General features: G+C 43.5%; 5 protein-coding genes, 1 non-coding gene and 2 pseudogenes across 9 annotated transcripts; 5 read left to right on the plus strand and 3 right to left on the minus strand.

The window, feature by feature from the left end:
• Nucleotides 1-672: 672 nt before the first annotated feature.
• LOC130864380 (golgin subfamily A member 2-like) lies at nt 673-1,746 on the minus strand. The gene is made up of 4 exons (XM_057754636.1): nt 1,662-1,746; nt 1,463-1,570; nt 1,233-1,320; nt 673-869 (listed from the first exon to the last, which is right to left on the minus strand). The coding sequence occupies exons 1-4, from the start codon at nt 1,698-1,700 to the stop codon at nt 673-675; spliced, it is 432 nt and encodes a 143-aa protein (XP_057610619.1). The 5' UTR covers nt 1,701-1,746.
• A 16,255-nt stretch (nt 1,747-18,001) lies between these two features.
• Nucleotides 18,002-47,907, minus strand: Olfml2a (olfactomedin like 2A). The gene is made up of 8 exons (XM_057755538.1): nt 47,704-47,907; nt 39,986-40,249; nt 34,435-34,542; nt 33,067-33,276; nt 30,608-30,869; nt 27,538-27,750; nt 24,503-24,685; nt 18,002-22,134 (listed from the first exon to the last, which is right to left on the minus strand). Exons 1-8 carry the CDS (start codon nt 47,806-47,808, stop codon nt 21,530-21,532), a joined length of 1,950 nt encoding a protein of 649 aa, XP_057611521.1. The 5' UTR covers nt 47,809-47,907; the 3' UTR covers nt 18,002-21,529.
• A 3,649-nt stretch (nt 47,908-51,556) lies between these two features.
• Nucleotides 51,557-211,917, plus strand: Nr6a1 (nuclear receptor subfamily 6 group A member 1). 2 transcript variants are annotated; one of them, XM_057755738.1, is made up of 11 exons: nt 51,557-51,790; nt 77,300-77,341; nt 84,982-85,026; nt 176,006-176,248; nt 182,940-182,995; nt 191,171-191,325; nt 194,303-194,530; nt 195,743-195,997; nt 202,936-203,057; nt 204,481-204,633; nt 207,115-211,917. In XM_057755738.1, exons 1-11 carry the CDS (start codon nt 51,691-51,693, stop codon nt 207,201-207,203), a joined length of 1,488 nt encoding a protein of 495 aa, XP_057611721.1. In that variant the 5' UTR covers nt 51,557-51,690; the 3' UTR covers nt 207,204-211,917. The 2 variants fall into 2 exon arrangements, with proteins under 2 accessions (XP_057611721.1, XP_057611722.1); XM_057755739.1 differs by having other exon boundaries at nt 194,306-194,530.
• Nucleotides 104,435-104,540, minus strand: LOC130864982 (U6 spliceosomal RNA). Its single transcript, XR_009056026.1, has one exon. It is a non-coding gene; the product is annotated as a U6 spliceosomal RNA (small nuclear RNA).
• LOC130864782 (L-aminoadipate-semialdehyde dehydrogenase-phosphopantetheinyl transferase-like) lies at nt 148,104-149,043 on the plus strand (annotated as a pseudogene).
• Nucleotides 162,457-162,755, plus strand: LOC130864891 (40S ribosomal protein S28-like). The gene has a single exon (XM_057755737.1). The coding sequence runs from the start codon at nt 162,465-162,467 to the stop codon at nt 162,672-162,674; it is 210 nt and encodes a 69-aa protein (XP_057611720.1). The 5' UTR covers nt 162,457-162,464; the 3' UTR covers nt 162,675-162,755.
• Nucleotides 211,918-218,341: 6,424 nt separating the features above from the next.
• Nucleotides 218,342-218,736, plus strand: LOC130864381 (alpha-ketoglutarate dehydrogenase component 4-like; annotated as a pseudogene).
• Nucleotides 218,737-220,463: 1,727 nt separating this feature from the next.
• Nucleotides 220,464-240,520, plus strand: Nr5a1 (nuclear receptor subfamily 5 group A member 1). Of its 3 annotated transcripts, XM_057755198.1 has the most exons (7): nt 220,464-220,655; nt 224,206-224,322; nt 224,419-224,560; nt 226,560-227,188; nt 232,407-232,526; nt 234,027-234,174; nt 239,377-240,520. In XM_057755198.1, exons 2-7 carry the CDS (start codon nt 224,221-224,223, stop codon nt 239,622-239,624), a joined length of 1,389 nt encoding a protein of 462 aa, XP_057611181.1. In that variant the 5' UTR covers nt 220,464-220,655; nt 224,206-224,220; the 3' UTR covers nt 239,625-240,520. The 3 variants fall into 3 exon arrangements, with proteins under 3 accessions (XP_057611181.1, XP_057611180.1, XP_057611182.1); XM_057755197.1 differs by lacking the exon at nt 220,464-220,655 and having other exon boundaries at nt 224,187-224,322; XM_057755199.1 differs by lacking the exons at nt 220,464-220,655; nt 224,206-224,322 and having other exon boundaries at nt 224,490-224,541.
• The last annotated feature ends 911 nt before the right edge of the window (nt 240,521-241,431 follow it).

A 241,431-nucleotide genomic window follows, 5' to 3' on the forward strand; every position in this document is an offset into this window, starting at 1 on the left:
ATCCCCAGCCCATCACCAGAAGGGGTAAGTGTGTTCCTGTTGGACTCTAGCGTCCAAACACCGAGGAAGAGTCGCTCCTAGAGACGCATCTCACACACCACAGCCGATGCAAAAGCATGAGGATTTTATTAATTCTGTCATGACAGGGTCCCCCAGCATTCGGGAAGCCGAGGGACCCCGAATAGCTGGTACAATCTACTTTTAAAAGGGACCACAAAAGCAAGGGGAGGTTGTTCTTTGACTATTATGATTGGCTTATTCGAAAGGGCTATTACCAATAATTGACTGAAGAGCTGTTGCCAAATCAGGTGAGGTAAGAGGTCATTTTGACCCCGTTTCCCAGGGGGACTGAACCAAAACATACGTATATGGGTAATTGTTCAGGAACTGTGTACGTGCGAGTGTAGCTGTTAGGTCCTTGGTTCCCAGGGGAGGAGGGGAAGCACTATGGCACAGAGGCTGAGAGGATTCAGAGTTGTCAAAATGGCTTCAGGATTGTCTTAAAGTCTTACATTCCCTGAGAGGGCCTGCAAGCTCCGCACCAGCCTGACAAAGCCGTTCTGCAGCTCAGCCAACTGCTCCTTTAGCTCGCGGTTCTGTGACAGCGCTCTGCTGATGGTGGTGCGGTCACTCTGCATGCTCTCGAGGATCTGCTTGCGCTCCTCCGCCTGCTCACTCCAGCGCTCTGCGGCCCGCTCCAGCTCCAGCAGCCGCTCCTCCTGCTCCCGGTTCAGGAGGCTCAGGCTCTCGTTGTCCTGTACCTGGGCCCGTCAGCTTCTCCAGTTCCTTCTGCAGCTGCTCAACCTCTCCCTGCAGCCGCTCTTCCACCTCGGAGGGCCCAGCTGGAGGCTGTGGGGGTGGTGGCTCCTCTGAGAAAGGAAGCAGGCACAGACACTTGACTTCTCAGACAGGCTCCATTGTGAGCTGGAGTCAGGCTCCTGCCCCAAGCCCTGGCTTCTTTTCTGTCAGGGTCTCAGACTGGGCAGGCATTTCAAGCCACTCTAGTACAGTTCCGTGATGCTCAGCCTCCTGCCGGAGTAGCAGTGGCATGCCACCCTGCTTTGCACAGAAGGACACATGCTCAGAGGAATGACAAACTTGCCATCTCCTGGCAGAGGCCCCTTGTCCTCTGCTACAATGCCCTTGTACCCACCTGCCTCCCCAGGGCAACGGAAGCCACCTTTATGGCCTTGGACCCACTTCTGCTCTCAGATCACCCTCGCTCCACTCACCCGTCTGACTCCTGAGTTCCGCCAAGCTGGCCTCCAACTCCTGTACCTGACTTTCTCTGTGTTCCTTCTCTTCCTTCAGTGTGTGCACCTGCCCAAAGGCACAGGGAAAAAGCTAGAGATCCCGGGTACCGTCCACTCCCAGTCCCACCTCTGCAAAATCGAGGCCCTTAGCCCGTCAGCTGCGGCCCACTGATGCTCAGGAAGAGCTGGGACCCAGGGCCAGGCCTCACCTGCTCTGCCATCTGCTGCACCCTCTGCTGCCACATGGCACTCTCTCCTTTCAGGGTCTCTGCATACTGGTCTCTCTCCATCTGGAGCTGTTTCAGCGACTCCAGCAGCTGCATCAGTCAACGCACGAGTTACCAAGGGCTGCCCTGGTTCTCACGGCCACCTGGGATTGTGCCCTCCTCTCCCCTCACAAATCCTCACCTGGCCTACGTGGGTCTCCAGCTGAGCCCTCTCCTCCATGGCGTGTTGTAGCTGCTGGTTACTGTCGGAGGCCTCAGACTGGCTAGAGAACTGTAGAAGGAAAACTAGGGGTTCCACTGCAGTGCTCCCCACAAGAGTGTGAGCTATATGAGAAAAGTGCCAGCAGGTGGTAAACGGCCTCCTGCATAGATCATTTAAAAGAAACAGAATGGTGGCTTTTCAGCTGGGCATGGTGGCTCATGCCTGCAACCTCAGCACCTGGAAGGTTAAGGTAAGCAGACTACCATGAGTTCAAGGTTGCCCAGTGAGTTACAGGTCACCCTTGGCTACCAACAAGACTACTGGTACAGTAATTGCTCTATAACTGAGCCACAACTGCAGGCTTTTAAGTTTTATTAATTAATTTTTAGGCAGGGATACATGTGTCTCGGGCTGGTCTCAAACTTATCATGTAGCTGATGATGACTTTGAACTTCTTTTTTTTCTTTTTTAAATTTTTCAAGACAGGGTTTCTCCATGTAACAGTCCTGGTTGTCCTGGAACTCGCTTTGTAGACCAGGCTGGACTTGAACTCACAGAGATTTGCCGGCCTCTGTCTCCAAGTGCTGGAATTAAAGGTGTGCACCACCACCACCCAACTGACTTGGAACTTCTTATCCTCGATTCTTCTAAGCTCTTTTGTCACAGACACACACCATCATACCTCACTTATGTGGTGTTTGAATCAAACCGAAGAACTTGTGTCAACTCCACCAGGGCCACTTCTAACACATCTCTTAGAACAACACGAATTTGGGCAGTGGTGGCACACGCCTTTAACCCTACCATTCAGGAGGTAGAGGCAGGTGAATCTGCGTTAGAGACCAGCCTGGCCTACAGAGCAAGTTCTAGGACAGGCCACAAAGCTACACAGAGAAGCTCTGTCTCAAAAACCAAAGCAAAACATAAAAAATCAAATAAATAAATGAATGAATGAATAACTAACTAACAGCATGCTAGTATTTCCTAAACCAACATATCCCAAGGAGACAGGCAGTGAACACACAACCTTAGCTACGTGGGAGCAGGAAAAGCATGGTCCCAACGTCATCTAAGTGATGTATCTTTATAATCTCCAAATCTATGCAAACGCCATCCCTATCCCCATTAATACTTATCGTGTCTTGGGAGAATCAAAGAGAAAAGCTGCTTCAGAAGTGCCTTGTGTCCGTGGCCTTTGGCACCCTGTTTGAGATGGTTTAGGGAGCTACGTCACATTACAGGGAGCTTGGCCTGGGGTGATCTGGTGCTCAACTAATCGGGAGTTCAAGTGTAAACTTTAGGACTCAGAAAAAGATTTTAGAGTCTCTGTGGAGAGTAGAACCTGAGGAAAAGCCAAACCAACCTGAATCTGCTCCCCTGTGGTCATTAAGACATTTTGTCAACCTTCCCTAAGAGATGCACTAGGATTATAACTTCTCTAATCTTTGCCAACATTTATTTTATGTTAATGTTGTTTTTTATATTAACTTTTCCTCCTTTTCTTCCTTTCTGTGAAACACTAAATTAGGGCATGGATGAAGGGACATCCATAAGAACTCTATGACGGTAGTACACTTCTGAAGAAGATCTCTCTGCAGCCATTAACTGTCTATAAATCATGTGTGGGGGTGGCACCTTATGAGCCCCACCCCTTCAATGATGGATACTGGTGAGCCCTGTCTTGTGTGCATCTTATGCAGGTGAACAGAGCTGCTGAGAGGTTAAAGGCTACAATGATGTACTCAGAAGAGAGCAAAACACCCACCTTTCTGTGGGCTCTGACATTATTATTATTTGTCTGTTAGTTTTGTTTTTTTGAGGATGGGTGTAAAATAGCCCAGGCTACGCTTTAACTTGCTAAGCTAAGGGATTCTGAGAGAGCCCCTGAACTCCTGACACTTGCATCTCTACCTCCCAGGTGATAGACTATAGTTACACACAACTATGCCTGGTTTATGCTGAGGACCAAACCAAAACCTTATGGATGCACTCTGCACACCGATCCACATCTCAGTCCAGGCTCCTCTATCCTCCCTGTCCCTTCTCTCTTGATGCTCCCTGGACCTTGGAAGGGTCATACAGATGTCAGATGTCTAATTTAGGGCTCAGCATTGTTTTGTTTTTGTTTTTCAAGACAGGGTTTCTCTGTGTAGTGGTTCTGACTGTCCTGGAATTTGCTTTTGTAGACCAGGCTGGCCTCGAACTCCCGAGTGCTGACATTACAGGCGTGGGCCACCACCGCCTGTCCCTCTCTGTACTTTGACCAGTTGTGATTATCTGCAGTAACTGATGATCACTGCAAACACCGAGCTTCTCTGACTAAATCTGACATCGGTACTAACGTTCGGGCATAAATATATTTAGAATGTGATTCGACACAGACATGCCATGGCCACTTAGCAACACAGGAGCAGTGCAGCATCCTTTAGGGCCTATTATCTCTGCTGTAACAGGCTTTACAATACCAGATGTAAATTGTAAATACAGTACAGTATTGTACTGTAGCCTGAGGGGCCTCAGCTGACTAAGACTGTAGATGACAGCAGTTTGCATGGCACCTAACAGGACTGTGAAAATTAGCCAGCCCGAGGAAGTTTGAGGATGCTTGCTGCTTAATCCTGACTTGATTTCTCTGAGTCTTGTAACTGAATTGTGTAGTATCTTCAACGATACTGTTTACCATCTAGTTTTGGCGGGGAACAAGCAGAAGTGATAACATCCTGCATTCTTTTGGGGACCTCAGGGCTGTCAGTAGCAAATCGTGTGTGTGTGTGGTGTGAACACATGTGCACATAGGGACATGTGTGTCAGAGGATGTGAGGACAATTGTATGTGACTGGTTCTCTCCTTCCACCTCTCTCTGCTGAGCCATCTCAGAGACCCTGCAGTTAGGGTTTTTTTGTTTGTTTTTGAGGAAGGGTCTCACAATGTAGCTCTGGTTGGCCTGGAACTCATTGTGTAGACCGGGCTGGTCTCCTACTCATGAGATCCTCCTGTCTCTGCCTACCCAGTGCTGAGATTAAACTCATGTGCCTAGCCTATTGCTAATTTTTTTTTGTTTTTTTGTTTTTGTTTTTTTGTTTATTTGAGAAACTGCACACTGACTTTGACATTTACATCCCCATAGCACTGGGTCAGGGGTCTGTTCTGCCATGTCCTTATCACCTTTTGCTGAACTAGAGGGACCATTTTATTCTTTTCCACGACATCTACATTTGTTCCAAAGGCTTTTCCTTACTGTGTATTTTTGGCATCTGTAAAAACATCAGTTGTGTGTGGCATGTGGGTTTCTGTGGGCACCCTCTGCTGGGTCCCACTCCTCTGTGTGTCTGCTTCTGTGCCATCATGTGATGGTTTTGTTCAGGTGGCTCTGGAGTCAGAGTATCATGGCTTCACTTGTCAAGTTGACATACCCAGGAGGGGCAAATCTCAGCTGATGAATTTCCTTCAACGGCTTGGACTGTGGGAATGTCCGGGGGTGTTTGTTAGCTGCCCATTGATGCAAGAGGACAGCCCAAGGTCCACGTACTCACAAATAGCACTAGAGAAACCAGGACTGTTAGACATGCAGTAGACTTTGATATCTATTACCCTGGAAACTTGGATTGGATGTTGTTCAATAACCTGGTGATTTTTTTTATTATTATTTTTCTATAGAGCCAGCTATACTGGCTGGTTTTGTGTGTCAACTTGACACAAGCTAGAGTCATCAGAGGAAGGAGCCTCAGCTGAGGAAATGACTCCATGAGACCCAGCTGGAAGACATTTTCTCAATTAGTGATCAATGGGGAAGGGCCCAGGCCATGGTGGGTGGTGCCACCCCGGGCAGGTGGTCCTGGGATGTATAAGAAGGTAACCAAGGGCTGGAGAGATGGCTCAGTGGTTAAGAGCACTGACTGCACTTCCAGAGGTCCTGAGTTCAATTCCCAGCAACCACATGATGGCTCACAACCATCTGTAATAACATCTGGTGTCCTCTTCTGCCCTGCAGGTAGACATGCAGGCAGCGCACTGTCTACATAATAAATAAATAAAATCTTTTAAAAATTTTTTTTTATGATTTATTTATCTTTATTTTATGTGCATTGGTGTGAAGGTGTCAGATCTCCTGGAACTGGATTTTCAGACAGTTGTGAGCTGCTATGTGGGTGCTGGGAATTGAACCCGGATCCTCTGGAAGTGCTCTTTAACCGCTGAGTCATTTCTCCAGCCCCAATAAATAAAATCTTAAAAAAAAAGGGGGGGTTGGAGAGATGGCTCAGAGGTTAAGAGCATTGCCTGCTCTTCCAAAGGTCCTGAGTTCAATTCCCAGCAACCACATGGTGGCTCACAACCATCTGTAATGGGGTCTGGTGCCCTCTTCTGGCCTGCAGGCATACACATAGACAGAATATTGTATACATAATAAATAAATAAATAAATAAATAAATAAATAAATAAATAAATAAATAAGAAGGTGGGCTGAGCCGGGGAAAACAAGCCAATAAGAAACTCTCCTCTAAGCCGGGCGTTGGTGGCGTACGCCTTTAATCCCAGCACTCGGGAGGCAGAGGCAGGTGGATCTCTGTGAGTTCGAGGCCAGCCTGGTCTACAAGAGCTAGTTCCAGGACAGGTTCCAAAGCTACAGAGAAACCCTGTCTCGAAAAAACCAAAAAAAAAAAAAAAGAAAAAAAAGAAACTCTCCTCTACAGCCTCTGCATCAGCTCCTGCCTCTGGGATCCTGCCCTCTTTGAGCTCCTGTCCTGACTTCTTTCAGTGATGAACAGAAATGATGATGTGTAAGCCCAATAACCCTTTCCTCCCCAACTTGCCTTTGGGTCATGGTGTTTCCTTGAAGCAAAAGAAACCCTGACTAAGACGCCAGCCCTCTCTGAAATCCCCAGACTCCTGAGCATTGTATCTCAGTCAATAGAACCCATCCTCATGGGAGAGTTTGCTATCATGCTTGTCACAAACCCTTCCTCCATAGACCCTTTTTTTTCTCAGTCAATAGAATGCAATCTTGTGGAAGAGATCATGGGTGCTCTACAAAAGACATGTATTTAGCAAGGGAATTTCTTTCTTTTTAAAGATTTATTTCTTATTTATTTATTTATTTATTTATTTATTTATTTATTTATTTTTCTCCCTGCAAACCAGAAGAGGGCACCAGATCTCATTACAGATGGTTGTGAGCCACCATGTGGTTGCTGGGAATTGAACTCAGGACCTCTGGAAGTGCAGTCAGTGCTCTTAACCTCTGAGCCACCTCTCCAGCACCCCCACCCCACCAAGGGAATGTCTATGCAGTCATGCTTTAAGCTTTGTTGTGATAGCTGTCATGAGGAAACTTTTCCCAAGTTTTACCGTGTTTAAATATGAAAGGAAAACTGAGCCCGGCAGTTGTGTGTCACAGCTTAGACCCAGCGTTCACGGCAGAAACAGGAGGATCGCTGAGCCTGAGACCAGCCTGGTCTACCGAGTGAGCTGCAGGACAGCCAAGGCTACACAAAACCCTGTCTTGAAAAGCAAACAAATAAAACAAACAGCAGCAATGACAACAAACCACTCAGGGTCAGCTCAGGGTCAGCAGCCCCCAGAACCTTGGGAGAGCCTGGCTAACTAAACCATTCTGAACCAAGTTTCATTCTTGTCTCTCCATGGTTTTGCTTCCCATGTGTTTTCTGGGACCCCCACAGCAGGGGACTCTGGGCATATAAGGAAGGCAGGTAGTTGAGCAAGGTAGGGAGCACGCCAGTAACAGTGTTCATCCACCGCCTCTGCTTCAGTTCCTGCCTCCAGGTTCCTGCTTGAGATTCTGTCCTGTTTACCTCAGTGATGGGTGATGTCAAAGTGTAAGTCCCTTTCCTCCAGAGCTGCTTTTGGCCAGGTGTTTATACCAGCAGCAAAGAGCACACTAGCTGCTGGGCAGTGGTGGCACACGCCTTTAATCGCCTTTAATCCCAGTACTAGGGAGGCAGAGACAGGCAGGTCTCTGTGAGTTCGAGGTCAGCCTTGGTCTACAAAGTTCTACAAAGTCCGTTCCAGGACAGCCAGGACTGCCACACATAGAAACCCTATCTTGAAAAAAAAGAAAAGAAAAAAAAATGTGCTTGTCATTTTCTGAATTTCATATTTGTTGTGGTGTTTCTCTTCTCATCTCTATTATTTTTCTGAGACAGACAGTATATGACAGACTGAATATGTGTGGTCCCCATAGGCTCCTGTGTTTGAATGCTTGGCCCATAGAGAGTAGCACTATTAGGAGGTATGACCTTGTTGGAAGGAAGTCTGTCACTGTGGGGACTGGTTCTGAGGTCTTCTTCTTCTACTGCCCGTGGATCAAGATGTAGGACTTTCAGGCCCTTCCCCAGCACCATGTCTGCCTGTATGCTTTCATGTTTCCCGCCGTGATGATAACACATGAAACCTTTGAAACTGTGAGCCAGCCCCAATGAAATGTTTCCCTTTATAAGAGTTGTCGTGGTCATGGTGTCTGTTCACAGCAATAAAATCCTAAGACACCAGGTCTTACAGTGCAGCCTTGCTGAAACTCACTACATAGACCATGTTGGCCTTGAACCTGCAGGTACATTTACTACTGCTCCCAAAGTGCAAGTATTAATGGCATGTGCCACCATGACTGCCCAATTTTGAATATTGTTAATTAGGGCCTTCTCATTCTTTCTTGTGACTAGTTTGGCTAAGGGTTTGTCAATACTATTTATGTTTTTAAGAACTCAAAGTTTTATTTTATTGATTCCTTGCATTTGTTCATATCTATTTCATTAATGTGTGCACTGTGTTTATTTATTTTTTTTTAAAGATTTATTTATTTCTTATGTATACAACATTCCTTCCATGTATGCTTGCATGCCAGAAGAGAACAGCAGATCTCATTACAGATGGTTGTAAGCCACCATGTGGTTGCTGGGAATTGAACTCAGGACCTCTGGAAGAGCAGTCAGTGCTCTTAACCTCTGAGCCATCTCTCCAGCCCCCCATGTGTTTATTTCTGTCCACTACTTTTGGGTTTCACTTGTTCCTGTAATGATGCGCCTTAAGGTTTGAAAAAAAACATTTATTTGAGCTCACTGGTTTTTTTTTTGGTTTTTTGAGATAAAGTTTCTCTGTGTAACAGTCCTGGCTGACCTGGAACTCACTTTGTAGACCAGGCTGGCCTTGAACTCACAGAGATCTGCCTGCCTCTGCCTCCTGAGTGCTGGAATTGAAAGTGTGCACCACCTCTGCTAGGCTGCTCTTATTAGTATATTTGTATGCGTATTTGCCTCATGAGTATCTGTGAGCCCTATGCGTGCCTGGTGCCTTTGGAAGCCAGAAGAGAGTGCTGAATCCCCTGGAAGTGGATTTACAGACAGTCCTGAGCTGCCAGATCAAGGAATCAAACCTGGGTCCTCTGGAAGAGTAGCCAGTGCTCTTAAGCATGGAGCATCTCCCTTTTTTTTAAGAGATATATTTATTCACTATGTATACAGTGTTCTGCAGGTCAGAAGAGGGCACCAGATCTTACTACAGATGGTTGTGAGCCGCCTTGTGGTTGCTGGGAATTGAACTCAGGACCTCTGGAACAGCAGGCAGTGTTCTTAACCGCTGAGCTATCTCTCCGGCTCGGTGGCACACATTTATTTTATTTTATTTTTTGGTTTTTTGAGACAGAGTTTCTCTGTAGCTTTGGAGCCTGTCCTGGAACTAGCTCTTGTAGACCAGGCTGGCCTCGAACTCACAGAGATCCACCTGCCTCTGCCTCTCGAGTGCTGGGATTAAAGGCGTGCGCCACCACCGCCCGGCTTCCTGATCACTTTTATGCCACAAGTTTTGGTATGTTGTGTTTTCACTGTTCTCAATTTCGTGCATTTAAAAATGTCCCTCTTGATATTTTTCAGTGACTCAGTCAGCATTCAGTGGTGTATTGCTTAAACCCAACAACTCTGTGTACTTTCTGTACTTCTTTTCTGGTCGATTTCTAGCTTTATTCCACCAGATCAAATGTAAGAAGTCACTACATTTTTTTCTATACTTATTGAAACTTACAATGTGTCCTGGTGTGTGGCCTACGTTAGAGGGAGCTGCACAGCTGCTGAGAAGACCGTATAGTCTGCGGTGTTCACACAGAAGGTTCTGTCGGTGTCTGTTCAGTCCACTTGACTCTGATGCTTCTCTATTTAAATTGTGTTAGAATACCCCTTAGGGCACAGAAGAGAGCACGTCACAGCCTCCCACTGCTCGTGTGTTCTAGCTTGACTGAGATTTCCCTATAGACTCTTCTGCATAGTTTACTTTCCCTTGGCCTGAAGAGTTTCTTCCAGAGTCCTCTGCATTATTGGTCATAAATGTATTTAACCTTGGGGGCTGGAGAGATGGCTCGGTGGTTAAGAGCATTGCCTGCTCTTCCAAAGGTCCTGAGTCCAATTCCCAGCAACCACATGGTGGCTCACAACCATTCGTGTGCAGGCATACACACAGATAGACTATTGTATACATAACAAATAAATAAATAAATAAATATTTTTAAAAAATGTCTTTAACCTGTTTTATCATGGAAACTTTTTCTTTATCTTTCAATTATGACAGATAGTTTTTCTGGGTATAGTAATTTGGCTTGGAAGCTGTGGTCATGCAAAGCCTGAAATATATTTCTCCAAGCCTGTTTGTATTTTAAAGCTTCTATTGACCAGTCAGCTAGTATTTTTATGGGCTTGCGTTAATATATGCCTTGAGCCGGGTGGTGGTGGCACGCAACTTTAATCCCAGCACTCGGGAGGCAGAGGCTGTGCATTTGAGGCCAGCCTGGTCTACAAGAGTTAGTTCCAGGGCAGAGAAACCATATATATACATACATACACACACATATATATATAATAATTTCAATATATATTGAAAAAACAATATGCCTTTATATTTCTTTTATATATATGCCTATATATTCATATATATGTGCCTTAATATTTCTATTTCACAACTTCTAATACATTTTTAAATTTAATTTAGTGTTTTATGTGATGTATGTAACAGGTTTTCTGTAATGCAATAATAGATGTAGGTTGTTATGCCCAGACCATGGAGTTCCCCAAAAACCAACTGGGAGACTGAGTCCTGTATGTAAAAGCAAAGAGCCTTTGTTCTTACTCAAGTTTGAACTCGGACTCTCCCTGTGTCTAATGTATTGGCGTTAGCTCTGTTGGTTTTTTTTTTTTTTTTTGGTTTTTCAAGACAGGGTTTCTCTGTGGCTTTGGAGCCTGTCCTGGAACTAGCTCTTGTAGACCAGGCTGGTCTCGAACTCACAGAGATTCACCTGCCTCTGCCTCCCAAGTGCTGGGATTAAAGGCGTGCGCCACCACCGCCCGGCTCTGTTGGGTTTTTATAATAGCAAAGGTTGGGGTGAGGGACTTCTAAGGTTCAGGACCCCTGATTGGCTGACATCTGTCTGAGGGGTGTGTGCTGGCAGGGGAGCCTATCTCCAATGGGTGGAATGTTAGGAATTTTCTTTGGGTGCTTTGTTCTGGGTGCTGGGTGATCTCAGTTTGTGGTCTTCCTTGGAACCATGTTTACCTTAGGGTAAATTACTGAGACTCAAGCCTCTATTGAGCTTCTTATGGCTGGGTCCTACATAGGTTTCTCCACCAAAGCAGTAAGCCAGATCAAGCTGAATTGAAAAAATAAAAGTTTATTTAAGATTCAACACAAGCCGGGCGGTGGTGGCGCACGCCTTTAATCCCAGCACTTGGGAGGCAGAGGCAGGCGGATCTTTGTGAGTTCGAGACCAGCCTGGTCTACAAGAGCTAGTTCCAGGACAGGCTCCAAAACCACAGAGAAACCCTGTCTCGAAAAAACCAAAAAAAAAAAAAAAAAAAAAAAAAAAATTCAATGCAATACCCAACAAAATCCCAGCAAAATTCTTCACAGACCTCGAAAGAACAGTATTCAAATTCATATGAAAAAGCAAAAAAAAAAAAAAAAAAAAAAACCAAAAAACAAAAAAACAACCCAGGATAGCCAAAACAATCCTGTACAATAAAAGAACTTCTGGAGGCATCACAATCCCTGACTTCAAACTCTACTACAGAGCTACAGTACTGAAAACAGCCTGGTATTGACATAAGAACAGACAGGAGGACCAATGGAACCGAATAGAAGACCCAGATATTAATCCACACACCTCCTAAAACTGAAAAGCTTCTGTAAAGCAAAGATTCAGTCAACAAGACAAAACAACAGCCTATGGAATGGGAAAAGATCTTCACTAATCCCACATCAGACAGAGGTCTTATCTCCAAAATATACAAAGAACTCAAGAAATTGGTCATCAAAAGAACGCATAATCCAATAAAAAAATGGAGTAAAGACCTAAACAGAGAACTCTCAACAGAAGAAAGTGACTGACAAACTGCCAATAGAGGCAAAACAGTCTTTTAAATTTCTTGCTTCTTGGAAAAGTCTGCTGGATACTAGGGGCCTATAGGCTGAAGACAGATGCCCCAATGGTATAGAAGAACTTTAGGTGACTGTCCAGGCAGTGAGATGCCTCTGTCAATTCTAGAATTTTGGAAGTTGCTTACAATGCACTTCCTGTTTACTTAGGTAATATCATATCCTTCTGGAGTCTTTGATGGAGTTGAAGAATTTATAGTTATATTTATAGTTTTCCTTAGTTATGATAAAAGTTAAAGTAGAGATAAATCTTGTTACTGTAATTCTTGCTTGATAACTGTTTTGTTATATATAATTTTACTATGTTAAATTTAAAGCCTTCCTTTTTGTTTAAACAGAAAAGGGGAAATGATGTTGGAGGTACTTCTCTCTGTGTGTTGCTTTTATTGGTTAATGAATAATGAAATGCTTTGAGCCTATGGCAGGGAACAGCAGAACTAGGTAGGGAAAGCTAGGCTATATGCTGGGAAAAAGAAGGGTGGAGTCAGAGAGATGCCATGGAGTTGCTGCCAGAGTCAGACATGCTGAAACTTTGCTGGTAAGCCACTGCCACATGGTGATACTCAGATTAATAGAAATGGGTTAAATTATATAAGAGTTAGCCAATAAGAAGCTAAAGCTAATGGGCCAAGCAGTGATTTAATTAATAGTTTCTGTGTGATTATTTCGGATCTAAGCTAGCTGTGTGGCTGGGAACCAACAAGCGACCTCTCTCCAACATTGAGGAAAGACCTTGCTCACCAGAATCTTGAACTACAGAAAAGGGGGTAGGGGGGTGTCTTTGGTCCAAGTTACCCAAAGTCTAGCTATGATCAGCCCTGTGTAAGGTGAGGGTTTATAGTTCCAGAGGCCTCAGAGCTTCAAGGATAGGGTCTAGCTTCCTGATATGGCAAGAATTCTGCAGCTGTAGAAAGCAAAGCCCATCTGAACATATCCAAGGGTGTCGTCTGCATAGGAGCTGGAGAGATGGCTCAGTGGTTTGGAGCACTGCTGCTCTTCCAGAGGTGCCAGGTTCAGCTTACAACTGCTGTAACTCCAGTTTCAAGAAATCTATTACCCCCTTCTGGTCTCCAAGGGCACCAGGAATGTCTACATACATGCAGGGAAAATACTCATACAAGCCGGGCGGTGGTGGCACACGCCTTTAATCCCAGCACTTGGGAGGCAGGTGAATCTCTGTGAGTTCGAGACCAGCCTGGTCTACAAGGTCTACAAGAGCTAGTTCCAGGACAGGCTCCAAAGCCACAGAGAAACCCTGTCTCGAAAAACAACAACAAAAAAAAAAAAAAAAAAAAAAAAAAAAAAAAAAAAAAAAGAAAAAAAAAAGAAAAGAAAATACTCATACCCATAAAATAAAAAATATATAAGTATTTTTTCAAAAGTGTACAAGGCAGGGTGGGTAACTAATCAGAGAAGCACTTCATCTTCATGGTGGTGTGTATCCAAACCACCATGACAAGAACCATTAAGACCAGGGTTCTGGGGATTGAATAGGCTTGCAATCCATTTTACCAGTGAACCACCTAACCAGTCCATTATTTTTGTTTTTCTTTGCAGTGCTGAGAGTGGAGCTCAGACCCTAGGGTATGCAAACCAAGTGTTACACCACTAAGAACCACACTCATTACCTTCTTAAACACAGGGCAGGAGGATGGTCTGGGGATTTAGCCAAAAAGTCACAAGTTAGCCGGGCGGTGGTGGCGCACGCCTTTAATCCCAGCACTCGGGAGGCAGAGACAGGCGGATCTCTGTGAGTTCGAGACCAGCCTGGTCTACAAGAGCTAGTTCCAGGACAGACTCCAAAACCACAGAGAAACCCTGTCTCAAAAAAACAAAAAAACAAACAAACAAAAAAAAGTCACAAGTTAGAATGCCCACACTGCCTGAATTCAAGTGGCATGCAGTCACTGTCTATTCGTGGTCATTGATACTAACTTTCTTTACTACTGCAAAATCCAGTTTTCTCCTCAAAATTAAAAACAATTGTTTTGCTTGGCTAACAACTTATAAGAGCTTATTTGGGAAAAAGAAGTATTTCCATAAAAGGAATGAGAACATTTGTAAGAAAGAGAGAAGCAAAGGGTTGGGAAGAAGACTGTGTCTGAAAACTCACTGGCCACGCCACAAAGCCTACAGAAAGGAGTTTGGATCTCAGAACCCACAGAAAACCTGGACACACTGTGGTTCTCCAGGAAGACGGGATGTGGAGACAGAAGAACCTCCAGAAGCCTGTAGGCCAATTAGCAGCAAGGAGCTGCTGTCTAGAGCAAGACAGAAGCTGGGAGTAGTGACCACTCTAACCCCAGCACTGAAGAGTTAGAGGTAGGTGGGTTTTGTGAGTTTACCAGCCTGGTCTATATAGGAAGTTCCAGGACAGCCAGAGCTAAATATTTCCTATTTCAAAAGACCAAAAACAGAAACAAATGCCAGGCAGTGGTGGCACACACCTTTAATTCTAGTACTTTGGAAGCAGAGTCAGGCAGATCTCTGTGAGTTCAAGGCTAGCCTTGTCTACAGAGTGAGTTCCAGGATAGGAGAAAAAAAACCCAGAAACTAAACAGTGGAAAGACAAGGGCTGACACCCACAGGTGGTCTATTGCCCTTTACATGTGTCATGGCACCCACACCACCACACAAGCCCCCACACATTAGATAGGTAGATAGATAGAGAGACCTAAGGAATAGAGAGGTATCCTGAGTTGAGAGGCAAAGATGATGGAGAAGACAGTCCAAGTGACTGGCATTTGAGGCAGTGGTCTCAAAAGTCACCTGAGGGAGGCTGGAGAGATGGCTCAGAGGATAAGAGCACTGACTGCTCTTCCAAAGGTCCTGAGTTCAATTCCCAGCAACCACATGGTGGCTCACAACCATCTGTAATGGAGTCTGGTGCCCTCTTCTGGCCTGTAGGCGTACACACAGACAGAATATTGTATACATAATAAATAAATAAATACATAAAAAAAAGTCACCTAAGGCCACTTCCCAGTTCATGACACTGATTCTCCAGAAAACATTTTTTCTTCTTCTTGCTTCTTTTTCTGTAGCATGAATAATAAAAACTGAGAGACAGGTATTGGGGTTCAAGATGAAAATCAGAAAAGCAAAACAGCCAAGCAATGATCTGTACAAGCTGCCCCACTCCACCCCCAACCCCTTCCCCTTGCTGAGGCAAGCAGATCTTCTGCTTTCAGCCTGAGGCCCTTCCTTTCCATCCGTCTCCCAAAGAAGTAGCTGCTGTCGTGACTCCTCTCCTTCCCCCTCCATTTCTCTCTCTCTCTCTCTCTCTCTCTCTCTCTCTCTCTCTCTCTCTCTCTCCTTCTTTGCTCTTCTCCCTTCCCCCTTCCTCCTTTTCTCTTTTCCCTCCATAACCCACTAAATAAATACCCAACCTCACTCTGCATGGTGTGCCTATCCATCAGTCTCTCACCTGCAAGGCTGCAGCTCCTCATAGGACTGGCTGCCCCACCAAGGTCTCTCACCTGCTGCGTGGCTCCCTGCCTGGAATCCGCTGCCCAGGGAACAGTGTGTTTTACTTTTACCATAACAGGCATGCTCGTGGTTTACTGCAGAAAACTGATGGAGACTCAAACCTGAACTCATGTACAGGAAGATATATGAGACCTTTTTCTAGAATTAGTTAGTACTCTATATGACCCTTAATATCATGACAAAAAGTTTAATACGTGTGTGTATATGTGTGTATGTCTTATAAATCTTATACCTTAAGAAAAGCTGCTAAAGGATTAATATAAAACCAAAGGATTATAAGATTAGTAGCAATAACATAAATAGTCCTTAAATATTTGGGTTTTTTTTTCTGTCCCATATCAGGTGGCTCTTCCGACATGAAACAGAGATTTTGGATTTCACTTTAATAAGCATGCTTGGGTTTAGAGAAGGAGAGAGCCACACTCCAACTCCAAAGCCAGCTTTAGTCTTTAAGTGGACTGGGATTACAGAAAGACCATTTGCACTATATGTCTGTAGAGAACAGCAGAAACGAACATTTGGGAAGATTATGAAATTTTATCCTGTTGGAAATGTGATATACTTTTACTCTTGAGACATTTTTTTTTCTGGATGATTTGTCCAATGGTCTTCAAATTCCTCTACCAAGGCTGGGTGACTGTAGCCAAGCCCTGAGCCTCCTTTATTAAGGGATTAAAGGCATGTGACTCCCTAGGATTAAAGGTGTGAGCCACCATCACCAGGATCTGTTTCTGCACTGATCTTGCATAGCCCAGGGTGGCTTTGAATTCACATCTGCCCCTGTCTCCGAATTCCTGGGATTAAAGGTGTGTGATACCACTACTTGGCCTCTAGAGGCTGTTTTACCTTCTGATCTTCAAGCAAGCTTTACTTATTAAAACATAAGTAAAATATTACTATATTTTTCTGTCCCACTTCCCATCTTTGATCCCTGAGGAGGGGCACATAGAAGTTGTTTCTCTAGGCATGGTGGCACATATTTTAAATCCCAGCACTCTGGAGGCAGAGGCAAGCAGATCTCTGCAAATTTGAGGACAGTCTGGTTTACATAGTGAGTGAGTTCAAGGCCAGCCACAGTGTCAGAGTGAGAAAAAAAAATATTTCTGCAGTGGCACATAAAGTGGGAAATGGCGAAGAAAAAAACAAAACAAAAACAACAACAACAACAAAACAACCAGAGTTTTTACCCTGTTATATTCCACATTGCACAGTTGGTTGGTTTCGAGGGACAGGAAAGCAATCAGTCCTCAGACTAAACTTTTGTTGTTGCTGTTTTGAAATAAGTTTTTTCTTTCTTTTTTGACAGGGTCTTCCTGTGTAGCCCAAACTGGCCTCAAAGTCAAGATCCTCCTGCCTCAGCCTCCTGAGTGGATGCATGCCCAGCTCTAATGTTTTCTTTTTTAGGCTATTAAAGATTGTGCTGGTTAGTTTTTGTCAAATTGGGAGGAGGGAGCCACAGCTGAAGAACTGCCTCCATCACGTTGGCCTGTGGGATTGGTGAGGGAAGGTCAAGGCCCCTGTAGGTAGAGCCAGCCCTGGGCTGTGCCAGAAAGGCTGAGCAAGTCCTCAGGGACTCTTCCACAGCTCCTGCCTCCAGGTTCTTTCCTTGAGTCCTGCCCTGACTTCCCTCGCTGATAAACTGTTACCTGGACGCAAGAGAAAATATACCCTTTCCTTTCCAAGTCGTTTTTTGATCCCACTGACACAGACTAACTAGGACAAATATACTGCTGGACATGATCGTTCACACCTGTATCCACTCAAGGGACAAAGGAAGAACCAAGAATTAGGACCATCGTTGGAGTCATACCAACTTTGAGGCCAGCCTGGGTCAAAAAAAGTTATTAAATATATATGATATGATAAGGATACAGACCAGAAATGTTTGTTTGCTTTCTTGCTTCCTTCTTGTGTGATGCTGGAATAACAGCCAGGCCCTCTATGCTGTAGGGAGTAGAATGCCACGGAGCTACACCCCAGTTGTAGATCACAGTACTTAAGACTTTTTCCTTAGTATTTTTGTCCCTCTTGTTTCAAGACTGGGTTTTTTTCTTTCTTTTTCTTGTTTTTCAAGACCGGGTTTCTTTGTAGCTTTGGAGCCTGTTCCAAAACTAGCTCTTGTAGACCAAGCTGGCCAGGAACTCACAGAGATCTGCCTGCCTCTGCTTCCTGAGTGCTGGGATTAAAAGCGTGTGCTAACACAGCCTGGCCTTACTTAAGATTTTTAAATCAAGCTTTCAGGTTTTTTGTTTAAATTGTTTTTCTCGAGACAGGGTTTTTCTGTGTAGCCCTGGCTGTCCTGGAACTTGCTTTGTAGACCAGGGTGGCCTCAAACTCTGAAATCGGCCCGTCTTTGCCTCCCAAGTACAAGAATCAAAGGCGTGCACTGCCATGTTCAGCTGTATTCATGACTTTTATTTATGTATATGCCACACTGTTGCAAAAAGATCTTGGTGCACCTTAATAAGATAGATGAAATACAGTAGAATAAAAATAAATCAGGGTAAAGGTACATACAAAAGACTAGAATGAAGCCAGTTAAATGCTCAAAATGATCGCAAACTTGTCTTTGAGCTTCCTATTGGCCCAAACCAAGAAAAACAAAACATAAACCATGACTACTTACAACAGTTAGTTAGGGGCTTTGGTTTAAAGAGACCTAGGTTGGATCTCACTTCTACATGTTACATACCTGGCCCTGAGCACACTGCTCAACTTCTCGGAACTTGTGGCTCATAACCCATGAGAGAAATCTTGGGGGTTCCAGGGTGGATTGGTGAGACTACAGTTCGAGGGGACTCCTAATTCTGCAGGTGCAGGGAAGGCTCCTGAAGTCCTCTGTCCTCACTAAGCCTTAGTCCCAGCTGTCTCAGGAATTTAATGCCCCTCCCAGGCTTAGGGAAGAGCAGCATGGAAGAGACAGGCTCCCCATTCCCTGAACCTGGACTGGACACACAGTGCCCTGCACCGCACCACAAAGGTTCTCTGATGCAGCAGGGAGAATAGTTCCCTACAGGACCCCACAGTTGTTCCCGCCTTTTGTGCTGCCCCAAGGTGGAGGTCATCTCCCCCTACCCCGCTAGAGTGGGATTCAAAGACTGAGGGGCTGGAGTGGCTCAGTGATCCAGCACTTGCCTAGCACCCCCAACACCCTTCAAGGTCTGGCAATCTCTGGAGAGGAATTAGTGATGGAAGCCAAAGCTCCTTACCTCTAGAGTTGTTCAGACACTAGATGGTTTGCCCTTGTAAAAAGGTCAGTGGGCAGTTCTATACAGCCCAGGCCTTGCCTCCTAGGAAGTACCCATTGCCCAACATAGTACACACCAAGGTACGTGTGTGCATGTATGTGGTGTGTGTGAAGGTGTCTGTGAGTTTGTGTGTGTGGTAGCGGGAGGAACATTTCCTTTAGAGCTCACAAACTGGCAAACTCAAAACTCCTTCCCTGCTTTTCATCACCAACAGGACAAAATCCAGTCAGAATTCGTGTTAGAATTTTCTTGGCTCTGTTAGATTACACCATTTTGTTCTAGACTTGGCTAGCTGTATCCACTCCTTGGCTTGGCACCCAAAGCTCTGTACAAGCTGACTTTTCTCATGGCCATCTTGAATGGCTGCAGCTAACATCCCTTCTGGAGCTTGCTGCCAGCGTGGCATGAAGATGGCAAAAAGCATGCTCTGAGGAGCCCTGAACCCCTCGCTCTGCCAGAGACCGCATTGCTGTGTGATCATAGGCAAATTCCTCCGTGTCATTGCCTCCACATGCCCGTGGGCCTTGTCTGTTGAGGACACCGATGATTCTCAGATAACAGTAACAGGTTACTTTCCATTGCCAGCCTATGTGACAGGTGACTCACCTGGCATCCAGTGTGACTATCTATAAATGAAGAAATGAACTGTATTACCACAGAGCACACAAAGGCTGAAAGCAGAAGGGACCTTAAGGATGACTGGTCACTATGGCAGGCCCTTGTCCCGCCCCTGGAAACTATGCCATGTGTGTTTACTCTTCAAACCAGTGTGTCCTGGTGTTCCCGCAGAGTGCTGCAGCTGCCTCAGCACCTCTCACATGGTTGGGCTATGACATCACAAAACACACAGTCTTGAAAAAAAAAACAAACCCACACCCAGGACCAAGGGAAAGGTCAGGGTGTGCACAGGCTTTGGGGGGAGGGAGGGTAGGAACAGGGGATTCCAAGTTCTCTAAAGAGGCTGGAAGGGGAGCCTGTGGTGGTCAGCTGGGTGTGGCTACCACTATGAGTCAGACCTGGCTGGGCTGGGTGTCACTGTCCCTCTTTATTTCAGGGTGAGTTATTCCTTAAGCAAAACATCACCCGGCAATGTCTGGAGGAAATGAAGTCTACAGACAGCCTAAATCTGCCTAACAGCACTGAACAGTGGGCAGCTGGTACCCACTGCAGGTATCTTAGGAGTGGGCCCAGGGTCCGGGTAGGGGTCATTGGTAGAAACCTTCAAAGGTGCTGAGGGTCTGTAGGAGAGTACAGGGCTTTCCCAAAGGATTCCACCCCATACCCTAGAACTGTTGGGACTTATATTTTCTTTCTTTCTTTCTTTCTTTCTTTCTTTCTTTCTTTCTTTCTTTCTTTCTTTTTTTTGGTTTTTTGAGACAGGGTTTCTCTGTGGTTTTGGAGCCTGTCCTGGAACTAGCTCTTGTAGACCAGGCTGGTCTCGAACTCACAAAGATCCGCCTGCCTCTGCCTCCCGAGTGCTGGGATTAAAGGCGTGTGCCACCACCGCCCGGCTGGGACTTATATTTTCTTTGGTAAAACAAGGAGATGGCAAAAACGTTTCTCTACATCTTTAAAAAGAATGTCCAAAGTGGTCATAAGTGGCTTAAATGGTCATGTTCTCAGGCCTACCTGTGTCTGGAGATTCTGAGCCACAAGCAGCCCCAGGGCAGCTGCCAATCTCCTTGTAGGATAGCTTATACAATTGTATGTCCATAACCCCGTGAATTCTCTCAAAGAAAATCCTGGTGTTGAGACTCCAGGCTATTTTTCCCTGCTTCTACTTCCTGGTTTTGTCCTGCAACCTAACAAGGCCCAAGGTCTCTTCTGAACCCCTCTGTCCTGTATTTCCCAGATTCCCTACTGAATCTACTGAATTGAACTAGCTCAGGATGGACAAGGAAGAGGAAGCCTGTTCTGTCTTGGGACCACCTTTCCAGAAACAAAGGCCTTACTCCTGGCAATCCCTGAGTGTGAGCAGACTAGCTTTGAAGGCCCATAAAGAACCCCAGGCCCAACCTTTGGGAAGGGATAGGGAAGGAGCCAAGGCCTATTGGGTGGCCAAGGCCAAGCAAGGCTTCTGGTACAGGAGAAGCTCAGACCAGCACCCTACCCTGCCACAGCTGAGTTGCCTATTCCTTCTCAGCTGCTGAGAACGCAAGGAGCAGGAAGACAAGAAGTAGCTATGGAGGGAGGCAATGCTTGCTTCAGGGTGTGGTTCCTGCTCTGTGGCTGACCACAGGTCAAGAGGCTCTGGGCTCAAGGTCACCAGCATCAACCAGAAGAGGGGCCTGGAGCTCCAGAGCATCAGCACAGAGGACCCAGAGACCTCAGTGGGAAGGGTCCTGGAGAGGGGACGAACTAGACGAGGTCATCTCATCTATAAAACGTGGCTATCGTGAGAACACAGCTTGCCCTACTGTGACTGAGATGTTGCTCCGGGGGGCTTCAGTCACCTCCTCTGCTCAGTGGGCTTAAGGATCTCCGCCTCCATGGGAAGCAGCAAGAAGAGTCAACAGGGTAAATGCAGGAAAAGCCCTCAGCACAACAATCTGCAGGGGAAGCGAGTGTCACCTGCTAACACCTGCCCAGGACACCCCCAACTGATACTGACGGCAGTTGCAGGAGTTGCTAGGGACGGCCCCCACTCCTCCGCTGCCCTCCCCTGTGAACATAGGTGCCCATTCAGATCACAAAGTGGAGGGTGTAGGTGAGCTGGTGGCCATTGTCCCAGGCGTACAGCATCCTCTCCTTGGGGTTGTAGTCAACTTGAGTGGTGTAGGAATACTCATTGAGGAAGGGCAGCTGTGGGTGAGCATCAGTGCCTGTGTGGGTGTCGAAGGCATAGGCCACCTGGCCGTCGTGCTGGTTGTAAGTATCCACAGCGTACAGGATACCACACACCAGGAAGCAGTTCCCATAGGAGTTCCTCCTCAGCCGTGTCTTCCACGTGGTCTCTTGGTGCATAGAGAGGTCTCGGGGGTCTAGGCGGCTCAACACAATCACCTCATGCTGGGCTTCATCTCGCTCATCCACAACTGGGTAGATGACCCAGAGACCACTCTCGTCTATAGCAAAATCTATGTCTGAGTGGCCACGCCACTTCCAGGGTGTGGTGTCCTCGTAGACCACATCAGGCAGCATTGCCCAGGAAGCCACAAAGCGCTGGCGCAGGTCATATTTGATGATGTTCTTGGTGAATGCACGGTTGTAGTAGAAGGCGCCTTGGTACACCACATGGCCCGTGCCTATCCAGTTGTAGGGTAGCTTGTACATGTTACTCCACCGCCCTGCGTATGGAAAGGAGAGGGTCACACCAGAGTACCCTGGGCAGCCCCAGCCCACGTGTGCTGCGTAGTTTGACACAATCTAGAGGAACTGCCCAGACTGGCCTGTGGCCACATCTGGGAAAATTGTCTTGCTTGATGATGGTTGTGGGAGGGCCCAGGCCGCTGTGGGTGGTACCGCGCCTAGGTTACTAAAGCTTTTCATGTAGCTTTCTACATGAAAGGGTTTCTATGTAGCTTTGGAACCTGTCCTGGAACTAGCTCTTGTACACCAGGCTGGCCTTGAACTCACAGAGATCCACCTGCCTCTGCCTCCCGAGTGCTGGGATTAAAGGAGTGCGCCACCAACACCTGGTTTCCCCCCACCCCCTTTTTTAAGGATTTATTTATTTATTATGTATACAGAGTTCTGCCTGCACGTATGCCTGCATGCCAGAAGAGGGCACCAGATCTCATTACAGATGGTTGTGAGCCACTATGTGGTTGCTGGGAATTGAACTCAGGACCTCTAGAAGAGCAGCTTGTGCTTTTAACCTCTGAGCCATCTCTCCAGCCCACCAACCCCGTGTTCTATCTCAGAGACTTTGCATATGATGTTCCTTGAGTCAGGTTTGCTATTCCCTATTGAACCTGTCTCTCAGTGTCCTTAGCCAGCGTGACTTCCCTAGACTCTGTGAAGGGCCTCCCCTAACCCTCTGTCTTAGTTCTTGCCACATCCATCAGCCTATGAGCTGCTCCAGACACCACAGAACAAGTCAATTTTGAGCTTAGAAAGAATGTTAGCTGTTAGGATCGTGCTGGCCCCTGTCACCTGGCAGGATGCATCAGGCAGTACCCAGGCCAGGCCAGGCCAGGGTTCTGTGGCTGCTGTCATTACATAGACTGTATGCAGGTGCAAAAGGTCCCTTTAAGAGACGAACTCTGCCCATTCCTGCTCTCTTTCCCACTGCTCTTCTGAAGAGGCAAGCTGGTCCTTGCTCTTCCTCTCCTATCCTCCCCCCCAATTCCCTTTATCTCAATAAAACTCCCACACTCCCATGTAGGGGCTGGCAAGATGTCTCAGTGGTTAAGAGCACTGACTGCCTGATCTTCCAAAGAACCTGGGTTCAATTCCTAGCACCCACATGGCAGTTCACAACTTTCTGCAACTATAGTTCCAGGGGATTTGACATCTTCATGTATACATACATGCAAGCATAACACCAAAGCATGTAAAATAAGAATAAATAAGTCATTTAAAATGTTTAAAAACAACACAAACAAACAAAAACTCCCATGTAAGCTTTGCCTGCATGGCATGTCTGCACCTCACCCATCTTGGGCTCTCACCTGCCACGCAGCCCCTTGGCCCACCAAGGTTCCTCTCCCACCATTTTACAACATTAGCTATTTCAGGACATTTTCTAGAATCCCATGGCTCTCAGGATGGGATTGAGTGGGTGCAGTCCAGTGCATGACAGCATGCTGCTTCTGTGAGGAACACCTTCCCTTCTTTCTCCTGTAAAGCCCCCGAACGCCCCCGGGGAAGCCTTCCTATGTCTCCACACTCTTCCCACAGATACTGAACTAGACTGCCCTAGGTTGTACCACGATTGCCCCCTTATGCCTTCGCCTCCTCTAGAATATGGATTTCTGTAAGGTGAGACAGTCTTAATGACCTTTCCCCTGTCCTGCCCCAGATCTCATAATCAAAAATTGTCCTCCTTATGCCAACATCCCCCTGTGGGCATTGCCCAGAGTCACAAGTCTTCTAGGGCCCGAGGCCTGCTTTCTTGGAGGGCAGGCAACAATCTCGTGGATTTAGGAAGATTCATAAACGTGAGTGGACACTGAGCTAGATAGTTTTTGTTTGTTTGTTTGTTTGTTTGTTTGTTTGTTTGAGACAGGGTCTCACTATGTAGCTCTAGCTGTTCTGGAACTCACTACGTAGACCAGGCTGGTCTCTAAATTACAGAAATTCAGGTTGGCCTCTGTCTCTTGAGTGCTGGGATTAAAGGCGCCTGACTTCCTTTGATGATGGATACGGAAGGACGAGCCACATGAACCCTTTCCTCCCAACTTGCTTTTGGTCATGAAGCAATAGAAAGCCTAACTAAGACAGACAGACACAGACAAGTGCACAGAACACTCAGCAAGTGGAAGTTTGATAGCAGATCACACCCGTGATGTCATGAGGCAGGGCCACACTCTCTCCTTTGTCCCTGCATTCAGTTCTCAGCAGTGGGTGACAGGCTTCCTTAGGGCAGGAGGCTACCTGGAGGACAGGCTGGGCACTGGAAACCACAGGCACAGGAAGGCTGAGTCTTATGGGACACCCTTGTCACAGGCCAGCCACACTCTTCTCCCTCCCCTCTTCTACAGTTTTCCTGACCTTGTTTGAAATTTTCCAGGTTCCGAAACTCCACCAGGCTGTTTCCATAGTAGTAGTTGGTGACATAGATCCTGTCATCTAGAGCTGCAGGGTCCTTCATCCAAGCCCCTTCATGGCGCCCATAACTGTGGTGCTTCACAGGGGGGTCCACAGCTCGGAGGGTGCCCTCACAGCTGTCCTTACCTGTGAGGAGCAAAGGACACAGCATTTGATACACACAGCCACCAGTTCCAAGCCAGAGCACTGGGTGTAGGAAGATGGTCCAAGTCCATCTTTTCAAGACAGGGTTTCTCTGTGTAGCCCTAGCTATCCTGGAACTGACTCTGTAGACCAGGCTGGCTCCAAACTCAGAGATCCTTCTGTCTCAGCCTCTGGAATACTGGGTACCATGCCTGGCTTATTCCAGTTTACTTTAATTCTCTCAAAGGTTTTGTTGGTGACCTTTGGCATATGAGCAAAACAATGCCTGATCACTGGAAAAAGCAGGAACAGCCAGAAAGAAGAACAGAGAAGATGCATACCATTCAAAACTCCAGCATCCACTCTTTGTGAAAATAAAACACAAAAAAAGAGGTTCATCTCAGAGAAGCAGAAACTAGAACGGTGGGGCGTGGTGGGCTTGGGAGACGCTGACCAAAACTTCAGAAGTACCGCCTGACAGAAGATGAGTTCAGGGTGTCTCCTAATACTTGAAAATTGAGGCTGGTTGTGGGCGAAATGCCTGTAACCCTCGAACTGTGGAGGCTGAGGTAGGAAGACAGCCATTGCTGAAAATTTGAGGCCAGCCTGGGCTATATAGTGCCAGACCAGTCAGCTACATGGCAAGACCGTGCCTCAAAAAGGAAGGAAAGAAGTGGGGTGGTGGTGGCATATGTGATTAATCCCAGCACTTGGGAAGCAGAGGCAGGTGGATCTCTGAGTTCAAGGCCAGCCTGGTCTGTAGAGTGAGTTCCAGGACAGCCAAGACATAGAGAAATCCTATCTCAAAAACAAAAACAAACAAAAACAACAAAACAACCCCCTCCAAAAAAATAAAGAGGAAAGAAAGGAGGAGGGAGGACAGTTCTAAGAGGAATTCTAGTATACACAGCAACTTCTGAATATATGGTCTTTCCTTCCCTGTCTTCCTTCCTTGCATGAGATCATGCAGACTTTTAAAAAGTGATCCTTCTGCATACATGGCTTTCTGTATCCTGTTTTCTCCTGCCGCTGACCAATTTCTCACATCACTAGTCTTTTAAGGATGGGACGTCTGGGTCCTCCTGCCACCACCAGACAGCCGTAGCCTTTAATTTACCCACACTCCCCATCCCCAGTTTCAGTCCTGTAGGTTATTTCCAGTTTTCTGGCACCAGGAACTGTGTTGGGAGGAAGCCATACTAGTTGCAACTGCTGTCCACATTGCTTGTGGGTCCTTCTGGAAAGACAGGCGTGAAAGAGCTGACACAGAGCCAGAGCAAGGAAGGGTCTGAAGGCTTGTAATCACAGGCGGTCACAGCCCTTCAGAAGGACTGACCCATGCGTTACTGAGGACAATGTCTACTGTGTGACACAAATTATAGCTATCAATGTGAACATAAAGACAGACAAAGAGCCAGGCATGGTAGCACATGCCTTCAATTGCAGTATTCAAGATGCAGAGGTAGACGGATCTCTGAGTTGGAGGCCAGCATGGTCTACAGAGTGAGTTCCAGAATAGCCATGGCTACACAGAGAAACCCTTTCTCAAAAAAAGCAAAAAAAAAAAAAACAAAAAACCCAAAACAAAACAAAAAACAAAAGAACGAAAACCAAAACAAATGAGCAAACAAATGCAGAAACCAAAAACCAACAACAAAATAAAATAAACAAAGAAAAAAAACCAGCCAAAGAGCACTGGGGGTGCAGCTCAGAGGTGGTAGCTGGGCCCTGGGCTCAGTCCTGACACCTTGGAACCCAAACAAAACAGACTGAAAAGAGGACCTAAGAAAGCTATCAGTGGCTGGATTTAGTGGTAGGTTTCCAGTTCACGTTTTAAAAGAATTTATTGCAACTATACCTGTTTAACAGTCACGTTAAATGTTGGCCTTTTTTTCTGCAAAGGCTCCTGGAATAACTATGTTAGGTTAGGAGGGGACAAACTTCTACCCCATAGTCTTTCTTTTTCTACATAATTCTTTTTAAAGCACAAGCTCAAGCTAAGAGTGCTTGCTGCTGTGCAGTCTTGAGGATTGTGTTTGGAGCCCAGCACAGTTCTAGCAAGTGGGGCACCCCTCCACACCTGTTGTTCTGCTGGAAGCTCTGCCTCAGGTCCCCTCCTCCCTCTCCAAACCCTGCTCCCCTCCCCCAGGCTGCTAAAGACCCCGCCTACAGGGTATTTAAGCTCTGGTCCATAGAACTGCCATGAGATTGATTTCTCCTCTTTCCCAGAGATCACCTGGGAATACTTTGCTCGGATAACCCTGGTCCTTTACCTTTAATTTGGGTTGATTTGGCTTACTGTTTTGGTAGAGAAACCCAATACTGGGAATTCAAAAATGTTTATCCCCTGTGACCCCAGTTCTGAGGGGTACACAGACAGCTTTGCTGGAATTTTCTGACTTTCAACCTAGTCAGGAAAACACAAGCCATAGGTTTAGGGAGAAACCTTGCCTCTAAAAAAGAAATAGAAAGTGATTGAAAGTCTCTCTCTCTCTCTCTCTCTCTCTCTCTCTCTCTCTCTCTCTCTCTCTCTCCTTCTCCCCCCCTCCACACACACACACTCTCACACACACTCCTTTTAAAAAATAATAAATTTCGAAGTATGCCAGGCGTGGGGACACGTGTCTATAACGCCAACACTGAGGAGGCTAAGGCAGGAGGGTGTGAGCTCCAGCACAGCCTGAGCTACAGTGAGACACTGCCTCAAAATAACTAAAACCCAAACAACAACAAACCAAACAAAAAAAATCAACAATTTGATAAAAAAACATTCTTGGATCAATAGCCAAACAAGACATGAGCTGGATTTAGTCATAAGCTGACTGAGTTTTCTGACTCTTAGGAGACTTACCCACCTTGGCTTGGGACTTCTGGATGCAAAGGTGGCTCAGTGTGCCAGGGAGTGGTGGCAGGACTTGGGGTGGAAGTAGAGATGTGAGGAGCCAAGCTGGGTCCTTCTGAAGCCTTCAGCATGACTGCATTATGTTTGGCGGAGTTTGGTTCTAGAAGCTTGGCCTCCATCTTGGGTGGTACTTTCTCCAGCCAGGAAGTGCCCTTGAGGGTGTTGTCTGTGGAGAGGGGATGACTTAGTGGCCATGCCCCAGAAGTGCGGATGCAGAGCTTTGTCACAGAGCTCCTCGGGGTCTTCTCTGACCATGGAGGAGTTGAAAGGCCTCAAGTAGGAGATGGGTAGACTTCCTGGTCCACAGGAGAGGACTTTCTCATGAGCACTCTGGCCTGGGGCCCAGCTTTGCCACTCCCTTCCTGGGTGAGTTTTTAAAGAGCAAGCCCTTACCTCCTCGGGTTTGCACCTCTGTAAAATGAGTATCCTAACCATAGTGCTGATTAGAAGAATATGTTTATAAGACATTTGTACTGATTCTGCAAACAGGTGGTGGCAAATACAAGGTTCTTTTTTTCTTCTAAGTGTTCCAACTCTGTCATGCCTTAAACTTAGTTCCACAGGCAAAACTCCTTGTTTAGGATTGTAGACTCTCTCTCAGTCACCTTCCTGGGAATCTCGATAGCCTTGAACCTCCTTCAGTAGTGTCTGTGACCTCAATCAAGGAAAGGATGGATACAGCTAGTGTCTTGTCAATTCTAGAGCACAGATCTCTGCCCTCGCTCATTTCAGACACTTACTTCTCTAGCTGTATTTGTACCTTCCAGGTCTCAAGTGCTAGTACAGGCTCAGCTGAGTGGGTTACTCTTTGCCTGCAGTTGGGCAGGCCACTCTGTCCCCACACCGGAGACCCAGTGGGAGGAAAGCGTCAGGGAATCCACAGGGAACACGGCCTTGGCAGCCTGTCAGGTCAGGAGGCTTATTCCCATGAGCATTCTTGGCAGAGTCAGATGCCCAAAGCTGTGCCTGGGCAGTGGTCCAGCCAGGGGTCAGAGGCCCTGTATTGTGCCAGGCTGAGTTAGCAGGATTCAAGGACAACAGCTGGTATCAGGGACTAGGGGAGGAGGATACACCCTGAGGGCTCAGAAATGAAGGGACCTTTTCTTTTACAGGGTCTCTCTCTCTCTCTCTCTCTCTCTCTCTCTCTCTCTCTCTCTCTCTCTCTCATAAATGTATGGAGTGCACTTGTGTGTGGAAGAGCCTTCCCAGTGCTGGGATTACAAATGTGTGCTACTGGCCTGGAGAGAAGGCTCATTGGTTAAAAGCATTGACTGTGCTGGGCTGATGGCAACGCCTTTAATCCTAGCACTTGGGAGGTAGAGGCAGGAGAATCTCTGGGAGTTCAAGGCCAGCCTGGTCTACAGAGTGAGTTTCCAGGACAGCCAGGGCTACACAGAGAAATCCTATGGGGGGGGGGGGGGCGGCGGGGGAAGAGCCCTGACCACTCTTCCAGAGAACCCAGGTTCAATTCCCAGAATCCACATGGAGTTCACAACTGTCTGTAACTTCAGTTCCAGGGGTTCTAGCACCCTCACACAGACATGCATGCAGGCAAAACACCAATGCACACACATAAAATAAATAAATCTCTAAAAAATAAAAAATGTTATTTTAAAGGTGTGTATGTGTGGCAGGGGAACTGGAGAGATGGCTCAGCATTCAAGAGCACTTGTTCTTCAGAGAACCCAGGTTCAATTCCCCGCACTCACATGGAAGCTCACAGCTGTATGTAACTCCAGTTCCAGGCGATCTGATGCCCTCACATAGATAGACATACACACAAGCAAAACACATAAAATAAAAATAAATAAACAACACTCAAACCAAACAAAATAAGACAACAATAAAAACAAACAAGTCTGGGCCACCACACCCAGTATTTTTAAAAATGTGGCTTCTGGGTATCAAATGTGGGTCCTCATGCTTTTGAGGCAAGCACTTTACTGACTGAGCACTTTTTAGTTCCTGTGGTGGGAATTTCACCTTATAAGTAAGATCTTGGGTGTGCTAGATAAGCGGCTACTGTCCCTACCACAGCCACAGCTCAGTCCACTGCTGCTTCATATATTAAGACAGGGTCTCAGTAAGTTGCCTAGCTGACTCTTGAAATCACTCTGAGTACCAGGGAGACCCTGAACTTAAAACAATATTGTAGGGGCTGGAGAGAAGCCTCAGAGCTTAAGAGCCTAAGGACCAGGGTTCAATTCCCAGCACCCACATGGCAGTTCACTGTCTGTAACTCCAGTTCCAGGGGATCCAACACCCTCACACAGACATACTTCTAGGCAAAGACCAGTGTACATTAAAACACAACAACAAATATCCTAGCGGTCAGTGCTACCAAGCCTGGAGTAGCCTTTTTGGTTGTTTTTAAGTCAGGCTCTTACTGTATAGTTCAGCTGCCCTTGAACTCCTGCCTCCAGTTCTTGAGTGCCTGGGATTTCACCTCTGAACCTGACAGGAGGGCATTCTTGAAGAATATTGGACTATAATTGCTTAACATCCCTGCCTTTGGAAGAACCCAGTTACTTCTGTGTAGCCCTCGGCTGTGACCCAGGTGGAGACACCAGGGACCAAGCTGGCAGGAAAAGGGCAGGGTCTATGGCTCTTCTTCAGGAGAGAACTGGAGAGGCCGGTGCAGAAGTGAGAGGGCTCCCCAGCCGCCCACTCCACTCTCCAAAAGCCCCAAGTTCTCCCATCTCCACTGTCACAGGTGCGGCTCCTCCCATAGACCTGCAAGCTCCATGGCGGGCAGGACCTCGTCCACCTCACTCTGTGACCCTGCACATAGCTGACCAGCAGCAAATCTTTGAAGCAAAGTGCAGACAAGGCGAGGATAGCTGTAAGATGCTCAGAGAGGCCTCTTGTGTTGCCTTCATCAGCAGCCCTACCTGGGGTCTTCTACCCAGTGTGTGATTGAGCAAACAATGGTGCTGTGATCTGTGACTTTGTGGCTGCTGAGAAGGCAGGTGGTTTTCTGGAGCTGGACATCCCTCAAATAGGCCCCACTCCCTCCCACTCACCAGCCACGGCCTTCGGTTCTTCTTGTTTGGCCTCCTGCCTGCCCGCCTTGTAGTAGGTGAAGCCTCGGATCATAGCCTGCTGCTGGGCCAGGGCACGTGGCCTGGCTGTGGGGTGGGGTAATCTGCCCTTGATGCTCTCCTTCCTCAGCTTCTCCACCTTCAGCTGCTTCTCCTTGGGAGGCTTTGCAAGGCCCTTTTCTGAGAAGCTCTTTTGTATGCTGCCGTATTTGTTGAGGTCTTTGTCTTGCCCTCCAGCTGTGTCCTGGGAAGAGCAGAAGTCTCAGACTTGGGTGACAGTACACTCATGGAGTGTGTGAGAGCTGGAGGTGGTCACAGGGTATGTGAAGTTCCACAGTGGAAATATCCAATAATTTGTTTGCCTCTGCTTCTCCCCTCTGCAGGCTTGAGACCCAATCTGGTGGCTTACACACTCATTCCCAACTCCTGTCCACTTGTTCTCTTGGCTTGCCTGGCAGGCTGGCTCCTGAGGAGGCCTCCTACCCTTGTCTCTCACTCATTGGTCTTAGCTTATGGGGAAGGGGGAGGTTCTTGAGTCTCTTTATAGAGTACCCAGAATGCTCCCCATGTTAGCCTTGAAATCACAGCATCCTGAGAAGCCCTTCAGTCCCATGTTGGTCTGGCTAGCACTAGGGAATGCCATATCTAACATTTTGTGAGCTTTGTTATTTCACTTCCTACTCAAATGCTCTGAGGCTGGCTTGGCACAGGAACACAGGGCCTGGGACGCCACCCTTGTGAGACAGGCAGATAAGGCTTGTACAGCATCTGATGGCTTCTGAGCAGCGGCCAACGTGGGACTCGCTTGCACTTGTAGGGCTGGCATCTCCCTGGCAGCGGCTCCAGGCCCCGGCGTAGACTTCCTCATGCTTTCCTGCGTCTAGGCAGACCCACCTGCAGTATCGACAACGCTACTCTCGCATTGTCAGCACAGGAGGTGCAAGTTGAGGAGGAAGGGCTGGGGCTGGGCAGTCACGAAGGCGGCTGCAGCCCGGCTCAGCCACCCCCTCTCCCTGTTTCTTCATGTGCCAAGTAGGCAGGGGGTCAATTCTCTGCACAGGCTGTGGGATTAACTAACACTGTATGTGAGGGAGTCAGGCTCAGAGGACTCCTAAAAATATCACCAGAAAATGAGGCTACTGGGTTGGGTCCTGCCCATGGATGACTGATCTGAGGGGCACCAAAAGGGCACTACTTGTTGTACTCCTGGCCAAATGACATACTCTGAGTATCACCCAGGGAAAGAACACTGACTTCCTGACTTATCTGGGAAGTAGGAGGTCAATTTTTCTACCTGCAGGGGTACGTTGGCTTTTTTTTTTTTTTTTTTTTTTTGCCAGCTCGACACAAGCTAGGGTGATCTGTGAAGAGAGAACCTCATTTGGGAAAATGCCTCCACCAAATTGGTTTACAGGCAACTCTGCAGGCATTTTCCTGATTAACAATGGATTGGATGGGTCCAGCCAACTGTGGGTGGTGCTACCCCTATGCAAATGGCCCTGGGTTATATACGAGAGCAGGCTGAGGAGGCCAGTAAGCAGTGTTTTTTCATGGACTATGTGGTGAAATTTTGTGTTTTAACAAATAAAGCTTGCCTGAAGGATCAGAGACACAGTGTAGACAGCCACTTTATGCCTTTACCTATGCTCAGACCAGAAGGGAGATCTGTCCTCAGACAGCACTCTCAGATGACTGCTTCAGACAGCACTGAGCTCCTGTCTCCTCCCCTCCTTATATTCCTCTCTCTGCTCAGCCATATTCCTTCCCACCTCCATCTCCCTGGTGCTGGGATTACAGGTGTGGGCCACCACTGCCTGGCCTCTAGGGGCTTACCTCTGCACTCTGATCTTCAGGTAAGCTTTATTTGTTAAAACACAGAGTATTGCCACACCTCTGTTTCAGGTCCTGCCTTGAATTCCCACCCTGACTTTCCTCAGTGATGGTGTATGACCTGACACCGCCCCACATTGCTTCTGGTCATGGTCTTTATCATCGCAATATTTGTGAAGGCAACTAGAACAAGGGGATTTTAAGTTTGTGCAAAGACATGCTACTTGCTATGGGTAAGATATTAGTCTTCAGAGGTCCCTGTAGTACTGCTCACTTACCCTGCACCCACCCAGGGGCCCAGCAACAGCAGGAGAGGCTAGAAGCAGTCCCGCAGGGACGCTGGCTTGGTTCTCTAAGACCAGAAGGAGGTTCTCACAACCTCATTTCCAGTACTTTGGCAACTGGGATAAGAATAAATACTCAGTTTAGGGGCCAGCCATGCCCCTGGATTGAATCTGCAAGGGTGCCCCAGTTTACCTGCGCTAGTCACAAAGTAAAAACAGACACTCCCCAGTTCCTGCCCAGCACACCATGGACTCTCCAAACACACACAAGCCCGTGTCCTTAAGCCCAGCCACCTTCTGTCCCTGTGACCAGAGCAAAGGTCTCACCTGAGCTTTGCTGTCAGAGCTTGAGGCTGAGGCAGCAGAAGGGACGGCAGCCGCATCCCTCTGCAGCAGCTGGAGGCCCAGGCTGGACAGGTCCTTCTTAATGCTCAGCATGATGGCTGACTGGTTCTCGTAGCTCTTCAGCTGCTCACTGAGGTGGCGTATGCTGTCTTTCACCACCTCGTTCTCCTGGCTCAGGTTGGCCTTAATGCTCTGTGGGGCAGGATTCATGGTCATTCCTGGCCCTGCTTCTTCTGAGCTACCACCCTAGAAGGGCACGCCAACTTGGCCATCAAGACTCAAGGGGCATAGATATAAGTAGCACTGGTGAACAGGGTGGAAGAAAGCATGTCCTGTAAGACCTGTAGTTAATGAATCTTATTCTCATGATCAAATAAATGAAAAATAGGTAATATATGCTTATATTAATAAGAATAAGAAAAAGATGTGAGTAGGCCAGGTATGGTGGCATATGCCTTGAATCCCAGTACTAGGGAGGCAGAGGCAGGTGGATCTCTGTGAGTCTGGGGCCAGCCTGGTCTACAGAGGCAGGCGGATCTCTGTGAGTCTGGGGCCAGCCTGGTCTACAGAGGCAGGCGGATCTCTGTGAGTCTGGGGCCAGCCTGGTCTACAGAGGCAGCTGCAGAGCACTGTGAGAGCACATATAGGTAATACTGTGCCCAAGAAAAACTCCCCAACAGGTCTCAGATAATCTAAGTCCCTCGGACTCCAGCTTTGGGTTTAGTCAGGGTAAGTCTTCCCTCCTGTGGCACAGGATGCCCAGTTACCACCTCCCTCTGGCAAGGAAGCTGGGAAAGGAAGTCCCCACGCCTGCTCCTGGCAGCTGTGTGTCATTAGATCCCTGGTGCTCAGCAGAGGCCGGATGCAGGAAATGGGTGGAGGGTGGAGGCCAGGCGATGCCAAGAGAGGCAAGCCTTGAACCTTCCGCCTGGACCTCCAGGCTTGTGCGGCTGTTCTTGCACTCGGAGGGTAGTCTTACAGAACACAGGTTGTCCAGTACTCCAGTGCCTTTGCTTCCACACAGGTAGTGCTGGGATTGTTAAATCCCCTGGGGCTTGGTCAGTTCTGTTAGGTTGTACACAGCTGATGGTAAGACAACCCTCCAGGAGCGGTACCCCAGACCGTGTGCGGCGTGGGCCCTGATGTTGGCAGCATCCCCTCAACACTCCTTTCACAGTACCAAAGAGCACCTGTTTCTTTATCCAGGCTTTTGGCTTCCTTGGGTTCTTGAAGCCCTCAGACCTCTATCCCAACGGCAGGACCCTGCAGTTCACACCCTCCTCCCTGCTGGAGTTTCCTTCCTATGGCCACCAGGATGAAACAGCCCTGGGCCCCTGGCCCTGCCCTTACCTCCTCCAGTGTGTTCATCTGGGAGGCCACCTTGTGGATGTAGGCATGCACTTTCATCAGATCCATGCTGTACAGGGTACCCTCCAGGAGGTCCACCATAGACTGCAGCTGGAGGTGGAGTGGAATAGGGAGACAGATGGTTAAGCAAGATGGTTCTGACCTGAACATATCAGGCCAGAGGGCACAAAGGAGCTGCACTGCAAGAAAGAAGCCCAGAATCCCAGGGACTCACAGAGGCTTGGGCTCCAGCCTGCTCGTAATCACAAGGAGCAAATAAGATTTTATTGATGCATTCTACAAATATGCATATTTGTATTTTCCTTTTTGAAGTGCTGGGGATGCCTCTGAAGGCGAATACTACACCATTGGGTCACATCTCCAGGAAGTGGGTTTTATGTAGGTGATATATATATATATAAAATCTCCAGTTTCCCTGTGATGGGACCATTCAAGTTCCTCTCTGATAAAATATTTTGAAATAGACAATTAGCTGTTACCATCTACAATCACCCTTTTGTATGATGGAACGGGGAATTCCTTCTCTGACCTGCATATGTGCCCAGCAATCATCCTCTCCATTAGAGCCTGTCTTTTGAGTGACAAAGTGGCTGGACTCCAGAGCTACAGTGTGTCTCCAGAGGCAGCCCCCGCGGCATGACTGACAGCTGTGGGCTCCTCGGAGTCAGGCTGCAGCTGTCCCTTGGCCACATTTGTACTTGGGGGGGGGTCTCCCCTCATGGCCCTGCTTTATGTACTTTGCTATACAAGTGTGGAGGACACTTTTATAATTTGATTTTTGGTCATGAATCACTGGAGAACAGGTGTGCCTGCTTTAACTGATCAACCCAACCGAAACATAGACCTTTTTCCTTTTTCTTTTTCAGATTTTTTATTTTATGTGTATGGGTGTTTTGCCTGTATGTATGTCTGTATATCACATGAGTACTTTGGAGAGCAGAAGAGGCCATTGGATCCCCTGAAATTGGAGTCACATATGTTTGTGAGCTACTATGTGAGTGCTGGGACTCAAACCCCGGTCCTTTTGCAAGAGTACCCAGTGTTCTTAAGGGAGGCACCATCTCTCCAGCCCCGGTGGGTTAGTATTGTCTGAAGTAAGCTCGAGAGGAGCACACACTGGCAGAGCTGACGGCAGAGGATAACCTGAGCCTATGCATCCTGGGGCCTGTGCTCAGAGCCGCATGAGCGGGGGATAAAGAGCTCTGCCTTTTTTACTGCTGAGTGAGAGGCGTAGGAGCAAACAGCTTGAGGTGCCTGCAGCAGAAATCAGTGCAGAACAGAAGAGGTTCTGGTTTTCCATGATGCTTTGTAGCCCCCAGCCAAGCAATTTTACTTGGGTTGGCACTCATAAGAGATTGGACTTCAAATTTGGCATGCCTGCTTCCTACCTTCCTTCCTTCCTCCCCTCCACTCCCCCTTCCTCCCCTCCTCTCCCCCCCCCCCCGTTTCTTATTCCTTCCTCCACCATCTCCCAATGTAGGTGAGCTCAACAGCGGAGTCTATAGGTCAATGTTAGATGTCTCCTAACACTCTCCATCTTACACCCCGAGACAGGGACCCTGGAAGTCACCATTTTGGCTAGACTGAGTGGTCAGCAAGCTCCAGGATCCTCCTGTCTCTGCCCCACCAGCACTGGGTTACAAGCATGTGACTCCATGCTGGCCTTTGTGTGGTGCTGGGATTCAAATTCAGGTCCTCGCGCTTGCACAGCAGACACTTTACTCATGGAGCTTCCTCTCCCCAGCCCCTCCTCTTCTTTTTCCTCCCCTTCCCTTTTCTGCACCGAGGGAACCTATGCATGCCAAGCAAGTGCTCTACCACCAACCTGTACTCCAACTTCATTTATCTAAAGTCCGTTTCTAGAATATTTCACAAAGTATTAGTCCTTGACGAGACTTTTGTTATTTGTTTCAAGACAGGGTCTCACTGTGCAGCCCTGGCTGTCCTGAAACTCACTCTGTACACCAGGCTGTCTTCAAACTCAGAGATCCTCCTGCTTTAATCCCAAGTGCTGGGATTAAAGGCCTGAGACACTATGACTGCCATTGACAGACTTTTTTTTTTCCTTAAGTTTATACAAAGCAATTTATTAACAGAAAATGGTCACAGACGGTGACCATGACGACCCCCCTTCCTTCGGGTGCTGTCAGAGGGAATGGGGGTGACATCCTCAATCCACCCAATCTTCATCCCTGAGTGAGCAAGAACTCCGAGGGCTGACTGGACTCTAGGTCCAGGGGTCTTGGTCCTGTTTCCTCCTGTGGCGTGGAGTTTGATATGCAATGCCCCAGCTCCTTGCACCTCTGGGCCACATCCTGGGTAGCCAACGTGGCTGCATATGGAGAGGACTCACTTCTTTTCTTTCTTTTTTTTTTTAAGATTTATTTATTTATTATGTATACAGTGTTCTACCTGCATCTATGTTTGTATCTCATTACAGATGGTTGTGAGCCACCATGTGGGTCCTGGGAATTGAACTCAGGACCTCTGGAAGAGTAGGCAGTGCTCTTAACTGCTGAGCCATCTCTCCAGCCCTGAGGGCTCGCCTCTTGATAGACTTTTTCAAACTGTAGTTGTTTTTAATTTGTGTGTGTGTGTGTTACATGTGTGCAGGTATGCTCAGGAGCCAGAAGAGGATGTCAGATCCCCTAGAGCTAGAATTACAGGCAGTAAACTGTCCAACACGAGTGTTGGGAACCAAACTCTAGTCCTCCGAAGGTGGCGCAAAGAGCTCTTAACTGCTAAGCCATCTCTCTAGTCCAATAGATAGCCTCTTTTTTAAAAAAGTATAATTTACTTATTTTTGTTTTATGTACATTGGTGTCTGTATGAGTTTGTCAGATCCCTTGGAACAGGAATTACAGACAGTTGTGTGCTGGCAGGTAGGTGCTGGGCTGGCAGGTAGGTGCTGGGTATTGAATCCAGGGTCTCTGGAGGAGCAACAAGGCTCTTAACCACCGAGTCACACCTCCAGCTTCCCCTCCCCCTGCCACCCTTTTAAACTGGATCTTCACTACAGATAGTGATCAGAAGCCATGCATCATGTATATGAGGAAGTGACAGGTAGTCACGGGACTACACAGGGCTAGTGAGGGCACAGATGCATCCGTCACAGCATTCCACCAGCCTCTACCCAGAACGCTCCATCTGCCTGAGGACTCCTCCGCAGTGCTCAGGCCCAGGCCCACTGTCATTCTCCCTTTGGGGCTCCCATGATCCCTGGCACAATCCCTAGCCCAGTCAGTACAGAGCATATTGCCATTGTTGGGGCCAGCAGTTGTGTCCTTTGAAGCCTGGTGACTCCTCAAAGATGGGGCTATGTCTGGCCCATGTCCAGAAAGAAAAAGAGGGAAGTGGTTAAAAGGCATTTTTCTTGGCCAGTCTAGCCAGGGAATGGGGCAGGAGGGCATCCCCTCTTTTTTACGGCTATGTAGCCTAGACCAGACCACAACTGGAGGTATTCGCATGGGTGAAGGGGCTGGGATAGAGGTAGGCTGCAAGGACAGTTCTGTCCCTCCCTGGGATGTTCACACAGGGCTCCTGCTGATGGCAGCAGGGCCAACTGAGTGGGAGAAACCCTTGTACTGGCTCCCACTGCCTCTGGTCCATTCTCATTTTGGGGGTTCCTTGGGTACACTTCAGGTAATCTCTTCTGCCTCTGGCATGTCCTACCTGCTGGGGTTCCTCTATTTCTAAGGTCTGGTCAAGGCCCTGTGGCAAGACCTAGTGTCTGCCATGCACTAAGAAGGCCTAGGGACAGTGACTTGGTGGGAACCTCAGCCTGGTGACCTTTTAGGTGGGCAAGTGACCGCAACAGAAAATCTGGGGCTCAGTCTACTCCTCTTGGTGACTTCAAGCAATTTATAATCCTTTTTTGGATTCAGAGACCATGACAAGTAAAGCTGTCACCATAAGCCCCTTCCTAAAGGACTCCAGCAAGGATGGCATGAGGCAACGTTTAGACAGAGGCCCTCGGTGACTTCATAGTGAGCATGCTCACAACTCAGCGGCAGAAGCTGGGCATCACAGGGCATGCCAGCCACCCTAGCACTTGGGAGGCTGAGGCAGGAGGATTGTTGCTACAAGTATGAGGTCAGCCTGGGCTACAGTATGAGATCTTGGGTCTACAAGTCAAAACACAAACAGAACCTCCAGCTATTGGACCTCTCACTTGAGGAGAAACTGAGATTGCCCTGCAGCTGCAGCAGGTCTGTGGGTTAGAGGCTGGAGAAAGCAGGGCACTGGCAGGCCCCATGGAGTCAGTGTGATCCAGACACTGCCAAACTGTTAGAGGGTCACTGGCTTAAAATGGGCTACTCCCTCCAAGTTTGATAATTTTGGCATCAATTTATGTAGTACAAAAATAAAACTAAAGTTAAATTTAAAGAAAACATTTTTAGCCAAATACTGGAGACAGCACTTCATGGGCCTCTTGCTTCTCTGTGTGTCTTGCATGCAAAGGAACCAACCACTCTACTACTAGTTAGAGTAGTCTTGGATCATGAGACAGTATTTCCCTGCAGGGAATGACAGACACAAGGTTCTAGTTCTCTGAACTCAGGGCTCCTCTATCCCATACCATATTGAATACCATACTGATTACAGTACGCTGGAGCACAGCAAACCAGCGAAAGGGAATGGAGATGAGCTGGGAGCCATGAAGTCCCTTGTCTGTGACCCAGGAAGCTGGGTCTTCCACTAGCATCCAGGGTTATGTCACCTTGTAAACTTATATGTCGGGTAGCACCTCAGATCATTCATTGGCTCAGCAGTCGAGAAGACTTGCTGCTCTTGCAGAGAACCTGAGCTCAGCACCTGTAACTCCAGTTCCAGGGGATCTGATGCCCTTTTATTTCCATAGGCAGCAGACATGCATGCGATACATTTATATACATATAGGCAAAACACTCATATACATTATAAAATAGAAAATAATTTTATAAGATATGAAACAAACTTACCCTTTATAGGATCTAACAAAGTGGTCCTTTAGAGAAAGGTGGAGGAGCAGGCAGTTTAGACGCATATTTAGACACAACAGGATCTGGGTTCAAAGCCCAGCCTCACCTGGCCCACCGAGTACTGGCATGGCGCTGCCCACATGTAATATCAGTACTTGGTAAGCAGAGGTAGGAGGATCAGAGTTCAAGGTCATCTTGGACTGCAAAGGAAGTTTGAGGCAAGCCTGGAACCCCTGTGTCGATTAAAATAAGCAAAAATAACCCAGAACTCATGCAAAGAGGATTGCTGCAAATTCTAGGCTTGCTATCCCGATATATATGTAGTGAATATATATGTAGTGAATCCAGGCCAAACTGTATGACCTTCTCTCAAAAAGCAAGACAGGACAAACAAAATAATAATAAAATGCCCCAGCATTTGTAATACAGCTAGGCGAAGGTAAAGAAATTGTTTAGATGATACCCAGGACAGTGGGTGCTTCAAGGGGCCCTACTGACTTCATCTGGCTTCACTCACCTGTGACATTGATGCCTTGGGGGAGCCAGGGCACCCCCTCACTGTGTCAGCCTACCTTGAGGAGCTCAGGTGCCTGCTTCTTGAGTTTTTCCATCTTCCACTCATTCTCACAGGGGTTGAGTGAGGAAGGGGGAGCAGTGCAGGAGCAGCGACAGTCGGTCCCCGAACTCAGGGTCTCCACAGTGTAGAAGTCCTCTGCTCGTCCACGCCCACTTCGTACCCGATTGCACGCATCCTTGCTCAGTGGTCTCAGAAGGCATTTGCAGCGGCAGTCAGAGCCCTCTGAGGTCATCTGTACCTGGTCCAGGTTGCTGAACACCTACAAAGGGTGGGCCAGTGGGGTTCCATGTGTCGTACGGTGGTGACAGGGCTGGAGTGGTGGCACTTAGGGGTAGCTGGGAAGAGGCAGGGACTCAACAGCACATCACACACAACTACAATTCAAACGCTAATGCTCAGCTGTGGAAAAGTTCAAAACATGGAACTGTGCGTGGCGGTGGTGGCGCACTCTTTTAATCCCAGCACTCCAGAGGCAGAGGCAGGCAGATCTCTGGGAGTTCGAGGCCAACCTGGTCTACAAAGCAAGTTCCAGGACAGCCAAGGCTACACTGAGAAATACTGTCAAAAAGAAAAAAAAAGAACAAAACAAAAAACAACAACAAAAAAAACCGCACATGGCCTGGTTCCTGGGTGAGAGGGCAACAGGTAGTATCCTTTCTGTCCCTGTCATTTGCCTGCATCTGGAAGAGAGGGCTCCCTGACTCGGGCTGGTGACGAGTCAACGAAACACAGAAAAAACCAAACAGAACAAAACATAAAACAGAATCTGGCACATACAAAGTGTGCCTTAGGTTTGCACCATTAACACAGATGAGGACAGGCTTAGAGTCACAAGGGTTTTTTTTTGTTTGTTTTTTTTTTTTTTTCCAAGACAGCGTTTCTCTGTGTAACAGCTCTAGCTGTCCTGGAACTAGCTCTTGTAGACCAGGCTGGCCTTGAACTCATGGGAGAAGGTCGCCTGCCTCTGCCTCCCAAGTGCTGGGATTAGAGGCGTGCACCACCATTGCCCAGAAGATCACAAGGTTAAAGATGACACCATTTTGAGGTTGAAGACTGGCCCACAACACTCACACCATTGCTCTGCGGCTCCTTTTATTCATTCTTTTAGTTTTACTCATGTATATGATATATTTTGGCCATTTTCTTCCCATTGCCCGTTATCATCCCTCTCTCCTGCTGAAACCTTTCATTGTCCCATGTCCCCTACTTTGATGGTGTCTGTGAGTGTCTCACTGAGTTTTAAAACAACACCGCTAACCCACAATCACTAACTGCCAATTGTCTCATGGTGAGGAGTGGGGCCTCAAGAGCCTTTTTCCTAGGTGACTTCTATAGAGTTGTTCTCCTATGCCCTGGGTTGAGGGGACCTTCAGCAGGCTCCAACCCCATTTCTTCAATGGCACAATGGAGTATCTAGACTTCTCAAAGCAGGAATCACATGAGACAACACAACCTCAAGCCAGTGGTTTCCTTTTCTGCCCCCCCCCCCCCTTCAACGGCACCCTTGGATGCTACACACCCCATAACCACATGTGGCCACTTGTTTCGGGGACATCACCAGCTCTGTGTCCTCAGATATCAACCTAGTGAGATGGGAGGCAGGTGCCTTGCACAGATACACCTGACCTGTATCTTGGACCCCAGACCCTTAGTGAACAACTAGTCCCAGCCCAGCTAGCAATAACTCACCCCAGGGCTACAGCTGCTCAGCTGTCACTAGATAAGAAACCATGAGGACATAGGTGAGCTCATGGCACCCTGGACCTCTGTTGAGCCTCGAGACGCTGCCTAAGGATCTCTCCGGATCCTCAGATACCTGTGCGAGCCCCTGGCTTCTGCCAGGCCAGAGGGTGGCAGCTAGAGGTAAAGGAGAAATAGATCAGGGAACATTTTGGCTTCTTCGTTTTTTGTTATTTTTTGTTTGTTTTTCAAGACAGAGTTTCTCTGTTCTGGAACTCACTCTGTAGACTAGGCTGGCCTTGAACTCAGAGATCTGCCTGCCTCTACTTCCTGAGTGCTGGATAAGCCTCCAGCTTCTCCTGACTTCTTAGATACAGAGAAACAATGCAGAGGCTCTGAGAGCAGAGTGTTGAGGGGGCCTGGAGCAGTGTGCCCTTGTGGAGAGGACATTGCTGGAAAGCAAATCAGACAAAAACAAGAGAGTCTGGCTTTTCAGGAGGCCTTGGGAGCGGGGGTGGGAAGATCACTCTGACTGGTGCTGTCCAGGGTGCAGGGTGGAAGGAGGTGAAACTACAGACATGGCAGAGCCCAGTCTTAGAGGGTCTAGGGCTGGCTGAGGATCTCCGCTTTCTATTTGAATCTGAAATGTTCCCCAAGATTCTTGTGCTAAAGGCTCAGTTGCCTGCTGATGGGCCAGGGAGGAGGAATCACAAAGCTCTGAGCTCATCTGTGGCTTCATCCACTGATGGGCTCATAATTGGATGGCACTTTTGGGAGGCGGTGCAACCCGGGAGCGGGCCTATGTCATTGAGGGTGTGCCCCAAAGAGTGGTTCTTCTCTGCAGCCCATCCTGCTGCCTTTCCTCCATACTCCTTCCAGCTTGCAGCGTGAACCCTCCACAGCTTCACAAGAAACGCAAGTCCACACCGCCTGGGCTCACCCTCTCCAATGTGCTATTTTATTTGGTTTTTCGAGACAGGGTTTCTCTGTGTAGCCTTGGCTGTCCTGGAGCTAGCTCTATAAACCAGGCTGGCCAGGAACTCAGAGATCCGCCTGCTTCTGCTTCCTGGGTGCTGGGATTAAAGGCTTGTGCCACCACCGCCCGGCCCTATGTGCTATTTGATGGCAAGGAGGCTGGAGACCATGGTCAACCAGGTTAGCCTAGGGCTGACAGCTGTGGGCACAGATCCCACCAAGGACACAGGGGGATTGAGAGGTGGAGTGCCGGTCCCATAGACAGGGCAGGAACACACTGAGCTGTAGGCATCTGTTTCTCTGGGTGGGTGCACTGGTCTACTTTTTCTATTGTTAGCAACATCCTACAGATAAGAAAATAGCCCCTAAGCCATAAAATGCCAGGTTGAAGAGGATAAGCCTGGGCCATGTGGATTTCCTCTGTTTTTTTTTTCTGCAGCTGTGTGTAGGGGGCTGGGGATGGTGGGCGGAACAGGGAACAGTGGGCAGAGAGGAGAGTTAGAAAGAAGGCTGCGGTCCTGCTTTCTGTCTTGGTCCTCTGTGGGTGGAGTGTGCTCTAGGTGTTGCAGACTATTCCCCTGCTTGTGAACAGACAGACAGCCTCAGAGGCCTGCTGGTTCCTTAGGCTTCTACTGGCCCCAGAACTCCACCAGAGAGGAACTCACATCGTCTCAGCTCTGCCAAAACTCCACGATACTATATCACTTCCCCATCAGGGTCAAAAGCCCAGCAAATAGACGTGTGTTTGTGTGTGTGTGTGAACCCATAGAGGGCTCTCCTGGAGGACCTCCCCCATTGACTTTAACCGTCCCCATCCAGCAGCTGCCTCCACACTAGACTACTGCCTTCCTGCCTTCTCAGATGAGGTGCTATGTCCTGATGGCGGTGGCCAAGGCTCTCACACTGCCAGGAGCTGGAAGAAAGTCCCTAGTTGCCAGGAATGTGGCAGGGTCCCACCTCCAGTGGGGTAAAGCTGGAGACAGCCAGGCACCATGGTGAAAAGCTATGTCTGGGCTATAGTTTTGATACTGGATACCTCCTTCCTGCATGGTGTTGACCCCTTGGAACCTCAGCTTCCTCCTCTGTAAAATGGGGAGGCTATCAATCCCTTCTTGAGCTTGTCATGAAACTGCAGCCATGTATGAAGAGAACCTAGCAGTTATGGTCCAGAGTAACTCCTAATTTAAGTAATCTGTGCTATATCTGCTACTTCTGGGAGCCCCCCACCCCCGTATTTCCTCCGTGTTTTCCACCTCTCTCTGCCCTTACCACAACTCCGTGGTACATTAGATAAGTCTAGAAGCTTGTCCACACAGTCTGATTCCAAATTTTGTTTACATGGTGCCCTTGTCCTGAACATCTGCAGTCAATAAGCCAAGGCTTCTACCCTAGCAACCGAGCTGGGATTGACAGAGGTCCACACAGAAGGTGGTCATGGGACCTGGCACTGCCTCCTGGGTCTGCTCCTTGGCATGAAGGCTGAAGGAAAATCCCTGCCTCGGCCCCCTCTTTCCCTGTAGCTGTTCCCCGATGTGTCAGTGCTGGTTGTTAGGGTTTAGAAGGCCTCTGGGTATTTGGAAGGAAAGCTCACCATGTAACAGACAGCTAGAGGTGTTTTTGAAGAGAGCTGGATAACTCTTGCTAGAGTGAGGGAATGTTCCTATAATGACTGGGCAGCCCCCATGAGCTTGTATGGAGTTTGGGGCTGCCTTCTTCATGATGGCCTCACTTCACCTGAGGCAGCTCACCTGCAAAGCCCTCAGCTGAAGTCCATTGACATCCAGACACCTCTTTCTGGAGGCCCCAAATTCAGTGCGGTAAACTCTAGGCAGCATCTTATCCCATCCTGTGTCCACCTTCCGTCCTGCCCGGGTGAGGTCTCTGTGCCTCCTTTGTACCCTGGACAACTTACTAATAGTAATGGTTTCCTGAGGTGTTACCCTAAATCTGCCCCACTTTTGTACCTTGCCACCAACTCCATGACCACAGCCCCATGTCAATGTGCATTCCTCTCTGCTAGATTAATCTTCCAAAAATCACTTTCTCTGAGGCTCTTCTACTCCCTGGCTCCACAGATCTTAGTTCCATATTGTCTCAATAAGTTCTGGGCTGGGCTGGGGCTGCGCCCACGGAGTATCTAGGGTTCTACTTGGAAAGTGCAGATGCCTCAGTGTCCCAGAGTGATTATTATTATTATTACTATTATTATTATTTTTTTTTTTTTGAGAGACAGGGTTTTTCTCTGTGTAGCCTGGCTATCCTGGAACTTGCTTTGTAGACCAGGCTGGCCTCAGACTCAGAGAGATCCTCCTGCCTCTGCCTCCTGAGTGCTGGGATTAAAGGCGTGCGCCACCACCACCCCAGTGTGATTCTTTAGGGTATTCAGATCTATTGCCTGGGGAGGGACCACTAACCTTTGGCAGTTGTATATGATGTTGGATGTAAAATGCTGGGCATGGACCTAGTCCCAGCATTCTATGCTCTCCCAGGAGAGATGGTGGGGTTTCGCTTGGCTTGACACTGTACCACAAAGAATGACATTACCATGTCATTCTGCCTTTTCTGCTCAGGGGCCTGCTTCCAATTACTCCCACATGCGGAAACTCTGGGAGTAGATGGGAAGCAACACCTAAGCCCCTGGGACTGGCCTGCCTGGAACATCTGACCTGGCCCAGGAAATCACAGCCTGCTGGGCTAAGTTTGGACTGGTCCCTTGCTCTATTTGCTCAAGCCCTTTCTGTCCCGGCATGTATGAACAGTGAGGTCCCATGAGCTCTTTCTCAGTCGGAGGAGCAGGTAAATTATCACATCCCAGGAGTGTCTGCTGCCATGCTGGGATGTCATGCATGGAGTCTTAACTGCCTGTTCTCCCCAGTCTTGATGCTAGGCAGCCATGCAGAAACACCAGGGCAGCTGGGAGTTCCCTCCTACTTCAGGTCAGACAAAGCACTTCCTTAGATGGAAACTCCAAATCCTGTTTAGGAGACCCTCACTGTAAACAGCAACTGAGAATGCAGGGCGACCAACAGTGCCAGGGTGAGCACAATGGGCAGGAGCTTGGCAGAAAGGAAGGCTGATGAGAGGCAAACTCAAGGCTCTGGGACCCTCGATTCACTTCAAGTTCCAAGGTGGTCCTGGTCCTCTAAGCTCCTCCCCTCCCCCAACAAAAACAGGCCAGGCTTGGAGGGGAAGAAGTTGGGTCCTTACCTTACTGTGGAGGGAGGGTGATAATGAAAGCAGCTCTGCAGAGCCAGCAGGGGTCTGGCTGGGCAGGAATGCAGAGGAAATTCACCCAGCACTTGATTTTTATTTTTCCCAGCTGGCTGAAGTGGAGCAGGGATGGGAAGTGTCTAGGGGAGGGTTGAGCTGGGTCCCCAGCCGCTTTAGCCTCCCTACTCCACCAGCTCCAGCTTGCCCTGGGACAAGTAAATACACCCCCTCCCATCCTAGCAAGTGTTTGGCTGACTCACTACATAAACAGGGTGTTGGGTTTTCTTTGTCTTGGCTTTGTTTTGGATGTAAGGCCTCCTGCACTACAGCCCTCTGCAAATCTTAGAGATGCTTAGGTCCAAAAGTACTTCCCAGCCACAGATGACAGTCAGGGGGTGAGAGAGTGTGATCAGGTCATCTGGAATTTTGCTCAATGAGCCGGAGGGGACATCTATTTTCATTTAGAGGAACTGAAGTTCAGAAACACACAGTCATATTTCCAAGTTTGCACAGCAAAATAGCTTTTACCTTTTGCCTGCTCACAGGCAGACTTAGGTTCTACAGGAAAAAAAAATGGAGTGACATCAAGAGAAGTCACTGCCGCCCCTATCCGCTGTGAGCAGTTTCCCTCTAGGCCACTGACCACCCCCAACCATAAAATGATTTCATTGCTACTTCATAACTGCTATGACGCATAAGCACCTGCTACCCAGAATACGTGACCCCAGCGAAAGCGTCATTTGACTTCAGAGGGGTGAGACCCACAGGTTGAAAAATACTGCTCTAGGCCCATTTATCAGGTCATTTCTAGAACCTTAAGAGGTTCTTGATCTGTTCTTGCTCCCTCTATGTTCTGGATCTAATACCTGAATTCTTGTGGTAGCATCCATAGGGCACCTACTAGGTGTGGTGCTAAACATTCTGCATATTCTCATTGAATCTAGAAATCATCAACAGTAGGGAGTGGGTACAATCAATCCCCCCCCCCATGCTTATAGAGGTAGGAATGATGGTGACTGTTTTTAATCCCAGAAGGATCTCTGAGAGTTTGAGGCCAGCCAGGGTTTTGTTTTTTTGTTTTTGTTTTTGTAGACTGGGTTTCTCTGTGTAACAACCTGGGCCGTCCTGGAACTTGCTTTGTAAACTAGGCTGGCCTCGAATTTACGGTGATCCGCCTGCCTCTACCTCACTGCAAAACCAGAATTACACAGTGAGACTGTGGAAGGAAGAAAGGCAGGCAGCAAGGAAGGAAGGAAGGAGGGGGAGAGGGAGGGAGAAAGGGAGGGAAAGAGGGAGAGAGGCTAAGAGAGGTAAAAGCACCAGCGACAGGTGAATACAGTGTGTGAGTTCAGGTCTCAGAGGCCAGGTGGACAGTCCTTTTCACTGAGGAAAGAACTCTGAGTTCCCAGCCTCTCTTGAAAGTCTTGGTTTAAGGCCCACTGCAAGCCCAAGAGTACCTGGATAACTGTCCAGGCGTGGGTCTACAACCACGAGGGCAGTCTCCGCATGGAAACTCAACCAGTTGCTCTTACTGACCACTTTTCCCTGCCAGACCCAGAGCACCTGGGACTTCCCAACTTGATCCTGGGTTTGAGGCCCTATCTCTGAGCATTACAAGGTCCACAGCGCCTTTCTCAGGCTCCAGGACCCAAGCACCCTATCATTACCAACGCTTCTTCCAACAAATGTGACTTTTTTAAGGCTTTTGATTCCAGAGTCCAGATCAAGTCCCAAGTCTGATCTACCTTTCCTAGTCCCCATCTTCCCGCTGAAGGCACCCTCCTCGGCCATAGCGCCCCCTCGCGCCGGTCACCGCCGAGCTGTGCCAGGTTCCAGCAGCAAACGTACCTTACTGTCGGGCCGCACGGGATCAGCCCGAAGCAAAAGTAGCAGTAGCAGCTGCAGCAGCAGCCTCAACTGAAGGCACCAAGGCCGGAGGGCTGCCGCTGCCATGGCTCGACAGGAACGGACGTCTCCACGAGCACGTTTGGGATCGCCGGCAGCACGGTGAGCTCGACGCTGCAGCCCGGCTTTGCTGCGGGGCGCCCCCCAGCCCGGTGCCCCTGCAGTGCCGCTGGGGGCGGAGCTAGGGTGGAGGGGTGCCCGCTCCTCCCCTCCCATCCCCGCCCATCCCCTGCGGTCCTGAGGCTTTGAGAAGTGCCGGTGGGAGAGAGCCATAGCTGCAGTCAGGCCGAAAGAGAAGTACGGGCTCGCGACGAACTAAGGTTCCGTTCTGTGAAATGAAGGACCTTAGACGTGTCCCTTTGCTTTTTTTGAGTACCAGTTTCCCCATTGATAAAAGGGAGAAAACAGTAGGGCGGTGCTAGCGCACGCCTTTAATCCCAACACTCGGAAGGCAAGAGTTCGAGGTCAGCCTGGTCCCCAAAATGAGTTCCAGGACAGCCAGAAGTACACAGAGAAACCGTGTCCCGAAAAACAAAACGAAACAAAACAACAACAACAACAAAACACCACCACCACCCCCAAAAAACAAAACAAAACAAGAAAGTGGTGGTGGGGGAATAGTCAAATTGCCCTTTGGGAATGGCTACAAAGTTCGAGTGGTACTTACAGTTTACCCTTTGCTCTGACAAAGCTCTCCAGTCTCTGAGCCCCTTCTCTTTCACATCTTCCATCTTTCTTCTCTCTGTTGTGCCAATAACAGCTACTTTTTGTTTGTTTCAAGGCAGGGTTTCTCTGTGTAGCTTTGGAGTCTGTCGTGGAACTCGTTGTGTAGACCAGGCTGGCCTCAAACTCACAGAGATCCATCTGCCTCTGTCTCCCTGGGATTAAAGGTTTGCGCCACCACCTCCCGGCCTGACTGACTCTTGAAGGCTGGTCCTGCTAGAGCAAGGCCACCAGAGGAACTCTGCCCTCTTCTGGACAACCAATGGCATCCTCCTACAGTCATCTCTGTCACCACGGATAACCCACAGCTCAAACGTACCAAGTTCCTGATTGGCTTTGGGATCTCGGTTTGAGCTGGGTCTCCTGCAGACTCCCCCTCATCGTCAGAGGCCTTCCTTCCCATTTCTCCTGTATTGCCTATAAATGCCGAGGGCCCTTTAAATCTGCTTTACACAGGCTCTCTCCTCAGCTGGAAACTCAGAGAGGGAACTCACTTTTCAGGGTTGTGGGGAAAATGTCAAAAAATGAGAAATAAGGCCCAGTGTGGGTGCTGGACTCTTAGTGGATGCCTATTAGCAAATATCTACTGCATGCTACTCAGTAGCAGAGGAGATAATGGTGAGAGAGTACAAGGATTGGCTGGTAAGGTTATTTGGGGGGCTTTGGGAAGGAGGAGGCGTGGAGCTGAACAGGAGAAAGAGCTGTTTCCAGGAGGTGTGCATGTGGCTGAACTCAGCGTTGGGTTGACTTCATCTTTATCTACCTTTCAATCCTCAGGCATCAGATGTTTGCCCAGCCACTTGGCATTCCAGGGAAGGGGCCTGTGATGCAGAGAAAGCTGGCTCTGGGAAGACCATGTGATCCTGACACATGGTGAAATGCAGAGCTGAAGAAGGATTTCTTTTTTTTTTAAAATATTTATTTATTTATTATGTATACAATATTCTGTCTGTGTGTATGCCTGCAGGCCAGAGAGGGTACCAGACCCCATTACAGATGGTTGTGAGCCACCATGTGGTTGCTGGGAATTGAACTCAGGACCTTTGGAAGAGCAGGCAATGCTCCTAACCTCTGAGCCATCTCTCCAGCCCCCTGAAGAAGGATTTCTTCCTACAACACTAAGGGCTTGCTGCGGAGTACAGTGCCCAGCCCTTGGGGAGCTCAGAGAGTGGCGAGGAAGACCATTTCTTACAGTCCACCTAGATAGGCAGGGCCATGTGGGAACATAGAGGGACCTAGTTGTCTCTCGATCAGAGGTATTCAGGAAGGATTGGAACAGGATCTAAAAAGATGAGTTAAGAGTTTATAGTGGTCAGGCCAAGGGCAGTGCAGCTTTCTTCTTTCTTTTATGTTTTGTATTTCGAAACAGGGTTTCTTTGGGTAGCCTTGGTTGTCCTGGAACTAGCTCTGTAGACCAGGCTGTCCTCGAACTCAAAAAAATCCGCCTGCCTCTGTCTCCCAAATGGTTGCATCAATACTGCCCTGTGGCATTTCAGCTTTCTGACCCCCCAAGTACATAATGACAATCACTTTTGGGCCATACTATTTGCATGTGAAAGCAACAATATCAGGGATACCTCATCGAGCAGGTGTGGGAGGTTTAGACAGCATATAATTTGTGTAAATCTCTTCTAATGGCGGCTGGCATGAATTAAGCATAAAACCCAGGTTAACTACTATTGGTAATGGACAGCTGTTGGAAAATGCCTGTAGGTGTGGCAAAGTCTCCTGAGTAGCAGGTGAGGAAAGAGGTGTGGGTGCGCAGGAATCAATCGGAACAGGCTAGATTGCATATGCCAGGATAAAGACTTTTAAACAAGTAAGGAATGACACACAAGGAACCGGGGGACTGCCGAGGCAGATGGGGCAGTGAGGTGACAGAGTGAAGACGCCTCGACATGACCTAGCAGAGAACAAGCAAGTAAAGCACTAGGGTTCTTTGTCTTCTAGTGGGTCAGATAGCGCTTACGTGCTGGGCTGTAGCCTACTACAGCGGTGGTTTCCTAAGGGAGGTGGGGGGCGTCATGGAAAGCAGTCCCCACAGCTCGCCTTGAAGCCCGTGGCCGCGCGCCACCTTGTGGTCGCAGGAGTTGTGCCAAGGTGGAGGAAGGGGAGAAAATATAGATTTTGTTTGGTAGAAACTTCGGTAAACGGAGGCGACGTGTGTATGCGTGTGTGTGTGTTATCATGTTAGCATTGGACACGGTGCAACGGAAGGCGATGTATGTGTGTGTGTGTGTGTTAGTATCTTATCATTTGACATGGTTCTTATTACAATTCCCATTTTTCAGACAGGTAAACTGAGCAGAGGTGGGACGAACAGGCTGGAAAAGAGGATCAGCTCTTTAGGATACCCGTAGTCAAGAGTTTCAAGTTTTCTTTGACGGCATCAAAGACCCTGATCTTAGTTTGCCCATCTGTTCTATGGGCAGGGTGCGGGGGAAAGAAAGAGGAGGAAGAGAAACTTTAGTCTTTCCCGCCCACCCGGAGGTTAGAGGCTTTAAACACTTCTCCGGAAAGCAGAGCTGTATAGATTCTATTTGCATACGAACGCAGTCACCTCTGGTTAAACTCGGGTCCTTTAATCTCTGGTCCAATTTGTCGTGCAGCTCCGGAGGAAAGCCCTCATGAGTACCTACACACCCCGCCCCCTGGGGCCTTCCCCACAGGGCTGGGCTTGGTTGCACGTGCTCAGCGGGCTCCTGGTGGACCCGCCTCCTTGGAACGACTCATTATTAGTGCGGGGAAGGAGTCGGAATTACAAGGAACTCTGTGTACGGACAAGTCACAACAGAGAGGACCATGACTAACTATTTATGGTCTCTATATATCGGAAGTTTCATTAGAGTTCAGAATAATGACATGTTTTGGTTCTCCCTCCTCAGGACTGACTATCTTCTTACCTCACCCCCCTCAATTGGTAGAGTCCCGTGTGACCAGCCTCGCCTGGAGGACTACAATTCCTAGTGTGTCCCGCGGGCACGTGCGTGGCAGCAGCGCGTGACGTCAGAGGAGGGAGCTGGCCAGTGCTGAGGGGGCGCGGCGCGGAGGGGCGCGGAGCCGGGAGGCTCGGGGCCCAGAGCGCGCGGCGGCCGGGAGCTCGCCGGCCCCTGACAGCCCCCTCCCCCCGGTGGACGACGACGACGACTACGAGGGCGCGAGTCATGGCGGAGCAGCGAAGCCTGCGGGGGCCCTGAGCGCCGCCGCATGGAGCGGGACGAACGGCCGCCCAGCGGAGCGGGAGGCGGCGGGGGCTCGGCGGGGTTCCTGGAGCCGCCCGCCGCGCTCCCTCCGCCGCCGCGGAACGGTGGGTGAAGGGCCTTCGGGGTCCCGGCGGTCCCAACGCCCGCGATCCCCTCTTTTCTCTCAGCCGGCTCTGGCCCCGGACGCCGGGCGGCCCTCAGCGTGGACTCCACCCTGGGCTCGCACTTTCTCTCCGCGGGGTCCCGGTCCCCTCAGCGCGGACCCTCCCCCCGTCGTCCCCCCCCCCCCCCACGCCAGTCCTTTCTCCCTCAGGGGGCCCTGGTTTGTGAAGCACCCTATTTCTTCATCTGGGGGCGCGCAGACGCCACACCTTGGCACCGTGCACCTATCCTGGGGCGTTTTTCTTCAGGAAGCCCCACGCTTCCTCCCAGCCCTGCGAGCGTCCGCCTCTGCGCAGACCCCTAATGGTGACTCTCCTCGGACCTCGGTGCCCACTCCTGTCCCCCGGCCTCCCCTTGCCCAGGCCCCCTCTCCTAGGCTCAGGTCTCCGGCGGGACCCCGGGGCTCGGGACACCTGCCTTTTCCCGGCCTTTGCCGGACGCTTCGCTGGTCGCCCAGCCTAGCTCTTCCGGGGTGCTGAGAATTCCTCACCTGGCCGGGCCGCTGTGTCCCGCAGGTTCCTCCGGGTTGGCACCCCCTTCCCCCGCGCAGTGTTTTGTTTCTGTTTGATATTTCCCCCCTCGGTGTTTGCGGCGGAATGTTTTTATTGGTAATGTGTAAGGAGCTTTTGTGAGGTCGTAAAAGGTGAACTTTTGAACTTGGAAAGCGCCCTGGAGCAATTAGCGAAGGCGATAGCCCCGGGAGGCCTGCATTACAAAGGGTGCTCGCTGCGGCTGGCAAACGCTCCCGCGGTAAACCCGATTTATTTATTTATTTGCCCTGCCTTCCACCTTTCACATCTCATTTCCGAATAAAGGGCAGGCTCTCAGAGATCCCTGCCTCCTCCCCTCTCTGCGCCATAAACGCGCAATTCTCTGGGAGATCTAGGACCCGAACAGTGTCTAACAAGTAACAGATTTCAGATTGAATGCAAACACCGGGGACAGTTAGGAGGCACTAAAAATTAATTGCTTTAGTAAGAAGTTTCTCAAATCAGGACAGTGACCTGGCAGGTGTGGGGAAAGCAACCCGAAAATCGGTCACCAAGGCGTTCGGTTGTGGAATGAATGAATGAATGAATGAATGAATGGGGGAGCCACAAAAGGGAAATCGGGCTGGATTTGCTTCATAAGTTTATTAATTCATCAACCATTCATTGTTAATTCAGTAGATCTTTAGTTTTTTTTTTTTTTTCCAACCAGTTAAGAGGAAAAGTCTGTTTAGAAGAAAGCCTGGCTAATTTGATATTATGGTGATCAAACGGTGATGTTTTCAAAGCTCTTGAGTTTGAGATGTGTATAATGTGTGGGACCTAGGCGGCCGGGCATCCGATGGGGTTCATTCTGCATGTGAACGTGTTTGGGATCGATAAAATCCCACGTCGCAAAGGGGGAGGAAGGAATATAGTTAGGGTAGAAAGGGACAGTGTCTAGAACCAAGATGATTTCTTTAATGTTTTTGACGTTTTAAAAGTTAATTTATGCAGAGGTTTGGTTTGATGTTAACCTGGAAATGTTGTAACTCTTGACCTCAAATTTGCCGTGGAGATTTTAAAATTCCACTCCCAGATCTATCGGATGTCCCTGTTAGTGTATTTCCGTAATGCTTTCCTGTTTGTGAGTAGTTCCTGTCCCCACCTGTGCTTACCGTTGGATGACAGATTTTATTGCAGCCATCACTTTCAGCTCTACTTGAGAATATTATTGTAAGGGAAGCAAGAGAACAATGCCGTTGTTATTAATTATTCATTGGAACATTTAAAGAACTGTGTGGCAATTTTATCTCTTAATCAGATTATTTGTTAATACTCATTTTTTTCTCAATGGATCAGAACCATTTAAAAGACTTTTAAGGAACGGTCTGTTAAGCTAAAAGCGTTTTTACTATTTCACACCAGTCCAAGTTAGTGATACAAATATATTCTTTTTTTTTTTTTTGTCAAAAACACAATGTGAACTTTTGGCAGTTTAATTTGTTCAAGAGAAAATATGAAATTTTTGTAGCATAGCTTGTTTTTTCAGTACAAAAATTATCAATGTGTCTGGTGTTTTGTAGTTGATGAGTACCCAAAAAGTGCTCGGGAGAATTTTCAAAATAAAGTTTTCCTTTGGAATAGTGAACTTTTTTTCCTTCCTCCCTAATGAATAGTTTTCTCCAAAGATCAATGAGATTGTTTGATATCTGAGGGGAAAAGCACTCTTTAACTTTTCATCCTGGTGACATTTTCATTTTTCCTGAAGTCGTTATCTAGAGAGGAGGTCTTTGGTCTGTGTCAAGAAGTAAAGTCCATTGCTGAATTTACAGTCCTCCGGATGTTTTTATGATTCCATCCGAACAGAGTAGCTAGCCTTTTGATGCACCATCACCCTTCCAGGAATTCCTTGTGCTGACTCTGCTATTTTTGACTGTTGCTTGTGGTTTTCATAACAAACAAACTCACTTAGTTGTAATAATGATTGCTCCCTTATGGGATTTCAAAGGGAGATGAATGCTTTGAGGAAGCATTTGTTCATTTTATTTCAAGAGAGTGAGGGAGTAGATTTTTAAATATTTAAATAGCAAAAAGACTATAAACCATTATAAGGAATTAAGTGCATAATTTCACCTTATTCCTCTGGAGGAAATGAGCTCACTAAGTACTGTGGATGCTTCCTCACATGAGATTACCAACAAAATGCTTTTTTTTGTTTGTTTTGTTTATTCGAGACACAGTTTCTCTGTGTAGTCCTTGTTCTCCTGCAGCTCAATTTGTAGACCAGGCTGGTCTCAAACTCAGAAAACCGCCTGCCTCTGCCTTTCTGAGTGCTGGGGCTAACAGTGTGCACCACCATGCTCGGCTTAAAATGCTTAAATTTCTTAAATTAACAAGCACTTCACAAATTTAACTTTTTAGTTTTGTGACTTGAAAATTTAATTCTGAATCAACTGAAAATTCTCTAGTTTCCTTAAGGAAAAACCTGAGATGTAAAGTTACCACATTTCCAGGCTGTGATGTACCTACCGTTCACCATATGCTGAAAACACCTTATTCTTGCAGAGTGTGAGGAGAGCATGCTTACTAATATGAAATTCATGCTACATTTTGTAGCAGAAGTTGTATCCTTGTCCAAGTACATGAAAAGGTGTTAGAAGGGAAGCTAATGAAAAAATGCAGGTTTTCAAGGCTAAACTATACTCATATATATATATGATTTCTCATCTCCCTTATTTCTCTGGAGTTGTGGAACAAAGGAAAACAATTCTAGGTTAAAATACACTTTTAGGACAGTTGCTAAAATAGCTCTTAAATAGAAGGAAATGACTTTGTATGTAAAAACCATATTATAGTCAGTCATCTTATTTGAGAAAAGGGGTCAGAATTAGAAAGCTCTGACTACAGATAAACAGGCTTTCATTTCAACAAGGAAGCAGTTTTAAGGAGCAGATAGTTTTTTAATGTGCCCCTGTGGGTAATGGTGCAATATAACCAATTCTTTGTAAAACCTCGAACACATTTCTTAAATACACAAGCTGTGAAGGGAAGTGTTTTTTTGTATTTTTGAAGTCAACTTAAAAATTAAAAAATCATTCTTAATAAATGTTTGCCTGGCTTAGGTAATTCCTTGAACATTTATGGATATCACTGTTTGATAAGTGGTGTTCAGAGATGACAGAATTATTAAGTTTGCAAGGTGGCTTGGTACTGAGCCAGAGAATTCTGTTTTGGTTATTACGGTTTTTGTAACTGAAGTTTTGGGTTCATCTTTATTTTAATTGTGAATTTTAGGACTCTCTGGATATAACTTTGCTGTATGATATCCCTAAAATCAGCCTCAGTCTTCCGTGTTCCCAGTGTTTGCAGCATAGTTTTGGGTGCTTGTTAGACTGTAAGTTAGGGAAATTAGAAAAAAAAAAATGTGAGATAGCTATTGTTTAGAAACAAATAGGCATAATTTATTTAAATTAAATATTTCTTGCTTATTTTATTCTGTTCTTATGACCTGTTAAACATCATCCTTTCTAGAGATGTCCCTGAAGAAAATAGATTTATTTTCCCGAGGGTTACAATTATTTAAATTATTTTAATAAGCCTTTTCTAGTGTACTCAGCAATTCTAATTAACAGTGATTGAGCTTGGAAGGACAAGGATTGCCTCAGCTGGCTGCTGGGGATCTGAATTGCTTTTTTCCCCACCCCCAACTGCACAGAATCGTTTGATCCCCATGCTACCATGGTTGTCATTTGAGAAAGCAAATTGAGAGAAAATAAGTTGGGAAAATAGCCTACTTTGAGCTTTTTTTGCATTTTAAATTTTTGTTCTTAAATTATAGAAATAATTGAACTTCAGACTTTTATCATGTTGAAAGCAAGCTGGATTTATTATTATGTCGAAGAGAAAACTCCTAGATTTCTGTAAATGCTAGTTTTGTTTTAAGATTTTCAAAAGTTAGCCTTTGTGCAATGGAAACATTTTTATTCAAAGTAGTTTGTGGTTTTTCTGTAACATTATGTAATTCCAGATTAAGAAGTTATGAATTCTTAAGTTTCAAACAAGTAAATGCTGTAATTTTGTTGTATTATGAGTTAACTTTTAAAAGTTTCTTCTAAAATGATATCTTTGCATCCTAATTGAAAACTCTGAATCCTTAAATTTGTTTATAGCGGAGAAGCTGTTCAACCCTAAATCACAGGTGGCAGTAGTAATGTATTTTTCTGTTTTCTAGGCTGATTTTTACTTTTAGGTTAGTGTCAATTCTATAGACACTGTTGATAAGTCACCTGGCAGGTGTAATGTTTCCAAAACCAATTCCCTGGACAGCATGTTATGTACTCCGGAAAACAAATCTCAGCATTTGATCTGGAGATACACTATGGGTGTGTTCCAGAGCAGTGACTTACTTCGCATTGTCAAAGTGAGATTTGTTTTTTTAACTTGGTGATGGTGATCAAAAGACTTGTTAGACTAGTAAGCTGTCGTCCCTTGGGTCTGTGGTCACAGTGTGTCCGTGACACATGTGTCTTAGAGCTGCTTCAACTACTGTTTTCTCTCTTTATTTTTCTTTTCTTTTCTGTCTTTCTTCTCTCTCTCTCTCTCTCTCTCTCTCTCTCTCTCTCTCTCTCTCTCTCTCTTTGTTTGTTTTTTGAGACAGGGTTTCTCTGTGGCTTTGGAGCCTGTCCTGGAACTAGCTCTTGTAGACCAGGCTGGCCTCACCACCAGCTGGCTTGAACTACTCTTTTCATTGGAAACAATCTATTTGAGGATAATTTTGAGGGAGAGACACACAATTCCTCATTTGGAATTCCTTAGTTTCTTAATTTTTGACTCCTTTTAATTGATAGAACCATGGAATTTTAGATCTCTCTAAAAGCATTTCAGAGTTCTGTTAGTGTGTTCTCTATTTTCAATTCTTTCTTGTAGTGCTAAGATTTCCATGTTTTTTATTTTTCTTCTGAAATTAGATAGGGGCTGGAGAGATGGCTCAGTGGTTAAGAGCACTGGCTGCTCTTCCAGAGATCCTGAGTTCGATTCCCAGCAACCACATGGTGGCTCACAACCATCTGTAATGAGATCTGGCGCCCTCTTCTGGCGTGTGGGCATACATAGAGGCAGAATGTTGTATACATAATTAAAAAAAGACTAATTGGATAAAGAGATAGTTGAACTTCCCTTGAAATTTTGCCTGTTTCCTTGAGACATAATCTGATAAAGATTTATGAAAGCCCAGTACTTGGGAGGCAGAGGCAGGCCGACCTCTGTGAATTCGAGGCCAGCCTGATTTACAGAGTGAGTTCCAGGACAGGCTCCAAAGCTACAGAGAACCCTGTCTCAAAAAAAAAAAAAAAAAAAAAAGGAAGAAAGCATTCATTAACATCCATTTCAAAATAAAGTAGCGAGGCTCAATGTGGAGAACTGCACCAGTTTTCACTTAACAGCCTCTAAGTCATGTGTTCATATGAGTCTTGAAGCATATCACCTTGGAAGAACTAAAAGATTCAGTTTGACTATTTTGGATAATAATGCATATTTGACTGGATCAGGTAAAATATTTTTCTTACTACAGTTTAATTCAGAGATGTGGTCTGAGCACCAGTGTGTTACTTTAATGTATACTAAATAATGTTAAAAAGTAATGAGGCAGTACTCATTTGGATTGTTTTCCATCATTTCTTGATCAATTATTACCAAGTTGTTTTAGACTTAATTGCTTCTAACATACTGACTCTTTAAATGTAGTTTTCATCTAAACCAGTGATTTTCAAAATGTAGACCTCTGGGGGAACCTGAGATCCTTTCAGGATATTTTTCAGGTCAAAACATCTATCTATATTTATCTTTGTAGTGTTTTTCAAGGGTTTCTGTTTAGCTCTGGCTGTCTTGGAACTTGCTTTGTAGGCCAGGTTTGTTGGCCTCAAACTCAGAGATCTGCCTGCCTTTGCCTCCCTAGTGATGGGATGAAAGGCCTTCTCCACCACCTGTCATAGTGGGATTTTTAAAATCTTGGATCTGCTGCTATGAACTTAACAGCTTCTCAGTACTAAAAACTTTCTAGTCAGGCAGTGGTGTTGCATGCCTTTCATCCCAACCAGCACGCATGAGGTAGAACTCTGTGAGTTCAAGGCCAGCCTGGTCTACAAGAGCTAGTTCCAGGACATCTAGGGCCTTTACACAGAGAAATCCTGTCTCGGAAAAAAAAAAAAAGTTCTTTTTTTGCTATTGTATAATGATGTGTGCTTATTATTTAAAGGCTCTATATAACTAAGTGATACATTGTTTTTCTTTGTTTTTCTTTTTTTAAAAAAATATTTATTTATTTATTTATTTATTTATTATGTATACAATATTCTGTCTGTGTGTATGTCTGCAGGCCAGAAGAGGGCACCAGACATCATTACAGATGGTTGTGAGCCACCATGTGGTTGCCGGGAATTGAACTCAGGACTTTTGGAAGAGCAGGCAATGCTCTTAACTGCTGAGTCATCTCTCCAGCCCGATACATTGTTTTTCAAAGCATGTATAGGTGTGCTATTTGAAAATAACTGGCTGGACATGGGTGGTGCCTGTCCTAATAGTCCTCAGGAGGTTGAAGCAGAAGGATTATGAGTTACAAGTGTCATTGTTAGACTTTAACACAAGTCCTATGTGGATCAAAGATCTATTCAAAATGCAATTTAATGTACCTGAGTGCACATATTTCACTGATAGGTTTTTAATTTTTGCAATGCTGGGAGTTGGACAGGGCCAGTGATGAGTCAGACCCTACCTTGAACTAAGCCTTAATAAACCACCACTATTGCAAGTACTTGGCTGTTTGTTGGTGGTGGTTTTTTTTTCTTTCCTTTTTCCTTCTCCTCTCTCTGTCTTCACCTATCATCTCCCCTCCCTTTCATTTTTTTTCTGAGACAGTCTTGCTGTATGTAACTTAGGGTGCCTTCATACACTCTCCTTAGGTTCCCAGGTACTGAGATACTGGCAAGCACCCAGTATCACCCTCACACCTGACTTAGATATTTCTTTTCTTTCCATAATTATTATTATTCTTTCCATAATCCATTTTTTATTGGAAATGAGTACTCTAATTTTGTTTTCTCTGTTTGAATTTCTTAAATGAAGTGTGTCTCAGCGCTCTCATTAGCCGATTGCTTAGCTGCTGTGTTGGGCAGCAGCTTTTCAGCAGCTCCATTTTTTTTAAAGTTTTTTGTTTTTTTTAAAGATTTATTTATTTTTATTATATATACAATATTCTGTCTGCATGTATCCCTGTGGGCCAGAAGAAGGCACCAGATCTCATTACAGATGGTTATGAGCCACCATGTGGTTGCTGGTAATTGAACTCAGTAAGAGCAGCCAGTGCTCTTAACCTCTGAGCCATCTTGCCAGTACCCAGCAGCTCCATTCTTCTGCAAGAATTATATACTCAAGTTGTAGAACCAAGTCTAGTAACAAACCAGTATGATTCATTGCTACAAAAATGCAGAGTACTCAGATACAAATTACATTTTTAAAAAAGAATAACATGGGTTCTTGGGAGCCCGTAGACCATCTTGATCTAGGTAATCCCTTACTGAGCCTTTCTTCCAATCTTACATCACAATTAAAACTAACAATCATATGGAGCTAGTACGATGACTCAACAGTTAGGAGCAATTGCTTCTCTTCTAGAGAATCAAAGTTCGGTTCCTCGTACAAGTTGGCTGCTCACAATTGTCAGGGTTCAAATTTCGTCTGACTATGGCCACCTGCACCTACACACAAACACACACATGTATACATAATTGAAAATAAAATAAAAATTTAACAAGGAGGTTGTCTTATTTACTTTCGTTAGGCAAATCTGTCTTTAGGAGCTCTTTTTAAAGTTGTGATTTGGCAATGCCATTTTGTAGATTGGTTTGCTTTCAACCTGATTTTCACTGAGATAGTAATGAAGTGTGGATAGGAGAACCATATCCTCCTGTGGCTTAGGAATACCCTTTCTTAGTGTGAATAACCTTTTAGTGTAAGTCAGTTACTATGTTGTTAAAAACTAGGGATTTAGCCAGGCGGTGGTGGCGCATGTCTTTAATCCCAGCACGCTGGAGGCAGAGACAGGCGGATCATTGTGAGTTCGAGGCCAGCCTGGTCTACAAGAGCTAGTTCCAGGACAGGAACCAAAAAGCTACAGAGAAGCCCTGTCTCGGGAAAAAAAAAAACAAAAAACAAAAAACTAGGGATTTAGCTGGGCGGTGGTGCTGCCTGTCTTTAACTCAACACTTGGGAGGCAGAGGTAGTTAGATCTCTGAGTTGGAAGCCATCCTGGTCTACAGAAGGAGTTCTAGGGCAGCCAGGACTACACAGAGAAACCCTGTCTTGGAAAAAAAAAAAAGTTAGGAATTTACTCCTTACTTTGACTGACTGCTAACTAGAACTCATTCTGTAGAGTTTGTTGGCGGAAGAAATGCCACATGACTGTGAGTAACAATTGGGAGTTACTGCATCAGAGCCTAGTTTGGGTGGGTGAGGAAAGGTCTTAAGCATTTGAGGCTCTGTCCTAAGAGCTCTATAATTATCTTGGGGTTTGAGAGTTCATGTCCGATACAAACATGTTCCATGAAACTTACAGCTTAGTTATAAGAAATTTATAACCTTATCTTTTGATTTTAATGCCTGGGTTTTATGTTTCTGATGAAGTCTTTAAACAAATTCTTTAGTTGAGTCAAATGATTTTAGCCCAGTTTTTGAAGCCTATTTTTTTTCCTTCCGTGTTGATACTGTACCCTTTAAATCTGATTTGTTCTTTCAGTCCTCCACCAAGATGCCTTTTCAACAGGATAATAAACCACCTGGGGGAACCCCTACTGACACCCATTTAAAGGGCTTTGTTTTTTGGAAGTGCTGCTAGTTATGCCAGCCCAGGAGGAAGGATTTTGGTTGAATGGTATGAGAGGCAAAGAGCAGGGACTGGAGCCCTGGCTCTCAGCCTCCCTAAGGCTGCTCCCACCCATCATAAAATTATTGTCACTATTTCATAGCAATTCGCTACTATAGATACCTGTGTTTTCTACTTAGGTGACCCCTTTGGAAAGGTCATTTGAGCCCTAGAAGTGTTGTAACCCACAGGTTGAGAAATGCTGAACTGGCATGTAACTGAATAAAGATTTTGGCTATCTAACTTTGTCATGTCCCTTCTCTGAATTTCAGTATTCCCCTTTAATAATAGCTAACTTGTAGTGTGAGCCATGAGCTCCGTTATCCCTGTTCTACAGGGGCCTGGGCCTAGGGAGGTAGCTCATCTGGTGAGGGCTCTTGCCTGCCAAGACTGAGAACTCTGGAAGCTGCTCCTGCAAGTGATGGACCTCTGACGTCTACACGCACATGCCCATGTACAATGCACAGTAATGTTAAAGAAGAAAACCAACTTTGAAGTGCAGAGACTAAACCCCCACTCCATTTCACAGTGACATACTAATAATTTATTTTTTAGAATATATATGTGCACTTTTTATATATTTTATTGTCTCTGAAATTGCCTGATGGTGTATCAGGATTAGGGACAAGGTCCGTGAAGTGCCAAGCTTAATGTTTACCCCAAAACAGACGACTGAGAATGCAGAGTACTTATCTTTGTTGAGAAAGTCCAGAATCTAGCTCCTACAGATGAGAGTCACAAAGATCCACTCTGAGTTGCAAGCAACTATTTTTTCTTCTTTGCATGATGTATTTAACAAGTGATTGGCTAGAAGATTATATCGCTACTAAAGGAACAATAATTCCTGTTAAATCAGATGGGTGAGAACTCAGGAAAGAAGGGGTTTTGAATTGCTGATGTTCCTGTACAATATACATGAAATTGCTGTTTCATAAATAAGAGTCGATTGGAAATCTCAGTCCTTTGCTGTTATCAGTCAAAAACAGTCTACAAAACAGAAGAGAGGGAAATTGAGAAATTTGGGGCCAGCAGTGTTTTAATAAGTGTGTTGAAGCTAAATCCTGAAAGTTCCATGAGTCCTGAAACTAGAACAAAGAAAGTTTCTGATTAGAAATTTCGTTCTCCTTATAATTTAAAAAAGACTAGATAGATATCCTAGGTTAAGGAGAATGGTTAATAAGCTTCTGACTGCTTGACTGGATTTAAGAAGGAAAGGGGGCCTCTATCCCCTACCACCTTTTTCATACCTGGTACACAAAAGCTGGTGATGTGAAAAGGGAGATCCAGTGCAAGAATATTGATCTGGACCTTTGCAAATGGAAATATAAAAGCTAGTTGCTTAAGACTTGTATAATAGCCGGGCGGTGGTGGCGCACGCCTTTAATCCCAGCACTTGGGAGGCAGAGGCAGGCGGATCTCTGTGAGTTCGAGACCAGCCTGGTCTACAAGAGCTAGTTCCAGGACAGGCTCCAAAACCACAGAGAAACCCTGTCTCGAAAAACCAAAAAAAAAAAAAAAAAAAAAAAAAAAAAAAAAAAAAAGACTTGTATAATATAGAGGGTGATTTCCTAGCAAAAAGAAAAAGAGTTTGAGAAATGATGGGCACTGTGGGCCATCGATAGCAATAGCAGTGTACATTGAGCAGGACTATGACTCCAGAGAAGACCAGCCACATCCAAGGTGTTATGAGAGGCCAAGGAAGGAGTTTATGCTTAGGTTCTGATTCTCACTCTGTCTCAAAGGTATGTACTTCTCTGTGGACACACCTATAAAATAAGACTAAATTCACTAATCCCAGGAATGATTTTCCAGCTTTTTGGTGGGAATGAATTGGGTAGAACAGGAAGCTGAGATTTAGGAAGTGTTGCATAAATCAAGTCCTCACATAAACCTATGGGCCTCACATCCCAGAGTTTCATAGGATTATACCATTTAGTCATTCTTACATTTACATTGTTTCTATTTTTGTATTAGAAGGACTAGTTTTTATAAAGTTTGCACGGCCATGTGATTTACGTATAAATTTGTAAGTCAACTTTGTTTACGATTAAAGTACTAATGTTAGGATAATTTGTAGTGAGTATAAATTTGAGAGAAATTCAAGATTTTTTTTAAAAATGGGATCACTTTTCTTTCCATTTGTAACCTGTTTCTGCCACATTTTCTCTTTTGTGAGTTTCATTCACTGAGCCAAGTCCATAGTTAACATCAGAGTTTTCCCTCATTACTTTTAATGGGGTTTTTTACTGTAAAACTATAATTGAGAAGAGTGCTGTCTTCTGAAGATCAAATGCCTTGCATTTGAGAACATCGATTCAATTAAAGAAAATTGCAAAACAGAAGGGAAACCTAAATGCTGCAGATCTGTGAAAGGGAGCCCAGCAGGGAAGGGAAGGCATTGCCGTGGGGGAGGGGCAGAGTGGAGCGTGCAGCCCAGACCTGCATTTGAAATACTCATCAATCATTTTACTGGCACCAGGAAGCCAATCAGCCTTGGAGAAAAGAGCTTAATGAGTCACCTAATGTGGGAAAGTACAATTGTTTTTTCCCCCCAAATATTCTCTTTCTTGCTGATAAATCCTAAAGATAGTTGGGCTGCGAGATATTCAGGATTCAAATGATTATGTTAGTCCCTGAAAATACTACTGTGTTGAAGTTCATTTAACTTTTGAAGATAAAATGTTCTGTCTGCTGTGAGTCTTTTCAAAAATATTCTACATAAGTTTGCTTTTCACACATTTCTATTAATTAAAAGTTTAGGATTATGGGTAACTTGTAAAGTATTGTAACTTTATTCTCCAACTTCTGGCTGGAGAAAACCTAGTTTTGTAAATGTTTATGGGGCATGTTCTGGGGAGCGGTAGTTGGAATTGCTTCCATATAAGTATAAGTTGGGAGGGTCTCTGGTAGCTTGTATTTAGGTTTTAAATAGTGATTTCTGAGCTTGTGAATTCAATTACCGGTTGCTCTTTGGGTTTTAGGCATGAGTTCGTTAGTAGTTCTCTGTTGTTAAGTCAGAAGATACATACAGTCACTGTTGAAACTACTGAGGAAATGCCGGTAATTCTACTTCCAAGCAACTGTTACTAACTTTTTCTTCAAGTTCTAAGTTTTTTTTTGGGGGGGGGTGTGTGTGTGCCTGTTTTTGTGACCAAATGGTAAAAACTCTTCTGCTTTTTTTTTCTTATATTCATTCATTGAGCATGTGTTTAATTTGAAACTTTTCCAGGCTATATGATACTTAGTTAATAGTTTTTACTTTTAAAACAGTAGCTCCTGTACTATCTTGTGCTTTCTTTTATCTTGGCATTTGATTGCAGGCCATTCTGGAATTAGGAAGATTGACCTCATTGTTCTTTTACCAGTAATTGACTTAATTTATTCTGAGGTACCTCTGCTAACCAGGGCTGCAGGATTAATTCTTTAAAAAGAAATTCTTATGCTACAGATAGCATTGAGACATTGGTAGGCTATTTGCTTTGTTCTTATTTTTAGCTATTTTTTTGACAGATGAAGTAATTTCTAATATTTCTTTTTTTTTTTCCTTTTTTCGAGACAGGGTTTTTCTGTAGCTTTGGACCCTGTCCTGGAGCTTGCTCTGGCCTCAAACTCAGTTATATCATATTCCACAGTGTCTTCAGCATATATTGAAACCTACAACTGAGTGGGATTGGAAAATTAGACACACAGAGGGAGAAATTAAATAAATTTCCTTAGAAATTAGGTTGGTTTTGTTTGTTTGTTTTTTTGGTAAATTGCTGAATAGCTTGCTGATCCTGCCTGGAGTTATCTCAGAATAATTTAAAATGTACCCACAACCTTTTTCATTTGTTTTGTATAAACCAGGCTGGCTTCAAGCTCAGAATCCACATCTGTCTCTGCCTCCTATGCTGGAATTAAAGGGATGTGCCACAATGCCTAGCATTCCCCCTCCCCCAACAGGGTTTTTCTGTCTCTGTGTAGTCCTGGCTGTCCTGGACTTACTCTGTAGACCAGGCTGGCCTCAAACTCACAGAGATCCTCCTGCCTCTGCCTCCCAAGTGCCGGGATTAAAGGCGTGCGCCACCACCGCCTGGCAACACTCAGAAATTTTTATAGGGATGGTTTCAGAATGGAAATAGGAACATTTTGGGATCATAGTTATCTATAAATTTTTATTCGGAGGCAAATTAAAGTCAAGGAATCTTGTAGTCATTTTTAAAGTTTTTGTTGGTTGAAAGTGAGCACTGATGTTTGCAGAGCATTGCTGTGCTTCTTTCTGACTGTCACAGGTCAACAAAACTTTAACTTGCCAATAGTTAAAAAATTATTTTTTCCCTACAGTCCGATAAATTAGCTATACAGCTCGGAACTTGTGTACTCTGAGTGCTCTCAACTCTGTCCTTCTCGTTTTCCACCACTACTGACATTTTTCCAGGTTTCTTATTTCTCACCCCCTTGATTCTATTTTGTTCAGTGCCAATAATGAATCTTTTATAAAATAAATACAAGGTAATCCATTCAAAATTGTTTATTCTTCATTTACTTAGGATAAGTTAAAAACCATTCTCCTGTATATATATATATATATATATATATATATATATATAAACCCTCTTGTAAACTGCTTTGCCTATCTCTTATCAATCTTCTTGTACTTCTCAGAAAATATCTTTTTCATAAAAATGATTTTTTATAATACTTTTCTAATAAGAAAGTGAATAAACCATCTGCTCTTTCCTTCAGCTGTATGGAGTAGGTGTTTGCTTTTCATAATCTTGTTTGGTAATTGCCTCAAAATGACCTTGAATCTAACTGAAGTATAAAAGCTGTCCAGTTAATTTTATAGCTTTTCTTAAGCATCTCTTTTCTGTGTACTGCCCTGCGTGAACACTGAAATAATTACAAGAGATACTCTTACATGCAAGAGAAGCTCAAAATAGACTCTAGAAATGTTATTTACTTGTTGGACATTTAAAATGTAGACTTGAAAGTGTTTAGGATATGGTGGCATTTTACAGAGTGCCACTTTGTGCTCTTCAGATTTGCTGAAAAAGTCTGTCTTTGCCATCTTAACATCAAAGAACAGTTTTTAGCACAGTGGAGAAACAGAAGAAATATTTCAATACATCTTAGAAGTAACAAATATATATTTAGAAGCTCTTTAAATATCATAAGAAAGAGCAGGAATTTTGGTAGTAAGAGTTTCTGATTATACTTAGGCAGTGTAAAGTAAACATTACTATTTATAAAACTTCATGCCTGGTTCTGATTTCTAACTCAGTGAGACAGGCCACCATGACCAGCAAATTCTCATATTTATTTAGTAAAATTAAGGTAGCCATACTTTGATAGAATAATTTATCATTAAATTGTATGCTTATGTGTATGTGAATGAAGACAGTGTATAGTAGCAAAAGTAAAACCCTTGTTGCCAGTCCTGGCAGCCTGAAAGGATGCTATTGGTGGGGGTAGGAGTAGCAATTTCAGTGCTGCAAAATTTGATGTGTAATCTCATGAGCAGTAGGTTTGCTTTGGCTAAATAAAAGAATTATGCTTCTGTTTAGAGTTTCCACATACAACCTTATTTTGTAGTCCAGTAGGAGTGGAATTCTATATCTGTTACCATTATGTCTCCTCAAGACAAAACAGCAAAAACAAGGTAACTCAGATCTAACTCGAGGTTCACACTCTAGCATATCTAGTGATCATTGCAGCCGAATAGTTCCCTTCCCCACTGTTGAAGTCTCTAACAACCGTTTATTTCTACAAAGATTTGCAATTTCTATTTAGAGGTTGGGTGGCATTATTTCAGTAAAGAGTAGTAATCATTTTACTTTAGGAATGCAGTTCCCTAGTAATTTTTTAAATCTGGGTTCTCTAGAGTAATAGAACTTAACAAAATGGATTTTTAAATATAGAAAGGGGATTTATTAGAATGATTTACAGTCTGGAGTCCACCAATAATGGCTGGTTATGAAAAGAAAGTCCAAGAATCCAATAGTTGCTCCGTCTAAGAGTCTGTCTTTGTAGACACTGGATCACAGAGAAGTAGGCTCTAATTCCAGTAAAGGAATGGATTTGCCAGTAGGCAAAAAAAAAAAAAAAAAACAAAAACTTCCCTTTTTCATGTTCTTATATATAGACTTCCAGCAGAAAGTATGGCCCAGACTAAAGGTATGTCTTCCTGCCTCAAGATCTGGATTAGAAGTGGATCTCCCAGCACTTGAGAGGCGGATCTCTGTGAGTTCGAGGCCAGCCTACTCTACAAAGCTAGTTCCAGGACAGTGAAGGCTGCACAGAGAAACACTGTCTTGAAAAACAAAATAAAAATAGAAAAAGTGGATCTTCCTACTTCAAATTAAGCAAAAACTCCTCGCTGTGATGTGCGTTCCACTTTTGTATTTTAGTTATTTCCAGATGTAGTCAAGTTGACAACCAATAATAGCCGCCATAATCTTTAACTAAAGTTAACCAGTTTATTGAATCCAACCTGCTGAAAACCAGTTTGCCACATGTCCAATTTACATATATCTGGTTCATTAATCAGTTGGCTGAATCTACTTTGTAGAATTTACAGTTATTAATTTCCTTAATTGTTGTTTTGTGATTTCCCTTTCCCCATTTTCCTTCCTGTGTTCTCATTGTCTGTAGCAAAACCTGGTTATATCTGTTGCCCCAGAGTCCTCCCAAAACCAACTAGGAGTCCTGTTTGTGAAAACAGAGAGCCATTATTTTACACAAGTCTGCAAACTCGGATTCTCTGTGTGTCCTGCTATTGGAGTGATCTGAGAGCCCCAAGCTCAGTTAAAGTTGGGTTTTTATAATAGCAAAGGTAGGGGTGAGGAATTTCTAAGGTTCAGGACTCCTGATTGGCTGACATTTGTCTGGGGGTGTGTGCTGGCAGGTGATCCTATCTACAACAATTGGAATGTTAGGAATTTCCTTTGGATGGTCTGTTCCTGGGTGGTGCCTGGGTAGTCTCAGGTCTTTCTCAGAACCAGGTATTTCCTCAGGGTAAACTACTGAGACTCAGACTTCTGTTGAGTTTGTCATGGCTGGGTCCTACAGTATCTATCATCCAGCAAAGGCCTCTCTTTTTCCGTCCCAGTTCTCTCCAGCAAATTGAACGTTCTTGAAAGTACTATAACTTTAAGCTTTTATTTTGAACTTTTGAGGAATCAAAATTATGGGGCAGGCAGATTGCCCCATGAGTGAGAATTGTTATAAACCGGCAAATCTAGAGGTTGGAATTACCGCATGGATGGGTTTGGGAGAAATGAAGCCACATATGTAAAGTTCCTGATATCCTACAGTGGTAGGACTATATTAAGTACTCAGTGTTCTTTTTGTCTCTTCCCCCTTCCCTTTTCTCTCTTCTCCCTTCCCTTTTCTCTCTTCTGCACCCTCCTCCACTTCTCCCCTACCTCTCTCCTTCCTTCCCCTCCCCTCCCCTCCCCTCCCCTCCCCTCTCCTCTCCTCTTCCTTTCTCACTCTTCTTTTTTTTTCAAGTTTTCTTGAAGTTCTTCTTCTCAAGGCTCAACTCCCCACAAGGGCTTTCTTTCCTGTGGGCTCTAATACAGTAACAAGTGATGAAGTGGTCAAGACTGGTTTGTGGATCATCCAGACTAGCAGCTCAACCTGTGGGTCTTGACTCCTTTGGGGCTCTGATGACCTTTCACAGAAAACACAGATATTTACATTATGATTCATAACAATAACAAAATTACAGTTATGAAGTATCAACAAAAGTAATTTTATGGTTGGGGTTTACCCCAACATGAGAAACTGTATTAAAAGGGTCACAACATTAGCAAGGTTGAGAACCACTGATCTGGACTCTTTAATTCAATTTGCACAAATGAAATGCTTAGAGAGTGAGTGAGTGTTCGGTGCCAGGGCATGTGTGTGGAAGTTGGAGGACAGTTTATGGAGTCCATCTCTCTTTCCGGTTCCCGAGAGTCTGGTGGCAAAAGCCCTTGCTCACTGAACAATCTCCAGCCCTAAAGCATCTTCTAGCTTGAACTTATGTTGTAGAATTGCCTTTTCTTCCTACCCTACTCTTTGGAACCAGATTTCTCCACCACTTTTTCTGTAGCCCTTTATTCTCAATTACTGGTGTGAAACTGTAATTACAAGTCTTTGGAGAGCAGACTGCAGCTTTAGCAGCAAAGCAAGGTCCCCGGAGGTTCAATTAAGGAACATACTCCTTCCTTTAATACATAGGAAGCCAGGCTTCTCCAGCCCCACTCGGAGCTTTTCCCTGAGTTCCCCTTAATAAAGGGAAGGAATAAGATAGTGTTGGATACTGAGAACCAGGTGTTACTCATGTAATCCTTTCTACATTTTTCTTTTTCTTTTTTTTTTTTTAAATATTTATTTATTTATTATGTATACAATGTTCTGTCTGTGTGTATGCCTACAGGCCAGAAGAGGGCACCAGACCTCATTACAGATGGTTGTGAGCCACCATGTGGTTGCTGGGAATTGAACTCAGGACCTTTGGAAGAGCAGGCAATGCTCTTAACCGCTGAGCCATCTTTCCAGCCCTACATTTTTCTTTGAAAGCTGATACAAGCCCATATTGAAGATGAATGAACTGAGACTGAAAGTAATATTTCTCATACAACTATTCCAGTATATCAGTCCCCCTCCCAATTCTGGGGGATTAATTGAATTCTGCATACTAAGCGTGCCTGCCCTCTAAGCCAGTATTTTTCCAAACTTCAGTCTTGTATCAGTATCATTGTTTGTTTGTTTTAGTTTTTCAAGACAGGGTTTCTCTGTGTAATAGCTCTGGCTGTCCTGGAACTTGCTTTGTAGACCAGGCTGGCCTCAAACTCACTGAGATCCGCCTACCTCTGCCTGCACATGCACACATAATAAATAGAAAAATGTGAGCCGGAGAGATAGCTCAGTATTTGTGTGTGAGGTCGGGATAACATTTGAGAGTTGGTTCTCTGTACCGTGTAGACTAAAACTTTTATTAGACAAGTTCCTGCTGTTTTAGAATTTGGTATGAGGCAGGCTGGCTTCAAACCCACAGAACTCTGAGGAGTCTTTCTGTGTCCCACCAGCCAACTCCCACATAATAATATGGACACTGCTCATTAATTATAAAAGCTTGACCTTTAGCTTAGGCTTTTCCCCATCTAGGTTTTTTTTTGTTTGTTTGTTTGTTTTTTGTTTTTCGAGACAGGGTTTCTCTGTGGTTTTGGAGCCTGTCCTGGAACTAGCTCTTGTAGACCAGGCTGGTCTCGAACTCACAGAGATCCGCCTGCCTCTGCCTCCTAAGTGCTGGGATTAAAGGCGTGCGCCACTACCGCCCGGCTTCCCCATCTAGGTTTTATATCTTAACACATACTTTTAAATCTATGTTCTACCACGTGGCTTTTTACCTTTCATTCTATACCGCCGATTTGTTCTGCCACTCCTGGCGCCACCTCTGCCTGCCTAGACTCATCCCGGTTCCTCTTTTTGCCCGGAAGACCCACCTATCTTCCCTGCCTGATTACTGGTCTTTTAGCTTTTTATTAAACCAGTCACAGTGGCACATCTTTACAGAGTGTAATCAAATGTTGTGCAATGCCCACCTTTGCTTCCTGAATGCTGTGACTAAGGCATTCTGTCTTGCCTCCACAACTTTTTCAGAAGAACTTGTACAGCTCTCAAAGTTATTTGCCAAAATATGGAACACTAAGATTAAATTTAATAAAAACAAAAATTGTGTTAAATTCTAGTCATAGAATTTAAAGCCTTAAAGTCACCGAGCTCCTCCTGCTTCTACCTCCCAAGTGTGGGCATTAAAGGTGTGCCTCACCATCCAGCCACTGAATGTGATTTTTATATCAAGTAATTAAAAAGCATTGTAGCTTTATAATTTATAATTGCTATAAATTTAATTGCCATCTTAGTGTATTTTGTTAGAGACAGTAAATAGGTACCTGATATAACTATCATGATTAGAATTTAGATTATAATTTGATTAGAAAAATTAATATGGGGCTGGAGAGATGGCTTAACAGTTAAGAGCACTGCCTGCTCTACCAGTGGACAGAGGTTGGATTCCTAGCACTCGCATGACAGCTCATAACTTTCTGTAACTCCAGAGGATCCTCTTCTGCCCTTCTTTAACACCAAGCACATAACTGGTGCACAGACATATGTACAGGCAAAACACTCATATACATTAAATAAATAAATAAATTCTTTAAAAAGTCTATTAATATGTTGCGGGAGGTCCTTCCGCTCCTCCAACCAATAGCCGCTGAGATACCAGCCCATTGGGGCGTGGTCTCTTTCCCTTTAAAAAAGCGGCTACTTTGCTCCTTGCTCTCTTTACTTCCTGCTCCGGTTCCGGCCACTAGACTTCTTCCTAATTGCGCAGAGGGCTGTTGTCTGGGATGGTGATCTGTAAGTTTTTTCCCCTTTAAATAAATACCACCCTATTAATCATAATTCCAGACTGGTGTGGGATTGTTTATGACTTACGCCATCATCTGGCGCCCAACATGGGGTATAGGTGTTTTCCTGTATGCCTGTGTGTGCACCACATGTCTCTGAAGCCCAGAAGAAGGCATTGGATAATGGATGGTTGTGAGTTGCCATATGGATTCTGGGATTTGGAGGTGATTGCTTATATTTTTATTTCTTAGTTTTTAAATTTGTTTTGCTTTTTGAGACAGGTTTCTTTGTGTGGCCCTGGCTGTCCTGGAACTTATATGTAGACCAAGCTGGCCTCAGACCCTAAGATCTGCCTGCCTCTGCCTTCCCAGTGCTGTGATTAAAGGCTTGTATCACCACCTCATGGTGTATTTTATTTTTAAAGTTTCTGGATAATTAAGAGAAAAGTATGTACTATTGTCATGTTTTCTTAATTTGATTTTGTATTTTGACAGTTTCTTCAAATACAAAGGGAAGAATTTCATAACCTTGTTTTCAAAAGTTTGTTGTACACGCACAAGAAGGTTTCCAGCCTGGATAATAATTATTATAAAAGCCAGAAGAGGGGGTTGGAGCCCTGGCAATGAACTTACAGATGGTTATAAACCATGTGGGTGCTCTGCAAGAGCAGCAGGTACTCTTAGCCACAGAGCCATATGTCCAGGCCCCCTCCCTTTTAAAATACTGAGAATTTTAGGCTCTTTTTTACATAACCCTAGTTGTCTTGAAATTCAACTATATAATATGAACTAGGCCCACATCTGCCTATGCCTCTTGAGTTCTGGGATCAAAGACATGCATCACCACACAATACTTAGTCTGAGTTGTAGACCAAGGTTCTAAATCAACCCAAACAGACACAAGAGGTTACCACATGGCAAGATGTAGTGTGGAATAGCACAAAAGAAGGGGGAAAGGGGAGGGGCTGATTGATGGGGCCAAGAACAGATTTAGGAGCTGAACTGTGACCCGCAAATGCAACTTGAAGCAAGTATTTAAGCATAAAAATTATAAACATTTGTTGCCAAGTTATGTTGTAGGAGCCTGCTTGTTTGTTCCTGGCTACCCAGACTCAACCACACAGAAACTGTATTAATTAAATCATTGCTTGGCATATTAGCTCTAACTTCTTTCAGTTTTGGTTTTTTTTGTTGTTGTTGTTGTTTTTGTTTGTTTTGTTGTTGTTGTTGTTGAAGACAGGGTTTCTCTGTAGCTAGGGAGCCTGTCCTGGAACTAGCTCTTGTAGACCAGGCTGGCCTCGAACCCACAAAGATCCGCCTGCCTTTGCCTCCCGAGTGCTAGGATTAAAGGCGTGCGCCACCACTGTCCGGTTTAGCTCTAACTTCTTACTGGTTAGCTCTTACATCTTAATTTAACCCATTTCTATTAATCTGTGTATTGCCATGTGGCTGTGGCTTACCAGCAAGGTTCAGCACATCTGTCCCTGGCAGGGGCTTTATGGCCTTTCTCTGACTTCGCCTTCTCTCTCCCACCATTCAGTTTAGTTTTCCCTGCCTAGCTCTACTCTGCCCTATCACAGGCCAAGGCAGATTCTTTATTCGTTGACCAATTAAAGCAACACATGTACAAAAGGACTTCCCACACCAAAGTTACAGTTATAATTTTCACCAATCGGGGTGGCTGGAGAGATGGCTCAGTGGTTAAGAGCATTGCCTGCTCTTCCAAAGGTCCTGAGTTCCATTCCCAGCAACCACATGGTGGCTCACAACCATCTGAAATGAGATCTGATGCCCTCTTCTGGCCTGCAGGCAGACAGACAGACAGAATACTGTATACATAATAAGTAAATAAATCTTTAAAAAAAAAAACAATTTTCACCAATCAGGATATAGAAATTGGGGCTTCATTGAACGTTCCAACATTGTCAATCAATACACAATGTAAGCCTTTCAGTTGAACCAATCAGATTCATTTGTTCTTTCTGTTGTTAGGGACAGCTGTAATGTTTCTAAATATTATGTTTAGAAGTAAAGATGCATAAAGACTTTGTCTATGGTGTTGTAAGGAGCGGTGGTGCTGCGTCTCGCCACCCGGCTAGCTTTACCCGAAATAATTACACGGAAACTGTATTCTTTTAAACACTGCCTGGCCCATTAGTTCCAGCCTCTTATTGGTGAGCTCTTACATATTGATCTAACCCAGTTCTAATATTCTGTGTAGCACCACGAGCTGGCTTACCAGGGAAGATCTTAACCTGCGTCTGTCTGGAATGGGGGAATCATGGCGACTCACTGACTCGGCTTCTTTCTCCTAGAATTCTGTTCTGTTTATTCCACCCACCTAAGGGTTGGCCTATCAAATGGGCCTAGGCAGTTTCTTTATTAATTAACCAATGAAAGCAACGGATTAGAAAGAAATCACTCCCACATCACAATGGTATAAGGAGGAGGTAGGTCAGCTATTAGAAAGTTCTCAGCTTTCCTAGGGCTTGGGATTCTGAACTTTGTTTTACCATACAGGTAATGTGGAGTTTTCAGTCAAAATGGCTGTACTTAGGACAAGGTGGTTTTGCCTGCTCCCAACACTGAATTATTTTAAGTAGTATCTTGTACTTGATAACAAATTGCAGAGGAATTTCTACAAGTCATGATTACACTTGATTTTCTAATTTCCTGTTTTCCTTTTGTTCTTTTAAGATAGGAACTTTTTCAAATCTATTCATTTCATTCCAAAGGAATGCTTTTGTTGTTATTTTTTTTTTTTTTTTTTTGAGACAGGGCTTCTGTGTGGCCCTGGCTGACGGCTGACCTTGTACTCAGAGATCCATGTTATTCTGACTCCCTCCCTAGTGCTGGGATTAAAGGTATGCACCATCACCACCACAAGGCTCTTCAGTTTTCTCTTCCTTCTTTTCTCTCTCTCTCTTGGATTTTTAGAGACAGGGTTTCTCAGTGTAAGAGCCCTGACCCTGGCTGTCCTGGAACTCACTCTGTAGACCAGGCTGGCCTTGAACTCACAGAGATCTGCCTGCCTCTGCTCGGATAACAGGCATGCATTCTCTTTCTTTTTAACTTGTTTTTGAGACAGGGTCTCTATGTGACCCTGGGTATTCTGAAATGGACTGTGTAGAATAGGCTGGCCTCCAGTTTACAGAGATCCCCTGTCTAAGGCATGTGGATGTATGACACTGGAGGAGTGCTAGTGGTTTAGTTTCACCAGCTGCTTTTTTTAAAACATTTTTTATTGATTTTTTTATTGAGCTCTGCATTTTTCTCGGCTCCCCTCCCTGCCTCTCCTCTCCCCCTTCAACCTTCCCCCAAGGTCCCCATGCTCACAATTTACTCAGGAGATCTTGTCTTTTTCCACTTTCTACTTCCCATGTAGATCATATCTATGTAAGTCTCTCAGTGTCCGCATTGTTGTCTAAGTTCTCTGGGATTGTGGTTTGTAGGCTGGTTCTTTTTGCTCTGTGTTTAAAAACCACCTATGAGTGAGTACATGTGATAATTGTCTTTCTGTGTCTGGGTTACCTCACTCAAAATAATGTTTTCCTGCAAATTCAAGCTGTCGTTATTTTTTTCTGCTGTGTAGTACTCCATTGTATAAATGTACCACATTTTTTCTTATTCATTCGTCGATATAGGGGCATTTAGGTTGTTTCCAGGTTCTGGCTATAACAGACAAAGCTGCTATGAACATAGCTGAGCACATGTCCTTGTGGCACAATTAAGCATCCTTTGGATATATACCCCAAAGTGGTATTACTGGGTCTTGAGGAAGATTGTTTCCTAATTTTCTGGGAAATCCCCACACTGACATCAAAGGGGTTGTACCAGCTTGCATTCCCACCAGCAATGCAGAAGTGTTCCCTTTTCCCCACAACCTCTCCAGCATAAGTTCTCATCAGTGTTTTTGATCTTGGCCATTCTTACAGGTGTAAGATGGAATCTCAGAGTTGTTTTGATTTGCATTTCTCTGATGCCTAAGGATGTTGAACATTTCCTTAAGTGTCTTTCAGCCATTTTAGATTCCTCTGTTGAACGTTCTCTGTTTAGGTCTATACTCCATTTTTTTTATTGGATTATGTGATCTTTTGGTGTCCAATTTCTTGAGTTCTTTGTATATTTTGGAGATCAGACTTCTGTCTGATGTGGGGTTAGTGAAGATTTTTTTCCCATTCTGTAGGCTGTCGTTTTGTCTTGTTGACGGTGTCCTTTGCTTTACAGAAGCTTTTTAGTTTCAGGAGGTCCCATTTATTGTTTCTCTCAGTGTCTGTGCTGCTGGGGTTCTTTTAGGAAGTGGTTCCCTGTGTCAATGCATTCAAGTGTACCTCCCACTTTCTCTTCTATAAGGTTCAGTGTGTCTGACTTTATGTTGAGGTCTCTGACACATTTGGACTTGAGTTTTGTGCATGTTGATAGATATGGGTCTATTTTCATTCTTCTACATGTTGATATCCAGTTATGCCAGCACCACTTGTTAAATATGCTTTCTTTTTTCCATTTGATATTTTTTGCTTCTTTATCAAAGATCAGGTGTTTGGGGCTGGAGAGATGGCTCAGAGGTTAAGAGCACTGACTGCTCTTCCAGAGGTCCTGAGTTCAATTCCCAGCAACCACATGGTGGTTCACAACCTTCTATGATGAGATATAGTGCCCTCTTTTGACATGCAGGTGTACATGCAGACAGATACTGTATGTATAATAAACAAATAAATAAATCTTTAAAAAAAAAGATCTGGTGTTCGAATATGTGTGGATTGATATCTGGGTCCTCTTTTTTTAAAAAAAAATTATTTAGTGTGTATACAGTGTTTTGCCTGCACGTATGCCTGCAGGCCAGAAGAGGGCACCAGATCTCATTACGAATTGTTGTGAGCCATCATGTGGTTGCTGGGAATTGAACTCAGGATCTCTGGAAGAGCAGCCAGTGCTCTTAACTGCTGAGCCATCTCTCCAGCCTGATATCTGGGTCTTCTTTTCAGTTCCATTGGTCCTCCCAGGCTGATCTTGATCTGGTCCTCCTGTGTCTAATTATTGGTGGTTGGGATTGTATATGTGTACCACTGTGCCCAGTTTATACAATGTCTAGGATCCAACAGAGAACATGCATGCTAAGCAACCACTCTAACAATTGAGCTGTATCCCCAGTCATCATCTGTGATAATCTTAAGTAAACTCACCCTGTATGATATTTGTTCAAATTCCTGTTTTGCTTATTTTGCTTTCTTTTTTGACATAATTGATACCATTAAAAATACCCCAAGTATTAAATAAATTTTAATTTTCCATATTCCAGCGGACACTGACATTCTTTTGTTCTTGCTGTGATGATGTTTATTAAGCCCCTACTTGGTGCTAAGAGATGTGCTAAGCTCTCTCACTCCAGCTATAGCTCTGGTACATGCTCTTATCTTCATTTCTGTACTAATGTGATGAAGTGGAAATCCAGAGAGGGGCCTGTGCAGTAGGTAATTGTTAGAAGTAGGATTTATTATGTACGAGGCCAGTCTAGTCTCCAGGACAGGCTCTAAAGCTACAGAGAAACCCAGGCAAAAACTGAGTCACACTCCCCCGCCTGAAGTCTAAATCCTCTCATATCATATTTGATTTTTAATATTTTGAGTCAGCTTGGAGTAATTAAAAAACTAATAATTCCTTTTCCCCCTTTTGTGTTCTCTTTAGGTTTCTGTCAGGATGAATTGGCAGAACTCGATCCAGGCACTAGTAAGTTCTGAATGTTCCCTGGTGTTTGTCGGTAAGAAAAGGTGTGGCTGTGCTGGGTGTTTAACTTTGGCATCTTTGATGTTGTTATTTGAAGAGTGTATCTTCTCTTAACAGTAAGGATGATAATCTTTCTTGTGACATTTTCTTTTTCATTTGCTAGTACTGTTTGATGGCCAGATCTATGCATTTAATAAAAAGTTGTTTTCTGAAAATTTTGTTTAAAACAGACCCCCCTTGCTCAGTTCTCCATCCTCCTGTGAAACTAGCAGTAAACAGTGTTGGATTTGTACATACGCAACTGTATATTCAAGACTACCTACCTTAGCTCCCCCCCTCCCTCCTCTTCCTTCCTTTTTCCAAGACACAGGGTCTCTCTATGTAGCAATGGCTGTGCTGGAACTTACTGGTAGACCAGGCTGGCCATGAACTCACTGAGATCCTCTTTTCTATGCCTCCTGGGTACTGGGATTAAAAGTGTGAGCCAGTATACTGAGCAAAAACATTTGAGGTAGTAATTGTCATAGTTTATTCAAAGGAGTTATATTACTTAATTTTGTCATTGCTGTAACAAAAGAAGCTTATTGAGGGATGTGCCAGTCTTTGGTCACAGTTTTTTGGTCCAGTTCCTTATGACAGAGGTGATAATAATGGCTGCTGGAGCAGATCTGGTTTGGCAGCAGGAGTGTGAAGCAGTCATACTTATGTCTGTATTCAGGAAGGAGATGAGACAGGAATGCTAGTGCTCAGTGCTCTTTGTACATTTACTGAGTTTGGGTCCCCAGCATGTCAGATTGTGCTGCCCACATTAAGGGTTGGTTTACTCTCAGTTAAAGCCTTCTGTAAATGTCCTCTCAGACATGCATAGGTTTGTCCCTTAAGTGGTTATGGTTATAAACCTTCAAGTTAGCAATGAAGGTTAACTATCACAGTCAAGGTCAAGCATTACAGAGGCCAGATTGTTTTCTCCCCTGTTCCTTCTTTCCTCTTGTTCTGTCCTCCTCTCCCTTCCATTTTCTCCCTTCCCTTCCCTCCTCTATCTTTCCCTTCTCTTTCCCTCCTGTTCTCTCCTCCCTTCCCTTCTCTTCCTCCTTCCCTCCTCTTCATTTCCTCCCTCCCTCCCTCCCTCCCTCCCTCCCTCCCTCCCTCCTTCTGTGTATACATATACCTGTGTTTGGGCAGGTGTGGACTCACATGACTGTACCTGCACTTGCAGGCCAATTGGTTGCAATTTGCTATTTGCTACTCACATAATGATAATAGTAATAATATTTATTATTATTGTATCTTTATAATAATGATAATTATTACTACAGGAATTCTCACTGATCCTGAAGCAAGCTCTAGAGATTGACCTGTCTCCCATTTCCCCAACACTAGGATCGTGGGCACACACTGTACTACCATGCTTGGACTTTTATGTGGTGTTAGGGAACACTTTACCTACTGAACTTCCTTGATACCCTCATTTCTTGATATTTTCTTTTTCTTTGAGATAGTGTCTTATATATAGTTCAGGTTAGCCTCAAATTCAGTGTGTGTGTATGTAGCCTCAAATTCAGGTAATGATTTTAAATTCCAGATTCGCCTGCCTGTGTCTCCTGGGTGCTGGAATTACAAATGTGTGCCATATAAATGCCTAGCTTTATGTTTTGTTAGAAATTTATAATTGATGATCTTTTTTCCAGTTTAATTTTTTTTTTTTTTGTTTTTGTTTTTTTTGTTTTTCGAGACAGGGTTTCTCTGTGGCTTTGGAGCCTGTCCTGGAACTAGCTCTGTAGACCAGGCTGGTCTCGAACTCACAGAGATCCGCCTGCCTCTGCCTCCCAAGTGCTGGGATTAAAGGCGTGTGTCACCATCGCCCGGCTTCCAGTTTAATTTTTAAAGCATTTGTATGTATATTATTAAGATGAGGGAATGAGAGCGGCCATTTCTAGTTTAATGATGTTTTTCAAGACTCTGTAAGTTTTGATAAAAACTATTTAAATTTCCTGTGCTCCCAATTTGTGGCATGAAATATTCTGGGACATGGTTATAGTTGTTACAGAAATAAAACATGAGTGTCTGCTGTGTATTAACTTTATTTTGCTATATGTTAAAAGGTCACATGATAATTTAGATTTAACATTTATGAGACAGTCTAGAGTTACCTTCTCGTTCTAGAACTTTTAAAGGGTCGTGGGGCTAACTGACCAGTATGTTATTAAGTAAATAACGAAGCTTATCTTTCACCCATGAGCTAATATCATCCCTGAGAATATGGACCTTTTTATGTATTTTTTCCCCTATACCTTAAAATAAGTATTCATATATGTTCAACTATTACTTTATTGTCAAGCAAAATGAGTCCATGATATTTATCAAATGGCAGGGAATTAGATTTGCTTTTTAAAAAAACACTAATTAATTGTGTCTATCACATGCATGTGGCTATCAGAGGACAACTTGTGGGAGTTAGTTCTCGCCTTCTACCATGTGTATTCTAGGGATCAAACTTAGGTTTGGCAGCTCAGCAGTCCTAGACACGGCTCTTTGAAATTCACAAAAGTCAGAATTGGTTTTATATTATGACCACACATTAGGGTCAGCACACTGTTTTGACTCTCGTCATTTTCTTATGATTAACCTTGGGAGGAAGAAAAGCTAACTTCAGTTATTTTCTTGAGTCATGGTCCTGTCATAGAACACCTTGTGATCACTTAGAAGGTACTAAGAGATTCTGCAAGCAGTCTTTTGTGTGACTATGCAGAAAGCACACCAAATAATTTTTTTTTTTTTTTTTTTTTTTTTTTTTTTTTTGGTTTTTCGAGACAGGGTTTCTCTGTGGTTTTGGAGCCTGTCCTGGAACTAGCTCTTGTAGACCAGGCTGGTCTCGAACTCACAGAGATCCGCCTGCCTCTGCCTCCCAAGTGCTGGGATTAAAGGCGTGCGCCACCACCGCCCGGCTTACACCAAATAATTTAAAGCTGAATGAAACACTGTGCTTTTCCTTTGCTCCAGGCCCAGTTCTTAGCCTCAGATTGCACAAATGATTAACTTTAGTTCTTGCCTTTACATATTAGGAATATATTAAAGATATTTGGAAAGATAGTTTTCAGATTTTGAAATAGCATCCAATTCTGCATTTACTAAAAGCTCATGCCATTTATTGAGAGATTGTGAATTAAGTAATCCTACTTCTGTTACATATTTCCTCCCTTACTGAATATGGTTATTTTTACAGACTTCTCCATTTCGTGAGAGTAGACATGATTTTTTGGATCTTTTTGTGTAACAGATCTGACTGTCTTGAATTATAGAGCAGTCTGGCCTTGAATTCACAGAGATCTGCCCGCCTCTTCCTCTTTAGTGCTGGGATTAAAGGCGTGTTCCACCAGCGCCTGGCGAGTAAACGTGATTTTGTATATCACTGTAGAATGGGAGTCACCTAAAATGACTTTTCTTTTAAAGGTACTTTATTTTATTTATCTATTTATTTATTTATTTATTTATTTATTGGTTTTTCGAGACAGGGTTTCTCTGTGGTTTTGGAGCCTGTCCTGGAACTAGCTCTTGTAGCCCAGGCTGGTCTCGAACTCACAGAGATCCGCCTGCCTCTGCCTCCCAAGTGCTGGGATTAAAGGCGTGCGCCACCACCGCCCGGCTAAAGGTACTTTAAAATGTTCTTCGTGGCCGGGCGGTGGTGGCGCACGCCTTTGCCTTTAATCCCAGCACTCGGGAGGCAGAGGCAGGCAGATCTCTGGGAGTTCGAGGCCAGCCTGGTCTACAAGAGCTAGTTCCGGGACGGGCTCCAAAGCTACAGAGAAACCCTGTCTCGAAAAACCAAAAAAAAAAAAAAAAAAAAAAAAAGTACTTCGTGTATATGGGTAATATTCTCAGTTCCTACATCATTTTTGTGAAGCTAGTACTTTTCTTTTGCTCTTTGTCTTTGAAAACCATGTAAGGATTTAATTATAATATAATCGATTGACAAAAGTAAAATTATGATCTCAGTCTGTATTAGTTTTGGGCCTTGACTCTGTCAAATTAAGAAGCTGTAAGATTGAGATGGGTGGGCCTGGAGGGATGACTCAGAGGTTAAGAACACTGATTGCTCTTCTGGAGGTTCTGAGTTCAGTTCCTAGCAACCACATGATGGCTCAGACCTTTTTGTAATGAGATCAGGTGCCCTCTTCTGGCATGCAGGCAGAATACTGTATACATAAGAAATAAATCTTAAAAAATAAAATTGAGATGGACTGTGTATTCGATTGTGATGTTTTATTTTCCTTTCTTTTTTAAAGACAGGGTCTCTCTTTGTACCCTGAATTGTCTTGAATTCACTATGTAGTACAGTCTGGCCTCAAATTCAAAAGTAATCCTTCCCCCAATACTTGGATTATAGGTGTGTCCTACCAGACTTAGCCTGATGATGATGATGGTGGTAGTGATGGTGATGATAATGATTATGATGTTATTATGATTTATTTTTAATTATGTGTATGCATCTGTGTATACCTGCATGCCAGTGTGGGTGGCCATCAAGGTCAGTTGAATATCCCTTGGAGTAGCCAGAATACTTATAGGCGATTGTGAGTCACCTCACATGGGTGCTGAATATTTAACTCAGGTCCTCTGTAAAAGTAGGAAGCATGTAAATCATCTTACCAGGCCCCTGATTAGTATAGTTGATACAGCTGTTTCTGTGGATTCTAACTAGAAGGAATAATATTTTCTATGTTACTATCTTTACATGTTAGATTGAGAATATTAGAGCTTTCTCTTTATTGTATCTCTGGAATTTAGGGATGCTAATGTCTTCCCACTATGAATTCCTAGTGGGAAAAGTCATTTTCTATTTTATTGTGACAGCCCACCTTTACAGGTGATTTCCAGTTGTGCTTGGCAGTGGTTCTAGATAGCAGATTTGGGACAGCAGATGGAATGTTGGAACTAGTTAGGGGAGGACTTACTTTATCTGCCAGGTGTTGTTTTACCTTTTTTGTGGTAGAGCAGATGGGCAGCCATGCTTCAAATATGAGCTGGTGTTCACATTCTGGCTCCTTCCTACAATTCCTGAACTTCCTAGAGTCCAATGTTATGACCCAGGTTCAGGCTAAGTTCATTTCTACAAGAAGTGCCCTGTACTGTGTCCTTTGCATAAGCCTGGGTACAAGGGCAGTCAGAGGTCAAGAGAAGTTCAAAACAGCATAACCTTTCTGTGCTATTTCCAAATAACCCCAGTCTGCATAGCTCCCTGAGTTTTCCCTCAGCTGCTGTGTTTGCCGTGTAGTTGTAAAACTCAAAAGAACAAGGGCTGACTTGATAACAAGGAAAATTAGAGAAAAGAAGTCATTGTTGCCTAATACAGGAGAAATAAGTGATTTATGTTTGGGGGCCAATTAAGCTATAAAACAGTAAAGGGACCTGTGATTTCAAGACAGTGCTTGCTCTGATGTCTGTCCTGTAGACCAGAGGCTCCCAATAAAGGCTGTCAACTGTCTAAGCTAAATTATTAATTCCTTTCATGGCACTCTGGGATTGTAAACATCCCATAATACAAGGAAACAATTGGTCCTGCTCAGTTATGGGGCAGACAGAGGGTGAAAGGGTAAATGGTTGAATTCAACATCAATTCCTTCTCTGGAGTTCAATTTTTGTCTCTTATCCTGAAGTTTTGGCCTGTATGAAGTTTGTTCCTCATCTTCTGCTGTGATCCTAAAATAATCATTTAAAAAAATTGAAAATACTTTCATTTGGTTTACAAAGTTGAAGTTGATTTTTTTTTTGTATCTGCTTGCTTTTTGTATGATGTCCAAAGATTATGACTCAAAAGAAAAGAAGCCACTTGCAGTTAGACAGATCAGAATCTTTTTTTAGCATTTTTTTTTTCTGTCCCAGACAGTTGAGGTTACTGGTATAGTTGAATTAGCAGAAACTTGTGTTTTTCTTTAAAACATTAAAATGAAAACACAGGAATCTCTAATCTTGCCACTCAGAAATAAACATTGTTTTTCATTTAAGAACAACCATTCTAAGTTTGTGTTTGAGATAATCTTTTAAATTATTAATAATCATAACATCTATGTATTTTTGTTCTCATTTTCCCCTTATACATGTAGAACATTGGCCCCAGGTCATGAGACATTTATGTTAATAATTTTTTTTTTTTTCGAGACAGGGTTTCTCTGTGGTTTTGGAGCCTGTCCTGGAACTAGCTCTTATAGACCAGGCTGGTCTCGAACTCACAGAGATCCACCTGCCTCTGCCTCCCGAGTGCTGGGATTAAAGGCGTGCGCCACCACCGCCCGGCATTAATAAATATTTTTAATGGCAGTATGGCAACTTCTTTGAATGGTGGAATAGCATTGGCGTGGTCTATTTAGCCATTCTCTTATTTCTGGGCATTCAGATGGTTTCTACTTTTCCTACATTATAAACAGTGCCACAAAGGACATGTTCTATAGTTCATAAGTCCACATTTCAAATGAAGTGCTTCAGTTTTTTATATAAGCCAAAACTTCTGAATTAAGGAAGAAAAAACATGATCAGGGGCTGGGGAGATAGATGATTAGACTTCTTTAGAGGACCTGGATTTAGTTTCTAGCATCTTCATGGTGTCTCAAAACCATCTGTAATTCCAGTTTCAGGGGTTCTGATCCCCTCTTCTGGCTTCTATAAGCAATGCACCAAACCACACAGACACACCATACACAATACACACAGATACATAAATAAAAAAAGGAAGACTCTAGCTCAGTATCTTGCTCTATTACAATCTTGGCTAAATTGTGTAATCTTTGTGTATCAGTTTGTTATCTGAAAATTCGAACAAGAAAAGTATAATTTTTTTTTTAGTATAACAATTTTATTAGGTCTATTATGAGGATTAGGTGTAGTAATACATGTAAAGGGTTTAGAACAATGTTTAACTAATGGTAAACACTAATAATGCTGTTGTATTGTTGAAATTCACTGTCTGTATTCATGAAATATTGTAACTGTATTTTATTCATTAGATTAACCTATGTTTCATTTCTTTCCTATTTCCCCTACCTTTGGTTTTTTTTGTTTGTTTGTTTGTTTGTTTTTTTGGTTTTTCGAGACAGGGTTTCTCTGTGGCTTTGGAGCCTGTCATGGAACTAGCTCTGTAGACAAGGCTGGTCTCGAACTCACAGAGATCCGCCTGCCTCTGCCTCCCAAGTGCTGAGATTAAAGGTGTACACCACCACACCTGGCAATATAGCATAACGTTTGATATTAGAAAGTATTGCAGGGTGCTGGAGAAATGGCTCAAAGGTTGAGAACGCCAACTGCTCTTTCAAAGGTCCTGAGTTCAATTCTCAGATCTGGTGCCCTCCTCTGGCCTGCAGGCATACATGCAGGCAGAATACATAATAAACAAATAATAAATCTTAAAAAAGTAAGAAGTGCAGGTGCTCGGGAGATGTATAAGTGGTTGTGAAGCCTGGTTTCTTCATAAAACTGTAACAGCCCCCACTAGGTGTCATTGTAAACAACACTGAAATATGCGAGTAAAATTTCTTCTTCTTTGTTAATATTTACTGAGCATTTAGTGTATTATATAATTAAAGTATTATCTTGTTTAATTTTCCTGCAGCTCTATGAAGTTATTCTCAACTATAGTTCTTTCTATTTTGCAGATGGGGAGACTGACAGTTTAACACTTGGCCAAGGTCACACACCTGGTAAGTGGTGGAGCTGCTCTATGTGATCCCAAAGCCCTTGTTCTTTGTATCTTTTTAAAATTGATATATGAAATTTTCATACAAGGAAATGCTCCTATCTGCAATGTAAATTGAAGCAGTTTTCACCATTGTAGTTCCACTTCAAAATTTCCTATGCTTTTTCCCCTCTTTATTCCTGAGGGGTATTGTACTGACAGTATCACAGGTAGTTCATCTGTTGACATCTGGGCTGGTCCTAGTTTAGTGCAGATAAAGCAGCTATAAGATTTCTTAGGCCGGGCAGTGGTGGCGCACGCCTTTAATCCCAGCACTCGGGAGGCAGAGGCAGGTGGATCTCTGGGAGTTCAAGACCAGCCTGGTCTACAAGAGCTAGTTCCAGGACAGGCTCCAAAACCACAGAGAAACCCTGTCTTGAAAAACAAAAACAAACAAACAAAAAAAAAAGATTTCTTACACAAGGACTGGAGAGATGACGTAGAGGTTAAGAGCATTGCCTGCTCTTCCAAAGTTCAGTTGTCAGCAACCACATGGCTCACAACCTTCTGTAGTGAGATCTGGTGCCCTCTTCTGGCCTACAGGCATGCATACAAGCAAGACAATGTATGCTTAATAAATGAATTTCTTTTTTTTTTTTTTTTTTTTTTTTGATTTTTCGAGACAGGGTTTCTCTATGGTTTTGGAGCCTGTCCTGGAACTAGCTCTTGTAGACCAGGCTGGTCTCGAACTCACAGAGATCCGCCTGCCTCTGCCTCCCAAGTGCTGGGATTAAAGGCGTGCGCCACCACCGTCCGGCTCTAAATGAATTTCTTACACAAAATTTTGTATACATTTTGTATATTGATCCTCTAAAGCATGGTAGAAATTGGTGGTTCATATGGTAGGTAGATACACATTAAAATTTTCATAGAGTAGCCAGTTTTCCAAAATGTTTTTATATTTTATAGTTCTAACAGCATATGAATTTCTATTTCATATGTTTGCAAGTAATTGATATTGTCAGGGTTTTAATTTTTGTAACTCTAGTGAGCATTGTGATGGGAAGGTATGTTTTTAGCCAGCATCTCCCCAATGGCCAGTTATATTGGTTACTGTATTATATACCTACTGGTTATTCATATGTCATCTCTTTAAATGGTTCAAGTCTTGAACATTAGAAACATTAAGTTCTTTTTTACTTCTTGCATTGTTGGCATTTTTATATTCTGGATGTCATATGGTATATGTGGTATTCATATTTTCTCCTGACCTTTGGTTTTCCTTTTCATTTTTACCATATTTTATAATGAATATTTTTTTTTAATTAACTGTTGCCATGTGGGGGCTGGGAGTTGAACCCAGGTCCTTTGGAAGAGTAGCCAGTGCTCTTAGCCACTGAGCCATCTCTCCTCACTAAAAATTCTTAGTATAACCAAATTCCATTTTCTTTTAGAAACTATGACATTCATTCATTCATTCATTCATTCATTCATTCATTCATTTATTTCCCAGCAGCACTCTGGGATTAAAGGAGTACGCCACCATTGCCCGGCAAAACTTAAACATTTTCTTTTATTTTTTGGTTTTTCGAGACAGGGGTTTTTTGTAGCTCTTGTAGACCAGGCTAGCCTTGAACTCACAGAGATCTGCCTGCCTCTGCCTCCCGGGTGCAGCCATTAAAGGCGTGTGCCACCACCACCACCCGGCCTATGATTTTTTTTTTAAGGGGCTACCTTCATATCCACAATTTTGCCATGTTTTATAAAGTAGAATCAAAGACTTTTTCATATGAAAATTTGTTTCTTCGTGTTATTTGTCAAAGTTTTTTTCTCAATATTTTTAAGGTTTTCTTTAATAAATTGTGTGAATCTATGGGTTCGTTTTTGTTTTTTTGAGACAGGGTTTCTCTGTGTAACAGTCCTGGCCGTCCTGAAACTCGCTTTGTAGACCAGGCTGGCCTCAAACTCACAGAGATCTGCCTGCCTCTGTCTCTTCAACTGCTGGGATTAAAGGTATATACCACCACCACTGGCGAATCTATGGATTTTTGTATTTTCTTTCATTAATCCTTTCGAATCTTTTCATCAAAGCCATGGTGTCCTCAACTTTGTGGCTTTATAATAAGCGGGGTATTGATAAGCTGCCTCCATTCTTCTTTCCAAAGTTATTTTGGCTTAGTTTTTTTGTTTTTTGTTTTTTTTTTCTTTCAAAAAACTATTCCATATAAAGTTTAGAGTCAACTTATTTGAAAAAAAAAACTAAAAAATTTGCTCAGTTTTTAAAATTGATTTGCACTGATTCCATCAAAAGAATTGTCTTTTTTCTTTTCATTGCTAGGTAAACTAAGAAGCTTTGCCTGTGAGGCAAAGTGCTTTATCACTGTATTCTGTCCCTGGCTCAAACTGCCACCTTAACAACAGCAGGGCTTCTAATCCTTGCATTTAGTTTGTCCTTTTTCTAAATGCAGTATCTTTGTTTTTTCTCTTTAATGTTTTAAATGGATTAATGTTGATATCCTGTTTTACTTTAAAATTATTTCCATTTTGCATTTTAATGCTATTATGAATCAGACTGGTTTTAAAGTTTACTTGCCAAATTGTTGCAATTCAATTGATTTTGTGTATTGAGTTTGTATTGAATTTACTAGTTCTGGTTGTCACCTAAAACAATAAATCTGTTGGGACTTTTGTGTGCACAACTATGAATAAAGACAGCCATATGTTTTCTTTTTTGATGTTTATGGTGTTTGTTTTTCTTACTGTATTGGCTAAGATTTCCAATATAATAGTAGGTAGAAGCAATGGCAATGATATTCTTGTCTCATTCTTACTCTTAGGTGGAAGGATTTCAATTTCCATGATCAAATACAATGTTAACTTTTTAACCTTTTTTTTTTTCTTTTTGGTTTTTCTAAGACAGGGTCTCTCTTACTCTATAGCTTTTGGAGCCTGTCCTGGAACTCGTTCTTAGAACAGGCTGGCCTCAAGCGCACAGAGCTCTGCTTGCCTCTACCTCCCAAGTGCTGCGTGCGCCGATGCCACCACCACCCAGCCAGACCTTTTTATTACAGTTTTCATTGTGTGCATGCAGATTTTGTATAGCTCCTGGTGGCCTATAGTACACCATGTAGCTCAGCTGGCCTCGAGCTCATAAGTTGTTCTGCTTCTGCCTCTTTAGTTCTGGAATTACTGGCACCTAATACCATGTCTGGCTCTCCTTTGTATGTGTATATATACATATGCACGTGTGTGTGTGTGTGTGTGTGTGTGTGCTGTGCTGTGATTAAAGGCATGCACCACCACCACCTGGCCAGTTGTTTACCCTTATAGATATCCCTATTAGTGGAATCATAGTATTTGTCTTTTTGTTTCTAACATTTCACTTAGCAAAATGCTTTCCAGATTTATCTGTAGCAGTCTTTCTTTTAGGCCACCAACTAGCTCCCAAATCACGACACAGAGACTTATTAGTTTATGAATGCTTGGCCTTAGCTCTTATTTTCTTCTGTTCTCTTTATCTACATTTTGCCTTGGGGATTTTTTTTTATAAGAATGTTTTCTGTTCTTTTTATTTTATTTATTATGTATACAATATTCTGCCTATGTGTATGCCTGGAGGCCAGAAGAGGGCACCAGACCTGTGAGCCACCATGTGGTTGCTGGGAATTGAACTCAGGACCTTTGGAAGAGCAGACAATGCTCTTAACTGCTGAGCCATCACTCCAGCCCCCACCTTGGGGATTTTTACCTTTTTCTTTCTGCATGTCCTACTTTCCTGCTTATTATGTCTCTCTGATTGGCAACTGGCTGGTAGCTGGCTGGTTTTTGGTTCCAGGCATGTTCCTGTCTTTCTCCCTCATTTTTTTTTCTCCTTCCTCTCTCCCTCCCTTACCCTTCCTCTCTCTTTCTTCTGGATTTCCCTTCCTACTTAATTCTCTTTGCCTGCCAGCCCTGCCCATCCTTTCTCTGCCTAGCTATTGGCTGTTCAACTCTTTATTAGACCTATCAGGTACCTTAGACAGGCAAGGAGAAACAAATGCAACACATCTTTACATAATTAAGAAAACACAGCATAAACAAATGTAACACACCTTTACACAGTTGAAGTAATATTCTACAGCTTAAACAAATCTAACATCTTTACATAGTTAAAATAATGTTCTACATTTATCCATATTGTTGTATGATATATTAGAATTCATTTATTCTTTTAAGGCTGGATAATGTTACTTTGTATGTATATATCATATTTTATTATTTACCAGTTCATAGATGTTTGGTTTTGTTCAGCTTTTGATCTATTGTGAGTTGTCTTGTTATGAACATGGGTGTACAAAAGTGTATTTTTGAGTTCCTATTTTAAATTCTTTTGCATCGATAACCAGAAGTGGAATTGCTGAACCATGTGATAACTATCTTTTCTATTTTTGAGTAACTGCTGTTTTGTTTTCTTTTTTAATTTTATGTAACTGTTTTATTTTTTTAGATTGTATTTCCCTTTTCTTCCTCCGAATCCTCTCATGTACCACCTCCCACTGTCTTTCAGATTTATGGCCTTTTTTTCCATTGTTATTATGTATACATGTTTGTATATATGCTGTATATTTTCAATACCAGAATCACCATTTTATGTTTTTACTAACATGTATAAAAATCCCAAGCTGGGTAGTGGTGGCAGAGGCAGGAGGATCTCTGTGAGTTCAAGGCCAGACTGGTTTACAGAACGGGACAGGTTTCAAAGCTACACTAACAAACCCTGTCTTGAAAAACCAAAACACAACAACAAAAAACCCATAATGTACCTAGTTTATTTTCTATTCTTCTCATAGACCTTAATAATTCCAGCGTGGTTCAGAAGTCCAAATTCCTTCTTAGAGAATTAGGCAAACTCTAGTATAAGAGCAAACTGCACATTCCCAAGGTCACAGATTCACAATTCCACCCAAAAGAGAGGAGCAGGGGCAGAGAAAGAAGAGAAGATCAAAGTAAGAGGAAAGCCTATCAAGACAAATGTTTAAGCTCTATATCTCTTTATGGAGGCACCTGGTTGTAATATGATATAAACTCAAAGGCATTTGCATAGTCCCACCCTAGTCTTTCAGGTTTCAGCATACACAACTTTTTTTTTGGACTGGCTCTGCTTGTTGCTTATAGTTCTGGTTTTTTGAGACAGGGTTTCTTTGTAGCCCTGCCTTTCCTGGAACTCACTCTGTAGACCAGGCTGGCCTTGAACTTACAGAGATTTGCCTGCCTCTGCCTTCCTAGTGCTGAGATTAAAGCTGTGCTCCACCAATGTCCGGCCTGTTTTTTCTTGATATTACATATTATGTTATTTTTTACATATGGTGTGAGGTAATATTTAGCTTATTTTGTATATGGACATTGTTTTTCTAGTTCTGTATTGAAAAAATTTCTTTCCCTATGAAATTTGGAAAAAGTTGACAAAAACTTACTTAAACTTGCGTAACATGTACAAGGCTCTAGGTTTGAGCCCCAGCAGTACAAAAAAGAAAAGAAAAACTACACACACAAATATTTGAACAAATACCCATATTCTGTTGTCCACTTTGTTGTCATGTCTGTAGCATACGTTTTCTTTTTTCTTTTTTTTTTTTTGCTTTACTGAGGTTTGAACTCAGTATTTACATTATTTATTTATTTATTTATTCATTTATTTTTGGGTTTTCTGAGATAGGGTTTCTCTGTAGCTTTGGGGTCTGTTCCTGGAACTAGCTGGGATTAAAAGCTTGCACCACTGCTGCCCAGCTAGTATTTACATATATCAATTAGGTAAGTACTTTTTCACTCTGTATATCCCCCTGCCACTGCCTCCTGAGTACTTGCATTAAAGGTGTGTGCCACCATCACCCAGGGCTACTTTTTTTTTTAATTTTTTTTTTTCAAATCCAAAAAGCTTCATCAAAGATTGTTATGGCTCAAGCAGAACAAACATTTTTGCCAGCTGGCACTTTTTGGGCCTCCTGCCCCAAGTCGGGGTCTCTGGTTTCTGATTCCTAGGGTGACCTTGAATTTTTAATCCTCTTGACTCCATCAAGTGCTGGATTGTAGCTATCTGAGGGAATAAAAAGATCCTGGTCTACAAGAGCTAGTTCCAGGACAGGCTCCAAAACCACAGAGAAACCCTGTCTTGAAAAACCAAAAAAAAAAAAAAAAAAAAAACAAACAAAAAAACCCAAAAACAACAACAACAAAAAAATCCTGGTCACCTCCATTCTGATGCTGCAGCAATGCTCAGCACCCAATGTCCAAGTACAGCTTTGTGACTCGAAGTGCTGCCAGCCTCTTGTGGGTCATTTTGTTCAGGTCCATTCCAAACAGCCACAGGACTCGAAGTTTGCACCTTGGATGCCTTAGACTCTTGCACAGAAGCTGGACCCCTGTGTCCCCTAGAGCATTGTTGGTCAAATAAAGCTCAATCAAGGTCTGGCTGGTACCCAGGATGGAAGAGAGGTCCTCACAGGCTTTTGATGTATGGCCACAGCTGTCCAGCCACAGCTTCTGGAGTCTGCAGGCTGGATGCCATAGTCCTTCTCCCAGCAGCTGCAGGTCCCTGTCTCCCAAGTCATTGAAGCTCAGGTCCAGCTCTCTGAGGCAAGTGTTGACCTAGAGCACACAGGCAATCCCTGTGCATGAGCTTTTATGGCTGTGTTTGTATATCTGTACTCAACTTGGTTTTTTGTTTGTTTGTTTGTTTGTTTGTTTATTGAAACAAGGTGTCTGTATCAGAGCCTTAACTGGCCAGAACTTGTTGTGAAGACCATGATGGCCTTTAGCTTGTAAGAGATCCCATCTGCTTCTTCTTCCCAAGTGCTGAGATTTAAGGTGTGTGCCAGTACGTCCAGTTTTTTTTTCCCCCTTTTTTAAGAAGAATCTCTCACTGTGTAGTCTGGACACTCTTGGAATTTGCAATCTTCTGAGCCTTTTAAGTGCTAGGGTTGCAAGCATATGCCACGCCACCTAGCTTTTTTTTTTTTTTTTTTTTTTTTTTTCCCAAGACAAGTTTTTTTCCAGGCTTCCCTGGAACTCCCTCTGGAGAACAGGCTGGTCTTGAACAGAGATCTGCCTGCCTCTGCTTCCTGAATGTTGGGATCAAAGGTATGTGTCAGCATTGCCCAGCTGGTGGTACTTTTCTTTTTTTAATTATTATATATACAGTGTTCTGCCCAGAAAAGGGCACCAGATCTCATTACAGGTGGTTGTGAGCCACCATGTGATTGCTGAGAATTGAACTCAGGACCTCTGGAAGAGCAGGCAGTGCTCTTAACCTCTGAGCCATCTCTCCAGCCCCATGGTGGTACTTTTCTTATGAGCATGTCCATGTGTTTAAATACAATTTCAGCATTTTTTTTTATTATTTTATTTTTTTGGTTTTCGAGACAGGGTTTCTCTGTATGTAGCTTTGGAACTTGTTCCTGGAACTAGCTCTTGTAGACCAGGCTGGCCTTGAATTCACAGACATCTGCTTGCCTCTGCCTCCCAAGTGCTGGGATTAAAGTACACCACCATCACCCGGCCATAATTTCTGCATCTTGATGTGTATTTTGTTGATGTGGTTTTACTGATTGAAGTTTTAAAACTGAATGAACCATATAACCTTGGGGAAAAACCTCAGGTAATCATGAGGTATTACAATTTTTATATCTTGCTTACTTAAGCTTGGCAAATTCATTTTGTGAGGTTAATCTTTGGGAACCAAAGCTTATATTAACTACATTACTATGCTTCCTACAACAGATTTTTATTTTTCTTTAACCCATTCATTATCTTCAGTACATAGCATTATATCATCTATTATTTGTGTTATAAGTTTTTGTATTTTGTGTAGTTACAAATTACCTAACTGGTTCTTTAGTTCTTCCCTGATTTTAGACTCCATCTAGTGGTTTGTTTTGAAATGGAAGTGGTGAGCCACTGTGGTGGTTCATTGGTGTGTTCGTGCTTAGTCCACTAGGTGGCAACAGGACCTAAGTGAAGAATGCAGAGGGAAGCCCCCTAAGAAAAATAGAAGACAATGTTACTTGAAAAGAAACAGAAAAACAATGATGTCTGAAAAGTAATGCAGCTAGCTTTAAAATTTGAGAGGTATAACATTAGTTTGTTGTAAGAACATACATGAAAACTAATTAAAAGTTCACATTCTTGGGCTTGGAGGTTCAGAGGTTAAGACACTGGCTGTTCTTCCAGAGAACCTGGCTTCAATTTTTAGCACCCACATGACAGTTCACAGTTGTCTGTAACTTCAGTTCTAAGGGATCACCCACACACAGACATATAGATAGGCAAAACACCAATGCACATAATATGTACACATTCTTTGTGTTGTTATTTTTCTTTTCTAGTCTTTTCGACTTGCCATTCCGGCTTATTTTTAGTGGTCTCAGTTGTAGTGGTTAGGATCAGATGTAACATTGTGTACCTATTTGCCTAGGACCTGTTGGAGTTCCATATGCTGACAAAGTCTGAGGTTATCTTCGTATTCTTGCCCTACTTGAGATTGATTCTTGGGTTGGTCTAGACACAGAAAAAGGTGCTAGTGACTTTTGTCAGTTAGTGCTTTCGGGGAGGTAGAAACTAAAAATGGCTCAGTGTTTTTCAGCTGTTGTATCCTGTAATTGAGAATGACCCCACAACCCCAGAGCAGTTTTATCATTCTTCATTCGTGTGGAGTTTCTCCAGTATATTCTTTTTCTAATTTATATTTTAGCCATGTAGGTGCTATGGCAGTTGGGTATAATTCCTGAAAATATGTTTGACTAGCTATAGTTAGCAAATATTTTTTCACCAAAGAAGTTACTGTCACAAAACCAACCTGACAAATGAAGAAGGGTGTATATGGGAAAACCACTGAGGTTGGTTAAGATCAACATGAATTCCTTTTATTTGGGATTGCTAGCAGGCTACAAACTAGCATCCTTTCTGCTGTGGCAGGGGAGGGAGGCACTATGCAGAGTGGTAGAAGGTATATTCGGCATTTATTAAGATCCCAGGTTTATTTCCATTGTCATGGAATTTATAAAGAAAAGCATAGCAATCTTGATGACAACTCTGCTAGCCTGGGGTTATCATTTTGTTGTGATAGCAAAGGATCTTTACTGTGAAGGTTTTAATGTGAGACAGCTATAGGGCACCTTTACCAGCTCTTCAGTACCCTGAGTTGACACGGTGATGCGGTTGATGGGGCTCTATCAGAACAACAGGAAAACAGTATGAGACAATACAAGGGATCTGTGGGAAAGCCCAAGTAAAACAGAAATCTGGAATAGACTTGTTCCATGTATTCCAAGCACAGTTTCAACAGCAGAGTAAAAAGACTTTAGCCCAATATTTTGGGCAAGTGAATCCATATCTGACCAGTCTTTGAATGAATGAGTAGTAAGCTATGCAGATAGAAGGAGGCTGAGTGAGTTCTAGAAATCAGTCTCTATAACATAAGGGAGAGCCCTGAGATATGAGGAACTTGTCATTGAGGCAGAGACTTAATAGATTTCGTTCAGAAAATGTGAAAACAAAGCTCACCAACTTAAATCATCATCATCATTTGGGGTAGGGTTTTGGGTAGCTCAGAATAGCCAAAAATTCACATTCCTCTACCTCATCCCCACGATTCATTATTTTAAATGTTTAAATATCCACCAGATAGTGGTGCCGCACCTTTGATCCCAGCACTGGGAGGCAGAGGCAGGCAGATCTTGGTGAGTTGAAGGCCAGCCTGTTCTAAAATCAAGTTTCAGGACAGCCAGAGCTGTTACACAGAAAAACCCTATCTTGAGAAACAAAACAAAACAGTCACTATCCAGCAACAACAATTATAAAATATACAAAGAGACAAGCCTGACCTGTCAGATGTGAGAGGGAAAATCATTTAGTAGGAACTGTCTCAAGTAAATCAAGTGTTGGATCTGGCACACACAGACTCCAGTTGCTATAGACATTTCTTTTCTTTTTGGGTTTTGAGACAGAGTCTTCTTGTGTAGCCTAGACTAGTCTTGAACTTGAGATCATCCTGCCTGAATATTTTAGTTACGTTCTGGGAATGCAGGACATATTTCAGCCATTCGAAGCTTAAAAATTTTTCTTTCATCAATGCTTACATATTTTTGGCATGCCGCTTTTAGATATTTCAAAGGAAGAAAACCATGTTTAAAGAATTAGAAGGGGCTGGAGAGATGGCTCAGTGGTTAAGAGCATTGCTTGCTCTTTTGAAGGTCCTGAGTTCAAATCCCAGCAACCACATGGTGGCTCACAACCATCTATAATGAGGTCTGGTGCCCTCTTCTGGTCTGAAGGCATACACATAGACAGAATTTTGTATACATAATAGATAAATGAGTATTTAAAAAAATATGTTCAATTTAAAAAAAAGAATTAGAAGAAAATATGAAGACATTGACTTAATACAAATAATTTTTATAGCCAGATATTAGGAATAAACTGGGTATAGACAGTACACTTTGTTGTGGGAGCTGCAGGTTGCGTTCCTGCCACCCGGCTCCTGGCCGCCTGGCTAGCTTATGCCCCAAATAACAACACACAACTGTATTCTTTTAAACACTGCTTGGCCCGTCAGTTCTAGCCTCTTATCGGCTAATTCTCACATCTTGATTAACCCATTTCTAATCATCTGTATACCACCACAAAGTGATGCCTTACTGGGAAAGATTGAGCATGTCTGACCTGGTGGCTGGCTCCATGGCAGCTGAGTCACTTCCCTTCTTCCCAGGGGTAGAGCAGGAGACTCTTAATCTCAGGGTCATGGGTTTGAGCCCCATGTTGGGCGCCAGATGAAGGTGTAAGTCACAAACAATCCCACACCAGTTTGGAATTATGATTAATAGAATGGTTATTTATTTAAAGGGGAAAAACTTACAGATCACGGTCCCAGACAACAACCCCTCTGCACAATCAGGAAAGGAGCCTAGTAGCCAGAAGTGGAGCTGGAAGCCAGAGAGTGAGCGGAGGGAAGTGGCCGCTTTTTTAAAGGGAGAGAGACCACGCCCCAATGGGTTGGTATCTCAGTGGCTATTGGCTGAAGGAGCGGAAGGAGCTCCTACAACAACACTTGAAATGAAAAATTAAGCAGGAAGGACCAGTAGAAGCTTGGAAGTGATAGAAGGAAAAAATGGTGAACTGGGAGATAGATCAATGTATGTCTTACTTAATATGCAAAACAGAAAGAGGAAAAAGGAAAATGAACAAATTTGAGGAGTTATATAGGGTAGCATCAAGTATGTCCTTAATGAGAATCAGGAAGTAAGGAGTGAGAAAAGGGGGTAGAAAATCCTGATGATATTCTATAGCTTAATATGAACTATAAATATAAACATTCTCTACATCCAGGATACCTGATTAAACACTCAGTTTAATATATAAGCATATATCAGTGCCAAATTTGGGAAACAGGGATAGAGAGAAAATTTGAAAAGTAGCAAGAAAAAGAAAAGCAAAGATAAGATTTATGGTTGAGTTTTAGCAATAATGGGTGGCTGAAGTCAGTGGGATAAAAATGTTCAGTGTGTGGAAAAACAATTTCTACCCAAGATTTATCTATCCTGAAAAGCTATTTAAAAATAAGTCCAATGACATTCTCACCTACAAAAACTTTTTTCTAGAGGATCTTATTTAAATACCATACGAAGGGTTTAGGGTAGAAGGAAGCTGACATCTGTTGATAACATACATCTGTTATTTTCAAATACTTTAATACAAGGTACATTCTGTAACTACAGTGGAAATAAATGAGATATTTACAGTGGAAAGAAATCTGTGATGATCCCAAATATGTAAAGTTTAATAACACAGAAAAAGAAGAAATTTCAAGACAAACTTAAAAATATTTTTTAACTAAATATAAATGTACATACAGCATGCCAAAATTTTATGGTCTACAACCAAAGCTATGCTTGGAGAAAGTTTATAGCTTGCCCAACTTATTCTCATTTTCTATAACAGAAAGCAGTAAAAAGGAAGACGGAAAACAATGAAACCAATCTTCTCAGTCCGAATAAATGCTACCAACCTATACCTAGTCTGACCAAGAAAATGAAGATGATTGAACTTACAAAAACAAGTGATGAAAGAGAGGAGTTATTAGAACAGAAAATAAAAATGGTTGCCCATGAAGCTTCATTCTGAACAAATTAGAAAACTTAGAAAAATGAAATTATCAAAACTGGGGAGGAAAATATATTGATCCATCTGCAACAAGGAGCATTTATTAAAGTACAGTTTCGGGTTGGAGAGATGGCTCAGAGGTTAAGAGCACTGACTGCTCTTCCAGAGGTCCTGAGTTCAATTCCCAGCAACCACATGGTGGCTCACAGCCATCTGTAATGAGATCTGGTGCCCTCTTCTGGCCAGCAAGCATACATACAGACAGACTATTGTATACATAATAAATAAATAAATCTTTAAAAAAAATAAAGTACAGTTTCACACAAATCGAAAACGATAGTGGTATGCGGCTGTGCCAGTTGTCAGCTGTTTTTAGAAGTGGTAATTTTACCTTTCACGTTCGTTTAGAAAATAGAAAGGGGGATGCATTTTAACTCATGAATACAACATTGTCCCTGTATTAGAGTCAAACAGATACAAGAAACCCCTGACCATTTTTCCTTTATTTAACACTGGCAGAAGAATACTTAACATACACTAGTAAATTAGGTTAAACAATATAATAAGTGTATGAATACCTAATATACAAACAGTGACTTCTTGGTATTTATTTCAGGAATTAAAAATTAAATAATTGTTTTCATCTTTTGTTTGTTTGTTTGCTAGGACAAGGTTTCTCTGTGTTACCCTGGCTGTCTTGGCAGTCATTTTGTAGACGAGGCTGGCCTTGAGTTCACAGAGATCCACTTGCCTCTCCACTGTCACCTGGCTACAAACTTAAAACAAGATTTAATCTACCAAGTAGCAGCAGTTGTTCTCCTTTTTAAAATTTCTTCACATGTATCTGAGGGGATAGTATGTACCATAGCACCTGTCTGAAGATCTGAGGACAACCTGCCAGACTCAGCTCTCTCCTCCTACCCTGTGGATGTTGGGAATAGAACTCATTGCCTGGCTTGGCAGAAAGTACTCTTGCATTGAGCCATTTTAGTGGTCCCACAATATTTTTTAAAAATCATGGCAGGAGTTGGACGGAAGATACAAAGAAACCCTGTCTTGAAAAACCACACACACACAAAATCAGGGCAGGAAAAGATTTGAGGCTTTTGAACCATTTAGGTCTGTTGGAATGACTTAACCAATACCGTTTGTTTGTTTGTTTGTTTGTTTGTTTGTTTGTTTTGCTGGGGTTAAGGACAGGCAAATCTCTGTGAGTTCAAGACCAGCCTGGTCTACGAAACTAGTTCTAGGACTGCCTTCCAAAGCTAAAAAAAAATGAATGAATGAGTGAATGAATAAATGAATGAATTTTTTTAAAAGGCTTTAGGGCTGGTTGGAGTCTCACCCTTTCAGCACTGATTCTAGCCAATACAATAAGGGGGAAAGGGCATCCAAATTTAGTAGAAAGGACTAAAACTCTTTATTCGTAGATAATGTAATCTTATATATATAATCCTAACGATTCCACAAAACAGATTAATCTGGATTGGCACTGTTACAAGATTACCATACAAAATTGTGTTTTTTATATATTAAAAGTCATAATAAAATAATAAAAATAATAATAAGATAGTTGCTTTCATAGTTGCAGCCAAAGAATAAATCTAACAAATACAAGATTTAGATACTATAAGTATTGCCAAGAGAAAATTTAAAAGATGCCATTAAATGGAGAAATATTAGTCCATGTTTTTTGGTTAAAAGACTAGATAACTTTTTAAGATTGTTTTATTCATTCAGTTAAGTATTTATGAAAAAAACACAACTAATTTTTTTAAAGCGGTTGTCATCTTGCTTCCAAACTGATAGCAGTGCAAAGTACCTAAGATAGCCAATGTAGTTTTGAAAATGAACAAAGGTTGACGACTTACCTGTGCAATTTCAAATATTGTAGACACAAAACAGTATGATGCTGGTCATGATGAACATTGGAACCAGATTGCTTTCAACAATAGGTCCCAATCTACATGCCAGTTGAATCTTGGTAAAGGTGTTTGCTTAATATGGTGGGGGAGTGTGGCTTCTACCTTGCATGAAACTGGAAGCTGAATATGTTTGTACCAAAAAACCTAACCAGCGGCAGTACAGAACAACATATCAGAAGTACTGTATGATTTCTTGTATTGAAAACTAGAATAGGCAAAATTCAGAGACAAAGTAAGATAAAGTTTACTAGGGGATATTGGGAATAGATGGTTATTATTTAATGAGTTTCCAGTTTAGTATTATTTTAAAAAAAGTCTGGATGTGGACAGTGGTTGTGCTTACACTGCATTGTAACTTTAACACAGTGCTGTAAAAGTCATACTTCAAAATGATTGATCTGGTCAAACAGTATATGTTATATATACATATAAAAATCATTGACTATACATGTGATTTCGCTAAAATGAACTATTTATATAATGTACACTTAGAGAGACAGCAGATTAGTGATTAATTGTGGCCTGTTATTAGAATGGGGATTGATTGGGAATAAGCCTAAATAGTTTTTTTGTTTGTTTGTTTGCTTTTTTGAGACAGGGTTTCTCTGTGGTTTTGGAGCCTGTCCGGAACTAGCTCTTGTAGACCAGGCTGGTCTCGAATTTACAAAGATTCGCCTGCCTCTGCCTCCCAAGTGCTGGGATTAAAGGCGTGCGCCACCACTGCCCGGCTCTAAATAGTTTTTTTTGTAGAAATGTTTGTTCTTAAATTTTGGTAATAGTTACATAGCTAGATGAATATAAATTTTGTAAGTATACAATGGATAAGTTGTGTGGTATATAAATTATACCTAAACCACACACTTTTAAAAATGCCTGTGATCTGTTGGATCTAAAAGAAGAAATGTTGATTAAATGGTTTAAAAGTTTGTAAGCTCACTTACTAGACTTTGCATTGGAAGTTTGTACTTAGAAAGCTGTATCCTGTGTCCTCCTCTATACAGAATCTACCACAAGCTTGTTGAGGAAAATTTGGTGTGTGTTTCTACTGATGGACCCAGAGTTAGATGTATTCCATCCAGAATGGCTAGAGAAAGGTCCTTCAAATCCTGGATTATAGCTTACCTCTTCCTAGACAGTTTATATACATATTCTGCTGGTTGTTAGTGGAGGGATTGTGTTTGTGCTGCCGAAAGTGGTGAGTCTAAAACAGTGGTTTTCAACTTGTGGGTGGAAATCCTTGGGGTTGTCCAGGAACTCTTTCACAGGAGTCACCTAAAACCACTAATAATCACAGACATTTATATTATGATTTGTAACAGTAATCCAATTATGGTTATGAAGTAGCAACGAAAATAAGTTTATGGTTGGGAGTCGCCACAACATAAGAAATTATATTAAAGGGCTGCAGAATTAGGGAAGGTAAGAACCACTGCTCTAGAGGTGCCGTGTGAGACCCGGATAGTTTGGACAATACTAGGTGCTGTCTACAAAGCTCTTGTCCGTGGCTTCACTCACAGTGCTAATGATAGATCCAGGATGTGTCTTAAATTCCCTGTGCTCTTATTATCTGTTATGCAGGTATTTATTTGAGTCTCATTTTTAGACAACATCCTTAAAGTCATGTAATTGTCTTCTCTTCTGTATTTAATTTAAACCAAATAAAATTTTGTCTGTTGAAATAGAATTCTATATTGATGTAGTTAAAGCCTATTGATATTCTAAATTTAAGGAAATGGCATACAGAATATTGTAACGAATTAACCAGGGTAGCTCAAGAGTAACAGGAATACTTCATTAATTTCTAGGGAGTCTAGGAATTTCATCTAGGTAGAATCATGTATACGTTATATATAGCTTATATATAATATAACTTCAAATAATTCATAATTATCACAGCATATGTGGAGTGTAGATGGATTTTTCTTTTGGCCACCAGCTCACACAAAAAAAATGACATGGAGACTTATTAATCATAAAAGCTCAGCTTTATCTTAAGCTTGTTTCTAACTAGTTCTTAAAACTTAAATTAACCCATATCTTTTAATCTATGTTTTTTTATATGGCTCAGTTACTTTTATTCTGTACTCCCCATCCTGCTTCCTCTCTGGCTGGTGACTTGGTTGTCTTCGTCTCTCTACCTGGAAGTCCCAGAAGTTGCCTATCTAGCTATTAGCCGTCCAGCTTTTTTTTTTTTTTTTTTTGAATACCAATCACAGTAATACATCTTTACAGTATACAAATATTCTCCCAGTTTTGTCTAAATAAAAAGGAAGGTTTTAACTCCTAGCATAGAAAAACTATATACAATAAGAATAATTATCAGGTGAGAATTGCATTTACAATGTTCAGTCTAGCCGGGCGGTGGTGGCGCACGCCTTTAATCCCAGCACTTGGGAGGCAGAGGCAGGAGGATCTCTGTGAGTTTGAGACCAGCCTGGTCTACAAGAGCTAGTTCCAGGACAGGCTCCAAAACCACAGAGAAACCCTGTCTCGAAAATCCAAAAAAAAACAAAAAACAAATATTCAGCCTATTTGTATTTGACACATTCAGAGAAAATATTCTATTATCTATCCTATCTTGGTGAGTCAAAAGTTTTGTATCTAATTTACTTTGTATCCTAATTCACATTACCAACAGAAAATTATCCTTTTAGACCTCAAAACATTTTCTTAGATAAATAACTTGTTTTTATGTCTCTCAGCCTTATATACTTTACACCTCTTTTGAGTGTTTTTTTTTTGTTTTTGTTTTTTTTGACACAGGGTTTCTCTGTAGCTTTGGAGCCTGTCCTGGCACTCGCTCTGTAGAACAGGCTGGTCTGCTGGGATTAAAAGCATGTGCCACCACCGCTTTTGAGTTTTTTTTTTTTTTTTTTTTTTAAGTATGGTAACAAAGAAAGCTGTAATATTACCTTAGTAAACAGGAAGTGCAGAGCAAGCCACTTCCAAAGCTATAGAAATGGCACAGGCATCTGTTTCTCAAGGTTCTTCTGTAATGTTGGGGCATCCATCTTCAGCCTATAGGCCTAGAATATCTGACAGACTTTTCTGTGAAGCAGGAATTTTTTTTCCCTCCCCGAGACAGGGTTTCTCTGCCTTTGGTGCCTATCTTGTGTGTGTGTGTATGTGTGTGTGTTTTCAAGACAGGGTTTCTCTGTGTAGCTTTGGAGCCTGTCCTGAAACTCGCTCTTGTATACCAGGCTGGCCTCTAACTCACAGAGCCTCTGCCTCCCAAGTGCTGTATTAAAGGCGTGCGCCACCACCGCCCAGTTTGAAACTAGCTGCGAACTCTTGAGATCCACCTGCCTCTCCCTCGTGAGTGCTGAGATTAAAGGCATGCGCCACCACTGCCCACCCTGAAGCAGGAATTTTTTTTTAATCTGAAGGCTTTTTGTTTTTTTTCTTTCCATGACCACAGTTCTTTTTTATTTATTTGAAATTAATTGAGCTCTACATTTTTCTCTGCTCCCCTCCCTGCCTCTCCACTCTCCCCTTCAACCCCATGCTCCCAATTTACTCAGGAGATCTTGTCTTTTTCTACTTTCTACTTCCCATGTAGATTATATCTATGTAAGTCTCTCTTAGTGTCTTCATTGTTGTCTAAGTTATCTGGGATTATGATTTGTAGGCTGGCTTTCTTTGCTTTATGTTTAAAAACCACCTATGAGTGAGTACATGTGATAATTGTCTTTCTGTGTCGGGGTTACCTCACTCAAAATAATGTTTTCTAGTTTCATCCATTTTCCTGCAAAATTCAAGCAGGAATTTTTAAGGACTGGCCTACCTTGCTTGGCAAAGTTTGGCAGTCACTGTCTTGTGTCCTGCTTGCCCCATTTGGATAGCGTACTGTCAGCAGTTGAGGCAAGGGCAAATTCTTGCCCAAGTGGCTAGTTTTGCCGTAAAGAAGGCAAACTCCATATGGAGGTTTTTTGATGCGCATCATTCATAATAGTAGCTTTTAAGGACTAGAATTTTACATTTTTAAATGAGCTGCATAGGTACAATACCTTAAACAAGAGGAGAAGCATAAATAGTATAAAAAATAACTTTAAATTTGTATCAATATATAAAAATCCATTCTGATGTAAAATATTTGACACTACTGGTCGTTGAAAAGAAGACTCAACAATTGACCCTTTATCTCATCATTTCTATATTATATCCCACTTTTTTGTCTTCAGAAAGAGATCCCTGAAACTAATCTATTTTGTTCAACTTTTCCCCTGTTTATGACCAACAACGACTTGTAACTAACCCTCTGAAATGATTATAAATATTCATAATCCTTTGCGCAACCCAAACCCGCTTGCCCCTCTTCTTGGGAATGTGACCATTAAGTTCCGTAGGCTGCTTCCTGTTGTCTTTAGGGGATATGAGGGTACTTCTCATCCTGGTTCCTCTCTGTCTCAACTCTGCCACCTTCTTCCCAACATTTTCTCTCTGCCTGGAAATCCCACCTATCTTTCCTGTGTAGCTAGTGACCATTCAGATTTTTATTACACACGTCACGGAGATACATCTTCACGATGTACAAATATCCCACAACAGTGGAGGTCAGAGGACGACTTGCAGAAGCTGGTTTTCTCAATCATTTGGGTTCTATGAGTTAGTTGAACATAGGCCATCAAGTGTAAGTACCAAGTACTTTTCCTGCCAGATGAAAGCTTTTTATTTGTATCCCAAGTTGTTAGGTGGCACAACCTGAATTTTAACCTTCTTCATTCATGTTTTGTGAAAACATAAACACAAGTATACCTACGTCTATAAAACTCAAGATAATCTGGTATTTTTTGGAGTGAGCTCTTTCACAGCAATACCTTTTTGCTCCGTGAAGAGTGGTGCAAGACAACAGGCAGTAGTTGGGAAGTGGGCAGCATGAAATGTCTCCGCAGGGGATTGGTAGCTGAGACATCACCAAATGGGTTTATTAAAATACACAATTAAGGCCTCATCTCTGATCTACAGTAAATACTGAGGAGTGTGTATTTTTAACGCAACACTAGATGATTGTATATACAGCCAGGTTTGGGAAACATTATCTTTGAACCTCATGCTTTCCTTCTTTCCCTGCTTTTTTGTCATTAAATTTTTAAAATTTTTTATTTACCTATTTATTTTGATTTTTTTCAAGGCAGGATAGCTTTGGAGCCTATCCTGGAACTAGCTCTTGTAAACCAGGCTGGCCTTGAACTCACAGAGATCCACCTGCCTCTTTCTTTTGTATTTTTGATTCTTGTTTAGTACAACTGTATTCTCTCTTCTCCATCTTGTACATGAGAAGAAAGTTTGGAAAACTAAATTAACAAGACTGTTTCTCTCTTACACTTAAGTTGTATTGTATGACAATTAATTTATGACTAAGGCTTATGTTTTTTTAATTATAATACACGCTTCATGAGTTTGCCTGTCATCCTTGCGCAGGGCCCTGCCAATCTTCTCTGTATCGTTCCAATTTTAGTGTATGTGCTGCCGAAGCGAGCACTAAAGCTTATGTTTTAATTCATTAGCAGGAAAGATTTGGTGGCTCATTTTTATTATAGAATTTGGATGCCCAGCAGTGGTGGCGCACACCTTTGATCCCAGCACTCGGGAGGCAGATGCAGGCAGATCTCTGTGAATTTGAAACCAGCCTGGGCTATAAGAGCTAATTCCAGGACAGGTTCCAAAGCTACAGAGAAACCCTGTCCTGAAAAACCGGAAAAAAGAAAAAAAGGAAAAAAACAAAAGAATTTGCAGAGTTGCTATTTTATTTTAGTTTTTGTTATCACAAAATGGGTGTTTTTCATCTTACTTAGTTTTTTTTTCTTATTATTTTAAGAACATACTTTATAACGGTAAGAGTATATGGGCCTCATAGTTTTGGTTGAGAGATTTTTTTTTTTAAAGTATTTGAACCATAAAAGCCGGAGTATTCATAATAAGACATACAGTCATTCAAAAGAATAAGAGCTGGGTGGTGATGGCACACGACTTTAATCTTAGCACTCGGGAGGCAGATGCCAGCCTCTTCTATAGAGTGAGTTCCAGGACTGCCTCCATAGCTACTGAAAAACTTTGTTTCAAAATACCAAAACAACAACAACAAAATTTAAAAAGAATGAGAAAAAGTTGATGGGGACGGGGAGGTGGTTCATTAGATGAGTGCTTGTCATGCAGACGTGAAGCCTTGAGTGTGCTTCCCAGCACTCTTGTAGAAACCGTGCATGGTAGTGAGGACCACGAAAGTGGAGATAAGAGGCTTCCTGAAACTTGATTGCCTTCTGGTTTTGCAGAATAGCTGTGCCCCAGCTTTGTCAATAAAGTTGGAGAGTGATTGAAGAATATATCTAACTCCTACTTCTGGCTTATACGTGCACTAACATATGCACACACACACACACACACACACACACACGAACTGTAGTTATTGGTACAGTGCTTATCTATCATACATAAAGCCTCTGGTTCAATTTCCAGCACCACGTATGCCAAGCTTTGTGGTACACACCTGTAGTGCTAGTATTTGGGAGGGTAAGGCAGGAGTATCAGAAGTTCAAGGCCACTTTGAGCTACCTAGTTTGGGATAATAAGACCTATTTTAAAAAATAGTCAAAATGACATTTGTTTGCTAAGTGTATATAACTGGGTGAAAATGTAAGTTGAAGAGCATTGAGCTCAATTTGTTACCATTGAACTTCCCCAAATTAGTTATGTCTCAGTTGTTTTTTGATTTTAACTTTATTTTATGTGCATTGATGTGAAGGTGTCAGATCCCCTGAAATTGGAGTTACAGACAGTAGTGAGCTGCCATGTGGGTGCTAGAAATTGAACTCAAGTCCTCTGGAGAAACAGCAGTCTTCAAGGGTATAAAATTTTAACTTCATGGTCTTAACTGTTTAGGAAATACTATCAAATGGATGTTCTTACGTGGTTTTCACAGAGGGAATGCTTTTAAGATGGATTTAAAATAATGAAAATGTTTCTTTTTACTTTAAAAATTATGAAAGCATTTTTAAGTATGATGTTAAGGCATTATTTATTTTGCCTGTGATAATATAATTTCCTTAAACTTGGTATGTTTGAGAAGAAAACAAAAAGTACTAGGAATAATAGAACTTCCTTCATATTTAGAAACAAACTAAAGAAGCTTTAAGTAGAAGTTTAGAGTCCTACCTGGAACAGTGATGCTCTGGTGATTGGGAGTATTTTTGCCTCCTTGTGTTTTTTGGTCCGCAGTTTGCATTCACTGATCAGTGAGTTGATTGACATTCAAACCCACCGACAGCAATGAATGTTGAATGCAGCCATCAGTGTTTCCAGTTGGTGACATTGCATTGGTCTTCCCCATCCCCAGGGTTGTCTTCTCACAATGGTTCTTTGAAGCCTGTTACGTGTTAGTGACCAGCCAACTGTATAGTCAAGGACTCATAATTATAGATAACTTTGACTGCAGAGCAAGAACTTGAAGTCAGAAAAGTTATGAAGAGGAAGGTGCTCTCTAAGAACTTCACAGGTAGCTCTGATCACATGGGCTGGAGTGTCTGTAAAGCAGAGCTCAGAGACATCGATTCATCTTTTCTTTCAAACTGAGAAGTCTAAGTACCTATTTCAAGGTAAAGTAACATAGATTATGTTTGTAGTTAGGTAATTTATGTAGTAAGCATTTTCTGTAAGCTAGAAATAGTTCAAATTACTCTTATACATCTTCTCATTAAATCAAAACTGGGAGGGACAGGCTGTCATTTCCCTTTCTAGACTTGAGAAAACAAACTTGGATACTTAGGGTCACACAGCTAGAAGTGACCCAAAATTCATTCTGTATCTTTCTGCTTGAAATTAGGAAGTATTTAAATAAGCACATAGCAATAGAAATCAGCAGTAAGTACCTGGTGCTTTCCTGGGGGCTGTCAAATCCTAACCACAGTGTACAATTGCAGGTACAATATAATAAGTTGTGTAGACAGTAAACAGTCTTATGCTATTTTTGCTGACTAATTCCTCTCCTTACCCCTAAAGCAAAATCTTGAAAGGATGTGGAAGAAATAGCAATAAAATATTAAATTAGGTTTCATTTTTATACTAAATAAATATTTTTAATACACCCTATTTCTCACTAGAATGGGACATTTCTTGTTTTGTTTTGGTTTGGTTTTTCAAGACAGGTTTCTCTGTAGCTTTGAAGCCTGTCCTGGAGCTAGCCCTTGTAGACCAGGCTGGCCACAAACTCACAGAGATCTGCCTGCCTCTGCCTCCCGAATGCTGGGATTAAAGGTGTGCGCCACCACTGCCCGGCTAGAATGGCACATTTCTAGAAGACATTTGAGTGCATTTGGTCCTTTGGTGGCACTCCTTACAAACTGTTAAAATGAAGCCTTTCAGTATCAAAATATTTCAAACGAAATCAATGAACAATGTAAATACATAGAAGCTTTTAAAACGTTTCTAGTTACCTTTAGAGAACAGACCATATTACTATTTCATGTGATGTCTTAGGATCTTTTCTTTGCTTCAGGAAATTTGTTGTCTGTAAGGATCCCAAGGTACAGTCAACGGTTGGTGGTTTTTTTCATTTTTAATCCCAAACTCACCGACAGCGTTGAATGTTCCATGGAGTCCTCTTAAGGCTGGCTTGGTTGCTTGTCTTTGGTCTGCTTTCATGTTCTATGGACCAGTGAGCAGTGACTCCACTGCTGTTGGGTCTCTCTTATGGTTTCCAAGGTTTCAAGTTGAATGTGCTTAAATTGTGACATTAGTTTGCACACAGCAGAAAGGTGATGAGCTGCAGGGTTGTGAGATTGCCGATTATACTGCTGACGCAAGTGGACATCTGTGCAAATGGTTTTCAGTGGATTATTGTTCTGAAGATGCCTTTTACCAATTTTATAGTAATATTTTAATTATTAATATACAAGAATCAGAAAGATGGTAACATACATTGGGGGCTGTTGTGTATGTAGTAGGGTTTGTCTCTTTAACTCTAGCCCATGTTTCCCTGAGAAACCAAACTCTGACTTACCCAGAGTTAACATAGCCAGCACTTGAACAGCGAACTTGGTGGTTTGGTGCTCACTGTTGTATTGCTTCTTCCTGCCCACCACAGGACTTGCTCATAACTTGCGTAGGACTTTCACTGGAGAGCTATACCAAACAAGTAAATCCTAATAATAGAAAGTAGGTCCAAAGCCATATGTTCCAGAGGAAAAGATGAAAACAAAACTACTGAGCTTAGAATCATGGGCAACTAAATTACCGCAGATGCCTCATGAGCTATTTTCCATACTGAAAGAACAAAATTGTATGTATACTCTAGTATACAGAATGGAGCTGAACAGTTGGCTCAGCAGCCAAGGTCATGTGCTACTCTTGCAGGGAACCCGACTTTGATTGCCAGCACCCACCTTACAACCACCTGTAACTCCCAATTCCTGTTGCACGGGTCTGTTACCTCAAGCCTTCATTTCATGCACACTTGTACATACCACACATATATACACATAATTAATAAAAAATCTTAAAATGGTTGCAGAGAGTGACTAAAATGCCAGATGTATCTGACTTTTGTTTTGAGTGGTGTTTTTTTTTGTTTTGTTTTGTTTTAGTTTTTGGTATTTTTGAGACAGGGTTTCTCTGTAGCTTTGGTGCCTGTCCTGGAACTAGCTCTTATAGACCAGACCTGGCCACGAACTCACAGAGATCCGCCTGCCTCTGTCTCCCTAGTGCTGGGATTAAAGGCAGGTGCCACCACCGCCTGGCTTGAGTGGTTATTTTTATTACTTAACCAACTAACTTTCTCTTTCCCTCCCTCCCTCCCTCTCCTCCCTCCCTCCCTCTTCTCCCTCCCTCTCGTCCTTTCTTCCTCTTTATTCCTCACAAAATCTCACTATGGAGCCCTGGCTGAGAACTTCCTGTCTCTGCCTCCTGAGTGTGGGATTCAATGTGTGCGCCACCACCAGCAGCTCAAATTCATTTGTGTGTATGTGTGTATGTATGTATTTTGGGTTTTTCGAGGCAGGGTGTCTCTGTAGCTTTGGAGCCTGTCTTTGAACTCCCTCTATAGATCAGGCCTTGAACTCAGAGGTCCCCCTGTCTCTGTTTTCTAAGTACTGGGATTAAAAACATACAACACTAACTGCCTGGCCAAATTAATTTTTTAAAGTACCTAAATGGCACTTCTTGAGAGAAAAAAAATTAACCAGTGAGAATTTGGTTCAAATAAAAACTGTTGACATTCTGCATAATTTTATTCCATCTTCATAGAAACTTACTTGGAGGCTTTGCTGAGTTTCTGTTGTTGTGATGTGTAAGCATAAAGAAATGAAAGGAGGGCAGGAGAGATGGCTCAGAGGTTACGAGCAATTACTGATCTCCTAGAGGTTTTGAGCTTAATTCCTAGCAACCACATGGTGGCTCACAACCATCCTTATTGAGATCTAGTGCCCTCTTCTGGCTTGCAGGCATACATGCAGGCAGAATGCTGCATCTATAACAATAAATAAATAAATCTAAAAAAACCATTACTTTTGATTATCAGTTTAAAATAATATAAAGCTTGGTATTGCTTATCAGACACAGGCTAAGATCATTTAAAAGAAATCCAATACAAAGTTTTTAAAATACTACACAGGAAGAAACTTGATTCTTTTCCACTTTTTAAAAAAGACTTTTATTTATTACCTATATAGACTGGCCTCTAAAGCAGAGATCTTCTTACCTCTGCCTGTGCTGGGATTAAAGGTGTATACCACTACACCCAACTACATTTCATCTTTATTGTCCGTATTTCTTCAATTTGCTTTAAGCCTTTAATTTTAGTTTGTTCACAAGGTATACATTGGTTTTTTTTCCTATTATTATTAATGTTTACAAAAATGTGTGTGTGTGTTGTACATGCACATGCACTGCATGTTTGCAGGTACTCGTGGAGTTTAAAGAATAAGAAAAAGTATTGCATCACATGCCAGGCAACGGAAATGGTCATGAGCTACCTGACTTAATTGCTGGGGACCAGATTTTCACCCTCTAAAGGTGCAGTGAGCACTGAGTCACCTCCACAGCCTCACATTGGGTCTTTTAAATGAATTTGCCTAAAGGATTTATGCATTGATGGACTCTAAAGAATTTAAAAGTTAAGGGTCACCTTGTCTGACAGCTATATAGCTGAATATTTACTAACTTTGTTTCGATGTTTAATTATTCTTAGTTCAAACTGGTTTTGAGTTTGTAAGAAGTTACCATATTATTATAATTTCACTCACAGTCCCTTTTCCAGAGAGACCTGCAATGCTCAAATACACATTTTTTTTTTCTTTTCACAAGGAGCTATAAGTATTTCCAGAGGCTTTCTGGACCTCTTGAAATTGAGAGAAACAGGAAGTATAAACTCGCCAAGTGGTGGTGGTGCGTGCCTTTAATCCTAGTGCTCAGAAGACAGAGGCAGATGGATTTCTGATTTCAAGGCCAGCCTGGTCTACAGAACTAGCTCTTGAGGACCAGGCTGGTCTTGAACTCACAGAGATCCACCTGCCTCTGCCTTCCAAGTGCTGGGATTAAAGGTGTGTGTCACTACAGCCCGATTCAGAATTACATTATTAAAATCAATATAGCGGGGCCGGAGAGATGGCTCAGTGGTTAAGAGCATTGCCTGCTCTTCCAGAGATCCTGAGTTCAATTCCCGGCAACCACATGGTGGCTCACAACCATCTGTAGTGAGGTCTGGTGCCCTCTTGTGGCCTGCAGACATACACACAGACAGAATATTGTATAAATAATAAATAAATATTAAAAAAAAGATAAAAAAAATAAAATCAATATAGCTACCCTTTTATATGTTATTAAATAAAATCAAATGTTTTGCTTAGGACTTCTTTTAGTTTGCACATTCACATAAAAACTTGTTTGTCTTCAGTCAGAATAGTCTTGTATTCTCATTATATATGGTGTGTGTATGAGAGAGAGAGAGAGAGAGAGAGAGAGAGAGAGACAGAGAGAGAGAGAGAGAGAGAGAGAGAGAGAGAGCGAGAGAGAGAGAGAGAGAGAGAGCAGACTGGCTTCAAATTCACCAATACCAACATTGGTAATAAAGGAGTATGCCACCACACTAGCACGTGTGTATGGTTTTTGTTTCGTTTTGTTTTGTTTTTCGAGACAGGGTTTCTCTGTGGCTTTAGAGCCTGTCCTGGAACTAGTTCTTGTAGACCAGGTTGGCCTCGAACTCACAGAGATCTACCTGCCTCTGCCTCCCAAGTGCTGGGATCAAAGGCGTCCACCACTACCACCTGGCATGTGTGTATATTTTAAAGACATTTTAAACTAATGCTTTATCACTTTATTAATAAGGTTTTTTTCTCACACATATTTTGTTTTCTTTAATCTATAAAGTGAATATATAGGTTCCAACCTCATTTATTGTGAGGATTAAGTTAGGTGTCATAATTGGAAACTCCATGCAAAGGTATCTCCCTAAATATTTACACATAAAACATAGAATTTTGAAAGTAACTTGAATTACTAAATATAAGAACGCATCTGGCCGGGCGGTGGTGGCGCACGCCTTTAATCCCAGCACTTGGGAGGCAGAGGCAGGAGGATCTCTGTGAGTTCGAGACCAGCCTGGTCTACAAGAGCTAGTTCCAGGACAGGCTCCAAAACCACAGAGAAACCCTGTCTCAAAAAACCAAAAAAAAAAAAAAAAAAAAAGAACGCATCTGTCACTTGTTGGGGAGTTAGATAATGAAATTTTGTTGCTACTTGGTCTCTATCTGGTAGGAGTGGCTTTCAGATGGAATACTGTTGCTGCTAGCCAGTCTTAATGTCTCTGTAGCATAGAACTAAAAGTGGTGGTTCCTGGAAAAAGAACTATTGACATCACCAAGTTTTATACTAATTACAGGCATCAGACATTAAATGGTAACTCTATTTATATAATCACAGCTTCTAAAAGAAAGTATTTGCATGAATTTAACCTTTGGAAGTGATCCTGTGCTGTGTCTCTGATTCTAATTTTATTTTACTTTTTTTTTGATTTTAACTTTGCCAGTTGTTTTTTATTTTGTTTTTGAGACGGTTCCCTTGTAACCCAGGTGTTTTCCTTTTCTTTTTTTCCCCATAATATTTATTGAGCTCTACATTTTTCTCTGCCCCCCTCACAGCCTGTTCCCTCCCGCCTTCAAATCCTCCCCCCCCAAGGTCCCCATGCTCTCATTGGTCAGAATGCTTTCTGCCAAGCCTGATGTCTGGTTTCAATTCTTGAAATTCATGTGATGGGAAGAGCCAATTCCTGCAGGTTGGCTTTTGATCTCTGCAGTTGTGCCATGGTATACATGCCACTCTCCCCATACACAAATGTGCATGTGTACACACACTCGATACATACTTATATACAATATAGGACGGACACACACACTAAATTAAATTTTAAAAAATTGTGTTTTGTCAAAGCAAGGGTAAGAATTGGAAATTTAAGTAGGTAGGGCTGGAGAGATGGCTAAGCAATACTACCCCCGCCCCGGAGACAGGGTTTCGCTGTAGTTTTAGAGCCTGTCCTGGAACTAGCTCTTGTAGACCAGGCTGGCCTTGAACTCACAGAGATCCACCTGCCTCTGCCTCCCAAGTGCTGGGATTAAAGGCAAAGGGGTGTGCCACCACTGCCCGGCAGCACTCTTGCAGAGAACCTGAATTCTAATTTATCATTCACATTGGGTGGCTTACTCCATCTCCAGGGTAATCTGACATCAGTATACCCTTCCAACACATAATTAAAAGTAATAAATCTTTCATAAACTCAATGGTTTGGAACATTTTCTTATTTGAGACAATAGTAAGAGGAAGTAAGTAGGCTAGGACACTGAGATGGCAAATTGGCCCAGAGTGAAAGACAGTTTCTTCTATCCCATAGTTAACATTGAGTTTTATATGTTTGAGGTATTACTTAAAATTTTTCAATCCCATAGGAATCAGGTCTTACTTTTCCATGTTAAATTAATTCCTAGGCTGTTCATTTTCAGTGAGGAACTCTTTTGAGTAACTGTACCAGGTATTATTCAGTTAACCTGAGCCCATGAATTAAGATGTAAAGCCATAGAACTGGAGAATTTAGAACACTGGCTGATTTACAGAGAATCTAGTTTGAGTCCTAGCAACCTCATGGTGGCTCACAGTCAACACCTGTAACTCTAGAGAATTCAAATGCTATCTTTTGACTTCCTCAGGCAAAAGCACACATAAGGTGCACAGACGTATATTGAGGCAAAATACTCATGCACATGAAGTAAGTCTAAAAATAATAAGATAAAAAATTGTGAAAAAGAAAAGAATATAAATCATTAGTAGCTGGTACTCATAGCATGGTGTCAGTTGCTGCATTGTGACTTAAAAATATTTAAGAAGAGCCAAAGGCATCATTGAAACCTTTCCCGTGTTCGCAGAAGAAAGTGGCACCAGGAATTAAGGATTGACACATGTATCAGCCTGGGAAAAGTGGAGTTTGGACACTAATGGATGGCTCTTGTCAAGACGTAGTGTGATAAAGCTGGGAAGACCCAGTTGGTGCTTACTTTGCATAGGAGAGGAATTATTGTTTAGAGAAAACTGCCAAGAATTTCCTTTTTCCTAATTGTATATCAGTGATAACCCTAGACTCTTGTCAGTACATTTTAGTGGCTGGTGGTATAGACACTGGATATAAGAGAGCAAGGTAGTGTGGTTATATCAAGCAAATCTTCCTTTTTTTTGTTGTTTTCTTGCCACTATCTATAAACTCAATTTGTATGGCTGTGCTTTTTATATATAAAGTGATTGTAGCCTTGTGACTTTTGGCACAAGTTTCTCATATTCAAAATGGAGATCCATAATTTTCTTTATCACTGAATTTTCCTGAGACTTGAATGAGTTCAGTAATAGAAAAATTTCTGGCATATGATAAACAAATTTCAGTTATAGTTAATATTATAATTTGCTAAATTTGTAGTGTTTTGTTAAGACCTTCTAAACAATTACTTAGAGAATTACTATGTAGAAAAAAACACACAGTTGAAACACAGTTGAAGTCAGGAGACCCATTCTTAATTATGTCACATGTTACTCAGTTTCTTTTTTTTTTTTTTTTTTTTTTTTTTTTTTTTGGTTTTTTGAGACAGGGTTTCTCTGTAGCTTTGGAGCCTGTCCTGGAACTCCCTTTGTAGACTAGGCTGGCCTCGAACTCACAGAGATCCGCCTGCCTCTGCCTCCCGAGTGCTGGGATTAAAGGCGTGCGCCACCACCGCCCGGCGTTACTCAGTTTCTTATACCAATTAGAAACAAACTCAGAGTTTGCAGGCCACTGGCTGCTGGAAGCATTCATTGTTTAGAGCAGTTATCCTTAAGCTTGCAGTGGAAATGAAAGTAGGTAAATTGTAAAATATCTTAATTTGTTTAGACAAATTTTAAAGGTTTGACAATCTATCTCAGTGATAGATTACTTATGAAGTACCGTTGATGTTCTGGGTTTGATCCCCAGAATAACAAGAATTAAGTAAAATTTAAAAAGTTTGAAATCCGCTAGGAAATGTTAATGCACACACCTTTAGTCCCAGCACTCTGAAGACAGAGGTAGGTGGAGCTATAAGGCCAGCCTTGTCTACAGAGTGAGTTTCAGGACTGCCAGGGTACACAGGGAAACTCTGTCTGGGAAAACAAGCAAAACAAAACAAAAAAGTCATAAATCCATTACACTGTTAAATTAAGTGCCCTTTCCTCATAAAGTGCAGAACAGTGAATCCAGAGCCTTGTCCATGGGAGGGAAGTGCTGTGTTATTCATTCAGGTGCGCACTAGCTCTACCCAAGATACATTAAAACAAAACAAACAACAACAACAAAAAAAAACGGTAAAATAGATGTGTTTTTTGTGTCAAAGTTGTATCTCACAGATAAGCACTTGTCTGGTATGGCTGAAGTCTTCATTTGAGCCCACCCCCACCCCCAACAGTACAAGTCACCAAACAAAAAGGTAGGGGTGTGTGTGTGTGTGTGTGTGTGTGTGTACATGTGTACTGTGGTTAGAGGTTAACATTGGGTGTCTTTTCCTCTACCAAATTTTACTTTATTTTTTGAGATAGTCTCATTGAACTTGGAGCTGCCTGACTTGGTTAGACTGGCTGGCCAGCAATCTTCAGGCTCAGAACTGTCTCTACTTCCTAAGCATTGGGGTTATAGATGTCTTTGCTGTACCTGGGTTACTACATAGGTGCTAGGCATGTAAACTTTATGTATTATGTCTTATTAGTCATTGTATAGACCTTTTACTTGATCATGATTTTCTTTTTTCATTTTCCTTTTCTTTTTCTCTTTCTTTCCTTTTTTTTTGTTTGTTTTGTTTTTCGAGACAGGGTCTCTCTGTGTAATAGCCCTAGCTGTCCTGGAACTAGCTCTTGTAGACCAAGTGGCCTCAAACTCACAGAGATCCACCTGCCTCTGCCTCCCAAGTGCTGGGATTTAAAGACGTGCGCCACCACCGCCAGTCCTGATCATGATTTTCGAACATCATGTGTTGGCCAATTAGAACATAGCTGTTGAACAAGTTATACTATATTGGGAAGCAGTGAAGTTCATAGTACAAAATACAAAATTTCAAAGTTTGAACATCCTTAAAAGGTCAAAAAATTTTTTTTTATATAAGGTCTTACTTCCCGTTATCCCTGGCTGCTCTAGAACTTGCTTTGTAGACCAGGTTGTTCTCAGACTCACAGAGATCCCTCTGCCTCTGCCTTTTTAGTGATGGGATTAAAGGTGACAATATTTTCCAAGGGTTCCACCCTCTTCTGAACTCTTCAGGCACTGTGTGCATACATACAAGCAAAGCACCCACACATAAAATAATTTTTATTTAAAAATCTCTTTGAGCCCTCTTTGAATCATTGTTTTTGTATACATACAAAAGCATCACGCCGGACAGTGGTATCACACGCCTTTAATCGCAGCACTCGGGAGGCAGAGACAGGCAGATCTTTGTGAATTTGAGGCCAGCCTGGTCTACAAGAGCTAGTTCCAGGACAGGCTCCAAAGCTACAGAGAAACCCTGTCTCAAACAAACAAACAAACAGCATCACAAAGACATGTATATAAAAACATGCCTATAAGTATTTAGTATATAATTGATTATAACATATAACTTTTTCTGAAATGTGAATACTTAGTATTAATTTTGTCTCTTTGGAGAGTTGCAATGTGCATATATAAGATGTCTTCCAATTTATAAATTTGAGAAACTTAAGTCCTGAGAATTCTCATGTTGGGGCTGGCTGTGGTTTGGAAGTTCAGAGCAATCACTTCATTTGCAGTGGGCCAGTTCTTCCTAGCACTCAGGTGAGGTGGTTTACAACCATCCATAACTCTAGCTCCAGGATTTCTATTCTGATTGGTGTTTTGTCTGGAAAGACCTTTTCTTGATTGATAATTGATGTTGGAGGTCTAGATTACTCCAAAAAAAAAAAAATAGCCGGGCGGTGGTGGCGCACGCCTTTAATCCCAGCACTCGGGAGGCAGAGGCAGGTGGATCTCTGTGAGTTCGAGACCAGCCTGGTCTACAAGAGCTAGTTCCATGACAGGCTCCAAAGCCACAGAGAAACCCTGTCTCGAAAAACCAAAAAAAATAAAAATAAAAATAAAAATAAAAAAATAAAAAGCATTCTAATGTTAAGTAGTATCTCTGATACCTTAGAGATGGTTCTATGACAAAATGAAGGTATAGGCTGAAAAGTTTATACTGCTGCCTTCATTTTTGTGGTGTTAGAGATTAAGCCAGGGTTTTGTGAATCTCAGTTAAGTACTCTGTTGCTGAGTAGTCTTTTTTTTTTTTTCTGTTTTGATTTTTTGAGACAGGCTTTTATCTGTGTAGCTTTGGTGCCTGCCCTGAAACCAGCTCTTGTAGACCAGACCAGACTGGCCTCGAACTCAGAGTTCTGGCTGCCTCTGCTTCCTAGTGCTGAGATTAAAGGCGCGCACGCCCACCACCATCCGACCAAGTTAGTCTGTTATACATAGGATATAATCAGTTTGTAGTTTAAGTTGTCAATCAAAGCATTTATGAGCTATATCAGTATTTCATCATAAAGACAGTAATTCTTAAGTGAAGATTCGTGTTTTCAAAATAAACAGTGATTGAACTGTGCTAGACTGCTAAGACATCCTGGGTTTGATTTCTAGCACTGCAAAACCAGACCAAACAAAAATAAACTATTTTGAAGCAACCGGTTATATAATTGCTGGATTTTTTTTTTATAGACTCTGCGAGATTAAAGAATAATCTTTAGGTAAGTCTAGCCATAAATGTCTCATAGCATCTTAAGTGGAAATCTGAAGTCGAGTAGAAAAGAAAGAATTATTTTTTCTAAGCCACAAGCACATTAACTTTAAGCACGTCTCTTTTGTGTTCAGGAAGTTCTTAGGACTGAGCACCTCCCCTTTGGGTCTTTCTTAATATTGTAAGAATTTTTTGGGGGGGGTTGATTTTGATTTGGTTTTTGAGACAGTTTCTCTGTAGACCAGGCTGACCTTGAATTCAGAGATTCACCTGTCTGCCTCCTGAGTGCTGAGTTTCAAGCCATGCACCACCATCTCCCAACTATTTTTGCAGTCTTTTTATTTTGTTTTGTTTGTGTTTGTTTTTGTTTTTCGAGACAGGTTTCTCCGTATAACAGTTCTGGCTGTCCTTGATCTCGCTTTGTAGACCAAGCTCTCCTTGAACTCACTGAGATCCGCCTGCCCCTGCTTCTTCCATATTGCTGGGATGAAGGCATGCACCACTACCGCCTGGCTTGCAGTCTTAAGAAAGCCATGCAAGAGATAAAATGAGTTTCTCTTTTAATTGTATTTGATTATACAAACACTAGGGAATGTTTTTGCTGTTAGAAGAATCTTTAACAGTCATGGTTGAGGAACTGTCCAGGAGTGTTGGCACACACCTTTAATGTCAGCACTTGGGAGGCAGAGGCAGGTGGATCTCTGAATCTGAGGCCAGGCTGGTCTGCAGACCCTTTCTCAAAAGAGAGCGAAAAACGAATCATCTTTGTACTGCTCCAGGGATGGAGTTAAGTAGGAGACTATTTCTCTCGATCACAACTGAGTGGCTTTGGGTTTACAGGACTTGGACTGGTAAGAGATTCCTAGGACAGAGTGATGACTGGAGCCCTTTGGTTTATGTGAACACAGGTGCTAAGGTTTTGAATGGATCTGGTTCTTTGTGAAGGATGTCAGCTTCTAGACAGGAAATATATTCTTAAACTGGTTTTGAATTTTAAAGAGTGTCACTGTGTGACTTGGAGACAGCTCTGTTAGGGGATTTGGGCTCAATACCCCAAACCCTTTATTCTTTACTCATTTATCTATTTGTTTGCTTGGGTCAGTCTCTCCTGTCTTGGAACTCACTTTGTAGACCAGCCTGACCTTGAACTCACAGAGATCTTTGTGCCTCTGCCTCTTAGTACTAAGATTGCACCACCATGCCTGACCCATATGTTTTTTCTTTTCTTTTTTTTGGGGGGGGGGTTGTTTTGAAACCAATATGATGGCACAAACTTGCAAAGCCAGTACTACTAGGGAGGAGAAGTTATAACAATTACTGGGGCTTGCTCCACAGCCATCTTGACTGCTTGGTAAATTCTACACCAATGAAAGAAAAAAGAAAAGAAAAAAAGTGGATGGGGGCCAAGGGATGTCACCTGAGGTGGCCCTGACCTCCATATGCAAGTGCATTCACATCCACACACAAAAGTAACGGTAGGGGTTTATAGATGAGGCAAGCAGAAAAAGAAACATGCTTAAGGCTTAAGTATTCAGTTGAATTATTGTTTTATTTTGACCATTAGCATAGTATGGGGCAATCTTCATTCCTCTCCTACTTAAGTGCTGAGATTACAGTCACTTACTTCACTTGTGGTTTAATTTTTCTCTTAATAAATGATTTAGAAACATACTCATTATGGTCTGTTTTATTGAAGAAACAGTTTTAATACAGGTTCCTTAGGATTTATTTAATCTAAAGTCATTTCTAGTTTTCCCATTAGTTTCCTTTCTAACCATGTTCTTAGTCATTTAATCTGTTCCTTTAGGAGTGGGAAGGCTTTGTGCTTTCTAAATATGTAAGGTTTTTGTGTGTTATGTAGACTCCCTCCTTAACTAAAATATATATGATTAAAGTCGATATTGACAATCAAAGCAATAAAAGGAACACCCAATGGGAATAATGATGCCTGTCCAAGGTCATAGGGTAGACAGGTTTTGTAGAGGAAGGTCACAGAGGAACTGTGGGCTGCTGAAAATATACATTAGTTCATGGATATGGGTATGGTTATGTGGAGTACACAGGTGTGAAAATCCATCAGATCAAAACTTAAAGATAATTTATCTTGTCACAATGTAATTACTACTTCAGAAAATAAAATAGTAATTATATCAGAGGAAAGTACTTATTGAATGTGCTTGGTAGTTATTGTATAGTTATTGTATTTTCATGAAATTTGAAGTATTTTGGAATAACTTTTAAAGACAGATGCACAAAAAAATCAAACTATAGTTTAGATTAAAGACATTTGCAATGTTTTTTTAATTGGATGTTAGCAAGGGAAATAGAGGATAAAATGTCTCATGCCGGCCGGGCGGTGGTGGCGCACTCCTTTAATCCCAGCACTTGGGAGGCAGAGGCAGGTGGATCTCTGTGAGTTCGAGACCAGTCTGGTCTACAAGAGCTAGTTCCAGGACAGGCTCCAAAACCACAGAGAAACCCTGTCTCGAAAAACAAAAAAAAAAAAAAAGAAAAAAAAAATGTCTCATGCCATGAGATATGTGTGGAGGTCTCATGACAATTTATGGGAGGAGGTTCTTCCATCATGTGAGCTCCAGAGCTTGAACACTCAGATTGTTAGGTTTCATAGCAAGCACTTTTATCTAGTCACTAATCAATTTCTCTCACTTTCTTTCCTTTTTTTTGAGACGTTTCTCCGTGTAGCCCTGCCTGTCCTGGAACTCACTCTATAAACCAGGCTGGCCTTGAACTCAGAGATCTGACTGGCTCTGCTCCTGAGTACTGGGATTAAAGGCCTTCACCACTGCCTACCTACACTCTCTTTTAAAAGATAGCAGACCAGTCTTTTTTGATTTTCGAGACAGGTTTTCTCTGTAGCTTTTTGGTTCCTGTCCTGGAACTAGCTCTTGTAGACCAGGCTGGCCTTGAACTCACAGAGATCCGCCTGCCTCTGCCTCCTGAGTGCTGGGATTAAAGGCGTGCACCACCACCGCCCAGCTCAGCAGACCAGTCTTGTTTCCCCATCAGTACCACCACACACACGCAATGCTGACATCCAGTCCAGAATTTCAGATCACAGAGCTACAGCCGCAGTCCCCAGTCTTGATCTTGATGTGTGAGTTCTTCTCAATTCTGCCTGAATGAAGTTAGAAGCTATGAAGCTCTGATGTACACCCACTTTAAGGGTTCTGTCTTTCATAAGTACTGGCCATATCTTAGATAGTATGAAAACTATTTTGTGGGACGGGGCTACTGTTCATTTTCATTTGAGGACATGGAGGTAGATCTTAGGTCAAGTAACTTATTTATTTTTATTTATTTACTTTTATTTTTTGGGTTTTTCGGGACAGGGTTTCTCTGTAGCTTTGGAGCCTGTCCTGAAACTAGCTCTTGTAGACCAGGCTGGGCTCAAATTTATAGAGCTCCTGCTTGCCCCCCCCCCCCCAGTGCTGGGATTAAAGGTGTGCGCCACCACTGCCCGGCTATGTAACTTCTTTATGTGCTAGTGACTGAAGTAGGAAAGGTTCTCTAAACATCTCTAAAGGACACTGCAACATTCAGTGTCAGACTAGAAATATTATTTTCCCAAATTATCACTATTTCAAGAGACAGTCATGTTTGTTTGTTTGTTTTCGAGGAAGAATCTTGTGTATTTCAGGATAGCATCTAACCTGCTACGTGTGGAGAATGACCTTGAACTTGTGACCCTTATCTCCTGTGTGCTGGAATTGCAGCTCAGTACCAGCATACCTGGTATTATATATTGTTTTGGAGCAAACACTCCACCAACTGAGCTGCATCTCTGGCCTAATATTTTTGTGTTCCAAGAGGAAACTTTTCTTGTCAGTGACTTTCAGAAAAAAAAAAAAAAAGTAGATTGGTTTCTCCCAAACTAGTTTCATTGTGAAAGTTGAGGTCAGTAGGTCAGCCAGCAAATCAAGATCAATGTGTTTGTTCAAAGCCACAGTTAGGAGACACAGATAAAGCTAGTATATACAGTGCTTCCAACTACTCACAGGGTCAGTTAAAATACACAAAAATAAAACTATAGATGAAGAATCAGCCAAGCCCAAGATTAGAGCAAGCTTGCAACATGCAAAGAGGAGTGGGTGCAGAAGCCCCAGCCTTCCTCAGGGCTGCACATCACAGACCTGGATTCCTTGCTAGGCATTCATATACTTCTTCCCTAACTCTTTAAAAAGTCCCCATTAAGGTCTTTTAAACTCCATAGAGCTAGTTCTAGCACTTAATATTTTTGAGATTGAATCTCCCTGTATTAACTCTATCTGGCCTCTAGTTTATAAACCTGATTATAAACTGATTGATTCTGGTGTGTTGCAATCACAGACATGCTGCATCACACAAGTTACTCTTTTAGCAACTTGGAAATATTGCTCTATCCTTTAAAATGAACCTGGAATGAAATATTTACTATAACAGTTAAAATAACTATTTGTAGATTTTTTTGTTGTTGTTTATTTTTAAGGCAATAAGTTCTTTCTCTAAACTACATCAGAACCCAAGCTAACTTGGTGTAATAGTGAGCACTTAATGCAGCCACAAAAGCTCACAGTGTTGAATTTCAATGCTGTCTGTTAGCAAGAAATATCATAACTTGGTATTTCTCCATATTTACCATACTGCCCCCCCCCATTTATTTCACTGATGTAAGGGAAACTAAGGGTCATAGATATGCTGCTTTCCAAGGTGGTGGTCCTGGTGTGCCTCTGCTGTGCTACCAAACATTTCCTCTGATTAATTCCAATGTTTTTACTGTTCTGGGTAATTCTTTCAACTAGTAACGCATGACAGTAGTTTGCACCCTGTATAGTTTTACTTCTTATGTGAACACCCTACTCTTTGCATGAGTATATTCTGGCTATTCTATGTGATATATCCCATCCATTTTGCTCAGCCTTAGACTCTTCCCAAGAATGAGTATGCAACCACACATTCACATACTGGCAGGAACATAATTTTTCCCAGCTTCTTTCTGAGAAAGATTGAAGCCAGGTAAGCAAAGTCAGATGTTTTGGACTGAGTCATGCTATTGATAATCAGAATTCTACACGTTAAGAGTTTTGAAGTGCACTAGGCTTACTCTCTTGCTTAACCATATTTTTATGACCAAAAGATTCTGGAGTTTTACCCTTTTGCTGGGCAGAAAAAGTTACATGCTGGAACTCCTTGAAAGTACCATATTTAAGAGAAATGGTAATGGGCATGCCAAGGGAAGAGTAGTGCTGCTGCTGGGAAATCCTGACTGGGAGCAGGCAGCTGCAGCTCCTTAACCATGCCTGCCTACATTTTAAACAGAACCTTTCATTTCAATGCAAGCTAGCCATTTTGGGGTCTCTGGCACGCAATGGTATCTTGCACAAAGAGGAAATGCTTCCAAACTGTATGCAGCACTTACTACATACCCTGTGTGAGGACTACTCAATGTGTAGGTACTGGAGATGAATTAATATTCTTTTTTGCCCCCAAGAAGCTATAGTCTGGGGGAAGCACTGCTTCTGAAGCAGATAAATTACAATCCACTAATTGTATTTGCTCATACAGTTTAGTATTTTGTTTACTTTTAAGTAAAGCTGACAGTAGTTAGTCTATAAGATTGATCCCTTAACATTCATGGGATTTCTTGGCAGTTCTAAAACATGCTAATTTGCTTGAAGTTTTGCCTCTTTACCACCTCTTCTGATTTGTACAGGACTGACCATTTATGGAGTGTCAGAACTATAAAAACTAGAATAATACAGGAAGACCATTCTAAGACAACTTCCAGAATTAGTCATTCTGGTCTAAGAAATGTTTCCTTTAAGAAAGATGTGAGTACAGGTAGCTTTAGCTGTTTGGTTTGTCAGGCTCCAGTAAGATGAGAGTAGGAAACAATGATTACTTTGTACCTGTGGAATGCAGACCTCCTTGAATTTGTACACATTTAGAGCAGAGTTAGAAAGCACATACCATACATATACCATGACACACTTGTAATTGAGCTTCCAGGTTGTATTAAATTTAAAAATAGATAATGTTGTCAATTTTTGAGAAGGTTCCATGAGGTGCTGAGAAGAAGGTATATTTTCTGTTTGGATGGAATATTCTATAGGTGTCTGTTAAGTCCATTTGAGTCATAACATCTATCTGTTAGTTCCCTTATTTCTCTGTTCATTCTTTGTCTCGCTGACCTGTCCAGTGGAGAGAGGGGAGTGTTAAAGTTTCCCACTGTTAGTGTGTGGGGTTTAATGTATGATTTAAGTTTTAGAAGTGGTTCTTTTGCATATGAGGATGCCCTTGTATTTGGGGCACAGATGTCCAGTATTGAGATTTCCTCTTGATGGATTTTTCCTGTTACTAATATGAAATGTCTTTCTTTGTCTCTTTTGATTGATTTTTAGCTTGAAGTCTATTTTGTTAGATATTAGAATAGCTACACCCACTTGTTTCTTAGGTCCATTTGATTGGAATATTTTTTCCCAACCCTTTACTCTGAGATGATGCCTGTCTGCCTGCCAAAGAAGGCACCATATCTCATTATAGATGATTCTAAAGCCACCATGTGCTTGCTGAGATTTGAACTCAGGACCTCTGAAAGAGCAGCAAGAGCTCCTAACCTCTAAGCTATCTCTTTAGCCCCCAGTGTTTTTTTCTATAGCTATTTATATACATATGTAATAAGGTTAATATTATTTATTTTTCTTCGAAAGAAAAAGCTAGAACTGTTGTTAGAGTAAACTTTACAAATCAACTATTTGAAACATGTCTTGATGGAAATAAGACAAATACCATTTAATAATTCATGTATTTTGGTGACTAAAACCAACATCATAAAAGAAAACTTAAAAAAAAAATGCCTGGAGGAAATTTAGAGAAGACTCATTCACATTTGTTTGGAAGAAAATGTCTTGCTTTCTAATACAGTAAGCACATGCAGCTTTTGTAGGTATATGTATTAAATTGTCACTTTTAATATTTGTTTGATACAAAAATAGTAATAGAAGCCAAAGCTTCTGTAGCTGAACTATCTGTTTAATGTCATTAATGGCACACCCGTGTGTCCATCATTAATGGCACACCCATGTGTCCATCAGAAGTGAGTGGTAATCAATGGCAACCATTTAGTGAAAATTAGACATTTTTGACCTTTTGCTGCACAAAATTTCAGCATTTAATTTTTTTGTTTTGTTTTGGTTTTTTGAGACAGGGTTTCTCTGTAGCTTTGGAGCCTGTCCTGGAACTAGCTCTTGTAGACCAGGCTGGCCTCGAACTCACAGAGATCCACCTGTCTCTGCCTCCTGAGTGCTGGCATTAAAGGCATACACCACCACTGCCAGGCTTTTTGCATTTAATTATTCAAATTTAAAAATTTCCTTAAAATGTGCTTTTAAAACACTATTTGAAAGGGCATACTGTTTCTTTTTTAATTGCCAAAGACAAACTTTAATACCACCATATTGGGTTGTTCACACAGTTCCTGTACTCCATGGTAGGACTGCATGCATGACCTTATTTCTGAAGCAGGGAATCAAGGACTGTTAAAACAACACTTAGTGAAAGACTTTGGGTGGTCATTGAAACAGTACTTCAAAAGAGCATTATGGTTGTAAGAGATTTAGCAGAGTTGCACACATACACACCCTGCTTGGCTTTTTATTGTTTAGTCTACTGTTAGCTTTTTCTTCTGGTGGTCTGGGAACTGTCTTGTGCATGCTAGATAAGCATTTTACCGTGAAACTGCAACAGCCCTAGTCCAAGGTTACATTTGTTCTATATTTATCACATTTTAAGTTATTTCTTAATATTTTTATTTAAAACAAAGAATGACTGTGGTTCAGGAAATGTTAAATAGCATGAAAATTAATAGTGTAGATATTGGGAACCATGTTTAAACTTTGTGGTATCCTGTAAATAGGATCCCATTTAGCCATATTCATTTTATAACTGGGGTGTGGGGCACTAGCAATTTAGAGGTTATTTAGAGCAAAATGTCTCTCTTTCTTCCTCCCTCCTCACTTTCCTTGGTCACACCATAAATAAACTCCTTCATGTCTCTTTTTTCTCTTCTTAAGCTGTTTAAAAAAAAAAAAAAAACCCAACATCAAATACATGTGGTATATGCCTGTGATTCTCTCTACTTAAGAGGCTGAGGCAGTGACCTCTTTGCCCTTGAGTTTGTATCTAGTTTAGGCAATCTAGCAAACTCTGATCTATTGCTGGGTTACAAAACAAGATTAACTCCCACATGACATACAACTTAACACTGTAGCTGCTACTGCTGCTGCAATAATCATCATCATCATCTAAATATAATTATTTTATAATTATATAAAACAACAACAATTATTATTATTATATCTTGATTTTCAAGTCAGGGTTTCCTGGCTGTCCTAGAACTCATTATGTAGACCAGGCTGGCCTTGAACTCAGAGATTCACCTGTCTTTTCCTCCTGAGTGCTAGGATTAAAGGCGCGTGCCACCACAGCCAACATCCTTAACTCTTAAAGTGTCCAGTTCACTAGTGCTGAGCAAGTTTCACACCAATGTGCAGCAGACTTACAGCACCTTCTCTCCTCACAAACCCCAAATCCTGTGTTCACTGAATGTAACTTTTTTGTTTTTCATTTTTTTATAGCCATCAATTCTGTTTTGAATTTTTATGAATTTGACTGCTATAGGTACTGCCTCATGTAACAGCCTTTTGCAACTTTGCTGCCGTCATCTAAGGTCAGCACAGTGATTTCATCTGAATGAGTGCAACTTACCTAAGTAGTCTTTTTAGCATTGCCTATTTTGAATCCATCTAATAGCTAAATTCAAATTAACTTTGCTTGGCAACCTTATAGTCTGACTGTGCTTTTCCTCGAGATGAGCTTTTGATTATTATTGGACTACAGTAGCTCCCTATTCAGCCATACCTTTTCCTCACTGCTCACAAACCGTACAATACCCTGTGCTTCACTCACTCTGAGCTGCTTCCATATCTGGATGCTCTCGTTCAGTGACTTGTGGCTTACTTGAAGCTGTGTTTGTCAGCTGCCTATGCCCGAAGCTAACCAATTTTAATGTTCTAGGACAGCCAGGGCTACACAGAGAAACCCTGTCTCAAAAAAAAAAATGTTGATTTTAATCTTTGTAGGTTTGTGTATATGTGAATGCAGGTACCTGTAGAGTCCAGAAGAGAACACCGGATCCCCTGGAGTTGGGTATGGGCATTTATGACAAGGGTGTTGATGAGAACTGAACTCTGCTCCTCTGAAAAAGCAGTGTGTGCTCTTGACTTTTGGGCCATCTCTGCAACTCCTGAAGATACTCTCAGTACAAGCTTATGATATTGGAGCTACAGTGTCTTTCATAGCTTGAACCAGACAGGCTTCTTCCTACTATTTCATTTCTGTCGTCTGTGTTTAAGCAAATCTGAACATCGTATCAGTACTTTCATTTATATTATTAGTGTCTGAGAAGCTCTCCTTTATTTCTTTCTATAAAACCTTCTTATCTTTCAAACTTCGGGCATCCTGTCTTCAAAGTTGTCTTTCAAGTAGAAGATTAAGTGCTTCTAGTTTGTGCTTTTCTTAGCAGGGTCCTATAATCTGATTTGTCTCTTAAACTAGACTGGGAGCTTTTGTGGGAATTTTGAAGGCATTATTGTCCTTGGCATGCCACAGACAAGGCTTTCAGTGACTTTAAAAATATTTTTAAGGCAGTCTGTAGACCCAAGTAGCCCAGGCTGACCCTGAACTTTAGTTTTCTTTAGTCTTCAAACTGTTGATTCTAGGCTGTACCTCCATTGCCTAGCCTCAATGACTGTTTTTGAGTAAATTGTACTATGTTGAAAGTTGAATATATAAGTGCCTGAATAAATGAGTATCAGAAGACTAGAGAAAGAATCATTTGCCTCTGGACCCAAGCTTTGGTTGGTACAGTCTTGTTCCTACATATTTATTAGTAAACTTTGAGTTCTATCTGAACCTAATAAAGACAAAGGTGGGAGAAGGGTGAAGAGTTGGCTCAGTAGTTAGGAGCACTGACTGCTCTCACAGGGGACCCAAGTTTAATTCCCAGCACCTACATGGCCGTTCACTGTATCTCCACTTCCAGGGGACCTGACATGTTCAAAGCCAGCTTAGTCTACAGAGGATAGCCAGAGCTACAGAAAGAAATTCTGTCTTGAAAAACCAAAACAAAAATAATAAATGAATAAAGTGTTAATGATTTTCCTTCTCTGTTTACAAATACCTTTTATATCCACAGAGATGCTATTATTTTAAATATAAAATGTTTTGCTTATAATTTTAAAAATATTTACTTATGGCTGAGTGGTGGTAGCACACGCCTTTAAATCCCAGCACTCGGGAGGCAGAGGCAGGTGGATCCAAAGCTACAGAGAAACCCTGCCTCAAAAAAATAAAATAAAATAAAATAAAACTAGTTTCAGGACAGGCTCTGAAAACTGCAGAGAAACCCTGTCTCAACACCCTACCCCCTCCCCCCCCCAAAAAAAATACAGGTTCAAACTCAGATGTCTGGCTCTGGGCATGGTTCATTTCATTATTCAGTTTGTTTTTATATGGTTTAGAGCTGCATGTTTGGCTATTTCTTGTGAGATATTTGTACACTGTGAAAATGTATTGTTGTGGTGATGGTGTAAGAAAAAGTATAATGGCCAATAGCTAGGCAGAGGTATAGGTGGGACATCCTGGCAGAGAGAAGAAGAAAGTGAAGTCACCAGCATGGGCATTGTGGAGAAATGAGGTAACAAGCCATATAATAGAAAGCAGATTAAAATAAATGAGTTAATTAACGTTATAAGATCTAGTGGGACAAGTCTAAGCTTGACTGAGCTTTCATGATTAATAGTAAGTCTCTATGTCATTATTTGTGAGCTGGTGGCCCAAAGAAAAATACAACTACAGATATCAGAGTTCTTCAGCCAATGCAACACTTGACTAGAAACTTGTTTTCAACCTGAACAAGCCAACCTCTGTCTGGAGCCTGTGGTCACCATTGATCCCTCTCATTATGTATGATACATGGATTCTAGCAGCTACAGCAAGACTGGATCCTTTCTTCACAAGAAGTTGCTCTTACAAGACATAGGCAGGGTTTACAGAAAAAGCACAAAGAAATGAAATACTCAGCTAATTTTACCCCCCCCCCTTTTTTTGAGACAGGGTTTCTCTGTAGCTTTGGTGCCTGTCCTGGACCAGGCTGGCCTTGAACTCACAGAGATCCTCCTGCCTCTGCCTCCTGAGTGCTGGGATTAAAGGCGTGCGCCACCACCACACTAATTTTACTCTTTTCAAAGGGGGTTTTTATTATTTTTTTATATCTATCTATCTATCTATCTATCTATCTATCTATCTATCTATCTATCTATCTATCTAATCTATTATGTATACAGTGTTCTGTCTGTCTGTATGCTTGCAGGCCAGAAGAGGGCATCAGATCTCATTACAGATGGTTGTGAGCCACCATGTGGTTGCTGGGAATTGAACTCAGGACCTCTGGAAGAGCAGTCAGTGCTTTTAACCTCTGAGCCATCTCTCCAGCCCTATTATTTTTTTCTTGTTAACATTTTCATTTTTTCTTGATTATAGATACTTGGGTAAACATTGTACATTGGTTTTTTGTTTTGTCATTTTTCATTCTCTGTGCATTGGTGTTTCCCCTGCATGCATGTCTGTATGACAGTATCAGACCTAGGAGTCACAGACAGTTGAGAACTGCCATTTTTGTGTTGGAAATTGAACGCAGGTCCCCTGGAAGAACAATCAGTACTCCTAACCATCTCTCCATTCTCCAAACATTATGCATTACTAAAAGGCCATGCGAATGATGTAACTGGATTGTGTTTAATTAATTTTACCTCTAGAAATTTTGATTTTAAAGTTATGTATAATCATCATTGCTACACTTCCTTTTCAGCTGTTGGCAGGGACATAGTACTTTAACAATTAAGTGAGTGAAAGGTTGATTTTTTTTTTTTCTTTTTTGGGTTTTTGAGACTGGACTGCTCTATTTTTTGCTCTGGCTGTCCTCAAACTCAGATCCACCTGCCCCTGCCTTCCAAGTGCTGGAATTAAAGATGTGCACCATCACACTTGGCTGGTTTTAATTTTTAAAATTTCTCCACCAGTCAGTCTTTTATTTTATTGTTGGTGTTTGCTTTTTGAAACAAGGCTTGTCTGGAACTAATTATGTGGAGGGTGACCTCAAACTCAGAGATCTGTCTGCCTCTGCCTCTGAAGTGCTAGGATTAATGGTATGCACCACCATTGCTGGCCCTCTATTCAGTTTAGATCTAACATTGTATAATACATACTAGGAGCTTAATATTGGTTAATTTCATAATTAGTGTTTAATAAGGATCCAGAATCCTTTGCTCTGGTTATCTCCAGGAAGTTACTGAAGAGCTAAGAGAATATCGCAGGTAGATTTGCCTATTTGTGTTAGCAAAACAACCTTTTAAGATTGCCTACTACACCATGTTATTTCCCTTACATTTCTGTGTGCTTTAGGAAATCTGCCACTCTGCATGCTCTGAAAGGTCTGTTCATCAGGTCTGACAGCGTCAGGGAAAGGACACCTGTTACTTCTGATTACTGCAAAGTTGTTTTCAACTTGAAATGTATCCACAGGTGCATTTGGGAATACTTTGTCCAGAAATTTTTTGTATGACTTTGACTTATAAAAGAAATTTCTTTTCCATGCCTACAGTAGGCTTTTAATTTCTTACCCATGAACTGTATTTAGGACATGTATTTAGGATATGTATTTATTGTAATAACCAAGAAAAATCCATAGAAATATGTTCCAAAATAATCTCTAGAAAATAGAAAATTTGTTAATTTAGGGAAAAATGTTCTTTGTCTTACTGTTCTGTAACCTGAGGCACACTGTAGTATTGTCCACTCAAGTCGTGATTGGGCTATGTAAAGAATCCCAAGCCAGCCGTCGTTCATGATGAGTCCTTGTTTAGGGAAAAGTATTCTCTATTTTTAGATCTAATAGTAATATTAAACTTGTTTTAACAATAAATTATCCTTGACATTATTATAATCTGATATCTAATGGTATCTTACAATTGTCTTTATCTAGTTTTAGGGATCTAACACATATTAATTCAGTTACCACATCTAGTTTTTGTCTCTAAGATTTAATCTTCCTTGTGCAATGTTGACTGTTTTTACACTTGTGCACTTAATTTTAAACAGAATACTGGGTGCTATGAATTAGGTTGGAACACTTGTACTTCCATTCTCTAGCCAGGAAAGGTATCAGATATTGGTCTGGATTTAAAGCATTTATAAGTTAGGATAGAGTTTTATGTCTAGAGTGTTTTCCATGTGCTAGGTGTTTAATATTTGTGATTCTTGTGCCTTTAAACAGTCTTGCAAGTGACATTAATACTTGTTTATTAATGTAGACTCTGATAGAGGGGGAAGGGGCTTACTCAATACCTTATAGCAGGTAGATGGTAGAGCTAGTATTCTTAGGTATGTCTACTAACCCTAAGACATATTTCTTATACTAAGGAGGTGTGATATTGGACGGCTGAGAGAGAGACATCACAATCTATGAATCTTATCACATTTATTTGGTGGTAGATTTGGGCTAAAAATTTGTGGTCATGATAGAAGTCACTTATGGTGTTTTGTTATTATTTATCACCAAAGCCTTGAAAGGAAGTACTGCTCATTGCATCCAGTCTCCATCATAAAACAGTTCATGTAATTGAAGGTCATAAGGCATTAGGTATTTTTTCTGTCTCATTATTCCTGTGTTATAACTTAGGTGGTTTGAATATTCTTTGAAGAAGCTCCAGTTCAGGATTTCTTAAGGTTTTCTACCAAAGGTTTCTCTGTGTGCTTTAATCAAGTCACAAGAGTTTCAGGTTTCCTAGTTGTATTTCTAAAATAGCTTTTTCAAGTAGGGTGAGATGGCCCACTGGGTAAGGATGTTTGCTGCCAAGTCTGACCGCCTGAGTTCAATCCCCAAACCTTCATGGTGGATAGGAGAACTTACTCCTACAAATTATCCTCTGACATCTGTATATATGCTCATGCTCCCTCAAAATAACAAGTAAATGTAATACAATAGCTTTAATTTTACTATTGAACAGGTATTGGGTTCCCATTGGATACTGTTCATATTCCTTGACAATTTAGAGTTTTTTGTTTTTATTGGCTACAGTTTATTTATATAAGTGGGTGCACATGTATGTGTGTGCAGAGGTCAGAGGTTGACAAACGGTACTTTCGTCATTCACTTTTCACTTCATTTTTATGGTAAGATCTGGAACTTGTCATTTGAACCTGGGACTCACTAATTTGCTTAGGCTGAGTTGGCCAACAAAGCCAAGGGGTTTTCCTGTCACTGCTTCCCATCCGTATTTTGTAGGTGCCGGATATAGAGATCAAGTCCTTATGCTTTTAAGACTGAGTCTGCTCTTCAGCCTTCTGGCCTTTGTTTAATACCTAAGATCTGAACACATAGAAACCATGCTGGTTGTTTGAGTCAAATATGACATGAGGTTTTCCTGGCTTGTCCAGGGATAAGTCACTTCCTCCTCTTCCACAAGTCTACATCAATAAAACAAGAATATATTTGTTCATTTATTTACTTATTTTTGTTTTTCAAAACAGGTTTTCTCTGTGTAGCCCTGACTGTTCTGGAACTCACTCTGTAGACCAGACTGGCCTCGAACTCAGAGATCTGCCTGTTTCTGCCTCTCGAGTATTGGGTATTGGGACTAAAGGCGTGCACCACCATCATGCAGCTAAAACAAGAATATTAATGACACCCTGCAAGTCTGTTATAAGGCTCAGGAATCATAGATATCACTGACACCTTGTGACTTGGAAAAGTTATCTAGTATTCATATATTTTCATTTTACTTAGTTGATATGAGGATAATTGCTTTTAAAGGTTCACCTTGTGTTCTGAACAGTATCTGTTCAGAAGAAGTTACATTGTAAAGATTTAAAGGGGAAAATGTAGTAAATAATCACTGCTCCTTTTTATGCTCAGCATCTTGTTAGATGCTTTATTGTGAATTCTTTCGTATTTCCTTATTTTGCAGAAGCATGAGAGAGGTGAATTCATTTGCCTTGTAGCATTGAGCTATAAACATCACCCAGATCTGACTTTTGTTACTCTGTGTTTAATCTGTAGCAATGGCAATGTAAGAGAGACTACAGAATTACCTACATGTTTGGAAAGAACCTCTATGGCTCACTTTACTTTGAGCACCACTATCCTCCACTGTTCACTTTATACCTTTTTTTTTTCTTTTTGAGACAGGGTTTCTCTGTGTAAGAGCCCTAGCTGTCCTGGAACTAGCTCTTGTAGACCAGGCTGGCCTCAAACTCACAGAGATCTGCCTGCCTCTGCATGTGCCACCACTGCCCAGCTTCTCTTTATATTCTTTTTTTTTTTTTTTTAATGTATACAACATTCTGCCTCCATGTATGCCTGCAGGCCAGAGGAGGGTGTCAGATCTCATTACAGATGCTTGTGAGCCACCATGTGGTTGCTGGGAATTGAACTCAGGACCTCTGGAAGAGCAGCCAGTGCTCTTAACCACTGAGCCATCTCTTTATATTCTTTTTCTTTTCTTTTTTTTTCTTTTTTTCTTTTTTGGTTTTTCGAGACAGGGTTTCTCTGTAGCTTTGATGCCTGTTCCGGAACTAGCTCTTGTAGACCAGGCTGGCCTCGAACTCCCAGAGATCCGCCTGCCTCTGCCTCCCGAGTGCTGGGATTAAAGGCGAGTGCCACCACCGCCCAGTCCCTCTTTATATTCTTAATTGTAGCTTTTACTGTAAATCAAGTAAAGAAAATGGATTTAAACCTCCTGCCTCACCATTGGTTCCAAATTCTTTTTGGGTGTCTGTCAAATGTCATATCACTATTTTGTCATACATGCTATTGCTATTACATTTATGCTATTACCTATAGATTGTGTGCATGTATCCAACTGTATGTGTAGCCAAAGACAACGTGTAAGGTGTGAGCATGGCTTGGATCAGCTTTGTCCAGTGACTTTGGCAGTGATGGAAGTAACCTTCTATCTGGGCGATCCAGTGTAATAATAACCAGCAGTTACACGAGCATATTGAAAGTTTAAATTAAAATAAGGCTAGTAAGGGTAAAGAACTTTCACTTTTATGTAAACCAAAATAGACACATTGTGACTAACGGCTATTGTATTGGACAGTGCACAGACAGAGGTAGTGATTGATATATGTGGTATGACTAGCAGTGATAGAAGTTGAAGAAGTTGCCGGGTGGTGGTCTTTTGTTCCTACTGAATGAATGGGCACCAGTCTGGCCTGTTGATGCTCAGGTTGCACCATAAGGGCCAGAATAGAAACCATACATTCTTTCCCCTTGCTTATTAGTTGAGATTGATTAATAATATGCCCTCTCCTTTTTAGAATTCCCATTAGTATCTTTTTTTTCCTCTCTTCTATTCTTTCCCTCTCCCTCTCTCTCTTTCTTTTTGTTCGTTTTGGTTTTTTTGAGACAGGGTTTCTCTGTGTAGCCCTGGCTGTCCTGGAACTCACTCTGTAGACCAGGCTGGCCTCAAACTCAGAGATCTGCCTACCTCTGCCTCCCAAGTGCTGGTGTTAAAGGCGTGTGCCACCACTGGCTAGCATCTCATTAATTTTTTTTTTTCTTTTCGAGACAGAGTTTTTCTGTATAACAGTCCTGGCTGTCCTGGAAATTGCTTTGTAGACTAGGCTGGCCTTGCACTCACTGAGATCCACTTGCCTCTGCCTCCCAAGTGCTGGGATTAAAGGCTTGCACCACCACCGCCCGACTCCATTAATAGTTTTTTTTAAAAAGTTTCTAGATAAAGTAGAGACAATTTATAATTTGATAATCAACAAAAGAAAATATGATTTTGCTTTTGTTTCCAAAATTAAGTGCTTGAGACTTAAATTTTTGGTTTGGCAAATACAATCTAAAACTTAAAAGGTTTTATGTAAGACTAGTTTTAAACTGGTGTTCTAAGAAACCTTAGTTGAAATTCAATAATAGTCTTATATAATATCTTGGATAAAAATTAGTATATACAGTTTTGGTACATTTAATTAATTTTTGAATGGATTTCTGAGATAAATTTAAAAGATATATTATGGTCTACTTGTGCTAATAGGTTTCATTTATAAAATGTTCCACTTTTTTCTAGAGCAGACCATGCAGCCCATCGGTAGTGGGCACTTTAGATCCTGCTGGCTGTGTTGAGGCTTTGAATAGAGTTTTTGTAGTGAGAAAAGAGAACACACGGGACTCGTGACTTTATGCACTTTAACAATACTTTTATGACATTGGATGTGGTTAAAATGCTAGAAGTAGCTCTTAAACGTGGCATCTCCCTGTTGCCCTTCTCTCTCTCTCTCTCTCTATATATATATATATATATATATATATATATATATATATATATATATATACCTCTCTCTCACTCTCTTTCTCATTTTAAATCTCAGGGCTGCTAGGAGTGCATGGCGCTTGTAACTTCCTGTTCTCTGAATCTGCATCTTTCCCCAGCTTTGTGTCCCACAGCCTGCAACACTGCACTAACAAATCACTATTGTCCAGTGGGGCGAATGTGGCTGGAACTGAAGAATTGCTGTCTGGTTTCTATTCAAATCCAGGTAGTGAGATATATGAATGGACTTTTCGAATCGTCATGTGAATAATGTCTGCTCGGCACGAAGGCTCAGAGCCATGCTAGGAAAGATTAACTCCTAGGCTGACCACAGCGTTCTTTGTGGTAGGAGCTGGAAACATGAAAAAGAATCATCTTTTTAATACTTAATTTTTTATTTCATAAGTAGAGTTATGTGTTTAATTATTTGGCTGGTTTTTAGTGTTTTCTGAAGTTTGGGGAAAATGCCAAGTTGGTTTTTTCATTTAGAACAAGGTTATTCTACTCTGAAAAGTTTCCTTCTTAACACTTATTATAGTATAAAGTTACTACTTGATTACACACAAACAAACGTAAGAGACAGTGCTTTCCCAAGGAACTAGTCTTTTAACATACTTTCCAGCTCATGCTGGGAAATCTCCCATACCTCCTTTTTTTAAAAATACACTCCTCTTAATACTTTGAATTTTCCGCCCCCAGCCCACACCAATACAAAGAAAATCCAACTTCACATGGAATATACAAACCAAAAAAACAAGTGGCCTTCAAATTAGGAACCCACTCGATTATTTCAGAATTGATTACTGTTTTTAAGTTATAGGTTTAAAATGGTACTATAATCATGATTCTCATTTATCTGTGAAGTTATTTTAAGTATCTTCTGTATAACTGGAAAAAAAAAGTCTTGATAGGATTGAAGGACCATGCTTTTACATTTCTGCTATGTCAGAGTTACTATGAGAAGGAGAGCCTTTTATGTTCTTTTTGTCTCAAACTCAGACAGCTTTGTAAGCAGTAGTGTGTAGATTACAGAGTTAGACAAAAGCAGTCGGGACTGAGAAGAGTTGGTTTTTGGAGGGGGGGTGATCTTGGGGCACTTCCTGTCACTCAACACATTCCAGATCACTAAAACATTTCCACACACCCTGCATTCCCTCTTGCCCACTCAAGTTCCTGGTATTTTCTGATTCTATGTGCTGCTGGCGTCACTTGTACTCATCTCTTTCAGTGACTCTGGAAAGACTGCTTTAGAGAAGACACATTCCTTTAGATTATACAAAGCATAGCTTGGAAAATGGCTGGCAGTTTCAGAATCTAGTCACGATCACACGCATGAGCACCTCACACATCCATGCTCCCTTTCCCCCTCCCACCTCCGCAGCTGGCTGACCTGTCTCACCCACTGCTGGCCTATCGAACGGCCAGGGCTGTCTGGTTTTGGCTCATGCCTTTGTCCATGTCTGGCTTAGTTCCTCTCTGTCTTTGCTGCCTCTACCCCCAACGCTCCAGGCGGCACAAGTGTTTGGCCACACGAAACTCCAGATAGAAAGGTGGTAAAAACTTCAAACTTTGCTAGATTCTACAACAGTTTATTCTTTTAAAATTTCTTCCTTATTTAAATACTGTTTAAAGAAAAACAAATACAAAATTAATTATCTAAAGGCAAAGAATGCAAAGCAACCTTTGTGTTCCTTATAATAATTGACTTAATAACTCTGCAGCTGCGTTATGGGGAGTGTATAAAAGCTTCTGTTCTGAGAACAAAGGAGCACGTGCAGAAGTGAGACTAAAATATCCAGTGACAGTATTTCACCACATAAATTACTTAAAAGGTTTTAGTCAAGCCTCTTAACAGATGCAATTTTAAAATGGTTTTTAGCTGGAAAAAAAAAATTGAAAGTGCTTACCCGGTAAAAGAACCGAAGTAGTCCTGAACTGTTACGTAAGACTTTTTACAGTTGGATCTTTGTCAAAAGGGGATGGGGGTGATGGGAGAAAGCAGCAACAACAATCAAAAAAGTTGGAACTGCTGTTGCTAGAGGACAACTTCTGTGCTTCAAGATAGGATTCTTGCTGTAGAAAAGGAACTTCAGCCAGCACAGCATCCTGTCCCGGTAGAAAAATGAGTTTTGTCAGTTTTTTTTTTTTTTTAAATAAAAATAAAAAAAGATACTGGAGCCCAGGTTAGACAAGGTACTGAACCGCGCCAGATTTCCTGCAGCCCTGTCTGCTTAGCTTGCATTGAACTATATATGACCCAGATGATGGACAGAAGCACAGTCAGTCATGTGCACACTGGAAGAAAGCGGATTTGCTGGTCCCCGGCAGGGCAGGGGTTTGTCTTCTGATTGGGCTGTGCCCGAATCGGTGAAACGTGAAGCCCTCACCATTCAGAGGCTATAATTCAGGACTGGCAGTTTGAGTGTCTGGCTGCTTCCAGTCACTGAGAGAGACTTTGTAGGTGTTGCTTTTGTTTGATGGCATGACCCACACAGTGGTTGCTTACACCTATATGCATGTATTTAGAGACTAGACTTTCTAAATAAAATAATACGGATGACTGCCAGAGTCCCTTATTGGTGAATTGTGCTATACCTAAACTAATTATTTTATTTGGAAATTTATTGTGATTCTAATCAGCTTCCTATTCAGACTATTACATGGTCCTGATTTTGCAATTTGAGAATTATAAAAGTGGTGTATGAAGCCAAGAGTGGTGTGGTGTGTGTGTGCCTGTAGCAAGTTCGGCTTTAGAAGGCAGAGGTAGTAAGGATTGTGAATGCCATGTCAAATTTAGCTACATAGTAACATCCTATCCAGGGAGGGAAGGGAGGAGGGATGTTTTGTACGTGTAAATTATACTTAATGAAAATTGGATGAACAGCAGAGAAGTGAATTTTTAGTTTTAGGGTGTTTGAACACATGAAGAAGCTTTATCTCTTATTGTTCCTTTTTGAGACTGTCACTCTTTAGTCACATGGGGGTTTTGGAGATGGCTAGTATGAAAGCAGAGACTCCATGGAGCTGTGGTATAGTCTTTAATCATACAATACAACCCTCAGTTGCTCTCTTTAGGCTGGACTACAGTCCTTGGTGTTTATCACCTTTCTAGGCCATTGATAAACCAGGTTGTCATAAAGTACTGTCAGTTGTAATGTTTTAGTAAAAGACAGTTGCTTTGTTTGTTAATAAATTGAAGTTCATTTTTAAAAATTGAAGCAATAAAATTACATTATGAGGGGCTGAGATATGGTGGCTCAGAGGTTAAGAGTAGTGGTTATCTTCCAGAGGATTCAGTTTCAATTCCCAGCATCCACATGGTAGCTTACAACCTTATCTATAACTCCAGGGCATCTAATGTCCTCTTCTGGCCTTCTCAGGTGCTAGACATACAATGGTCCATGTAGTAGTTGGTTGTAAAACACCCCTACACATTATTTTAAAAACTATTGTGAGATCTTACTTCTGAGATAAAGAATCTACTCTACATGAACCCATCATTTTTATTTTCTTAAGGGACTCCTATCTCAAATACTTTAATAAAATCTAATCCATATTAGGTATATAAGGGTATGTATGTATAAGCAACTAGCACTGTTATGTAGTTTTCATGGCTATTTTGTGGGGTATTCTGACTTTAGGTCGTAGTGAGAATGAATCACAGCCAGGTAGTCCTGAGGTTGAGGTAGAAACTTTGTGCCTTCTCCTTGAAGAGCTAGAGTCTAAATTGCTGAGGCAGTGTAGGAGTGGTTGTTCTTAGACCCTGGGAACAGAGCTGATATGAGAAATCTGAAGACCCAGTAGGGTTGAAGAAAATTGAGCTGCTTTTGTTTTAGTGGACTACTTCTTAAATTGTCTAGATTCAGGTATTTTGGGCTGGTTTTTACTCTTCATGAGTTAGCTTTTGGAATAAAAAATGAGATTTGGGGCCGGGCGGTGGTGGCGCACGCCTTTAATCCCAGCACTTGGGAGGCAGAGGCAGGTGGATCTCTGTGAGTTCGAGGCCAGCCTGGTCTACAAGAGCTAGTTCCAGACAGGCTCCAAAGCCACAGAGAAACCCTGTCTCAAAAAACTTAAAAAAAAAAAAAATGAGATTTGGGGCAGAGATGTAATTCAGTTGGTAGAATGCCTGCCTAGCATGCATGCAGCCCTGCATTCAATACCCAGCCCTTTGTAAATTGGGCATAGTGTCACATGCCTATAATCCAGCGCTTTAGGTGGAGGCAGGAGGACCAGAAGTTCAGCCATCCTCCACCTCTATAGCCAATTTAAGGCCAGATTGGTTAATCAGCTCAGATTTTTTTTTCTTTTGCCATTACTCGGAGATAGCTTTCTCCATTGCAGTTCAACCAAAGTGACTCTCTAAAGGTTCTGGACAGCTTTCTTTCTTGAGGGAAGTACATATAGTTAGGTGCCAATGTCAGTTAGAGAGAAGGATCAAATCATGTGGAAAGAATTGGGTTGGAAGACTGGACCATACACTCTTACATTCTGCTAGGAAAATGACTGTTTTCTCAGAAACGAGATTAGTCCAGTGTTAATCATTTGATTGCATAACTAAAGCTATAAGGATTTTTGAGTAATTTAATTTTAAAATGACTTCTTTTTAATTTATTTAAATGTGTTTGAAAGTTTGCCTGAATGTACGTGCACCCCATATGTGCCTGGTGCCAGAGGAGTCCAAAAAAAGGGTATCAGATCACCTGAAATGGGAGTTACACATGGTTATAAACCACCATTTGGGTGCTGGACTGATGGGGTTCTCTGCAAGGGCATCAAATGCTCTTAACTGCTGAGCCACCTCTCCAGCCTTTTTTTTTTTTTTTTTTTTTTTTTTTTTTTTTTTTTTGCAGGGTGGGGAGGAATCGGTTGGGTTATTAACACAGAGCTACACAGCTAGCCTAGACCAGGCTGGCCTTAAACTCAGAGACCCTCCTGCCTCTGTCTCTGCTGTGCTAGGATCAAAGGTATATGACCCCATATATCTATGTTGTTGTTGTTCTTGTTATTTTGGTTTTTTGAGACAGAGTTTCTCTGTAGCTTTGAAGCCTATCCTGGAACTAAGTAGCTCTTGTAGACCAGGCTGGGATTAAAGGCACGTGCTGCCACCGCCAGCTTATTTTATCTATGTTCTTATGGTCTTTTTCTTTTTTTTCTTTGCTTTTTTAAAAATTTGGGTTTTTTTAGTGATATTTATTGAGTTCTACATTTTTCTCTGCTCCCCTCCCTGCCTCTCCCCTACTCCTTCAACCCTCCCCCAAGGTGCCCATGCTCACAATTTAATCAGGAGATCTTGTCTTTTTCTACTTTCTACTTCCCATGTAGATTAGATCTATGTAAGTCTCTCAGTGTCCGCATTGTTGTCTAAGTTCTCTGGGATTGTGGTTTGTAGGCTGGCTTTCTTTGCTCTATGTTTAAAAACCACCTATGAGTGAGTACATGTGATAATTGTCTTTCTGTGTCTGGGTTACCTCACTCAAAATAATGTTTTCTAGTTCCATCCATTTTCCTGCAAACTTCAAGCTGTCGTTATTTTTTTTCTGATGTGTAGTACTCCATTGTGTAAATGTACCACATTTTTCTTATTCATTCGTTGATCGAGGGGCATTTAGGTTGTTTCCTGGTTCTGGCTATGACAAACAAAGCTGCTATGAACATAGTTGAGCAAATGTCCTTGTGGCACAATTGAGCATCCTTTGGATATATACCCAAAAGTGGTATATTGGGTCTTGAGGAAGGTTGTTTCCTATTTTCTGAGAAATTGCCACACTGACATCCAAAGGGGTTGTACCAGCTTGCATTCCCACCAGCAATGCAGAAGTGTTCCTTTTTCCCCACAACCTCTCCAGCATAAGTTCTCATCAGTGTTTTTGATCTTGGCCATTCTTACAGGTGTAAGATGGAATCTCAGAGTTGTTTTGATTTGCATTTCTCTGATGCCTAAGGATGTTGAATATTTCCTTAAGTGTCTTTCAGCCATTTTAGATTCCTCTGTTGCGAGTTCTCTGTTTAAGTCTATACTCTATTTTTTTTTTTTTTTTTTTTGGATTATGTGATTTTTTTGGTGTTCAATTTCTTGAGTTCTTTGTATATTTTGGAGATCAGACCTCTGTCTGATGTGGAGTTAGTGAAGATCTTTAGATCTTTTCCCATTCTGTAGGCTGTCGTTTTGTCTTGTTGACAGTGTCCTTTGCTTCACAGAAGCTTTTCAGTTTCAGGAGGTCCCATTTATTAATTGTTTCTCTCAGTGTCTGTGCTGCTGGGGTTCTATTTAGGAAGTGGTTCCCTGTGCCAATGCGTTCAAGTGTACTTCCCACTTTCTCTTATAAGGTTCAGTGTGGCTGGCTTTATGTCGAGGTCTTTGATCCATTTGGACTTGAGTTTTGTGCATGGTGATATGGGTCTGTACTCTTCTACTGTAGTGTTTCTCCTTCCTCCTGCGCGCGTGTGTGTGTGTTCATAAAGGTGTACATGTAGAGGCCAAAATTCAATCTCTAATACTGGTCATAAGCCGTTCACCTTGTTTTTTGAGATAGGGTCCCTTACTGGGACCTGGAACTTGTAAATTAGGCTAGGCTGAGTCTCAGGGGTCTGCTGCTCTCTGCATCCCCAGGGTGTGAGTATGTGTCATGCCCATTCTCAGCAAGCACTTTTCTCATTTTCTCGAGTGGACGCTTATATGATTGACTTTTTTTTTTTTTAAATTCCATTCAGTGCTATCTAAGCACCACTTTTATTACACGCTACAAACTTTGCTCAACTGTGACTTTCCTTTTTACTTAGGTTATTTTTCATTTGATTGTTATTTGCAAGTCTTAACATATTGCCTGGTTTGATCTTAAGCTCTTAGTCTCAAATATCTTCCTGCCTCAACTTTTGAGGTGCTAGGACTACAGGAATACACAATGTGTTTGGATGGTTCCAATTATTTTTAATTCTCTCTTAAGACAGCTTCTTTGATTCATAGTTTAGATTATAATGTTTTAGTGTTTAAATATTTGGGATTTTTTTTTTCAGGTTACCTTTTGCTGATTTCCAGTGATCAGAGCAGGTATTATGTGATACATTATTTTAAATTTGTTTGGATGAGTTTTATGGTTCAGAATGCCTCATGTGAGCTTATGTAATATATTGTCCTGGGGTGTCATAGATGGTCATTCTATCCAGATGACTGACAGTGCCACTGAGTACAGTGTGCTCTTGCTGAATGTCTGCCAGCTTGTATTCATTTTGTACAAAGATTTGAATTCTCTAGTTGTTGTAATATGAGTGGCGGGGCTGCGTCCCAGGCACCCGGCCGCCCGCATGGCTTTACCTGAAATAATTACACGGAAACTGTATTCTTTTAATCACTGCCTGGCCCATTAGTTCCAGCCTCTTATTGGCTAGCTCTTACAAATTGATCTAACCCATTTCTAATATTCTGTGTAGTACCATGAGCTGGCTTACCAGGAAAGATCTTAACCTGCGTCAGTCTGGAGTGGGAGAATCATGGCGACTCACTGACTCGGCTTCTTTCTCCCAGCATTCTGTTCTGTTTACTCCATCCACCTAAGGGTTGGCCTATCAAATGGGCCTAGGCAGTTTCTTTATTAATTAACTAATGAAAGCAACAGATTAATACAAGACCCACCTCCATCATCTAGTTGTAAGTGGAATGCCATGGCTCAGATTTATATGAGAGAGGGGCAGAAATAGTCAAAGAGCCTGGGGTTTTTTTTAACAATTTTAAGGCAATGGCATTTTTCCAGATACAACAGGGCTTGTGCATATATGAACTCTATATGGGCATATAGAGACTGCTGCAGCACACACAAACTCAAGCTAGACAAAAATCCCAGCACAAATGTGAGAAAGTGGGCACGACATGCTGCCCCTAGCCAGAAAACTTTTCACAAATAATAGCTGATGGGAGAGAGAAGATCTGTTTTTTTTTTTTAATGGAGTACAGGAAAGAATATGATAAAAATAGGCTGTATGAAGCACAAATAATAAAAACTCAAAGACAGATAATGGGGTTCAACCTGAAGACCAAAAAAGCAAAGCAGCCAACCAATGGCTTTTACCTCGACCTCAGTCCAAAAATTATGATTTTTTTAATAATCACCATATATATATATATGTTTTTTTGAGACAAGGTTTCTCTGTAGCTTTGGTGCCTGTCCTGGAACTAGCTCTTGTAGGCCAGGCTGGCCTCGAACTCACAGGGATCCACCTGTCTTTGCCTCCAAAATGCTGGGATTAAAGGCTTGCGCCACAACCTTAAAAGGAATATTTTTATGATAGTGTATACTTGGGAATGGAATGGAATGTTATTTGAAGGCTGTCTTAGACTAGCTCCAAATTATACTGTTCTTGTTAGGGCAACCATTGAAAATAAGTTCTAAAAGTACAGTTAATATAACAAGAAAGGAATAAACAGAAACAAAATGCACAAATTACTAAAGGCAGAAAATTTGGAAGAAAAAACAAAGATAAAGATAAAAATATGGTAGATATTTAGTCCAAGTTTATAAAAAATCATTTTGACTGTCAAGGTAATGCACCATTATTATTTAGACTCTTCAAGAGCGCCAAGAACTAAAATCCAATTCCATTTTATCTATAATCTCAAAAGTAAAGGAAGAGGAAATTAAAGTAATACACACTGTGCGGACACCACTTAAAAGGAACGGGAACAGCTGTAGGACAAGGAAGGCTCCAGAGCAAGGAGTTAACAGGTAATGTGTAATGATAAGAACCTGTTCTCCAAGAAGACATCAACACATCAGCTCCTGATGTGTATACCTAACAAGAGTGTCAAAATACATGAAATAGCTCCTGTTTTTTTTGTTTTTTTTTAATGTATTCTGTAACATGAACGGCCAGGCCTGCAAGTGTTTTCTGTCCTCCCACCAGGTTCCCCACAACTGTTTAGTTCCAAAGAAAATCACACATAGATCTTTATAAGTTATAAAGCTGATTGGCCCATTAACTCTAGTCTCTCACTGACTAACTCTCACATCTTGATTAACCCATTTTTCTGATCTATGTTAGCCATGTGGCTCAGTACCTTTTTCAGTGAGGCAGATGACATCCTGCTGCTCCGGTAATCTGGGCAGGAGTGGAAGGAATCAAATTCCCCTTTCCCAGAATTCTCCTGTTCTCATTACATCATTTCTACTTCCTATCTGGTTTTCCCGCCTATACTTTCTGCCTGGCAAATCAGCGTTTATTTAAAACATGATTGACAGATTACAGACAGTATTCTTTGATGTAGTAGCATTTCATTTGTATTTTAATAAATAAAGCTTTCCTGAAGATCAGAAAAGTAAAACAGCCACTTTGTCCAGCCTTACAGATCAGGCAGCGGTAACACACAATTTTAATCCCAGAGACCACAACGATACACACCTTTAATCCCAGAGGCCACACTAGTTTGCCATAGAAATCAGGCAGCAGTGGTGCATACTCTTAATCCCAGAACTAGAGAGGATTATAATTAGCTGGGTGGTGCTGGTGCACGCCTTTAATCCCAGCACTCGGGAGGCAGAGCCAGGCAGATCTCTGAGTTCGAGGCCAGTGTGGTCTACAAGAGCAAGTTCCAGGACAGGCTCCAAAGGTACAGTGACACCCTGTCTCAGGAAAAAAAAAAAAAAAAGAGTTTGGAGATTATTGATTCGGGGAGACTATGGATCAGAATATTGGTAGAAATTTTAAGAAGTGGGAGAGATGACTTACGAGCACTGACTGCTCTTCCAGAGGACCTGTATCCAGTTCCCAGCACCCACATGGCAGCTCATAAATGTCAGTAACTCTGGTTCCAGGGTGATCCAACATCCTCAGGTACCAAACACACATGCAATACACACATAAAAGTACAAGCAAAACACTAATACAGCTAAAATAAAAAAACAGCAACAGCAAAATAGGAAAATCAAAAGTATAATCACTATATGTGTGTACTTGAGTTAGTTCCAGTGTTTTTCTTGCTCTACAAGTGTGTTTGTAGGGCTGAGATTCACAGATTTGTTTGCTTGAGTTTTGAGACAAAGGCTGTGAATGCCAAGAGCTGTCTTAAGAGTGATATGGGGCAGGAGGAATGGCTTCTCTATCATTTACCTGGAGTTTAGATGCATATCAATTTGTATATAGTCTTTCCTCTTTGCATCAGTTTATCTAAAATGTGTGGTACATATTTAAAAACTCAGTAATTTAATATTCAGCAGGATCTATCTATACACATCTGATTTTGTATAGTACAAAGATGGAAGATTATAGTCTATGACTATATAAGTTTACAGTGATTCTTATAACATGTTTAGTTTTTATCATATTTATTTACAAAATGGAGCAACCTATCCTCATTGTCAGATATTGTTGTAAGAGGAGCAGCTGTGTCCTGCCGCCCGGCTAGCTTAACCCCCGAAATAACCACACAGAAATTATATTAATTAAATTACTGCCTGGCCTATTAGCTCTAGCCTCTTATTGGCTAACTCTCACATCTTGATTAACCCATTTCTATTAATCTGTGTATCACCATGTGATTGTGGCTTACCTGCAAGAGTCTAACCTATGTCCATCTCAGGCTGGAGATTCATGGTGTCTGCCACACTGTTCTTCTTCCCAGCATTGTGTTCTATCTACTCCGGCTATCTATTTCTGCCCTATCAAAAGGCCAAGGCAGTTTCTTTATTCAACCAATGAAAGCAACACATAAGTCAGAAGGACCTCCTACACCATTTAGTCTGTTGTAAGAGGGCGAGCAGAGGGCTGCTGCTGCTTTTTTAAAGAGAAAGAGACCACGTCCCAGTGGGTTGGTATCTCAATGGCTATTGGCGAAGGAGAGGAAGGAGCTCCCGCAGCAAGATATGTCTTACAAGTTTATTCTTCAGGGATTTTACAGTTGAGGCATGTAATTACTATTCATTTGCGAGTTGCTAGATAAAAACAAAATCCTTAAGACCTCAAGATGTAAGGAATGGTTTTGTTATTTGATGTGGGGATCTCTTCCAAACCTTTCTTGGCTCTAGGCCAAGATTCCTATTTTATTTTTATTTTTTTTTTGTTTGTTTGTTTATTGTTTTTTGAAACAGGGTTTCTCTCTGTAATCCTGACTGTCCTGGAGGTCCACCTGCCTCTGCCTCCTAAATGCTGGGATTAAAGGTGTGCACCACCAAACCCAGCTAGGCCAGGATTCTTAGTAATTTGCAAGTATTTCATACATATGCCCCTCTGGTCCTTCAAACCTTAACAGCTGTGGCTTCCTTAATTATTTTGGTTGATCTAGCCACACTGCATTGAAATTGGAATTAAGGTTACTCTGCTACCTCCCTTTCTTTCTTTTTTTTTTTTTTTGGTTTTTTTTTTTTTTTTTTTTTTTGGTTTTTCGAGACAGGGTTTCTCTGTGGTTTTGGAGCCTGTCCTGGAACTAGCTCTTGTAGACCAGGCTGGTCTCGAACTCACAGAGATCCGGCTGCCTCTGCCTCCCAAGTGCTGGGATTAAAGGCGTGCGCCACCACCGCCCGGCCACTACCTCCCTTTCTAATGGCTTCTGAATCTACTGAATCTAGTCAATGAATTTGGTCATCACCCTTTTTATTTCTGCTGTCATTTCCAAACAACCACCTTCTCCTCCCCTCTCATAAGTCATTTTCCCCTACCTAAAAACTTAATTTCACTTTATATGCCAGAAACTATGTTTCTCAGCTGAGGTTGACTGGCAATATTTGGAGACAATTTTTGGACTGGAGCTAACAGTCAGAGACTGTTATTGGCCTCTAGTCTCTGTTGGCATAACTTGCTGTTATGCACAGCAGTTTCATATAATAATTATTGTTCAGCCTGATACAGCAATAATTTAGAACTTGAGATATCTGACTCAATCTAATGTCTAAAGTACAGTCACTGTATTTAGATGCCTCAGGTCAGCTCTGTATTTATCCTCTCTGACTGTTGCTTGAAGGGACCTTGGGAGTCAGTCAGACTGTATAGTGTTCCATAGTACCTAACTCTCATTACATCCCTTTAGGTGGGTTTCTCTCCCTAATTTTTTTTTTCATAGATGATAAAGCTGAGTCTTTTTTTTTTTTTTTTTTTTTTTTTAAAGACAGGATCTCTATGTATCCCTTGCTGTCCTGGAACTTGCTATGTAAACCAAACTTAGGATAAAACTAAGTCTTAAAGAATTAAGTAACTGGATCAAAGCCAAATTGACAGAGCAATTTGGGTCAGGGCAGACAGCCTGACCTTTACTTTTACTGGGACTGTTAACAGTGTGTCCCGCCTGATCTCATTGCAGTTCTCTCTGTTTCTCTGTGGCTTATGTCTTGCTGCTTCTCTGCGTACAGTCCCCAGTACAGAGTTGCTTTGGTTCTTCAGTCTGAACTCAAAATCCTCTTTCCAAACTCTTTCCCACAAATCTCTTCAAAGTTTCTAAAATATTTTGCATTTTCTAATTGTTTAAATTGATTTATCTGTTCTTGGAGAATTTTATGCATTTCATATATTTTTGAATGTCTTCCCTGCTTCAACTTCTCCAGACCTTATTATTTTTGATTATCTGTATTCCTAAGTATCCTGTAATAATATAGCACATCTGAGATTTGGGGAATCATAAAGTAAAATGATCTTATTTTTATTTAAAATAAGCTGGGTTTGTAGTGCTGCCATCAGGTGTTTTAGACCAGCACAGTAGCACAGCTTCACAGAGTTAAACAAGTGCAACATTAAAAAAAAAAAAGTAACACACCTTAAAATAGTATTTTGAGACAGGGTTTCTCCATATAGCCCTGGCTGTTCTGGAACTCACTCTGTAGATCAGACTGGCCTCAAACTCCCAGAGAACTGCCTACCTCTGCCTCCCTGATGGGATTAAAGGTGTGTGCCACCACAGCCAGGCTGAGATTAGGTAGTTTTTGGAAACAAACATCTGATTTGAGAAAGATAACTGTGTTAGTCAGGGGTCTCTAGACTAATTTATAGAATGAATATATATATATATATATATATATATACACACACACACACACACACACACATAGGAAGAGAATTTATCAGATTAGATTTATTAGAATGATTTATAGGCTGCAGTCCAATTAATGTTTAGTCCACATGGCTGGATGTTTTAACTGGTCTTCAATAGACTCTTCTTATCCAATCAAAGTCCAGATCTGAAGTGGATACACCTACTTCAAAGCCAAAAAAAAAAAAAAAAAGCAAAAACAAACAAACAAAATCCCTCACAGGTGTGCTCTCCACGTGTGGAATCCAGTTAATTCCAAATGGAGTCAAGCTGACATCAAGAATAGTCATAAGAGGGGAATTGGTTCGCGCCATTGGGTCTGAAGAGCTGTAGTCTCTTTGAGGCTCATGGTGTTCCCCACCAAGAGGCTCTGCGTGCTGCGGTCCATGGAGGGCATTCGCTGGGCCTTCTGCGGCACCTGGCTGCCGAGTTGAGCCGAATGGCTGCTGGCGGTGTGGTCAATCCAGCCCGAGGAGGAGCGCATCAGCCAGTTTGTGTTTGCCCGTGACGCCAAGGCGGCCATGGCCTGTCGTCTGATGATAAGGAAATTAGTTGTAGAGAAATTGGGTATCCCTTGGGATCATATTCGTCTGCAAAAAACTTCAAAAGGAAAGCTGGTTCTTGCAAAAGACTCTTTGAATCCCTATTCCAACTTCAACTTTATCATCTCACACCAAGAGGACTTTGCAGTTCTAGCTGCAGAACCCGAGTTACAAGTTGGCGTTGATATAATGAAGACTAGGTTTCCAGGTAGTGGTTCGATTCCAGAATTCTTTCATATTATAAAAAGAAAGTGTACCAACAAGGAGTGGGAAACAATCAAGATGTTTTAATAATGAATGGACTCAGCTGGATATGTTTTATCGGCACTGGGCACTAAAAGAAAGCTTCATAAAGGCTATTGGTGTTGGATTGGGATTTGAAATGCAGAGGCTTGAATTTGCTATATCTCCATTAAACTTGGATATAGGTCAGGTTCATAAGGAAACACATTTGTTCTTAAATGGGGACGAAGAAAAAGAATGGGCTTTTGAGGGAAGTAAAATAGATGAGCACCATTTTGATGCAGTGACTGTTAGGAAACCTGATAGAGCTAGACAACAAATATTTCATATCAAGATGATTTTAAACCATCCCAGAGGCAGTTTACCATTTCTTAACTTTAATGATTTGATAGCATCTGCTATTCCTATGACACCAGAGGATCCTTCATTTTGGGACTATTTTTGCTTCACAGAAGAAATTCTAATACGAAATTTACCAAGTCATGATAGATTCCCTGAGTAAGGGGAGAAAATGAAAATAACAATCTTCTCTGCTCATTAAAATAAAGTGCTAGATGTGGGCAAATTTTATTTATTAAAACATTTTTAAAGACCCAAAGGCTTTTTAAGAGCAGATTTCCAGTTCAGTGACTTCTTTGAATATGTTTACTTCTTCCTTTCCAGAATTGTAATTGATAGAAATGATGACAGAATCTTCTAATGATAAATGCGCTTTATAGAAAGAAAACAGTAAAGTGTAAACATGCTGAAGGCAAGCATTTTTAGAGAACTACTAAAATGAGTTATTGTTCCAGAAACTTTTATTGAAATGAATCTATATTAACTTTTTTTATTTTTATTTTATTATTATTATTAATTTTTTTTGGTTTTTCGAGACAGGGTTTCTCTGTGGCTTATTAACTTTTTTTAAAAAGTGATAAATATGTTTTGTAGTTTCAAGAAATACATCTGCTCTTCGTAACTATTGTTGCTGTATAAATTTAGTAGTTCTAAAATATTGTCTTCTGTGATGTCGTCTCGCGTATAGGGTAGGGTTTAAGTTGTCCTAGCATTACAGTACTCATTTTGCCTTAGCTGCAGTAATAGAAACTGCTGTTGGAGCATCCAGGTCTATTTAAGTTGTGACATTTGTTTTATTAGAGATGAATAACAACTCCACCCCCCAAGATTCCATCTCTTCGAATGTGTCTTGACATTTTTTACCACTGTCAAGAATGAGACTATAGAAAGGAAAAGCTAAGGCTGGCTTGGGAGAATTTCATTGAGGTAACACTACTGGACTTCAGGAAGATGTACCATACTGTATTAATTTTTCTCTTAGGAGTTTTAATTTTATCATTAGTGTAAATGGTACTACAGTGAAAGCTCTGGCATTTGAAGAGACATGCTTAATTGTGTCTTGCAGACAGGTTTTAGAAATGGAATGATTGATTCAAAGGATTTTGTGTGTGTGTGTGTGTGTGTGTGTGTGTGTGTGTGTGTGTGGTTTTTTGAGACAGGGTTTCTCTGTAGCTTTGGAGCCTGTCCTAGAACTAGCTCTTGTAGACCAGGCTGGCCTCGAACTCACAGAGATCCACCTGCCTCTGCCTCTGCCTCCCGAGTGCTGGCATTAAAGGCGCGTGCCACTACCACCCGCCTGGCTGATTCACAGGATTTAAACACATTGTTGGTGTGTGTTCTTACTACATTGCTCTTGAAAAACTGCAGTTTATTCTTCAGTTAGTCGTGTGTGAGTACCACCGTCATCTGTAGGTACTGCCTCGATTTTATTTTCTGAAGATTGGATGGGTTATTTGGTTGTTGCTCTTTTCTTTTGTTGGTCTGAATAACTGAAAAGTGATATCATATTTTAAGTTTGCATTTCTTTTATTACAAATGAGGTTGATATGTCATTGTTACTGGTTATTTGTATTTCCTTTTTATGAACCTATTGTTTATCTTGATCTGTTTTCATTTCCTAAATAAACTTAAAGTGTGAACATTTAAAAAAAAAAAAGAATAGTCATGCTGGAGAGATGGCTCAGCGGTTAAGAGCATTGCCTACTCTTCCAAAGGTCCTGAGTTCAATTCCCGGCAACCACATGGTGGCTCGCAACCATCTGTAATGAGGTCTGGTGCCCTCTTCTGTCCTGCATGCATACAGACAGACAGATTATTGTATATATAATAAGGAAACAAACAAACAAATAAAAAACTGCCGTAGCTTTTAAAAAAAAAAAAGAATAGTCATAAACTGGTGGCATATGCCTTTAAATGAGTTCAAGGCCAGCCTGGTTTACAAAGTGAATTCCAGGACAGCAAAGGGTGTTATACAAAACACAAAGAAACCCTGTCTTGATCCTTCATCCCCATCCCACCCCCTAGAAAGTTACCACAACAGGTAACTCTTTTTTTAGTCTTGCGGTTTTTTGTGGTGGTGTTGTTGTTGTTATAGGTGTGAGTCAACCACCACCCAGCAAGTTTGTGTGTGTGTAATAAAGAGAAAAATCCCATATGACAGTGTTCATCAGAAAAATATGTAAAAAATCTTGCCTCATAGCAGACAAATGATAGGTGCAATAATTATATATTATTTATACTTATTAAAGGAAGAATATGCAGGTGCCTAAGACTTTTCCCTATCCTCACCTTCCTCAACATTTTTTTTTTTTTTTTTTTTTTTTTTTTGGTTTTTCGAGACAGGGTTTCTCTGTAGTTTTTTTTTTTGGAGCCTGTCCTGGAACTAGCTCTTGTAGACCAGGCTGGCCTTGAACTCACAGCAATCTGCCTCTGAGTGCTAGATTAAAGGCATGCGTCACCACCATCTGGCTACTCTTCCTCAACATTCTTTTGTTTTGTTTTTGTTTTGTTTTTTTTTTGAGATAGGGTTTCTTTATGTACCTTTGGAGCCAGTCCTGGAACTACCTCTGTAGACCAGGCTAGCCTCAAATTCACAGAGATATGCCTGCCTCTGCTTCCCTAGTGCTGGCATTAAAGGCCTGCACCACCACCGCCTGACTTCCTCAACATTTTTAAATCTCTCTGCTACTCACCACAATTGTACACAATTGTGCACTTAATTACTAATGTTCTCAGGAGTCATTCTTTACTGCTTCCTTGTCTTTGTATGTGCTCCTACCTAGAACGCACTTTCCATTCCCTCCTACCCTGCCTGTGGGCAGGTAGCCTCCCCTTCAAAACTGAGCTCAGATACCTCTTCTGGTTTTGAAAATTTCATTATACCCCTTGCTGGATTTATCACCCTTCTTGTGGCCCTGTTACTGTGTCATTCACATGTTCCTCTAGTAACTACATTGTAGCTTTATTGCAGAGACATCTTGTCTGTAAGTTCTAGCGACAGTGGTCTTGTACTAGCATTTCCTTGTTGTTCTGAAGCACCAGAATACATTACTATGTCTCAGGAGTGGCTCTTTCAGTTCTTGTTCTACATATGGAGAATATAATAGCAGATATCTTTGTGTTAAACCTTGTTGAGTTACAGTGATCAGTGCAATTGTTTTACTGGTTAAAAAAAATAGGCAAATAGATGAGTGAAACAAAACGAGGATGGCAGAGACAAATTCTCATAGTTTGGTGGTCTTTGGTAAAAGGGCAAAGGTAGTGAATAGGACATGGCCTTTTCAATAGGTGGTACTGAAACAACTATGTATCCATATGCCAAAGATGAATCTAGACAAACTCTATCTTTCACTAAATTAACTTAGAGTGCATTGCAGGCCTACATGTACAATGAGAAGCTGTAAAACTCCAAGAATATAATGTGTAAGTAAAACCTAGATGGCCCTGGGTTTAGTGGAATAACTATTTAATGGCAGTAACAATGAAGGCAAGATAAATGAAAGAAAAATAATTGATAGGGCTTTTTTAAAATAAGAGTTTTTCTCTGTGAAGTATATTGCCAACACAATGAAGAAGCAAGCCAAACACTGGGAGTTAAATGTTTGCAGATGACATTTCTAATAAAGTACTGTTACTGAGAATAGAGGACTCTTTAAACAATCAGCAATAAAGACACAATCTGATTGTAAAAATGGTTCAGAGACTTTAATACATACATGCTGTGGGACAGTGGTTTTACCCTGTAAAGATTTGTTTCTTTCTTTTCATTTTTTTCAAGATAGGGTTTCTCTGTAGCTTTGGAGCCTGTCCTGGAACTAGCTCTTGTAGACCAGGCTGGCCTCGAACTCACAGAGATCCGCCTGGCTCTGCCTCCCTAGTGCATGCGCCACCACGGCCCGGCAAAGATTTTTTTCTTGTACATTGTACATGTTTAACAAAATGCTCATTGGCCAGTAGCCAGGCAGGAAGGATAGACTGGGTGACCAGGCAGAAAGTAAAGGCGGCGGGGCAATGAGAATTCTGTAAAGAGAAAGAGTCAGTCTGCAGTCATCACCCAGATGCAGAGGATGCAAGATGTGACTGCCTCACGGAAAAAGGTACCAAGTCACGTGGCTAACACAGACAAAAATTTTGGGATAGTATAGTTATAAGAGTTAATAAGAAACCTGAGCTACTAGGACAGCCAGTTTATGATTAATGTAGACCTCTGTGTGTTTCTTTGGGACTGAACGACTGCAGGACCAAGTGGATCAGAAACTTGTGTTGACACACACATAACCCAAGGAAGATGATCCAGGCAGCAGAGAAGCATTTGAAAAGATACTGTCTGGAAGATGCATACTGAAAGCACAGTGAAGTACCACAACATATCTACAGTCTATAAATGGCCAGAGTTTAGCACAGGCTTTTCAAATTGCAGGAACATGTGATGATTGCATAAAAATAAATATCTAAAGGAAAATGATTTTAAATCTTAAAACAAGTGTTAAGCACTCCACTATGTATGGACCATTAAAGAAACAAAATTGCCTTAAATTTGACCTGTTGTAACATTTTCTATGAAACAAATTATCCCCAAATACATGTATCTATTTTTTTTATTAAAAGAAGTGTTTTAGTTGCAAAGAAGATTCATTCTAACTGTAGAGATATAATCCAGATCACCATCTTCTGAATAGTGACTTTAATTCATTCCCAAGCACAGAGTAGGTACAAATTAGTAAATCAAAAATCTGCACCCTGATTGCAAATGTGTCAGCTCCTTTAACAGTCCATTCTAAAAGAAATGTTCTTAATATGCAGCTATAATGAAAATAGATACTGGGGTTCTTAATAGGAAAACAAATCCACTGAGGGACTGGAGAGATGGCTCAGAGGTTAAGAGCATTGCCTGCTCTTCCAAAGGTCCTGAGTTCAATTCCCAGCAACCACATGGTGGCTCACAACCATCTGTAATAGGGTCTGGTGCCCTCTTCTGGCCTGCAGGTATGCACACAGACAGAATATTGTATACATAATAAATAAATAAATAAATAAATAAATAAATAAATAAATAAATTTATTTATTTTAAAAAAGAAGAGCCACTGAGGTCTAGGCAGTTCACTGGGAGTTAATTTCATTGCTTAGACTTGAACATCGCCATGTGTACAGTTTCTTTAATCCTCCTGCAGCTATCAATGTGAATTTAGCAGTTGGCAGCTTCTTTTGTCCCCCCACCCTGTCTGGGTTAATTGGAGCTTTGTAGAATCTGACCTGCTGGAGCAGAGATTTTCCTTCCTCATTTTAGAATGATCCAGAGGCTTATAACTGAATGTCATTGAGGTTCTAGTATGGCTCCACTGTAGCCAGAAACAGTATCAGGCCCCTGATGATGTTTAGTCAATAGACTAAAATTTATAATCAGCCTGTGATTAAATTTTCTGTGACACTTTGAGCCTGTGTTCTAGCCTATAGAATACTACAGCCATGTCCCAGTTCTCTTCACTGCCCCTTTCTCTCCACTTATGATCTTCATATCACTTGCCTTTAAGGCATCGCTGTTCTTGGCCTACAGTTTTACGATGGACATCACCACAGCACAGCAGAAAAGACAACTCTGTATCAGCCATGTAAAGAGGTAAAATTCATCCTGGAAAAAGAATTGAAAGTTATGGCACAGGTTGGATTGTTGATCGCAAGTGAGCTTAATCAACAGGAACAAATTTTGCATGAATCAATCTAGAAAACAGTAATCATGATGACAGTCACCATTTTCAAATATCTGTTCAGTAGCTAGTTCAATTTTAGAGACCGAGGTTCCTTGTCCTGGAAGAGTTCGCAGTGCAATAGGGACACAGAGAGCAATGCTGCACTTAACTTGTTGATCCTGAGAAATAGAGTATTGTGAGCATCAAGAATAAATGTGTTTAAAACTTAGCTAGTGGAGAGGCTAGACTATATTTTAGGAAAGAAATTGTATACTTTATTCTTCTATGTATGCTTAAGCAGTGAATGTTTCTACTTATGCCTCCTGATTTGCCTTGTAATTAAAGTTCTTAAACTTGCTTAGTTTTTTGGGGGTGGAGAAGGGATGAGGTTCAAAGCAGGGTTTCTTTGTGTAGCCCTGACTGACCTGGAACTTCCTCTGTAGAGCAGGCTGGTCTCAAACTCAAAGAGATCCTTCTACCTCTGCCTCCAAGGTGCCTGGATTAAAGATTTGTGCTGCTGCTACCTGACTCTTGCTTAGTTTTTGTTTCAGCAGTTTGGAGGTCTGAATGGGCAGAGACATGTTGGTCTTGCTTGCCACTAAATCCCCAGTGTAGATTGAGTATGCCCTGTTAGTATTTATTAAATTAATGATTAAATCATCACCCTCATTGAGTAAATTGTCTCAACAGTGTACAGAGGCTCAGAGATTTAAAAAAGACAAGTGTCTGATTTTGCCGGAGAAGCATCTCATACAAGATGGAATGTTCTGGAAGTGGTATTACTAGTTGACCAGGCCTTTATTAGATTATAGAGGGATTAGTAGAGTAGACAACTCGGAAACTAGTCTCTGTTGCCTCTCTGTTGCGTCATTTTCTGTCTTATAACAACGCCACCACTTCCAGGTAGGACTAACTAGGAAAGGAAATTGGTACTAAAAATGGCTAGTACCTTACTTTTCATCCAACAGCTTCCTCCTCATATACCATATAGAATTAATTTTATTTGAAACTAACTTAGAGGCTTTGAAGAAGCAAGCTAGATCCTTCCTCAGCTATGAGTATTAAGTGTACTAGATAGGAGGCTGAACCATTTCATGCTCTATTGTCTCTTTAGCTCTTCACTAAAGGTGCAAATTGCTTGGTGGTGAGTACTCAGTATTTGAACGAACGAATTTGTGGCCCACATACACACGAACTGTATTTCCTGGGCCAGTTGTTTTAGACAGATACTCCTTACGCTTTGCTCTCAATAGAACTCTTTCTTACTGATCCCATATATCTAAATCAGCATGAGAGACATTAAAATATCTTCCTGGTTTTTGAAACTGGGTTTCACTGTGTAGCCCTGGCTGACCTCAAGCTCACTTTGTATACCATGGTGAACTCAGAGACCTACCTGGTTTTTGCCTCTCAGATGCTGGGATTAAGGTGTGTGGCACCTGGCAAGTTAAGTGATTTAAGAAAAGATCACATACATGTTCACACATGCACGCGTTTTCAAAAACGCATTTTAAAAGTTTTATTTGGGCAGAGATTCTATTTTGTATGGCCTTTCCATCACGTGCCCAGTTAGGGATAGCAGGTTGTAGATTTAGGAAGGTCTCACAAGCAGTTTTACAACCTTATGTATTCAAACTCTTGTCTGAACTCACAAAGTAATCAGTAGCCAGATGGCACATACTTTTAATTCCAGCACTGGGGAGGCAGAGGAAGGTGGGCTGTTGCATTTGAGGCCAGCCTGGGGCATACAAAATTAGATCTTGTCTTGGGTGGGAGAGGGAGAAAGGGATGAGTAGCCGCTAGAGTTGTGTTGGTTGGAGTTAACTATCCTAGTGGGGGCAGGTGCCACAAGAATTATAGTGGTCTTTGGCCGAAGATTCTAGTAGACCTCATTCTGTGTACAATGTGTGCACCTGAGAGCTGCCGCATCTTTCTATTTTTAGACATAATCTACGGGATTACAGAGTGGTTTCATTTCTTTTAAAGCTGTACTGCATAACTGTAAACTGTGTTAAAATGTTTTTTCTTTGTAGTGATTTAGAGGTTAATATATAAATAAAAAGAAAAAAGTTATTTCTACTTAATTGCTAAGATCTCTTTATCTCATCTTAAAGATAGCTTTCAATGTTGACCATATTTTATCCAGTTCAATATAAATAAATGCTGAAATGCAGATAAACTGGAAATAGGAATACATTTTTACCAACTATGTCATTAATCCTCATTTTCCTCTTTGGGTGAGGTTACTTTATGGAGTTTGCCTTTGTGGTCTTTGGGGAGTGTGATCCTTTTCCATCTCAAATTTGAATTCTGCATCCAGAGGCCTTTCTATGTGGGAAATTCTGCCCTCTGCTGGTGGGCTAACAAACACCCACAGCAGTTTGGATGAGATAATAAAAACTATGAAATAAACCTGGTGGTGGTGGCGCACACCTTTAATCCCAGCACTCGGGAGACAGAGGCAGGTGGATCTGTGTGAGTTCGAGGCCAGCCTGGTCTACAAGAGCTAGTTTCAGGACAGGCCCCAGAGCTACAAAGAAATCCTGTCTCAAAAAACCAGAGAAAGAGAGAGAGAATTATGAAATGGCTGAAGGAATACTGTGTTGCTGCTGGCTTAGTATTCTTTTCTGGAATGAATTTGTCATAAACACATTATTGATTTCTGAAGCTGTTTGGGCCTTTAATGCACCAGTACTTCACTTCCAGTTCTATACTTTGTTCCCTCCCATTCTCAAGTCCCCAACAGTAACGCACCTTTTCCTGACCAGGGTCTGTCAAGTCATATCATCATGTTGAGTGTTGATTTTTCACATCATGTGTCTCTTACTATGAAGCACATATGTAAAAAGTTCCCAGCCTATTTTATTTTTATTTTCTCTATAGTGAATTTTTTTAAATTTTATTTTTTATATTTTGTGGGTCTTTTTAAAGACAGGATTTCTCTGTGTAGCCCTGGTTGTCCTAGAACTCGCTTTGTAGGCTAAACTGACCTCTGCCTCCTTAGTGCTGAGATTAAGGGCATGTGCTACCACACCCATTTGAATTCTTTTCAGCTGGAATTGTATTCTCAATGTTTTTCTTTTCATGCCTCATTCGTCTGAAAAATCGTAATGTTACACAAGCAGGGATCCAGGCTTTCCAACTTTGTCTTATTTGTGTGAAACTGAGTAAACACCATGAAAGGGGCAATACCAAACTCATTAGGACCAAAAGGGCATGTAAGAGTGTAAAAAGCCATTTCCCAAGAATAGACTCACCAGGACTGCCTTAATGCATTTGATTGTCTCTTGCAAAAATGTGGTGAACTGTTAAGGTCCACTGTATAGACAGTTGTAGAGCCCTTAAAAGCATACAATAGAAATTTTCAGTGTTTGGGTCATTGAAATAAAGTTATGATCATTTTTTTACAGTTATTCTGTATAAGCTAACATCCTTATACTGTTGCATTTTTGTCTCTGTTAAGAGGAGCCTAAGGCAAAGTTTATTAAGATGACTGTCCTCAACCTGTTGGACTAGTCTCATCTGGCTACTGCTGACTTTATCTTTCATTCCACAAACCAGTCATTACCACCTACCTGCCTTAGCCTGTCATTTGTATTGAATTTATCAAGTGGTTAGTCTGATAAACCAGTCAGTGCTCCTAGGAGAATGCCTGCAGCATAGATGTTGGGAAATATATGAATTCTAATCTGTCTTCAGAAAGTAAATCTCTAATCCAGAGAGTTTTCCATTAATGGGTGATTGAAACAGCTCTGTAGCTTCGGGGTCAAGTACTTGCCTGGCATGCATAAATCCCCCTAATTCTATCCCCAGCCTTGGAGGATAATCCTATCTGAAAGATTCCCAGAGATTGCTTTTTCTACTCTCCTACTTGGCGGTTCATTCCTCAGCATGGATATTTTTTCTCTAATACATGCACAGAGCAATCTACAGTTGAAGACGTACAGGTCTGAGTTGTGTGCTCTCTGTGCGACTCTCGCCTTCTAATCCCATGCCCTATGAACTTCTCTTTCCAATTTTATTGACCTCCTTGATTTTTAGCTTCATATCTATAACTCTGGGAAACTTAGGTTCTGACTGGTTGTTCTCTTTCCTTTCTAGCCTAGGAAACTTCTAACCAGTGGTTTTCAAGCTTCCCAGTGCTGCAGCGGTTTAATATAGTTAGTTCCTCATGTTGTGGTGACCCCAACCATAAAGTTATTTTCATTGCTACTTCATAACTGTAACTTAGCTATTCTTAAGAATATAATGTAAATAGTTTTGGAGATAGAAGTTTGCCAAAGGGGTCCAGTCACACAGGTTGAAAACCACTGCTCTCAGTAGTTACTTAGGACACTCACAGGGCTCACCATGTTTGATTTGCTTCCCAGAAATCATTGTCCTTCATTTCCTGAAATTCAGTACCCAGAACTGTTGTAATACAAATGTGAGGTGGGGTGGGAGGTGCTGGCACGGTCTCATGTCTCCAGACTGGCCACAAACTCACTATAGCTGCTGCTGATCTTAAACTTTATATCCTCCTGGTTTTTGGTTTTTGGTTTTTGTTTTTTTTTTTAAATCTCCTGTGTACTGGTATTATAGGGAGGGACCACCATATCCAGTTTTATGTGGTGCTAAGGATCAAACCTAGAGCTTCAGAGTAGGCAGGTGCTCTGCTGACATAATTGCATCCCAAGCCTCATACTTGTATATGCTTGTATTTTATCTTTTTTTACATTTTATTTTGTGGCGGTAGTCTGTGTTCCACAGTGTACATGTGAAGATCAGAGGACCACCCTTGACAGACAGTTTCTTCTCCCATCATGTAGGTTCCCAAGGGATCAGATTGAGGTCATCAAGCTTGATGACAAATCCCTTTACCTGCCTTCACCTACCCTACACTTTGAAATAATCAGCTTTTTCATGAAAGGTGTGAAACTGATTCTCATTTTTCAAATATTAGCAATATTTTATTAGCTGCTATATATGCAGTATCTTGAAAAAACACTTTTTAAATAGTTAGTATGCATATGACATGTAATATATACATGTACATGCACCAGAGGGTCAGATGCATGCAGGTGTATGCATGTAGAGGCCAGAGGAAGACTAGGATGTATTTCTTTAGCTCTCAGCTTTAATTCCTTAATACAGGTTCTTTCACTAAACCTGAAGCTTGCAGTTTTGGCTAGGCCGGCTGGTCAGCAAGCTTCTAGAATCTGCCTGTTTCCACTCCCCAAAGTTGGGGTTACAGGCACCTGCACCCATACCTAAGTTTTTCTGGGATGCTGGAGATTCATACTCAGGTCTTCATGCTTGCACAGCAAGTGTTCTTACCCACTGTGATCGACCCAACCCTCACCTCATTCTTTGTATCAACTAAATGTATTGCATATGTTAGTAATTACTCCCTACTGGTTGCAACTTTTAAATTTTTCTCTGTCTGTCTATTTATCTACTTACTGGTTTTTTGAGACAGGGTTTTTTTTTGTGTGTGTGTGTAGCCCTGGCTATCCTGGAACTAGCTTTGTAGATCAGGCCGGCCTCCAATGCACAGAGATCCACCTGCCTCTGCCTCCCAAGTGCTGGAACTAAAGGTGTGTGCCACCACATCCAGCGATAGCACTAATTTAAATGTTATTTACAGTCTTTTTGAAACATCCAGATAGTCTTAAAGTAATCTCTTCAACCTTGTTGACTACAAAATAGTGAGGCTTTTTTGTCTTTTTATCATGCAGAATGAATGTGCATTCAGAGGCATGTTTTGGAAATCTGCTAACACACTGTTGATAGCAGTGAGGATATGAGAGAAAAAGAAGTTGGGCAGGATTCCACCAGTGTGTCCTTGTGTGTTTCTGAGTCTTGTGGTTGTATCAGTTTAGTAGAGGGAGGCGAGAGACCGTGTTGAGTTGTCATGTTAGCAGTTTTTGATTATTAGTACTTAGCATTATTGTATAGTAATAGCCTAACTCCAATTTTTCTTGTTCATTTATTGTCCTTTGTTATACCAACTGAGCTATAGCCCCACCCATAGCTTCATTAATTCACAGATTTTTCTTTTATTTTTGGTGATGCTGGCAAGTGAACTCAATTTCACACACTTGGTCAGTAATTCTTCCACTGAGCTATATTCCTAATCATAGTTTGGAGATCTAAACTTTTGTGTTTCAGTTGATTATATAGTTAAAGCTGCTTGAATTCTTTCACTTTCACTATTGGTTAGTGATTCCTCTTCAGAGTGACTGATTCTATAACTTGAGGGAATAGGTAGAAAGAGGAAAGAAGGAGTCAAGGAAGGAGTCGTAGGTTTTTGGCTAAGGTACTGGTTGGTCTCATTAATGAACAGAGAGCCCAGACAAAGGGCAGATTTTACAGAGAAGACATATTTGAGGTACTTAAGATAGATACATCTAGGTGATGGTACCCTGGAAACAGATATCATTAGGGCATGAGGCTCCAAGGAGCAGTAGATGGCTCAGCTGCTTTGTACACTTGACTCAGATTGGAATTAAATAGGATATATCTTCTTTGATAATACTTTATCTGTTTGCCAGCTGGAGCACAGCACTAACCCAGAGAATACTTGCAAAACACAACTGCTTTCTCTTTGGGAGATTCAAGTAAGGTAGAGGTGGTTGCTGGCAGAATTACTATCTGGTCAGTTTGCAATTTACTGGTCCTCTTGTTCTGCAACTTTATTACATTCATTCCCCCAGCCTTAGAATTGGGACTGGGAGAACTGGTTTTTGCTCTGCAGAAGTAGAGTAGGGGCAAATTTTTGCAATCAAATGCTCTACCCCTGAGCTATGCCCCCATAGGGGCAAATTTTTTGACCTGTTATGTTCTTTCTTTTTTCCTTGTTGCTGGATTCAGGGCCAACTTCGCTTTCCTTTCTTTCTTTTTTTTTTTTTTTAATATTTATTATGTATACAATATTTTGTCTGCGTGTATGCCTGAAGGCCAGAAGAGGGCACCAGACCTCTTTACAGATGGTTGTGAGCCACCATGTGGTTGCTGGGAATTGAACTCAGGACCTTTGGAAGAGCAGGCAATGCTCTTAACCACTGAGCCATCTCTCCAGTCCCCTCTCTTTCCTTTCTTTAGTAAAATATTTAACTGCCTTCTTTTTGGTCATGCACTAACAATGCAATGGTCATCAAAAGGACATACAGGACATATTCTCAAATAGCTTGGAATCTACTGGGACATATATAATGTGTATGTGTCAAACATCATTCCCAACATGTATATAGTAAATAGAAGATAATTGTAGGAAATCTTTTATTCCCAGCAGATTTTTTATTGGAAGATATAGTGTCTAGTAGGTGTGAAAATAGAAAATGGAGGGCTGGAGAGATGGCTCAGAGAGGTTAAGAGCACTGACTGTTCTTACAGAGGTCTTGAGTTCAATTCCCAGCAACCACGTGGTGGCTCACAACCATCTGTAATGAGATCTGGTGCCATCTTCTTGCCTGCAGGCACACATGCATGCAAAACACTGTATACAGTATTGGAGGCTGGAAAGATGGCTCAGAGGTTAAGAGCGCTGGTAGTGCTTCCAGAGGTTCTGAGTTCAATTACAACCATCTGTGATGCAATCTGGTGCCATCTTCTGACATGGAGGTGTACATGCAGGAGGTACATTGTATATACACTAAATAGAACAATAGAGAATGGCTTATATAGTCAGGGCCCAATACATGGGTTTGCACAGCAAGTGACTTTACCTGCTGAGCCGTTTTGCTGGACCTTGGTCAGGTTTTTATTTTTTGAAACTATAGTGTAATTAGGCTTACCTTTTTCAGAGTTCTCATTTAGTATGTAGTTAGTAACTAATTAAATACCATACCTACATTTAGATTTTCTTGGTTTTGTTTTAATGCAAAAACATGTTTGCTCCGCCTGATCGCCGCCATCATGGACTCGAGTCGCGTGCAGCCCATCAAGCTCGCTAGGGTAACCAAAGTGCTGGGCAGGACGGGTTCGCAGGGACAGTGCACGCAGGTCTGTGTGGGGTTTATGGACGACACCAGACGCTCCATCATCCGAAACGTCAAAGGTCCCGTTCGAGAGGGAGATGTGCTCACCCTATTGGAGTCAGAAAGAGAGGCTTGGAGGTTGCGCTGACTGATCTTCCTGCTGGGTCCTGAGTATCCACCACTTGGCCCATGATGACCTGCGACTATTAAATAAAACATTTGTATTGTTTAAAAAAAAAAAAAAAACAAAACACGTTTTAGTTGGTTTGTTCAAATCAGGACCCAAAACTATATAGATTATATATGATTGCTATACATAAAGACTGTTCTTAAATCATTCCCTGTAGTGTATTCACTAGCATTTTAGTCTTCTGCATGCAGAATTAAGTCCTGACTTTGTAGTGTTGGCATTTTAAAATTTTTTTGAGATCTTCTCCAATTTTACCACTTCCTTTCAGCTGCTGAAATACCTTCCCTATTTATTTACTTAGGGAACTCCTAAGTTCAGTTCAAGTATAGTGTGACATCATGTGCCCCCCCCCCAGTCCCACAATAATGTAGTCAGATGTCATGCATTCCTCTGTCTGTGTGTATCAGAGGACAGCACACAGGAATCTGTTTTCTCCTTCCACCATATGGAACCTGGGGATCAAACTCAGATGGCAGCCATCTTATTTCTATTTATCTAGTTTTCTTACCCTATTCTGTCAGAGTATTCATACACTGTGATGTGATTTATGTATTTTGTCACCAGTGGGTTAGTATTGAGTGGTGGGAAAGCGAGGCTGCAGTGTGAGCACTGTTAGAGCAAGGATCATGAGGTGGGAGTGTCTATGTCACGTGTTTATAGAATTGGGTGAAAATAGCCAGTTTCTGGAGTGCTTCATTAATTGTGATACCTAAGCTCCCTTCTCCCCACTGTTTAAATCCACGGAGGCCACAGACATCTTTCTGTTTATGCGTGTTTTCTGCAGTCAGGCACTTCCTTTGCAGTCTTTGGCAGTGCATTCTTTCTTTGCCTGTTTCATTGTCCCTCTTGAGCTAATTCCTTTGTCATAGTGAATGGTCTTTATCAAAGGCCTAGTACATGGGACCAGAGTCTTGGGCTCCTATTTTGTATTTTCTCTTTAATCTTTGCAAGATTAGAAAGTTTAAAACATTTTTGTATATTTGAACTTGTGAAATCATCAAAAGTCTCTCTATAAAAGTGGCTCCACAGCTGTCAGTTTGTCTCAGGCTTCCAGCAAACATTCTTTAGAGCAAGGTTGAAATGTTTGCCATGACCTTGAGACCACTGGAACTACCTAGAGTCTTTTAATTACATTGACGCACTAAACTTATATTAGTCTTGATACCTGCTTCAACTTTAGAATTTGTAGGCCTCTTTGAAAGTCTTCATTTGAATAAACAAACATATAGGAAAGCATGGCATTTGACATTTAAAGAGAGGTTTTGCTTCTGCCCTTAAAGCTGTGCATTTTCATTATATTCAAAAATATGAAAAGAAGTGAGAAATCAGAATATTTTGTTTTCTTCTCAATTGATTTGATGATCTGCCTTGTCCTTTCTCCATCTTTAAACTGAAGATGTAACCAAGTGTCTTACAGGCTAATTAAGGTTCCACCCTACATTTGGACTTAGATACAGTGCTGGTGTAAGGTTTTATTCATCTACCCTGTCTATAATACAAAGCTAATTTCTAATATTAGCAAATCAAAAATTTTCCTAACTTATTTTCTTTTTCCCTTTCTTTCTCACAAATTCCGAGATTTAAAAAGAATCTTGAGTGATTTGTATTCTCTGCAGTCCCCAGAGCCTTAGCTGATGTCAGAATTGTTCACCTTTCTCCTGCTGCTACCAGAAAATCTGGATCTCTGTCTCCCTGTCTCTCTCTCTCTGTCTCTCTGTCTCTGTCTCTGTCTCTGTCTCTCTCTCTCGTGTGTGTGTGTGTGTGTGTGTGTTGGTTGGTTGGCTGGATAGATAAGAAGTTTAGTAGCAGTGACAAAACATTTATTTTTAGGTGAATTGTATCCTGTTTTCTAAATAGTTGGTGACTTTTTTTCTTAGTCTTTCTTTGGAAGATCATCCTGGTGTGCCCTATTGGTTAAGAAAACCCTTAGATCCCACTACTATCCAAGAAGAATCTTTGGGGGGGGGGTATTGCTATAAGTTGCACCTGGCCATTAATAGATGAAGCAGAATGAAAAGGGCACTTTCTTAAAATGAAAGGCATCACAGTTAAGTTTAAAGCATTTTTCTTAGGAATTCAGATCTACTACACATTCTCAGTGGAACTTGTTGTCCTCCTGGTTTTGTTTTTGTTTGTTTGTTTGTTTGTTTATTTGTTTGTTTTCTCCTCTGTGGTGCTGGGGATCAAAGCCAATACCTTCAACATGGTAACTTTGCCTTTTTATGTATGTCTTCTGATACCTGATTGGTCGGATAGCTGAGTGTTTGGCCAGGTGTCATTTGCATATGACCCAGATTTGCTAGCCTTTGCAGCTCCTGGACAAGGAATGGGAGGTGGAAATATATTTGCAATCCCTTCCTCATTTGTTCAGGAAGCAGGGAGGCTATAGCAGCACAGTGGTTACTTAAGATCTTAGGCACTTCAGGAATGAAGCAAGAAGTCTGCCTTAAAAAGATGCAACCTTTTGACTGGGGGCAGGAATTCTAACCTTTGGTTTCCAAAAGGATTTTTGAAGTCCTGCTTTCCTTTCTCTACATTCTTTCAAATATGTATCTTCCCATATCCAACCCATCCAGGGTACGGAAAACCAAAAGTTAAAGGGAGCCCTGCAAACAGCTCCTTGTCTCAGCTCAGTTTTCTCAGAATTTGCCTTGTCGATATTTATTATAATGACAAATATCAGAGAATTTGAACTCCAACTCCTTTAAAAAAAAAAAAAGGAGCAAAACCCTTACACTAACCCTGAGTTGTTTTACCTTTTCTTTGGGTCAAAGTTCTTATCCCTAAATTTTCTAATCTAGAGTTTAGAAGAGTAGTGTAGCATAGAGCTTAGGGTAAAAAAGAGAAAGGAAAACCCTACATACTAGAACTCTTTTTAATTTAGTTCTTCAAAAATAGTGGACTTGGGAGTCTCTCTCTCTCTCTCTCTCTCTCTCTCTTTCTCTCTCTGTTTTTTGGGTCTGTTTCAGACTGGAGGAGTGTTTTACCTCTCAGAAAGGCGTGTGAGGCAGTATTGTTAGCTGAGGAAAATAAGTCTATCAGTTCCACTCAGATAACCTTTGGTAATAAACGGACTCCATGCACACTGTGACCTTAGAGCCTGAACTTTGTAATCACATGACCGGCTTGTAAACTGACCTGTGAGGATGACTGTTGTAGTTCGCCTTAGAGAAAGAAATTGACCAAGTGTGGGAAGGGTAGTCATCAAGCTGGGTTTGCCCTGTAATCTCAGCGTCTTCATGGCTGCAGTGGAACTTCTCAGCAGACTCCGAGAAGCATGAAATGGAGACATGGGAAGGTAAGGGAATTGATTGTTTAAGTCCAGGACCCAGGTCTGCAGTTTAGAAAAATTCCTGGAAGAAACGTTTGGATCAGATTCACAGACAGCTGGGTTTTTTGTTTGTTTGTTTGTTTGTTTGTTTTGTTTTGGGGTTTTTTTTTTTTTTGTATCTTGGCAGAATTTAGCCAACAGATTTTTTTCTTTTTTTCTTCTTCTTTTTTTTTTTTTAATGGGAACTGGCTGGAAAAGCAGCTTTGGGAAACTATAGTGATTTAATTGTTGTAGGTGTTGTTAGGAGAAAGCAAGGAAGAGGGAGGGACGATGGATTTGAATTTTATATTGACTTGAAAAAAATTAAACTTTGTGCTTCGGTACACAGTAAATTTTACCTTTAAATAATGTGGGTTTTACCTCTTGATAGATTTTTTTTAGTATTTTTAATTCTTTTATCCAATTTACAATCTGTCAAAGCAGATTGTAATTTAGTACTGTTGATTGTAGATAGAGTTGGGGTCATGAGGCCACTGATAAGGTAGCCTCATCCTCTTGGGGGACTTTAAAGCTTTATGGTTTGGAGTATAAGACTAAGCCATTGCTAATTTCTTTTAAAGTGTGTTTTAAGAGAGTAGATGATTTTCTGTGCATGTAGGTAAATAACATTGATTAGTTATTGTTATAACTTGTTTATATTGAATAGATTCTTCCGTATATGAGAAAACCCAGTATCCCATATTATTTGGATCAGGAAAGAAAAATACAGCTATCAAATAGTGAACTTTAGCATTGATGATTTGCTATGTTGATAATGTAGAGTCTAAGAGTTTGATTCCTTATAGGTAGTTATTACTAAGCCAAAAGAAATCTCAAGTTTTTGAAGTAATTGATAAATTTCTAGGAAAGGCAGTAACCTCTTGTGAACGTCCCGGTAAAGCTTCCCAGCCCCTTTCAGCATGGCTAACTAACATCTGTCATAGGAAGCTTTGCAGTTTTCTAACTGCATGAGCCAGGGAAATGAACCTTCCACTGCAAGTAGTAATCTTTATATGTTGTTATTCTCCTTCCTTAGATGTGGTTTCCAACATTACTGCATTGGTGATTATTGTAAATGTGTAGAAATGATCAATTATGTATGAGACCTGTAGTTTTATCATAAACAGCTTCCTCTTTTAATATACATAGTAATTCTTATTAAATTACTCTTGAATTTATTAGATGTATTTTATAGAAAGAAATAGTTTAAGAACTAAGATTTTCTTGGGTATTTTAGGGATAGGCAGAGGTTCAGAGCATGAGTACGTGAGTGTGAAAGGGACAGTTGTGGGGAATTTAGGGTTTGAGGAATTTTTTTCCCATCAGTTTGAATCTCTTACGATGTGTAGTTCACGCACTCCGGATGCTGGGTGATTCTCCCAAAGTATTTCATTAGCTCCTAAACGCCAATACGGCTTTCCTTAGCCATTCAGTGGCACAAAGTAATTTTGGCTGCTAAAATGAGAGCACAGACAAAACAAGAAAATGTTACAGTTTCACCCAAATCTTTCTTACTAAATTCCAGAAAACAAAATTATCCCAGCTAAATGAGGTCTTTGGAAGCTTAAAATGCAAAATTAACTGCTTATAAAAGTCGGTGTACTTTTTTATAATGCTACTGTAAAAAATAAAACTTTGCCTGGTTTTAGATATTGGGTCCTTGTCCATTTAAATTAACCTTTGTCACAGCTGGGCATGCAAATGTTTTGTTTTGGTTCACAGAGGGTTAACTCTATTCAAGCCTTCACTGTGGCCTGCCTGCTCTGTGGAGTCATACAATCTGGTCTTTCAGCCCTGCCAGTCGCTAGGCAGGAAGTCTTATTTCTTAAGCTATCTTTCAGAATGGGGGGTTGGGATTTGGAGAAAGGTGGGGGAAGGGTTTTGGAGCATCTGCAAGGATCAATAACAGGGAGAGAGCCGCAAGAGAAGCCATTGTGCACACTTCAAGATAGATGCAACCCTTGTGAACAGCCCCCTCTGGCAGGACAGACACCTAAAAACAAAACATGCTACAAAATGAAATTTCCTGTGAAAAGTGGATTGCTCCCTACAAGAGAAAACTTTTTAGTAACTTGAGTGCCTTTCAACATTTAGGGTGTTCTCATTCTCCAACTCGTAGAGCTAGGTTCCTCTTAGAAATTGCTCCAAATTGATTTTTAAATGTGTTTTGTCCTGATGCTGACACTGTGTGGAACTGGGAAGGGTGAGCGTCTTAGTAGTGGTTGTATCTAGACACTGAAAATTTTTAGTTATGATTTTTGTGTTCCTTTCCTCCCTTTTTTCTTTTAGATTCTAACATTTGCTTTACTTACTGGTTTTTCATCAATGAGAGAATGGGGGTGGGGATGACAAGCTTTGGTTAGGATTTGTGTAACACATGTGAGATCCCTCCCCCAACAGCTGGTATTGGCTCTTGAAACTTGAATTGAACTAAGCAGATGCTCTTAGTATGTTATTTTGAGATTTAAAAAAAAAAAAAAAAAAAAAAAACAACTCAGATTTGTAGTCTAAGAAACGTACAAAAATCTTAAAATACACTGGTGCTGTAAAATCATTTTAATGTCTATTAAACAAAAATGCCTGAGGTGGGGAAAGTGAGCAGTTCTGCCAATTAAATTATGGTGGTTTTTAAAAGTTGAAAGGGTTTGTTACTCCTTTGCTTCAGTGCAGATTTTTATCCTTCAGACTTTCTTTTACCAAGTACAACTGTAAAGTTCCTATTTAGCTGGATCTTTTTCAGAGGACCAGGGGGTTAATTCCGTGGTTTTCATTATGCAATCTGTTTATGGTAGTTGAAAAAGTGATGGAGTAGTCGCTGCCTCTTTTCCACTAACCTTCAAAGTATTGGTGACAGCTAATAGTAAGAACTGAGAAAAATGAATCAAAACCAGCCTCTAATTCGTCCCCCAAATTGAAGTCTTATAGGAATAAATGAATAAAACAGCTGGGGGTCCATAATGTGACTTGCAGACATACAAATGGAAGAGGAGAATGGGGGGAAGGGAGAGCCTGCATTTGAAATTAGCAGCAAGTTCAATTTATATTTAGGCTTCTTAAATTAATAAGACCTGACTTATTTTGTACAATTTGAGCTAAGACAACTACTTAAACATTTCATAGGTCTTCTGGATATTTTTTTAACACACTTTTAGTCCATGTCCCTTTGTTGGAGAAAATTGTTGTATAAAAAGAAAATATGGTGTAATCCCTGGAACTAGTGCCTGCCTGATAGCACATTTTTCCCCTCTTGGATACATTGTAATTCTGCACGAACACTTAAACCAAAAAATATTGCTAGCAAAACCTGGAAGTTTAGTTACTTTTACATTGTATTAAAATGGGGTATAAAACCTACCATGACTCCCTTGAACAATGTGGTCTTTAATGTGTATTGGGGGAGGGCCTAGTGAAGGGAAAACCATAGAAATCTTTAGAGTTCAAGATGAGGTTGGAATTTCTTTTTAATATATAAGGAATTCATGTTTTTACAAGATTCTTCTTTCTACATGCCTCAATAGTTTGATAAAGCAATTGAAATACATCCACATCTCAAATATTTTTTAGTGATACAAAATTTCTTTTTTCTAAAACTTGGGTGAAAACACTAAATTATGAAAAATGTACCTATCTACATATCAGGACTAAGAGTTTGAGGATATTCCCAATGCCCAGCTGTTTTACATATTTTGAAAAGCCTGAAAAATGTAAAGTTCATTGCTGTTTTGATCCAAGGACCTTGCATTCATTAGGGTAAGAAGCTGGGAGGGTTGGGCCTTTCCAGGCTAATGGGTCTCAAGGCTCTTCAGTAGGACCAGCTGGAACTCCTGTAGAATTTTTAAGCCATCAAAACAACCCCAAGCTGCTGTTATTTCTGTTACCTCTGAGTGGACCCCTTGGTCTCTGCTGCCTAGATGGCTCATCATTGGCTTCTGATACTGGGGAGTGAATTTCATCAGCCTGATTCTGTTGCTTGGCAGTGACAGCTATCCTGAGCAAGCTGCTCTGTACACTGAGTAAGACAGCATCTGTGAGAGTGCCTGTGACGTGGTTGACACGGCTTGAAATGGGAGTGATTTTCAAGAGTAGCAAATTTAGGAAGATTAGGAAAAACAGCTCATGCTGTTTCTACCTAAGGCGAAAAGGTCCCCAGGAATGTTTCAGTTCAGTAGGTGATAATCAGCACTTTGGAAACTCAGCCTTGAAAATGCTGTACAACCAGTGAGACAGGCTGCAGAGCACACTCTTGGACCAAGTGCTGTGCTAGTGAAAACTGAGTTGCCTGCAAATTCCTTGAGCTTTTTCTCTTCCAGAATCTTTTGCAGTTGTGTTGATTGGAAGAGGGAAAGAAAGGACCTTGACCTTTAAGACAATAGAGAGGTCAAATCATAATCCAGAATAAAGGATAGTAAAATTAGTGAAAAGTTGTGAATACTAAATTAAGATGTACAGGAGTAAGTAAGGTGCCATAGCAGACGGTGACTAGTCAGGAGTCCCTTACCTGCACCATCAGGAAGAGAGCCAAAGTAGAATGACTAATATGATCCTGCTTCAGTTTTTAAGATTTTACTAATCTTTTTTCTTTCTTCCTTTTTTTTTTTTTTTTGTTTGTTTTCTTTTGTTTTGAGACTGAATTTCTCTGTGTAACAACTCTGGCTGTACTGCTCCAGGCTGGCCTTGAACTCACAGAGATCCACCTGCCTCTGTCTCCCTAGTATTGGGATTAAATGTGTGCATTACCACCTTCTAGCCTATAATGTGTTTTTGAAAGTATATACTATACACCTGCATAAAAGATAATGTATTAATAAAAGACAGTGAATAACAGTTCAGCCTTTTTGTTATTTTCCGTGGTTTACCAGTAAGCTGGGTCTTTGCAATGAATACAGATTTTGCTTATTTACTTACTTGAGTCATCTCTATTCCTGCCTATAGGCTTTTCCTTCTAGTTTTGGGTCATTCATAGAAGCCCACAGAAGGGGCTGGAGAGGTGGCTCAGTGGTTAAGAGCATTGCCTGCGCTTCCAAAGGTCCTGAGTTCAATTCCCAGCAACCACATGGTGGCTCACAACCATCTGTAAAGAGGTCTGGCGCCCTCTTCTGCCTTTAGGCATACACACAAACAGAATATTGTATACATAATAAATAAATATTTTTTTTTAAAAAAAGAAGCCCACAGAATACTTCTGTAGTGAAAAGTTGATGAAGAGTAAAATAAGCCTATGTCTCAGTATAAAATGGTAATTAATTGCTTGCTTGTTTTCACTCAGGTGATGTGAATTTTTGGAAAGATTCCCTGAAGAACTCCATATATGGCCTCTAGAAATGAATTTATACACTTTTTTAAAAGATTCATTTATTTATTATGTATACAATATTCTGCCTGCATGCATGCCTTCAGACCAGAAAAGGGCACCAGATCTCATTTTAGATGGTTGTGAGCTACCACGTGGTTGCTGGAAATTGAACTCAGGACCTCTGGAAGAGCTCTTACCCTCTGAGCCATCTCTCCAGCCCTAGAAATGGATTTTTATAATGATGTATGGAGGAGTGGCAGACAAACGGAGGGAAAGCCCTACTCCAAATGAAAATTGAGAGTTTCAATTCTGCCATACCAGATTGAAACTTTTATTTTAGATGATGGCAGCCTAGGAACCTGGAGTCAGTCCTAAAAGTATGCAGCTGATCTGGAAAACAGACTCCTTTGTTTTAACAACTCTGTCGTCAGGCACATTCACCTGGCTCTGGCTGTTAGTGTAATTTTGGTCAAGTGAGCAGCTGTGCTGCCCTTTTCCTAAATCTGCCCTTTTTCACAGTTTGAATAACAGGTTTTGATAAAAATCAGTTTCCAAATTGTAATTTGCGTAACCTGAACCCTTGGAATGGTTAAAATGTCCTTGGGGAAGGGGATGGTATTTAGTAACAGCAAGGTTTAGAGGAGGAAGGAGAGTAAGAGGTGTTTTGTAGCAAGTTGTAGCCTGCACTTAACCAGATTATAATAGAGCACATTGCTAATCTGGGTGCTTAGTTTTTGGTTGGTAGAACAGTATCTAGTTAGTTAGTTGTTTTTTTTGGGGGGGTCACATTTTTTTTATTACTTTTGAAGTTTGTTTCTAAATAAGCAGTGCCATGCAGCTGTCTTGACATGCTTATCACATCCCCTATCTTCCCTTCCCTTCCCTCTCAAGAGGCAGCTGGTAGGTTTCCTGGTAGCGCAGGAAATCTGCCTTTTGAAAAGTGGTGAGGTTGAAACTCACACACATCACTGACTTGCCATATTACCTTGAGCAAGTCATATTAGTTTCCTGATCAGTGCAAATCACTTTTTAAAAAAACATGAAAAAGCGTACACAGAAAAAAAACTTTTAAAGTTAACTAATTTTTAAATTTTTTATTTTGTTTTGTTTCTTTTTTCTTTCTTTTTTTTGGATTCTGTCCTGGAACTAACTCTGTAGTCCATCCAGACTGGCCTCAAACTACAGAGATCCACCTGCCTCTGCCTCCCAAGTGCTGGGTGAGATTAAAGTAGTGTGACACCACACCCAGCAAAAGTAACTGATTTTATTTTTAAGGAACATTTCTACTTTTTAAATATGCCTGAATTACATTTTATTCCACATACCCCCAAATCATGCTAGGGAGTTGATCATTCTTCCCTTGAAAGCCTTTGTTTCTGTATTTGCCTTCTTTTTTCCTCATCATTTCTTGACTTTCCAGTCATCATCAGCCTCTCTGGGTTTCTCAGCCTTCTTTGCCACTCAGCCATTCTTTAACATCTTGTTACTTGTGTATCTGTGCCACCTGCTTTTCCCTCTCTTTTGTTTCTTATGCACTGCTGTGGAGTTAAGACCCTACTTTGACCTGTGGTCTCTTAGCGGGGAAACTGTGTATTGCACTTCATTCTAAACTAGCTTTTCTAAGCCTTATTCCTCAAATCTCTGTGCGTAGCATTAATATCTGATGCAGTTTCTTCAAATTTACTCTCTTTTTGTCATTGTTGAGGTTCTTCTCTAGAGTATTTCATATTTTGCTGTTTACTCTTTTAGTGTAAATATGAACGCTCAGGAAAAAAGGTGTATAAAATACAATGTAATTGTAAAAATTATAAAGCAAGGGAATGGAGAGATGGCTAAGAGATTAAGAACATTAACTGCTCTTCCAGAGGTCCTGAGTTCAATTCCCAGCAACCACATGGTGGCTCAGAACCATCTGTAATAAGATCTAGTGCCCTCTTCTGGCCTGCAGGGATACATGCAGACAGAATACTGTATACATAATAAAATCTTTTTAAAAAAATTATAAAGCAAGCACTACCAGGTCAAGAAATAGATCATCTTCAGAACTAAAGGCATTCTAACACCCCTTTTCTTTATACTATATAACTCTCTTTACCAGGTTTTTTTTTTGTTTGTTTTTTGTTTTGGTTCTTTTGTTTTGTTTTGGTTTGGTTTGGTTTGGTTTTTCAAGGCAGGGTTTCTCTGTGGCTTTGGAGTCTGTCCTAGAACTAGCTCTTGTAGACCAGGCTGGTCTGGAACTCATGGAGATCCGCCTGCCTAGTACTGGGATTAAAGGCAAGTGCCACCACTGCCTGGCCTAAACTTTCATTGTCCCTCTGGTCCCCACCCCACTGTGGTGCTGCAGATAGAAACCATGGCCTCAGACTTGAAGCACTTGCTCTGTCACTGAGCTGCATCCAGGCCCCTCCTCTAGGCTGTGGTTTATGTAAAATAGTGACCACTTCCCTCCATAAATTCTGCCATTTATGGTCTGCCTCCCGAGTGCTGGGATTAAAGGCGTGTGCCACCACCGCCCAGCCCAAGATTGCTCCTAAGGTTTACAAGACTGTACTAAAGACTGTAGGAATAAAGGCCACATGCAGGGATTTTTTTTTCCAGAAATGTGTAGTTTTATTACATTAAGCTTTGTTTGCATCACCACCAGCCATTGTTTAGCATGGCTGCTACCTATAAGCTCTGAGCTGTCATTCTCCCCTCCCCTCTCTTGCGTGCTGTATGTAACTATGGGGCTAATGTCTTACTACTGGCTACCACAGGCAACCAGCACCTTCTTGAAAACAATTAGGAGTCGGGCAGTGGTGTTGTGTGCCTTTAATCCCAGTGCTCGGGAGGCAGAGGCAGGCGGATCTCTGTGAGTTCAAGGCCAGCCTGGTCTACAAGAGCTAGTTCCAGGACAGGCTCCAAAACCACAGAGAAACCCTGTCTCGAAAAACCAAAAAAAAAAAAAAAAAAAAAGTTTGCAGAATGAAGTTATAGTCAAAGAAACCCTTTATTGAAAAAGAGGAAAAAGAAAGGAGCATGACTTTGCTCAGTAAACCCAAGATGAAGAGAGCCATCTAGAGCTGTCTAGTACCACATGTAGGGTGTGACTCTTTGTGGCAGTGGTTCCTTCTGGCTGTACCATCATTTGTCTTGCTGGTAGCTACTTACACTTCAGAATTTACCAATTCCTCTCACAGAGACAGAGCTAGCAGATTCCAGAACCTGGTTTTGAACCCAGAGGTCTAAAAGTCTTGGCCTCATTTGTCCTGCCTCTGTTGTAGAGCTGTGTAAGCCAGATGTCCCCTTTGCTTGTCTCTGCTGTGCTGTGGGAGCCCAGCTGAGTGGTTTCCACACCATGCCATGTTTAGACATTTTGAACTGTCTTTCCATCCTTGCTCCCTTCTCTTACTGTTGGGACATAGAATAAGGTGATAATTCTAGTAATTTTATTTAAATGCTTGATCACACTCCCCATTTCCTTTATTTCATTTTTTTTTAAATAGCAAATTCAGGTCCTGGCAATCTTCAGTGATAACTAATGAGGCTTTTCATTTTTAATCTTAATGAGTATACTGGTTTTTATATTTAGAAACAAAAATTTGAGACAGGGTTTCTCTGTGTAGCTCTGGCTGTCCTGGAACTCGCTCTGTAGACCAGGCTGGCCTTGAACTTCACAGAGATCCACCTGCCTCTGCTGCCTTCCAAGCGCTGGGATTAAAGGTGTGCACCACCACCACCTGGCTTGTATTGAAATGTTTAAAGTTTGTTTTGTATAGTGTGTTGTGACAGGATCATGTGCTTGTGATGGTGAGGAAACATTTGGTAGTCTATCTACCACGGGCTCTGGGAATTGAACTCAGGTAATCGGACTACTGAGGCTTATCACTGGCCATGTATTTGAAATGCTTTGTCCATTGCCTTTAGTATTCTTTTTTATGCATAGCTTGCTTTATCCTGGACTTATGAAAGAATTTCATATTGTCTCATGTTTCCTTCTGAGAGGCCTCGTGACTAGTTTGACTAGCACAACAAAGGTTACTTTGTATGTTTATTATCCTGCACTCAGGTCCTCTGAAAGAACAGTCAATGCTCTTAACCACTGAGCGATCTCTCCTGCCCTAGAGTATTTTCTTTTCCCAGACAGTTTTTACCCACTGATGTTTTTGTAGATAACAAACTTCATTCAGTGTTTCAGATGCCTGTTACTATTAGGACCTCAGCTCTTCCTCAGCTACATCTTCTGAACTTTGGTCTTGACTTTAAAGTGCTTATTTGCCCATTTTCTTCACTCTGAGGAATAATACAGAGGAAGAACAGAGTTAATAGATTAAGAACACAAGCTAGGTGATGGCGGCGGCGCATGCACACCTTTTAATCCCAGCACTTTTGAGACAGAGACAGGCAGATCTCTCTGAGTTTGAGGCTAGTTTGGTCTACACAGCAAGTTCTGGAACTGTCAGGGCTATGCAGAGAAACATTATTTTGAAAAACAAAACAAAACAAAAAGAACATTGTTAGCATTTAGTTGGCAAAACAACTCTTTCCCAAAGGCTAACAGATGAGGTTGGAGAAGACACTTCAGTAACTTTCCAATTAGCCTGAAGTTGGTGGTATTTTTGATTTACTCAGAGCAGGGCTGAAGGTTTTAGGAACTGTGAGCATAACCCCATTGTTTCCACAGCGCTCTAACTTATACATGTTCAGTTTCTGTTCCAGATGATCGAGCTGAACAACGAACCTGTCTTATTTGTGGGGATCGTGCTACAGGCTTGCACTATGGGATCATCTCCTGTGAGGGCTGCAAAGGCTTTTTCAAGAGGAGTATCTGCAACAAGCGTGTGTATCGGTGCAGTCGTGATAAGAACTGTGTCATGTCCCGGAAGCAGAGGAACAGGTGCCAGTACTGCCGCTTGCTCAAGTGTCTCCAGATGGGCATGAACAGGAAGGGTAAGCTGGTGTCTTAGGGCTCTCTCTGCCACCCTTCATCTGTCCCCTCATCTGCAACTGTTACACTTTTTAGTTATTTTTTCCGTATGCATGCACTATATATAGTCCACCAACTTTTTCAGGGACTAACAACAGGAATTTAATTGGAAAGGCATGAAGTAGGACTTGATGTCCTTTTGCTAGAAACATGGCATACTCAGACACAAGGTTTATTTAGAAGTTTTGTCTAGGAAGGTAAAGAGTTTGACATTTATTGAGAAGTTTTCTGGGAGCTCTTACCCTAAAGCAACATGAATAAACTGACTCTAGGGAGCGTTGAAAGTTGAGTAGAGGAAACCAACTAGGAAGTTGTTAGAAATGCCCAGAAGGGCCCTGGAGAGAGTGGGCACTGCTCCTATGCACAGAGGAACCCATGGAACTCAGAAAAGGGCATCAGATCCTGTGCAACTGGAGTTACAGACATTTGTGAGCCACCATGTGGGTGCTGGGCACCAAACCTAGAATTGAACCCAGATCCTCTTCAAAACCAGCAGTGCTCATAACCACTGAGCCATCTCTCTAGGCCTCTAATGATTTGTTTTTAAGGAGTTAGAAATGATGATGAAAAACCAAACTTGGGGGGAAAGGTAAAAATGAAGGATATTTGAGAGCTTTACTATTGAAAGGTGAGAGGGGCCTGGTAAGATGGATCAGGAGGTAAAGGTGCCTGGCACCGAGCCTGACGACCTGTGTTCAGTTACTTGCAACCCATATGCTGGAAGGAAGGAGTGAATCAGCTCCTGACAGTTGTCCTCTGACCTCCACAGGTGTGCTGTGGCATGTATAACCCACTATACACACGCATACAATAAATAAGAAAGAAAGAAAGAAAGAAAGAAAGAAAGAAAGAAAGAAAGAAAGAAAGAAAGAAAGAAAGGTAAGAGGGTTATTTAAGGACATTTAGATTAGGTGTCCTACAGTGTATTTGCAGAACTAACATTGAACACTTAGGTGTAGGTGCTGTAAACTCTTCTTTATTTTGTGTGCATTGTACACTAATCCTATTGACTCTTACTCCCAGTTTACACATGCAGCGAGGGGTGAGTATGGTGATAATTAATTGAAGTTACAATGTGTTATTAAGCAAAGCTGTGCCTAATCACAGAAGCAGTATAGTGTTCTACAAATCTCCTGTGTGGTATAGCTGTTTGCATATTAGAATACCGTGTGCTTGCTGCATGTTAAACAAATGCCATAGTAGGGTATTTGAAGTGTTGCTAAGTTTGTCCCCTGCCTATCTTTGTAGCTTCTCTGGCCAGAGCAGAAACTTGGGACCAGATGCCATTCCACATGTGCTCAAGTTTGTTTTTCTACTTGGAAGTACATTCTCTTCCCAGTATTTTCGTCTCTTACCGAAATCCTTGCCAGTCACCAGTTTCAGAGCAATACTGTTTTTCTACCTTCACCCTGATTTGGCTTTATACTACACTTTTCTCATTTTCCTTCATTGCCCAGGGTCTGTGAGTGCTAAGTCCCTGCTAAGTTGTGGGATACCTTCTTGACTGTATACACAGATTGATTATCTTGGTTATTCATTTGGCATGTAGGATTCTGAACTTCCATCTAAACTCATCTGTTTTTTTTTTGTTTTTGGGAAGAAGAACCATACTTTATAACTCCTGAAAGCTCTTACAGCCCAGAGACTCTGACACTTGGATCCGAGAGTTGCCTGGTTTGCTTCCTTGAAGCTGGCTTAGTAGCCTAGGGAAGGATGCTGAGGGAAAACCCTGCCCACTTCTGGTTGGTCTTGAGAAAGCAGGGCTAAATTAGACTTGCTGTGGGACTATTTAGGAAGTAAGAGATACTCTCTGAAGCTTTCATGACTGGTAATGAATAATTTTACTTGTCAAAAGCCATAGAACTGTACATTATAAAAAGTGACTTTTACTGGATATAAAAAGCTAGTCAAGCGGTATGTGTTGGTGTGGAGGAAGTGGGTGGAGAGATGGAGTCAACAATGTGATGGATTCATCTAGCTGGTTTTAAAATGAATCACATAACCACACTGAGGCGCTAGGGAAGAAGGGAGCTGGCCTTGGAAAACAGCATTTGACTGATATTGTAAGGGTAAGGATAAAAACAATTGTATACAAACAAAGCATTCTGATTTGTAACATTGTTTCTCTCAAGGTTATATGTTAGGAATTCTGTCTCTATTTTAATTGAGTACTGTGGTTGAATAGGCAAATAAGTATATTTGACAAAGGAGTTATTAATTAGGAAAGGCTAAAATGAATATCAGAGTCAGATATATTAATATGGGACTGGTGTCTGGACAATAGAAAATGTGTGGGGTATATGTGACTTAGTGTCCATACATGTATTTCTATAAACCCTAATCACTACATGAGGCTAGACACAGCCAGTACCCAGAATCTGTTTTAAGTGTCAATAAAAAGAGTAAGGTGTTGGAGGAGGGCTGCTTGTTGGTTCCCGGCTGCCTGGCTAGCTTGGACCTGAAATAATCCACAGAAACTGTATTAATTAAATCACTGCTTGGCCCATTCGCTCTAGCTTCTTATTGGCTAACTCTTACATCTGAATTTAACCCATTTCTATTAATCTGTGTATGGCCACATGGCTGTGGCTTACCAGGTAAAATTCCAGCGTCTGTCTCCGGCTGGGCTACATGGCATCTCTCTGACTCTGCCTTTCTTTCTCCCAGCATATAACCTAGCTTTCACCGCCTAGTTCTGTTCTTCCCTGCCACAGGCTCAAAGCAGTTCTTTATTCATTAACCAATAATAGCAACACATAGACAGAAGGACCCACACACCAGTAAGGTTTCCATGGGGAAATAGTTGAATTCAGGACTGGAACAAGAAAAATAGAATCATGGAGAGTTTTAGAGTACTTGAAAATAGGAGAGGTGATGGGGTAAGAACCCTGAAGAAATGACTTCATGGGGAAGAAAATTTACTGCTCTTGCAGAGGACCAGAGTCTGGATCCCAGCACCCACGCCAGGTGCTCACAAATACCTTTAACTCCATCTCTGGGAGATCCATGGCTCTTTTCTGACCTTCACAGGTACCCACATACACTTAATAAGAGCAAGCGTGTGTGTGAGTGTGTGAGTGAGCACACAGGGCACAGTTAAAGGCACAGAAATCAACCTGAGAGCTTACGGTAACCACAGTTGTTCTAACAGAATATCTCTAGATTTGTTCATAGGCTCAGAAATAAGTCTACGCATGCTTATATTAATAGAAATAACTAGCTGAATAAACAGAAGTGACCATTCTTCCTTATGAAAGAAATCCAGTGAGTAAGTAGAGAAGACATGATGTACAAGTTACAACACCACAGTACTGACTTGCAGCTGAGATCCACTTTAGGGATCCAACAGAAATGAGCACTGGTTTAAACTATTGAAGTTTAACTCAAAAGGAAATTGTTTCCATGGAGAATTTACTTCAGCCAGAATGTGATGAAGGGTTAGTGTCTTAGTCAAGGTTTCTGTTGTTAGAATGAAACACCAGGACCAAAAGAAAAGTTGGGAGGAAAGGGTTTATTTTGTTTGACTTCTAATTCCATGTCACTGTTTATCAATGAAGGAATTTGGGGCAGGAACTCAAACAGGGCAGGAACCTGGAGGCAGGAGCTAATGCAGAGGCCATGGAGGAGTGCTGCTTACTGGCTTGCTCAGCCTACTTTATTACAGAACCTAGGGCCACCAGCCTAGAGGTGGCACCATCCACATGGCTGAGCTGTTTCCATTCAATCACTGATTTAAAAAATGTACTATAGGCTAGCCTACAGCCTGATCCTATGGAAGCATTTTCTCAATTGAGGTTCCCTCCTTTCAAATGACTTGCTTGTGTAAAGTTGACCTAAGTTGTCCAGCACAATTGACCCCTTGTCAACCTGAAACACAAACACACTTTTCTTTTTCTCATTCATCCCCAAGTTTTCACATTAAAAACATAAATAGTGCCACAACACCCAGTGGGACTCCTTGTTAGGGAGGCAGAGGTAGTAGGATCTCTGTTTGAGGGATCCTGTCTCAAAAAACAAAACAAAAAGACATAAATAACTCTAAAAGTCCCACAGTCTTTACAGATTCAAACACATTAAAGTTCAGTATTTCTAAAATATCCAATCTCTAAAAATCCAAATTCTTAAAGATGTGGACACCTATAAAAGTAAAAATTAAGTTAAAATCTTTCTTACTTCAAGAGGGAAGAACCAAGGCATAGTCACAATCAAATCCAAGCAAAATCAAACTCCCAAGAGTGTAGAGTAATGTCTAATGTCTGGGATCCACTCATGATCTTCGGGGTTTTTCCAAAGGACTTGGGTCAGTTCTCCAACTATGCCCTCTGCAGAGCTCAGGCAGGATCCTCTCCACTGCTGCTACTGTTTTGGTGGTCATCCCATGGCACTGGCATCTCCAACCCTGGGGTCTCTGCTGTAGATGGGCTGCACTTTTCATCAATAGCCTCTTCGTGGTGCCAAGCCTCAACATCTCAGCATGACCCATTCAATCCTGGGCTTTCAAGTGCTGCTGAGGCTGCAGCTTTACCAGTGGCCTCTCCTGACCTCTCACAATGCCAAGCTTCAGCTGTTCTCCATGACCCCTTCATGCCTTCAAAATCAGTATCGCCTGAGTGACTCTTAGCTTGTGACTTTAGCTTGTGTCAAGTAAAACTACCCTCCACCGTAGTTAGTATCACTGGTAAGCATGCTAATGTAATTTACCTGGTAAGAAGAATGCCAGCACTAGCACCGGCACACACAGAGATGAGAGTCGAGGGAGGGAGGGGAGAGAGAGCATGAGGTTCATTATCAGAATACTCATGAGAAAACTTAGGAGCCCTTATTGACATAATTTTTTTTTCTAATTTTTATTTTCTCTGTTTTTGATTTTTCCAGACAAGGTTTCTCTGTGTAGCTCTGGCTGTCTTGGAACTCACTCTGTAGACCAGGCTGGCCTAGAATTCACAGAGATGAACCTGCCTCTGTCTCTGCTTCTGTAGTGCTGGGATTAAAGATATAAACCACCCCCTCCAGCTAGAAGATTGTTTTTCAAAATAACTAACATGGTAGGAAGCGACAATGTAACACACTAGTGGAAAGTGTCAAGGTCACGAAGACAAAGACTGAAGAGTTGTTACAATTTGGAGAAAACAATAGAAACATGATTTTTTTCTTTTCAATATTTATTTAACTTTATTTTTATCTGCTTTTGGTATGAAGATGTCAGATTCCCTGGAACTGTTACAGAAAGTTGTCAGCTGTCTGCCTTGTGGGTGCTGGGAATTGAATCTTGGTTCTCTGAGAGAGCAGTCAGTGCTCTTAACCACTGAGCCATCTCTCCAGCCCCAAAACATGATTTCTAAGTGCAGTGTTGGGTTCTGGTTTGGCAGCTTACAGGTTTCTTAAAGTATCCCAGGGTATCCAGCACCCTCTGCCGGACTTACTAGGCACCTGGCACATAGTGCACAGACATATGCAGGCAAAACACCCATATGCATAGAGATAAATTCTAAAATTTAAACAAACAGTAGCAACAAACCTGCAACCTAAGCATCATTTGGTGACTAGATAACTAGATAAATGGCTTGGTGTTTAAGAGCATTTGCTGCTCCTGCAGGGGATCTGGATGGCACCCAGGCCCCACACGGAAAATCACAAACATTTATAACTAGTTCCTGGGATCTGGACTCCCTCTTCTGACTTGTGGGCACCAGTCACACATGAGTACACACAAGTAGGCAAGATACTCATATATATAAAATAAGAAAATACTAAGTAAGTTCCTTCAGCTTCTATTTCCTGCTTTTGTAATGAGAAACTAGTAAGGCAAACATTGCAATTAATAAAAACTCAACATCAATGGGGGCTGGAGAGATGGCTCAGTAGTTAAGAGCATTGCCTGCTCTTCCAAAGGTCCTGAGTTCAATTCCCGGCAACCACATGGTGGCTCACAACCATCTGTAAAGAGGTCTGGTGCCCTCTTCTGGCCTGCAGACATACGCACAGACAGAATATTGTATAAATAATAAATAAATAAATATTTTTAAAAAAAACTCAACATCAAAAGCCATATGTGCATCTACCTGGGTAGTAGAGTGCTGTTCCAATCCTTTACATTAAACTTAGGCAAAGAATAAAATATATTTTATTTTAAAATGCAACTGTTCACTCACACACACACTAAAACGTCCCTCAGAAATATCCCTTTCTTGTGGGATATTTGTAACTGTTACTTGTTAACAATGCTCCATTTTTGTTGGACATCTTGAATGTGTACAATATATGCGGTATACATCCACTACCTTGGGGACACAAAAGCATCTGCTGCTTATGGCCAACCTACAGCAATAATGTGCACTGCGTGTCCAGAATGGCCTGTGTTTTGATCTTGGCTTCATCATTTACTACATTATACTTTTAGCAAGGTAAGTTTTGTGTGTGCGCGTGTTTGTGTGTGTGTGTGTGTGTGTGCGCGCGCGCGCGTGCGCGCACTTAAGACAGGGTTTCACTATGTGGCTCTGACTGTCCTGGAACTCACTATGTAGTAGACCAGGCTGGCCCCAAATGCACATACATCAGCCTGCCTCTGCCTCCCTAGTGCTGGTACAGATAAGTTTCCTTTTCATTTTTAAATGACTGTGAGTGTGCTTCTGACTGTCTTATATTTCCTTCTAGCTATCAGAGAGGATGGCATGCCTGGAGGCCGGAATAAGAGCATTGGGCCAGTGCAGGTGAGTTCTTGCACCCACTCTCTTAGTGTGATCTGGAAGCTTAGTGCTCCAAACGTTCCTGTAGCTGTTCACCTTGAGTCTTTCTCCTGCTATTTTGGCTTTCACTTCTATAAAGCTGTGTTTAGAGTCTGAATGTTTAAAGTCTAAAGCTCTTCTTATGATCCCTTAATCCTTCTAAGAATTTCACAGTTCCTAAGAATTTCACTCAGTTCTGGTTCCAAACCATCCAGAGAAATATTTTTTCCCCTTTGATCAATAACTTAGTTATAGGTAACTTAGCCTGACAGAAATTAGCAAAAATCATATTCTCTCTCTCTCTCTCTCTCTCTCTCTTTCTCTCTCTCTCTCTCTCTCTCTCTCTCTCTCTCTCTCTCTCTCTCTCTCTCTCCCTCCCTCCCTCCCCCTCTATCTCCCCCCCCCCCGTGTGTTTTTATTGTGGGTGTGGAGTTGAAACAGGGTTTCTGCACGTAGCAGCTCTGGCTGCCTCAGAACTTATTTTGTAGACCAGGTTGGCCTCAGACTCAAAGAGATCCACCTGTGAAGCAGAATGCATCAGATAGGGGAATGTGAATCAAATAATCCCACACTAGCTTTGAAGAGGGTCTTCTAAGGTTTTTCTTTATTAAAAGGGAAACTCAAAGGCTCACAATGAGGAAACAGGAACCAGGTGTGCAAGAGGCCAAGCAGTCGCTTATTTCCACGCCTACCTGGTCCAGCCTCTCAAAGGCCATTGGCTGAAGGAGATTCCCCATCACACCTGTCTCTGTCTCCCCAGTGCTGGGATTAAAGGTGTATGCTGCCACCACCTGGCTGTTGTTCATATAAAGTAGTAATAATAGTCTTCCTACTCCACTCCTTTCCATGGATATGTACCAAGTTCCTACTCTGTTAGTGTATATACTATGGTCTCAGTCTAATGAGACAGACAGATACTAAATAGACACAGTACACTGAGAGTTAGCAGAAGATGTAGAGGCTGGAGACACTCATGAAAAGGTTCCTTAAAGTACTTTTGAACTTATCCTTGAAGGGGAAGGAAGAAGTAGTTGTGTTGAAAAGGTACACATCATTTATCAAAGCTACACAGAATAGACTGGAATGGCCTAAAGACAGATCCTTTAAAAAAACACAAGGAGGTAGTTCAGTGAAGCTGGCACATGCAGTAGCATGGTAAGAAGTAAGGTAGAGTCCTTGAATTTCTATTAGTTCTCCAAGGAGGGGGCCTCAGCTGTCTTTGGCCATGGGCTCATATGTAAAACCTTTATGGGGCCATCCTACACCTCCTGTTCCTAATAGCAAGCAGAAAGGCCTCCAGAGTCTAGAAAATTGGGTCTATTTTATGACCCACCCATCAAAATAATCCTCAAGCACATGAGGAGCCAGGATCAGTTTTACAAATTTTTGCTGTGTACCAAGAAGCAATCACTTAACAGTTGTAAACAGGGAGAGTGTCATATACAGATTTGCATTTTAGAAAAAATATTAATGGAAATGGTTTAAAATGGGTTTGCAGAAGCCTGTTCAATGAACGAGATTGATGTAGCCCAGTGGCTTTAATCCCAGCACTCGGGAGGCAGAGTTCAAGGCCAACCTGATCTACCAAGTGAGTTCCAAAGCTACAGAAAAACCCTGTCTTGAAGAAAACAAACAAACAAACAAACAAAAAAGAACCAGGTAGTAGTTTGAAGTAGGACAATGACAGCACAGACCAGAAGGCAGAAAGAGAGCCAAGAGAGAGTTCATAAACAAATTAAAGGATTTCTCCAATTAAGTATAAACAAATGAAAGATAAGAAATCTGAGATAGGGCTGGAGAGATGGCTCAGAGGTTAAGAGCATTGCCTGCTCTTCCAAAGGTCCTGAGTTCAATTCCCAGCAACCACATGGTGGCTGACAACCATCTGTAATGGGGTCTGGTGCCCTCTTCTGGGGTGCAGGGATGCACACAGGCAGAACACTGTATACATAATAAATAAAATAAATCTTTAAAAAAAAAAAAGAAATCTGAGATATGTTCTCTGCGTGGGTACACAGCATGTACTAAATCAATGTACATTTTACTATTTTGATTTGTTTAATCAAGCATTTTTATTCATGTTGAAAAATTTTTCTCTTGAAAAATAATTTATTTCAGTCTGGTCTGAAAACAGCATGTGATTGTGTGTCTGTGTGATATGTGGGGTGTGGGTGCTGTCATCCATATAGACACTTGTGGAGGGCAGAGATTGGTATTGGGATGTCTCTATTTGTTCTCTGCCTAATTTTTTTTTTTTTTTTTGGTTTTTCGAGACAGGGTTTCTCTGTGGTTTTGGAGCCTGTCCTGGAACTAGCTCTTGTAGACCAGGCTGGTCTCGAACTCACAGAGATCCGCCTGCCTCTGCCTCCCAAGTGCTGGGATTAAAGGCGTGCGCCACCACCGCCCGGCTCTGCCTTATTTTTTGAGACAAGATCTTTTACTAAACCTCAGGTTTGCCATTGCTCCTAGACAGGCTGGCCAGAGTCCTCAGTGTGCACCTGTCTGCCTTCTCCTCAGCACTGAGATACCAGTGTACATCGCTACACCTGACTTTTCTGTGGACACTGGGGTCTGTGTTCAGATCTCTCTCTGGCTCAGCAAACACTTTACTCACTGAGCTCTCTCAATCTTTAAGTGTATATCAGTGTCCTCAGCGGTTATTATCTTTTATAATTTGTTGAAGTGAAAGCAGCGGGGCTGCGTCCCCGGCACCCAGCTGCCAGCATGGCTTTACCCAAAATAATTTTACGGAAACTGTATTCTTTTAATCATTGCCTGGCCCATTAGTTCCAGCCTCTTATTGGCTAGCTCTTACATATTGATCTAACCCATTTTTAATACTCTGTGTAGCACCACAAGCTGTCTTACCAGGAAAGATCTTAACCTGCATCTGTCTGGAGTGGGAGAATCATGGCGACTCCCTGACTCGGCTTCTTTCTCCCAGAATTCTGTTCTGTCTACTCCACCCACCTACGGGTTGGCCTATCAAATGGGCCTAGGCAGTTTCTTTATTAATTAACCAATAAAAGCAACAGATTAGAAAGAAATCACTCCCACATCAATAATTGAAAACTCTACCTTTTGAATCACCATGTTCCAGATGCTAACTCCTTCCCTCTAATTTCATAGGCTGCTTTGAAGGGATGGTGGTCTGTTGGCTGCACCGCCTGCTTTTTTTCTAGTTTAGCTCATGTTGCCTGGGCTTTTTTGGTGTCTTTTCCATGAAATCATTGCTAAGACCAACCTTGGAAGACTTTTCTTCTATTTTTCTCCAGGAATTTTACAGTTTCAGACCTTACATTTAATAAATTTTGAGTTGATCTTTGTGTGGGTATAAGAAAAGAGGACTCTCTTTTTCTCTTTCTTTGCTCCTGCCTGTATGCATGCGACTACCAAACGTTTGCCTGGCACTGTTAGTTGAAGAGATTATTCTTTCCCCACTGTGTAGTCTTCAACTTTTGTTGAAGGTTGTTTGACCATATATTTCTGAGTGTAATTGTAGGCTTTTATTTTATTCTGTTGAGCTATATGTCTGTACCAGTGTTTTGTTTTTTGTTTTTTTTTTAATATATATATTTATTTATTTATTATGTATACAATATTCTGTGTGTATGCCTGCAGGCCAGAAGAGGGCACTAGACCTCCTTACAGATGGTTGTGAGCCACCATGTGGTTGCTGGGAATTGAACTCAGGACCTTTGGAAGAGCAGTCAGTGCTCTTAACCTCTGAGCCATCTCTCCAGCCCTGTACCAGTGTTTTGATACTGCAACACTGTAGTATGCTTTAACACCAGGAAGTGTACCGCTCCGGTTTCTCCGTGTAACAGCCTTAGCTGCCCTGAGACTTTATAGACCAGGCTGGCCTCTAACTCACAGAGATCCACTTGCCCCTGTCTTCCAGGTGCTGGGATTAAAGGTGTGTGCCACCATGCCTGGCTGAGTGTGTAATTTCTTTTAACAATGTTTTGTGCTTGTCACTGTGTAAGTCTTTGATCCTCTTAACTTTATTACATTTTTATGCTATTCTAAGTGGAATTGTTTCCTTAAAATTTTCTTTTCATATGGGAGGTGCGCCCTTAATCCCAACATTTAGGAGGCAGAGGAAGGCAATCTCTGAGTGCCAGGACAGCCTGGGCTACACAGAAAAACCCTGACTCAAAATAACAAACAAAAAAATTTTTTCAGGTTGTTTCCTGATAGCCTATAGCAAAAGAATTGGTTTATGTTGATTGTGTATCAGAAAACACAGATATTTATATTACAATTCATAGCAGTAGCAAAATCACAGTTTTGAAGTAGCAACAAATTATATTTGGTGGGTTCACACAACACGGGCTACTGTATCTTAGTACAGTTGAAGCATTAGAAAGGCTGAGAACTATTGCTGTAGTAGCATCTGATGCATTCTTAGTGCCCATAAGACTTCTGCCCTGCCAGGGGACGCTCAGGTCCTGCTGTTTCCTTTAGAACTGAAGACACCAGTGGTTAGAAAAGCCATTTCACCTGCTACTGTGTTTGAGGGTTTTTCTTGTTGTTGATGTTGTTGTTGTTGTTGTTGTTGTTGTTTTGGTTTTTTGAGACAGGGTTTCTCTGTGTAACTCTGTCCATCCTAGAACTCACTCTGTAGACCAGGCTGTTCTCTGGCTCAGAGATTCTTTCTACATTTATGTGCTGGGTTTAAAGACATTTTCTTCCGCCACCCAGTTATGTTTGAGTTTTTATGCTAAGCATATTATTTTGGTTTTTATGGGTAGTGTGTTACAGCTGTGATCTTTAAGTTCTCAGTTGTGTTTAGCTATTCTTTTTTTGTTTTGTTTTGTTTTTTGAGACAGGGTTTCTCTGTAGCTTTGGAGCCTGTCCTGGAACTCCCTTTGTAGACCAGGCTGGCCTCGAACTCACAGAGATCCGCCTGCCTCTGCCTCTCTTTTTTCTTTTTTTCAAGACAGGGTTTCTCTCAGACTGGCCTTGTAGTCTTCCTTCTCAGCCTCCTTGAGCAAATTCTACCATCATGTACCATCACAACCAGCTGTAGAGATGACTCAGTGGTTAAGAGCACTGACTGCTCTTCCAGGGGTCCTGAGTTCAAGTCCCAGCAATCACATGGTGGCTTACAATCATCTATAGTGGGATCTGATGCCTTCTTTTGGCGTGCGGATAGAGTACTCATATACATAAAATTATAAAAAGAATAAAAGACAAACAGAAATCCACCCATCTGCCTCTGCTTCCTGAGTGCTGGGATTAAAGGCGTGCAATATCACTACCCATCTGTGTTTAGCTAGTCTTAATAAAAACAAGGAGACAGAGGCAGGTGGATCTCTGTGAATTTGAGGCCAGCCTGGTCTACAATAGCTAGCTCCAGGACAGGCTCTAAAGCCACAGAGAAACCTTGTCTCGAAAAACAAAAACACAAACTAGCAAAAAAACCCATGAGAAACAACAAGGAGAGATGGAGTTTCCATTTATTAAGCATCTATTCTCTGTCTGTTTTATAACTTTATCTTGGGTTAACTCCCAAGTCTGTCTGACTTTGACCTGTATACTTCTCTGCTCTACCTGTGATGGATAGCCATGAGCTACAAAGGGGTAATATTGCCTCTGTTTGCAGGCAGAGAAGCTGAAGCACAGAGAGTTCAAGTGACTTGACTCTCCCAGGAGCATCTGGCTAGGAAATAACAAATGAAATTAGAACCCAGGTCAAGCATTTCCAACAAGTTTTGTCCTCTCTGTAGCCAGTGTATCAGTGATTGCTCACTGTCCTATGGTGCTCACAGGGGAAAGCAGTCACAACTCCCAGGTAGAGTAAACTGCCTTCATGGGTTGGCTCTGTTCACCCAGCCCATGTCTTCACACTCTATTCTTGCTGTCAGTACCATCACTCGAGTGACAACAATTTCAGGGTTCTAAGGACCATTAAGAGAAAAGCTGGAGTTTGTTTCTTTGGTATATATGACTTAATTTTCAGAAACAGTTGCTCCATTTCAATGTATACACCAAATAATTTCAGACCAGCTCCTTTGTTTATCTACTACTTAAATCCTTCTTGCCTGGTCCCATATTTTCATTAATGTTCAGTTCTTTTTTTTTTTTTAAACTTTATTATGCCAGGCACTGGTAGCACATGTCTTTAATTCCTAGCTCTTGGGAGGCAGAGGCTGGCAAATCCCCGTGAGTTCAAGGCCAGCCTTGTCTACAGAATGAGTTCCAGGACAACTAAAGCTGTTACACAGAAAAATCCTGTCTTGAAAAACAACAACAAAAAAAAAAGCAAAACAAACAAACAAAAAACTGTATTATTACTGGGAGGAGTGGAGTGATCAGAAACTAGAGTCAGGATAAATGAGAGAATAATATATGAATTTAAAAAAAATATTATCATTGTTTTATATGTTTGTATATGTGTGCCCTTGTGTGCTCACATGTGTGATGTGTGCATGCAGGCACACAAGTACCACAGTTCATTGTTGGAGGTGTTTGTTTTCTCCTTACACCTTTACATAGCCTCCAGGGGTTGAACTGAGGTCCTCAGGCTGGAATGGCAAACTTCCCTGCTGTGCCATCTCACTGCTCCTGTAGTGTTGCATTCTGAAAGCTTTTGTTTATGACCATGACAGAGCAAATCCATGTGCAGGTCTGAACCAAACAAGCCTGGGAGAAAATGGACTTTGCGGTTTCCATAGAAACATTATATAAAATCCTTAGCACTTATATTCTGTCTGCTCTGTGTTGACTGTGACCAGGTAGGCCTCAGTCCTAAGTTAGAAACTGTATAGAAGATATAGTTTTCTATAGAGTACTGGGCTAAGTTCTAGTATATTTCTGTTTCTTCCTCATACCCCTGACCACCTCTAGGTGCACACAATATGACTTATGTGAGCTGTAATTTCTTCAAAGTTTTATTTAATAGAGTAATAGACTAGGTGATATTCTTTTTTTCTCCTTCTGTTTTTGTTTGTTTGGTTTGGCTTGGTTTTTGGTTTTTGGAGACAGGTTTTCTCTGTGAAATGGTCCTGGCTGGCTGTCCTGGAACTTACTCTGTAGACCACGCTAACCTCGAATTCACAGAGCTATGCCTGCCTCTGTCTCCCAAATGCTGGGATTAAAGGTGTGCACCACCACTGCCCGGAAAATCCACGTGAAAGTCCATGTCAGTTCTTAACAGATGAACACCACTTACTTAATACCCATTTTTAATACACTTCTCCTTTGTTAGATCCTGTCATCCATGTTACTATGAGTGTTCTGTAGCAATGACAACCCAGTTTGGTGACACACTCCTATAGATTCAGCTACTTGAAAGATTGAAGCAGAAGGACTTTTTTTTTTTTTTTTTTTTTTTTTTTTTTTTTTTTTGGTTTTTCGAGACAGGGTTTCTTTGTGGCTTTGGAGCCTGTCCTGGAACTAGTTCTTGTAGACCAGGCTGGTCTCAAACTCACAGAGATCCGCCTGCCTCTGCCTCCCTTGTGCTGGGATTAAAGGCGTGCGCCACCATCGCCCGGCTCAGAAGAACTTCTTGAGCCTAGGAATTTAAGACTATCCTGAGCACTGTAACAAGACCTGTCTCAAACAAAGCAACCCAAAGATGATGATATTGTAACTCTCAGTGCTTCTTTAATGGTTATTCTTGCTAGTCCCCTTTCTAAGTATCTGAATCCTCAAGAATCCAGTGATGTGGGGATTTTGTTCTATCTACTAAACTAATGGACATACTTCACGTGAGATAATTCAGTAACTTTACCAAATTTCTTCCAGAAGTCTGGATTTGACAAAAGATGGTGTACTTCCTGAATTTATACTATTAACCATGATGCTGCCCTTCTTTTCTCAGATCTATATAGTTATGAATAGTAAATAATGCTAGATAATTTTACAAAGGAGATAACATTCATTATTGGATAGAGCAAATAGGGGATTGTCATTGAAGAATGAAGTTTCAGTTAGGAAAGTGAGGATGCAAAGACAAGAGTTGAGGAATAAACTTTGTGACTGGAAGGTAGGGTAAATGGGCAAGGGAAAAGTCAAAGATTGTGTCCAGATATACTGGGCATAGCCAAGGAACTCCAAAGAGTGAGAGACCTGGAGTATAAACTTGGTGTCCTACAGACAGAACAGGAGGTATCTACAGTATCAGATGTAACATGTGTCCATTTCTTGTCAAAGATATCAGAAGAAGAGATTGAAAGAATCATGTCTGGACAAGAGTTTGAGGAAGAAGCCAATCACTGGAGCAACCATGGTGACAGCGATCACAGTTCCCCTGGGAACAGAGCTTCAGAGAGCAACCAGCCCTCGCCAGGCTCCACATTGTCATCCAGGTAAGCTAAAGGCAAGCCCAGTATCATCACCCAGCAAGTTGCCCTCCAAAGAACTTCTGATAGAGTGCTCCTCTGCCAGGCTCTTGGGGACCAGGATGGTACAAGGCCAGCTTTCCAAGCCCAGGCTTCTTCCAAGACCAAAACAAAATGTCATCAGTCTCTTTTTCAGACTGATAAGCACCACTTCTGTGCATGCCTACATAGGCTTCAGTTTGCAGAATAACATTTTAATACACTGTTTGCAGAACTAAGTTCACAGTTTTTCTGACTCACGAGAGTCAGTGTTATTGGGGAACTGAAGATTAAAGTCTCAGGGGCTAGAGAGATGGCTCAGCAGTTAAGAAGACTGGCTATTCACCAGGTCTTGAGTTCAATTCCCAGCAACCACATGGTGACTCACAACCATCTATAATGAGATCTGGTGCCCTCTTCTGGCCTGCAGGCACACACACAGGCAGAACACTGTATACATAATAAATAAGTAAATCTTTAAAAAAAAAAAAATAAAGCCTCTTGAGGCAATCGTGCTATCTTAAGTTAGCTAATAGCTGTAAGTATAGCTTTTAGCTATAATGGAGGGCTCCTTGCCCCAGAAGTCTTTCATATAGGACAAGAATTAAAGATATTGGGCTGGAGAGATGGCTCAGAGGTTAAGAGCATTGCCTGCTCTTCCAAAGGTCTTGAGTTCAATTCCCGGCAACCACATGGTGGCTCACAACCATCTGTAATAAGTAAGGTCTGGTGCCCTCTTCTGGCCTGCAGGAATACACGTAGACAGAATATTGTATACATAGTAAATAAATAAATATTTTTTTTAAAAAAAAGAATTAAAGATATTTTCTTGAAATCTCTGGAGAGATGGCTCAGTGGTTAAGAGCACTGACTGCTCTTTCAGAAGTCCTGAGTTCAATTCCCAGCACCCACATGGTGGCTCACAAGCATCTGTAATGGGATCTGATGACCTCTTTTGAAGTGCAGGCAAACATGCAGACAGAACACTCATATACATAAATAAATAAATCTTTTTGTTTGTTTTGTTTTCTGAGACAGGATTTCTCTGTATAACAGTCCTGGCTGTTCTGAAACTAGCTCTTGTAGACCAGGCTGGCTTCGAACTGACAGAGATCTGCCTGCCTCTGACTCTCAAGTGCTGGGATTAAAGACATGTACCACCACTGCCCAACATAAATAACTCTTTAAAAAAATAAATAAATAGGAGGCTGGAGAGATGGCTCAGTGGTTAAGAGCATTGCCTGCTCTTCCAAAGGTCATGAGTTCAATTCCCAGCAACCACATGGTGGCTCACAACCATCTGTAATGAGGTTTGGTGCCCTCTTCTGGCCTGCAGACACACACACACAGAGTATTGTATACATAATAAATAAAGTCTTCTTTAAAAAATAAATAATAAATGAGAATAAGATGTCACACAGTAGGGCCTGTGGAGATTGCTCAGGCTGTATAGTGCTTGCTCTGCAGTCATGAGGCCCCAGGTTTGATCCCCAGCACCCACATAAAAGCCAGGTGCAGTGAGGACTATATAGACTTTGTTTCCTTCTAGCACTAGGGAGGCTGTGGCCTCTGGGGCCCAGTGGCCAGCTAATTTAACTGAATTTATAAGCTCCAGGTCTTTTTAGACACCCTGTCTCAGAAGGATAAGGTGGAAAACCATTGAGAGAGGTACTTGACATAAATCTCAGGCCTATATACACACACACCATCATATATGTACATGATAAAAGAAAGAAATCCTCCTTTTATAAAAGGTCATACTAGGACAGGCAGGACTACATAGGGAGCCTGTTTCCAAATAGACAAACAAAAATTTGAAAGGCCATATAGTAACTATTTTAAACTTTCTACATCTGGCCTGGGTCCCAGCACCCCAACTGTGCCTTAGTGACTCAAAAGCTGCACACACCATATGTATAAAACAGTGAGTGTGGCTTTGTTGCCATAAAAAACTCAATTTACCAAAAATAGGTCTTAGGCTAGGTCTGGCCTATAAACTATAGTTTGCCAAACTCAGTCATAGGAGATACAGCTAGGAAAAGCTAAATGATTTTTCAATATGATAAATAATGGGCTGGGGAGATGGTTCACCAGGTAAAGGCACCTGCTGCCAAGCCTGATGGCCACACGGTGGAAGAGGAAAGCTCCACACGTGCGTCAGGAAAAATATAAATAAACAGATGTAACTTCTTTGTCAATTGAGAAAAATGATTAGATTTCTCCTAAGGAGAGGAAACAGGGAAGAGCTTGCCTTCCTCTTCATATTCAGTTAGAACTTTTTATTCCATTATTTGTTCCCTTGTTCTTTCTTTTTAGGGATCAGGAACTTAAGGACCTCAGGCTATATTTCATGCCAGGTACAGGATTTGGTTTTTGGACTAATTAAGTCCATTAGCCTACCCTCTGCCTTTGTCTTCCTAACAGTAAAACAACAATATAAACACACATTTTTGTCACAATAGTCTACTGGTATACATTAAAAACTCTTTCAGTCTGGGCTTGGTGGTGAAGACCTACTGTCTCAACTATTGAGGAGGTTGAGGCAGGAGGATGACAACTTCAAAACCTGCCTGGGCTACAGAATGAATTCAGGGTTGGCCCTAGCAACTAGCCCTAGAGACAGGATCTCAAATATAACATTAGAAGGTAGGGGAGCACTAGGATAGAGCACCATGACCGAGCACCTACCTAGCATGACTTCAACCAATCCTTATTTATTTATATCTCCTATACTGCTGGTCACTGAGTTTGCCAATGGTGAGCCCCATGCTTCTGTACCCTCACAGAGTCCGTGTCTCGTGGCTGGAATCTAATGGGTAGACAGACATACATGTAATCTTTAATTTTGCCCCATGACTTGACTAGTTACAGACTTTATGACCAGAGAACTCCTTGGCTATCTTTTTCCTTTGAGCATGTACTCAGTCTGCCGTGACTTTTCCTGATGTGAGGTTTTTCTCTCCAGTAGGTCTGTGGAACTAAATGGATTCATGACATTCAGGGATCAGTACATGGGGATGTCAGTGCCTCCACATTATCAATACATACCACACCTTTTTAGCTATTCTGGTCATTCACCACTTCTACCTCCACAAGCTCGAAGCTTGGACCCTCAGTCCTACAGTCTAATACACCAGCTGATGTCAGCCGAAGACCTGGAGCCGTTGGGCACACCCATGTTGATTGAAGATGGGTGAGTGAATTCTGCCCTGCTTGGTCCCTTTAGTTTCAAAATGTTCCTACCATGCACGAGTTGTATCCCCAGCTTTGTCACTGAAGGCATTGGTCCCTCATGTTTCCTTAAGCATCTTTTCTCAGAGAGTTCAGGTTACTTTTTAGTTCCTATGAAATTGGGATTGAAGAACCTTCATTTCTTTGTGGGTCTATGTAAACCAAGCCCTGAAATGGTTGGTTTTGTGTCAAAATAAGCTTTACATCGGGCCTAAGGTTTTTAAGTCATTCAAACCATAATCAGTTGTGACCTGTCTATATACCTAGCCAACATGCCCATTAGTAACCAATGGCATGTGACTGGCAGCTTTTGGTACAGACCTGAATGGGTGGAAGAGATACCTCAGTCTGCATTTGGCTCTATTTGGGTGCTGCGTAGTTCATCATCTGGGCCACCCATTCTTGCACCCATTACTTCTTAGGTAGAGAACATGGGTTGCTAGAGTCCTTAGGCCTCCCAAAAGGTATCCTGAGATCCTCAGCTAGGCTCCAGTTTCAGAAGAGTAGACTTAAATACATAAAGGGAGGATCCCCCAGAGCCTTTATATGTAAGGAATGAGGAAGAGGATGACAAGGGGGCCCAGGACCTTGAGAGGAATAAAGCCGAGACTCAAAGGCCCCTGTGGGCTAGAGCTGAGAAATAGCTTTTTAGAAAGGCTGAGCAACTCTGGTTCCTGAACTGTCACCACCAGGGGGCACAGTGAGGACAGGAAAGGCTTCTGAATGCCTGTTCTCTGCAGCAATCTGGCCCTTGGATTTGTTTGGCTTTGTGTTTTGTTTTTGTTTCTGTTTTCTTGTATGTGTGGTTGTTGTTCCTCATACTAGGTATGCTCCAGACCCACCGCATTAGTATTTTTATTACCAAAACTAGAGCAGGAATGAGTAAGAATTTCTTCTAGGGCATGAAACATTAGAGAACACCAGCATTAAGAGTGATAGCCCCTCATAATTCCACAAGTTTCTAAACCTCCTTTTCTCTCAGCAGCCTCTTCTCAGAAAATCATATCAGTGCCCCCACTCCCACCCCAGCTTTTCGCAGACTCCAGCCCTACCCTTTATAAGAAGCTGAGTGAGACTGGAAATGGGTGGTCAAGGGCAAGGGCCCTACTGCCTTCGAGGAATACCCCCCCTCCTTTGCTCCTGCCCTCACTCTCTGTCCTGTCCCCACCTCCAGATATGCTGTGACACAAGCAGAGCTGTTTGCTCTGCTTTGCCGCCTGGCCGACGAGTTGCTCTTTAGACAAATTGCCTGGATCAAGAAGCTGCCTTTCTTCTGCGAGCTCTCAATCAAGGATTACACGTGCCTCTTAAGCTCTACATGGCAGGAATTGATCCTGCTCTCTTCCCTCACAGTTTATAGCAAGCAGATCTTTGGGGAGCTGGCTGATGTCACTGCCAAGTACTCGCCGTCTGATGAAGAGCTACACAGGTGAGAGCTGCTGACTGTGGAGGACATCTTGAGCAACCAAGCCATCATCCTCCCTGTGAGGCAAGGCTACCTAGTCTCCAAAGGGGAACATTAAATCCCATGGACCTGGATTTTTTTTTTTTTTTTTTTTTTTTTTTTTTTTTTTTTTTTGGTTTTTGTTTTTCGAGACAGGGTTTCTCTGTGGTTTTGGAGCCTGTCCTGGAACTAGCTCTTGTAGACCAGGCTGGTCTCGAACTCAAAGAGATCCGCCTGCCTCTGCCTCCCAAGTGCTGGGATTAAAGGCATACGCCACCACCGCCCGGCAGCTGGACCTGGATTTTAATACTGTCCTGTCATTGTCCAAATCACAGGTTCTGTGTTTAGAGTAGGTATCTCTCCAACAAGGCAGGGATGATGAATAAGTGTCACACAGTCAGATTGGCAGAATGCTAAGCTGTTGCTTTAATGTTATACCTGCATTAGTGGGATGATATACCTGAGAAAAACAAAAATCTAAACTCAACCCCCAAGGGAAGGGAACCTGGACTTGCGAGTCAGCTTGGTATCATTTGTAGGCAACTTTATATTGATTCTTTCTTACAACTTATAGTACATAAGCGCCATTGTGTGCTTGTTTATAGATGAGAAAGTTGAAGTTCAGAGAACCTGACCCTGAAAGGTTTTAGATTTTAATCTAGAGCCTGGTCTTGAGCTTGTCCCATAGCTTCCCGTCCCCATCCCCTGCCTCCGCCTGACTGCTTTGGCTCTTTCGTGGTATCTGAGGTGGGATGAGATGTTAAGAGCACAGGACTGACCCAAACGGGTCTCCTGGCTGTTCTCTGCCATAAGTTTTCGTTCTGACTAACCAGCGTCCTCTAACCTCCTCTAGAACAGCCTTTTTCCTCCCTGCTGCTTCTATAACCTGTCCATGAACTATTTTAGTCACATTCTTTGAAGACCTAGGGAAAACGAAAGGGAAAACTCTTCATTTCTGACCTCCAAATTAAAACAAGTATCAGCCGGGTGTTGGTGGCACACGCCTTTAATCCCAGCACTCGGCAGGCAGAGGCAGGTGGATCGAGGCCAGCCTGGTCTACAAGAACTAGTTCCAGGACAGGCTCCAAAGCTACAGAGAAACCCTGTCTTGAAAAAATAAAAACAAGTATCTGTTTCAATAACTTTTCTGGATTATTAATTTATTAATGTGAAATGTCTTATGTAGCTTAACTCACAGTTAAACATTTCAGTAAATCACCTTTTTTTGGACAGTTTAAATAATATAAGTCATACAACTTAAAGGTACCCAGAACAAGAATAAATGAGATATGGAGGAGATAGGGTACCAACTCCCATAATTTTCTTTACAGGACTAGGGTGCATCAGCCCCACCATCCTGTGCCTTACATAAAACAAAGCAACACTTAAGCAGGGAGCAAAGCTTTAAGATCTTCAGGAGTTTGTGCACAGTTGAGTGGGAATCTGGGAACTGGCTCTCTCTTTTGCTTTTCTAGTGTTTCCTTGCTTACTGGCTTCAGGGTGCACCTACCTGACATTTTATCCTATAAACAGAGCCATCTAATTTTACAAGTGACCTGATCCCTTGTCTAGAGCCTCAATTCATTGTTTCCATCTGATTTCTGCCTCCAGATCATAACTCTGGATTGAAGAGCTGTGTGGACAGCAGTAAACTTGCTGTAATGTTGTTGGTTTATATATCTGACCTCAGGGAGCCCAGTCTCCCTGTTTTTCTGGGAACTACTAGCTCTTCCTGAGATGGACTCCCTGTAGCAGCAGTGAAATCAGCCTCTAGGTTCCACTCCCTACAGGATGGAAGGTTTTCCAGGCCCTCTGCAGGCACTGCATGTGTTAGGAGTTGTTGAAGGCAATGATTCTAGGAACACAAACCATGTAGATAAGGTTTTGTCTTTCATTCCTTTTCCCTTCTCTCCCTCCTTTCCTTTCTCAGGCCTTACACATGCTATGTAAGTACTCTACCACTGAGATAGAATCCCTATCTATGTTTCATTTATTTTGAGATAAGATCTCACTAAGTTTCCCAGGCAGGCCTCAGATTTAGAATGTTTTTTGTTTTTGTTTTTGTTTTTTTTGGTTTTTCGAGACAGGGTTTCTCTGTGGTTTTGGAGCCTGTCCTGGAACTAGCTCTTGTAGACCAGGCTGGTCTCGAACTCACAGAGATCCGCCTGCCTCTGTAGAATGTTCTTGCTTTGGTCTTCTGAGTAGCTTCAATAATACCTATGGCCGGGCGGTGGTGGCGCACGCCTTTAATCCCAGCACTCGGGAGGCAGAGACAGGCGAGTCTTTGTGAGTTCGAAGCCAGCCTGGTCTACAAGAGCTAGTTCCAGGACAGGCTCCATAGCTACAGAGAAACCCTGTCTCGAAAAACCAAAAAAAAAAAAAACAAAAACAAAAACAATAATACCTATGTACTACCACACCCAACTTAGACATGGTTTCTGACTCTGAGAGTCCCAGTTCTCATTTTATAGTAACAAATATAATCTACAATGCAAGGTCATATTGAAGGATATTGAGGATATAAGGACTATTCAAACCCAGACTAAGGAAAGATGGCTGTACTTACATACTTGGCTTACCACAAGAACAGACATTTGAGCTGCATTTGGAAGAGAGAATTTTCCAAATACAGTATAGAGAGCAAAATGAAGGCAGGACAGGCCAGCCTGGTCTACAGAGCAAGTTTCAGCACTACACAGAGAGACCCTAGAAGAGCTGGACATGGTGGCACTTACTTTTAGTCCCAGAACTGGGCAGAGGCAGGAGAATCCCTGAGTTCAAGGCTAGCCTAGTCTGCAAATCAAGTTCCAGGACAGCCTGGAATGCATGGTGAGACTCTGCCTAAAAACAAAACCAAACAAACAAGCCAGAGAGAGGAATTTGGATTTGATTGTGTTAGCAGCATTGCACCACAGGAATTACTTGGGTGGTTTACATTTGAGAAAGCGTTCTGTGGCTGTTAAGACTAGAGCATGGTTGAACAAGAGGCTACTCTGTGTCCATGGAAAAGCAGAGAATGCCTGAAGGACAGAACAGTGATATGAAAAGAGAGGACAACGCCAAGCTAGCAGTGTCAGAGGCAAGGTGTCAGCAGGATGTCTGTGAGTAAGGAAAGCTGTGAGTAGTTGCTAGGCAGGTGGGCACAGGTTATCTTAGCCAGGACGAAGCATGAAGGAAGAGCATGATGGGGGACATAAGACACTCTGTGTCTGACCTGGGTGCCTGTGAAGTCATAAGATCTGGAAGTTGAGCCTCTGGAGTTAGGTCAATCACTGCCAGGCATCCCCTCTCTGCCACATCCCCAGGGTGTAGCGTCTAATTGGCCATAGCTCTTTCTTCCTTTGCTGCACTTCTCCTACTCCCCCAGGCAGTCTTTGCTTCTTCACAGCTCCTGAGTGTGAGTGCCCGCTGTCAGGAAAAGGCTTCCCAGATGATGCACGACCAGCTCCTTTTTTCTTCTTAATACTGAATCAAGTTTATGGTGCCTACTCCTCATCAGACTGTTATCAGACACAGAGGTGGACAAATGTGATTTAAAGCAGATTGTAGCACCAGCCGGGGACCGCTCCCAGCCCTAATCAACACCCTTTGACTCCCTGGAGAAGATGCTTAGCATTAGATAGGCTTTAATGGGCACTTTTGACCAGTTATCTTATTACAGGAGAATGACAATGATAGTAATACTGTGAATGCGTAATGATCAATGGAATTTGCTGCGCCAGTTTTTATCATTGTTTTTACTTACATTGCTGTTGAGTCCTTGCTGCCATCCTATGAGACTTATATATAAGGACCTTGAATTTCAGAGTGAAGAAAATACAGGGCTACAAAGGTAGAAAAAGACAGCTAAGATTCCTATGCAGGTCTGTTGTGCTTCAAAGTCAGAGCTCTCTGCCATTACCTTATCCCAGATTCTTAGAAGGAAGGACTTTGTAGAACGCATCCTGGAGCTGTGATCTGGCTTGTATGTGGATGTGAAGGTGGCTGCTGCTGACTGCTGCCGAGGAGGGTACATTGAGATGAATGGGGAAGAGAGCCATTCCTCTCTGCCCCTTGTTGGCATATAACTTACATAGTGTCAGCTTCAATTGCTGACTGAATGGTCCAGTGGTTTGGGGGATCCTGGCAGGAATGTTTTCTTTGTCCTAGAATGTTTGTGTGATAGAAACCTAAGAGAAGAATGGGTGTGTTTGTTCAACTTTATGACTTTGAGTACTGATAATTTGTAGACAGGGAATACAGGGGCGTCAGAACTGTGGAGTGGGCAGATGTGGAGGAGGAACGGCTGGAGGAGAAAGCGGGCTGTGGAACAGAGAACAGCTCTGTTTATCAAAGGGTGGGATGCGGGTGTGGAGGAAAGCTTTGCAGCCAAGTTGTGGAGACTGAGTGGAGACCACTGCCAAGGAACTATGATGGCTGCTTCTTGTAAGGTATTTGAAGAAGGGGTGTGCTGTCCCCAAGAGAAAGAGCAGGGTTTGGGCATGTGTACAGGCCCAAGCACTTCAGAGCTCCTTTGTGTCCCCCAGGCCAAGACAGCCAGGAACAGATTTGGTGCTGCCAGCTCAGAGTCTGGATGATAGCCACACACCTGCAGGTCCTGCCGTGCCATAGTGAGGTCTGGGGCTGATTAAGAGACAGAGCATTATTTGTGCTTCCTGCATTGCTCGACCACCAGACAGATGTCAGCTCTGCCCCCCACCCCCGTCTTATTTGTTATGTCCCACCTCAGCATATCACAACTCCTCCATGCAGATACTACAGGGAACCACCATTGAGGCCCTTTCTCTCTCAAGAACTTAGGTAGCCAGCAAGTACTTTTATGAGGAGTGGTCTTCACCCCTAGGCATACTGCTTCCTTGAAGGCACATCATGCTAGTTATGCAGAAATACCCATCACCTCCTAGGGTCAGGCCCCAGGATGAGTTGCTATGGGAACATAAAGCTCTTAAGGTTTCACAGGATAGCATGTGGCAGCCTTTTTCAGGTGGCACTTAAGAATTTGACAGGATTGGGGAAATTTTTCTTACTATGTAACTTTGAGAGAGTCACCTCTTTCTACACCCTTATCCTAATACAGAAATATGGTTCATCTCACAAGTTGTCAGGAAAGTAAGAATTCCTGTGAAAGGGCCTTTATGTCAGGAGCACAGTTGGTGACCACTCTGAGCCTTGCCACACATGAGCAAAGGAGATTTTGATTAATATACTTTTTTAGGAGGATATGGAATATATAGATATACATATATATATTATATATACACAGAGAGAGAGAGTCAGAGCTCTAAGTTTGTGACCAGTCTGTTTCATGTAGTGAGTTCTAAGCCAGCCAGGGATATATGGTGAGACTTTGTATAATCTGCTGGCTTGGTCTCTCTCTCTCTCTCTCTCTCTCTCCCTCTCTGGTGACCTGCCGCTGCTCCTCATGTGACTGGTCCACCACCACATCTTTATAAATGATAATATTTTGTAGAAAGAAAGGAAGGAAGGAAAGAAAGAAAGGAAAGAAAGAAAGAAACTCTGATAAACTTTGTGTATCCTACAGTGTTGAATACTTGGATGCATCTTAATTCTTCATGTAAAAGTAATAAGCATATTCATCTCATTAGTCTGCAAATTTGGTTTTATCTTTAGTAAATGATAAAATTACATGCCAAAAAGCTGTCTTAAAATAAATTTACTGGGACTGGCTTAGTAGGTAAATCCTTTCTATGTAAGTAGGAGGACCCCTAAGTTTAGGTACTTGTACCCATATAAAAATCTGGAAATGTTTATAACCATAGCACTGAATGAGAGCAGAGACAGACAGATCCCAGAACTTGCTGGCCAGCCAGTTTAGCCAAGTAGTGAGGTTCAAATCCAACTAGAGACTGTTATCCCCAAATATAAAGTGGAGAACAATAGTAAAAGACACCCAGTGTCAACCTCTACCCTTACACACATACATAAACATGTACACACATATATACACCAACATATAAAAGAATAAGATGAATTTCACTATGGTTTACTATTAATGTTGGATTTGTATACCTATTTTACTACCCATATCCCTGGGGTCATGTAAGAATTCATCAGGTGGAAAGAAGTTACATGTAAATAGCTGGAGAAACCTGTCTGTTCTGCATAAGCAGACCAACAGAGACTGGAAGAGCTTTGGGAAGCTAGCCCAGGCTCCAGGTTCTCATCGCACCGATAGCTGGCTGTGTGTTGGTGGGCCAGTCCCTTCTCCATGTTGAACTTGTTTCTCCTCTTGTGTTGATGTAGTGATTGTTTCTCCTCTTGTGTTGATGTAGTGATTGTTTCCCGTCGCTCATAGGGTTAAGAATGGACAGAAGGTGCTCAGCACAAGGCTCTTGTGGTGGAAAGACTCAGCAAGTGTTTCCTTCCCCAGGATTGAGTCAGGGATGCCAGTAAGATTGTTTTATTGTATATTGTCTTAGCCTTGCTAGAAATAGTGAACCTAAATGAGCAGAACTAGAAGCGTTTTCCACACCGTGACTGAGGCTCTCATAGAGTCGCCATGGCAGCTGTCATTGATACTGCAGACTGTATCGCCACAAAAGCTCTATCTTAATATTGTCACATTCTTCTCCGTTTCTATCCCAAATTTCCTTTAGCATAAGCAGGTAAACATCTTGCAGAGGGAGATCTCAGAGCTTACAGGGATTATTAAATAACCCTCCTAAACTCTCAGAGCTTTGTGTGGTGCAGTTGGATTTGAACCTGGTTTTATTTGACTCTGCCCAACCCTGGAAACAGCAACTTGCAGAATCTACACTGGCTGCCAAACAGAGCATGGATTTTCCTGTGGGTGACATTTCCCCCAAGTGGAGTTTCTTTCCTATCATAGATAACCTCTGTGTCCCCTTACTGGCCTTTGCTCGTATTGGTACCCCAGGTAAAAGCCTTTATCTGTTGTCTAGATTTAGTGATGAAGGAATGGAGGTGATTGAACGACTTATCTACCTATATCACAAGTTCCATCAGCTGAAGGTCAGCAATGAGGAGTATGCTTGCATGAAAGCAATTAACTTCCTGAATCAAGGTGAGTAGGTGGTGGGTGAGGACAGCAGTTTATGTGTCACACACGTACAATTCCTCATTGCCCCCACCCCCAACTCCACCTCCAGGACTGTCACAGAATCTGTTACACCACATGATCATCAGTCTTGGAAGGCCCTGTGCTCCCCCTAGTCATCACCCTACTTGATCCTCTGCAGTGTAAGGAATGCTTTGGATTTTTCTCTTGAAATCTAAATGCCACAATCTCTATAACTCACAGAGGAAGGAAGAGGATTTGCTTTGTTTAGTCAGTTTTAATGCATTTAAACACAGACACCAAGGACAGAACATGCGTCATTTAAAATATGTACCAAGTTTACCAGCAACTGAAGAAGAGCAGGGTGACTGATGAAACTGCTGGCGATAAGACGGTGGTTGACATGCTGGCAGCTGCTCTGATGCTCCAGGAAGAGTGCTGGTACACATGACTCCTCCTCTGTTAGAAGAGTCCAGTCAGGTTGGGCACATCGCCAACAAGTAACGCGTGGTAGTTGCTGATAATCAATCTGTGTAGGAAAATTGGTGTGTTCTTGTTTTTGTTTTTGTTTTGTTTTTATCAAAAGTAGTGTATGAATGTCCCATTCCTAGAGTGGGCCTGTGTGGTTTTGTTCCCTGTGACTTTGAAAGTTCTGTCTTACTATCTTCAGTTTTCCAATCCAGAGACTCTTGATCATGCCTGCCTTGTTACCACTGCTCCCCACTCTGCCCTCTAGTGTATATCATCATGCATTTATCAGGTGACCTACATACCTTCTCTAGCCAAGCCCTATACCATATATTAAAGATATTAGCAGGGTTTGGGAAGGAGGAGAAAAAAACCAAACCAGGTCCCTGAAGAGTATACACTCCAATAGTACTCAACACATGAATTGTACTGCATGTGGGGAAGATGAGCAGCAACTTCTTAGAGGAGGAGAACTGTGCGGATCTCAAAGACTGGGTAGGATTTACATACAGTATGCTTTACTCATCTTCTGTACTTTAGGTAGAGACATGCATACTTACAATCAAGATAGAATGGTAAAAACACAGGGATGCTGGAGATGCTATCACCAATGTATCTGATAACCTCCAGTTCAAAGTATTGTTGAGTAAAGAGCTAGCCCCTTGTTCCATGTTCTCTGGTGCCTGTTTGTGCCACCATACCCTGTATTAAGACCTCGATGTAATGTGGAGATACCCAGCTAAACACTTAGGGCTCAGACAAAGGACTGTTCTTTGCAGGTCCCTTTTTGTATTTATTTTTATCTTATTTACCGAGTCTGGATTTTACTTTCTCCACATTAGAAGGAGAAAAGATCTTTTTTATGACTGTGTTTAATAATGTCTCATTTAAAAAAAAATCTGGTGTTTACCATCCTATTTGTTCCCTGTGTGATTTTTATTTTGTTTTGTTTTGTTTACAGATATCAGGGGTCTGACCAGTGCCTCACAACTGGAACAACTGAATAAGCGGTATTGGTACATTTGTCAGGATTTCACTGAATATAAATACACACATCAACCAAACCGCTTTCCTGATCTTATGATGTGCTTGCCAGAGATCCGATACATTGCAGGTAATATTCTGGGTCCAGGATCCTCCCTTCCTGCTTCTCCAAGCTTGCGACGGGCTGAGATGACAAGGTTCATAGGATGCTCATTCTAGGCCCATTACCAGAAAAGTTCTGTTGGAATAGAAAGTTAGTGTTTCCTCTTAGAAAAGAGAAGCTTGCATTTCCCAAGCACCTATGGTGTACAGCTATTCTGTGGATGAGGAAAGCAAGCTCAGTATCTCCACTTCATGTCCTGAACTGTATACTTTTAGATAATGAATTTTATATGCAAGTTATATGCAAGACCATGCTGGCCTCGAACTCACAGAGATCCGCCTGCCTCTGCCTCCCTAGTGCTGGGATTAAAGGTGTGCGCCACCACCGCCCGGCTAACCTTGGCTCTTTGTTGTTGCTTTACTTCATATAGTGAGGATTCTTCTTTTCTATGTCTAGCACTCACTGGGATTGTTTCTGTAAAATTCAGTCATACAATTTTTTTTTTTTTTTTTTGGTTTTTCGAGACAGGGTTTCTCTGTGGTTTTGGAGCCTGTCCTGGAACTAGCTCTTGTACACCAGGCTGGTCTCGAACTCACAGAGATCCGCCTGCCTCTGCCTCCCAAGTGCTGGGATTAAAGGCGTGCGCCACCACTGCCTGGCAGTCATACAATTTTTAAAAATTTTTTTTAAGGTTTTACTCACACACACACACACACACACAGGGTTTCTCTGTGTAGTCCTGACTGTCCTGGAACTCACTGAGATCTGCCTGCCTCTGCCTCCCAAGTGCTGACATTAAAGGCTTAAAGGCGCACACCACCACTGCCAAGTTTAAAGATTTATTTCTTTATTATGTATACAACGTTCTGCCAGAAGAGGACACCAGATCTCATTATGGATGACTATGAACCACCATGTGGTTGCTGGGAATTGAACTCAGGGTCTCTGGAAGAGCAGCCGGTGCTCTTAACTGCTGATCCATCTCTCCATCCCCCAAGTAATGCAATTTTTGAAGGAAAACATATATAATCAGACTTTGTTTTCTGCTGCCAGCCTAAATAACAACACGGAGACTTATTATTAATTATAAAAGCTCAGCTTTAACTTAGGCTTGTCCCACTAGCTCTTATAATTTACATTAACCCATTTATATATTAATCTATGTTTTGCCTCATGGCTTTTTACCTTTCCTTCATTGTGTATGTCCACCTCTCTCCAGTTGGCATCTCCTTTGCATCTTGATTATCTTCTACTTCCTCTCTCTCTGCCTGGAAGTCCCTCCCATACCTCCTGCCTAGCTATTGACTGTTTCAGTTTTTATTGAACCAATCATAGCACTCTATCTTCATATAGTGTACAGATATCCCACACCAAACATGTCAGTCTGACAGAATTTTTTTCTCTATTTCTTGAGCCATAGAGCAGTCTGGCAGATATAAACTGGACCTGGCCGTATTTCCAGTCACCTGGAAAGCTTTTGAAAACAGCTTTTTGTTGTTGTTGTTGTTGTTGTGTTTTTGTTTTTTGATTTTTGGTTTTTGTTTTTGTTTTTTTGTTTTTTTTTTTGTCTTTTTTTTTTTTGGATTTTCGAGACGGGGTTTCTCTGTAGCTTTTGGTAGCTGTCCTGGAACTAGCTCTTGTAGACCAGGCTGGCTTCGAACTCACAGAGATCCGCCTGCCTCTGCCTCCCTAGTGCTGGGATTAAAGGCGTGTGCTGCCACTGCCCAGCTTTGTTTTTTGTTTGTTTGTTTGGCTGGTTGGTTGGTTGGCTGGCTGGCTGGCTGGCTGGCTGGCTGGCTGGCTGGCTGGTTGGTTTGGTTTAGTTTAGTAGGGTTTGTTGTTGTTGTTGTTGTTGTTGTTTCCTTTTTGTTTTTGTTTTTTCATCTCCAGGCATTCTGGCTTCATCAGTATGGGCCCCAAGTATCAGTATTTTCTTAATGTCCTCCAGGTCATTCTAAGTTACTGACAGAGAGAACTACAGCCTTAGATATTTTGCTTACACTGTTTGTATGCTTAATGCTCTGAGAAATCATCAGTGAAAAAAACCTGTCAAACTCTTTCATCTCCAGGCATTTCAAATTTATTTGACCCTATAACTCTTCCCCCTACTTCCCTAGTACTTGCATTAATCAGTTATTGTGTTTTGAAGAACAATGTTTTATAGAATGTTAGCGAGTTTGCAGGAAGCAAGTTCCCTATAGTATTTTAGCTACAAAGAGCTCGGTAGGACTCCCTGTCCATTTCAGGGCCTTGGCTGTAAAAGGGGGTAAAAGGCAATCACAAAAACATTGAGTCTAAATGAGACAATGCTTTGAACTAACTGGCATAGAACAAGTGTGAGCCTAGATACCCTGACATTATCTAACCCTTATGACCTTGCCGGTACTCCTGATACTTGTCTTACCTTTCTTTGTCCTGCACCGAGATTAAGCAGCCTGAGAAGAAAAAAACTGGCTTTCCTTCCCTAGCTGGTAGCCGCTGCTAACGCCTTTTTTCCCTTTTATCCAGGAAAGATGGTGAATGTGCCCCTGGAACAGCTGCCCCTCCTCTTTAAGGTGGTACTGCATTCCTGCAAGACAAGTGCAGTGAAGGAGTGACCTGTTCCCAGCACTGCCGCGGTGCCAGCCGTGCCTGGGCGGGCAGGACAGGCTCCAGAGGAAAGAGCCAGAGAAGACCAAGATGGAGACTGTGGAGCAGCTGCCTCCATCACAAGAAGAATTTGTTTGTTTGTCTGTTTTTAACCTCATTTTTCTATATATTTATTTCACGACAGAGTTGAATGTATGGCCTTCAACATGATGCACATGCTTTTGTGTGAATGCAGCAGATGCATTTCCTTGCAGTTTACAGAATGTGAAGATGTTTAATGTTACCGTGTTGTCATTGTTTAGGATAGTTCTTTTGTACTTTGAGGGAGAGGGTGGGGTGGCGTGAGTAGACTATTTCCATAATGCTGACAAAGACAACTACCTCAATGGAAACAGGGACATGACCACCCTACCTTTTTATAGCCCCAGAGAAATATGCCAAAGGAGCAAAACAGTACAGGGAGACTTACTAGCTAGGTGGGCAGGACGTTTGAGAAGCAGGTTTTATTTTAGCCCTCAATGTTTGGTGAGGATTAACCATCACCTCATCCCACAAGCCCAAAGGGCAGAAACTTGTGCTCCTCCCTCTGCTGCGCCCTCCCACCCCACACACTGTTGTCTGTTGAATGCTGCTGTCGGGTTTTCGTCCAGGGAGAGTCCTGACTATAAATCAGTCTGTAGGACTTGCCTCCCAATTGCCCAGTCTCCTGACCCAGTCTACCAAGGCCTTCCTTCTTTAGACTCCATCCCTCCTCCTATAGATTTGACTCCCTGTCCTTTAGAAAGGTAACAGAAAAATGCCCTGTTCTGTCATTTCTCATTTGTTCTCCTTTAACTTGTTTCCCTCAAAGGGTAGAAGGATGAAGGCCAGGCTGCTGAAAGAATAGACTCCTTTGGAAGCCCCTGTTCTCACCCTTATCCTTAGAACGAAATCTAAAACTTGTTTAGTTTTTGTATTTTGGTGGTGGTGGTGGTGGTTTGGTTTGGTTTTGGGTTTGTTTTTTTTTGTTTTGTTTTGTTTTGTTTTTGTTTTGAGAAAGGGTTTCTCTGTGTAGCCTTGGTTGTCCTGAAACTCACTCTGTAGACCAGGCTGGCCTCAAACTCAGAGGTCCACCTGCTTCTCCCTCCGAGTGCTGGGATTAAGGGTGTGCACCACCACCGCATGGATAAAACTGCCATTTTTAAACAGTAGAAAGAACCAGATACTTGACTCCTAAATTTTGTTGTAAGCTCTCCTGTTATTTCCAAAATGAGATCAGTATACCAGAGCTCTAGAGCAGAAAGCCAAGACCCAGAGATGCCCCAGTTATTCCTTCAACTCTCATCAGTGGTTTGGTCTACCGAGGCCTAGAGGGATGGACCCAGAAGTACCTGGAAGGGAAAGGGGCTTTAAACTACCTCATGTGTCTCAGGGCTTGCCTACTGCCTCTGCAGATGTAGCCTGGAGCCCTTGTGCTTTATTGCCTGCCCACCTCATTCTAGGAAAAGTTCCTGCCTCCAGACTTCGGCTCAGGCTACACCTAGCTTGTCATAGTTGTTTGAGCTGCTTTTCCTTTCTTTGCCCTCAGCAGGCCTTCCTACAGTTGCTGCCCCAGACAGCTGCTTCACTGGTGCATCCCTTGGCTGGCCTGCTGCATCCACAGCATCTCCTTGAGCCTCTTTGGTCAGGAACTGTTTACTTTACCCCAGTGAAGCCTAGTTCACTTACCCAGGAGGCTGCTGCATCTTGTGTATTCTAAGTAGTCTTCACTAGAGCTTTTCTCTCTAGTAAAATGTTACGGGTACCAGCAAAGTGACACTCAATGTCTCTTGATGTCCAAAGCTCAGAGCATTACTTCTCAGTCTTATTCACTAGCCACACTGAGAAAGAAAGAAAGAGATGTGTTTCTCAGGAAAGTTCCAGACAGAATGTTTTTCACAGGTTGGTAGAAAGATATGTGTGTGTTGATGTGTCTTTTAGTTTCTAAGCTCACAATATTTTTCTTGTTTGCCTGAATTTTTGCATTTAACCAAGCAGATCACATTCTTTGGCTCCAGGTCAGAGTCTCAGCTGCTTTCCTCAAGCTAGAAATCAGAGACACCTCTTAGAGACAGTGCCTGTGCGCGGCAGCTTTCTTTGCATAGACCTCCATTTGTTAAATTGTTAATTTTTGAAATTGCTTTTCAAATTAGCATTTTACCTGGTGTGTTGAATGTCAGAGCTCTGATGAGGCAGGAATATGTCTCTCCGATAATGTAGTATTAAACAGAGCAAGTTGTTAATTTGTAGAGTGGGGGAAAGGGTTTGCAAGTTGCCATCATACAAATCCATTTTTACAAATGTTTGCAGCAGATTCCACAGAACAAAGAGCCCATTCATTGCCAAGAGCCCTGCAGAATCTCTGAGCCAAGTGGCTGTGTGTTCTGAGCTGGAGCCTGACCTGTGGACCGCCTTTAATGTCTTCTGCTCCCGGTCCTTTTATGACACGGGCATCTTTAAACAGGGTAAAGTGAGTGTGCTGCAGACTCAGGTGTGGTGAGGAGAGGGAGGAGTGCAGCTAGCAGCGTGGAGACATTAGGTCAGCCACTAGATGTATTTGTGATTTTGGTTTGAAGGACACAGAGAAAGGTTGGAGGGGGAGGTTTGGTGTGCTTGTTTTTTGCCTTTTTTTTCCCATAATGTTTGGTTAACAGGCAGCCTTTTTGCTAGTGGAAAAAGGAAAAAATTTGTGCACATTGTTTCTCATTCTTCTTTTTTCTACCCTTTCTGATCCTGGCCACTAAAAGTACTCACTTTGAGTGAGAATTTTTCCACCATAAAAAATATACCCCAAAAGCCTTCTTGCACTATGCCAGGACATAAAGGCATCCCCTTCCTTTTCTTGTGTTTTTGGAGTCTTGGATCTTTGTAGTTGTATCCGGCTCCCATTACAAACCTTCAGTGTCCTTTGCGGGGTTTGCTGGTCTCGCCCTTAGTTTGGAGAAATTCCCTACAACTATCTCATCTCCAGGCACTCCACCTGGCTTAGGACAGCTGAAGGGGCCATCATAGAATAAGGAGGGAGAGGAGAACACAGAGGCATCACCCAGAGTGGCCCGTCCCACACGTAGCCTACCTCTGACTTGCCCCACTATTCAGGGAAGTGCATGTTGCCTTGGTCTGAGCCAGCTGTCTAGCCTGCTGCCCTGCATCTCTCTTGTTTGTTCTTGACTTCCTGAGTAATGGGACGGATAGGCAGAAGGCAGTCTTTAAGTTGTGGCCAAGGTTAGCTAAACTAAAGGGGCCCTGGCCTCCCGTAGGGCAGAAAGCTGAGCAGTTGCTCTGTGTCTCTGCCTCTGCAACACTGTTCTTTTGTTACTTTTTAATTTTTAAATTGCAGTTTTTAAGAAATTCATCCTTTCCGACCAGTTCTTCTATTAAACTTTGATTTTTTTTTTTTTTTTAAGTTTAGAAAGAAAACCCATTAACTGACTCCCCCACCTTGGTCCATGGGAATACCCACACGCCCCTCTGCCATTGATCCTCCTCCCTTTTCCTCATGCCCAGTGTCTGTGAAGTAGTGTTTTATCTGTGTCTTAGGATGAAAAACGGCAATCATTCCACCAGGTGCTGGAAACTGGTCAGCCTTGAAGCAGGCGCTTTTGGGACCACAGCTCAGGGATGTGTATTTAATTACAGGGTCCCCAGAAAGCCCTCTTTTGGCTGCCACAAGTAACATCTTTCCTGGAGTCAAACCCTGAGTGCTTCCTCAGGGTGCAGCCACAGTCTACTGAGCTGGAAGCAGGCTGCCTCCTTGGCTAGGTCTGGGCTTCCTCAAGTCTTCATCCATCCTGCACATGAGCTTCTATGGTGCTCCTGGGAGGCCTGGCCCTTCTGCCCAGGACCAGTCCTCTTCTCAGGCTGTGGTCCTAAACAGACACCAGCTTGCATGGGTATCAGTTGGAGGCTTAAGTGGAAGCTGTGGGAAAGGCCAGGGCCTACTGCAAACCCAAGAAAAATGTGCTACTGGTGGGGGCTAGTTTTCCAGACCCTGAAGCCAGCGCTGCCAGCCAAAGGGTTCTCTTGCTCTTTGGTGACCTTTTTCTTAGCAGAAATATAATAGGTGATAATGTGTTTGACTCAGATTTCCATGGGGGAAAAAAAACTACCTCTTGAGTGACATCCTGGTTGGTTCCTCTCTGAGGAGTCTGTGGGAAAAGAATACTGTCGTTCCCATGCTGTTTACATGTTTCTGTCGGGAACGTAACCCTGGACTGTTGGTGTTTTTGTCTGTGTTGCCATCCCAGGCCTGCGATAGGGGCTTGTGGCTGCATTGTAATGTCTGGGCAGTATCTGGGGAGTTCTTCCCACCTGCCCAGCTAGGGACAAGCCACCCCTGGAAGAGGCCTTCCTATGTATGCTCCATAGCTTGGATTTCAGGAGCTCTGATGGCAAGTGCATCATGAGCCTACCTTAGGCTACCTCCCAGTCCTCCCACAGTAGGAATCAGATGAATAGGATGTCTCTGAGCCCTTGTTCCCAAAGGGCCGGCCAAGGGCTGCCTGCCAGCCTGGCTCCATCAACCCTGCATGACCAAATGATAGTTGGCGGGCTCTGCAGGCTGCTCAGGCCCTCTGCTACCTCCCACACTTGCCTGCTGGCAAGGGGTGGGCCTTGTTCTGTGAATTGACTACCTTTGGAAATGTGACCAGTTAGTGTGAAATGCATGTTTAGCAAGCATTAGGTACTGTATTTGAACCAATAAATGTGAATCCTCTGCACATGCCATGTGTCTGTGAAGCTTATCTGGGGCTTGGGGGGGAGGTAGGCTGGGTGTCCTGAGGCATGGACTTCTGCTCATAGCCAGCACCACCCATTTCTGTTGCTGAGAGCCTGGCAGAGAATGGTCTGCTCTAAAATTTCAGAAACCAGTGAGTGCCTGCTGTATGCCAGGCACTGCATTGCTTTTTCATAAACCTAGACCACCAGGAGGACTAGGTTTATTCGAGGACTATTGTCTCGGTTTGTAGATGAAGAAACTAAGGTTGAGAACAGTGAGAAAACTTGCACAAGGTTCACAACCAGAAAAAAAGCACAACTACGGGATAGCCTGGTGGGAGCTACTTAGACCTTTGAAGTACTGCGAGGAACGTTGTGACTTGGGATGGGGACGGGTAGTAAGAAACTATAAAGGAGGGGCTTCCCTGATGAGAATGGTTCTGAAAGTCACCAGGATGAGAACTATACACCACTGCAGCTGGTTCCAAGATCCTATAAAACAAAAGAACATGAAGAAATTGAGTTTGGGGAAGAGCGCCACTGGAAGTAGTTCAGGGTTCGGGAGAAGTCATCTGAAGCTCAGCTGTGTCAGGGACATCAGGGTGCTGCGTGATGACTCTCCAGAAAACCAGTATGGCTTCTTTATAACTTATGTAGGTTGTGAGCAAATAGTGACTGAAAAGTCAAAGGACATGGCCAGAGGCAACACACAAAGTGTCATGAACCCAGATGTACCAGTTCCAAAGCCCAGACATTTTATAGTCCTCACACACTTAGGCAGGGTGTCGCCTGAAAAGACAGGAGACTCACCAATGGCAAGATAAAGCCTGAGGAGTCTCCTCAGTCTATTAAATTGTTCTGCGGGAAACAGGGACACCCAGCCTTCTATGTTCCATGCCAGCCCAAGGTACCAAAGAGCCCTTCAGGCTTGAAAGAGGTGATTTGAAACAAAGGGACCACAGCAGAAGGAGGTAATAGGCTGTCTTCAAGAGGAAGCAGATAGAAACAGGCACAAGAAGGGAGTGCACTGGCTGCCTAGTGACAGCCATGCCCTATGGCCACCTGCTCTGAAGCAAACTGGCTCAGATGACACATGAACAAGCAGCAGAATTAGCTTTTGAATCCAGGTCTATCTGATAGCAAAGTTACAACAGCGTCCTCTCTGCTCCTTCAACAGTTCTGAGCGCAAATGGAGTCTATAACAAAGCTTAGAAACAGACAGCCTTCGGTTGAACCTTCCACTATTCAAAAACAAACCCACCAGCAAAAGAGTACTACTGTAAACTATATGCAAGCCAGACCTAATTGGCTGAAAAGCAGTGATGTCCCCAAGACCCTGGGATGCCACTGAACATAGCCACTGATGAAGGCCCTGTCAACAAAGAAACAGTCTGTTGCCAGGAACTAGGAAGATGCCATGCTCTTTGTTTTCCTCCCAGACTCCCAGGCTTCCTTCCCAAGGCTGTGGGAAGTCTTACCATTTAGCTCAACCAAGTTGTGCCAAAATACTTGATCATCTGATTTACTTTTTTTTTTTTCATGAAAGTTCTGTTGGGTCAGCATTCCATGGGATAAAATTTAGGACAGTGCTCTCCAAATATCTAAGTGACTTCTTAAGTAATTGTGAACTGTAAGCTTCCTGGGGTATGAGGTGACTGTCTAGGAAGAAGGAAGAATGGAGTGTGTGACACCCCAGGCTCAGCTTTAGCACCAAAATAAGTGGCATAGACTATAGTGACATCCATGAGGTCACTTACTCCCTAGAGCAACCCAGTAAGGTATGTGCTGTGGTAATTCCATTTTACAAATAAGAAAACTGAAGCCCAGAGAGGGTAAATAATTTGCATAGGTGACCTAACTAGGGGGCACTCACGAGTGCCTATTGGAAATATGTCCACTGAGTTCACCAGGTTGGAGGTAAGGATATCTGTGCAGCCAGCACTGGGAGCTGACTGCTCCAGGTTCCATCAGGAAAACCAGACACATTCAGAAATGATGGTAGGGTGGGTGGTAGGGCTAGGGTGGTCTGGCTGCAAGGGTCCTTTCCAGGGTTTACTTCCTTTGGCAACCTGTGAGGTGCGGAATATCAACAAGGGGTCTCAGCTCATCTCCTCCACGGTGGTATTTAACACTGACCCAGATAGATGCCTTCGTGGTCCCCACTTGCTTTGTCCATGGCGCAGGAATTTAGGAATGATAGTGGTTAGCTTTAAGGGCTTACTGAAGTCCATCCGTACAAGGAGGCTGTGTGCTGAAACTCCAGCCCTCTCCACCTCAGCAGCAGAGGCCCAGCAAAGCCAGGAGCCTCTTCTCTGCTCGGCCTAGCCTTGGCCTGGCTGCCCATCAGGAGTTTAGGTGCAGTGACAATCAGCCTGCCAGCTCCTGTGGCAAAAGTGCCCAACTGCCAGACCCAGGGCTTGTGGAGACTTTGTTCCCTTGGTAACAAGTCTCACCATGGAGACCACAGCCCCATCCTTGCCCTCCTTGCAAGTTCCCTCTCCACAAACCTTCCCTGCTCTGCACCCAGTCCTAAGAGCATGCGGGTATAACAGAGTGCAATAAGGAAGCATATGGCCAGCAGGAGCGCCCAAATCTATGCCTGGGAAGGCTCTATGGTAGCCATGCTCTGCCTGATTTTGGCTGAAAGCCAGGCAGGCACCAGACCAAAGTCACAAAGCTGATCAGGGCAGGAGCTGAAACTTGCATCCAAGGCTTTAGGTTTGGGATCTGTTTTTTCTCCTCCCTGTGGCCAAGATAGCCTTGGGCTACAGTCTAGCTAGGACTGGATAACTGGTACACACACACACACAGAAAGAGAGAGAGAGAGAGAGAGAGAGAGAGAGAGAGAGAGAGAGAGAGAGCGAGCACCCCTGCTGGCACAAAAACCATTGCTGCAGCCCTTTGAGGTCCAGGCAGGATCCTACATCAATGGAAGAGTTGCACTATTTTAAGCCAGGACTGGAGGGCCCCATATGGGCACAGGGGAGGGTGGCCTTAGGCCCTTGGCTAGTTTCCCGGAAGTCACCATGGCCTCCCTCCTCTCCCCCAGCAGCTTTCAGAGGCAGTCACTTCCCTACAAACAGGAAGGAGGTCCTCAGGCCAAGACCTCCAGCCCCAGTTTCCTCCCCTTCCCCCACCCCAACCTTTCGACTACATGGGGGAGCGTACCAGTGCAGGATTCTTGTACCTACTAGGGATGGCTTCCTAGGTGGGCAAAACTGGGCCTAAAAGTTTGCTGCTCCATTCTCCCCACTACTCCAGGACAGGTTTCCCCTTTCTGGGGCCCTTTGATCCTCTCACCACGAACTGACTTTACATGTACTTTCCCATTGAGGATGGTCACTGAGTCAGAAGAGCGGAGGTGTCCGCAGATCTGGTCTCATTCAAGGACACTAGAGAAAAAGCAAAGAAAAACATACTAGAACACTGAAAGTAGCAAACAAATTGAGGCAGTCCAAGAGAAAGTTAGAGGAATAAACAGATTGATCAGCATAGAGACAGAGAAAGCCAGGAGACACCACCAGTACCTGCAATGGCCTAGGTCCAGGAGAGCAGGGCAATAGCCCAGTGGCAGCTCTGATTACCCACCCCCAAGCACAAGCCTAGTCTCAGAGCTGTGGGGGGCCCACCAGCTGCAAAACTGGAGAGGAATGTGGGGAGCAAGGCTGGGTCACCTCTTGAGGGCCAAGCGTGTGCGTTCTGAGATAAGCTGCCCCAGGAAGGGGCCACAGCTGCGCTGCACGCTCCAGAAGCATGAGAGGCCCAGGCCCAAGGCTGGCGGTTCAGCACCAACAGACCCCAGGCACCTGCCCTACCTGGAGGGGTTCCACCAGGCTTCATTCTAGAAGGTCCCAGGTCCCTCTGGCCCTGCCTTCCTTGGAGGACAGGCAGCTTCTAAGTACATTGTGTTGGGAACAGCACCAAGAGGCACTTACCTGAATACAGTCTTGGCTCAAGTTTGGGGAATAGGAAAGGGATGGGCACGATGCCTTATGCAGAGCAGGAGCACCAGCAGGTTGGGACACAGAGAAGTACTGAGGTGGACAGTTCTGAAATGAACCCCAAGTTGTCCCTATGTGATTCTGTACTGGTGTGTGTGTCAATATGCTACCTCCAATGTTTGGGGGGCAGTGCACTAGTGTACACATATGTTGCCAGTCTCCAGACACTACCTCCACAGGCCCTGGCTCTCTGTCTAGAGAATAGCCCCCGGGAAGTACCCGGTCTTTCCCACCCTCACCAGGTGGTCCAGCCTGATGAGCCACAGGAGGAGGAAAAGGCAGCAGGTCTAGAGAAGGCCCCCAGCTCCCCCTCCCCATGATGCAGCTGAGGCTCCCGCTGGCCACGGCCTTGACCCAGCACTATGGACTTCTCTGACATTGGCATCGGATCTGAACATCTGGCAGCAGGCTGATAAGGGGTGCAGCGGAAACAGCCTCCGCTGCTGCCAGCAGACCCGCCCCCTGTGCTGCCCTGAATGGGGTCTTCACAGCCAGTTCCTTCTGCCCCCAATTCCCTGGGCCCCTTGGCCTTTAGTCCATTCTCTGCTCCAATCTCCCTATCTCTCTCTCCCCTCCCTTTCTCTTCCTCCCTCCCTCTCCATTCTTGTGCATTTCTTTCTCATCTCTCCTGAGGTTCTCTCATTCCTCCCCTCCACCACCTATGGGTATTCCTTACCATCAGTAGGTTTCTGATCTCCCCTCCCAGCTTCTTTTCTAGCTGTTTCTCCCCACTGTCCCTCAGTCACAACCGCTCCCCTCCCCTCCCTTCCAGTGTCTGAGTATCTGCTTCTTTTGTCCTTTCTTCCACCTCCAGGAAATAAGCCTGGCATTTCGGGAAAGTCCCTCCTCTAAGCTTTGTCTGCGTTGGGGTGGCAGCTCTGGATCAGGGCTGTGGCTCTGCTTCCTTGCAAGAGGTCTGGCCTGGACCCCCAGCATTGCAACCAAGCTCACACAGGAGCACACATGACATAGGCTATGCCTCAGCTCTCTGCTTTCCCACTGCTAAGCTGTCTGTGCTTAAGTAACCTTAGAGGGATGCCTCCTGACTGAGTCGTGAACGTTGCTCACTGGGAGTGAAATAAAGATACTCTACCCCACTCCTAGGATGGTAGCAAGGGTTGGAGACTAAGGTTCACAAGGACATAGTGCCATTCCCATGCTCACAACCCCGGCTCCTTCCTGCTCTGTCCAGTGGTGAAGCACCTCTTTGAGTGAGGGTCGATGGGCCAGAATAGGAGGCAGCCCTGAAAAAGTGGGTCTATCATATCCAAGGTTGACTAGGGACCACCCAGCTTAAGTGTTAGTGACAGCTAACACCAAAGAGGAGCCAAGATAAGCCCGAGCCCGAGCCTCTTACACAAGCACATGGGGGCCTTCTGCAAAAACAAGCATTCAATAGTGCTGAGGACCTAAAGATAAATCAAGCCTTCACTGAGGGTTCCCCCTAGCTGAGGTGAGTCACCAGAAGGACAAGCAACATTGACAGAGATGTTGCAATGTCAGACTCAACAAGGAAAAGGCCTCTAAGGACAGACAGAGCAGCCAGGTCTTCCCCGGGTCGTGTGTGTGTGTGTGTGTGTGTGTGTGTGTGGTGTGTGTGTGTTGCTGACACTTATTGAGCACACACAGCATACTAAGAGGACACTAGGCAACTTACAAGTTTCATACCCATTATCAAGGGAAAACATGAGGCCCAGAGAGGGGCCATATTGAAATGGAACCCAGAGTCTTTGCCGGCAATGCTCAGATCTCAAGGACTTGCCAGGACACCTCAGCTAAATTGGCTGGTAATTTCCAAAGCACCATGGTGCTGAAAGACACCACTTACCCTGTTTAAGAAGGCAAATTCTGCTGAGCATGGTGATGCATGCCTTTAATCTCAGCACTCAAGGGGCAGGTGGATCTTTGTGTGTTCCAGGCCAATATGGTCTACTTGGAGAGTTCCAGCCAGCCAGGGCTACACAGTAAGATCTTGTCTCAAAAAAAATAAATATGCAAAAATAAAAATATTTTTTTTAAAAAAAAAGAGGGCAAGCTAGGCACTTCTAAAGCTCTGAATTTGAACCCCCCCACCCCCACACACACCAGGAGATGTAGAACCTACTTCTTGAAGTCTCTCATCTAAAGGGGCAAAAGCCAAGATTTTGTTGTGGCGTGTATGTGACAAGTTGAAGAAATGATATTTTCTAGCCTATGTCTTTACTAAACTCAGAGGACAAGCAGCATGGATTCAAAATGAGAATATTTGCAGGAAGGTCAGGAAAGAAGAGTCAGGCATGGCAGCTTACACCTGTAATCCCAGCACCCAGGGCTGGGCGCAGAATTGCTGCCAGGAGAATAGCCTGGACGACAGAGTGGTAGCCCAGAGCAAACAAAAAATAAGTAAGGCCCCCTGCTCGGGGGTCACAATGGGCAGCAAGATGACTTCCGCCAGCAGGGTCGTGCAGGTAGTGAAGTCACATGCTCCATTAACAAGGTTCCCTGACAGAAGAGACAATCCTAAACTCAGTGCCTCAGACATTTGAGGTCTGCTGGGCTACCTTCTCACTCTTCTGTAATTTCACAGCATTCTAAAGGAAGCATATCCCCAGATTTGCCAATGCATCAGAGGCTACCAGACACTGCAGAAATACTAAAAGCATTACCTCAGAAATACATAAGGAAACCTATATCTCAAGAAGAAATGGACTTTATCCAGCATGGAGGTTCAGAACGATCGCTGTGGCTGCTGTTTGTCGCCAAACAAAAGGATTATCTTTACAATAAAGGACTTCCAAAGTGTCAAATGAAAATTGTGTATTAAACAACCTTAATAAATATTCTGCAAAAAGAATGAAGTATAGAAACTCTAGATGGCCACTTGTATCTCCTCCATGTATCTTGGTCAGCTTCTCTACCAAGCTAGCCTGCATACCTATTAAAGACACATTTTTACATATTAGCCTGGTAAACTTACTCTTGATTATGAAGTGCTACCAGTGATGAGTATTGAAAGCACACAGTATCTAGTGAACAATCAATTTTCTCTTTTCTGTTTAGACATAAAGATGATTTATGAAGCGTAAAAAATAAGTAAATCAGAAAAAAATGTTTAAATGAAACAAAAGTAATAAAGTGAAACAGAACTGAGAAATAATAAAAATAAAACAAAAGGAGTCTGGTTAAGTTCTAGCTCTAGACAGGAAAAATATAACTTTCTAGGTTAAAACGGCATGACTGGCAGGGGGAAGCTGTACGTAATGGTACTGACATAATTAAAACTTATTCATATGTTCTGATGGATAGTAAAATTCCCGGCTGAACTCACCATTTTAAACCTGAAGCAGGGGGCAGAGGCGCGGGCTTATACTCCCAGCACTCCCAAGGGAGTGGCTGGGAAGTTTGAGACCAGCCAGAGCTACATAATGAGACACTGTCTCAAAGCACAAAAACAGCAAAGAACTAAATGGTAACATAAGGAAAAGACACTCTAGATTTTAAATCCAATTGGCTCAGTTATCTAGAAAAGTCCCTGTCACCCAGAGCTACATAAATGAAAAGTTTCAGGTGACTTGCCTGTTTCTTCAAGTGGAGTGGGAGTTCTCTCTCCCTATTTGGTGGCCCTGTGCCCTAAGCAACTCCCCAGAACAAATGGTTGCAAATCCTCTGAGACAAACTCCCTGTTCTTCACCACAGCCTCCCCTAGTGCCCAGAACAGTGCTTGGCTCACAAAGCACACAGTCTATTGGAGATGAAGAAGGAATGAACAGAGAGGTGTGGGATAGAGGATCATGCAGGGCTCAGCAATCTGGACCCAAAAGGACCAGGCCAGTCTAGGACCTGTATGGACTTGAAGAAAGTGTACAGGGATATCCAAGGCAAAGCAGAGAAGATAAAAAAAAAAAAAAAAAAAAAAAAAAAAAAGCCTTGTAGATTAAAAAATACCTCCTTTCCTACCGGCCCGAGTACCCACATAGCCCAGTCTGGAGTCCCTGTAACCACACCCCTAGCCCAGCAGTCTTGGCATGGCCTCAGAACGTATCTGCAGCTCCAAATACATAGTGATATTCAGAGAAGCCATAATCAAAAGCCACATGAGCTCCACCTGACCAGGATCCACTATGCCATTCCTCCCCATCAGCCATTCTGACTCCACACTCAGATCTGAGACGAGCTGGACCAAGTAGTGTCCAGGTCAACACCCAGGGAGGAAGTCATTCAAGAGGAGAGACTTGAAGCCTTGTGAGGGAGCAGCCCGTAAATCAGGTCCCACTCCCACCCAGTCGCTAACAAGCGGCTGCCTACCCGCCTACGTGGGGTCCCTGCCTCAGGCTCCCACAGTGGCCTGGAAACCAGCTGGCCAAGGCCTCCCCAGTGCCTTGGCCTCTGCCCCCGCCCAGGGCCCCCAGAAAGATAGGGGTATTTTTTTTTTCTTTTAGGAGAGTGAAAAAGATATAGACCTAAATGAAGAGAAACACCAACAAAGGAGGAGAGAGGCCTGCAGAGTCACGTGGGGGCAGAGACCAATTGGGCCTCCGGTGGCCCCCCCCATCCACACGGGGAGGAGAAGAGGACTATCGGACAGGGCCAGTTTGCTGTCCGCCCGCTACCCGCCTGCTGCTGGGTGAAGAAGTTCCTGACGGTCTGCTCACCACTGCCCTACCTGGGCCCTGGGAGCTTCTCCACCAGGACCCTGGTGCCCAGTGTCCATCCTCATCCGGCTGAGAGTTCTCCTTCCGCTCAGTAAGTGAGGGCCAGGGCCCAGGCCTTTAATGGCCAGCCTCCCTTCTCAGAACCTCACTGGGGCCTGGACTAGCCACTGCCTGTTCTACAGAAGGGCCAGTGCCCACCACTCTGGGCAGGGAAAAGGCCAGGGGTCTCCCCAGATCATTTCCTCATTACAGTACCCCTCATCTTCCCTAGGCTTTATTAGGAGGAACTAGGCCTACGGCGACAGAGCTAGTGGGCTCTGAGGGTGGCCCCCCGTGTCTTAGAGGTGTGTTCCTGTGGGTGTGGTGTTCTGTGACTGTCCTGAGGGTCTCAGGCTGATCTTCCAGTCTTGGCATCTTGCTGTCTGAGTGTCTGGGTTGCCTTTATGAAGGTATCTGAGACTCCATAGATGTATGTCTGTGTTTCTGCTGTCAGTCTGGGCCAGTGTCAACTTTGCTTCCTTGGGTAGATGGATGAAGGGCTGTAAGTCACTATAGGGGTATATATGGGGCGAATTAAGGGTTCAGTGGAACCATGGCTTTCAACCTGGAAGCCCTGGGGGAACCGGCTGAGGTCGAGGCAGAAAGGTGGGGGGGTGCCTTCTTGCCCATCCCCCATCCTGCCAGGAGTTCAGCCCAGAGGAGTGCCCACACTGTCCAAGAGGCCCCTAGTGGGCTCTACCCTAGCGTGCCTACTCAGGAGCCCAACCCCCATTCCTTCACTCCCCACTGCCTACTGGCCTCTGTGGCTTGGTGTATTTTGTGGCTTTTGTTTTGTTTGTGTTTGTGTGTTTGCTATGCTAGAAATGAACGCAGAGCCTTACACTGGGTGTGGTCCTGCCACTGAACCCCATTTCCTCCCCAGTTTCACTTTCTGAGGGTTCCTGTCTGAAGGGGATTTGTTCATAAACCCGTATAGCCCCCATTCCCGGCTCTACAACACAGGTTGTAGGTTCTCAGGTGTGAGGACAGGGCCTGACAACCTCTGGCTCTCTCTCCTTCCAAGATTCATTCGCACAGTTTTACCCAGGAACCCTGGTCTGTAGGACCGGATTTTTTCCCAAGGAGGGAAGTGACTTGCCTGAGCTAGGACAGGACAGCCAAGTCGGTCAGATTCCGTGCCTCCCTCCACCGGCTGAACGACTCTGGTTGCTGCAGTGGGTCTTCAGCTTTGTTCGAGCACCCTAGTTCAGCATCCACAGAAGCCTGAGCCACCGGGTGAGATCCACACAGAGTTTTGAACCGGTGGGCTCTGCCAAGGCATAACTTCTGTGCTTCCCCACTACGGCTTTCTGGTGTTCATGTCCAGCCCCCAGTACTGTCTTCCACCCTTGGTGGCCAAGCGGGCTGGGCGGGATTGATCAGGCCTCTTCAAGCTCTCTCGGCCTCAGTTAACTAACTTGAAAAGCCGTGTGGTCTGGTGGATCTTTCCAGCTCAGAGCGAGCGCTCTACCATCTCACCCTTGACTGCCGGGAGCTCCTCCTCCCCCTACGCTTTAGTTAGAAGAGAGCCTTACAGGGGCGCAGGGGTGCAGCTCCCCGCCTCTGCTTTTAGGTCTCCGCGCCCTTGGAGCTCAGGCTGCTTACCAGACCTAGGTATGTTTTAGAGTGGGATGATCACGTTTCCCATTTTCAGACGAGCATCCTGAGGGAGACTCGCAGAAATGGGGTTCACCACAACTCTTATTACCCACTCCACCACATCACTCGTCCATCTGCAGCCACCCTCTGGGAGCACCTGACTTCGGATTAAGAAACAGAGCCGGAGTGGGTGCTTGCAGCCTGAGTAAGCAAATGTCAACTCGAAAGCTTACTTTCTACCTTGGCCTCGTGACTTACTCACGTCCCCTTGGCCACTTCCAAACACACTTCCACCGCAAAACGACCAGCGTTCCCGTCTTGGCCCTGGTCACCCCTAAACCGAACTAGCAAACGGGAGTTCGCCTTCTCTCTGCATAGGCTGTGGCCTGAAGCTTCCCGGCGCACGACGCCTGACCGGATTCCGGGGTGTTCGGGGTCCCTGATTCCCTTAGAGTTCGCGGGTTTCGGAGGACCGAACTGGGGCTGGAGGGCCGGGGGGCTGAGAGTGAAGGCCAAGCGGATCTGTGGGGAGGACGCGGCCCGCGCCTCCGCCCCCGGATACCGCACGCGCGCATATAGAGCGGCCACCCCGGCCCCGCGCGGCGGGTTCGCGCAGCGCGCAGTGCGGCGGAGGGGCCCGGGTCCCAGGTGCGCCTCGAGCGGCCCCGCGGGCGGCGGGCGCGGGGAGGCGGGGGCAGAGCGGGCCGGTCTCCCCGCCCCCGACCCAAGTGGCCGTCATCGCGGGCGGGTGGCGTTGCGCCCGGGTGCGGCTTCATTGCAGGCGGCGGCGCGGCCGAAAGGTGCGGGGCGCTGCTCGCGGGAGCGGCCTGGGTGGGCGACGCCGTCGTACGGCTCTCGCCGTCCTAGGCTACGGCTCTCGGAATCTGGACTCTCCGCCTGAGGTTTCCCGCAGCCTGCACCCCAATCTCTGTTGGACGCCCGCGCCGTCTCCGCCCGAGGTCTCCGCCCTGCGCCCGCGACCCTTTTGCGCCCTCCACTCCTGCTACCGGCCCGACGTCCCGGGCTCGCTGGTGGGTGCCGTCGCTGCGCGGCTTTGTCTGCGGACCCAGTGGCCCGGCTACAGGGTTTTCTGCCTCTCAGGGTCAGCCTCTATCCCTCCACTGGGCCACACCTCAGAGGTCGCTGCCCGCACCGCCGCCGGCCTAGAGCCTGTCTACAGGTCTCCGACCCTCTCGCTGGGCACCTCCGTCTCTCCAGGTTTTCCGTCGTCGTCTCTGTCACTCTTGCTGTCTCGTCTCCTTAGCGATGTCTCTCGTTGCTCGGTGTCTCTCCCTGTGTCTGTCTCTCTGTCTCACGGGTTTTCTCGTTGAGTCTGTCACTCCGAACCTCTGATCCCGTCTCTTTCGTTACCCAGCATTGGTCTTTCATCTATTTACTATCTACCATCTTTATACCATCTGTCGGTCACCGATCATCATCTGTCCATCATCTATCTGACCTATCATTTATCTATCATCCATCTACATAATCTACCATTTATCAGTATCTCTCTACCAACCAGTATCTATCAACCAACCATCTAGGAATCTCTCCCAATGTCTCTAGCTCGGCATTCCTCTCTCCTTCGCCCAGGATCCTTTCTCCGTTGAGCAGCATTGGCTGGGGTCTCTCTAGACTTGTTTCTGCCTCAGGTCTCTGTCAAGCCCCCAGACCACAGTTGCACGCCCCGCTACTTCACCCTGATTGCTTGGCGTCCGTCTTCCCCGAGCCCGAACCTATCTGATTTTCTCAGAATCGGGGTTTTGTTTTCAGACAAACGAATCAGAATGGAAGCGCATCGAATCCGAGAGTCCCGGATCGGGTGCGGCAGAGGCGGCGTGGAAGCAGCACTGGAGCGCGGCGGGTGGCTGAGCTGCGGCGCGGGGACGCGGCTCGAAAACCCCCGCACCACACTGGTGCTGTGGGCCCTCCCGGGCGCACAGACCAGGGCAGCCCCAGGTCAGTTGCCGTCGGCTCGTGCTGATCCACTCCTCCTTCCACAGGCGGACGCCGCGGGCATGGACTATTCCTATGACGAGGACCTGGACGAGCTGTGTCCGGTGTGTGGTGACAAGGTGTCGGGCTATCACTACGGGCTGCTCACGTGTGAGAGCTGCAAGGTGAGCGCTAGCAGGGAAGGGTTAAGCTGCAGTAGCAGGGGTGCGGACAGTGACCGAGGGTCGGGACCTGGAGTTCACTCCGTTCCTCTCTCACAGGGCTTCTTCAAGCGCACAGTCCAGAACAACAAGCATTACACGTGCACCGAGAGTCAGAGCTGCAAAATCGACAAGACGCAGCGTAAGCGCTGTCCCTTCTGCCGCTTCCAGAAGTGTCTGACGGTGGGCATGCGCCTGGAAGGTGCGCGTTCTGCACACCCGGGACCCCCGACTGCTGACAGCCCCAGGGAGTCGCGGGCGGGCCTGGGAGAAGGGCTGAAGGGAAAGCGGCGTAGTTTCTGGATCCAGGTGACTGGCCCCTTGGTGTGACGTTAGGGCCCCAGCTCTGCAGGGAAGACAAGCGCCAGAAGAGCCCTCGCAGGCAGAACCTGCCTGGGCTCAGTTCCGAAATATCAAAAGCGGTGGGCCAGCCTACAATCCCAGGAATGAGGAGTCTGAGGCACGGTGATTACCAGTAAAGGACTGTATACTGAGACCCAGTACTCCCTCCTCCCTCACTAGGGAATAAGCCTTTCTCCAGGACAGAGCAGAGCCCCAACAGACCCACTTTGTGAGGGGCTACCCTATATATCCCCACACTAGCCAGAGTCGAAGGTCTCAATAACTTGAATGTTTAAATTCCAGCTTATTCAATTGTAGACTGGGGACCCTGAGCAAATACCTTAACCTCTCTGAGCTGCAGATGCCCGTATCTGAATAATGAGCTAAGAAGTATTGCCTGCCCTGTGTCGGTGGGAAGACTGGGGGTTTACAAAAAGCTGGAGTTGCCTGCTGTGAGGGCAAATTCTCGGCAGGATAGCTGTGATTGTCGTTATTATCACACTCTCTGCTGCTATTTGTCCATCCCTGACCGCCCTGTGCATCTGTCTGTCTATCTGTCCAGGCATTTAAGTTTCGCAGGAATTGAGATTCCTTCCCATGCATTTTTAGTACAGCTCTGAGAAGGTTGGGGAGGGGAGGGGGACAGTGGCCTATTCTTGCCTCTTCCCTACCCCTGTTCCCTATCTCTGTTCCAGAGAGGACAGCAATGGTCCATCAGGAGAGACTCAGGCTCAGAGAGTGGACAGTCCTAGCTTCTACCCCGCTGGCCCCAGTCGGGCTGAGCGCCCAGAGAGCAGCTGTTGGCTAAAGTTTTTGCAGGAAAGGCTCCAAAGGTTGGGAGAGCTGTGGGACCTAGAGAAGGACTCAGATTGAAGGAGGGACCCTGTTCTGTGCCTGGAGCCACCATGCCTACTTCCAGGTCCTGAGTGGGCAGAGAGCTAGCGATCGTGGGTGGCAGAAGCCTCTGGGGCAGCCTGAGGGAGCAAAGCAGAATGGCCGCCTCCCTGCAAGAAGGTCTGTGTCGGGCAGGCTCCCAAGCCGAGTTCTGTGAAATACCACCCCACTCTCCAACTTTCTCCCTTCCCTCCGAGCTTGGGTGGGGTCCTGTCTGAGCAGGGGTTGGAGCCACACTCAAGCTGCAGAGATGCACCTGTTAAGTCTGGCCGGTGACACATTCTTGGCCAGAATAAAAACATCTGGTCAGCAAAATAGGTCCCTTTCTCCAGCACTGGAGTAGGCTCCACAGTAGAAGGCAGCAGGGGAAGCCCCATCATCTTGTACCAGGAGCTAGACAGAACTAAGGAGGCTCCACCAAGTAGCTGGGCCCCCCGCTGTGAGCAAAGCAGACTAGGGCCCCTTTTCCTCACATTTCCCTGCCAGGCCCTAGGCTGGGCCCATGAACCCAGAGCTGAGCCTTAGGTGCTCTCAGCCTGAGGTATACTATGGGACAGGACAGGAGGTTCTGTCTGGAGGTACTCTTGGACTTTCTGGAGGTGGCAACCTGGCCACTGGGTTATGCTATAAGAGTCAGAAAAGGGTTCCGGGCAGAGGGAACCAATAATTGAGGGCAAGATGGGTGAGAAAGTGTGTTAAGTGGAGGGACAAAGGAGTAGGGAGGAGGGGAGGAAAGATAAGGTCACTAGGAGGTGGAGAAAGACCTGGAATGCCAAGCTAAGGTTATGGCTCTCACCTGTGGGCAGAGGAGGTCACTGAGTGGAGGTGAAGAATGGGGAATGGGGTGTGTGTGTGTGTGTGTGTGTGTGTGTGTGTGTGTGACAGAGACACAGATATATCCTTTCGGAAAGATCTGTGAGAAGTAGTTGGGAAGGTGGAAGCCGACTGACTGCTGTTGCTCACAGCTGTGCGTGCTGATCGAATGAGGGGCGGTCGGAACAAGTTTGGGCCCATGTACAAGAGGGACCGAGCCTTGAAGCAGCAGAAGAAAGCACAGATTCGGGCCAATGGCTTCAAGCTGGAGACTGGACCCCCGATGGGGGTGCCCCCGCCGCCCCCTCCCCCTCCGGACTACATGCTACCCCCTGGCCTGCATGCCCCTGAGCCCAAGGCCTTGGTCTCTGGCCCACCCACTGGGCCACTGGGTGATTTTGGAGCCCCAGCTCTGCCCATGGCTGTGCCTGGTACCCATGGGCCTCTGGCTGGCTACCTCTATCCTGCCTTCTCTAACCGCACCATCAAATCTGAGTATCCAGAGCCCTATGCCAGCCCCCCTCAGCAGCCAGGGCCACCCTACAGCTATCCAGAGCCCTTCTCAGGAGGGCCCAACGTACCAGAGCTCATACTGCAGCTGCTGCAGCTAGAGCCAGAGGAGGACCAGGTGCGTGCCCGCATAGTGGGCTGCCTGCAGGAGCCAACCAAAAGTCGCTCTGACCAGCCAGCGCACTTCAGCCTCCTCTGCAGGATGGCTGACCAGACCTTCATCTCCATTGTCGACTGGGCACGAAGGTGCATGGTGTTCAAGGAGCTGGAGGTAGGTACTCCCCACAGACCCCTGGCCCTGGCTCCAGCCACTCCCCTCGGCTGCCCTTCAGATGGGCGGTCCTACCCAATGGCTTCAGGCAGTGTCTGGAGAGGTACTACCACAGGAGCCATTGCAGCTTCCTGGTGCCCACTGCCCCCTGCCCATCCCTCTCCCTGTCTCTCCTACGTCCCCTCTGTGACTTGAGGTCTTTTGGTACCTCCATGTTTCTCCAGCCTTTGCTTCTCTCCCAGTTCGGGTTCCTACAGGAGACCCTGAGCTCCCTCAAAACACTTGTCTTGTCCCCCAAATTGCCAGCCTATGCCAGAAGTAGGTCCAGCCATCCTATCCTCTCATTCATTCAGAAAGCACACCGATCCCTGCCATCCTCAACTGTCATAAATGAGGTTCTAAGTCTCTGACTTTGGGTGTTTGTGGGCTGAAGTGAAGGAACCCCTGTCCCTGTGATAAAGTAGGTGTGTGTACACGCATGTGTGTGCGTACACAAATGTGCAAATGCAGAACAACTAGATAGAAAATCCTTTCTTTGAACTGCCTTTTTAAACTAGAGTTAGTGCACATGACACTTAGGAAAGTGGAGACACAGCAGGAGGAGCAGAGGCTAGCCATAGGAGGAACTTCCCAGGCATTCACCTGGTCTCGTGAAGACCCTAAGGTCTGAGACCTGACTCCTTACGTTCACCACCTCCAAGACTCCAGAATCTTGACCAAGCCTCATTGCTGCTGGCGTGGGTACAACTCAAGCCTGACCCTCTTAGGTCAAGCCCCCCTGGTTGTTCTGAGGCTAGCTATAAACAGCACGGCCACTGCCCTCCCTGCTGGAGCCACTGCAGCCTTGAGCGACCGTCAATGCTGACGCCACTCTGCCTGGGCTTCCTCTGGGCATGTGGCCAGATGGACAGGGGCACTGCCTGGCTGGCTGGCATGGAAGGGAATAAGATGCAGCAAGAGCATTCTGAGTCCTATAGGGGTACCCCAAGGTTTATTTAACCCAGAGGACCCTGGGAGTTAGGAACTGATGACCACGGCTCTCATTTCCACTGTGGAGGGCCTGCCATGGCCAAGGACATGCCATGTCCCTGTCTTGGGTGATTTCTCTTGCTGGCTCTTCTAGGCCAACTGATGTAGGAGATGAACATAGGTCAGATAATGGGTCCTCCCACCTGTCCTGTATTCATGGCTGAGTGCTCTGGAAGATGGCACCCCCACCCCTAGACACTGCAGACATCCCCTGCACAGAAAGTAAGAGGAGCTGAGCATTCCCAGCTTTCCAGGACTCTGGATACAGGGGCGGGGCACTTCCTCTGGCTGCCTTCCTGGTGTAGGGGGTCCAGGTCACGCAGGATGGGAAGGGCTTTTGTCCCAGCGTTGCTGAGTGTTTTTTCCTGCTTTTGGCTTCTCTGTGGCCCAAATCTTCCTGCTTCCCCTTCCCAGAACCTGTGAAGAAGCCCAGGAATCCTAGCCACCGTCAGCACTGTTTGTGAGGGGCCTTGCAGAGAAAGAAGCCCAAACCCAGCCCTTGCAGCCCCTCTTGAGCCATGGTTCCCCAGGCTGCCGGGTTTGTGACGCAGAACCCAGGCATGCAGGTCAGAAAACCCAAGGACACCCAGTGAGGTGCTTCTCGCCGTGACACATTAGCTGCTGTCTGTCTCCCGGCAGGATGCATCTTAGGTGATAGGAGAGGAACTCTGTGGCTCTGAGCCTGGGTGACTCCTGAAATGGGCACTGGAGACAGGAGAATGACCTGGACCAGAAAGCTAGAGGGGATGTGTGGACTGTCAATGAACAGACCCTTGGGTTCTGGAGATCAGAGCACCCAGTGGGAAAGTGCTGCTGCATCTGAGGGCTTTGAAGATTTCCAGAGATGCTCAGAGACAGGTCAGGGCACCTGGCCTGGGGGACTTAGCATGTAAGTCCGCTCTTCTGGCCCGTTTTCTTATTTGTAAGGTGGGAAGGGCTTAATATTTCTCTAGAGGCTTGTAAAGGCCAGGTAAGCTAGAACAGGTGAAGAATTTGACATGTGGCTCAGTACACAGGAAGTCCCATCAGTGGAGCTGGCCCCTCCCTTTCTGGTCTGCCCCTTTGTAACATGAAGGGTGCACACTTTGGCCCTGGTAGTATACCAACGTCTTACCTGAAGCATGGTAGACTTGCCTTCACCAGGTGCTCTGCATGGTCACCGTGAAGGGCAGACAGGAGGAGGGGATAGCAGCTCATCTTGACATCTGTTCCCCTCAGTGTTCCACGCTGCCTCCCCCCAGGGAGCCCCATTGGCAGCAGATAATCGCTTAGATGGACGGTTTATTGAGACACAGTAAGTCTGTCAGTACTGGGCTGATAAACAATTGCTCAGCCAGCAGTGTGCCATGGCCAGCCATGGCATGTCAGATCCCGAAGAATTACTGAGCTTGTTGGCCTTGCCTGCCAAACTGATCAGACCCCAGGGGCTCCAGAGAGGCTGCTGAGGGAGAGGTCAGTGCAGTGCCATTAATACCCTTCCTGGAGGCAGACTGCAGTGTCAAGGCTCCAAGATTTGTGGTGGGCCAGAGGAGGGCCCAACAGACGGGCCGGGATGGCCAGGGACCCCAAACCAGAACTGCAGATGACCTTGTTCCCAAGGTGGCAACAGGAAGTGGAAACTAGATCTTTGGCTTGAGAGACACTCTTACACATTGATTTCTTGTGGAGGGGGCTGACAGTCGCCATGACTGTTGGAGTTGGATGTCTATGTGTCCATCTCCCCACCCACAGGAAGAGGTGGGCATAGGAATGGCAGGAAAATTTGCTTGGCCAAGGAAAAGATGGAGCCTAGCATGCTCTTCAGAACCTTTGGGGCTGATACAGATCTTCTGTGCAGTGAAGACATGCAGAAGAGGGAGGTGCCCTCTCCCGTCACAGATCAGGAAAAGAGGGCTGAGGGAAGTGCACAGGCAGGCGAAGGGCTAAAATTCAGATTTGGAGAGCTCAGCATAGTGCCCACATCGCAGCCCAGGGCCGACCAGCCTCCACATGCTGGGCCACCCAGCCCCAGGCCTGAGGTCTGGGCAGAGTCTGCTCCAGAGCTGGGTACCCAGGTCACTGTGACCCCTCTGCCTTCTGCCAAGGCTCAGCCCGCTTATCTCCTAGCTCCTCTTTATCATTTCTCCTGCCCCGCTTCTTCCTTCCATCTGCTCCTTTGGTGAGATGGGGGTGGAGCATCCCAGCCCTGCCTGGACTCCTTCTGGGTCACCTACATGGTCCTGTCTGATGATGAGGAGCAGCCTGCAGAGGCTGGCTCTCTGTTCTGACAGTGACGGGCTCAACACAAACAATGGCCTGGGTTCTTGACAGAAAGGAGATGGTAAGGATAGACAGAAACAGGTCCCTCCTCCAGGTCTCCTGCACTGCGTGTTGGGGCCCGTAGTGAGCTGACAGGGTCCTGAGGAGTCTGCATGACGGTCGGGCTGCTCTTTCTTTTTGACCCTCTCTTAGGGTTACTATTGCTGTGATAAAACACCGTAACTAAAAACAATTTAGAGATGAAAGGGTTTATTTGCTAACATATCCTGATTCACAGTTCACTACAGGAAGCCAAGGTAGGAACTCAAACTGGATAGGAACCTGGAGGCAGCAGCTGATGTGGAGGACATGGAGGGGAGCTGCTTACTGGCTTGCACATCATGGCTTGCTCAGTCTATTTTCTTATAGAACCTAGGACCACCAGCTTACAATGGTGGTGGGTTCCCCCACATCAATCACTAATTAAGAAAATTCTCTACGAGCATGCCTGTGGAGGCGTTTCCCCACTTGAGGCTCCCTCCTCTCGATGACTGTGTCAAGTTGACATAGAACTAGCCAGCACATCCGCCTTCTCCTTTCTCCCCATCTGCCCGTGGAGGCCCACAGAAGAGGGAAAGGCTGCTATCCCAGAGGACAGGGCTAGTTCTTATGTCTAATCATCTCTCCTTGGGTCTGGTTTGAGGTAGAGATGAATGTTTTATGGGTCATGTGCACCTCTCACTGAAGCCTGAGGGGCCAGCAGTGATGTGGAGGACACCAGTCCTGCCCTTACACACTCCCAAGTACCAGGGAAGACAGGCATGGATTGCTGCCAACCCAGAGGGGCTGAGAAGGGCTTCATGGAACCAGTCTACAGGAGACTCTGAAGCCCTGGGTGGACAGGGTGCCAAGGGAAAGTTGTTTCTGTACTGGCCGTAGAGAGAATGGACCTGGAGCCACACTCAACTGGGCAACTTTAGTGCTCAATTCCTTCTCTCTGTAAAACGAGTGATAACTGCAAACAGGGCTGACAAGTCACCCAGCAAGACTGATGTAGTCAGGGTTAGTAGCCATTGTCATGCGTGGTCCAGGAGGGCTGGGAAACCCACATGGCAGAAGAAGAGAACCAACATCCACAAGGTGTCCTCTGATTTCTGCATGTACTGTGGCGCGCGCGCACACACACACACACACGTAAATGTAAAAGGATTATTTTAAAAAGAAAGGCTTTTGGCTGGGTGGGGAAAAGGAGGTGAGTGGAAGTGAGGATGAGGAGGTAAGGGTAGGTAGGGAGGTTGGGTATGCAGGGGGGGATAAGAGGATGATGACATGTCCCTGCCTGCCACTTGCCACGGTTCGAAGCAGGACTTGCTCCTGTCAGGGGCATCTGCCCTTTCTATGGGAGGATACAGCAACCCCCAGAGTTGGGGGACACTCAACAGAAGCTGTCCTCTTCGGGGCCCAAGGCCCAATACACCTTGATGGTTAGGATCCACCTTGGTCATTGTTCGGTTATTACTGTGGACCGCTGAAGTGGCCATGAGCCAGGCAGCCCTTCTTCCTTCTCCAGCAGCCTAGACACCTCCGCAGCTCCCCCAGGGTCCTTTTTAGGGTAGCTGTGGCCACAGGTTCTCCCCAGGCCAACAGCACAAGGGACGAGGGCTGGTCTTCGCAGCATTAGACCTTGATCTCTGAGGTTTACTGGGTGTATGATATGGGACTGGTCATCTCCACACACTTGAATCACTGAACCATTGAGAAAATGAAGGCCCAGAAAGGCTCTGGGACATGTGTGAAGTCACACAGCTTGTGAGAGACAGAGCTGGGACCTGAAAGACGCCCTCCTTGGACCCCAATAAAGTAATCAGGTGGGCAGCTGGGGCCCATCTAAGACTCGGAAGGGCCTGAAGGCCAGGCCCCAGCTGGACTTGTGCGTGGCTCTTCCCTGCAGGTGGCTGACCAGATGACACTGCTGCAGAACTGCTGGAGTGAGCTGCTGGTGTTGGACCACATCTACCGCCAGGTCCAGTACGGCAAGGAGGACAGCATCCTGCTGGTCACTGGGCAGGAGGTGACTGAACTGTTCCAATCCCCGGCCCTGCATGGTCCCAGACTTCTCCAAGCTGACTATGCACACCCTGAATTCCAAATTTGGGGACATACAATGGCCAGACCTCTCTATGTTCTGGAACCTTTGAGGATCCAGAGTATGGATGGCCAGGGGAGTCCCTTGTAGGGCATCACAGGGGGATTGGATCTCCCCCAAATAAGGCAGAGTCGGTTAGCTGGTGCCGAGGGGATGGGTGGTGCCGAGGGGATCCTAGAAGCAATAGGATCAAGGACTCTGAGAAGGGTTCAGAGTACTGCCAGGGGCAGGGGTGGGGAGTGTGAGAGATGGGGTTGCAGCCATTGCTGGTGAGCAGGCAAGACCTGTGGGCTCTCCAATCTCATAAACGATGAACATGTGAGTAAACAAATCACGAATGAATGAAAGAGAGGGTGAAAGGCTAGAGATCAGTCAGAATTTGGCACCTTTTGGATAGAAAATATACCATGGCGGGGGTGGGAAGGCATGGAGGCTTGGGAGTTCCTGAACCCCCACAGGAGGGACATTGGGGTTGCTAGTAGGTGTAGGTGAAGGAGCCCAAAGGGCTGGGTCTGGAGACACCTTTAAAGAAGACAGCCCGCAAATGGGAGAGGAGACACAGGGAGTGTGTGGGAGAACAAAGACTGGAGACAGGAGAGGGGACACAGGCTGAATAGTGGGCGCAGTGGATGTTGCGATGAAATGCAGACTGGCCCTGCTTCCCTACCTCTGCCCCTCAGGACCTGTGTCCTCACCACCCAGGTCTCAGGCCTTTGGAGCAGGAATGGGAACACTAGTCTCCAGTGGTGGCTCTGGGTGACAGGAATCCAAATATAAGATCTGGGATATGAGTGAGGACGTCCTGAGTGTACCCACACACCTATGTCTGATTGTGTGACTCTGCACATACAGAGATGTGTGGGTGTCCATGACTTCCTGCCACTGTGTAAGTGTGTCTGCATTGTTGTGAATGGTCATTGAAGGGCAGGAGTGGGTGTAGGTGTGCAGACATGAGTACCATAGCTTCAGCGAGCAGGTAACAGCCTTGAGTGTGTGTGTGTGTGTGTGTAGACAGAGAGGGAGAGAGAGAGAGAGAGAGAGAGAGAGAGAGAGAGAGAGAGAGAGAGAGAGAGAACGCTGTGGTAATGGACTGGGACCTATCTGTTGATAACTCAGGTAGAACCACCTCACTGCCCCCTCCCCTGCCCCAGTTAGCTGTACAAGAACAGTTCTCACAACTGGGCTGGCGGCAGCCCTTTGTGAATGAAGTATCCTTCAGCTCTCCAGCGTTCCTGCTGCCTCGTGCCTGCTCCACTGCCGCCAAAGGTGCTCAGCTTAGGCCAACAGGTGGAACAAAGCTGGCAAAATGGCCTTCAGTGTGGTAGGCCTGAGGCTCAGTGCTTAAGCCAAGTCCCTGATCAGAGCCTTCTGCCCCATGCCCTTTCACCTCTGCCCCCCTCCCTGACCCACCCTCTGCCTGTGCAGGTGGAGCTGAGCACAGTGGCGGTGCAGGCTGGCTCCCTGCTTCACAGCCTGGTGCTGCGGGCACAGGAACTAGTGCTACAGCTGCATGCACTGCAGTTGGACCGCCAGGAGTTCGTCTGTCTCAAGTTCCTCATCCTCTTCAGCCTCGGTGAGTGGCCTCTGCAGTAGAAGGTGTCAAAGACGCTGGGGACCACTGTGTTCAGAAAGCCCAAGGGATGAGGCTCCTCCTTCAGTGAGTGGCATAAGGTGCACAGTCAGGGCCTGGCTGCTTCCTGTGGGGCAGGGAGTCTAGCGTTTGTCTTTCATGGGGTGAGGACCCTTCTGTTCCGTGTGCCCAGGACACTTTAATGTCTGCTGCATTTAGGACTCTCTTGCCTGACTCCCATCCTGGGGTCCCTACTTTCCCTAACTCTGAGAACTACTGGGTCCCCTTCACCTGTTCCACAGACACCTGCTGAACATCTGCCTGGTGCCAGGGGCTGAGGGCAACACAGCTAATGGGAAAGACCCCAACTGTTGCTTCCAGAGCTAGCTCCTGTTAGGGAGACAGCAAGTGCCTCATGAAGAGTGGAATGCATAGCAGCGAGATCTAGCAACTAGGAGGGTGTGCCTCAGAGAAGCTGAGTCCTGCTGCGGAAAGCCTGGAAGAGCTTAGCAGATGACTTGGGATTCTTCAGCAGGGACCAGCTATGGGATCAAAACTGGACAAAATGGAGACATGTCTTTGCGGCAGTTCGGCAATGATGCTCCTGGGGAGTAGGAAGTGTTTGGAAGTAGAGGGAAGAAGGGAACTTGTTAGGAAGCCCAGTGTTCAGGTAGAGTTGGGTTACTGCTATGACCACGTGGCTAGGGACAGAGGGCAAGGACTCTCAGCCTGGCTGGTGCTCTACAGAGTGTTAAAAATGACTGTCATGAAGCCGCCACCTTGGACTGTAGCAGAGCGTTAGGGGCCCTGACCAGGCTTGGGAGGGTGCTGGGCAGAGAGGAGCTATCAGTATAGTCAGAGCTTCAGCCATGCATACTGCTCCCTGAAGAGGGACCCGCCTTCCCCTTTTCCGTACAACCAAAGGTACTAGGTCTAGAGTGACTTTGGCTTCCTTTGAGGTGACTTCAGGCTCCTCTTCCCAGCCCTGTAAGCTTCTCAGCCTTCCCCCACAAGTTAACTTTACCTCTTGTAACCTGGAGAGATCAGGGCTATGGTGGGGAGGGCAGGAAAAGCCTGTGGAAGGGCTTGGCTGCCTGGATTCTAATTCTGGTCTCTTTGGCTTTGTCCATTGAGCAAGTCATTCGCCCTCTGAGCCTGTTTCCCTGTGTGAAATGACAGCTGTAAGTGTTCTTGACGAGCTGCAAGGATAATGAGACAGTTCTACCACAGTCTTGGCCCTTGGAAGTGTGCGCTGATGGTCTTATTAATCATCCTTATTAAGGCCATAAACAAATGAGCCAGAGAGCAAAGTGAACAAACAAACCAGGCTACGGGCTGGGTTTTTATCACATGGTTTGTGTCTGGCTCAGGGCTTTCTTGTCTCTGGGCACGGGGACTCGGGTCTGGCCATGGTGGCTGAGTTTAGTGGGTCTGAAGTTGGGTGAGGATGGGGGTGTCAAGGCAGTGATCCTGGAACCTTAACTTCCTGGAGCCTAGAATGAGTGTGACAGAGGCAAACTGGATCACAGGATCCATGAGATTCCACGTTGGGAGAGGTGAGCAGAGTTAGGGCAACTCTGCTTGGTCTGGATGCAGGATGAGGTGGATCCGTCTGAGCTGAACCTTGTAGTGTGAATGGGACAGTCCTGGTGAAACAACAGAAGGATCGGTCTATTGGAAGTTAAGGGGAGAGGGACGGGTAGCGATGAGGCCAGGGTGCATAGGGGCTGAACTGTGCGTGGCCATGGTTATTGCGTGGCCTTCCTCTGGGATGGCTCCCATTCTGGGAATAACACAACCACCTCACGTCTGCATATTACCATATAAGGTGGGGCCCTTCTAGCAGAAGCCTGAGGTCAGCCTTGCAGCAGGCAACACCTGTACCTGGGTGATCTTAAACACAGGACTCCCCATCAGAGCTGAGCTTTCAGGGAGACTGGGACTCAAGGCAGGGCTGAACACTCCTCTACAGATTTCCAGTCAGCCTGCTTGAGGCCCTCAGCATTGCTGCACTGGGTTGGGCAGCCTGAACGTCAGGCAGTGACTGTTACCCACTCACCCACCCCGGCCCCTCTACAGGCCTCCTTCTCCTTCTCGCCTGTCTCTGCAGAAGGGTGCCATTTGGCGTCTAAATAGCATCTCGGGTAGCTCAGAGGCAGGTAAGGAGGCTTAATTAAAATTAGTGCCTCTCTCCTGGCAATCGCAGTGTTTATGAAGATGGGCCCGGCCGGCATTGTTCCGCCGAGGACTTAATCGAAGCTTAATGGATTGACCTAACATTCGATTTCCTGATTCCCATTGAGGCGCACGGCAGCATTCCCTTAAGCGTTTGCAATTTACCCACTGCTCCAAGCCAACAAAAGACGGACTGAATAGCAGTGCCACTCGAGGGGCCATTGTGTGCGGGGGCGCCTGCCTGAGTCACTGCTATTGGGACAACATTCTTTATGCCTTGCTGGAATGAAAGGATTATTCAAATATTCAATTAAACCGTGAAAAGGGGGCTTTTCTGAGATCCTGGGGGGCTCCAGCTCATGGAGCTAGCGGCTACTCCCAGGGTGGGGTGCCATCTCCCGCTCACCTCCGCCTCCAAGGATGTAGTCTGCAGGCTCAAGCCTCAGGCTGGAGCTCAGTGAAGATCCTGGTCCTGACCTGCCCCATCCTATAGAAGGGAGAAACTGAGGTTCGGAAGGGGTCTCTGGCTGCAGAGCTGAGTGTCCAGGTTGTGGGACTGCCGTTCCTGGGTCTGAGGGGCAAAGGTACCACACTCAGTGGGATTGACTATATTCCATCTCTCCGTGACAAGCTGGGAACTAGGGGTATGGGAAGTGGTTTCTTGGTGAGGGAGAAGTTAGGTCTAAGGTCATGGAGGTCTTCATTTGTGGGACCTGAGAGACCAGAGGCCCTCTGGGAGAGAGGCTGTCCCTGAAAGCCGCCCTTGTTCTGCACCCTCCCCCTTCTACTCCACTGCCATTCTGAGTCCCTGATGCTGTTGCTGAGAACAGTAAATCCTGGTAAAGCCAAGAAGGCCTCGGCCCTGGTGTCCCCATTCCTTCCTACCCCACCATCTGAGCAGCACCCTGGCCCATCCTCCTCCTCCTCCTCCTCAACTCTTCCCTCTGGTTATCTTTGAGATAGATCCCATCTTTCTCCTATGATGACTGCCAATCAGACTAGCCCAAGGACAGTATGGGGGTGATGACGGGTGGTACAGGGCTAGGGTTGGGGTGGGAAACGGATCGAGGCAAAGGCATATGGGATCAGTAGGCATCTCTTGCTTCGATCAGCTTGGTGGAATGACTTCCTAGGATCACCTGTAAGTGTACTGAAGCTGGCCAGGCTACTAGGGAGCAGGTTGCTATGTAGAGCTGGGTAGGTCTCCCTGTACAGGGGCATGGAGGCAGGGAAGGGACAGGGCTCGGACCTAGGTGCAGCTCTCCAAAGGGAGCTTTTTCCTAAAGTACATGAAGATGGCTCATGACCTGGTGGCTATTCCAGGGAGGCGAGGAAGAAAATGACCCTGGTTCACGTATTGGAGGGTGATGGGAGCCGGGGTGGAGGTCAGCTGCCAAATACTGCCATACGACTCAGGCCCAGCTCCGGTTTCCCTAAATCCATCTTTGGACAACACAGGCCCCAGCGGCTGTGCTGGGGGCGGCTGAGGATCACGGTTGCCAGGCACCCCAGCTTTCTTGGCGCAGTGGGTGTTAAGAGGGATTAGAGGGCCGAGAGCGCATGTTGGCCCAACTCCCCCACAGTGGAAAGACTGGGGTGCCCCAAGGGAGCACAGCAGATGAGTGACCCATCTTCCGACATCCGGGAAGCTACGCCTCAGGGAGACCAGGGTAGGCTCTGAGGGTTGGAGGCTGATGTTAAACCTCTAGGCAGGGCGTGAGCTAACAGAGCCTGGGAGCTGCGGTGGGCTTGAGTGACAAGGAAAAAGGCCCAAGCCCTCCATTTCCAGCCCCCTTCTCTGCAGAATAGGCAGGCACTTTTTCACAGGGCGGCTACTCCTAACCGACTCCAAAGACCTCTTTTGTGTCTAGCCCAGGACTAAGGCCCAAGGATGCACTGATCACAGCAGCCCCAGTCACTTTTGGTCCACTGAGCCACCTGCTCCTCTCCCTCTCACAGTGGCTGACCCTCCATGTCTCACCACGGCTTCAGGGGCTCCATTGTTCTCACAGAGCACGTCTGTGTGGGGAGGGCTGGTGAGCAAGGCAGCCCGCCCGCGTCCCATTCTTCCAGTTTATGATAGCACAGAGAGAGAACCCGGGCTGCGTGTGCCAGGTCACGGTCTGCTCTAAGCCACACGTCAGCGTCATTTTAAACTTACGTAGATGGCTTTGTCTTGCGAACTTCTGTTGTCTTTCAACTCCCACTGTGCTCTGCCTTCCTACATGGCTCTATGTGCTCCACATCTGCCCATTCTACAGCTCCGCAGATGTAACTGGCACACAGCCACCCATGCCCCTCTTTCTCACCGTGAACAGTGCTGCAAAGAAGCTGACCCCAGAGTGCTGCAGGGCTTGTGCAGAGTACTCATGGGCCTGACCCCCAAGACAGCTCCTTTTGACAGTGAGGTTGATAGTGATGCCTGGGGACCAGCAGTGATGGCCACAGGAAGGCTTTGATGTGCTTTCTCACATCTTTGGAGGGACCAGTGCATCCCATTTTATAGAGGAGAAAATGGAGAGCAATGCACCCGCTGCTGCTGCTGATCTTGGTGGCTGTCAGCTATCCATGGTGGCAGCAGCAGTGATGATGGGGCTAGTGCTACGGTTTAGTGGTTGGTGATGGTGGTGGCCATACTGGTGATAAAATGGATTTTCTAGGGTGGTGGCACATGCCTTTAATCCACTTGGGAGGCAGGGAAAAATAGTTGGATCTCTGAGTTCAAGGCCAGCCTGGTCTACATAGTGAGTTCCAGGCCAGCCAAGGAGATAGTGAAAGAAAGAGAAAGAAAAAAAAAATCACAAAAAAACACAAGGACAAACCTGGGGGCACTAATCAAAGTGACGTCAGTGGTGGTGTGGTGGCCACAGGGTGGAAATAGGGAGGTTGCTGTTGAGAAGGTCATGGCAGTGTCTGCACCATGGGTTTGGTATCCCCTGGGAATGTGGTGTTGGTAACACTGGTGACAGTGTCAGCCCAGCTGTGGTAACGGCATAGTGACCGGAGGGTGACGGACTACTCTTGTTGCAGATGTGAAATTCCTGAACAACCACAGCCTGGTGAAGGATGCCCAGGAGAAAGCCAACGCCGCCCTGCTGGATTACACCTTGTGTCACTACCCGCACTGCGGGGACAAATTCCAGCAGTTACTACTGTGCCTGGTGGAGGTGAGGGCACTGAGCATGCAGGCCAAGGAGTACCTGTACCACAAGCATTTGGGCAATGAGATGCCCCGCAACAACCTTCTCATTGAGATGCTGCAGGCCAAGCAGACTTGAGCCTGGGCACCTGGCGGCAGGCAGTAGGTAGGGATACCACTGCCTCCAAATGACTCATTGCATTAGATGATCCGGGAGCCCTGCCCCTAGGTCCCTGCCCTTGAACTCCAGAGCTGTGTGTTTGGGATGGCAGGCAAAGATGGGCAGGGTCTGCCTGGGGCAGGTTGCCCTCACCAGCCACTGGCACGTATCTGCCACTTAGAGTGCCCCAAAGAGGTGGCTTCTAACCACTCCTTCTTCCACCTGCCCCCAGCTTCTTTCCTGGAATCTGAGGTCCAGGTCCAGGGAGGAGGTTTGGGATTCCCTGGTGGACCTTGACGTCCCTTGGGTCAGAGGTCATCCTTTCCCTCTCTCCTGTAATGGGAGGCAGGGCAGGGGAGGGGTCTCCAGACTTCCTCCGAAGAAGAGAAGGAAGTCCACTGCTGTACACTGAGTCTGCTAAATTGGGTAGGGCCTGTTTTCCCTAGAGGGCAAAAAGACCCCTCTCCAGCCCTCCACCTGTCTAACTCTGATCCATTCCCTGAAAAAGGCTTTGCTGTAACCATCTTCCCAGCTGTGACCTGGGGGGGCGGAGAGTCTGGTGGAGTCAACAGTCTTGCCCCGGCCCAGCCCAGTCACTACCGGCTGGGCTGGTACCTGCGGGGCTGCAGTCACCAAGATTCTTTGGTATTTGCTTTTCCTTTCCTGCTAGACAGTCCTTGGAAGGTGTGTGAGAGAGAAACAGCCCGAGACAGACTGAGGGCACCAAAGTTTTCCTGGTATCTCTTTCCAAGAGTCAAGGTGGCACCCGCTCATCTTTGTGTACCCTGCTCACTCCAGAGAGCTGTAGCTTGCCCTCCACCTTCTCTACTAGGACAACAGCAGGAGACCAGCAGTGGCCTAGAGTCCCTGCGGGGCGGGGGGGGAGGTTGGGGACCTAGGAGGACTAGGAGTCTTTAGATGGGGACAGTGCCGAGGAGTCTCTCATGACTCCATCCTTTTGGATCCCTTGCCATAACTCTTGAAGCTGACCTCTCTACATCCTGAAAGTCATTCTGTGGGGCCAGGCACTGAGGGGAGAGGCCTAAGCCGTCCTCTGTTCCAGACTGGGGTTCCCTTGCCCTTCCTGCTTTCATGTCAGACTTACAGCTTATGCTAGCCTGCCCAGCTGGACAAGGCTGTCTCCTGCCTTCCACCATCCTGACTCAAAACCACCTCTGCCCCTGAAATGTGTGTCCCTGCCAAGGCCAAGACCCACTATCCTGAAACAAGAAGTGCCCTTACGAGCCCAGCACCCCTGCAGCCCTGAAATAAATTTTGCAATTAGTTTCCAGTAGCATTTGTGAATTTGCATTCTGAAGCAAGATGTCGTCCCTGGGGTCGGTTCTGGGTAGTGACGATCTGCCTGCCATCAAAATGGTGTTCAGCTCAGGCTTCTGGGGAGGGGAGCCATTGAAATGACTCAGAGTGGTCCTGGAATCTCCATGGAAAAGGAGGGAACTGACTCCCATAAGTTGTCTTCTGGCCTGTATGTTATGTTACGTATGTCAACACTGCGTGCATGCACATATAGACACACACACACGTAGGAACAAAGACTTGCCCAAGATGAAGCCAGTCAATGGTCCAACATGGATGGGGATGAATTCATGAACTCTCCACTCCTGGCTCAGGAGTTATTGGTTGTCAATGGTTTCTTGGAGGAGAGTTAGATTCTTTAGGGATGTGACCTCTGGGAGGCTACCCATACTCCAGTGTTCTTTTGAGGGCCCTGCATCCATGCGCATACAGGCTTTACTAAATGGACTCACTGGGTTATAAAAATTAA

This window comes from Chionomys nivalis, chromosome 22 (assembly GCF_950005125.1).
Source record: "Chionomys nivalis chromosome 22, mChiNiv1.1, whole genome shotgun sequence".
NCBI lineage: Eukaryota > Metazoa > Chordata > Mammalia > Rodentia > Cricetidae > Chionomys > Chionomys nivalis.

Excerpts from the sequence above, each read along its gene's own strand:
- LOC130864891 (XM_057755737.1), top strand. The coding sequence starts at position 162,465 with ATGGACTCGAGTCGCGTGCAGCCCATCAAGCTCGCTAGGGTAACCAAA.
- Nr5a1 (XM_057755198.1), top strand. The coding sequence starts at position 224,221 with ATGGACTATTCCTATGACGAGGACCTGGACGAGCTGTGTCCGGTGTGT. Across the intron at positions 224,323-224,418 it reads TCACGTGTGAGAGCTGCAAG|GGCTTCTTCAAGCGCACAGT; the intron begins GTGAGCGCTAGC and ends CCTCTCTCACAG. Across the intron at positions 224,561-226,559 it reads GGTGGGCATGCGCCTGGAAG|CTGTGCGTGCTGATCGAATG; the intron begins GTGCGCGTTCTG and ends TGTTGCTCACAG.
- LOC130864380 (XM_057754636.1), bottom strand. The coding sequence starts at position 1,700 with ATGGAGGAGAGGGCTCAGCTGGAGACCCACGTAGGCCAG. Across the intron at positions 1,571-1,661 it reads TGGAGACCCACGTAGGCCAG|CTGCTGGAGTCGCTGAAACA; the intron begins GTGAGGATTTGT and ends TGACTGATGCAG. Across the intron at positions 1,321-1,462 it reads TGCAGCAGATGGCAGAGCAG|GTGCACACACTGAAGGAAGA; the intron begins GTGAGGCCTGGC and ends GCCTTTGGGCAG.
- Nr6a1 (XM_057755738.1), top strand. The coding sequence starts at position 51,691 with ATGGAGCGGGACGAACGGCCGCCCAGCGGAGCGGGAGGCGGCGGGGGC. Across the intron at positions 176,249-182,939 it reads GATGGGCATGAACAGGAAGG|CTATCAGAGAGGATGGCATG; the intron begins GTAAGCTGGTGT and ends ATTTCCTTCTAG. Across the intron at positions 182,996-191,170 it reads AGAGCATTGGGCCAGTGCAG|ATATCAGAAGAAGAGATTGA; the intron begins GTGAGTTCTTGC and ends TTCTTGTCAAAG.
- Olfml2a (XM_057755538.1), bottom strand. The coding sequence starts at position 47,808 with ATGGCAGCGGCAGCCCTCCGGCCTTGGTGCCTTCAGTTGAGGCTGCTG. Across the intron at positions 27,751-30,607 it reads AGAACCGAAGGCCGTGGCTG|ACAACACCCTCAAGGGCACT; the intron begins GTGAGTGGGAGG and ends CCCTCTCCACAG. Across the intron at positions 24,686-27,537 it reads TCCAGAAGTCCCAAGCCAAG|GTAAGGACAGCTGTGAGGGC; the intron begins GTGGGTAAGTCT and ends TGCTCCTCACAG.